General features: G+C 44.9%; 5 protein-coding genes and 1 long non-coding RNA gene across 18 annotated transcripts; 3 read left to right on the forward strand and 3 right to left on the reverse strand.

The window, feature by feature from the left end:
- Nucleotides 1–7879: 7879 nt before the first annotated feature.
- On the forward strand, nt 7880–40955 carry LENG1 (leukocyte receptor cluster member 1). The gene is made up of 4 exons (XM_068241226.1): nt 7880–8264; nt 35125–35310; nt 35387–35652; nt 38480–40955. The coding sequence occupies exons 1-4, from the start codon at nt 8133–8135 to the stop codon at nt 38694–38696; spliced, it is 801 nt and encodes a 266-aa protein (XP_068097327.1). The 5' UTR covers nt 7880–8132; the 3' UTR covers nt 38697–40955.
- A 15874-nt stretch (nt 40956–56829) lies between these two features.
- On the reverse strand, nt 56830–180267 carry CNOT3 (CCR4-NOT transcription complex subunit 3). Of its 12 annotated transcripts, none has more exons than XM_068241239.1 (22): nt 179974–180267; nt 128956–129014; nt 115331–115361; nt 115162–115228; nt 112160–112234; nt 105651–105665; nt 101612–101679; nt 98777–98851; nt 97076–97165; nt 93561–93689; nt 93245–93340; nt 91466–91685; nt 88742–88875; nt 88359–88418; nt 84338–84671; nt 77914–78019; nt 73630–73810; nt 69803–69902; nt 68683–68881; nt 63340–63472; nt 60660–60785; nt 56830–57664 (listed from the first exon to the last, which is right to left on the reverse strand). In XM_068241239.1, exons 5-22 carry the CDS (start codon nt 112182–112184, stop codon nt 57566–57568), a joined length of 2190 nt encoding a protein of 729 aa, XP_068097340.1. In that variant the 5' UTR covers nt 112185–112234; nt 115162–115228; nt 115331–115361; nt 128956–129014; nt 179974–180267; the 3' UTR covers nt 56830–57565. The 12 variants fall into 12 exon arrangements, with proteins under 12 accessions (XP_068097340.1, XP_068097335.1, XP_068097333.1 ...); XM_068241234.1 differs by having other exon boundaries at nt 68659–68881; XM_068241232.1 differs by having other exon boundaries at nt 68659–68881; nt 84332–84671.
- On the forward strand, nt 131374–176264 carry LOC137522824 (uncharacterized). 2 transcript variants are annotated; one of them, XR_011022451.1, is made up of 3 exons: nt 131374–131724; nt 165486–165576; nt 176185–176264. It is a non-coding gene; the product is annotated as an uncharacterized lncRNA (long non-coding RNA). The 2 variants fall into 2 exon arrangements; XR_011022452.1 differs by having other exon boundaries at nt 131379–131440; nt 165403–165576.
- A 22742-nt stretch (nt 180268–203009) lies between the features above and the next one.
- PRPF31 (pre-mRNA processing factor 31) lies at nt 203010–221488 on the reverse strand. The gene is made up of 14 exons (XM_068241240.1): nt 221328–221488; nt 213496–213678; nt 212188–212248; nt 211395–211478; nt 210048–210145; nt 209751–209857; nt 209484–209653; nt 208666–208823; nt 208473–208562; nt 206721–206848; nt 206568–206640; nt 205675–205803; nt 204243–204341; nt 203010–203464 (listed from the first exon to the last, which is right to left on the reverse strand). The coding sequence occupies exons 2-14, from the start codon at nt 213667–213669 to the stop codon at nt 203339–203341; spliced, it is 1497 nt and encodes a 498-aa protein (XP_068097341.1). The 5' UTR covers nt 213670–213678; nt 221328–221488; the 3' UTR covers nt 203010–203338.
- Nucleotides 221489–221600: 112 nt separating this feature from the next.
- Nucleotides 221601–233965, forward strand: TFPT (TCF3 fusion partner). The gene is made up of 6 exons (XM_068242930.1): nt 221601–221746; nt 224994–225240; nt 229441–229511; nt 231223–231292; nt 233331–233573; nt 233658–233965. The coding sequence occupies exons 2-6, from the start codon at nt 225004–225006 to the stop codon at nt 233790–233792; spliced, it is 756 nt and encodes a 251-aa protein (XP_068099031.1). The 5' UTR covers nt 221601–221746; nt 224994–225003; the 3' UTR covers nt 233793–233965.
- Nucleotides 233966–237344: 3379 nt separating this feature from the next.
- Nucleotides 237345–243254, reverse strand: NDUFA3 (NADH:ubiquinone oxidoreductase subunit A3; the record flags this gene model as incomplete). Its single annotated transcript, XM_068242209.1, has 3 exons — nt 237345–237632; nt 240719–240796; nt 243173–243254. Coding segments are annotated over 3 exons (252 nt in total), but the record flags the coding sequence as incomplete, so codon positions are not given.
- Nucleotides 243255–248942: the final 5688 nt, after the last annotated feature.

Raw genomic sequence — 248942 nt, forward strand, 5'->3', positions numbered from 1 at the left:
TCTGCCTCTAATACTATTAGCCATAGCTCCTGAACAAGCATGCAGCAGATCAGGTGTTTCAGTGGTTCAGACTTATAAGTCTGATCTGACAAGACTAGCTGCATGCTTGTTTCTGGTTTTAATCAGATACTACTGCAGAGAAATAGACCAGCAGGGCTGCCAGGCAACTGGTATTGATTAAAAGGAAATAAACATGACAGCCTCCATATACCTCTCTCTTCAGTTCCCCTTTAAAGGACAACTGAAGTGAGAGGAATTTGGAGGCTGCCATATTTATTTCCTTTTAAAAAATACCAGTTGCCTGGCAGTCCTGCTGGTCTATTTGGCTGCAGTGGTGTCTGAATAACACCAGAAACAAGCATGCAGCTAATCTTGTCAGATCTGACAAAAATGTCAGAAACATCTGATCTGCTGCATGCTTGTTCAGGGTTTATGGCTAAAAGTATGAAGGTGCGTACACGCACTACAGAAGCCAATGACGGGTCCGTCAGACCTTCCCGCTGGGCGGACTTTCAGCAGACTAGTGCGTGTGTACGCACTGTCGACGAACTGATAAGGCTGTTCTTGAACGATCTGCTGAGCGGATCGTTCAACAACAGCTTTATCAGTCTGCAGACAGACTGTACACACGCACTACAGTCTGCTGAAAGTCCGCTCAGCGGTAGGGTCTGCGTGTGTACGCACCTTTAGAGGCAGAGGATCAGCAGGACGGCCCGGCAACTGGTATTGCTTAAAAGAAAAAGAATATGGCAGCCTCCATATCCCTCTCACTTCATTTGTCCTTTAACCTCCTCAGCGGTATGGACGACTATACACGTCCATCACCGCCGGAGGTCGCCGCTCAGGTCCTGCTGGGCCGATTTGAGCGAAATAAAAAGCAGCACACGCAGCCGGCACTTTGCCAGCCGCGTGTGCTGCCTGATCGCCGCCGCGAGCAGCGGCGAAAGAGGGTCCCCCCAGCCGCCCGAGCCCTGCGCAGCCGGAACAAAAGTTCCGGCCAGCGCTAAGGGCTGGATCGGAGGCGGCTGACGTCAGGACGTCGGCTGACGTCCATGACGTCACTCAGCTCGTCGCTATGGCGACGATGTAAGCAAAACAAGGAAGGCTGCTCATTGCGGCCTTCCTTGTTTATTCTGGTCGCTGGAGGCGATCAGAATGACGCTTCCGGAGCGCCCTCTAGTGGGCTTTCATGCAGCCAACTTTCAGTTGGCTGCATGAAACAGTTTTTTTTTAATTAAAAAAAAACCCTCCCGCAGCCGCCCTGGCGATCTTAATAGACCGCCAGGGAGGTTAACAGGCCCAGATAACGGCTACTCTCAACCCGCTGGTACTTAGATTATTGTCCAGCGAGTTGGAAAATCTCCATATAGGCTAAAAGGGTGATTGTCACGCTGGCCAAAAGCTTAGAGTCCCCTTACTCTGCCTAATATAGACCCCCTCTCCCCCATGTTAAAGGGAAAAAAATTTTTTCATAAAATTGCTAAAGCTCCAGTGGATGATCTCTTCCAGCTTAGACCCCAATCTCTTGTGAAAGCGGTCCATCTATAATTTTACCAAGGTTTCATAAATCAACCCCATTGTCCTTTCCATTTTTTTTTATGGAAGGGTGTGTAAATACCACAAATTTTAATCCAGATATTCGTGTTTCAGCACATATACAGTACCTACACCCAGGATATTACCAAAGCGCAGGTGTCCCGGATCACAAGGTCAAAGTGCATTGAGGTCATCAACGATAAGCGGGGTACCTGTAGAGCGATAGCCAACATTATTGGGAATAATGCCACAGCGAACATGCTTATTACCAAGTATTGAAGAGTACTGGTCTGCTGCTAGCCACTGGGAGATTTTCATACCCACTATGACCTTGTGATCCGTTACCTGCGCTTTGGTAATCCTAATATTTTGGATGGTTGGCACTGGATATGTGCTGAGACACTAAGGGCTTAGTTCTAAGAGGAGCTACGCCTGTTTCCGGTTCGTCTGCGACTCCCATTCTGCTGCGTATCTGCAGCTGGAATTGCTAAGCATTGCCATTCACGGCTTTGGATTTGGCTGTGGGAGGACGGTGGTATAACGGAAGGGACCTAGAGAGGCCTCAAAGACAAGGAAGGGGGGGGGGGGGGCTGGGAGAAGCCCCAGGCAAATAGAAGTCAGCTATTTTCCCTAGTTCAAGTGTTCTTTAAAGTAGACCGGAGATGATAAAATACACAGAACCGATACTGAAACACGTGTGAGTCCCTCGTTATCCTCCCGTGGTCTATTGTTCAGCCCTGGTAATTACTTCAGCATGCACAGAAGACCCAGACTGACACGACTGAAGCAATTACCGGGGCTGATCGCGGCTGGACGGCGAGGGACTCACATCTGTTTATGTGTACAGAGGCCCCTGACCAGTGACGGATACCCGGCTAGTGATCTGCCCAGCAGAATTACTTGGCCAAGCTGCAGCCAATTTCTTTAAAGATGTCCCCCATAGCAACACAATGCATTGTCAGCTGCACAGCTGACATGCGTCTGTACAGGCCAGCCAGCGAGATCGCCCAAGGGATTCCGATCCCGATGGGTGACATCAGTTGTTAGGTGTGTTCACACCTTTAGCATATCTGACAAACTTTTACTGTTTGCATTAAATTTAGGAAGATTTATGTTCACTTCCTCTCCCAGTGACATCATGGCCCATATGCAATTCACTTTTTCTCCAAGGAGTTAATCTTTCATCTTCTATTTACAGTAACTTTTCAGCACTTTGCAATTGAAAAAGTACCAAAAACTAAGTGAAAAAAAACTACCTAAACTATTTTAAGTATTTTGTTTCTTGCTGGTGGCCTAAAAGGCATTTTATTATTTTTAAGTTTGAAAATATCTCCTAGGAGAAAGCTCAGGAGAAAAAGGTAATTGCATAAGGGCCCAAGAGGAGGAAGTGACCTGTAATCTCTCCAGCTCAGGGGCGTAGCAATAGGGGGTGCAGAGGTAACGACCGCATCGGGGCCCTTGGGCCAGAGGGGCCCCAAAGGGCCTCCCCTCAACTACAGTGTTAGCTCTCTATTGATCCTGTTCTCATAATAATCACTTCTATAGATACTTTGAATAGTGGTAATCATTAACAAGCTGTTCCCCATCCCCTTCTTGCACCTCTGACACTGTAGTTGCCATTGGCAGGTTTTGGTGCACCGTATCAATTGATTTGTATAGAGTGCTTGGGGGGCCCCATGTAAAATTTGCATCGGGACCCACAGCTCCTTAGCTACGCCACTGCTCCAGCTAGGACACAAACAAAAAAACACTTTCCAGTGCTGTGAAGGTTTTACATCTGTAAAGCAGATACTATATACCAAACATGCACACCATGGAGATTAAAGGCTCATACACACGCCAGATTTTTTTAAACGACGGGTCGTTTGGACGTCCCGTCGTTTAGTCATCTGGACGTCAAATCGGGCGTGTGTACAGTCCGTCGTTCAGCTGATTAGACTGGTCTTGAGTGATCCGCCAGGCAGATCGCGCAAAACCAGTCTTATCAGCTGAACGACGGACTGTACACATGCCCGATTTGACGACTGAACGACGGGACGTCCAAACGACCCGTCGTTTAAAAAAATCCGACGAGTGTATGGGCCTTTACTTGCCAAAATTGTATTGAAAAACAGATATAGATTGACAAAACAATCACAGAAATGGACAGAATGACAAAGTAAATATGCAGGGAATATACAATTCAGTAACAACTGTGGATACAGCTTGTACCAGATGCATATACAATCATGTGCAGTAATGCGGGGCAAAAGAAACTGCTGTAATACCAGGCTAGAGGTACTGACTAGTATATCTGAACATGAGAAGCAAAACAAACTGAAGAGTCCAAAATGACACAAGTCCCAAGCAGCGCTACAGAGCGAGACACAAACACTGCTGCATTACCCAGACGCAGCGTTTCGGAATGTCCTTTCTCAATGGGTTAGATGCTGGAGGCAACTGAAGCAATGTGCAGTGCGGTGAAGTCTTGGAGTTCTGAGTGTCGGTGTCCGGATTAAATAATGCGCTATGCGGAATGGGGAAGAGCCATCACACCGGGGCCGGTGTAGTGTCAGAATGGGCAGCCCCGCAGATTGGGCAGCCCCGCATGCGCAGTAGGAGCCTGCGTCCCATTAAATTGTGCAGCCACGTAAAACGTCCTAAATATCTCCGCTTCCGCACCACGTACACTGCTGAAATTTTCAGGGGAGGGAGGGGACCCCCAGATCTAGCTCTGTGCCGAATTGCAGCCCCCGAGCCCCGCTGGTTCCCGAGACTGATTGCAGCAAACCTATCTCGAGAACTAGCGGGGCTCGGGGTCTGCAATTCGACAGAGAGCTAGATCTGGGGGTCCCCTCCCTTGAAAATTTCGGGAGTGTACGTAGTGCGGAAGCGGAGATATTTCAGGTAAATAATGTCTAACTTCCCACTGAGCATGCGTGATACTCAATGAAGGAAGGCTGCTTCCGGGCTGCCCATTCTGACATTACACCGGCCCAGTAGCAGAATGATGTCACGCGACATGCCTCACTGCCCTACGTGCTCAGATGCCAACCATCTCCAATGCGCAGGACGAACATAGCGTGGAGTGTAGAGCTGCCTCCAACCGCAAGATGTCCGCCGCGCTTGCTATGGGGATGGGAGGAACAGGCACATATACCATTTGCGGGGAAAAGAAGCAAGGAGGCACACAGCTGAATAGATCCTAGCAGTGGCACTTCGGTATGATGTTGATGAACGGTGTGAGGGCTTCATGGCACTATGAACATAAATAAACAACAATATGAGTGTATGATAAACATAGATATATACACTATATACAAATCCAGGGCAAATATATGTACAATTAGCATATTTTACAACACATTACAATAACATAATGCAATTTCATAAAAGGCAGTGTGGGTGCCCCTATTGGATGATTTGAGAATGCAGTATGATTAAAGAAAACGGCTATATACGGTAGCTTCCTCGTTCAGACCACGAGGATTCACTGAATCCAACTTATACATCCAAAATAGCTCTCATGTGACGCTTACTGTAATGGAGCGCACATGCAGCCCAGGGGAGGCAGAGGAATCAGCGTGCTTCTGAGCCGAACGCTATGCGCCGGCCAGAAGAGAAGTGGGGATGGCATACTGCGCGCACAGGGCGCAATATGTCCAGGTTATAGGTCAACAAAGTCGCCGGACACCGGGGGGGTTATTAGAGGAACGGCAACAGATGGAGGGGGGCAGGAGGAGCTAAAGCTATTTACTTATACTCCCCCACACACTGCCGCAATCTTATTTTCAGTTGCGGTATCCTTTAAAGTCAGATCTGACAAGACTAGCTGCATGCTTGTTTCTGTGTTATTCAGATACTACTGCAGAGAAATAGACCAGCAGGGCTGCCAGGCAACTGGTATCGATTAAAAGGAAATAAATATGGCAGCCTCCGTATACCTCTTACTTCAGTTCCCCTCTACGGGCTCTGACACAGGAGACCAGGGTTTGAATCTCGGCTCTGCCTGTTCAGTAAGCCAGCACTTATTCAGTAAGGATGATACCATTTATTGGCTAACTAAAATGAATAAAAATAAGCAAGCTTTCGGCCTTGCAGCCTTCGTCGGGCTTATATCCTGTTAGTTTGCAGGCTGGTGGTACAGACAGCTATATACATGCAACATCAAAAGGGAAAACAGATATTTTTTTCAAGCATAAATACATGCCATTAAGATGCCTTAATTCAAACAGACCATCTAAATGGGGTTAGTGGTTGTTAGCTGAGATAAGGATCCTTGTTTACTCGATGCTCACAGACCTGGGATTAGGATTGACCCAGAGGTATCGTAAATTCTTAGTTCACAAGTTCAGCTAGAATGGCTGAGAAAGTTCAAATATCATCAGCCTCATACCAATATAAAAAGTTGTCTTTATTCAAACCCTTCTCCACAGCTTTGAACCGATTTATAAATTTTGTTCTGCTATTAATCGATTATTTGACATTTTGAAGCCACCCTTCAGGGCAGTGGCATGAAGATCATCCATGCTGTGTCCGTTGGACCGAAAGTGTGTAGCAACTGGGAGTCCAGATTTGGTATCATTAATAGTGTGCCTGTGTCCATTCATACGTTTGCGCAGAGTTTGTCTAGTGTCTCCCATGTACATAACATTGGGGCATTTAGCACACCTGATCAGATATACCAGATTGGTGGAACCACAGGAAAATGTGCCTTGTACTCTGTACTCCTGTTGTGAACCTGGTATCGTTAACCTGTCAGTGAAGCAAAAGGTATACAGAGGCTGCCATTTTTCCTTTTAAGCAATACCAGTTGCCCGGCTGTCCTGCTAATCCTCTGCCACTAATACATTTAACCATAGACCCTGAACAAGCATGCTGCAGATCAGGTTTCTGACATTGTCAGATCTGCAAACACTGGTCCGCACGACAGCCAAATTTTTAGATCTGACAAGATTAGCTGCATGCTAGTTTCTGTTGTAATTCAGACACTACTGCGGCCAAATAGATCAGCAGGACTGCCAGGCAACCAGTATTGTTTAAAAGGAAATAAATATGGCAGCCTCCATATTCTTCTCACTTCAGTTGTCCTTTAAAGAGACTCTGTAACGTGAAAAACATCCCCTTGGGGGTACTCACCTCGGGAGGCGGAAGCCTCAGGATCCTAATGAGGCTTCCTCCATCCTCCTCAGTCCCACAGGGGTCTCGCTGCAGCCCTTCAAAATCCGACAGCCTGTTAAATATTTACCTTTCCAAGCTGCAGCGGGGGAGCTGTTTCGGCTCTCCTGGCGGAGATAGGCGGAAATAGCCGATCTCCGTCGGGTCCGCTCTACTGCGCAAGCGACTTGCACCTGTGCAGTAGAGCGGCCCGACGGAGATCGGCTATTTCCGCCTATCTCCGTGGGAAGAGCGGATACTGCGCCTGCGCTGGAGCCACAGAGGTAAATCTTTACATTGCCGCCGCTTCGGGAGGATTTTCACCGCCACCGTGGGACCAAGGAGGACTGGGAAGCCTCAACAGGATCCGGAGGCTTCCCCCACCCAAGGTGAGTACCCCCCAGGGGACGTTTTCTCCTTACAGATTTTCTTTAAAGAGACTCTGTAACATTAAAAACATCCCCTGGGGGGTACTCACCTCGGGTGGGGGAAGCCTCCGGATCCTAATGAGGCTTCCCACGCCGTCCTCTGTCCCACGGGGGTCTCTCCGCAGCCCTCCGAACAGCCGGCGACTGTGCCGACTGTCATTTCAATATTTACCTTTGCTGGCTCCAGCGGGGGCGCTGTGGCGGCTTTCCATTCCGAACTACACGGAAATACCCGATCTCATTCGGGTCCGCTCTACTGCGCAGGCGCAGGAGACTTGCGCCTGCGCAGTAGAGCGGACCCGACGGCGATCGGGTATTTCCGTGTAGTTCGGAATGGAAAGCCGTCAGAGCGCCTGCGCAGGAGCCAGGAAGGTAAATAATGACGTCACCGCTGCCCGGACTCCACGGAGGGCTGCAGCGAGACCCCTGACGGATGGAGGACGGCGTGGGAAGCCTCATTAGGATCCGGAGGCTTCCCCCACCCGAGGTGAGTACCCCCCAGGGGATATTTTTATGTTACAGTTCCTCTTTAAGTGTTAGGCACCACCAGGAATGTCTGACACGTCCCCAATCACAAATGTTAAACGTTTTGTCTAGAACTATATTTTTTTTAATACCAAAACAACCTGCACCTGACTCATTACTATATTTACTACCGAAGAAGACTAGTCTAGCATAGTACTACAGTTCCCGCCCAGCAGAAGACGCTTTCCTACGCTGTCTCTACAAGAAGCGTAACCACGCCTCTCATTCAACCACAACAACATGCTGGAGGTCATTGCAACTACTTCCGTCCACGTGATGCTATACATCATCACGCAAATACCAGGCGCTTGTAAATGTAAATGAGTCTAGACCCGGGAGCGTTGTAGGGTTAACCAATCTACCCAAACAAGAACTTATATATAACCTATTAAAGTTATAACGTATTGCTCAGAAGCGCGGAAGCCTGTGGACTTCGGCGTTATCGCGCTGCACGACGAGGGGCGGGGCCTCACTGATTGACAGATCCCTCCATAGCTCGCGGCCAAAATGAACATTCTGCCAAAGAAGAGCTGGCACGTGCGCAATAAGGACAATGTTGCGCGCGTGCGGAAGGACGAGGCGCAGGCCGCAGAGGAGGAGCGCCAGCGCAGGAGAAGGGTGGAACTAGCCGAGCAGGAGGTGAGTGGTACACATGTGAAGAGGTAGAACCAGTTTAGCATTTTGTTGACACTGTTGTGACAAGTGTGGCTGCTGCCTCCTATTTTGCCAGTACACTGACTTACCAATTTCCTATCTCCTTTGCCTAACGCCAGCACAGCCTTACAGAGACTTTGGCTCCCTGCACAGCCTTACAGAGACTTTGGCTCCCTGCACAGCCTTACAGAGACTTTGGCTCCCTGCACAGCCTTACAGAGACTTTGGCTCCCTGCACAGCCTTACAGAGACTTTGGCTCCCTGCACAGCCTTAAAGGGAAGGTTCAGGGAGGGTGGGGAAAAAATAAAAATCAATTTCCACTTACCTGGGGCTTCCTCCAGCCCGTGGCAGGCAGGAGGTGCCCTCGCCGCCGCTCCGCAGGCTCCCGGTGGCCGACCCGAACCTGGCCAGGCCGGCTGCCAGGTCGGGCTCTTCTGCGCTCCAAGTCCTTGTACTTCTGCGTCCCACGCCGGCGCTCTGACGTCATCGGACGTCCGCTGGGCTGTACTGCGCATGCGCAGTAGTTCTGCGCATGTGCAGTACAGCCCGGCGGACGTCCGATGACGTCAGAGCGCCGGCGTGGGACGCAGAAGTACAAGGACTTGGAGCGCAGAAGAGCCCGACCTGGCAGCCGGCCTGGCCAGGTCGGGTCGGCCACCGGAGACCACCGGGAGCCTGCGGAGCGGCGGCGAGAGCACCTCCTGCCTGCCACGGGCTGGAGGAAGCCCCAGGTAAGTGGAAATTGATTTTTATTTTTTCCCCACCCTCCCTGAACCTTCCCTTTAAGCTGGCCACTAACGGTCCAATTTCTAGCGAAAAATCGTTCGAGCGACCAGAAATTCTGATCGGACGAAAAATCGTTCACTACACCATCAACTAACCAATCATTGCTTCCTATCTATCACGACCACCAAGAAAATCCAAATTTTCGTTCGACGAAAATTCATTCGGACGACATTTTTTTCACTCGTTCATAATCGATTGTGTCCACCAATGTAGATTATTTACAACCAATCCGATCAGAATTTCTGATCGCTCGAACGATTTTTCGCTAGAAATTTGACCGTTAGTGGCCAGCTTTACAGAGACTTTGGCTCCCTGCACAGCCTTAGGCCTCTTGCACACTGTACGCGATTCCGATTCAGATTCCGCTTTTTAATCAGTTTTTACATCCGATTCAGATTCAGATTTGCAGTTTGCTCACTGCACACTGCAAATCGGAATCTGAATCGGATGTAAAAACTGATTAAAAAGCGGAATCTGAATCGGAAATGCATGCAGTGTGCAAGAGGCCTTACAGAGACTTTGGCTGCCTGCACAGCCTTACAGAGACTTTGGCTGCCTGCACAGCCTTACAGAGACTTTGGCTGCCTGCACAGCCTTACAGAGACTTTGGCTGCCTGCACAGCCTTACAGAGACTTTGGCTCCCTGCACAGGCCCGCGGAGACTTTGGCTCCCTGCACAGGCCCGCGGAGACTTTGGCTCCCTGCACAGGCCCGCGGAGACTTTGGCTCCCTGCACAGGCCCGCGGAGACTTTGGCTCCCTGCACAGGCCCGCGGAGACTTTGGCTCCCTGCACAGGCCCGCGGAGACTTTGGCTCCCTGCACAGGCCCGCGGAGACTTTGGCTCCCTGCACAGGCCCGCGGAGACTTTGGCTCCCTGCACAGGCCCGCGGAGACTTTGGCTCCCTGCACAGGCCCGCGGAGACTTTGGCTCCCTGCACAGGCCCGCGGAGACTTTGGCTCCCTGCACATGCTCGCTGAGACTTTGGCTCCCTGCACATGCTCGCTGAGACTTTGGCTCCCTGCACATGCTCGCTGAGTCTTTGGCTCCCTGCACAGGCCCGCGGAGACTTTGGCTCCCTGCACAGGCCCGCGGAGACTTTGGCTCCCTGCACAGGCCCGCGGAGACTTTGGCTCCCTGCACAGGCCCGCGGAGACTTTGGCTCCCTGCACAGGCCCGCGGAGACTTTGGCTCCCTGCACAGGCCCGCGGAGACTTTGGCTCCCTGCACATGCTCGCTGAGACTTTGGCTCCCTGCACATGCTCGCTGAGACTTTGGCTCCCTGCACATGCTCGCTGAGACTTTGGCTCCCTGCACATGCTCGCTGAGTCTTTGGCTCCCTGCACAGGCCCGCGGAGACTTTGGCTCCCTGCACAGGCCCGCGGAGACTTTGGCTCCCTGCACAGGCCCGCGGAGACTTTGGCTCCCTGCACAGGCCCGCGGAGACTTTGGCTCCCTGCACAGGCCCGCGGAGACTTTGGCTCCCTGCACAGGCCCGCGGAGACTTTGGCTCCCTGCACAGGCCCGCGGAGACTTTGGCTCCCTGCACAGGCCCGCGGAGACTTTGGCTCCCTGCACAGGCCCGCGGAGACTTTGGCTCCCTGCACAGGCCCGCGGAGACTTTGGCTCCCTGCACAGGCCCGCGGAGACTTTGGCTCCCTGCACATGCTCGCTGAGACTTTGGCTCCCTGCACATGCTCGCTGAGACTTTGGCTCCCTGCACATGCTCGCTGAGTCTTTGGCTCCCTGCACAGGCCCGCGGAGTCTTTGGCTCCCTGCACAGGCCCGCGGAGACTTTGGCTCCCTGCACAGGCCCGCGGAGACTTTGGCTCCCTGCACAGGCCCGCGGAGACTTTGGCTCCCTGCACAGGCCCGCGGAGACTTTGGCTCCCTGCACAGGCCCGCGGAGACTTTGGCTCCCTGCACATGCTCGCTGAGACTTTGGCTCCCTGCACATGCTCGCTGAGACTTTGGCTCCCTGCACATGCTCGCTGAGACTTTGGCTCCCTGCACATGCTCGCGGAGACTTTGGCTCCCTGCACAGGCCCGCGGAGACTTTGGCTCCCTGCACAGGCCCGCGGAGACTTTGGCTCCCTGCACAGGCCCGCGGAGACTTTGGCTCCCTGCACAGGCCCGCGGAGACTTTGGCTCCCTGCACAGGCCCGCGGAGACTTTGGCTCCCTGCACAGGCCCGCGGAGACTTTGGCTCCCTGCACAGGCCCGCGGAGACTTTGGCTCCCTGCACAGGCCCGCGGAGACTTTGGCTCCCTGCACAGGCCCGCGGAGACTTTGGCTCCCTGCACAGGCCCGCGGAGACTTTGGCTCCCTGCACAGGCCCGCGGAGACTTTGGCTCCCTGCACAGGCCCGCGGAGACTTTGGCTCCCTGCACAGGCTGGCTGAGACTTTGGCTCCCTGTACATGCTCGCTGAGCCTTTGGCTCCCTGCACAGGCCCGCGGACACTTTAGCTCCCTGCACAGGCTCGCTGAGACTTTGGCTCCCTGCACAGGCCCCCGGAGACTTTGGCTCCCTGCACAGGCCCGCTGAGACTTTGGCTCCCTGCACAGGCCCGCGGAGACTTTGGCTCCCTGCACAGGACCGCGGAGACTTTGGCCCCCTGCACAGCCTTATACGGAGCTGTTTTCAGCATTACCGCATGCGGTAATGCTTTATGAATTGAGGCCTAAGTGTTGGTAAAATTTTGTCTGTGCATATGCAATTTTACCAGTGTTTACGCAACCAGTTCAAATTGGCATCTGGGGAATGCAGCGGAAAGGTCTTGTTTAGCCGATGACAAATGCTTTTCTGCTCAGAAAAGCATTTGGCAACCTTCAACAGCGGTTCCCAGAGCTTTGTCGTCAGGTTTTGACCTTTGCAGGGGGACATGAAACTGGCAGACATAGGCCTCAATTCAAAGATCATGCTGGAGATAATAAGGCAAGAGAAAACTTACCTCCACATAAGAGAGAGTTATTTTATCTCTTCATTCCTTAAGTTACCTCCTCTGTAGTTAAGTTACCTCCTCTGTAGTTAAGTTACCTCCTCTGCAGTTAAGTTACCTCCTCTGTAGTTATTTTCACATGCAGTTAATAAACAGCCTGTCTTTAACTTTGGAGTTATTTTAAGGATTGAAGAGCTAACTTAAAGACAGAAGAGTTAACTTTAGGTTTGTCTGAGGTAAAATGTTTCCTGAATACTACATGCCTATCACCATGGTAACAACTCTAGAAGAGTTATAAAAGACAGGAGATAAGTTTAGTGAATTGAGGCCATAGTGTCCACAATGAGACAATGGCCTCAATTCATTAAGATCATGCTGGAGATACCGTAATAAGGCAAGAGAAAACTTACCTCCACACAATGGCCTCAATTCACTAAACTTAGCTCCTGTCTTTAATAACTCTTCTAGAGTTGTTACCATGGTGATAAGGCATGTAGTATTCAGGAAACATTTTACCTCAGGCAAGCCTAAAGTTAACTCTTCTGTCTTTAACCACTTTGTCCTCCTTGACGTATAAAAACGTCAAGGAGGACAGGCGCGCTCCCGCGGCCGATCGCGCGCGTGCACGCGCACTCCCGGCCGCGGAATCGGTAGCCACGGAATCAATGTATCGGGCTGGGGAGCCCGATCATTGATTCCTCTCCCCCCGCTGAAAAAGCGACAGCTTCTCTCGGAAGCTTCGCTCTTTCTGAAGCTGTGTCCCTCTAAGCGTACATTGTACGCTTAGAGTGACGTCATGTAAAAAAAATCGAGATTGCCATCTTGTGGCCAAAAAGTAAAACTACATGTAAATGCCCAAAAACATTACAATACACCAATATTTCCCGAAATAAAACACTTTTAAAACCCACCCTCCCAAAAATGCCCACATAAAATGTTTAATAAAAAAAAACAAAAAAAACATTACTATAAAAAAAAACAAAAACACATAAATATTTACCTAAGGGTCTAAACTTTTTAAATATCTATGTAAAGATTAAATATTTCTCTCTATTTTTTTTTTATAAGCTTGTAAATAGTGATGTATGCAGAACGGAAAAAAATGCTCTTTTATTTCCAAATAAAATATTGTCGCGATACATTGTGATAGGGACATAATTTAAATGGTGAAATAACCGTGACAAATGGGCAATAACAATACGTGGGTTTTAATTATGGAGGCATGTATTATTTTAAAACTATAATGGCCGAAAACTGACAAATAATGAATTTTTTCATTTTTTTTTTCTTATTCTTCCTGTTAAAATGCATTTACAGTAAAGTGGCTCTTAGCAAAATGTACCCCCCAAAGAAAGCCTAATTGGTGGTGGAAAAAACAAGATATGGATCAGTTCATTGTGATAAGTAGTGAAAAAGTTATAGGCTAATGAATGGGAGGTGAACATTGCTCGGATGCATAAGCTGAAAACGACTGAGATGTTAAGTGGTTAAATTAACTCTCCAATCCTTAAAATAACTCCAGAGTTAAAGACAGGCTGTTAATTAGCTGCATGTGAAAATAACTACACAGGAGGTAAATTAACTACAGAGGAGGTAAATTAACTACAGGAGAGGTAACTTAAGGAATGAAGAGGTAAGATAACTCTCTCACGTGTGGAGGTAAGTTTTCTCTTGCCTTATTGGCGTCAATTCACCAGAGGTTACCAACCTATTTATCTCTTGGGAGGTAATTTACCTCCTGTGATATCTCCAAATAGCAATTCTCCAGAAGTATAAAAGGGCAAAATATTGACAGAGAGAAATGCAAGAGATAAATGTGAGATAAGTATGAGATAAATAAGTGATAGTTAGTAGTTAGTTTTTCTCCAAATCACAATTCACCAGGGAAGAAAGGGGGTGTGGCCATTCATTATTTTTTCATCTCTTTATCCCCTGAATGAACCTGGAGATATCGTGGTTTTCACACAGCAGCTGCTGCTGTGGAAGATGGAGCCTTTTGAGCTTACTCTGTTAGGCCTGGTGCACACCAAAAACCGCTAGCAGATCCGCAAAATGCAAGCAGATTTTGAAACGCTTTTTCTTATTTTTCTGTAGCGTTTCAGCTAGCATTTTGCGGTTTTGTGAAGCGTTTTTGGCAGGGCCGGATTTCTGGCAAGGCCACATAGGCCATGGCCTAGGGCACCAGAAATTTAGGGGCGGCTCAGTGAGGGGCAGTAAAGCTGTTCTATACAGCCATCCCTACCTACAAGGACAGCTTTATCCTTTGAACTCTCTGTTCTGTACTTGTGTCATCCCTGCAAGTCCTGTAAGCTCTATCCTGCAGGTACACATCAGCCTAACTCACATGGTGGCACAATGGGTCCATCATTAACGAGCTGGCAAACATAATATAAAAGTTCTTAAGGAAAAAACGTATAATCTATACGCGTATTACTGAAATAGTTATTGTCTGTGACCTCCAATGATGGAAAGTAAGTAGAATTCTCATTGGGGCACACAGAGTTAACAACCATACAGATGGTATAGTTGGCCTTGGGCGGTAAAAAGTACAAATCCGGCCCTGTAGATTTCATGTATTGTTACAGTAAAGCTGTTACTGAACAGCTACTGTAACGAAAAACCGCCTGGCAAACCGCTCTGAAGTGCCGTTTTTTAGAGCGGTTTGCGTTTTTCCTATACTTAACATTGAGGCAGAAACGCCTCCGCAATCCAAAATCTGCAGCAGCCCGGGAGTATGTGTTTCTGCAAAACGCCTCCCGCTCTGGTGTGCACCAGCCCATTGAAATACATTACCCAAGCGTATCCGCAGCCGCAAGCGGATCGCAAAACGCAGCCGAACCGCTCTGTTGTGCACTAGGCCTTAGAGCCTTCTTCTTTTATGAGGAGACAAAGGCGCAGGAGGAGGGTCTGTTTACTCGCCCCTCGTATTTTTCGTGAGAGAACAGTTCTTGATAATTTTACTGAGACAGAGGTGGTGAAGAAGGTCAGACTCACTCGTGATATGATTTATGATATGATCCGGCAGTAAAAGGCGGGAATACTCTGGTCACGTAGTGGTAAAACTCCGCCTCCTACCCACAATGCTTCACTTTCAAGCTTACAGAGAGGAAAAGTATCCCATGTAAATCATTAATACCGATTACCTAACTCTCTGCTTTCTCACACTTTCCTCATGCATATCTCTCCATTATCCCCTGCTATCGAACATTTTTCTCTCTGTCCTCTCACATTGGTGAATTGACTCCAGAGTGTTAAAATACCTCATGAGATAAACTACCTACCTTTTTTCTCTTAGCAAATCCTCTCTGGTGAATTGACCCCATTATCTCTAGCATGATCTTAGTGAATTGAGGCCAATAAGAGTTATCTTATCTCTCCATTCCTTAAAGAGAGTCTGAAGCGAAAATAGATCTCGCTGCAGACCTCATAGCTAGCAGGGGCATGCGTGCCCCTGCTAAAACGCCGCTATAGCGCGGCTTAACGGGGGTCCCTGTCCCCCCAAACCCCCTCCGTGCAGCGGGGGAGCGCTTCCTGGTTGGGGCAGGGCTAACCGCCGCAGCCCTGCCCCATGCGCGTCTGTCAGACGCGTATCTCCGCCTCTCCCCCGCCCCTCTCAGTCTTCCTTCACTGAGAGGGGCGGGGGAGAGGCGGCGATGCGCGTCTGATAGACGCGACTGGAGGCAGGGCTACAGCCGTTAGCCCTGCCTCCAGGAAGAAGAATACGAGCGACCATTTTTCGACCAACTTTTGCGGGGGGTGGGTTGGGGGTGAAGGGACCCCCGTTAAGCCGCGGGATAGCGGCGTTTTAGCAGGGGCACACGTGCCCCTGCTATATATAAGACCTGAAGCGAGATTTAGTCGCGCTTCAGTGTCTCTTTAAGTTACCTCCTCTGTAGTTAATTTACCTCCTCTGTAGTTATTTTCACATGCAGTTAATTAACAGCCTGTCTTTAACTCTGGAGTTATTTTAAGGATTGGAGAGTTAACTTAAAGACAGAAGAGTTAACTTTAGGTTTGCCTGGGGTAAAATGTTGACATGCCTTATCACCATGGTGACCACTCTAGAAACGTTATTAAAGACAGGAGATAAGCTTAGTGAATTGAGGCCAATGAGTTTCACATGAATGGAAGCGGCAGTTGATCCATTTTAATTGTTGCTTTCGTTAACCGCTGGAAAGGACACATTTATCGTCCCCAAGTGTCAGTCTGTGCCAGCCCTAACATGTTGCGTACATAGCGGAAGTTGTGTTACGTGTACAATGCTTATTTTACACAAATAGCTCTACTCCCTCCAGGATGCTTTGTCGACAGTGTAGGTAGAAATAAGACCTTTTTTTTTTTTTTTTAAATTAATGGACACAGCATCTGCCATCTTAGTACCTGTCTTAACCATTTTACGTCCACCTACAGCCGATAGGCGGACCCAACTCCTGGGCCTAAAGGACCACTGTCAGCCGATCGGCTGACCAGCGGTGGGGCGTGCTTGTGCGGCGATCGCGTCACTGGTGACGCGATCTGCCACCGGCAATAGGCTCCGCCCACCTCGCGCCGTAACCCCCCGGCCAATTAGCAACGCCGGCGGGTTTTAAAATAACGATCTGCCCAATAGAAAGTGTATAATACACTTTGTTTATGTAACAAAGTGTATTATACAGGCTGCCTCCTCCTCTGATGGTCTCTTCGTCATGTGACCATGAGAGAGGACGGCAGCCCAGTGAGTAAAGGCACACACACACATTTTTCACACACACAGACCCCCCGATCGCCCACCCCAGCCCTCAGAACCCCCCTGATCACCCCAGCAGACCACAGTTTGCACCCAAGCACCCCCCTAAAAACCCATCAATCACTCCCTGTCACTATCTGTCAACGCTATCCCCTAGATTATGTCCCTAACTGCCCCCTAGGGTCCCCTGATCACCCACCCTACCCTCAGATCTCCCACAGACCACCCCCCTGTATACATTTGTATACATCTATCTTACCCACTGATCACCTGTCTATCACCCCTTGTCACCACCACCCATCAGAGCAGACCCTAAACTGTCCCTTGGGGGCACCTGATCACCCTCCCAGGCCCTCAGATTACCCTCAGACCCCCCTCCTGATAACCTCCCCAGTGCATTGTTTACATCTATTCTCCCCTGTAATAACTCACTGATCTCTCATCGGTCACCCCCTGTGTCTGCCACCCATCAGATCAGGACCCAATCTGCCCCGTGCGGGCACCCAATCAACCCCCCACACCCTCAGATCGCCCTCAGATCCAAACCCCCCCCCCCCCCCCCCGCCCATCACCTTTCCAGTGCATTGTATTTGATTGTGCTGTAATTGTATTTGATTGTCCCGTGATCGGCTTTGATTGTCCCGTGATTTGTGTGCCCCGTGATTGTCCCGTGATTGGCTTTGATTGTCCCGTGATTTGAGTGCCCTGTGATTGGCCTGCGATTGCCCTGTAATTGCCTTTGATTACCTTGTGATTGGCTTTGATTGACTGGTTGAACTCGATGGACGTATGTCTTTTTTCAACCAAAATAACTATGTAACTATGATTGTCCCGTGATTGTTTCTGATTCCTCACTCGCCATCCCCCACACACACACACCAGATCACCCCCTTGTCACTATCCTAGTGATCTAAAAACAGTGATCAGTGAAAACTATCACTTTTTTAGTATCACTAGTGTTAGCAGTTAGGCCAGTTAGCTAGGCCCCTTTGTTAGTGTCAGTTAGTGCTCAGCCCACTGCACCACAGTCACTAATTAGCGTCATCACTGTCGCTAATCAACATTGGTACTATATAGTATCTGTAAGTGATCATTACTGATCGCAGTCAGATCTATTAGGGTCACTAGGAACCACTAAAAAACGCAGTGTTTGCCCGATCAGGCCTGATCGTTCACGTGCACGTGCGTTCAGCATGCCCCTCCGCAGTGAAATAATTTTTTTTTCTGATCACTGCAAAAAAACACTGTACAATAGCTGTGGCACTGTAAAGATCAGTTTTGATTTTTTATTTTTTTTATGAAAACTCACTGACCACAGCTTTCTGCTCCTCAAGTACTCCCTTTTGCTAGGTAGGTGCTCTTTTTTTCTGGGTAGTCTCAGAGGAATACCCCCTAAATGTAGCAGTCCACCATGGCAAGAAAGGGGTATTCCGATGATGAGGTGTTCAGGTACATGGCCCAGTCGGATGAGGAGGATTGGGACGCCTCATTCGACGAATCTTCTGGGTCAGAGTTTGAACCTGTAGAGAGCAGTGGCTCACAGACTGATAGTGATGACGAGGTTGAGGTCCCGGCTAGAGCCAGGTGTACCACACCCCATGTCGTTGGACCGCAGGTGGCACAGGATCAGCCTCATGGGCAGCAGAGTGGTGCTAGTGCTGGTCTGAGATTTCATGGTGGGGCAGGCACCAGCAGCACAGCATCTCCTGGACTTAGCACCAGTGCTTCCTTATACCGTGGTGAAGTGGCGAGCACCAGCATGGAAGTTGAAACTGGTTCGGTGGCACGTGCAGTAAGATCACGGTCGCAGCCACCAAGAAGACGGGCCCGTACTACCCCTAGTTTACCAGAGGTGCTGGCAAATCCTGATTGGCATTCCCCTGATTCCGCCGCACCCGTACTGCCCCCTTTCACCGCCCAGTCTGGAGTCCATGTGGAGACAGATAATCTAGGATCGGTCCTAGACTTTTTCTATCTGTTCATCACCCAGGATCTCTTAGACTTAGTCGTGGCAGAGACCAACCATAAGGCCACACAATTTATAACCGCCAATCCGAATAACTTCCTTGCCCAGCCCTTTCGGTGGAAACCAATCCAAGTTTGGGCCTTCTCCTTCACATGGGACTAGTCAAACAGAATGTGTTGCGGTCTTATTGATCTACGGACCCAGCATACTTTGCTGCCATGTCCAGGACACGATTTAAGAACATCCTGCGCTTCCTGTACTTCAATGACAATGAAACCTGTCATCGAAGTGACCACCCTGCTTATGACCGGCTCCACAAAATTCGGCCCCTCATAGACCACCTGTCATCCAGATTTGCAGATGCTTATACCCCTGAACAGGATATCTGCATAGACGAGTCCCTCATACGTTTTACCTGGCGCCTTCGCATCAAACAGTACATGCCAAGCAAGCACGCCCGGTATGGGGTGGAACTCAAAATTGGAGCCGGTCAGATGCCCTGACTACCTGGGGAGCAGTGGAAAGGTTGTGTGGGACTTGGTGTCACCCTTGTTCCAGAAGGGGTACCATTTTTTATGTGGACAATTATTTCTCAAGTGTGGCCCTCTATCAGCACTTAAAAATAGAAGGAATCCGATGCTGTGGCACCGTGCGGCCTAGTCGCCGGGGCTTCCCCCAACGGCTCGTTACCACCAGACTTGAACGGGGGCAGAGGGCCGCCTTGTGTGCTGATGACCTGCTCGCGGTGAAATGGAAGGACAAGAGGGACGTTTACTTTCTGTCCACCATTCGACACGTCAGTCGAAATTCAACGGCGAACTGAGGTCATTGAAAAACCACCTTGTCGTCCACGACTATAATACTAACATGGGAGGGGTGGACTTCAATGACCAGAGGTTAGCGCCCTATTTAATTTCCCAGAAAACAAGACGCTGGTATAAAAAAGTGTCTTTTTACCGCATTCAGTTGGCAGTTTACAACAGCCTTGTTCTCTACAGTAAGGCTGGGAGAACTAGATCTTTTCTTCAATTTCAGAAAAAGATCGTTATGGACCTCCTGTATCCAGGAGGTGCCGTGGCCCAACCCCCATATGCAACTAGCCGGCTGCATGGAAGGCATTACGCCTATCCGATTCCGAGTACCCCAGGTCACCACATCCGAAGAAAACGTTGTCGTGTCTGCAGCAGGGCTGGAATAAGGCGTGACACCACTGTTTACTGTCCTACCTGTCCTGACCAGCCTGGCCTATGCCTAGGGGAGTGTTTTGAGAGGTACCACGAGCAGGTACACTATTAGAGAGTAGGGAACTCCAGACACAGCAGTAGGCACACAAGGGTCTCTCAGTGCTATTTCACACTGCTGCGATGCGTTAGGGCAAATTGCCTAGCGTAAGTCACACTTTGCGGTCCCCCCCCTACGCCGGAAGTGCTTGACTTAACGCTAGTGCATGCCTACGTTACTGCGTGGCTTCTGCGGCAATTTAGGTCGGCCCAGAAGTCATGTTAGTCTATGGCGACGCAGTTCATTACTAGGCCGAATGCTACTCTTGTGATATTCCCTGAAGGTCTGTTTTGGGCGATACGGTGCGGCGGGCTCGACCCACCGGATATGCCAATATGGAGTGTGCAACCAAACATCTGGTTTCGAGAGACCCTAATACACAGGGCTGCCAGAAACCTCTTCTTTCACTTGGGACAAAATGCGTAATGTACTTCACCACAACTCTGTGCGATTTGCACTTCGCACATTGTCCCATGGGGGGAGGAGAGGTTTGTCCTCGGAAGGTAAGTAAAAAAAAAAAAAAAACACAGGTGAGCAAAAAAGTTAATGTTTGGGTCACAATATCAAGGTTTTGCTTGAAGAAGTTTATAAATGTTAATGAAGTTATTGCTTTGCTGCTTACTTGTGTGTTTTTTTTTTTTTTTCTCTGTTTTTCCATCCATTACCCTTCCAGGTGGACCGAGCGACCGACCAACCAGCTGCAGCACTGATGGTGCATCCTGACAGAAGCGTTGCACTTCTGTCAGGTTACACAAAATTGGTGCATGCAGCGCTGCAGGACGAGATTTCTCCTCCGCAGTAAAATAGATACGTTTGTCGAGGCATATGAGCTGAGGGGCGGTGTTGGAGTTCCTATGCTTTGGCAAGCACTTTGTATCAAAAAAGAACTCTGGCAATGATTTGTTCATCCGCATCGATCGGTGTGAATGGATAAATCGGGTTTGCCAGGGCATACGAGCTGAGTGGGTTTGGACGTTTTTGGGTGGCAGCTCCTATGTCCTGGCAGACGCCTTCCCCTCTTTTTTTTCACATTTTTTTGGCAGATATTTTTTCATCCACATTGATTGATTGATTGTTTGACAGTCATTTTTCCTTTCAGCCCAGAGTGCATTACCCGTATGCCCAATATAAGGAGTATAGCAGAAACTCCTAATACTGGCCATACATGCAATGATTGCAGAGACCCTAAAATGCCAGGACAGACCCCACGAATGATGCCATTTTGGAAAGAGGACACCCCAAAGTATTCCGTGAGGTGCATGGTGAGTTCATAGAAGATTTTATTTTTGTCACAAGTTAGCAGAAATTGTTGTTTTGTTTATTTTCACAAAGTGTCATTTTCCGCTAACGTGTGACAAAAAATAAAATCTTCTATGAACTCATCATGGCCCTCATGGAATACCTTAGCGTGTATTCTTTTCCAAAATGGGGTAATTTGTGGGGTTTAACTGTCCTGGCAAGTGGGGGGGGGGGGGGGGGGGGGCTAAATTGTAAGCACAACTGTAAAGCCTCAAGGTGCTCATTGGACTTTGGGCCCCTTAGCACAGTTAGGGTGCAAAAAAGTGCCACACATGTGGTTGTGCCGTACTCAGGACAAGTAGTATAATGTGTTTTGTGGTGTATTTTTACATATACCCATGCTAGGGTGGGAGAAATATCTCTGTCAATGACAATTTCTTGATTTTTGTTTTACACACAATTGTCCATTTACAGAGATATTTCTCCCACCCAGCATAGGTATGTGTAAAAATACACCCCCAAAACACATTATACTACTTCTCCCGAGTACAGCGATACCACATGTGTGGCACTTTTTTGCACCCTAACTGCGCTAAGGGGCCCAAAGTCCAATGAGTACCTTTGGAATTTCACAGGTCATTTTGGGACATTTGGTTTCAAGGCTACTCCTCACGGTTTAGGGCCCCTAAAATGCCAGGGCAGTGTAGGGACCCCACAAGTGACCCCATTTTAGAAAGAAGACACCCCAAGGTATTCTGTTAGGAGTTCATAGAAGATTTTGTTTTTGTCACAAGTTAGCGGAAAATTGATTTTTATTGTTTTTTTCACAAAGTGTCATTTTCCGCTAACTTGTGACAAAAAATACAATCTTCTATGAACTCGCCATACTCCTAACTGAATACCTTGGGGTGTCTTCTTTCTAAAATGGGGTTATTTGTGGGGTTCCTATACTGCCCTGGCATTTTAGGGGCCCTAAACCGTGAGGAGTAGTCTTGAAACCAAATGTCTCAAAATGACCTGTGAAATCCTAAAGGTACTCATTGGACTTTGGGCCCCTTAGTGCAGTTAGGGTGCAAAAAAGTGCCACACATGTGGTATCGCCGTACTCAGGAGAAGTAGTATAATGTGTTTTGCGGTGTATTTTTACACATACCCATGCTGGGTGGGAGAAATCTCTCTGTAAGTGACAATTTTTTGATTTTTTTTTTTTAAACACAATTGTCCATTTACAGAGATATTTCTCCCACCCAGCATGGGTATGTGTAAAAATACACCCCAAAACACATTATACTACTTCTCCTGAGTACGGCAATACCACATGTGTGGCACTTTTTTGCAGCCTAACTGCGCTAAGGGGCCCAAAGTCCAATGAGCACCTTCAGGCTTTACAGGGGTGCTTACAATTAGGCACCCCCCAAAATGCCAGGAAAGTAAACACACCCCACAAATGACCCCATTTTGGAAAGTAGACACTTCAAGGTATTTAGAGAGGAGCATGGTGAGTCCGTGGCAGATTTCATTTTTTTTTTTTTTTGTCGCAAGTTAGCACAAATGGAAACTTTTTTTTTTTTTTTGTCACAAAGTGTCATTTTCCACTAACTTGTGACAAAAAATAAAATCTTCTATGAACTCACCATGCCTCTTAGTGAATACTTTGGGATGTCTTCTTTCCAAAATGGGGTAATTTAGGGGGTATTTATACTATTCTGGAATTCTAGCATCTCATGAAACATGGCAGGTGCTCAGAAAAGTCAGAGATGCTTCAAAATGGGAAAATTTGCTTTTTGCACCATAGTTTGTAAACGCTATAACTTTTACCCAAACCAATAAATATACACTGAATGTTTTTTTTTTTTGTTTTTTTTTTTTATCAAAGACATGTAGCACAATAAATTTGGACAAAAATGTATACAGAAATTTTACTTTATTTGACAAATTTTATCACAGAAAGTTAAAAAAAATCATTTTTTTGACAAAATTCATGTATTTTTTTGATGAATATAATAAAAAATAAAATCGCAGCAGCAATCAAATAGCACCAAAAGAAAGCCGTATTAGTGACAAGAAAAGGAGGGAAAATTCATTTAGGGTGTAGGTTGTATGACCGAGCATTAAACCGTGAAAACTGCAGTGGTCTGAATGGAAAAAAATGGCTCTGGTCCTTAAGGGGCGAAAAGACTGTGGTCCTTATGTGGTTAATGGACACAGCATCTGCCATCTTAGTACCTGTCTTAACCACTTTACGTCTGCCTACAGCCGATAGGCGGACGTAACTCCTGGGCCTAAAGGCTGACCAGCGGTGGGGCATGCTTGTGCGGCGATCTAGTCACTGGTGACGCGACCTGCCGCTGGCAATAGGCTCCGCCCACCTCACGCCGTAACCCGACAGCCAATTAGCAGCGCCGGCGGGTTTTAAAATAACGATCTGCCCAATAGAAAGTGTATAATACACCTTGTTTATGTAACAAAGTGTATTATACAGGCTGCCTCCTCCTCTGATGGTCTCTTCGTCGTGCGACCATGAGAGAGGACGGCAGCCCAGTGAGTAAAAGCACACAGACCCCCCGATCGCCCACCCCAGCCCTCAGAACCCCCCCTGATCGCCCCAGCAGACCACAGTTTTCACCCAAGCACCCCCCCTAAAAACCCATCAATCACTCCCTGTCACTATCTGTCAACGCTATCCCCTAGATTATGTCCCTAACTGCCCCCTAGGGTCCCCTGATCACCCCCCCTACCCTCAGATCTCCCCCAGACCACCCCCCTGTATACTGTATACATCTATCTTACCCACTGATCACCTGTCTATTACCCCTTGTCACCACCACCCATCAGAGCAGACCCTAAACTGTCCCTTGGGTGCACCTGATCACCCGCCTAGACCCTCATATTGCCCTCAGACCCCCCAGTGCATTGTTTACATCTATTCTCCCCTGTAATAACTGATCTCCCATCGGTCACCCCCTGTGTCTGCCACCCATCAGATCAGGACCCAATCTGCCCCGTGCAGGCACCTAATCAACCCCCCACGCCCTCAGATCCAACCCCCCCCCCCCCCCCATCACCTTCCCAGTGCATTGTATTTGATTGTGCTGACATTGTATTTGATTGTGCTGACGTATTTGATTGTGCTGACATTGTATTTGATTGTGCTGTAATTGTATTTAATTGTCCTGTGATTGGCTTTGATTGTCCCGTGATCGGCTTTGATTGTCCCGTGATTTGAGTGCCCCGTGATTGGCTGTGATTGGCTCAGCCCACTGCACCACATTCACTAATTAGCGTCATCACTGTCGCTAATCAACATTGGTACTATATAGTATCTGTAAGTGATCATTACTGATCGCAGTCAGATCTATATTAGGGTCACTAGGATCCACTAAAAAATGCACTGTTTGCCCGATCAGGCCTGATCGTTTGCCTGCACTTGCGTTCAGCCCGCCCCTCCGCAGTGACAGTATTTTTTTTCCCTGATTACTGCAAAAAAAAACACTGTACAATAGCTGTGGCACTGTAAAGATCAGTTTTTTTTTTTTTTTTAATGAAATCTTAGTGACCACAGTTTTCTGCTCCTCAAGTACTCCCTTTTGCTAGGTAGGTGCCCTTTTTTTCTGGGTAGTCTCAGAGGAATACCCCCTAAATTTAGCAGTCCACCATGGCAAGAAAGGGGTATTCCGATGATCAGGTGTTTAGGTACATGGCCCAGTCGGATGAGAACGATTGGGACGCCTCATTCGACGAATCTTCTGGGTCAGAGTTTGAACCTGTAGAGAGCAGTCGCTCACAGACCGATAGCGATGACTAGGTTGAGGTCCCGGCTAGAGCCAGGCGTACCACACCCCATTCGTTGGACCGCAGGTGGCACAGGATCAGCCTCAAGGGCAGCAGAGTGGTGCTAGTGCTGGTCTAAGAATTCATGGTGGGGCAGGCACCAGCAGCACAGCATCTCCTGGACTTAGCACCAGTGCTTTCTTATACCCTGGTGAAGTGGCGAGCACCAGCATGGAAGTTGAAACTGGTTTGGTGGCACGTGCAGTAAGATCCCGGTCGCTGCCACCAAGAAGACGGACCCGTACTACCCCTAGTTTACCAGAGGTGCTGGCAAATCCTGATTGGCATTCCCCTAATTCCGCCGCACTCGTACTGCCCTCTTTCACTGCCCAGTCTGGAGTCCATGTCGAGACAGATAATCTAGGATCGGTCCTAGACTTTTTCTATCTGTTCATCACCCAGGATCTCTTAGACTTAGTCGTGGCAGAGACCAACCGTAAGGCCACACAATTTATAACCGCCAATCCGAATAACTTCCTTGCCCAGCCTTTTCGGTGGAAACCAATCCAAGTTTCCGAAATTAAAACTTTTTGGGGCCTTCTCCTTCACATGGGACTAGTCAAACAGAATGTGTTGCGGTCTTATTGGTCTACGGACCCAGCATATCACGTTCCCTTGTACTCTGCTGCCATGTCCAGGACACGATTTGAGAACATCCTGTCGCTTCCTGCACTTCAATGACAACGAAACCTGTCATCCTGCTTATGACCGGCTCCACAAAATTCAGCCCCTCATAGACCACCTGTCATCCAGATTTGCAGATGCTTATACCCCTTAACAGGACATCTGCGTAGACGAGTCCCTCATACGTTTTACCGGGCGCCTTCGCATCAAACAGTACATCCCAAGCAAGCACGCCTGGTATGGGGTGAAACTGTATGAGCTCTGTGAAAGGGCCACAGGCTATACATCTTATTTTAGGGTCTATGAGGGAAAAGACTCAAAATTGGAGCCGGTCGGATGCCCTGACTACCTGGGGAGCAGTGGAAAGGTTGTGTGGGACTTGGTGTCACCCTTGTTCCAGAAGGGGTACCATCTTTATGTGGACAATTATTACTCAAGTGTGGCCCTCTATCAGCACTTAAAAATTAAAGGAATCCGATGCTGTGGCACCGTGCGGCCTAGTCGCCGGGGCTTCCCCCAACGGCTCGTTACCACCAGACTTGAACAGGGGCAGAGGGCTGCCTTGTGTACTGACGACCTGCTCGCGGTGAATTGGAAGGACAAGAGGGACGTTTACTTTCTGTCCACCATTCACGCAGACACGACAGTCAAAATTCAACGGCGAACTGAGGTAATTGAAAACCTCTTGTCGTCCACGACTATAATACTAACATGGGAGGGGTGGACTTCAATGACCCAATTTAATTTCCCGGAAAACAAGACACTGGTATAAAAAAAGGTGTCTTTTTATCTCATTCAGTTGGCAGTTTACAACAGCTTTGTTCTCTACAGTAAGGCTGGGAGAACTGTATCTTTTCTTCAATTTTAGAAAGAGGTCATTATGCAACTCCTGTATCCAGGAGGTGCCGTGGCCCAACCCCCAGATGCAACTAGCCAGCTGCATGGAAGGCATTACGCCTATCCGACTCCGAGTACCCCAGGTCAACTCACCCGAATAAAACGTTGTCGTGTCTGCAGCAGGGCTGGAATAAAGCGTGACACCACTGTTTACTGTCCCACCTGTCCTGACCAGCCTGGCCTATGCCTAGGGGAGTGTTTTGAGAGGTACCACAAGCAGGTACACTATTAGAGAGTAGGGAACTCCAGACACAGCAGTAGGCACACAAGGGTCTCTCAGTGCTATTTCACACTGCTGCGATGCGTTAGGGCAAATTGCCTAGCGTAAGTCACACTTTGCGGTCCCCCCCTACGCCGGAAGTGCTTGACTTAACGCTAGTGCATGCCTACGTTACTGCGTGGCTTCTGCAGCAATTTAAGTCGGCCCGGAAGTCATGTTAGTCTATGGCGACGCAGTTCATTCCTAGGCCAAATGCTACTCTTGTGGTATTCCCTGAAGGTCTGTTTTGGGAAATACGGTGCGGCGGGCTCGACCCACCGGATATGCCAATATGCAGTGTGAAACCAAACATCTGGTTTCGAGCGACCCTAATACACAGACAATAGGATGGGTCACAGTCCTGGAACCACTTCAGGAAGAATATTCTTTATGCTGCCGGTGCTGCGCCTCACTCAGGTCACCCCCCCTGAGAATCAGGACATGCAAACAGTAAAGAGGCGGCACACAAATGGCTTGCTAATTAAAGCATGTATTGATGGTGGAGCAACACTACACGTTACGAACCTTCACGGTTCTTCATCAGGTGTGAAATGAACCCAATCACAACACCCACATTTATAATGGCAAAAAACACAGCTTGGCTAGGGGGCGTGGTGGTCATTAACTAGACATTGGCCACTCCTTACTATCACAACTACAAGTTCATTGCATAAACTCATTAAGTCTTCAAATTCTTAAATAGATCAAATATAAATGCATATAAACATTACAAAATTACAACAACTACAAAATGTAATTTATATCATTATTTCTAAAACAAAAACACTGTCACCATGAAGGCACTCAAAAAAGGCTACCCTTCTAGTAAACACTGTAACTGACCGTATTCCTAGGGCACTCCACTAGGGCTATTGCTTCAAAAAGAAGCTCGGTGGATCAATCATCTGGATGTGATACATCCAAGAGGGATGAACGAGCATGTGCAGTGGAAATGCTTTCTGTAATGTCTTTTGTAATTGTGCTATAGAGTATTTTAATGCTAGTGGTGTAATTAACAGCAGATTTGAGTGGTAGTGACTATGGTTACATTATTCACCTTTCTTTTTTTTAGGTCGGTGTCCACGGGTAGCCCTAGTGGAGTGCCCTAGGAATACGGTCAGTTACAGTGTTTACTAGAAGGGTAGCCTTTTTTGGAGTGCCCTCATGGTGACAGTGTTTTTCAGAAATAATCATATAAATTAAATTTTGTAGTTGTTGTAATTTTGTAATGTTTATATGCCTTTAAATTTATCTATTTAAGAATTTGAAGACTTAATGAGTTTATGCAATGAACTTGTAGTTGTGATAGTAAAGAGTGGCCAATGTCTAGTTAATGACCTCCGCGCCCCCTAGCCAAGGGGTGTGGTTTTGTGCCATTATAAATGTGGGTGTTGTGATTGGGTTCATTTCACACCTGATGAAGAACCGTGAAGGTTCGTAACATGTAGGGCCTGATTCACAAAGCGGTGCTAACAGTTAGCACCCTGGTGAAAAGCTCTTTATCACGCCTAAACTCAGTTTAGGCATGATAAGTTTAGGCATGATAAGTTTAAGCACCAACTGCGTTAGCACCGCAATGCACAGCTGATCAAAAGTTTTGCGCTAGCAAAGTCTGGTGCACTTCGCATAGAGTTTAATGGTGCTGCTTTGCGTGCTGGACTTTGCGCGCTATCTACACTTATATAAACTTATCACGCCTAAACTTATCACGCCTAAACTTATCACGCCTAAACTTATCACGCCTAAACTTATCACGCCTAAACTTATCACGCCTAAACTTATCACGCCTAAACTTATCACACCTAAACTTATCACACCTAAACTTATCACACCTAAACTTATCACACCTAAACTTATCACACCTAAACTTATCACACCTAAACTTATCACACCTAAACTTATCACACCTAAACTTATCACACCTAAACTTATCACACCTAAACTTATCACACCTAGGCCTCGATTCACAAAGCGGTGATAACCCAGTTATCACGCCTAAAAGACTTTAGGCGTGATGACCTTTTCACCACTGAGTTATCACCGATTTTTCCTGCTCTTCGCGCGAAGTTACCGCGCGTAAGCGCGTTCGCGCGTGAGTGCGCGCGCAAAGTCCCATAGGGCTTAATGGGAGCTTCGCGCGAAGCGTCGGGTGTTGCGCGCGCACTTACGCGCGTACGCGCGGCAACTTCGCGCGAGTTTCTTCTTATCATGCCTAAAGTGACTTTAGGCGTGATAAGGGCCTTTTCACCACGGTGCTAACACTTTGCACCGCTTGGTGAATCGAGCCCCTAAACTTAAAACGCCTAAACTGGCTTTTCACCAGCGTGGTGCAATGGTTATCACGCCTAAAGTCTCTAACTGGGTTAGCACCGCTTTGTGAATCGAGACCGTAGTGTTGCTCCACCATCAATACATGCTTTAATTAGCAAGCCATTTGTGTGCTGCCTCTTCACTGTTTGCATACCCTAATACACAGGGCTGCCAGAAACCTCTTCTTTCACTTGAGACAGAATGCGTAATGTACTTCGCCACAACTCTGTGATTTGCACTTTGCACATTGTCCCATGGGGGAGGAGAGGTTTGTCCTCGGAAAGGTAAGTTAATGAAAAAACAGGTGAGCAAAAAAGTGAATGTTTAGTTCACAATGGTATGGTTTTGTTTAAAAAAGTTTATAAATGTTTGCTGCTTGCTTGTGTTTTTTTTTTTTTTTCATCCATAACCCTTCCAGGTGGACCGAGCGACCGACCAACCAGCTGCAGCACTGATGGTGCATCCTGACAGAGGCATTGTGCGTCTGTCAGATTACACACAATTCGGTGCATGCAGCGCTGCAGGACGAGATTTCTCCTCCGCAGTAAAAAAAAGATACGTTTGCCGAGGCATATGAACTGAGGGGCGGTGTTGGAGTTCCTATGCTTTGGCAAGCACTTTGTATCAAAAAAAGAACTCTGGCAATGATTTGTTCATCCACATCGATCGGTGTGAATGGATAAATCGGGTTTGCCAGGGCATACGAGCTGAGTGGGTTTGGACGTTTTTGGGTGGCAGCTCCTATGTCCTGGCAGACGCCTTCCCCTCTTTTTTTTTTTTTTTTGAACATTTTTTTGGCAGATATTTTTTCATCCACATTGATTGATTGATTGATTGATTATTTGACGTTCATTTTTCCTTTCAGCCCAGAGTGCATTACCCGTATACCCAATATAAGGAGTATAGCAGAAACTCCTAATACTGGCCATACATGCAATGATTGCAGAGACCCTAAAATGCCAGGACAGACCCCACGAATGATGCCATTTTGGAAAGAGGACACCTCAAAGTATTCTGTGAGGTGCATGGTGAGTTCATAGAAGATTTTATTTTTTGTCACAAGTTAGCAGAAATTGTTGTTTTTTTTTTTTTTTTTCACAAAGAGTCATTTTCCGCTAACTTGTGACAAAAAAATAAAATTTTCTATGAACTCACCATGCCCCTCATGGAATACCCTGGCGTGTATTCTTTCCAAAATGGGGTCATTTGTGGGGTTTAACTGTCCTGGCAAGTGGGGGGTGCTAAATTGTAAGCACCCCTGTAAAGCCTAAAGGTGCTCACTGGACTTTGGGCCCCTTAGCGCAGTTAGCCCGCAAAAAAAGTGCCACACGTGGTATTGACGTAATTCTGGAGAAGTAGTGTAATGTGTTTTGGGGTGTATTTTTACACATACCCATGCTGGGTGAGAGAAATATCTCTTTTTTTACTCACAATTGTCCATTTACAGAGAGATTTCTCCCACCCAGCATGGGTATGTGTAAAAATACACCCCAAAACACATTCTACTACTTCTCCTGAGTACGGCGATACCACATGTGTGACACTTTTTTGCAGCCTAGGTGTGCTAAGGGGCCCAACGTGCAATGAGTACCTTTAGGATTTCACAGGTCATTTTGAGACATTTGGTTTCAAGACTACTCCTCACGGTTTAGGGCCCCTAAAATGCCAGGACAGTATAGGAACCCCACAAATGACCACATTTTAGAAAGGAGACACCCCAAGGTATTCAGTTAGAAGTATGGTGAGTTCATAGAAGATTTTATTTTTTTTGTCACAAGTAAGCGGAAAATGACACTTTGTGAAAATAAAAAACAATAAAAATCAATTTCCGCTAACTTGTGACAAAAAATAAAATCTTCTATGAACTCGCCATACTCCTAACGGAATACCTTGGAGTGTCTTCTTTCTATAATGGGGTTATTTGTGGGGTTCCTATACTGCCCTGGCATTTTAGGGGCCCTAAACCGTGAGGAGTAGTCTTGAAACCAAATGCCTCAATGACCTGTGGAATCCTAAAGGTACTCATTGGACTTTGGGCCCCTTAGCGCAGTTAGGGGGCAAAAAAGTGCCACACATGTGGTACCACCGTACTCAGGAGTAGTATAATGTGTTTTGGGGTGAATTTTTACATATACCCATGCTGGGTGGGAGAAATATCTCTGTAAATGGACAATTGTGTGTAATAAAAAAAAATGTAATTTACAGAGATATTTCTCCCACCCAGCATGGGTATGTGTAAAAATACACCCCAAAACACATTATACTACTTCTCCGGAGTACGGCAATACCACATGTGTGGCACTTTTTTTGCAGCCTAACTGCGCTAAGGGGCCCAAAGTCCAATGAGTACCTTTAGGCTTTACAGTGGTGCTTACAATTAGGCACCCCCCAACATGCCAGGACAGTAAACATACCCCACAAATGACCCCATTTTGGAAAGTAGACACTTCAAGGTATTCAGAGAGGAGCATGGTGAGTCCGTGGCAGATTTCATTTTTTTTTTTTTGTCGCAAGTTAGCAGAAATGGAAACTTTTTTTTTTTTGTCACAAAGTGTCATTTTCCGCTTACTTGTGACAAAAAATAAAATCTTCTATGAACTCACCATGCCTCTTAGTGAATACTTTGGTATGTCTTCTTTCCAAAATGGGGTAATTTGGGGGGTATTTATACTATCCTGGAATTCTAGCACCTCATGAAACATGGCAGGTGCTCAGAAAAGTCAGAGATGCTTCAAAATGGGAAAATTCACTTTTGGCACTATAGTTTGTAAACGCTATAACTTTTACCCAAACCAATAAATATACACTGAATGTTTTTTTTAATCAAAGACATGTAGCACTATGAATTTGGACAAAAATGTATACAGAAATTTTACTTTATTTGACAAATGTTATCACAGAAAGTAAAAAAAAAATCATTTTCATGTCTTTTTTGATGAATATAATAAAAACTAAAAATCGCAGCAGCAATCAAATAGCACCAAAAGAAAGCTGTATTAGTGACAAGAAAAGGAGGCAAAATTCATTTAGGTGGTAGGTTGTATGACCGAGCAATAAACCGTGAAAGCTGCAGTGGTCTGAATGGAAAAAAAGGCTCTGGTCCTTAACCTATTTTGGTTCAGGAACCATGCGCGCTACCGAGCGCTACCGTGGCCTCCCGGCCCGTGGTTCGTTAGCAAGGCAATCAGTGAATCGGGCTATGGTGCCCGATCACTGATTCCTCTCCCCCGCTGAAAAAGCTTCTCTCGGAAGCTGCGCCTTTTCTGTCTGTTCCCTCCTCGATGCGTCACTCTAAGCGTGTGTTACGCTTAGAGTGACGTCATGTAAACAAACTCATGGCCGCCATCTTGCGGCCAAAAAGTAAAACTACAACAAAAAGTAAAAAAAAATTAAATCAACACACAATTGCATTAAAAAAATATGGTTTACATCCCACCCTCCCAAAAATACCCAAATAAAATGTTTAATATAAAAAAAAAACATTACAATAAAAAAAAACATGTAAATATTTACCTAAGGGTCTAAACTTTTTAAATATCAATGTAAAGATGAAATATTTCTATATTTTTTTTATTTTAAACTTGTAAATAGTGATAGATGCAAAACGGAAAAAATGCACCTTTATTTCCAAATAAAATATTGTCGCCATACATTGTGATAGGGACATAATTTTAACGGTGTAATAACCGGGACATATGGGCAAATACAATACGTGAGTTTTAATTATGGAGGCATGTACTGTATATTCCTGCGTATAAGACTACTTTTTAACCCTTGAAAATCTTCTGAAAAGTTGGGGGTCGTCTTATACGCCGGGTGTCATTGATGCCGGGTGGTACGCCCTATCCTGTTACCGCCTCTCAGATCTCCCTGCTGAGGGAGCGCAATCTATTCTTCCATACCGCTCTGAACAGGTAGACAAGGAGAGCTGACCAGTCTACTTAAGGAGAGTTGACCAATGCAACAAGTCAAGTGACTATATACTGTTATATACTGGGTAACACATACAGTACAGCACCAGTATCTGTTCATACACAGCACCAGTACATGATTTTTTTAAAATTTTTATTTTAATTTGGTGTGCGTTGGAAGAGGGGTAGTCTTATACGGCGAGTATATCACAAACTCTATATTTTAACTTTAAAAGTTGGGGGGTCGTCTTATACGCACAGTCGTCTTATACGCCGGAATATACGGTATTATTTTAAAACTATAATGGCTGAAAACTGAGAAATAATGAATTTTTTTCCGTTTTTCCTTATTCTTCCTGTTAAAATGCATTTACAGTAAAGTAGCTCTTAGCAAAATGTACCCCCCAAAGAAAGCCTAATTGGTGGTGGAAAAAACAAGATATAGATCAGTTCATTGTGATAAGTAGTGATAAAGTTATAGGCTAATGAATGGGAGGTGAACATTGCTCAAGTGAAAACGACGGAACGCAAATGGCTTAAAGGGATACTTAAGTCAAAAATAAAAAATGTTTTTTACTCACCTGGGGCATCCCTCAGCCCCCTGAAGCTGTATGGTGCCCTTGCAGCCTCGCTCCGATCCTCCTGTCCCCGCTGGCGGCTACTTCCGGGTTCGGCGACAGCCGCCGACAGGCTGGGAACGCGAGTGATTCTCCTCGTTCCCAGCCGCTATATCACCCTCTATGCTGCTATAGCGTATATGTTATGTATATAGCGTATATGTTATATGCTATAGCAGCATAGAGGGTGATATAGTGGCTGGGAACGCGGAGAAACACTCGCGTTTCCAGCCTGTCGGCGGCTGTCGCCGAACCCGGAAGTAGCCGCCGGCGGGGAGAGGAGGATCGGAGCGAGGCTGCGAAGGCACCGGACAGCTTCAGGGGGCTGAGGGATGCCCCAGGTGAGTAAAAATCATTTTTTTATTTTTGACTTAAGTATCCCTTTAAGGGGCGAAAAGACTGTGGTCCTTATGTGGTTAAAATATGGCACAATAATATGAGCACACTGCACTCCAGCCTCTGAGTGCTATGCCACCAGTATCTGCAGAAGTCATTGGGCAGGAGCAGATAACTGGCAGCATTTTGGATAAAGGTGCCTATACATCAGGCAACTTGGCGGCTGATCGACCATCCGATTTATTTATTATAATCCCATCGGATGAAAGTCGGTTCCGCCAAGAACATGCCCAATCGACAATGTGACTAATTACGGGCTGAAATTGATCGCATTTATCAATCGGACTGGTGCTGTCCCCCCCAATGTAAAATATGCCAGGTAGAGTAAACTTTACCTGTCCATGTCCGCCGCTGGCTCCAGGCTCTGTCCACATATACGTGCCCCACATGGTTGCCAGCATAAAGTGGACGTGTGTGATGTCACACGGCCACCCAGGCATTCACTGGCAACCATGTGGGGTGCGTGTATGTGGATTGCAGATGGAGCCTGAAACCAGGGGTGGACATGGGCAGGCAAAGTATACTGCTTTGTCCACTTGGGAAGGGGGAGCACATTTTTTTTATTAGGGGGGGGGGGGGCTGCAGCGTCACAAGGCCAATTCTCGGGAAATTTTATTCTGAAAACAATCGGGAATTGGCCTGCAGTGTATGGGCAGACAACAGATATCTATTCGATCAGAGAGAGAAGTGTCTATTGGATGATCTGCCCATACATGATTTGATGTATGGGCACCTTCAGTCATCTTTAAAAGTACATTTTGGCTGACTTTCAGGTGCAAATACAACAAAGAGAAAGTGGAGTAGTTGCACAGAGCTGCCTATTACAAACCGGGTTGCTTGTTCTGGGCACTTGCTACAAGGCTACTCCAGTTTGGTTTGCACCCGACCTCATAAATTAGCACTTTATCCACAAACATAGCTACTTATTCACTAAAAGGAACCAGTGTAGAATAGTAATAGGACCAAAGCTCATTGGTTGGACATCATGTAGCCATTGTTTAGCTGTTAAGAGTATTATTTATTGTCCGAGCTGTATTTTTTACTTCTTCCCTTATTACCTAGGCTAGGACTGATTTCTTGCGTAAAAAGGCTCGTCTCTCATTGCCACATACTTCCAGTAGTGATGGGACTGCACTGGTAGAAGTGACAAGAGAAGCGGCCCATATCAATTTCTTCCAAGATGTTGAGGAAGGCAAAGGAACTACCCAAGGAAACAAGGAGTATGAGGAGGAGAAGCGCAAAGAAAAGGTTTGCCATAGTTTTGTTTTGCCACCGCATGGAAGAGTATCATTGTTTTCTAAAACTATTAATTGTCTTCTATTAGGAGAGGCAAGAAAAAGCATTGGGCATCCTCACATACTTGGGACAGAGTGCCTCAGAGGCTCAGACCTGTCGTCCCTGGTACCAGGAGGCCCCATCCCGTAATCGGGAAGATACTAAGGAAGCTACGAAAGATGAGAAGCTAAAACTAAAGATTGATCCTATGAATGAAATGGAAAAATACCTCCAAAAGAAAACTGGGGAGAAACAGAAGTATTCACATAAGAGAGAACATAAAAAATCTAAAGAGAAAAGGAAAGAGGAAGAGAGGTAGGTGTCTATCTATTTATCTATCTGGTCATGTTTACTAAAGTACCTATTCAGTAAGGAGTTCAAGGCAAGACTCCCTAACACTGCAGGGTGGCCCCCTGAGCACGTCGTAGTGGCTGCAGCTCTTGAGTCTAACAGTGCCATACAAATGTTCGGATTATTATAATATTAATAATAATAAAACCTTATTCCGAGATTGGACAGCCAGTAAATATGAGGTCACAACAGCCTAGCACTGCCCACAGAATGAAGCCCTGCCCACATAGGGTAGCACCACTCATATGCTGGAGAGATGGCCAGATGTTCAGCAGTGGACAGATTGGACACTGCTTTTAATAAACTGCTAATGCTGCAGGCAGAGAGCGTCAGCGTCTCTGGAGCAGTCATAAGATGTAAGCAACTAATCGCAAATGCACTTTTGAGAAACTCCGCTACCTGCAGCATACAGTCACCAGTAATATAATACAGTATAAATAACATCAGTCCCATGCATGAATCAAATGGGGGGGGAGAGCCGGGGCAAACCCAGGATTTTCAAGGGGGGGATTCCTGAAAGGTCTCCCTCAGCCATGCACAATACAGAATAATAATACGGAAGGACATCATGCTGGATACACGCAATCCAATTTCCTGTCTGATCGACCGACAACGGGATAGATCAGGAACAGTTTGAATACAGATAATAATGACAGCCGACATTGCTAATAAAGGGGAAAGTGAAGCATTCACACAGCAGGGCACAGTTACCCACGCTGCTGCTCCATGCTCTGTACCCACGCTGCTGCTCCATGCACTGTACCCACGCTGCTGCTCCATGCTCTGTACCCACGCTGCTGCTCCATGCTCTGTACCCATGCTGCTGCTCCATGCTCTGTACCCACGCTGCTGCTCCATGCTCTGTACCCACGCTGCTGCTCCATGCTCTCTACCCACGCTGCTGCTCCATGCTCTCTACCCACGCTGCTGCTCCATGCTCTGTACCTACGCTGCTGCTCCATGCTCTGTACCCACGCTGCTGCTCCATGCTCTGTACCCATGCTGCTGCTCCATGCTCTGTACCCATGCTGCTGCTCCATGCTCTGTACCCATGCTGCTGCTCCATGCTCTGTACCCATGCTGCTGCTCCATGCTCTGTACCCATGCTGCTGCTCCATGCTCTGTACCCATGCTGCTGCTCCATGCTCTGTACCCATGCTGCTGCTCCATGCTCTGTACCCATGCTGCTGCTCCATGCTCTGTACCCATGCTGCTGCTCCATGCTCTGTACCCATGCTGCTGCTCCATGCTCTGTACCCACGCTGCTGCTCCATGCTCTGTACCCACGCTGCTGCTCCATCCAAAGTCAACTGTAGCAGGGAAAGAAATAGGGCAGTGCTGCAGGATACCTGCAGATGTTCTGGTGTCTCAACTTGTGCCAGTTCCCAGACACTGGCCCTGGTCTGAGGGGGGATTCTGGGCAGCTGTAACCCCCCCCCCCCCCCCTGCGTTTGCCTCTGGGAGAGGGGGTTTTGGGCATAGATGGTAGGAGGCAGGGCTGTGGAGTCGGAGTTAGAGTCTGAGCAATTTTGGGTACCTGGAGTCGGTGGTTTCATAAACTGAGGAGTCTGGAGTCTAATGATTTTTGTACCAAATCCACAGACCTGGTAAATATTAGACTGAGTAGGAGCCATTTTGAGCACCTGTACTTGGTGGTTTTATAAACTGAGTCGTCAGACAATTTTTGTACCGACTCCACAGCCCTGGTGGGAGGCTTAGTGTCAGCATAGGGTTAGGTAAAGTATAGTAGCAGTAAATTTACCAATATACTACTATCTGTATTACCCTGTGCCTAATTGGAGTATATTGGCAGTTTTACTGATATTCTACTAGTGGCTTCTCCTAGTGCCCAAATTACCATGGAACCCTTTTTCAGTGCGTGCCCATCAGCTATTCTGCACATGCCACCCTTCTCTGTGGGCATCATTAACCACTTGAGGACCCACCCTTTACCCCCCCTTAAGGACCAGCGCTGTTGTAGCTGATCTGTGCTGGGTGGGCTCTGCAGCCCCCAGCACAGATCAGCGTGCAGGCAGAGCGACCAGATCGCCCCCCCTTTTTTCCCCACTAGGGGGATGATGTGCTGGGGGGGGTCTGATCGCTCCTGCCTGCTGGGTGTTGCGGGGGGGGGGGGGGCACCTCAAAGCCCCCCTCCGCGGCGAAATCCTCCCCCTCCCTCTCCTACCTGGCCCCCCCTTGGAGATCCGGGCTGCACAGGACGCTATCCGTCCTGTGCAGCCAGTGACGGGACGTCCCCTGTCACATGGCGGCGATCCCCGGCCGCTGATTGGCCGGGGATCGCCGATCTGCCTTACGGCGCTGCTGCGCAGCAGCGCCGTACAAATGTAAACAAAGCGGATTATTTCCGCTTGTGTTTACATTTAGCCTGCGAGCCGCCATCGGCGGCCCGCCGGCTATTCACGGAGCCCCCCGCCGTGAATTGACAGGAAGCAGCCGCTCGCACGAGCGGCTGCTTCCTGATTAATCAGCCTGCAGCTGGCGACGCAATACTGCGTCGCTGGTCCTGCAGCTGCCACTTTGCCGACGCGCGGTATGAGTGCGCGGTCGGCAAGTGGTTAATTGCTTTGTTGTGTAGCTCTGCTGTGGAAATAACAAATTCACTATTTCTACATGAGAGGCTTCTGCAGTGTGGTGGAGCTCTTATATGAAGCTGGTAGTATCTGCTTCCATCTAGCAAGGTTATTTCACAAAGGAAAGTCATAATAACCCTGTGACTAACAGGGATTAATTAGAGCTGTTAAAACAATTCTCTCTATTGACTGTTTCTCAGGCCATCGAAGCCTTCCATGGAACAACTGAGACAAGAACGCCTGAAGAGGGAAGCAGCAGAGCGGGCACGTGCCGAAGCATTGCTGTCTGGCAAGAAAGATCCTCCTAATTCAGAGCAGGAAATGGATGACAGAAAGAGACGTTACAACTCTCAATTCAACCCACAGCTTGCTCGAAAACCAAAACCACGAGATGAGCAGTGGAGAAATCTGGACTGAAGTCAATATATGGAATGCACAAGAACTTCTGGGAGTCAAGTTTCTCCTCGCACATGACAAATGTAGTTTGGAGTATCCCTGATATCAGGTCTCCCAGTTATCCCTAGTTTACAGCCTTCAGCGTCAGTTGTAACAGACATTACATGCTCCAATATCTCTCCATCCCTCCAATTGTTTGCCGTTTCCAGTTGTGCACACAAAGCAACTTCCCCATATGCACTCTGCCCAACCAAGCAATCAGCCAACATGTAATCACATAGGCCTCGATTCATAAAAGTAAGTGCGGTAGTTCAGAGAAGGGCAGGAAATTACCGCTAGCGGTAAAATGAGGGGTTTTGCTGTGAATTCATGGAAAAAATTCAGAGTGCGAGGTGATTGCGATAGCAGTCGGTAAGTGTGTGGTGCGGAAAGCTGTCAGTATAATTTGCCGAGTGCGGTAGTTTGCCGCTGACTTCCTAATGACAAGGTGCATGCTGGGTAGAAGTGGGCAGTTTTAGACACAAGTGACTTATAATAATATAATTTAATATATATATCTCTATTATTCTTATAAATGATCTAACTCTGTACGATTTCTAAAAACCTGGGTGATATTGCAACCACCCTTCTATCTCTGTATCCTTAAAAATTCCATTGAAAGGCCTCCATTTGTCACCTAAAATGCTACTGAGTGGAACAAACTCGCCAGGTCTTTGTTGGCGATAACACGTTATTTATCACTTCCTTACTCCCCCTTTTTTTTCATGAATTCACTTCATTCAGTTTACCGACACAAACCAACGTTTTCATTACCACACTATTACCGCATGCGGTAAAACACACGTAAAAACAGGCATAATATTTTAGGAATCCACTATCAATAACATACCATGGGGTAATTTACCACTTTGGCGATAACGCATGCGGTAAACGTTTATGAATCGAAGCCATAGTGGGAGGTCTGGCTATTTGCATAGAGAGAGAGTCCTGGATCTGATACCCCGAGGAAGTGTCAGGAAAAACTAAATTATAAATCTGGTTTCTGCAATATGATCACAAATCTGCCGGATTGTAGAGTTTTTGTGCAGCAGTAAGGACCACGCTTCTCACTGCATAATCTGCACCATCCACAAGCAAAGCACATTGCACAGCAGATGCCCCTCCTTTTTACTCACACACTGCTTACAGGCACAGACTCACCTTTATACTCACAACAGTGTGGACTGGCTAGTGTGAAAGGAGCATTACCCTTTCTGATGGTGGACAGTGGACTCTTACCCCAGTATTGGCTTGGCAGTCAGTGGGGTCTTCCTCCCCCATCAAAGGTCCTTTGCCACTGCAGCTTAGTGGGAAACTACTTGATTTCACTTCTTTTAATGGCAGAAATCAGGCACTTTGAAATTACCTTAAGAGCCCTTTTACACTTACCACGTTGCATTACTCTCTTCTACCGCAGCTCATTGCAATGGCCATTACAGGCAATGCAACATGATATGCTGCCTGCCATGCTCTGGGTAAAGCAGAAGCTGTACTGTGTTACCATGCGACTCCCATGGTAATCCCAGAAGTGCCATGTTCTTTTCTTTTTTTTTTGCCCTTGGGTCACAAACTAGTGGATAGGCTGGACACACATAAGACAACTCAGACCATGGTTTAGTGCCAATGCACTTTTTTAAACAGGTTAGAAGCCTCTTTGAAAACAGTGGTGGACCACCAATGACAGGTATTGTGTGTTCTCCCATCCACCGGTTATTGTCTTACAACATGCAGGCAAATTTCAAGTACCTGCGGCCAGAATGTTTTACCTTTCACAGGTTTTGTGTCCTGAACGGCACAGGCTAATTCCCCAGTGGATTAAGTTTCCACACAGCATTATTACCTAGTTACGGTTCTCCTTCCCTCTACTTACATGGCTGCTCTGCTAAGGCATTGCATCTTCAAGAGTGAGCCCTTGTTCACTAGGGCCAATGAGACGCAAGTAACTCCCAAATTGATACAGAATTATACAAATACATGTAGCTTGGAAATGGCCCATCAAATCCCACCTCAGCTATATTACATTGGTCTTGCTGCATAATTCTGGAGCAGCTTAGAATTCTCCAGGCCCACCAAAAATCCCCCCAATTCATTGGGCCATAAATTTATCGTTGCTTCTCACACGTGAATAACTTTTTTTTTTTGCCACAAATTAGGCTTTTTGTGGACAATACTTGTTTTCAGTAATTACTTTGTTTTCTATGCATTTTAAAAGCAAAAACAATAAAAATACAACATCTCCAATTCCATCCTCTACAGTTGTAAAATAAGTAATGCTACTGTAAAAAACAACACCCATTTTATCAGCCCTTTACTCCCAGCTATCGCAACATTTAAATTATGTTCCTAGTACAATGTATGGTGTCAGTATAATATTTGGAAGTAAAGGTGTATTTTTCCATTGCAATTGTACTGAAATGACAGTAATACGGTATACCTGCAACATACATATTAAACAGTTGAGTCCCTAAGGCAAAAAAATATATATTTTTGCAATAGCAGCATAGTGGGCGATATTGTGGCTGGGAACGTGAAGAATCACTCACGTTCCCATGCCTGCCGGGTCCTGATGGCGAAACCGGAAGTGGGGATGGGAGGATCAGAGAGACACGGCGAGGGCACCGATCAGCTGCAGTGGGCTGAGGGAAGCCCCAGGTGAGTAAAACTCATTTTTTTTTTAATGACTTAAGTGCCTCTAAAAGCCACAGGGTAGCAGGGGGCACACAGCCATGTGCACAAACCCGCCACTATAACACTGACACCTATACACATATAGTTGCAGCATATGGGGCAGCACGGTGGCGTAGTAGTTAGCTCTCTCGCCTTGCAGCGCTGGGTCCCTGGTTCGAATCCCAGCCAGGGCACTATCTGCAAAGAGTTTGTATGTTCTCTGCGTGTCCGCGTGGGTTTCCTCCGGGCACTCCGGTTTCCTCCCACATTCCAAAAAACATACGGATAAGTTAATTGGCTCCCCCTAAAATTGGCCCTAGACTACAGTACTTACACTACATAATATAGACATATGGCAATGGTAGGGATTAGATTGTGAGCTCCTTTGAGGGACAGTTAGTGACAAGATATATATATATATATATATATATATATATATATACACACACACACTGTACAGCGCTGCGTAATATGTCGGCGCTATATAAATACTAAATAATAATAGTTAGACTTGAGTGTCTATCGCAGGGGTCCCCAACCTTTTCCGGCCCGGGGACCACTTTTTTTTACCAAAATTTTCCCTGGGGAGGGGGGGGGGGATGCTGGGGTGCGGCGGCATAGCTAACATAGTTGCCCCAGTATAGGGAGTTTAGTTGCCTCAGTATGGCTAGTATAGTGACCAGTATAGTGACCACTATGGGTAGGTAGTGCCCCAGTATAGCTAGTATAGTGTCCAGTATGGGTAGGTAGTGTCCCAGTATAGAGCTAGTATCGTGCCCAGTATAGAGCTAGCATAGTGCCCTGTATATAGCTATCACAGTGCCCAGTATATAGCTAGTATAGTGCCCTGTATATAGCTAGTATAGTGCCCAGTATATAGCTAGCATAGTGCCTTAGTATGGGTAGGTGGTGCCCCTCCTTCGCCCACGGCCACCGCTCCTGTTAGCTTATGAGCGGCGGCCGCTTCCTTTCTTACATTGCCCCGCAGCCACTCTCCTCTTATCAGCATCTTCTATTCAGCAGCGCGTATTGCGGCTGCTGTAAGGAGGGAAGGAAGCAGGGCAGCGGCTTCTGGTAGCGGCGATATGCATCGCCGTTACCATGGGAACCGCTGCCCTGCTTCTTTCCCTCCTTACAGCAGCCATAAGAAGCGCTGCTGAATAGGAGATGCTAATAAGAGGAGAGCGGCTGTGGGACAATGTAAGAAAGGAAGCGGCCGCCCGCTCATAAGCTAACAGGAGTGGTGGCCGTGGAGGGGGGAGGGACGAGATGACAGACCCACCGCGGCCTGGTGGAAAACTGCCAACGGACCGGCAGTGGGCCGCGGCCCGGTGGTTGGGGACCCCTGGTCTATCGGGATGACTATAGTCGTCCAGATAGACTGAAGTGGTTAAAACACATTGCTTGGCTGTCCTGCAGATCCTAAGCCTCTAAGGGCTCGTTTCCACTATCGCGAATCTGCATGCGTCCAACGCATGCAGATTCGCACATGTAATGCAAGTGGATGGGCCTGTTTCCACTGTAGCGTTGTTGAGGTGCGTTTTTTTCAGCGGTAAAAAAACGCACAAAAGAGCCAACGAATTCGCCTGCGAGTGGAATGCATGCGAATCGCCGCTAATGTATTTAATAGTAAAAACGCATGCGTTTGTTACATGCGTTTTTTCCCGCGATTTCGCACCTTTTTCAATTTTATTTTGCCCTGGCAGTGTCATGGTTAATTTCGCATGGCACCCTGCCATGCGAAATCGCACGCGAAATTGCGGGTAAAAACGCATGCGGAAACGCATCCGCATGCGTTTTTACAAGCGTCGGAATGCCGGCGAAATCGCGTCGCAGCAGTGGAAACGAGCCCTTAAGTGTATACAAGCATGCAGATCAGATGTCTATCAAAAAAAATTTGAGACGGTATGGGAACCCTGGATTAAATTAGAACACCCACTCATGGAGAGTACAACAATAACGAGGCTATGAGCCAGGGGTCTCAAACTCGCGATTGACGTCAGGAGGAGGGGACGCGGCGGATTACTTGTAATGGGAGCACTGAAGCGAACTATAAGGTAAAAAAGGCAAAATAATTTGCTTCAGTGTGAATTTGATTTTGAAATAGAAATCAATGCAGGGAGGGGGGGGGGGGGGGGGAGGAACTGCTGATTGATTCCCTTATGCGGCCCAGCCTCATCCTGACTTTGCCTCCTGTGGCCCCCAGGTAAGTTGAGTTTGAGACCCCTGCTATGAGCCGAGACCACCCTCTAGTCCTTTTTTCCTTCTTTTCTTCCTTCTCACTTTCTCTCTCTCTCTCTCTTGTTCCTGCCTCTACTTACCTGTTGGGTTTACCACAGCGACCTTTACTGTGCTGCCCGTCTATCGTTGGATGATGGCGCCAAGGGTCACAACTTTCCCCCAGCCCATAGTTGGGGTCCCCTTTCCCACCAGTCATATGCATGCCCCAGATAGGCCTCAATTCATAAAAATAAGTGCGGTAGTTCAGAGACGGGCGGGAAATTACCGCTAGCGGTAAGGCCCCGTTCACACTTGCGTTTTGGCATGCAAACGGACCGGATCAGGACCTGATCCGGATCGGAACCGTACGGTTCTGATCTGGATCCGGTCCGTTGGCATCAGGAATGTATCAGGCTGCCATCCGGATCCGTGTGGTAAAAACAGCAAAATTACTATTAAAATTGTCGGGATCAGCAGAAGGTGTACCTGGTGCACCTATAGAATCACGTCCTCCGCTGTTTAGGCCTCACCTCCAGGGCCGAGGCAGAGGCTGGAGAGGCTCCAGCCTCGGCGCAGTGTAGGAGGGGGCGCACAACTCATTCAGCTGTCATTCCCCTATTGTGTGTGAAGCAGAAAGAAATAAGAAAAGGGGATACATGACAGTGAGTGCAAGCCAGATAACTGGAGATTAAGGTGTTGGGGGCCCTGGGGCGCCTCTTAGTCTAATAGCAATCAGTGTGTGAAGGCTGGGGTGGGAGGGATGGAGGGGCGCACTTTGCTGTCTCAGCCTTGGGTGCTGAAGGACCTTGTCCCGGCTCTGCTCACCTCCACCTCCGACATACTGCCAAACAGCTCCAGCACGTTAGTCACTGCTGCCCATGTGTCCCCATCCGAAATGGCCGCTAGAATACGCATAGGAAGTGGGGTAGAACGTCAGGTGTTTGTATCCTGTGTGTTCTGTGCTTTCCTTTCCCCATAGGTTTCTATTTCCGGATGGTGCAGTCAGGCTCCGGTCCGGGTGCGTGGGCCGGATGATCCGGACCCGAAAAATAGCGCTTGTTGGAAAAGTGCCCGGAGTCCGGATCCGAACCGGCTCCATTCGATGCGGAACGTACGTTCCGTTTGTACAGTATACGGTCCAGATCCGATCAGGCGGATCCGGACAGGGAACGCTAATGTGAACCAGGTCTAAATGAGGGTTTTTGCAGTGTATTCATAAAAAAATTCCAGAGTGCGATAGCAGTCGGTAAGTGTGCGGTGTGGTGCGGAAAGCGGTCAGTAAAATTTGCTGAGTGCGGTAGTTTGCCGCTGACTTCCTAATGACAAGGTGCATGCTGGGTAGAAGTGGGCAGTTTTAGAAACGTGACTTATTTTTTTTATAAATTATATTTTATATAAATATATATAATTATAATTATTCTTATAAATTATATAACTCTGTACGATTTCTAACCCTTCCTCCTCTGTATCCTTAAAAATTCCATATGAAAGGGCTCCATTTGTCACCTAAAATGCTACTGTGAAGAGCAAACTCGTCTTTGCTGGCGATAACAAGCTGTTATTTATCGCTTCCTTACTCCCCCTTTTTTTTTACCATGAATACACTTCATTTACTTTACCGACACAAACAACGTTTACATTACCGCACTAATACCTAAACATGCGGTAAACATGCGTTAAATTGTATGAATCCACTAACGAGATACCATTATTATTATTATTTATTGTATTTATAAAGCGCCAACATATTACGCAGCGCTGGACATTAATTTAGGTTACAGACAATATTTAGGGGTGACATACAGCAATATGACAATACAGGAATACAAGAAAACCAGATCACACAGCACAGTATGAGTACAAGGTAATGGTTAGTCAGTCACTGGATGGGAGCATGGAGATTAGGCAAGTTCGGTTCACTCAAATGCATAGCATGGGTGCACAGTAATGGAGGTGCATGATCAGGTAGGACACAAAAGGAGGACCTTGCCCAAAGGCTTACAATCTAGAGGGAGAGGTAGTGGACCAGAGTTCAGCTGTGGCTTTAGAGCAATTGTGAGGGGTGGTAGGCCAGAGTGAAAAGGTGAGTTTTGAGGGCCTTCTTGAAGGTGTTGAAGGGGGGGGGTCTGCACTAATGGGTGGAGGTAGGGAGTTCCATAGTGTTGGAGCGGCTCTTGAGAAGTCTTGGAGGCGTGCATGGGACTGGGAGATGCCGGTCAGGCGAAGTTCATTGGAGGAGCAGAGTGAGCGGCTTGGTGTGTATCTCTGAATAAGATCAGAAATGTAGGTTGGACAGGTTTTGTGGATGGATTTGTAGGTCAGACACTATGGCCTCGATTCATAAAGCATTCCCGCATGCGGATATGCTGAAAACGGCTCACTTTACCGACCACACAGCAAAATCTGTATTCATAAAGGCTTTTTCCGCATGAGAAGCCGACATTCGCGAGCAGAGTGATAAATCACCGCCCTGAGCGGTGATTATCATAACAAAAGTAACAAGTAGTCAATTCATAAAGATTAGAGGTAGCGGTATGCGGACGGGTATTACCGCTACCTCTGATGTGGCGAGAAGCGTGCGGAATACATTGCAGTGAATGGGACAGACCTCCCAAGCAGCTGCAGAGAGAACACCGCACGGAGGGACTCCGCCTGCTTCTCCTGTTTCCGCATGTCTCCCGACAGCCTAACGCCTGCCTACAGCGGAATATCTCCGCACGCCTGTCACAACTAGCAACATTTTTATGAATTAACACCCTGAAGGCTGAAATACCGACAGCGGTGTTTCCCCGCTCGACGTTACCTTACCGACAGCACTTTTATGAATCGAGGCCAATATCTTGAATCTGATTCTGGATTGGATAGGAAGCCAGTGGAGGGATTCACGAAGGGGAGCCGCCCTGGTGGAGCAATGGGAGGAGTGGATAGGACTGCAGTGGGGCTATTTGGGTCATAGGGAGACCAGACAGAAGGGCATTGCAGTACTCGAGGCGGGAAATTATGAGGGCATGGATGAGGAGTTTGGTGGTGGCAGAGGTCAGGAAAGGGCAAATCTTACAGATGTTACGAAGGTGGAAGTTGCAGGACTTTGTGAGGTTTTGGATATGGGGAGTGAAGGAGGGTGTGGAGTCCAGGGTGACACCCAGACAGCGGGCTTGAGAGGTAGGGCGAATGGTAGTGTGGTTAACAGTGACCTGCAGATCTGGGAGGTCCAGGGATGACCGGGGTGGGAAGATCATAAATTCCATTTTGCCTAGATTTAGTTTCAGGAACCTAGCGGACATCCAGGAGGAGATGGCAGGAGAAGACCTTGTCCATGCTAGTGGTGGATATGTCAGGGGTGTGGAGATAGATTTGGGTGTCATCTGCATACAGATGATAGTTAAAACCCATGGAGGAGATAACCTTGCCAATGGAGGATGTGTATAGGGAGAACAGTAGGGGGCCAAGAACCGAGCCTTGGGGGATTCCCACTGAGGTGGTTGGGGGTGGACGAGGACTCATTGAAGGTCGTGAAGGAGCGGTTGGAGAGGTAGGATGAAAGCCAGGTCAGGGCGAGATCGTGAATGCCCATGGATTGGAGGGCCTGGAGGAGTAGGGGATGATCTACTGTATCAAAAGCTGCTGAAAGGTCAAGGAGGAGAATGGAGTATTTACCTTCAGCTTTAGCTAAGGCAAGGTCATTGACCACTTTGGTGAGAGCCGTTTCGTTGAGTGGGCTGGCCGTAATCCAGATTGCAGTGGGTCTAGTAGTGAGTTGGCATTGAGGTACTGGGTCAGGCGTTTGTGAACCAGACACTCATGGAGTTTTGAGGCAAAGGGGAGGAGGGAGATCGGGCGGTAATTGGAGGGTAGCGAGGGGTCGAGGGAGGGTTTCTTGAGCAGGGGCAGTACTGTGGCCTGCTTGAAGTCTGAGGGGAAGGTGCCTGTGGATAGGGAGAGGTTAAACAGGTTAGTGAGGACTGGGGCCAGATCCATGAAGTGAGGCTGAAGTAGAACAGAAGGGATAGGGTCAAGGGGGGAGGTAGTGGGATGGGAAGTCTGCAGTAGGTGGTTGACCTACCATGCGCTAATTTACCACTTGGGCGATAACGCATGGGGTAATGCTTTATGAATTGAGGCCATAGTTGGGTATATTCCTCAAGGGCACACTTTTTGACTATTTCTCAGTTCTGCTTTATCCTTATTGGTTTGAAGTAGACAGTGTTCACTATGTTACTTTAACCACTTGCCGACCGCACACTCATAACGTGCGTCGGCAAAGTGGCAGCTGCAGGACCAGCGACGCAGTACTGCGTCGCCAGCTGCAGCCTAATTAATCAGGAAGCAGCCGCTCATACGAGCGGCTGCTTCCTGTCAAATCACGGCGGGGGGCTCCGTGAATAGCCTGCAGGCCGCCGATGGCGGCTCGCAGGCTAGATGTAAACACAAGCGGAAATAATCCGCTTTGTTTACATTTGTACGGCGCTGCGCCGTAAGGCAGATCGGCGATCCCCGGCCAATCAGCGGCCGGGGATCGCCGCCATGTGACAGACCACATCCTGTCACTGGCTGCACAGGACGGATAGCGTCCTGTGCAGCCCGGAACACCAGGGGGAGGCAGCAGGTAGGAGAGGAAGGGGGAATTTCGCCGCGGAGGGGGGCTTTGAGGTGCCCCCCCCCCACCACCCACAGCAGGCAGGAGAGATCAGACCCCCCCAGCACATCATCCCCATAGGGGGAAAAAAAAGGGGGGCAATCTGATCTCCCTGCCTGCACCCTGATCTGTGCTGGGGGCTGCAGAGCCCACCCAGCACAGATCAATCAAACCAGCGCTGGTCCTTAAGGGGGGGTAAAGGGTGGGTCATCAAGTGGTTAAACCAACTGTTATATTTCTGTCATGTTATTTGGCTCCATTGGAAGCCTTGTATCTTACAAAAATTTAAAAAACTTCAATAAAAAAAAACCTTTGAAAACAAACAAACAAAAAAAAAAAATCTGTCAAGATAGCTGCATGCTTGTTTCAGGTGTGCGATTTACTCTATTGACTAGAATGATCAGCAGGCCTGCCAGGCAACTGGTATTGTTCAACAGGAAATAAATATAGCAGGTCTCCATAGGTCTCACACCTCGGGTTCCTTTTAACCTCCCTGCCGGTTATCCCGAGCTCAGCTCGGGGTAAACTGCGCAGGAGGATTTCTCAGGCCCGCTGGGCCGATTTGCATAATTTTTTTCCCCTACACGCAGCTAGCACTTTGCTAGCTGCGTGTGATACACGATCGCCGCCGCCACCACCCACCGATTCACCGCTAGTGCCAGGCAGTGCTGAGGGGTTGATCTGGATTCCCTATGACGTCCCGGCATCATCCCACCCCATCGCCATGGCGACAGGGGAAGCCCTGCAGGAAATCCCATTTTGAACGGGATTTCCTGCTTACTCTGATCGCCAGAGGCGATCGGAGTGGGTGGGGGGATGCCACCGCTCAGCGGCTATCGGCTCGCTACATGATTTGTAAAAACAAAACTGTGCTGCCTCCTTGCCGGCAGGAATTAGACCGGCAAGGAGGTTAAGGGTCTGATCACTGCAACGCATATCACTCAACACCACTGCTGACCATTCAACATATGGAACTAGCCTCAAAATACATTTGGAAAAAAGTTAGTTTAGTTTAACCACTTAACGACCGCCTAACGCCGATAGGCGTCGGCAGGTCGCAGTGGTGTTTCCATGGAAACAGCCGCTCGTTCGAGCGGCCATTCCATGTCAGTTCACAGAGGCAGTCTCCGTGAACAGACTGCGAGCCTCCGATCACAGGCAAAATGTAAACACGCGGGGAAGAAATCCCCGGTGTTTACGTCGCTACTGTCATAGCAGCGCCATAAAGGAGATCGGCAATCCCTGGCCTCTGATTGGCTGAAGCCTATCAGAGGCGGTGCAGGACAGATTGCCATCCTGTGCCACCTATCTTGACCCACCCAGCACAGATCATTGAAAAGCCAGCCAGTCCTTAAATAGTTAAAATTTTACCAGAACCGAAGCTCAGGTACAAACTAAGATACTTACCTAAAGAGGACGCCTCAGCAACTTATTAAGGCTTACCTTGGTGCTCTGATGTCCCCAGTTACTGAGCCCATCAAAAATCCACCTTTCCAGCGCAGGCACAGTATTGAACATTTACCTGGCCGCTCTTCAGGGGCTGCCAAAGGGGTCAGCAGGACACCCAGACCCATGTGCATGGTTTAAAAAGACATAAAGGTCAGCCTCCATATCCCTTTCACTTCAGGTGTACTGTACATTAAATATTTGGATTTAGACATTACAAGTGTACCCTCATTTAATGTGAGCATTTTAATCACATCAAAAACCTTTTTACAGTACTAAAATGCAGGCAGAATTGGTGTCTGTGCAGCAAAATGCAGAGATGAATATTGCAGAAGAGGGTGAGGCACAATGACCACTTATTCAAACCTACCTTTGTGGTGTTGACTGCAGATGAGGGTGTGGAACAATGACCACTTATTCAAACCTACCTTTGTAGTGTTGGCTGTAGAAGAAAGGTGTGGCACAATGACCACCGATTCAAACCTACCTTTGTAGTGTCCAGCTCCAGTCATTTGTTTGTGGCCAACTATGCTGAATCATTACATAAAAGCACTTTTGGTATGTATCAGAAGTTGCACAGTGGATTATAATAAAGGATGGCCAATGAGATGCAACTCTGATTTAATGCAGGACTATACAAATATGCAAGCTTCGGTAGCTTGAAAATTGACTACTAGAGTTCCACATCAGCAGAATTCAGTTGGTCCATTTTCCAGTTGCATATAATTGCATACACATTGGCTTCCCCCTAAATATGATACACACATGGTCATATGGCTATGGGCTGGAACACACCAAGAGCTTTTTGACCTTTTTAAACTGCTAGCGCTTTGAAAAGTGATTGGCTAATGAATTTGAATGGGATGGAGCACACCAGAGTGACATGCCTTCTTACCCCCCCCCCCCTCACAAACGAGGGTCCTGCAGCATTTTTGCTGATTTGAGGCAATTGAGCCTCAATGTTAAGTATAGGAAAGTGGAAAATCACAAGATTAGAGGAATTTTCAAAGTTTTCTCTTTTTTAACAGAAGTTGTTCAGTTACTGCTCTAACTAACAAAATATAAAACTACCCCAAACCGCTCCAAAAATCACTAGGTATATGCCTAGCCTTTAAAAAAAAAAAAGGCACTTCAAAAAGCGCATAGCGTTTGCTTTTACGCTAGCGCTTTTTGGTGTGCACTAGCCCTATGGCAGGTATTAAATGACTGTGAGCCCCTCTGAGGGACAGTTAAACGGAACTGAAGATTCTCCCACCGTGGAGCAGGGGGGACACCTGTCTACACCATACCACGTTACCCCTACCAGGGATCCAACTGCATGACCACCCCCCAAACGCATTGGTTTTGTAGGGTTTATGGTAATTTTATGCAGATGTAAAACCACAAACTAAAGCCGAGTACACACTTTCAATAATAGTCAATCACAGACCGATTTTACCACATGTAGTATGAGGGTCAGATATTGCATAGTACGAGCATATTGTGTAGATAAACCCGCATACTACACAGAGGTGGTAAAAATCAGTCAGTGATTGGCTAATTGAAAGTGTGTACCGGGCTTAAAGCCTGATACACACCTTCAATTATCACCCTATGTGAATGCACACCTTCAATATTGATTGACCAATCACTGACCAATTTTACCATTTTCATGTAGTACGTTTTTGTTTATACACTGTTAGTCACAATCTGTTACCCCTCACACTACATGGAGGTGGTAAAATTGGCCAATCAAAATTGGAGTGCAACATGCTTCAGGTCCTTTTGCACTCACATTTACAATATCAGTTGCAACTGAAATGACAACTGATGTGTAAGGTACTGTCCTTGTTTTCCTAGAACCTCTTTTACACTATGCTGAAAAACTGAAGCTTGTTAACCACTTAAGGACTGCAGTCATAAAACCGCTTAAGGACCAGACACTTTTTCCATTCAGACCACTGCAGCTTTAAAGTTAATGTTTACCGGATTAAAAAAGAAAAAAAGTCAGATACTCACCTAAGGAGAGGGAAGGCTCGGTCCTAATGAGCCTTCCCCTCTCCCCTCCTCTGACCAGTTTGGTCAAATACTGCCACTTCCGCATGCCTTCGGGAGCACTCTGGCTCCCGATGACGCGGCCGCTCCATACTACGCATGCGCGAGCACCCTCTATGACGCACTCGCGCGTACGTAGTATGGAGCGGCCCATCTTCGGAAGCCCGAGTGCTCCTTAAGACCTCCGAAGTCCCTGCGGCGGCAGACGCGAACGGGGGAGCCAGCGCAGCACCAAGGGCACCAGGAGAGGAGAGGGAAGGCTCATTAGGACCGAGCCTTCCCTCTCCTTACTTGAGTATCTGACTTTCTTTTTTAATCCAGTACCCATTGGCTTTAACGGTTTATTGCTCGGTCATACAACCTACCATCTAAATTAATTTTACCTCATTTTCTTGTCACTAATACAGCTTTCTTTTGGTGCTATTTGATTGCTGCTGTAATTTTCAGTTTATTATATTCGTCAAAAAAAGTGAATTTTCCCATTTTGAAGCATCTCTGACTTTTCTGAGCACCAGTCATGTTTCATGAGGTGCTAGAATTCCAGGATAGTATAAATACCCCCCAAATAACCCCATTTTGGAAAGAAAACATCCCAGAGTATTCACTGAAAGGCATGGTGAGTTCATAGAAGATTTAATTTTTTGTCACAAGTTAGCGGAAAATGACACTGTCACAAGTTAGCAGAAATGGAAACTTATTTTTTTTGTCACAAACAAAGAAATCTGCCACGGACTCTCCATGCCCCTCTGAATACTTTGGGATATCTACTTTCCAAAATGGGGTCATTTGTGGGGTGCGTTTACTGTCCTGGCATTTTGGGGGTGCTAAATTGTAAGCACCCCTGTAAAGCCTAATGGTGCTCATAGGACTTTGGGCCCTTTAGCGCACCTAGGCTGCAAAAAATGTCACATGTGGTATCGCCATACTCAGGAGAAATAGTATATGTTTTGGGGTGCATTTTTACACATACCCATGCTAGGTGGGAGAAATCTCTAAATGGACAATTGTGTGTAAAAAAAAAATAAATCTCAATTGTCCATTTAGAGATATTTCTCCCACCTAGCATGGGTATGTGTAAAAATACACCCCAAAACATACTACTTCTGAGTACAGCGATACCACATGTGTGCCACTTTTTTGCAGCCTAGGTGTGCTAAGGGGCCCAAAGTCCTATGAGTACCTTTAGGATTTCACAGGTCATTTTGAGGCATTTTGTTTCTAGACTACTCACGGTTTAGGGCCCCTAAAATGCCAGGGCAGTATAGGAACCCCACAAGTGACCCCATTTTAGAAAGAAGACACACCAAGGTATTTCATTAGAGGTATGGTGAGTTCACAGAAGATTTTATTTTTTGTCAAAAGTGTGAAAAAAAATTAAAAATCAATTCTGCTAACTTGACAAAATATAAAATCTATGAACTCACCATACTCCTAACGGAATACCTTGGGGTGTCTTCTTTCTAAAATGGGGTCACTTGTGGAGTTCCTATACTGCCCTGGCATTTTAGGGGTCCAAAGCCATGAGGAGTAGTCTGGAAACCAAATGTCTCAAAATGACTGTTCCGGGGTACAAGCATCTGCAAATTTTGATGACGTGGTCTATGAGGGGCCGAATGTGGGCGATCAGGGGGCAAGATCAGTGTGTTTGGGTGAAGACTAGGGTGGCTGCAGCCTGCCCTGGTGGTCCCTCGATCATTGGGACCACCAGGGCAGGAGGCAGCCTGTATAATATGCTTGTATACATTACAAAGCTTATTATACGCTTTCCATGCGGCGATCGAGGGGTTAAAAACCCGCCGGTGCTTCCGAATGGCTGGCGGGTGGGCGGAGCCTATTGCCGGCAGATGCGCGCGCATCACAGCGCCCGATCCCCGGCCAGTTAAGAGTCCCAGGACCCATCGCCAATTGGCATTACATGGTCCTGGGCATGCCACTTTGCCGCTGCACATTGGCCATGTGTGGTCGGCAAGTGGTTAAAGAGGAACTCCAGTGAAAATAATGTAATAAAGTGCTTTTTACAATTATGTATAAATGATTTAGTTAGTGTTTGCCCATAGTAAAATCTTTCCTCTCCCTGATTTACATCCTGACATTTACCACATGGTGACAATTTTACCGCTGGTAGTTGAGGTCACTGGAAGGAGATGCTGCTTGCTTTTTGGCAGTTGGAAACAGCTGTAAACAGCTATTTCCCACAATGCAATGAGGTTCAGACAGGAAACTACCAGGACCATGGTACTCAGTTTCCTGAGGGAGAAGCTTCACCACAATATCAGCCATACAGAGAACCCCCCCCCCCCCCCCTTTGTGAAAAGATTTCTCATGGGAAAGGGGGTATTGGCTACTGATTGGGATGAAGTTCAATTCTTGGTTACGATTTCTCTTTAAAATGCAACACATTAAGTGTACAAGGGCCCTTAAAGAGACTAACAAAATGTTCAGCCTTTTTTCTTCTATCCTATAAGTTCCTATACCTGTTCTAATGTGGTCTGGATTACTGCAGCCTTTCCTAGTTGCACAGTGGCTGTATTATATCTCTGTTCTATAATCTAATCTTTCCTCTGACGGCTTTGTCGGGCTCAGGCAGGAATGTGCTGCCACACACTTACCTAAGAAGAGGGAAGGCTCTGGGTCCTATAAAGCCTTCCCACTACCTCTCCATTCTCCTCAAGTATTGGGTTGATTTTTATTTTTTATAATTCCCATTGACTTTAACAGGACAGTGGCTGCATTCCATTGGTTCGTTTTCCAGCTGCATACATTTGCTCAAAATTTTGCATAAACGCAAAAATATACCATCTCCTTGACAAATATTGCTGAAGCTAAAAGCCAATAAACCTGTAATATACAAAACCTCAAATTTGCAAATTGTTGTGCAGGGATGATATCCCAAAACACTTGTTTCCACTGAGGGCGATTTGTTGTGTTTCCCCGCATAATTCGGTTGGGAAGACGCTGCCTATGTAAACCAATAGGCTGCCATCCAATTCACAAGCATGGTGGGGAGGAAACAGAAAAAAACAAACAGTCATAATACAAACAGGCATACAAATACTTATATCTACTCGAAATTTGTATCTCATTGACCATCCTTAAGGGGGAGCATTTTAGCGCTTTTCTGAGGCTAATGATCAGCAAAAGCACTATAACAAATGTATCCTCATGGGACCTTTCTTGCAGCACTTGCCATTTGCATGAAAGTGGACCTGAACTCTTGTACAGGACAGAAGGAAAACAGAGAAATGCACCCTGTATGTATTTAGAGAGTTTAGCCTCTCTAATTCCCAATCATCTGTGACTAATCACAAGTTGTAATTTGATCTGTCACACGACTGCCACAGCAGAAATGGCAGATAAGCTCATTTGAAAGCACAGGCTGTTCATATGTCTGCTTCCATGAAAGCAGGAGGTAGAAACATTGGAGATTTTAGGATTTGTATCGGCTGTAACAATGTTTATATTTATTGTATCTTTAAGGTTATTCTGCTGTTGGGTATCTTTTAGAGCAGAGAGGACGTTCTGCGTTCAGGTTGGCTTTAGTCGCATCTCCATGGCAATAAGGCATTACATGACACGACATCTGGGTGTGCCAGCATATTACGGTGGTACGGCCCAAACGTGTCATGTGACGTCCTGTTTGCCATGGAGACGCCATGCTGGATTTGGTGATTAGTTGAGTTTCAAGGTCCCCCTTGAAACAGGGGTGACGGGAATCCAGGCCAGATTTAAACCACGTGCGAGCTGAATATGGCCCATGGGCCGTAGTTTGTCCAGCGCAGTACTAGCCACTCACCCCACCCGCAGTGTGACGTTACACCTGCACAACTGTCCACCCTCTGCATTACAATGGAACGTGTAGCCTGCTGGCCCACTATGTGTCTGTACAGCCTTAGCCCAGCGATGTCTAAGGAGAAGTCAGAAGACATCTAGCACGTGTATGGGCCTTAAAGGAGAACTGTAGTGAGAGGTATATGGAGGCTGCCATATTGATTTCCTTTTAAACCATACCAGTTGCCTGGCAGCCCTGCTGAGCTATTTGACTGCAGTAGCGTGAATCACACCAGAAACAAGCATGCAGCTAATCTTGTCAGATCTGACAAAAATGTCAGAAACACCTGATCTGCTGCATGCCTGTTCAGGGTTTGTGATTAATACTATTAGAGACAGAATCAGTGGAACAGCCAGGCAACTGGTATTTCTTAAAAGGAAATATGGCTGCCTCCATATACCTCACTACAGTTCTCTTTTAAGGCTACATTCATGGTGCGCTGCGACATAACAACATGTTAACATGCATCACTACTGAAAACTGAATGGTAACGGTGTGCTGAATCTACACAACGGGCTGTGATGCAATGCAGATAACGTTTGTTTCAACTTTCATGTTCTGCTTCTACAGGAATCGCAAAGGCCACTGAACGTAGCTTACCGAGTACAGCTAGAAGATTTTAGTGAGTTTTGAAGACTTTATGCTCTTGTATCTGGGAGGTGTGGAAAAGGTGTTCAGAAACCAAAATGTAACTTATTTGTGAGATAAGATAATGCCAGAGTCACAGTTTTGCTTAAGTGAGAATAAGAACCACACCACAAAGCACTTGCATCAGGCTAGGAGCACACTAGGAAGCACATAAAACCAGGAGTTCTGCATTTCGGGGGGGGGGGGCTATAAGTGAACATCTGTGGTTACCCACAGTGCAACGCTACTGAACATGCAATTAATCTCTTTTCGCCCCTGCAAGCATCCAGAACGGCTGGTGTATAGCAAGCCTATAGCTATAAATATTACACAGCCACACCAGTCCCACATGTAGACAGCCTGTTTTGGACTTTTGGTCCTCAGTACATAGCAGGGATTGATAAGGCTGTATGAAATAGGGCTTGGACCAGTACAACAGAGTAACCAAGCAGCTCAGGGTGACCCAAACCACTAGGAATGTATAGGGGGATAAAAGATTATGTGCGTTTTACATGCGGCTCATAGACTAAGCAAAAACCGCTAGCAATTCTGCTTAGTGCGCTCCTAGCCTTCGAGCCCATTGTGTAAAGTTGGCTTTTACACCTACTGAATGTATCGCTGCAGAAATAAATATGAGGCACATTAACATTCTTGCATGAGAAGACATCATATAAAACTATTTATTCATAAATATTTTCCAAAATGAAAATAGGTTACGAAAAATATTTTAAACCAGCTTTCCATACCATTAATTCCATCGGTACAGATAAGTGTATCGAGGATGGGAGAAGGGGGGTAAGTGGCAGGGAGAGAAAAAAAAAATTAAAAAACACTTTAAATCTTGATGCACTTTGTTATCAAAACAAAAAGATCCAGTATCTGCCAAAAAGGACAAAAATGATAGAAAACAAAAAGTAGTTTTTTTTGTTTCAAAGAGGAAAAAACAAAAACAAATGGCAGCCAGTAGAAACCCCTCTGGGTAGAGAGATAAGATCTTCCCGCCTGCAGAAACACCCACGAGGGGAAGAATAGCTTTTTTCCTTCCTCTTGCAAAGACTTTTATGCACTTTGTTCATTTTGTTTTTAACTTTTAAACCAAATACATTAAAAAATTGACAGTCGCCACTTGCTGTCCTTTTAGCCTGCAGAAGAGTGAAGAGGGCGTTACGGATGTAAGGTGTAGCACGGCGTCATCCTCCTCGCCACCTCCACAATCGGATTCCACTTTTTATAGAAGTTTGTAACTGCATGCATTAAAGTGTCCAAATTTTCCCTCCTCCCAACTCTTCATGGGAATGAGACCGAAGAGAAGTCTTCTGCCCCTCCCCTCTTTTCCCCGTGTTGCTGTTTGCCCGTGTAAAACTGGAAGGCTAGATGTGATGGAGAAAAACGTCATTGTAAGTCACGGTCTTCCAGGTAACGGTACTCAAAAGTGAACCCTTCCTTCTTCCGCTGGCCCCATTTTTCATAGTCAAAGTAGATATAAGTCCCCTGTAGACAAAAACAGAACACAGTGTAAAAAACTCAGATAAAATGTTCGTTTCCTGGCATAACTTCACATTTAGAAAGCTTAGTTTGTGAATATGAATGATACTGGGTAAATGTGACCCCAGGTCTTGCTCCCAATGCACACACAGTATTTTGATCATATCTCAGATTTTAATTGCAATGTAAATCTTGTTCTGTTCCCACTAGTGCTACATTCACTGTATGCTGCATTTCCGGTGCAACTGCATCTGTCCCAATCAGTACAATTGGCGGCTTGTTCATACCACAAAAGCTTTTTCTAAACACTTGTGAGTTGAAAACGTAATGCTGTGTGGTCTCACTTGAGCAAGAATTTAAATAAAAAAATATCACCCCTAAGCATTACATTAGCAAGAGCATGTAAAAAGCTCTTGCAGTGTGAACCAGCCGAGTGGAAATTTACAAGTAGACATTACTTTTTTCTGTGCACTTTGCAGAGGGAACGAGGCCTTAGGAAAAAAATGAAATAATGCACGTGGAAAGGCAATTCAAAATTTAGCTGTCATACTAAACTAAAGGATCCAGTCCAATTTTGCAAGATTTGAGACCTTTGAGTTTAACCTCCCTGGCGGTACGCAGTTTCAGTGGTTTCGTCCGTGGAAGTGATTTCTTGAATAAAACTTGTTGTAAACCTTGTAGCTAGAACTAGGCTAGCTACCTGTGTCCCCCAAGTCCACCCGCACCCTTCTGAACTCACCCCCCCCCCCCCCGATCGGAGGCGCTTATATTCACCCAGCCGTGATCCTACGAGACCCACAGCCTCCCCAATCAGCTGGGGGGCGGTACGTATAATGGCGGTGATCGGCGCAGAGCGGAGGGACTTGGGGACACAGGTAGCTAGCCTAGTGCTAGCTACAGGTTTACAACAAGTTTTATTCAAAAAATCCTCCCGGGGCCATGTAATACTCTGCAGCGGCTACCCCAATTGTAGGTCTGGGTTACCGCCAGGAGGGTTAAGAAGTCCGCTCCAAATCATATCAGTGTTGTGCGATTAAAGGAGACACTTGCTTTAACACTGTATAGCTGAGCCATTCCAACTTCACATATGCAGTTTATATAAAAACATTGTCCATATACAGTACATCGCCCTCACCGATAAAAACATTGTGCAAACAATACGGTGACAACAATAAACTGAGTTTTAAGGTTTGGGGGGGGGGGAAGAAAAAGTTAGAAAAATAAACTGACACTAGATGTGGATGGTGGCGTGTCCCCACACCACTGGTTCTACTGAAACGTGCACACTGGGAGAAACATCCATAAACCGTGTAAAAGCAGAAACCGAAACAAACTGTACCTTTATTGTGGTCCTATGGGTACAGATGTGGTATGCAGTGGCGGTGGGAGGAGCCCGATAGCTGTTTCGCGTAAATTTTCTTCAGAGGCTAATGCAACCTCCGAAGAAGCAAATTTACGTGAAACAGCCGCCAGTCTCCCCCACTGCACACCACTTTGTACCCATAGGACCACAATAAAGGTACCGTTAGAACAGTGTAAAGGAGAAACAGTGGCACTGAATCAAAGGTTTGGTGTCTACAAAACAGCAGTATCAGTTTACAAATAAAATCTTAAGCACAGGTTTACTTTAAAGACCAGTATACATCCAATTTTGCCACTTTAGTTATGGGGGCCAAAAGATTGTGAATACTATGAACAGCTTATGTAGGCAAGTTCTCATACTAGGAATGTAGTAGAGCGGTCCAGTAATTGGCCAATTAAAGTTGAATGAGCATACCAGGTTTCAAAATAAAGAGGAGCACTGACCCCTAGCATACCAGAAGTACTATCTATGCAAGATACTACTGCATGCTCCAAATGCACAGATCTATAAAGTAAATGTTAACACCTATGATTCAACTGCTTGAAAGCAACAACTGTCAATGGAACTGCCCCTCGTGTTGGGCAGGGATGAGCGCAACATTTTACTAGCATGCAAATCTCTGGTCCAAGCTGCATGCAAGGTGGTGTTAGCATATCTTAGATTTGCATTTAGCAACAGTGGAGCTTTACTTTAGTTGAACACCATGGCAGAGATCTAAATATGCTCCATAATTAGCCAATATTAATATCTACTGCATATATTATCTATGGCATAGCCAAGAAATGACAGGTGCCTATGTACCAAAAAATGATTGCTGTGCTGAACCTTTTTAAACAGCGTGATAAGCCAAGCAGCAGCCACATATAAAGACTTCGGCAGGCCATTTACAAATCTAGAATAATTTTTGCTGCAGGACCAACATAAAAACGTTAAGCGTATTCTGCATACTAAGCTGATAAGGTATAAGTCAGATCTGAGGCTGGGCTTCAGTGATTGCTTGTTACACTGCAACCCTCATACTGTCCAATACACCGACATCCCAGACGTTGCACAAGAAGGCCTCGCTTCCACTAGGCATTTTGTTCGCTCACACACACACAAAAAAAAAAAAAAAGGAAATTATGCATCAAATTTTAAAGCCTACGTTAGGGCCAGTTTACACTACCTCTTGCATTGGGTTAAATTTTAAACACAATGTACAGCATGTACATTGATATGCAAATCATTGGACTAGAATCAATACACCTGCTGAATGCTAAAAATGCACCGCAGTGTTTTGTACTGTGACCCTGGTTATTACAGCACACAATGCACTGCTGCATGCATTTATAGCATACAGCTCATGTGCTGCAATTCCATTCAAAATGACATGGCATTTGGGCAACCAGCAAAAAGAAAATGGACCCTGCTGCTTTTTTAGACAATGTGCATTTGTCTATTACAATGCACTGCTGTTGAAAACTTGTGCATTTATTAATGTATAAACATGCCTAGCAGGCGCAGGAAACTGCTTAAGTGCGCTGTAGATACCAAATCCCTGTGAGATTAAATGCCCTGCTTTGGCTTATTCAATGCAGTAAATAGGGTCAGTGTCACAACATATCCCTCGTGTGAACAAACACCAACAGCATCACAAACCTGTTCAAACTCATCAGTTATTGTCTTGGGCTCTTCGTGCCTCTGAAACCACATCATGTATTTGGTGTGAAACCTCCAAGACTGCTTCTTCAATGCCTTAGCAGCTAAATACTGTGCTTTAGTGCCCTGGAACATAAGAGGAAAAACATGGGCAGTTAAGTTTGTCAATCATGCTGAAAATCAAGTGAAATGCAACTTAAGCATAATTTGCTTTCTCCGAGTTGAGAACGTCAGAACAATGCTAGGTTTCTACAGCACTTTTTGCTCCCAATACTACATTTGCACCACTAATGGTCAGAGTACGCATGCAGCAAGACAAAACTGTTTATAATATGCACTCTAACATTACATACATTTGTTGAAAAATTAGCAGAAAGTTCTTGTTCCCTATAATGCACTGATAGGCACATTCTGCTCACTGTATAGCACACTGAAGGGAATAAACTATTAATGCAGGGCTGTGGAGTCGGTACAAAAATCCACCGACTCCTCAGGTTAGGATTCCTCCGACTCCTCTAATTTGCATATTACAATCTTGTTGATATAAAGTATGTAACATGAAATGCAGCTCTTAAAGTGACACTGAAGCGAAAAAAAAATGATGATATGATGATTTGTATGTGTAGTACAGCTAAGAAATAAAACATTAAGATCAGATACATCAGTCTAATTGTTTCCAGTACAGGAAGAGTTGAGAAACTCCAGTTATCTCTATGCAAAAAAGCTATTAAGCTCTCCGACTAACTTGGTCGTGGAGAGGGCTGTTATCTGACTTTTATTATCTCAACTGTAATTGAACTGTTTACTTTTCCTCTGCTAGAGGAGAGTTCATTACTTCACAGATTGCTCTGAAAGACTCATTTTGAATGCTGAGTGTTGTGTAATCTGCACATATTATTGAATAATGCAATGTTAGAAAAAACACTATATACCTGAAAATAAAAGTATGAGAATATTTTTTTTGCTGCTAATCTTCTAGTAATTATTCATAGTACACAACCTATTCATTAGATCATATTTTTTTTCGCTTCAGTGTCTCTTTAACTGCCAATGCTTAGGAATTTTAAAAGACAACTGAAGTGAGAGGGATATGGAGGCTGAAGTTTATTCCCTTTTAAACAATTCCAGTTACCTGGATAGCTAGTGGATCTTCTGCCTCGAATACTTTTAGTCAGACTAAAACTAGTCCTTAGTAAGAGTAGTTGAAGACAGGAACAACGAACATCTATCAGGCCCTAGGCAATATAACTGTGGGTACATGGAAGAGTGATGTGCAGGTCCTCTGCAGGAGAATGAGGCAATTCTTCCTCTATTACACATTCTTCGGGTACAATCTGAACCAGGTTTATGGGTGACAGACAACACCACTGTGTTCAATGTGCACAACATTCTCAGTGGATTCCCTGCAGCTCTGTGGGAAGTGCATATGTAGAGTATAGTACTACTGTGTAACAAAGTAAACCTGAGACAGATTAAAGTTTTATATATACCTGGGGCTTCCTCCAGCCCCCTTCAGGCCAATCAGTCCCTCGCTGTCCACCACCACCTGGATCTTCTGCTTTGGGTCCAGCTACTTGAGCCAGTCTGGCGTAGCGCATGCACACTCCGCCGCTGGGAGTGTACTACACCTGCACAGCACTATTGAGCATGTGGCCGGGTGCAGAACGCTTCTGGCTGTGGAAGCGGCACACGGCCGTACTGCGCTTACTGGCTGAATTACCAGGACTCATAGCAGAAGATCCAGGTGGCGGAGGAGGATAGTGAGGGACTGATTAGCCTGAAGGGGCTGGAGGAAGCCCCAGGTATTTATTAAAAAGAAAAAACCCCACACTTTTCATCCATCTCAGGTACCCTTTAATTAGTGCATACATTTGCATAAACCAGCATCAGCGCAGAATTCTTTCCATCTCATTGACCATCTTAGTGACAGCTACACATCAGGCTTTATTCTTACAGCATAGATGTGGATAGAGATAGAGAGATATAGATACACACACGAGATTTCTGTGTACACATATATACACAGTCGCAATCAGATATGTATAGCTGACTTTAAAAATATGGGGACTGCTTTATTAAAACTATTTTGAATTAGCAACAAATTAGTATTTTGGATCTCTGGCCAGGCAACTAAACACCCTCCTTGTTCAAAGGGTTAAACAATCCTCGTTCAACCCTTTCCCCTCCAGTTTTTATAAAATCATTGGCATTATCCTACCTGCAACAAGAAACTATTTCCCAGTTGTCACTTACATTTTCATCATACAAACTACAGAGGCTGTGGGAAAGGTAAATGCTGTGCTACATTTAAGTAGTGAGGAAGAAGGTCGCAACTGATGAAACTGTAGCCAGCATTATACATATCTGACTGTCTTAGCATCATAGAAATGAGGCAGGAAGGGTAAGCTTTGTATGTTCTGTGAAAGATTGGTTGATGCGCCCCTTCCTCACTTGGGTGTTTGGATAGGGGATGAGTTTGAACAGTTGTTAGACTACCAGATTCAGCTTTGAATTGCAGTCACACGAAGCCAGTTTTGCAAACAGCACAAACCAGGTATTAAACAAAAACAAACCAGAAGGCTGTTGTAGGGCTTAGGGCCTTACTGGTCTTGTAACTAGAGACTGCTCATACTTAGCAAGAATAGAGGGGTGGCCGTACCCTATAACTGGCTTAGCATACCTCCAGATAGTAGAAAATGAAGAACAGCGTTTCTGTAGAAAGTCGTTGATAGAATTCCACCGTATCTGAATGCGGTGGCGGCATCTGATGGTGATACTGAGGTGTTGGACACGGATTCCGTGGGAGATATTGCCTGGAAAAAAAAAAAAAAAAAGGAAGTTCACATGGAAGTCCAAACACCTAATTTACAAAAAAACTTCGCAGTTAAAATGAATTTTCTAAACAGACTCCTGACCGCAGTAATTGAACTCTACACCCAGTTTATGGCAGCTTATTCCTGCCAGGGTGTAGCTTAATTATTGCACCAAACAGACCCACCACTACCTCATTGCTGCAGGCCATTCTGCTGGCAGAGCTTTGTAAGCTGGTCAGGAGCAGATTTCATTTGCTCCTGACCATGTGATCACTTTGAGCCAATCTCATTGGCTCATAGTCACAGGGTCAGGAGCCAATGGAATCAACTGACCAGCTCAAGGCTCTGCTGTTATATCAATGGCAGAGCGAGTGGCCTGCAGCGGCCAGTCCATGCGGCGAGACATCCTTTTTTTGGTACCAGCAGTATCTGGTCCTTAAGGGGCCAGAGACTGCTTAAAGTTAACCTGAGAGGGTACACTAGTGCTAATTTATGCTTACCTCGGGCTTCCTTCAGCCCCATGGCTTCCCTCTCTGTCCTCGGCCCCTCCGCTCTGCCGCTGCGATTCCCGGTAATCTGGGCAGTCATGGCCTTCTGCGCATGCGTGGATCGGCCGCGCACGAACCTTTCGTGGCGCTCATCCCCCAGAACGGTCTGCACCTGTGCAGTAGTACTGCGCAGGCACAGAACACTCCAGGGTGGTGGGGCGTGTGTGCGGAGAGCATGAGCAGAAGCCCTAAACTGGTGGCAACTGACCAGATTACAGAGAGTCGTAGTGCCAGAATGGAGGGGCTGAAGAGGACTGTATAGGAAGCCAGGGTGCTTATGGGGCTGGAGGAAGCCCCGAGTATAAATTAGTGGTAGTGTACCATATCTGGCACAAAAGCAGAAGTTTGACCAAAAAAAAAAAAAAAAAAAAAAAAAAAAAAAAACTTTGCATGATCCCTATACTACATACCCACACCTTACATTTCCCTCATCTGAAATAATGGTTTGTGATCATCTCAGGTGACAATATAGGGCAAGTACAGGTGTGCCTAATGGTTGCCTTCCTTCAGCAATTTGATTGCTCTTGTCTAGCGGCTATAATATTGCTTGCTCTCCATATAAAAAGAAACTACGATCGGTCAAGCTTTAGCTCACACCATGTGTGACGTGCAAATTTTTTTATAGGCCCAAATTCTAAAACTACTAACAAAAAAAAACAAAAACAGACACTTACAGAAAGTTTTGTATGAAACGTATTACTGTGCACACTCCTGGCATCTCCTGTATGCTCATCTGTATCCACGTGGTAATGTACAGCAACAGATATGCATGGCAGCAACCTGCTTAGGGGGGCCACCCTATCCCTCCCAAGGTGTAAGTGGCTTGGGGCAAGACTGAAACCATGGTAACTGGAAATGCCAACAGGATTCCCTTGGATTTAAAGAGGAACTCCAGTGAAAATAATGTAATAAAGTGCTTCATTTTTACAATAATTATGTATAAATGATTTAGTCAGTGTTTGCCCATTGTAGAATCTTTTAAATCGCTGATTTACATTCTGACATTACATGGTGACATTTTTACTGTTGGCAGGTGATGTAGCTGCTGCATGCTTTTTTGGCAGTTGTAAACCGCTATTTCCCACAATGCAACAAGGTTCACAGAGTTTGTGGGTTGGGGTTTCACCACAATATCAGTCATACAGCGCCCCCTAATGGTCCGTTTGTGAAAAGGAATAGATTTCTCATGTAAAAGTGGGTATCAGCTACTGATTGGGATAAAGTTCAATTCTTGGTCGGAGTTTCTCTTTAAAGAGAAACTCCGACCAAGAATTGAACTTTATCCCAATCAGTAGCTGATACCCACTTTTACATGAGAAAAATAATGATTTTCACAGACCATCAGGGGGCGCTGTATGACTGATTTTGTGCTGAAACCCCTCCCACAAGAGGCTCTGGTACCATACGGTACTCCTGGCAAACTGCCACAATGTAATAATGTTCAGACAGGAAATAGCTGCTTACAGCTGTCTGTAACGGCCAGACCAGCTAGAAACAGCTACATAATCTGCCCACAGTAACAATGTCACCATGTAATACATGTCAGAATGTGAATCTGGGAGAGGAAAGATTTTACAATGAGCAAACACTGACTAAATCATGTATACATAATTATTGTAAAAATGAAGCACTTTTTTTATTACATTATTTTCACTGGAGTTCCTCTTTAAAGTCATCCCCATGTTGATGAAATCTATTCCATTCTCTATAATTGCAGTATAGCCTGTAAACAAGCAACTGGCTTTGAAAAGAATAAATATCCTGCTTAGTTTAGAACTGTTAAACAGCCATGTAATTGGCCCCACCCTCAAAACCACATGCAACAGAAAATGTTATGTAGCTGACAGCAGCGAGTTACCGTACACCAGCTGCTGCAGTCTAAATTTCTATTGTTCCTGTGCTGCTCCTGCTACCACTGAAAATCATTCTGGTGTGAATATGTATTAGATGTAAAGTGAACCCAAGGAGAGTATGATATAAAAGGCTGCTATATTTCCTTTTATACAGTACCAGTTGCCTGGCAGCCCTGCTGATCCATTTGGCTGCAGAAGTGGCGGAATCTCACCAGAAAGCATGCAGTTAATTTTGTCAGTTCTGACAATATTGTCAGAAACACCTGATCTGCATATGCTTGTTCAGGGTCTGTGGTAGAGACAGGATCAGCAGGACAGTCAAGCCACTGGGATTGCTTAAAAAAGGAAATTATATCCATTACACTCTCACCTAGGGGTGCATTTCATAGGGAACCTTAGCTGAGAATGATATGGATTTTTCCTTTTAAAATACCAGTTGCCTGACTCTCCTACTGATCCTGTGTCCAATACTTTTAACCACCGCCCATCAACAAGCCTGCAGATCAGGTGCTCTGACTGAAGTCAGACTGGATTAGTTGCATGCTTGCTTCAATGTGCGATTCAGCCACTACCGCAGCCAAAGAGATCAGCAGGACTGACAAGCAACTGGTATTGTTTAAAACATCCATATTCCTCAGTTAAGGTTCCCTTTTAAGTCTAAACGAGCTATAAAAATGCTCAGAACCCTTTAAAGCACTACACTGTCTGCACAGAGTTTGTATGTTCTTCCCATGTCTGTATGGGTTTCCTGCGGGCACTCTGTTTTCCTCCCACATCCCAAAAACACAGATCAGTTAGTTAATTGGCTCCCCCCTAAAAAAATGGCTCTAGACTACAATACATGCACTACATGATACATACAGAGACATATGGATATGGTAGGATTAGATTGTGAGCCCCTCTGAAGGACAGCTAAGTGACAAGACAATATACTCTGTACAGTGCTGCAGAAGATGGTGCTAAATACCCTAGGTACACTAGGGTGTCAAACTCACGTAAGAAGCCAAAATCTAAAACAGTAATGCTGGGGATACACGGTACGTTTCTGTACCGTGTATCGACCAGCTGATCCGGCCAGCTGATAATATTCAGCTGGCCCGATCATGCCGCTCGACCCACGCCCGCCCGATTCCCGCCGGCGGACAATGGCAGGGAATAGAGCGGTGATAAGGAAGCGCCGGCTGGACAAGCAGGGATGCGCCGGCATCGAGCCGCTGGCTCGATTCGGCGCATAAAACGAGCCGTGTATGCCCGCCATAAGTCACAGGCCAAATTGTTCATTAAGCTTCAACATTTATTAAACAGTCAAAATAGGTGGCATAAGTACAGTGATTAAGGGAGACCCACTCCTCCCCTTTCTGTAAAGTAGCAGTTTAATATTTACCTGCTCCATTTCTACTTCAACCTTCCAGACAACCTCATGCTCTGTCCTGCATACCTCTGACTCCAAATGCTTGTCATGTGATCAGAAGCTGGAGGTATGGAAGCACAGAGTGACCGCCAGACAAGAGACGATGTAGCGCTGGAGCAGGTACTGGCAAATATGACACTGCTCCAGTGCACTACTCTGCAATGTTGGGGAGGAGGGGGGTTGGGAAGAGTAGGTTTAGATGGGAAGGCAGTGTGCTGTTAATGATGCATTTGAAGCTTGAGGGCCACACAATGGTAAGGATGGCTGCATTTGTCCCACAGGCCTAGAGTGACACCTGTGCTCTATAGATTACCGTACATACTCAAGCCAAATTTTTAACCCCCCCAAAAGTAGGCCACAAGCTGGGGGGTACACATTGCCGCTACAGGAAGCCACTCTATGGCTTCCTCCGTCATCACACAGCAGCCGCCGTGGGGGGAGCTGCTGTGAATTATTTACACGCCCCGTGCAGGAGACAGAGGGGAATATTGGAAGCCGCGCGGGTAAGGAAATAGCAGCGGTAGCCATGGGGGGGGGCACTACCTACACATACTGGAGCGCTATATGGGGCACGATACTAGCCATACTGGGGCACACTGGGGAAGGGGGGGGGGGTGAAATCACGCACCCAGCATTTCCTACCCCCGGCTTATATGAGGGTCAATCATTTTTTCCTGGTTTTTCAGGTAAAAGCTTGCTTGTGAGTATATACGGTATATTTCATGGCTTCCTGGCAGGGATTGCCCGTCTTCATAACCAAGTGTACTGAAACCCAGGGGGGGGGGGGGGGGATGCGAGTGGTACATTTGTCCTAGAGTAGAATGCATTTGTAGAGGTCTTCCTATGTAGCTACCAGTCATCTGTGTAAACCTCTTTATGTACACATTTTATAGATCGTATTAAAGCCTTATAAGAAGATGCATTAACAGTCCCTCCAACATAAATTAACAGGTTCTGCTGCTTTCTACCCCATTTTGCAGGAATACAAAGAGTACAGGAATACAAATACAGAGTCCAGAGTGTCACAGAGCTCAGTGAACAACCTCCGCTCCCAGAAGTCATACGTTCTATGGAGAAGTACTGGGAAACAGTCAAAAACTGAACATGAAAACCTTACGTCATTTCACTACTACGTAGGGATGGTCAATGAGATGCACATAATTAGGATTATGCAAATTATGCAGTTTAAAAACAACAACAAAAACAGACCAATCAAATCCTGTCGAGGTGGAATTTGAACATTTTCTAGCTGCTTATATTTGTGTATTTCAGCATCAACTCGGATTTGCATCTCGTTGACCATCCCTACGCCTGGCTGCTGAATTATAATACAAAAAAGTGGTTTAGCACAAAGGGAAACTCCACTCCAGTTACCTCCCGTACACTGCTGTGGCATACCGTATTCTTTCTGAATCTGATGGGTGTGGCATATGATGCCAAGCGGCCTCTTCCATTGCTTGCTGGTAAAGCTGATCTGTGGTGTGAGGGACTGGACCCAAGGGACACACTCCCAGTGAAAGAGGGATGTTCACCTCAGTAAGCTGTGTTGAAGGCTGGCTGGCTGGCGGCTGTGCCGTGGCTGTAATGATAAGAATTTCTGTACAGAGTAAAAAAAATAAAGGTGTTACAGCACTGCAAATTAATAGGGAGAGTAGTATGCATACATGCATAAGGAACAACAACAAGTAAAAACTCAATTTGCCTGTATGAAAGCGCCAATTAACCCTTTGTGGACCGACGTAGTTGAAATCTACGTAATGCTTGTGGCTGTAAGCCTCAGACACGACAGATTACGCGGTAGAGACCGCTTAATTGGCATTAATCAGGAGCCGCGCCAGTTGGCTCCTGATCACTATGATCACCGGTGATCATAGTGATCACAATGTAAACTCACTCACCCTCCCTGTTCTTTTGATCACAGCTCCTAACTGTGCCCTTAGACATCCAGCACTGTACTGACTGAAGTAGGAGTCCTGGCTTGATGAGGTGGAGCCACTAACCCACCAGGGATAATGTTTAGAGCAGGGGGACCACTTGGCCACCAGAGATTCTACTGCATATTAAAGGATGGGGCCAGGCACTAGAGATTGTGCTGGTCTTTAAAGTGAACCCGAGGTGAGGGTGATCTGGAGGCTGACATATTTACTTTTAAACAATATCATTGATGCCTTTACTAAAAAAATAGGCCAAGTCCTCACAAAAAATAAAGTAACTCACCACCAGCACAACAGTTCAGTAGTTAACCATGCACACTAATGGTACACAAGTACATATAAGCAGTAGTTCAACTGCATCCTGCAGAGTCCACAGTATGGGAATGTTCAGCAGAGTGATATGTGGATTTAAACTAGCCTAATCTTACTCTATAGGAACTAGGACTACCATAACTAAATGGCTGCACCTTAGTCCCAGCTCTGGAGAGATGCCTAGCAGAGGAGTATGAACATGCATTTCCTATGGAACCCTTTGAATACTAGAGGCTAGTTCATATGGGCTTTATTGTACACATTCTCTTTACCCCTCTCAGGTATGTGAATAGCAGGCACTGGATCTTCTAAGCTTGTTCCAATAGCTGCCCGTTCTGCCATGGATTTCAGGGTACTGAGGGGTTCCGGTGCCTACAGAAGAAAAAAAAAAAAGTTTTACAAATCCCATGCCAATTGCTTTAAGTATGAATACTACATCCTTTAAAAGAACATTTTAAGACCCTGTACTAGAAAAAAAATAGAGATCTCAAATAATTCAACTGCAGCATCAGGAGTTGTGGTGTCCAGGTCTTCTTGCCATCTTGATCCGCTTACAAGTACTGAGAATGTCTGTACACGACAATAGATTTGTCGTGGCAGGTGACGCGCTTGGCTCAGGAATTTCTGATCTTTGATTAAACGGGCTTCTCTATGCTACTGTATAATAAAGTTATGTTTTAACTCATACATTAGAAGTGTTTCAGGAGTGAATAGTCTAAGAAACTAAAGAATAACACCTGCTGCACCAATTTATATGGCCTCAGAAAACCTCCATCTTCCTGCTTACTACACCACTCTCCTTGCCAGCCTAATGCTGGGTACACACGTTGCAATTTCCCGCTCTATCGATTCGATTATTTCCAACATGTTCGACTGGGTTTCGATGGATACAGCCGTCGATTTTGCATACTTAATATGCAAAATCGACGGCTGTATCCATCGAAATCCGAACGAACATGTTGGAAAGAATCGAATCAAACCAATCAATTCCGCGGGAAATCACAACGTGTGTACCCAGCATAAAGCTATACTGTACAACAGAAGTTTGGTTTCAGTTGACAAAGCAATACCTGCCTGCCTGTGACTAACCTAGAAATGGTTCAGATTGAGAGCAGACAGGTGTAGGTCCCAGGAGGATCTTTGAACTAGAGCAGTTTTTTTTTTCCTTACTTGAACACACCTTAATTATTGCCATGTAGAAATATGAAATGGAGAGCGAGTTAAAATCACCCAATGCAGATAATTAAGGGCACCTGATGAGTTACTTTATAACGAAGTAGGGTGGTCCCCAGATGTGGCAGCGCACGAGTATTAGTGAAGCAAACAGTGTTAAGAAGCAGTGAAGTGGAGTATTTTCGTGCAGCAGCCGACCACACACTGAGGACAGCACATAGGGAGGAGCCAACTGAGGCTACCTGAATGGGGGAGCGCCGCTACATAAAACCGCTGTTTTACAAGTCATTTTAGGCGAGTACAATACCCTTTTATACTATTAAATAGCTTTACAGTATTATGCCAGAGGTTTCTGAGGTTATATATGGCCATGAATGGAACATTAAAGGTTGAATAGGAAGTGGATGGCATCTGATCGTGGAGATTGGGGCTGTACTGGGAATATCGACCTTGGTGGTCATCACATCTGGTGAGTGGCTTCTGATGTGGTGGAGGTGTCCTGTGATAGGCGGCGGCCCTTGATACATCTGCAGAAGTAAAAGTACTTTATGTTGTGGGACTCCAGTGGTATTACATTTAAATTTGAGTGGTGCCTGTACTGGGTAGGAATGATCAGCGATAGTCTGCTACTGATGAGCCTTCTCTTTTCAATAGTAGTACAAAACTCTACAATACTAGGGATGATCAATAATATGCAAATGTTTCAGTTTATGCAAATATATGCACCTTGAAAATTTGATTGAAACGCAGGTTTAAATTTATTGGTCATCAAAAATTTGCATCAACGCAAAAATATTATTCATCCCTAGTATTATAGAGTATTGAACTGTACAATTGAAAAGAGAAGGCTCATCAGCGGCAAACTGACTAGGGTGCAAACAGACAGTGTGCATTAACGTATTTTGGTTCCTGGACGTAGAAACTACGTCCAGGAGCCATGCGCGCTACCGCGCGATCCCGCGGCCGATCGCGCGTGCGCTCTCCCGGCCGCGGATTCGGTAGCCAGGCAATCAGTGAATCGGGCTATGGTGCCCGATCACTGATTGCTCTCCCCCGCTGAAAAAGCGACAGCTTCTCTCGGAAGCTGTGCTCTGGCTGTTCCCTCCCCGATGCGTCACTCTAAGCGTGTGTTACGCTTAGAGTGACGTCATGTAAACAAACTCATGGCCGCCATCTTGTGGCCAATAAGTAATACTACAACTGAAAGTACAAAAAAAAAAAATTACCACACATTTACATTATAAATCTATTGTTTACCTCCCACCCTCCCAAAACTACCCAAATAAAATGTTTACTATAAAAAAAAACCATTACAATAAAAAAAAAAAAAAAAAAGTAAATATTTACCTAAGGGTCTAAACTTTTTAAATATCAATGTAAAGATGAAATATTTCTATATTTTTTTTTTTTTAAACTTGTAAATAGTGATAGATGCAAAATGGAAAAATGCACCTTTATTTCCAAATAAAATATCGTCGCCATACATTGTGATAGGGACATAATTTTAACTGTGTAATAACCGGGACATATGGGCAAATATAATACGTGAGTTAATTATGGAGGCATGTATTTTAAAACTATAATGGCTGAAAACTGAGAAATAATGAATTTTTCCATTTTTTTCTTATTCTTCCTGTTAAAATGCATTTACAGTAAAGTGGCTCTTAGCAAAATGTACCTCCCAAAGAAAGCCTAATTGGTGGCGGAAAAACAAGATATAGATCAGTTCATTGTGATAAGTAGTGATAAAGTTATAGGCTAATGAATGGGAGGTGAACATTTCTCACGTGAAAACGACAGAACGCGTGTGGGTTAAGGGGCCCATACACTCAGCCAATTTTCTGGACGATCAATCATAATCGATCGGTCGATTGCAAATCGGTTGACCGATTGGCGGCCGATTTCGATCGATTTCAATCGATCTGGCAGGGTGAAAAATCTAGGTCAATCTGTAGATTGCTTACTTTGCATTGGCCATAATGGAAATCTGGTGGCAAAAAAATATGCCATCAGATCGATTTTCAATAGATTTCAAACTGAAATCTATTGGGACTTCTAATCCTAGTAAAAAATGTTCCTAAACACATCAGATAAGAAATCTGATCTATCTGCTGCTAATCTAACAAGTGTATGGCCACCTTTAGACATGGTGTACTGTTAGCATCCCTAAAGGTGGCCATACACTGGCCCGATTCGCCGCCATTTCGACAGCAGATTCGATCACTGGGATCGAATCTGCTGCCAATCGTTCACGCAACACGCCGAATTTCGATCCTTTTCGTCCGTTCCCATCGATCGCTCCGTGCGGAAAATTAGCGTCGATCGCCCGCGGGTAGGGAGCGTGTCGCTAGTGGCGTTCGAGTGCCCGACAACCGACGCAATAGAGCCGCATACATTACCTGCTCCGCCGGCACGTCTACGCCCGGTCACCGCTGCTCCGTGTCCGCGCTGGTCTCCGGCATGCTTCAGTTCCTCCGGCCCTGCAGGAAGTTTAAACAGTAGAGGGCGCTCTACTGTTTAAACTTCCTGCCGGGCAGGAAGAAGTAAAGCATGCTGGGGCCGGAGACCAGAGCAGAGACGGAGCAGCGGTGACCTGGGGACTGGAGTCGCGCCGGCGGAGCAGGTAATGTATGCGGGCGGGGGGGAGCGGCGGCAGCACCACCACCACCGATTGTGAACGGTTTCAGGCTGAAATCGGTTCACAATTTGTTTGCAGTAAAGGTAGCCATACGATGTCTCTCTGATCAGATTCGATAAGATAGGGATCTGTCAGTTGGTCAAATCTGATGGCAAATCGAACAGTGTATGGCTACCTTAACTAGTCCATTCTCAGACGAATGGCTGATAAGTTATTTGAATACAAAATCAGTCATGCGCCTCATTCATAGGATCATAAAAAAACCTAAATAAATACTCCACTGGTTACCTTGATCTCCGCTGTGGAGCTGAACTGAGGTGGGCCATTTGATAGCGTTTGGCTGGGTTTGGGGTCACTGAAGTTTTGTGTTGGCGAACTTGGAGAGATTACATTTAAAGATATTAACAAACTGGACCCAGTGCTGATACTACTGCTGCTGGATGGCTGGGAGACAATGTTTGTTTCTTTCCTGAAAAGACAAAGAATGAGATGTAATAAACTGCAGCAAAGTATACAAAGTAGAAACAAGCTATAAGATTCACTGTTCCCAACTATCATGAGCCAACTGCTTGTGAATGCCCAGTGCATAAAGCATGTACAAATAATCCATGGCCACTCCAAGAGCTGTCCAATGCTGGTGTTTGTTTGAAGTGATTAATTTCTTATAGTCTTTGAAAGTTTAATCGGCCAGAGAGCCCCCTAAAGTCAGACATCTGCCTTACAGAGGCCTTATCTACAATTTAAACGTGTCTGGTACACTTTAAACTAAAGATATGATGATACTTACCCGGGGCTTCCTCCAGCCCCACGCCGTCCTCCCGCGGTCTGCCGATCAGCCCAATTAACCGGCCCAGTCGGGTCTTCTGCGCATGCGCAGTAGACCAGGACAGAAGTGACAGTCTGGCTGAATGGCAGACTGCGGGAGGACGGTGTGGGACTCAGACGAGCTTATGCAGCTGGAGGAAGCCCCAGGTATGTATCAAATCTTTAGAAGTTAACATCCGGTTTCCTTGAAATCTCACACTTGGGCATGAAACTCACATGCAAAATAACAGTTTTGAGCAGTGATCTGTTCAAATTTCTTCCATGCTAATCATATTTTTGCCCTTTTCTGCTGATTACATCACTATTACTCAGTATTCTCCCCAGAATTTTTTTTCCTGCTGGGTGGCATGACGAAGTAGCCAGGTGGGGTGTGACAGGTGAATGAAGGGCTAGTGCGCAACTCTGCTTACAGCATAGGATGACAGCCAGGTGCTAACCAAAACTAGCCAGGTGGTACACCCAGCTAAAAGAGCCTGGGGAGAACACTGGATTCTGTATACTGCCAGTCTAAATAAAAGAATAAGTGACGTAATCCACTGCAACAGGCTTCCTCCTCCCCTCTTATCCTGTGTCAGTGATCCAAGCATGGTAGTCAGCATGAAGACTGCTGTGTAGAACCGATAATTGGCCTCTATTCATAATGAATTACTTGCAGTAACAGTGAAAATCCAAAGAATGAAATATGACCATGTCCACATTCAGTTTCCACCTGAAATTTCCGTTTGCGGAAAAAGTGTGGTAAAAAAAAAAATGCATAGTTTCATCCTTAATTACCAATTTCTTTTCTTTTTTTTTATCACCTGTAAAGTACTTGCTGCTGTTTCTCACTTGACTAAAACAAAAGAAAAAAAGCACTCGTATGGTATAGATATGGTGTAGGGCCATATCCACGACAGGTCTCACCTCCTTAAAAGGAAACCAGAGACGGCAAACTTGCATACATACCTGGGGCTTCCTCCAGGTATGCACGGCTCTGCGTCAGACTGGCCGTGACTGGTAGAAGTTACGGGACCAGGTACTGACAACATAGAAGGCTGAGGACGGCGGCGTGAGAGCAACCCGTGTGCATGGGGCTGGAGGAAGCTCCAGGTATGTATAAAACTTTAAATTAGTCTCTGATACACTTTAACATCACGCTTGATCACCACAACTAGGGAGACTATCCAGCTCCTGCCATACGCTGATTTTTCACTTCACATCCAGCAACATGGAGTTTAGAGAGCTTTTTGAGCTATGTTTGCTAAACTAGAATTTTTCCACAGAAAAAGATGTTTTCTGCACTTTAAACAGTTTAACAACTTTTCAAGCTATTTCAGCACCTTTACTGACCTTTACTCACATGCAGAGAAAAAATGAATGGGGTGGAGAATGTCGGTTACCGATGTCTGTAATTAGTTCCCTTTAGATGTGCTTATTTGGATTGTAGCATACAGAAGAGCTCCCTCTGGTGGCTGCAGCACATCTGGGTTGCACAGTAGTGAAAACCTCAGAGACCTAGATACAGCTTTCTGCCTGCCTGCTGACCTGCTACATGCTGGTAAGTCAAACCTACCGAGCAGGTATTAGTGATTTGAGGCATGATTGTTCAGAAAAAATTACCAAACTTCTGCCTCATGAGGGAAAACGTCAGTGAATTTGGGTGGGTGGGGTTCGGGGTAGAGAAAAAAAAAAAAAAAAAAAAAAAAAAAAAAAGGTGTAAGATACCGGTTGAGGTATTTTACCGAAGACATTTTTACTGACCTGCCCTTTGTGAATAGAGCCCAATGAGATTTTTTTGGCAGATTTACTGCCAGATTAATTATTTCAAACATGTCTGATCTGCGTTCCGATCAAATTTCTGTTCACTTCTATGGAAAAAAACCTATTGGAATTCAGATTGGACAAGTTGGGATTTTTTTGGGCAGAATTACTGCCAGATTATTTTCATCGTGTGTACCAGACATTAGGCCACCCCACAATGCCAGCAACTAAAAGGTTCTAGCATTGTAATATTAGTGTCCACGCAGGTTATGCAAATTGTGATGCAGAGAAAAGATGAGCTGCAGCTATGAGCTATGACAGAACACATTATGGTTCCTGCTACCATACAGATTAACGTTCAGATCATAAGCGGAACATGCAATGTTCTAGACAACATCAGCAAGATATATACAAACACATCATTCAATAGCCATTACATTATCTACTTTCCTTAGATCAACAGAACAGGTCAGCATTTCCAAATAACCAATACAAAAAACAGCCCTATATTTCTTCTTCCTGACACCATTGAAAAGGTATAAAGTAGGAGCAAATAAAAACCTATTTCTCATTAGACAGTGTAGGACAGTAAACAATCAATGGTAAATTAATGTAATACCTCTAGCTATGCCTTAACTGAAATGTCCACACAATCACTTTGGGTGTGGGTACACTTTAAGCTCTGCCTGCTGCACCCGATCACCATTAATATGCAGAAACTTGTAAAGCGAGTAGAAGGCTTTTAGACTTCGTGCAATAAAACCAGCCCAAGCAGAAGCAAATTGAAATTCAACAAGCCAGGGATTATTTTTGCTCTATGGACAGATTTCCCTGGCCTGGATCACTACGCAGGACTGATCAGATTTGAAATTAAGCAATTCATACTTTTTAGTTTGACCAATCAGCTTTCTGGTAATTTAAATCATTTCTGAACCTCATTAGCTCATTGCAAAGGTAATTCCAGTTCTTGAGAGATTGCAATTTTTAAATAGACTTGTACTGTAGTTAGTGATCTGAATACAGCAGATTAGTTTACCCTGTTACAAGTGTTACTTCCCTGGAGTGACAGGAACTTTGCATATGGATAATCAGAGTGGGGCAGCCTATTGATACTGCTCAGCTGGATTCATCAGCTGTCAGATTTGTCTCCAAACCTGGATTAGTAGAGCTCATCAATGTAATGCTAGTAACTCTGGCTTGTATGCAGCTTGGAAATGCAATGACTGATTGATGGCTCAATTCCAAGTCGCATACAATTAAAATTAAAATCTACATGCTAGAATTGTTTGCATTTCATCAACCAGCTTCACAGATTAACCCTGTGTAATGTTCTGGTTCTACCCACGGAAACATTGCTTCCTTGGAAGAGATAATCACATCGCACAACCTCACCATTTGATTTTCAGGAAGGATTTGCGATAAAAAAAACTAAAACGCATACAATTTTAAATCCTAAACGCAGCCAGTGTGTACAGGCCCTAACACTGCATAGCATCAAACTGCAAAGGAACAAATGGTTTAGGCTACTATAAGTTTTAAATTCCCTTGTGATCTGGCAGGTAATGAGAAGGTTTATTTATTGTATTTATATTGCGCCAACATATTACGCAGCGCTGGACATTAGTTTATGTTACAGACAATATTTAGGGGTGACATACAGCAATACATGAAAACCAGATCACGCAGCACAGTAGGAGTACAAGGTAATGCTTAGTCACTGGATGGGAGCATGGGGATTAGGCAAGTCAAGTTCAGTCAGATACATAGGATGGGTGTACAGTAATGGAGGTGCATGAACAGGTAGGAGAAGGATGAGGACCCTGCCCGAAGGTTTACAATCTAAATTAAAAAAACAAAACAAACAAAAAAAAAAACAGACCTGCCAGATTTTTGCTTTTGTTGTTTTTTTTTAAGAGACAACAAACAAGACATACAAGGCAAAAGGAGATAAGAAAACAAAACAAAAACACACAGGAAAGACACACGGTGACACAGCTTAATACTTACGCAGTGTTTGTTGGTGGATTGTGAATCACAGACTGGCTTGATTGCGACTGACTGGCATTACTAAGTGCAGTATCTGCTGAGTTTTCTGCTACTACGGAGCTGTAACCTGGGGGAAGGAGAGTAGGAATGGTAAGTGGTAAGACTTCCATGGTTCCTACTTGTAGAGTATAGGTCACATTTCTCTCGCACTGAACACTGTGCAGCTAGCACACAAAGCACTCTGATCACACTGAAGGCTTGGAAGGTGAATGCTCATTAAGCTGACTATTTCAACCTGCAAGGGAAGGGTGTGGTCACCTGGGGGTGGGGTTGCCTCTAGGTAGAGGTCAATGAGATGCTAAATTCCAGCCCTCATGCAAATTTTATGCAAATCACATAAGCCTGGAATTGGGCTAATTAAATGCACTTTATGCCGATTTGAATACTCCTTATCTATTCCAAACTGCATATAATCAGCATTAAATCTGGGAGAATTTAAACAAGAGAAAAAAGTATGTAACTTTTCTCATAAGGTATATTTAAGAGGTAATTAACGTGGTAAGAACATTATTAAACAGATGACGTTTCAGACCTTCTAGGGTTCTAAATCATAGCTTATTGCATTAAATGTGCATGCAAGCTGGAAATATTAGCATCTCATGGAGTATCTCTAATCAGAATCTGAAGATAAAACCCATCCTGGCCACAATGAAATCTAGTTTTAGCCCCACTTAGGGCCGGTTCACAATCGGAGTGCAAACTAGGGTCGCAATGGCGATTTTGCCACAATTTTCAACAGAACAAGAATCAACGCAATAAATCGCCCCCAAGCGCTGCATACAGTGTATTTGCGATTTATGAAAATTGCAAACGCTGCAGTGAGAATTTTCCCATAGGGATACATTAGCAACATTGCCGACTATACCAAGTGTGAACCAGCCCTTTCCGTTTTCTCTCAGAAACCTTATCTGCCACCACAAGAGCTCAGCATTTTCTCCATTTCCAAATATTTGCATATTATCCTGTCAAGCATTCCCTGTAGCGCCGGTGGCGTCACAATACACACATTAGCTTCGGTCTGTTCAGCTTCCCTCACCTCAAAAAACAAGGTGCAAAATAAGGATACCCCTTGTCACTGCTCAAACAGGTGCCATCCGCCAGACTGCCGCCACTTCATTTGCGTGGATACTGGTGCTGACATGGCTCTGTTAGTGCACACATTTTAAGGCTGAAACCCACTAGGAATCGGTGCAGCACTTTAAGGGCTTGTTCACACTGCAGGAGTTTTTCGCCTTTTTTCACCCGCCTGCAGTTTTTAAAAACGCCCCCTGACCGCATGGACAATACATGTCTATGAGAAGGCTCATTTCAGTGCGCTGTGCGGCTAGGAAAGCGGTGCTTGTACCATTTTTTGGGCGATTCCGCCTCAATGGAAAGTAAACGTGCATTAAGGCGATTGCGTTCCCGTTCTGAAGAATAAATACATGGTATTTATTATTTTCTGGGTCAAAGAGTTCACTTCCTGACTTGCGTCAGGGAGTGAATTACAAAACTGCTCTGGAAGAAAATGCTTAGAAAACTGCTAAGCACAGAAACGAATTGCCCACCCAAGCGCCGGACATCGGAAAAAAATACACCTCAAAAAACGCCCAACGCGAATGGAACGCAATGTGAACAAGGCCTCAAAAGCATACCAGAGATTAAACTGTTTGGAGAACCGGGGAGCAGGCATATACTACTACCTGTCCTGATGCCCACTGCTTCCCCCGTTCTCCTCTCTGCCTACGTAGCTCACCTAAAATCCCCTCGGGATCCTCTTCCGGATCTTCATGCTCTTTCTGGGACAGTAAGTATTCGGGTACTTTTACTCTATGCACATTCAACTTTGCTGCACTGGAATTGTATGTGCGCACATCATGTGGTAAAGACACAGCATGATGTGCAGCATTCCCATGGAATGCCAAAACATGCCACTAACACACAGATGTGAACGTACCACTGCAATAGAATTGCATCTTGGTGCAATGTGATTGTATTGCCCATTGTCCCACACCACAATGGGTGTGGAGTGAAAGGACCCTTCGTGACAGAGCTTCAGCACAGAAATTAGGCAACTGCCATCGTTTATAAGAGAGTTGGGATGGCAGCCTCCATGTTTCTCTCACTTTAGGTTCTCTTTAAGAGAGTCTGAAGCGAGAATAAATCTCGCTTCAGACCTCATAGATAGCAGGGGCATGTGTGCCCCTGCTAAAACGCCGCTATCCCGCGGCTAAACGGAGGTCCCTGATCCCCCAAATCCCCTCCGTGCAGTGGGGGATTACTTCCTGTTTGAGGCAGGGCTAACCGTCGCAGCCCTGCCTCACGCGCGTCTATCAGACGCATATCTCCGCCTCTCCCCCGTCCCTCTCAGTCTTCCTTCACTGAGAGGGGTGGGGGAGAGGCGGCGATGCGCCGCTGATAGACGCGACTGGAGGCAAGGCTGCGGCCGTTAGCTCTGCCTCCAGGAGGAGCAAATTCCACGACCAAGTTGGTCGTGGATTTTGCAAGGGGGGATTTGGGGGTGAAGGGACCCCCGTTTAGCCTCGGGATAGCGGCGTTTTAGCAGGGGCACACATGCTCCTGCTAACTATGAGCTCTGAAGCGAGATTTATTCTCGCTTCAGAGTCTCTTTAAGTGTAGCCCATGCTGCCATGTGAATCTATGTCTGGCTGTTGATGGAGATAGACTTGGGCACCTTCCTCTCTTATGAAGCCACTTCCTTTGGCAAACTGCAATTGCCTTCTAATCCTATTACTAATATAACGTGACAGCTGGCCTTTGAGAGTAATTTGGCAAAGGGGAAGTTGCAGGCACAATTATCGACTTGTCAGAAGTACAACAAGGCATGCATGGTGGTCTCTGTGCACAGACAATCCAGGCACAGGCCTGGAGCGCCATTCAGTACAGAGGGTGCCATTGTGAGATTCCCTAAACAAGGCATCAGCTGATCCACTTCACACAATCCTGCTGGCAGTGCACCGCACAGTGCTGCTGCTTTTACTAGGATGGACTTGCCGCCCGCCCCACCTCTTTCCCAGCTACAGTTTGAAGACATGTCTCTCTCCAGGTCAGGAGTGAGTCATGTGTAGCAGCAGGGTGAGTCCAGAGGGGCAACTTCTGTACAGCTGCCTCTACAGAAGTTAGTGCAGGGAATCTCGTGGAGTTAGCAATGCACAGAAGCCAGGCATGTACTAGTGAAAAAGATTTTCAATTGAAGGCTGGGACCTGGTGCAATGCTTTACTTTCTCCTTCACTAAAGACGTCCGCTGATCTGTACTCACTGGCTGCTGTAACACCAAACTGAATATGCCTATCAGAATGATTAACGCTCATCATCGATTTGATTATTATAATCTAATCTGGTAAATGCATGCCCGAGTGACGATGCAACCAATTTCGGGCCAAAATCGGTTGCATATGCTGCAAGATGTAGCGCTGGCAGTGAGTAAATGTGCACGTATGTGTGTTCACACACTACCTGTCCTGTGTCGTGGTGCCAAACGTCTTCCGAATCCACTGCTCTTTCATTAGCCCCATACACACTGCCAGCGCATAGCACGTTTGTGCCAGCAGCATGTATGGGGCTTATGAAGAGTGGCAGATTTGGAACACGGACGGGCACCGCAACACCGGACAGGTCATAAATGCACACATACGTGCACATTTACGCACTAGGGAATTGCAGGCGAGGCATGTAGCGGACTAGGCTGATTTCCAAGAGATTTCATGCTAAAATCGATCGGGAACCAGTCTGCGGTGTATGGGCAGCTGACAGATCTCTCTCTAATCAGAGAGAGATTTGTCTCTTGGTCGAATCTGACCATCATCGCCTGATGTACGGGCACCTTCAGTGACAGGATGACAGACGCACCGAGGGAGCCCCCAATTTCTATTAAAGAGACTCTGTAACAAAATTTTCAGCCTTATTTCTTCTATCCTATAAGTTCTTATACTTGTTCTAATGTGATCTGTCACACTAGTTGCACAGTGGCTGTATTATCTCTGTTATATAATCTAATCATCTTTCCTTTGTCAGCTTTGTCGGCTCAGGCAGGAATGTGCTGCTCTGCTGTGATAGGTAGAAGTTCTACACATCCTCTCCATGTCCCCTCCAGGCTCTGTGTGAGTCACAGACTGAGCTTCTTTAACCACTTCACAACGGAGGGGTTTTACCCCTGAAGCACCAGCGCGATTTGTACATTGCAGCGCTGCTTCCATTGATTTTTTTACTGTGATATGATTGGTTATTGGGGACTGGGGTCCCCATAACCAATCATTGCACTGCAGAGCGGGGGTGTGTGCACGCACGCGCGGGGGCGCGCGATCGCGCACTGCACGTTTGTTTACATTTCTTTGTTATCAATGGAGACTGCTTCTGTTTGAAGCAGTCTCCATTGTGTCCGCAATCGGCGCGTCTAATTGGATTTAGGAACGCTTGTTCCTAACATCCAATTAGTCACCTGCTGTGCTGGCTGGCTGGAGTGTGCGCACGAGGTCCCCGCCCACTCCCAGCCAGTAAACAAACAAGTGCGCCTTTCTCCGTCCCTGGGGGTGAAGCGGTGCGCAGAGGGACGGAGAAATTTAGCACTGGGGGGGTAAAGTGGTTAAGCCTATCACATGCTGGTTAGCAGCCATGTTTTTTGTTTGTAAAAACTGCCTAAAACTGGCAATTACAAGCCAGGATTGCAGCAGGGAGTGGCAGAAACAGCAAAGAGGGGCCCAGGAGAACATAATGAATAGATTGGTATGCTTTTTATTGTAAGAATTTTAGAGTACAGATTCTCTTTAAGATAAACTGAATACTTCCTGGTCTCACCTGCCCATGCCTCTGATAAGGGTCTCTGTTATCTTCAGTGTACTTCTCTCTCTCTCCCTCCTTCCTCATGTATCTCTACCCCGCTACCTTCTCTTTACCAGCAAAGAACAAGACAAGACAAATAACATTTATATTGCGCTTTTCTCCTTGCGGACTCAAAGCGCCAGAGCAGAGCAGCAGCCACTAGGGCGCGCTCTATTGGCAGTAGCAGTGTAAGGGAGACTTGCCAAAGGTCTCTTCTGAATTAGTGCTGGCTCACTGAACAGGCAGAGCCGAGATTCGAACCCTGGTCTCCTGTGTCAGAGGCAGAGCCCTTAACCATTACACCATCAGCCAACAAGTGAAGAAGACTTTCTGGTCAAGTTTCTCTCTCCTGTTTAAGTGTTTTCCCACCTCTACCTCTTATACTGTTCTGTCTCCTTACAGGGGTTATACAAGCCTGAGGTACCAAACCGGTAAGAAACTACCAAGCTGACAGGTTACAAATTGTGCAGGTTCCTGGTGTGCACTGAGCTGTCATCCGTGGAACAGATCAGCTGTGTATTTTGTGACTAATCAGCTGCTATCCTACATCAGATTTTTATGCAAGGGAAATGAAGAGCAGCCCTTAGTGGATGAGACAGAGGTGCCAAGCATAGTCTGGACCCCTAGCTGTAGGTTACTCCTGTTTTGTTGCCTGATGAAGCGGGATTGTGCCCGTAAAATGCGTTGCCGGTTATTAATAGGAGTATGTGAATAAATTGTCTTAAAGTGAATGTTTACCAAGTTAAAAATAAAAAAGTCAGATACTCACCTAAGGAGTGGGAAGGCTCGGTCCTAATGAGCCTTCCCTCTCCTCTACCGGTGCCCGGTCCCGCGCAGGATCCCCCGTGGCAGTATTCGACCAGTTCGGTCAAATACTGCCACTTCCGCATGCCGAAGGGAGCTTTCGGAATCCTTCAGGAGCACTTGGGCTCCCGAAGACGGGCCGCTCCATACTACGCATGCGCAAGCGCCCTCTATGATGCACTCGCGCGTGCGTAGTATGGAGCGGCCTGTCTTCGGAAGCCCGAGTGCTCCCGAAGACCTCCGAAGTCCCTGCGGCGGCGGACGCGTACGGGGGAGCCAGCGCAGCACCGAGGGCACCGGGAGAGGAGAGGGAAGGCTCATTAGGACCGAGCCTTCCCTCTCCTTAGGTGAGTATCTGACTTTTTTATTTTTAAAATGGTAAACTCTGGCTTTAACCATATCGACAGCATAGTGTCTGTTTGGAGTGGCTGGTCCACCACCGCCTCCTGAAAGTTTTTAGATGATTTTAGCGTATTTTACTCTTTTGGCGCCTCTGTACACCTTTACAAAGCCCTTAGTGGATGACCTATTATGTAAGTATCTTTGTTTTTTAACATTACAAAAGAATAAATTATGTATCAGTACTATGAACATATTAATAGACAGTGGCTAAAAGAAATGCATTTTAAAAAAATATACACAAGGTATAGTTCAAAAGGTATGTCTTTTTCTTTAACCAAACTAACTAAAATCTCAGCAACACAAAAGTGCATAACGCAATAAAACATGTTTAATATAAAGACAAATGTCTCTTACACTTACTTGTCGCTCCATTTTGCTTGCTTGTGTTTTGCTGGGCACTAGGAGGCCTGGGCTGGGATGTATTTGAATTGGATGGGGGAGGTGCCACTGCCTGTGCATACGGTGTTGGCGTACCAGACGTGTGCCCGCTGGAAGGGTTGTTTTTGCTGTTGGTGCTGCTGTTGCTGCTCGTACTGCTGCTGTTTGATACTGCGCCATTGCTGTTTGTACCCGGCCCATTCCCCAAAGAAGACGACGTGCTGGAACTGCTTCCTATTTGGTAACTTGGCGTCATTGCGGGGGACTGCGGATGATGGTTGTTATGGATACTTTTAGAACCGTTCTTTGCTGGTGACTAAAAAAAGGAAAAACCCTGCTACACTTTAAGGAAACATACATATATGCTGAAATGCTAGGTGTAGGACAGAATTCCCTGCATGAACTGAAATGCAGGTCTGCAAAAGAAAAGAACACAGAGAATAGTGACTTAGTGCTTCTACACTACCACAGAGCACATGGCCCTGGAAGGAACTTGCTCAAATGTAATGTACTCTAAAAACTATAGAATAAACTCAGCAAATAGAAGAAAATGAGCTGCAAAAGCAACCTTTTGCATGTATTCCTTGCTGACCTTTTGTCATGTAGCCCATAAAACTTAGGAGCACAGGTGAGGAGGGGGTTGGGGGGCCAGTGATGGCACCACCCATTCACAGTGCTACAGTTTAAAGGACACTAACTGTAAAAAATTGTCCAGTTACTTACCTGGGGCTTCTTCCAGTCCCCCCAAAGTGCTTCTTGTCCCTCGTCGCCATTACACACTGCACCGTTCAGCCGCTCTGGCCCTCTGAATGCTGCATGCACGGCTCTGTGCCTCATCCATTATGCTCCCGTTGGCTGGGTGCATTCTGTGCTTGCACAGTAAATAAGAATTGATACTCCGCATGCGAAGGATGCTCCTGCCCATGGGAGCACAATCGAGGAGGTGTGTGCCGGACTTGCTGAGTCATCCAGCCTAAGGAGGGGGACAGCGGAAAAATGACAAAGTGTGGAATGACGTTAATGGACCAGAATCACTTCAGGGGCCTGGAAGAAGCCCCAGGTAAAGTAATTCGCCATTTTTTTTCACTTAAGTATCCCTTTAAAGGGAACCGGAGGATAGGGACATAAAGAGGTATACATGGCTGAGGCTTATTTCAGCCCGCTTCAGGCTGATCACTCCCTCGCCATCTTGTAGGGCCACTTCGATCCCCCACTGGACAGCCCGGTAGATCTCAGAAATCACATTTAGTTGTGCATGCGCAGCCTGGCTGCATTTGTGCCCCTGTAGCTGAGAACACTCTGCACCTGCGCAGCAGAGGGCTCCCGATCACAGCGCATGAGCCGACTGAACCCGACTGGCAGATTTACCGGGCCGCTTAAAGGATCGAGAAGGACTGGGAGGATGGCAAAGGAGCAATCAGCCTGAAGTGGGCTGGAGGAAGCCCTAGGTATGTATAAAAACATTTTCTTCCCCATCTCAGGTACACTTTAAAAGGGAATCTGAAGTGAAAATAAACTTATGATATAATGATTTGTATGTGTAGTACAGCTAAGAAATAAAACATCAGGAGCAGATATAGGAGTCCAATATTGTTTCTAGTACAGGAAGAGTTAAACTCGTTATCTATGCAAAAGAGCCACTGATCTCTCCGACTTTCAAAGTCACAGAGAGCTCTGTCTTCTGAAGCTTATTATCTCAAGTGTTGGTCACTGTATTTTGTTGTTTCTGCAGAGAAAAATGCAAAAGTTCACTAGCCAGCTCTGTAAAATCATTTAGGACGCTGAGAGTAATGTGTAAACTGCAAATATTAGAGATATAATTGAAAATAAAAATATGACTTTTCTTTGCTACTACTGTTCTAGTAATTATCCATACTACACAACCAATTCATTATATCATAATTTTTTTTCACTTCAGTGTCACTTTAAAGCAAGCCTGAAGTTACTCAGACTTCCAATAAAAATTTTTTTTTTTAAATACTGGTACTATAAAAATGGTATACAAAATATTGGCGTTTAATTTAAAAAAAAAAAAAAAAAATTGACTGTGGATCATAAAATTATAGAAGAACGTCAACGTATTGTAACATTGACGTTTGATAGGCTAGGGCTAAACTAAGTAACTAGGGAGAGATTGTTTTTATTTGTATGCACACATATTATAAGGCAGGCATAATCAGGCAAGCGGCGGGCAGGCGCAATGCTCGGGAGTCACGGAGCTACATACACCAAAGACGTGTTGCTGTGGCAACATTGGGTACATGCATCACTTCCCAGTCTGTGCAGTGCTCGCCTGATAAGCCTGCAGGGTCCACTCTCAGGATATGCAGCACAGCGCTGCATGGACTTGTAGGCAACGGCTGCCAATAACGGCTGTCCCTCGTGCCACTAGAACCAGGGATTTACCAAAAGAAGAGGTATGCCTTATAATATGTGTGCATACAAATAAAGAACAAACTCTCCCTATTTACTTAGTTTAGCACTAGCCTGTCAAACATCAATGTTACAATACATTAACAGTATTCTATAATTTTATTATGCCGTTTTTCAATTTTATCCAAGTTTGCTTTAATCAAAACAAAATTATAGGATTCATTGTATTCTTCGTTCTCTTAAAAAGTGTACCAGAGACGTATTAAAAAAAGTTTTATACATACCTGGGGTGGCTGTTGCAGAGATACGTAGAGGGCGCATTTTTCTTGCGCAGACTGGCTCCCACACTGCTGTCTTCCGCTGCCCACAGCTTCAGGAAGCAGGTCCCCCCACTTACGTCAGTTGGAGCCAGTCTGACGTAAGTGAAGTGCGCTGTTTGTGTATCTCTCCAGCAGCCACTGGAGAGATACGTAAAGGGCGCACTTCACCTGTGTAGACTGGTTCCGACTGACGTAAGTGCGGGGACCTGCTTCCCGAAGCTGTGGACAGCAGAGGACGGCGGAGTGGGAGCGATCAGACATGGGTATGGGGCTGGAGGAAGCCCCATGTATGTATAACATTTTATTTATTTCAACTCTAGCACATTTTAAGCCTAGAATTTACAACTGTAAAATAAGCAATCCAATGTTTTTCCCTTGTTCTCATCAGCAGAGCCTGTAATTCACAGGGTCATGCAACAGTGGGCTCTAGTCCTACACAAAAATGAGAAGACTGCAGAATCCTGTAGGAAGTAATTATACAAACGTCAAATACTTCCTGGATTTGAAAACTCAGTCACTAACTTCTTGCTTGGAATTTTGCTGTGACATTTTATTTCAAATGCTCAACAAATTCTAAACTCTGGGCTAGTCTGAACTATAAGTCACAAGTAATGCTGTTCCAAAGGGTGGAGTTTCTAAAAAATTCCCCTGCTACAGCCATAGACCCTAACTGCATGCATATACAGCACATGTGAAACAATTGGTATATGGAAACAACAGAATGCAACAATTAAAAGAAGCCATACATTTAAAGAAAATCTGTAACGAAAAAATGTCCCCTGGGCTCGGGTGGGGGAAGCCTCCGGATCCTATTGAGGCTTCCCCTGTCCTCCCTCGGTCCCACCGTGGCGGCGAAAATCCTCCCGGAGCGGTGGCGATGTAAATATTTACCTCCGTGGCGCCAGCGCTGTATCCGCTCTTCCCAGAGATAGGCGGAAATAGCCAATCTCTGTCGGGCCGCTCTACTGCGCAGGTGCAAGTCGCCTGCGCAGTAGAGTGGACCCGACGGAAATCGGCTATTTCCGCCTATCTCCGTCAGAAGAGCCGAAACAGCGCCCCTGCTGGAGCCTGGAAAGGTAAATATTGAACAGGCTGTCGGATTTGTCGCGCCAGCTTTGAAGGGCTGCAGCGAGACCCCCGTGGGAAAGAGGACGACGGGGGAACCTCTTTAGGATCCTGAGGCTTCCCCCACCCGAGGCGAGTACCCTCCAGGGGACGTTTTTCTTGTTACAGTGTCTCTTTAAGAAAAAAGTAATATTAAAAAAAACACTAAATGAATAAGAGAGCGATGAGATAATGCCGTAACTCACCTGACTAACTTCACTGTCCGTAGACCTGCCACGAATTTTCTTGTCATCTTCAGAATTTTCCTACAAAAAACAAATAAGCCTAAATCACTTATTTGTGCTTCATGTGAGTCAAGTAAAAAGCAAGTGAATCACAAATAAGTAAACGCTCCCTGACCCTGCCCACGTGTCTGGGTGGTGAAGTGTGGTGGCGCACCTGAATCAAAACACCGACACTACCAATAATATCAACAGCAATGTGCTCAATATTTAAGGTGCTAGTCTGTTACCTTTATATACACTTAGTACACAAATGTAGAAAAAATGGTTGTCAAATGGTTGCTAGCAGTATGTGGGCGTCATCAAAATTTGTAATTTTCTTAAAGTAGACTGGTAAAGACACTCACCGTCGTGCAGTTGGCAGGACTTGGTGGAATAGGCGAACTAGATGTGGTGGAGGTGGGAGTGCTACTAGACTGGTTGAAGATCTCATCCTCCAAGTGACTGTGGCCTGGAGGGGAAGTAGCTGCCAGCGCCGTTGCTGGAAGAACAAACAACAAGCTGGATGAGGATATGCTTCATAAACAACAACTGCGTACCGACTAGGAAAGCCTGCTGTTCGAATAAGCCTTGCCAATATTAATTGTACTCTGCACTCTGCTGTGCTCGGCAGAGGAAGCACAATCATGGCATTCAGCATGCCCAATGCTGGTCACTCATATGGCAATTTTTACATTTCTGATTTTTTTTAAAAAAAAAATGCAATCTGTTTCAATACATTATCTAAGTAGGGCTTGGAAGGACCGTTGGATTGAATATAAACTATCGTCATTACAGCTTTCAATCATAAGTCAATACAATAAAAAGTTTTAATCAAACTGGTAAATGGTTGTTTTTGGGTCCTTTGACAGGGAATTTGGTCAGTTCTCTTGCAACAGACCATATCACATTCTAATGTGATGAAGATATTTCCATTGGGACATTCCCATAGGATGTGATGCAGCGGGTCCTGTCACAGTAGAACACAGCATGCGTCTGCATTTACAGTGGCAGTAAAGCATACTTTCATTGTACTGTATACTTCACTGAATGGTTGCAGCACATGTCTAATGCGCAATGCAGCCTTATGGCACAGTTTCTATGCTCTGGTATAGAAAACCCCATAGTTCCATATGTGGCACTGTCTAGGACAGGACATATTCATGATTCTAAAATTAAATTGTATTACCCATCTAAAATTTGATGTCAAACCGTATGTAGGGGGATCAGCAGCTTTGTCCAAGTTAATACAAAAGAGGATGTTTAACAGACCCAAATTCTCATGCACTTTAAAGAGAGGATGTAGTTGGTATTCATTTAACCGCTTCTGGACCTTGGTAATTGAAATATACGCCCTGTTTAGGACCGTTATCCTTGCCATGGGCTTATGTTTCAATTACTGTGCCGCAAACTACAGCCCACTTGCTCTTCTGTCAGTATGACAGCAGAGCTCCATTAGCCGGTCAGGAGACTATTTCATTGGCTCCCTACCCTGTGATTGTCTCACAGTGATCACAAGGTCAGGAGCTAATGTCATAGCAAAAGCAGAGAGAGTGAGCTTCAGCGACGAGAGAGTAGTGCACATGGCGAGAGAGATGGGTCCGTGCTGTGTTGACATCGGTGAGCCCAGTTTTCTGACCAAAACGTCTCTGGTCCAGAGACGAAGCACCCTCATGTATTTTACTAATATATATATATATCAGTGGGAACATTAGAGAAAACACCTACCCTGCTCTCGGTTTTATCCTTCACTGCTCAGCCTGCTTTTTATCAGCCCCTAATAAAATCCCCGACTGAGCATTCAGTCTGGCTTTTCTCAGGAATCATTATAGCGGAGTCTGTCTTCTCTGATGTATTTTCAAGCCTAAAGGGGCATACAGACATGCGACTAAAGTCGTTGGTAACGAACGACTAACGATCGTTTATAACGACGATCGTTACAAAATAACCGCTAACGATCGTTAAGGGTAGCGATCAGCGACTGAAGTCGTTGCAAACTGGAAATCCGTCCTGGCGGATTTTTTGTAACGACGATCGTTAGCAAAAGTACGTGTGTATGCTGATCGTTACAAAAACGATCGTTCGTTAAGTACCGTACATGCGCAGACAGAGAGAGAGAGACAGAGAGATGTATATAGATATATATATATGTATATATAGATATATAGATATATGTTGACATAGTTAGAGATATATCTATCTATATCTCTGTGTGTGTGTGTGTGTGCGTGCGTGCGTGCGTGCGTATATATATATATATATATATATATATATATATATATATATATATATATATATATATATATATAGATCTGTACGCAACTTCCTCTTTCCTACTGGCCATTAACAATGACGTTCGTTCCGGGTTCATTGATCTGAATAACGTTTAGCATAATAGATGCGCTGCATCATACGTTCGTCACTTCCGCATCGTTCGTTCGGAAACGATCTGATCGTTTGCCACTTTCAACACCTCTTTACTAACGACCTTTTCATTTCTCTCCTTAATTGATCGTTCGTCGTTGCTTACGAACGATCGTTATCGCATGTCTGTACGTAGCATAAGCCTGCCCCCTTCTGGCTCTGCTATAATGACTCAACTATAATGATTCCTGAGCAAAGTCAGACTGAATGCTCAGTTGGGGATTTTATCAGATGCTTCGTCTCTGGTTCACTTTAAGGGGCCAGAGACTGCTGGTCCAGAAGTGGTTAAAGTACTTTTTGCTTCAAAAATGTTGTTAAATAAGTATATTCACAGCAGTCCATATTGGTATATAGTGTATTGGAATGTACAGCTAATTTCTGTTTACATTAGACCAATGCCTCTCCACTAAAAAGAAGTGATTAACAAAAATCACTTTGGGGTGACAGTTAACGGTTTCAGGTTAAAATTACTATTTGAAGTTGAGATAACAAATGAAGAATATGGAAAGTTATTTTTCCATGCATAGTGCTGCTAACATAATATAAAAAGGAAGCACAAACCAGCTATAGAACAGAACACTTTTCATAAACGTTGCCTAGCTTTGGATGTCTACACAGGAGAAATATGATTACAATGAGCATCAAATGCTAATTGCAAAGAAACTTACGAATGTCTTCTAGATCAAGGTCATCATACAGGAACTCATTCTCCTCAAAATCTGGTTCTTGCGAAGAATCTACATAGTATTCTACATCATCCTTAATTTTCCTGATGGAATCTACATTGATGGAGTCATTGTCCAGCATTCGCAGGATGGTTTCCAGCATTCGGATGTGGTACCTATGCTTCTCTATGTGCCGCTTCAGCCCCTCGATCCTGTCCTGCTTCTGCTAATATCGTCAAGAGAAGATGCCGCAGGGGGAAAAAAAAATATACACAAAACACAAGTAAATACCCTTCTCTCGTCATTCTCTAAATATAAACATATAAGGTTTGATGTCAGTGTTCCTCTGCTGAAGACTGATAAAAGCCAGTGTCTGTTCCCTTCTATTCGCAAGATTTCTGTCCACTTATGGTTGGTCTGCTGTAGGCTTGCATTGCTTCCAACAGTCACAAAAAGTGGATATTAAAAAAAAAAAAGTGTGCGGGATTGCTAAGGAATTTTCTTGTTCAGCAACATCAACATAAGGAAAATAATACCTGTCAACTCCTCGTTTAACTTATAGGCCTCGTTTCCACCAGAATACTGTGTCCGCCTGCGAGACAAACAGTGCCTGTGAAGCTGTAATTCCCAACCAAATCCTGCAGCAATACCAACGCACAGCTATGTGGATTTGGTCGTGATGTCCAGAGAAAAACAATGCAAGTGCACTCGCGCATGCGCAGTGCAGAGCCGCTCGTCTTCAGAAGTACTCAGAGACCAGAGTAGTTTGAAGCCTTTCGAAGATGCAGCAGAAGATCTGAACGGGGGCCCGACAGTGGATTGAGGAGAGCGAGAGAGGACCCGGAAGGGCTCTATCGGATCCTCTTCTTAGGTATGTAACCTTTTTGTTTTAGGCGGGTACACTTATTCTTTAAAACGGAACTGTTCTTCTTCTAACATACAACTGGATGCTAATTCAGACACTGACAACAACTAAAGCTAAATAAATACACATGGTAGAGTCTCATTGCATAAAACAATTTGTAATTGTATTGGGTGGCAATGTACAGATAACCAGACATTAGCAGCCTCCTCTTAATTAAGAGATCCACTGGTTTGAAAAATACACAGGTCAGACAGCTGCTACTGTGGCTCATGCTGCAAGCTGAAGTGGAGGACCCCTGCTTGCCCTCATGTCCCTGTCACTAATGTCCCTCAAAAGATCTCAAAGTGTAACCCCTATTATAGAGGAACGTCCTTAGAACAGTTTAAACGTATTGTGCTTTAGATGAACATCACTTGCCTGCATTTCAAAAGGCACTTCGATTTGTGTCAGATGGCATTAGGCTTTTCCAAATGCAGCCTGTACTACACTGCTGCATTAGTGTCTACCCAATTGCTATACACTCAAGTAGGTGACTGCCAGGATCAGACCCAACACAAGTCAAACACATCCCAAACATGCACATCTACTGCACTTCTACATAAAAAAATGCATTAGAATGTACAGCTAACAACTGTGTACTCTAAGCTTACATATGTTTTACATGTCTATCGAAAAAAGGCGCATGCCTAACCCTAGACCCCCCCCTCCCCGCATTAACTACCTGCCACCTAACCCTAAACCCGCACCTCCGCAACAGACTACCTGTCCGATGCCCTAACCCTCACTGTTTATGCTATAAGTGGCGTCTTAGACGGTGGCGTCTAAACTTCCGGCGCTAGTGGCCGCTTAAATTGCCTGCTTCAATGTTTTACTGTTCTTCTGCAACATACACTGGTTACTCCAAAATGTGGACTCACATCCTTGTCACCTTTCTTTTTCCGCGTTTGTACCGATAAGGATTCTACTTCACTTTCAAACTGATCCACACCCATGTTCAGTTGGTCTATTGTGCTCTGCGAAGAAAAAACATAAAAGGTATTCTTTAGACTGCTAGATAGCAGCGCTCGGTAGCCCAGGAAAATAACACATCCTATCCGCTCAGTGTTTCAAAAAAAACATTAGCATGCATACAAGTTCCAAAATCTAGGAATGATTTATAGGTTGAATCTGCCAAGACCTCGCACAACAGAACTGTCCTGCAAATGTGCCTGCCATGCTAATAATCACTATTACCGTTAGCCACTGCCCAATTTCTTCTTTTTCTTTTTGCGCTGGGTCCACCTTCTGAGCCAGGCCAAGACCTTCTTTAGAGTACGCTTTTGTCTTTGTCTCACGCTCAACTACTTTAAACCTTTCCATTTGCTGCAAAAAAGAGATGGTACATTGTAACTTCAAATACAATGCCATATTGCATTTACTTAAGATGCATGGAAGATTGCTGCAGCTTTACCACAACTGACTCTATGCCTTACTAAATAGAAGCGTAAACTGTAGATATAGCAGAGCTAGTCAAATTATAGCAAATCTGGTACAAAATAAAAGAAGTTAGTCAAGGCAACCAATCATGATCCTTCATGTGGGCATTAACTCCACTTTTGCTTCAGTGAGAGAAGTATAGATTTATAAAAGTGCCGGCATATTCCGTGGAGCTGTGCAGAGTAAGAAGCAAACATGGTGTACCTAATACAGACAATGGTATACACAATATATAGACACTGGTACATAACACAGAATTGGTAGACATAGTAATTACAGTGACAAATGTAACATGATGAACAAAATGTATAGAAAATTCCAAGACACAAAAGGGTTAGGCTTTTCCGATTCTCCTACAGCCCACCACTGGTGCCCAGGACCCTCTTCTTCTTTGTAGAGTCACTCCCATCTGTGAATTGACGGCACCCCTGCTGTGCATAAGTGGCGCTGTGATACCTGCGCAGTAGCACGGAGCCTCTTGTGCACGCCATGTTCATTCATGGGCAGGAACGCAACCCGCATGAAGCTAATCGCCAAGCCCTAGTTGGATAAGTTTAGAGGTCGAGGGAATAGGAGAAGCCTCTGGATTATCCACAGGCTTCCCTCTACTGAGTTAAGCATCTGACTTTCTCATATTTTCCTTTCAGGTACACTTTAGCCACTTCATGCACAATGGACGTTTATAAATGTTCTTTTTGTGCATTATTTGTGCAAATAAGGCATTTATATAAACATCCATTCTACCGAATAAGTAGGAGCCCACGTGCATTTTAACCCTTCTGACTATGGCACGAAGCAGTTAAACTAGATTACTTAAAGGAACACTATCAAATCATGCTTTTTTCAACTGAGATAGAAATTGTTTGGGAAGTGCTGCCAAGTACTGGTGTATACATTTCACTGGCAATCTCTTTGTTTACGGTTATCAAAATACTCTCACACTTTACTGTCGCCAAAACTGACGGCAGAATGAACCATGAGGGGAGGGGAAATTCCCCTCACACTTCATCTGTTGTGAGTGAGTGAGTGAGTGAGTAAGTGTGAGTGTGTGTGAGAGAGAGAGAGAGAGAGAGAGAGAGGGGGAGACAGACAAAGCTCAGCAGCTACAGCTGCCTGTGTCTCTGACTGAAGTTTCTGAAAAGAGCAGAAGAAACTGTAACTTGTTATAAACATTTGTAATTGTCTGTGACACCACAGCTTTTCATACTTTTGCTTTCACAGAAAAATACTCTGTAGTCCGACATGCAACTCTGGCTGTGCATTGAAGCAGACTCCCCTTCTGCAATTGATATGTCCCAATATAGCTAAATCCTACACAATAAATTACAGCTTTTGCCTCTGATATTTAACATGAAAAGTAGGAAAATGTTTACACAGCTACTTAGACATTATTTGTACATTGTCATTTTAGAACACTTGGGTATTAATAGTGTTTCTTTAATGGCAGAGGATTAGCTTAGCTCCATATAGGTAAAAGTCTTTAGAGCTAATCTAATGGAGATGTCTAGCTACTCTATACAATGTTATTAACACAGAGGCAGGGAACACACTTGACGGTTTTCGTATGAGTTTTCTGCACAGAAAAACTGAGAACTCATGTTAATCAATGGGCTAGTTCACACTTAATGTGGTTTTCGCGCGCAGAAGAAAAACTGACATTCTGCATCATGATTCTGCATATTTTGTTAGTTTTTTGTATCAATTACATTAGCTGCAGTGAGAAAACACACACATTTTCCTGCACAGAAACATACTTGGTGTGTTCCCTGCCAGAGGGACCTGTAGTCAGCACAAGGTGCCTGCACTTTGCTGGTTTTGTTAATTTGGACATTTCCATTTTCTTATGTTTGGAAAAGGTTTTCTTTAATCTGTTTCAAATGTAGATATGAGAACGAAGATACATATTGGTCAGAAAAAAAAACTAACCTAAATCTCAAAGAATTAAATTTCCCTCTTGCCAAATGCACACAATGAAACCGCTAGGAAAGATGATACGCTTAAAACTCCCTTTTCAGAGAAGCCAACAATCTAATCTAGGCCATTCCACTTTCAGGCTCTGGCCAAGCTGTGCTCCTGAATAATGATATAACATCCCTTGCTGAAAATCCTACGATTTCCCCACCTCTTGTTTCAATCCTATTCCTTTGGATTGCAAGCTCACAAGGTCAGGTTTCTCTTTCTTTTGTGTCTTGTACGTGGCTGTATATTTTGTTAATCACTATAGAACTGTTACTGTAACTTATAATATTGTCTGCCACTTTGTATTCTATACCACTGTGTCATTTTATGTACCCAGGTTTGTTTTCTTAATCTGTACAGTGTCATAGAAGAGGAGGAAAAGACTATGTGAATCAAAAGTAATATTCTGACAAAAATTTGTTTTAATGGAAAACTACATTAAAACTTAAGTTATGTTAGCCCTACAGCTCAGCAAGTAGACCTAGAACTCAATAGCCTCCCCCATACATTGGTGCTGTTGGTTCCGTATTAAGCATATGTAGCCTTTCTTTCAGCAAAGCAACCCAATGGCAAGCTAGAAACCAGGAAGTGAGACAGCAGGCTAAACGGGGAACCAATGAGGAGGAGAACTGTATGTATTTAGGTAAATGACCAAAGCAACGCCCACCCTGTGACCACTTTTATAATATCTCAGGTTTATTCAACTTGCTTAAAAAAAACCAAAAAAAAAACTTGAGTGTGGGAATGGCAATATGTTTATCTTTGGGATTTGTCCGTACACACAGATTACCACCCAATGTAGCAAACAAATCAATCCCTCTCAGATCTGAATATGATCAGAGAGGGGTCGAATCCTTCCATACACAGATACATACATACGCTGATACAAAGCAACACTATGAGCCATCAATTTACAACTGCTCCTCCCCCACCTCCAATCGGTTGAGATTTTCTGCCTGGTCGATAATTTACAGCAAAAATCTATTGAAATTCCGATCAATGAGGCATACTGTGCTACAGTTTCCCAGCAGAATTATCACAGTTGATGAAAATCAACCGGGAAAGGGTGTGATGGAAGTGTGAGTGAGTGCGAGTGTGTGTGTGTGTGAGTGTGAGTGTGTGTGTGTGTGTGTGAGTGTGAGTGTGTGTGTGTGTGTGTGTGTGTGAGTGTGTGTGTGAGTGTGTGTGTGTGTGTGTGTGAGTGCGAGTGTGTGTGTGTGTGTCCTGCTAAATTTAGGTGGGATAGGCATTTAAACAGTGCCCTAGCATTTCGGCACCTAAGAGCACTACAGCCCAATAGAATTCTCCTTTACCGTTTCTATTAGTTTCCGGTTATCGATGAGCTGCCTCTTATCTTTGATCTCGTTGGATGCTACCCATGTTTTTATTTGGTCCCGCAATCGCTGTAAAATAGAAAATTAAAAAAAAGTTTACTTTATACAGAACACTAGTTCATGCCTTTTCAAAATGAAAACCAATTTATACATAACAATGTGCACTGGGTGTACGTTAATAACAGGATAATGCCAGATCTAAACAACAAAGGTTATGCTTAAAAGAAACCTAAACTGAGAAGGACATGGAGTTTTTCTTTTAAAATAATACCAGTTGCCTGACTCTCCTTCTGATTCTGTGTTTCTAATACTTTTAGTCACAGCCCCTCAACAAGCATGTAGATCAGGTGCTCTGACTGAAGTCAGATTGGATTAGCTGCATGCTTGTTTCAGGTGTGCGATTCAGCCACCACTGCAGCCAAAGTGATCAGCAGGACTGCCAAGCAACTGGCATTGTTAGTAGATAAATACTATATAAATAGTAGATAAAGAATCTACTTGCATAACATGTATTGTACTGTCCACGTTTTGATTTCAGTGAATTTTATATAGTAAATTAAGAGAATTCTGTTCCTGGTGGGAACCATGAAGTTTGCCCACAGTTTGACGCTAAATACTGATGTCATTTCTTCCCTTAACTTTTTTTTTTTCTTTTCTCCTCCAATCGCTGAGTCACCTCAGCCTTGCTTGTAAACGCAAGTGAGCAGAGGATCATGTTTCAGCTAGGCAGGGGAAATAAAGGGAAGAGGAAGAACATATTATAGATAAAAAGAACCCCAGCATGCAACTGAATGGCAATGGCTATTAAAGGGCCAGTGCTCCTAAGGTATTTGATAACTCCACACCATAACAGAAAAAGTATTGAAAGTTTTGAATGCAGGATTAACATCATTATCACTTAATACACTCAGACCAGTTGCTATTGAAAACTGATTTGTATGGTGACAATCCTGCTTTAAACTCCAAAAAAGCGGCCATGTTATAGCATGGTGGTCAGTACTGTGTCTGCTGACCTGGTACAGAGGCTTATGTCCTGGCCTGCTAAGATATGCGAACTTGCTTGGCAGTGTGGGAAAAAGAATGAGGGAGCATGGTCCCATGACTGCTTATTCTAACCCTATGCTTATTTGGCAGGGAATGGAGCTGCAGTAACTTATATGACCTCCTAGAATATATTCTATGAGAACATATGAAACACCTAGTCTTTGGGGAAAAACTGTGAATGCAATATCTCAACATATCTTTAGATCCTACTATATGGCTGCTGAACTGAAGGCCTATTATACAATGTACACACATTCACAGGGTCGGTTCAAATGGGAAAAATAATACATATATAAGAGATAAATAGGAAAACTATGGTAAATGGCAGAAAACAACGGTACCTGCGCTACCCAGTCACTTGAATGGGCAGCGCTTAACGACAAGCGCTGCGGCCAGTGTTTACCGCCTGCGAGCGTCTGCATGAACCGGTCCTAAAAATATGGGATTCACAAAGTGAAGCAATCTTTTGAGGTAGCTATATCTACATTTTCAAACCTTTTCGGATCAGATAAACTTGTATCTAATTTTATTAAATCAATCTGTCTACATTGATTACATACATTGTCAATGACAGATAGATAGAATTTTACTCAATTACATTATTTTATTGAACAACCATAAAAGATCATTACTAACCTGTAGTTTCTTGATCTCTTTCTTTAAGTCTGCTTCATATTTTTCTTTCTGGTTGGCATTCGCCGCATTGTGTAGCTACAAAGGTCAAAACAGGCTGTCAAGACTTGTTGAAAATTAAACATATTAAAAACAAATAAAACTGATACACAAAAAATAAAACAAAACAAGCTGCTCTCTAATATTATAATTTTGTACTGGATAACAAAACATCCCCTCATATAAAATACTGACAATGCACCAATATCTCTTATTTCTAAAACAGAGCAGTGTTCTCCTCAGGCTCTTTTAACCAGGTGCTTCATCCGGCTATTTTTGGAGAGCACCCGGCTGTCATCAGCTTACCTCCTCCTATGCTGTAAGCAGAGTTGCTCACAGAAGCACCGGCCCTGCATGCTTTCATTTCGCCCCATCCAGCTACTTTATTATGCCACCCAGCTGGAAAAAAAATTCTAGGGAGAGCACTGCAAAGTATATGTAAATTGCAAAGCTGTTAAAGCAGCCTGTCTGCATCTACATATGAAAAAACAAGCTACACTGCTTTAAAGAGGAACTGTAACGACAAAACGGCCCCTGGGGGGTACTCACCTCGGGTGGGGGAAGCCTCAGGATCCTAATGAGGCTTCCCACGCCGTCCTACGTCCCTCGGGGGTCTCGCTGTAGCCCTCCGTACAGCCGTGACGCAATATTTACCTTCCTGGCTCCTGCGCAGGCGCTCTGATGCCTCTCGGCGCCGAAGTAGGCAGAAATACCCGATCGCCGTCGGGTCTGCTCTACTGCGCAGGCGCAAGTTTCCGGCGCCTGCGCAGTAGAGCGGACCCGACGGAGATCGGGTATTTCCGTCTATTTCCGTGCCGAAAGTCGCCACAGCGCCCCCGCTGGAGCCAGCAAAGGTAAATATTGAACTGACAGTCGGCACAGTCGCCGGCTGTTCGGAGGGCTGCGCGAGACCCCCGTGGGACAGAGGACGGCGTGGGAAGCCTCATTAGGATCCGGAGGCTTCCCCCACCCGAGGTGTGTACCCCCCAGGGGAGGTTTTTGTTGTTACAGAGTCTCTTTAACGTGGCAGCCCGTTTGCACTAAAAGCTTCATTCTGTTACTATGACATGCATGTCAAACTCCAGCCTGTGGGACCATTCTGGCCCACTGAGCCACCAAATTTGGCCCGCAAATGGTTTCACCACTTTGCATTATGTTTGGCCCACTCTAGACCACCAGGGAAGCTATATTGGAGGTAAAACCATAGATCACATAGATGGGAAGCCATATGGGGGAGTAAGGGGGAAAGCACTAGGCATTTGGGAACTGTAAAGGTGAGAAAGGGAGGACTACTATGCACCAGGGAACTGTAAAGGGGAGGGAGAGTCACTAGACACCAGGGAACTGTATAGGAGAGGGAGGAGGCATTAGGCACCAGGGAACTGTAAAGAGGAGAAAGGGGGGCCATTAGACACCAGGGAAATTTATAAGGGAGGGAGGGAGTGGGGCCATTAGACACCGGGAAACTTTATAAGGAAGGAAGGGAGGGAGGGAGGAAGGGAGGGAGGGAGTGGGGCCATTATACACCAGGGAACTTTATAAGGAAGGGAGGGAGGGAGGAAGGAAGGAAGTGGGGCCATTAGACACCGGGAAACTTTATAAGGAAGGGAGGGAGGAAGGAAGGGAGGAAAGGAGGGAGGAAGGAAGGGAGGGAGGGAGGAAGGAAGGGAGGGAGGGAGTGGGGCCATCAGACACTGGGGAACTTTATAAGGAAGGGAGGGAGGGAGGAAGTGGGGCCATTAGACACCAGGGAACTTTATAAGGAAGGGAGAGAGGGAGTGGTGCCATTATGCCGTGCATACACGGCTCGTTTCTTGCGCCGGATCGAGCCAGCGGCTCGATGCTGGCGCATCCCCGCTCGTATCGATTGCCGCTCGTCCCCGACGGCGCTTTCTAATCACCGCTCGATTTCCTGCCATTGTTCGCCGGCGGGAATCGAGCGGGCGTGGGTCGAACGGCATGATCGGGCCAGCTGAATATTATCAGCTGGTCGATACACGGTACAGAAACGTATTGTGTATCCCCAGCATTAGACACCGGGAAACTTTATAAGGAAGGGAGGAAGGAAGTGGGCCCATTAGACACTAGGGAACTTTATAAGGAAGGGAGGGAGGAAGTGGGGCCATTAGACACCAGGGAACTTTATAAGGGAGTGGGGCCATTAGACACCAGGGAACTTTATAAGGAAGGGAGGGGTGGGGCCATTAGACACCGGAATTGTTATAAAGGAGGGAGTGGGGCCATTAGAAAACACGAATTGTTATAAAGGAGGGAGTGGGGCCATTAGAAAACACGAATTGTTATAAAGGAGGGAGTGGGGCCATTAGACACTGGGAATGTTATAAGGGAGGGAGGAAGTGGGGCCATTAGACACTGGGAATGTTATAAGGGAGGGAGGAAGTGGGGCCATTAGACACTGGGAATGTTATAAGGGAGGGAGGAAGTGGGGCCATTAGACACTGGGAATGTTATAAGGGAGGGAGGGAGGGAGGAAGTGGGGCCATTAGCCACTGGGAATGTTATAAGGGAGGGAGGGAGGGAGGGAGGGAGGAAGTGGGGCCATTAGACACCGGGAATGTTATAAGGGAGGGAGGGAGGGAGGAAGTGGGGCCATTAGACACCAGGGAATGTTATAAGGGAGGGAGGAAGTGGGGCCATTAGAAACCGGGAACGTTATAAGGGAAAAAGATGGCCACTAGACCACTGAGGTTGGCCCATGACTTGGTGTTTAATTTCGGCCCACTTTGCATTTGAGTTTGACACCCCTGTACTATGAAGAGAACACAAAGTGCAGGTTACCTTTTGCCAGATGTCTTCAAACTGCTCCACGCCTTCTGAAACCTTTTTCAGACATCGATCGATCTCACCTGAAAAGAGGCATGGGGTCATCTTTATGACAGATACACAAGAGAAAACTCACATGCCACAAAATACAACAAGGAAAGCAATTATCAGCTATTTGTTTGTCCTTTTACAGCTTCGCTATTATTTGAGCCTGTTAGTAAATTGAAACTACAAACTGGCATAAAGAAGTGATAATGTCCACCAGAAGCTTTACGCTTCCCAGAATGCATTCTGACACTTGCTGCTCTCATCCTTACTCTACCATATGGGTTCATAAATTCCATTTTGCCAACAATCCGAATCAGTGTGAAGGTAAATCCAGGAGTGAGATAGTGATTTTAATTTTATACAATGTAGTATATTGACAAATTGGGCACAATGAACCTGACGAGATGAGCCGGTCCAAGTAAAAGGGGACTCCAGAGGAAACCAGACTGAATTTAATCACATAATCCTTACTGTAGGTCTAGAAAACCCTAGTTCTGCCTTCAATTCGTAATGCACTAAGTCTCCACCATTGCACGCCTGTACATTTTTATTTATTTTTTAATACCTGGCTAGCTGGGTTCTGAAATGCTAATTTGCTGTTAAGATGACAATTTTACTGGACAGACCTCTGTATAGACTCCTCCGTCTATTACAGCATCACCCACATGAATTAATCAAGGAGGAGCAGGGAAAGGGCTGCATCTTACCTTTCTCTATTACCCATCACCTGGCCCCACCCAACCCCTCCCTCTGCTGACAGATTAACTCTTTGTAGCCAGCACAGCAGCTGTGGTCAAAGCTCATGATTACAGTCCCCTATGCTGTAGTGTTGGCCACAAAGTTAATCTTTCAGCAGCACAGGGAGGAGATGAAGAAGAAGAGCTGCTATCTAGCTGGGAACACTCACTCTGCTGCCTGTTCCATGCTTGCTGAAGGGATGTTTGGGTAATATTGCTAACTTTTCCAAAGGGAATTTCTCTAGAACAGCTACATCAAAATGGTGTGAATAATGGACTATTCCCCTAGGTCAATGATTTTTAATTCTTTCCAGCCATCCCTCTAAGGTGGTCAACATAAGCAGTTCTGTACTCTTGCCTTATTTAGACCATCCTACCCTGCTGATTGTACAGGGTAGATCAGCAGCTAAGCGGTGAGATCATCATACCGCAATAATCTCCTGTAATCAAGTTTACACTAAATTTAGGCAATTCATACTCATCAGTGTTCTCCCCAGGCTCTTTTAGCCGGGTGCTCCACCCAGCTAGTTTTGGTGAGCACCCGGCTGTCATCGCCTCAACTCCACCTCTGCTGTAAGCAGAAATGTGCAGAGAAGCACTGGCCCTGCATTCTTTCATCTCGCAACACCCGGCTACTTTTTCATGCTTTTTTTTCATGCCTCCTGGCTACTTTTTCATGCCACCCGGCTGGAAAAAAATTCTGGGGAGAACACTGCTCATTAAAGGTGTTTTTTTCCCTTCGATTCTCCGCCTTTTCTGCTCTACTTTAAAGAGAACCCGAGCTGGGTTTGTGAAATCCTTTTAGGACACAGAGGCATATTTGTGTGTACTGTGACCAGCATCTGTGTCCTTCTATAGTGCCTCCAGCCCCCCCCCCCCTTCTGTCCCCCATTATAAAAAGTGCCACACGCAGATTGTCGTTAGCCTGGTATTTACCTTCAGGCTGCCACTCACTGCCTCCCCCCGCCTCCTGTATAGCGCGGTTCCCAGACTGTGTCCCTTCCCTCCTTGCCTTTGTCCCTTCCCTCCCCGCCTCTGTAAGCCGATTGGAGGAAGCTTACAGCGGCGGGGCAGGAAGGGACACAGGCGTGAGCCGTGCTATACAGGAGGTGGGGGAGCGGCAGCCTGCAGGTAAATACCAGGCAAGCAACAATCTGTGTGTCGCTAGCCTGGCGCTTTTTATAAGGGGGACAGAAGAGTAGGGGGGGGGGGGGGGCTGGAGGCACTATAGAATGACACAGAGGCTGGTCACAGTACACACAATATGCCTCTGTGTCCTAATAGGATTTCACAAACCCACCTCAGATTCTCTTTAATATGATCATTAATATCAGTTTTCTGAACTAAATGGGATATTTATAAATGTGTTAAGTCAGAGTAATCGCTATCTACGTCATTAATGGTCAGAAACACCGCTGACCAAACTAAAAAGTCCTGTACACAAAATAAAGGTTGAGCCCAATGTATATTTCCAGGTAAAAGAAGACCTGGAGTATAAAGAAATAATCATACTCGCCTCCTTTATGATCCTAGCGCTGCCAGGTGCTCTGCTGCTTTATCTGATGGCGACACCTCCCTGCTGACAAGTATAGGCAATGCAACACCGTGACCCCTTACAAAGCAAAGCTGCAATCTCTATTTTCTGCCACCAGTCAATTCATTCCACATCAGAATGTAGCTGACAAGTAAAGCCGTGCATGCTTGTTTCAATGGAGTGATGCCAGGCTGCTATGTTTATTTCCTTTTAAACAATACCAGTTGCCTGGTACGATGCTGATCTTTCATACATCAGTGTGAATCATACACCTGAAACAAGCATGCTGCAAATCATCTCAGACTTTAGTGCATGCCCTTTCAGGGTCTGTGGCTAAAAGTATTATAAGCAGAGGTCAGGCAATTTGCATTGTCTAAAAAGGAAATAAAATATGCATCCCTCCCGCTTCAAGTGTCCTTTTAAAGCAATGAAAGCTAGCAACAGGAAATAGACTTGGGGATTGCAAATTTAAAAGATTCCACAATAGCAGATCCACCTGTTTATTTTAACAAATTAATTTTCAAGGCCAGGAAGCAAGGGTTTCTTAACGGTTGTCCTACTACCTCCAATTCCTTCATGTCACTTATGGGATGCGTGGAAGTGTAGTCTGGAATCAGCTGGTCTTCCTACTGTATCACATGGCCATCCCTGATTGACATGCAATCCAACATGATTCAGAAGGGTCAGGATCAGAACGGAATTCATGAAACTAGTATTTTCTCATCTGGGGCACAACTTGCAGACTCCCTTCACTTATTTATTCCTTTGAGCTGGTTTCTCTTTTCTAAGTATCCAGGGGCTTGTCATCTCTTGGCTTTCCTACCTATCTGAAAGTCCACATAGGATTTATCACTGCCACAACCCCTCTTCGCCATGCCCATTCTCAGTTGGAGTACCACAGGGCTTGGTCTTTGGTCCTCACTTCTCTCGCTCTACCATTACTTCAATTTGTCTTAAAGTATCATCTGACACCCAACTTGCTCCCTAAAATCCAACATGAATAAAATTGAACTTGTGATTTTCCCTTCTTCTGCATGTGTTGCCTTTCCTAAAATAACTATCAATATTACCTGCACTCCAATTACCCCATTCCCTCCTGCCTGTTGATCAGGAGTAACTCCCCCACCACTTCCTGCAGGCTTTAACTAAAACAAAATTTTCCACATTTGTGCTTCCCTTTTACTGGGCACAGCAGAAAGTGTGAGTGCATGACCTTGTCATTTCCCACATAGATTAAAAACAAAACTAAAAGTTGCAGATTTGGACTTAAAAGTAATAATCCACTCACTAAACTATCTTACCTGAGGCTACAATTTAATTTGTATTATCACAATAAACAACAAAATCAGTGGTACCACAAACTCTGGTTACTGGATGTGATACCTTGCATAATTGCCTTTGCAATGATTTGGGCTAAATAAATAAAGGGGAGGATTAAGCTTTCCAAAATAACTACTGGAGGCCACAGAAACCTATGCATTCAAATGTAGCAAATCCAATGTCTGCCACTGACAGCAAGACCTAGAGGAATATATTTTCCTATATAGCTACTTTATGTTGAACCCTGTGATACTATTAGGCGTAGCACTAAACGTGCAAGTCACATGACCCTGGTTTAGCACTAGAACAATATCAATGCATAAGCAGTCAGCTTTTCTCTAAGCTCAAGGTGATTGTGAAAACAATGCTAAAGTTATCCCTGAAGAGCTATTGGGCAGTGGGCTCCCCCTCTTACCTCGATAAAAGGCACCTGTCAAGATAAACAAAAAACCTAGGGTAAGAAGAACATAGATACAATCCTTGCTCCCTTACAAAACAATTCTAGTTACTAGACTGTTAAGCTGTCCAGATTCTTACTCCTAACCTAAACCATGCATGCAGCTAGTGAAAGTTCACAAACCTGATCTATATCCTTGTTCTGGGTGAGATCAGAACATTCTTGCCCATCTTTAAAGCAGACCACCCAATTAGCGCTTCTTAGAGCTAATCATGTGATTCTGGCAACGTCATGTACTATTTCTCTAGCCAGTGCTATGGCCATCCTGCCATGAAAGGCAGATACTGGCACCATCATAAAAGTAAAGCAGTGCTGAGTAGTGTTGGTGTTTGAATTTGTCATAGTGAATTCAGAACAACAAAATACTCCTGACTGCCACTGTTCAGCACTGAACAAGCGGACAGAACCAGGAAGAGTTCACTGCCTTGCGTCTCACGCGACTCCGATACTTTTTCCTACCAGTTCGGAAGGAGGAAGTATCTGAATCACGTGAAACACAAGGCAGTAAACGCCTCTTGATCCTGTCCGCTTGTTCGGTACTGAACAGTGGCAATTAGGAGTCTTTGGGTGTTCAGAATTCGCTATAAGGAATTAGAGCACCAACACTAATGCTGAGTAAGGGATGCCTTTGTTTTTCATTTTAGTGCATTACTTTCTTAAATCAATCCTAGGTAAAGGAACACAGCATAACATAATCCAAAGACACAGAGCATGAAACCAGCATGTTTAAATGTTCAGTAGTTTTAGAGACCGGCTAAATAAAATAAAGCTTTGAAGATACTCTATTGGTTAGTGAAGCAGTTTATCATATCAAAAGTTTAACTGGGAAACTTGACAGAAAAGTGGAGGCGCTTTCTATCACTTTTAGTAAGGGGTACAGTTTGCATTTTGCTCTGCTTGGTAAATTTCTGCCACGCAGTGTTCATTAACAGGAGCCTCTGATCATGCACTTACATTTTCATCTGCTCTGTTAAGATTTTCCTCAGTGTCACTTTAATGTAAAATAGCACACATTGTTTGTATTGTGTTTGAAACATAAGGCGGCATTCTTCTAGGGAGATGGGGTAGTTGTGAGCTGATAAGTACCGATAGTAATACCAGTTGCCTGGCAGCCCTGCTGATCCTGTGCCTCTAATATATTGAACAAGCATATGCAGATCAGGTGTTTGACATTATTGTCAGATCTGAGAAGATTAGCTGCATGCTTGTTCCTGGTGTTATTCAGACACCACTGCAGCCAAATAGAACAGCAGGGCCTGCCAGGCAACTGGTACTGTTTAAAAGGAAAGAAATATGGCAGCCTCCATATTTTGCTCACTACAGTTGTCTTTTAAACAAGTCGAACACTAAACAAATATAGTAGACTGGGAAATGTCTATGAAATAGCAGCACACAGTTAGTAGAATATAAATCCCCTGTAAAAAATGACTACCTTAGTAGAGAAGGTCACTGAGAGGCTAATCATTTCATGCATGCAAACTGTATACAGCTTGGAATAGGGCCAATCAAAATCACCAGGAACTGCACTAGTTTCAAGCTGCTTATCATTTGCATTACAATGCCACTAAACACTGTAAAACTTAAAATACAGGTGTATGCAAAAGTATAAAATCTACATTTGTTCAAGAATAAAATGCACTATAATTATTATTTCTCCAATAATCCTGTCGCTTACAGAAGACAATGATCGATCTGACAGATTTTGGACTAGCCTATCTTCTCATGGGGGTTCTCAGGGTTTTAATTATAATTAATTTGCTGAATGGCAGTTGCTCAGTCTAACTGCCATAATAGTATGAAAGCAAGTAGGTAGGCTGGTTGGCATCTTTATATAGATCAGGCTTTCTAAAGGTGGCCACCAATGATACTATTTGCACAATGATGGATTACAAACATTTTTTTCATATGAATGATCACAAATGATCGTTTGGTACCACTAATAGACAAAACTCTTCTAACCAATCCGATAAGATTAATGGGATCGAACTGAAATTCAAAATAGATTCTATTAATCTGATCGGATTAGAGAGATTATTGTCCCTTAGTGGTCCCAAATGATCAGTTATGATCATTCATACGAAGAATCGTTCATAATCGATCATTCGAAAAATTGTATATGATTAGTGGCCACCTTTAACCAGGGTTCCCTGGAACAGCAGTGTTTCTTGAGGACTTTGCCGGAGTTCCCTGGCATTTTTCCTATTCGAGGAAGGCTGAGCAAGGTCCCTAGCTTCTCAATGCCCTCTTCACTCTTTTTCTGCCCATCCTGAATTCTAGCTGCCCTACTTGTTCTTCACTGGTGTGATGTTCATGGGACTGTTATGACACATTACATTGGTGCTGAATAAACATGTGGGATACCAGAACTAATGCTGGATCCACACGGTGCGTTCGCGCACTCGATTTCCCGCTCGATTCCGACGATTCGTTTATTTCCAACATGTCCGATTTGGATTTCGATGGATCGTTAGGTCGATTTGGCATACTTTGCATGCGAATCGACCTAACGATACATCGAAATCCAAATCGGACAGGTTGGAAATAAACGAATTGACGGAAGCGAGCGGCAAATCGAGTGCGCGAACGCACCATGTGGATCCAGCATAAGGATGATTGTACAGCAGATGGAGAGACCCAAAACACCAGGCAATAATCACGGAGAGCGCAGTGATGGAAGGCCTGAAATGGGTGTCCTATGAAGGAGAAACATGGAATGAGGACTAATAAAAGTGGCTGGATGGTGTGATGGTTAAGGGCTCTGCCTCCAACACAGGAGACCTGGATTAAAATCTCGGCTCTGCCTGCTAAGTAAGGTGGCACCTATCCAATAGGAGACCTTGGGCAAGACTCCCTAACACTGCTACTGCCAATACAGAGCGTCCTAGTGGCTGCAGCTCTGGTGCTTTGAGTTCGCCAGGAGAAAAGTGCAATTTAAAATGGTTTGTGTCTGCGTCTAAAATAAATGTTAAGCCTCACCTACTCTGAATGACCAATCCTACAATAAAATAAATCCTCTTTCCATCCATTAACGTAGGGGTTCCCTGAGATCCAAAAATTATTTGAAGGGGTTCCTTCAGGGTAAAAAGGTTGAGAAAAGTTGATATAAAACCTTTCCATACAGGGTTTTTGTAAAGAATAATAATAATATTATAAAAATCTGAGATGGAATAGTCCAGACCCAGTCAGATTTTTATTGCCTACTGTGAGCGACAGCAACAAAGGAGCAAATTTATACTGCATCTCTTTCAGGGAAAAATGTACATGTTATAAATAGCCTGCATGCGAACTAGAAAGAACAGCATCTCATTGACCATCTCTACAACCTGTCAAATGAAATATGGCATTAGACCAGGGCTGGGCAAACTGCATGTTCTGGGCCGCAAGCTGCGGACCGCATTACTTCAATTCCTCCCCTCACCCAATTGCCGTTTCCAGTGTTGCATCTCCATGGCGTCACGATATGCCATCAGAATGTGCCAGCGTATTACACGCTGGCTACCAGCTCATAATACACCGGCACCTCCTGATGACATGTCATGTGACGCAGTTGCCATGGAGACGGAATGCTGGAATCGGCAATCAGGTGAGTTTGAACCCACTGCAGGGAGGAGATGAATCCGGATGCATAAGGGCATGCCGGAACAGAGCGAACGCGGGCTGTATTCGGCCCACGGGCTGTAGTTTGCCCAGAGCTGCCTTAGACAGACACATAGAAGAAAAGGTCAGCATTCATTTTTATATACCTTGCTTTTGGCTTTATGTTTAGCAAGTCAGAAGCAAAACTCTAAATATTTTCCTGATAGTTTTAAAGGCTGAGCGCAATGCAATACTTTTGCCTTGTAAGACTCCCTGCCTCCAGTGGTACACATACCAATTTAGGAAACACTCCAATAAAGTATAGGCCAAAAATATCAGTGGTCAACAACATTTCCTCCCTGATGGCTGAAAACCTAGTAGGGTCTGCCAAGGTCTACTCAATATGTGCATTCATCCAGCCAACACTTGATCCTGCCAATCCTACCACCAGTGTCTGAGTAGCTTTAAACCCGTATGACAGAGACAGATAGAATCTTGCTCTAAAGGGGTGTGAATAGCTGGGAGCAGTTGGTGTCACTTCCCTGAAGCATGGGCTGTTTTAGTATACAGCAGTGCATGAGCACAGGAAGATTTTTAAACAGCAAACCAGCACCTCTACCACCATACTCCACAAAGTGTCAGTTTAACAGATACGATTTCACATGCAAAGTGCTTTAGATAGGTGCATATTAGGTCGTTAAGACATGATAGGAGTATTTTACCTATTGTGATTATATAAGCACACAACCCACTGTGTCAGATACTCAGATCTTTTCAGTAATCTGGGCTATTGATGGTACAGGCATACAACAAATCATTCACATCACTTTGGCAACTTATGACCATTAGAAGGCAGATATTCTCCCCACAAATTATCTGGGTACTATTCCGTTAGCCGGGCGCAACTGAGCAATGTACCGATTCATGTTTTTACTGGCCATCTCGCTGCGGTCAAATGTATCAAAAGTGAGTTAATTTAACTAAATTAAGCCGGCGCCAATGAAACAGATGAAGCCGCCGGCTTCGGCTCTCTCTCTGGCAGCCGGCGTGTCCCCAGAGTCGTTCGTCGCGGCAGGGAATCCTGCCGTTCGTTCTTGCAGAGCGGGTGCTGGCAGAAACAATGTCTGCAGCCTCCCCGCTGTGTTTGTTTCTTGCGACGAACGACTCTCTGGGACACGTGTGTCCCCTGGATGCCAGTATTGTATAGGAGAGAGGCAGGGGGAAGAGAGGAGGCAGAGCCAAAGCCGGCGGCTTCATTTGTTACATTGCCGCCGGCTTCATTTAGTTAAATTAACTCACTTTTGATACATTTGGCCACAGCGAGACGGCCAGTAAAAACATGAATCAGTACATTACTTCGCTCAGTTGTGCCCGGCTAACGGAATAGTACCATTATCTGTCAGGCAACATTTATTAAAGGATACCAGACCAGAGATTAGGCTACCTAAGGGAAGCACAGAGATAGGTCAATGCTGGAGCCACATACCTCTGTGTGTTGTCCGTTCCTCTCCTAGCTAAAGTCAAATTTTCAGACAGGAAAAGGAAGGTTTGCTACAATGTTCCCTTCCATCATCCTCCCATCCAATTCCTGTGAGTAAATAGGGTGAAAAAGCGTGAATGGGGCGGGGCAGAGGAGCGAATGGGAGGGTGATAGGAGGGAACACTGTGGCAAGCCTGCCTCTTCCTGTCTGAAAATTCGATTTTAGCTGGAAGTCAAATTTTTCAAAGAATGATTGCAGGGACAAGGAAAGAGACGGACAAAGCAAAGAGGAATGTGAATTCGGCATGAACATGCCTCTGTGCTTTCCTTAGATAGCTTTGTCTCGAGTCAGGTGTCCTTTAAGGCCCTAGTTCAAGCACATTTGTAAAAAAGCATTTTATACAACTGAAAATATAAAAAGTGCATTCAAAATCATAATGCAAAATGAATACTGCAGATTTCAATTTTTGCAATATAAAATCCAAACTTGAGGTTGCAATATGTCAGCAGTCACAGGAAATGCAGTGTACAAAACTGCAGACTCCTCCTACCAAGGCCAAATGTACCACTGACACTGCAGGCACATGCCTACAGGCGCCCAATGAGGGAAAGGCAGCTCACTCCCCTTCCAGAGTGCCTCCCTCCCTTCTTCCCTATACAGAGTCCTGATGGAGTGCCTCTCTGCATTCTACTGACGAGATCTCCCTTCAGTCAGGGGCACCTCTAGTTACTTAATACTGAGGAGGATCCTCTAGCTACCTAATACTATACTAAGGGGCACTTGAAGCTACCTATGATGGGCAAGGGAAGTAAGGGACAGCTGGGACATCTAGCACACTTGTGGTGCGGTTCAGTGGAGGTTTGCAGGTCCATGGAGCATAAAGTCTAAGCCGGGACATCTGTGGCTATAAGCTTCAATGAGGTGAATCTGGGCCCGCCAACAGTGTTAACTTGAAGAGGAAAACTGCTGACTGCGATTTCTGTCACAGCCAAGCATCCCTACACATTAGTTGTCAGTGACTAAAGAGGTTTGGTGGCGGTGGGGATTGGAGTATGCTCCACCCTTCATGATCTGAATTGCATCACCACCAGAAGACCCAATGCAGGGAAGCCGGAGGGAAGGGGGCACTGTGTGTCAGGGAGCAGAAGGCCATCGGTACTGCAGACCCAAATCCCTGCTGTCAGCTTGCAGCCTAAACTTTTGATCATTTAATTTTTAACTGCTTTGTTCCTTCATAACAAAAATCAGCAGACACTCTGTGGAAGGCCTATTCAAGACCCAGAATGTAATTTAGGAATGGTTGTCAGTTTGAAAGCTGCACATATTCATAATGCCTCAGGTTGTCATGTTATAAAGAACCACTGGTCCTATTGCACGGAAGCAAGAAATATTGCAAAAAATGTTACATACCCTGTAATTTTCTCTTGTCCGCCATGTTTCCTTCACTAGAGATGGGCTTTCTTCATACTTTATAAAGGCAGGATTCTGCAGAAAAGAAAACCCACCACTGTAACACGTCGTTAAAAAATAAACTGAAATACAAAAGTGCTTTGAGCAAACCTGAAGCGAAAATAAACTTATAAGATAGTGAATTGTACATGTAGTACAGCTAGGAAATACAGTTGTGTTCAAAATTATTCAACCCCCACTGAAATTGAGTGTTTTGGCCAGTTTGACATTGATTTTGATCATTTCAGTCATCTTGTTTACAATTAAATCAAAGAGGCACTTGTAGGTCAGACAAATATAACATAACATTTATAATGAAATAACCACAAATGTCTTTTCTGTGCTCACAAGTTTTCGGATAGTGTTCTGTGGATGGATGAAACAAAATTAGAACTGTTTGGGCCCATGGATCAACGCTATGTTTGGAGGAGGAAGAACAAGGCCTATGAAGAAAAGAACACCTTGCCTACTGTGAAGCATGGCGGGGGGGTCAATCATGCTTTGGGGCTGTTTTGCTTCTGCAGGTACAGGGAAGCCTAAGCGTGTGCAATGTACCATGAATTATCTTCAGTACAAGTAGATACAGTATTAGAAAAAAAATGTGATGCAGTCCGTCACAAACCTGAGGCTTGGGAGACGTTGGACCTTTCAACAGGACAATGATCCCAAGCATACCTCCAAGTCCACTAGAACATGGTTGCAGATTAAAGGCTGGAACATTTTGGAGTGGCCATCGCAGTCACCAGACTTAAATCCGATTAAGTCCCACCAGAGGTTCTCAAAGAAAGCAGTTGCAGCATACAAGTTTAAGAATGTGACTGAACTGGAGGCTTTTGCCCATGAAGAATGGGCTAAGATACCTGTAGATCGCTGCAAGACACTTGTGTCAAGCTATGCTTCACATTTAAAAGCTGTTATAACTGGAAAGGGATGTTGTACTAAGTACTAAGAATGAATGTCATTTGGGGGTTGAATAAAACAGATAATGATGTGAGCACAGAAAAGACATTTGTGGTTATTTCATTATAAATGTTATGTTATATTTGTCTGACTTACAAGTGCCTCTTTGATTTAATTGTAAACAAGATGACTAAAATGATCAAAATCAATGTCAAACTGGCCAAAACACTAAATTTCAGTGGGGGTTGAATAATTTTGAACACAACTGTAGAACATTAGTAGCAAAGAAAAGAGTCTCGTATAGTTTTCTAGTACAGGAAGAGTTAAATAAAAAAAATCTTCAATTATCTATGCAAAAGAGCATCTTTGAGCTATTTAACCCACTGGGTTGAATACAGTCTTGTTTTCAAAAGCACTTAAACAGCCAAAAAACGGTGAGCGTCAACTTGAGATAAGGATTACTGCAGGAAAGTTTAAAGGGTCGTTCTTTTTTGCTTGGTTTCATAGCTTAGAAGTCAGTGGGGTTAATTCACTATAACAAATAGGGAGCGTTACCTCCTGTAACGATCACCATTTCCTTTTGCTCCCCTTGCTGCACACTTAGCGTGCCTTATCAGAGTTAACATGCCTTATCCGAGTAGCATAGCGAGCACTACAAACTTATGCCTGCTAATTGGCAATGACGAGAGCTCCACTCGTCCTGCCCTGAGCCTTTGCGGGTCCAATCAATTTAAAGGACATTATCCCCGCACTTTAACTGGCCCAATAGGCTGCCTGTCACTTGACAGGAAACTTGACAGGCAGCCTATTGGGCCAATCAAAATGCAGGGATAATGTCCTTTAAAGTGCTTGGACCCGCAGGGGCTCAGGGCAGGACGAGTGGAGCTCTCGTCATTGCCAATTAGCAGGCATAAGTTCGTAGCGCTCGCTATGCTAACTCTGATAGAGCACGTTAACTCTGATAGAGCACGTTAACTCTGATAGAGCACGTTAACTCTGATAGAGCACGTTAACTCTGATAAGACACGTTAACTCTGATAAGACACGTTAACTCTGATAAGACACGTTAACTCTGATAAGGCACGCTAAGCGTGCAGTAAGGGAAGCAAAATGAGATAGCGAGCATTACAGGAGGCAACGCTCGCTATTTGTTATAGTGAATCAACCCCAGTGTGTGGTTTAAACCTGCAACTGTGGCAGTATAGTGCAATGTTGAAAATAGAAATATAAAACTTTTTCTTTGCTACTAATGTTCTATTCATTATCCTTACTACACATACAATTCATTATATCATACGTTTGTGGCTTCAGGTTTGCTTTACCAAAATACCTAATCAAACAAAATATATTCATACTGAGGCGCCAGGTGTAACCCTGACCAGATACTGTTGTGTACTCCAATACTCTATTGCCTGATGAAGCAGGTGTGAACTTGCAAAACGCGTTGCAAAACCCCCTGGAGTGTACCAATACATTTAACTTGTCTTGAACACACAGTTTTTGGGTCTGCTTGCAGGAGGTAAGTCCACCACTGCCTCCTAAGCACTTTTAAAGCTTTTTAATAATTATTTTTATCCTGTTGGCACCTCTGTTCTACAAATACGTTACAATTGATATCCACCCATGGTGGAGGGGGATACCCCTTTCTTTCTCCTATCTGCAGAGAGTGACTTCTTAATCCTGAGTGGGGACAGGCTAATCTCCTCACCTGCTTATACAGTGGTTGCCTGAAGGTAACCCTGGCTTGTGAGTATAAAATTGTACTCCTTTCACCATACCCTATTGTTACATACATACTACACTAGATTGGGCTCTCGGTTCTCCTTTCTTAAAATATATTCATGTTAATGGTTATCTACACTCAAAATAATATTTTTCAATTCTATAGCAGTGTCTTTTTGCATACACACTAGTGTTTGCTGTGTTCAGAGCTGTATAAACTGTGCTTAGATAGCCAAAATATAATTTATTACACAAATAACAGTGGTAGGCTGTGCGTCAAAACAGTCAGTCTTCACCTATAAAGATGAACACTGGCCTATTTTTGGCTTCTCTGCTTTTACCTGTCCTCTTGCTCAGCAGAAGCCGAGAGACTTGACCACACAGACCTGAGAGAAAGTCGATGATAGCCTAACAAAAAGAGAGAGACAAGGATCCTACTTAGCTTTCCTTTTCAGAAAATCTGCATGCTGCTTTATGGGGAGTAGGAACACCTGCTGGTATAGTACCTACCTACTTAGCAGGCAGGATCCTACACTTGAAGCTGCAAGCGAGAGAAAATAGCTATAAGCTGAGATCATTTCTTAGCAATGGGTTACTAAGTCTCTGGTAGAAAAAAAAATGGTTTAGCAGAAATTATGATAAGGCTACAGAAAAACAGATTCATTAAACCTATGAGGGCAGTCCATTTACTGTTACACTGTTCGAGCCAGATGGCACACAAGTATTCTCAAATGCACTATTCTTAATAGAAAAGAGTGCAGATTATCTGGAGCAAATCAAGCTGCTTATGTATCAAAGGATTTGCACTGGTCTCTTTCGAGTCTCTGCTACGGCAAAATCTTGGAAGGCTGAATGAAACTTTGCATTCATCTGGACACAAAACATCCATCAGATTTTATCTTCAAACAGGTGGACAGGTAAGATATAGGCTTTAATTCACAAAGCATTACCGCATGCTGAAAAAAGCAGATTTTACCGAGCATTTAGGAAAATGTTAATTCATAAAGGCTGTTACTGCATGGCAAGCAGAAATTACCGAGCAGTGAGGTAAATTCCTGACTTGTGCAGTAAATCCCTTGAAGCGTTCCCCAACCCTGTCCTCAAGGCCCCCCAACAGTACATGTTTTGCAGGAAACCAGAAGCATTCATAAGGGAGGTGCTTTAGCAGTGTGGATTTACCACCTCTGTGGATTTCCACAAAACATGCACCATTGGTGGGCCTTGATGACAGGGTTAGGGAACACTGCCTTAACACGTCTGTAAAGCGGGGCTGGGAGGGCTGGTAAAGCAGGGCTGTGGAGTCGGTACAAAAATCTTCCGACTCCGACATTTATGAAACCACCGACTCCGGGTACCCAAAATGGCTCCGACTCAGACTCCTTAGTCTAATACTTAACAGGGCTGTGGATTTTGTACAAAAATCCAGGACTGTGGAGTCGGAGTCGTGGAGTCGGAGTCGTGGAGTCGGGCAATTTTGGGTGCCTGGAGTCGGAGTCGGGAAAAAATGCACCGACTCAGACTCCTAATGAATTTGTAACTGTAATTAAAATAGAAAATATGATAAAATGTTCTATTTCTCAGATAATAGTCATTAAAAATAATGTGTATATATACAGTAATAGCTGTGCTTAGTCCACAAAAATGAAATAAACCAATCAAAATTAGTTACTTGTGCTGCTTCAATAAAGCAGTCCCCGTATTTTTAAGGTCAGATATACATATCTGATTGTGACTGTATATATATGATGTGTACACAGGAATCTCATATATACTAAATAACATCTATGCTGTAAGAATAAAGTCTGATGTGTAGCTGTGTCAATAATAGAGATGGTCAACAAGATGGAAATAATTCTGCATTGATGCTGATTTATGCAAATGTATGCACTCCCTTTGCTGATGAAATCAAATAATTTGATATGTTGTTAAAATTTGGTTTGGTGACTACAAATTAAAGGGTAACTGAGACAGATGAAAAGTAAAGTTTTATACATACCTGGGGCTTCCTCCAGCCCCCTTCAGGCTAATCAGTCCCTCGCTGTCCTCCACCACCCGGATCTTCTGCTATGAGTCCTGGTAATTCAGCCAGTCAGCGCTGTCCTGTCCGGCCGCATGCCGCTCCCACAGCCAGGAACATTCTGCACCTGCGCAATAGTGCTGCACAGGTGTAGTATGCTCCTGGCGACGGAGTGTGTGCATGCGCACTACGCCCGACTGGCTCAAGTACCTGGACTCATAGCAGAAGATCCAGGTGGTGGAGGAGGACAACGAGGGACTGATTATCCTGAAGGCGGCTGGAGGAAGCCCCAGTTATGTATAAAACTTTAATTTCATCAGTCTCAGGTTTACTTTGTTACACAGTAGTACTATACTCTACATATGCACTCCCCACCGAGCTGCAGGGAATCCACTGAGAATGCTGTGCACATTGAACACAGAGGTGTTGTCTGTTTACAATCTCCTCATTCCCTTGCAGAGAACCTGCACATCATTCTTACATGTACCCACACTTACATTGCCTAGGGCCTGATAGATGTTCTTTGTTCCGGTTTGTACCTTTTACAAGTACTCTTACCAAGGACTAGTTTTAGTCTAAAGGGAATAAATATAGTAGTCTACATATCCTTCTCACTTCAGTTGTCTTGTAAAATTCCTAAGCGTTGGCAGTTAAGAGACGAATTTCATGTTACATACTTTTAATCAACAAAATTGTAATATGCAAATTAGAGGAGTCGGAGTCGAGGAGTCGGAGTTGGTGGAATCCTAAACTGAGGAGTCGGAGTCGGTGGATTTTTGGACCGACTCCACAGCCCTGCAAAAATCATCCCGACTCCGACTCCTCAGTTTATGAAATCAATGACTCCAACTCCAGGTGCCCAAAATTGCCCCGACTCCTCGACACCGACTCCACAGCCCTGCTGTAAAGGTCAATTCATAAAGGTTAGAACATGCGGTAAAGCCAAGTAACATGTTCAGCAATTGCCTCCAGCTCTGTTTTGTCAGAAACTAGCTTAATCTCCTTGGCGGTAACCCCGAACTACGTTCGGGGTAAGCCGCGCAGGAGGTTTTCTCCGGCCCTGCTGGGCCGATTTGTTTAATTTTTTTTTTGCTGCACGCAGCTAGCCCTGGGCTCGCTACATGATATAAGAAAAAAAAAAAAAAAAAAAAAAAAAAACCTGCTGCGCTGCCTCCTGGCGGAATTTTTTATACCGCCAGGGGGGTTAAGTGGATGACGGCACACGACTGACAGAAGAAGAAAGAGCCAACAGGAACAGCCTCCCTCTTCTACAAATCCCTGTTATAGGCTCCGATAAGGTTCTCGGGAGGGATAAGCTTATCTACCCCCCAGGCAGCGGAGGAGAGAGCCTGCACAAAAGAGATAGTCCCTGCAGCTCTCAGGTTCCTGTTTGAAGATGCAGAGGAGTAAGTGGGGAAATTATCTAAGCATGGCTTGTCTTATGTGTATTGGAAGTTCATCTAAACTCTGGCTATTAAATAAAATGTTAATAAAGACTTGTAGACAGATTCAGAGGGAGTAGAACAAACCTGTCCATCTAAAGCAGCCATGTCCAAAGTCCGGCCCGCGGGCCATTCGCGGCCCCACGGGCGGTTAGATGTGGCCCTTTGGACAGCCATCACTGTTCTAGGTGATGCGGCCCGCCCGCCGCATCGACCAGTAAGTCCGCCGCTATTTTCGCCGCAATTGTGGCCGCACATCATGGCTGCGGACCGTCATGGGCCGCATCCATCAGCAGGTTGTGTGGGGTGTGGCGATGTGATGGCGCGGGTCAAACCCCCTTCACACTCAGCACGGCTGAGTGGAGGGGCGGGCACAGACAAGTGTGGGCGTGACGGCGGCGAGGGTATACACACCCCCTTCTCAAACAGCACAGCGGGCACAGGCGAGGGGAAGACGCAGGCAGAGGCGTGTGATGTCATATGCCGGCGCCTGCGACACAGTGGGCCTACTGCGCATGCGCCTGCTCAGCGAGCGCCATACGCGTGAGTTGTGCGCTTGTCATTCCGCGCGGAGGGCTGCTTCCTGGCACAACTACACCAGCGAGTCAAAGGAAAGGAGGTCAGTTAGATGTGACCCCTGCATGCTTGAGTTGCGCGCAGGGCTGCTTCCTGGCACAACTACACCAGCGAGTCAAAGGAAAGGAGGTCAGTTAGATGTGACCCCTGCGTGCTTGAGTTGCGCGCAGGGCTGCTTCCTGGCACTACACCAGCACTGAGAGCGAGGCCATGAACTTCAACAAGAATCGTGTGAGGACAAGACTAAGTGACTCTCATCTGCGTGACATTTTGCGCATCAAAATCACTTCCTTTGTACCGGACCAAGACTTTGCTGCAGCACAGATCTCAGTTTCACCCTTCCCATTAGTGCAGGTAAGTTGTTTTTTTTTTTAATTTATTTCAAATACATTTTGAAAACTCAGCTGTCTGTTGATCTTTAATGTTATGAAATGAAAAGCATGCCATTTGCAATTAACTTGGCATAAATTTTATTGCAAATGGCATGCTCACAATTACAATTAAATGCAAATGATTTATTTTATGCAAAATAATTCATTTGCATTTAATTGTAATTGTTCAAAGAATGTTCGGGAAAATGTTCGGCCCTCCGGCATGTTCACTTCATCCAAGCTGGCCCTCTTCGAAAAAAGTTTGGACACCCCTGATCTAAAGGGATGCCTTTTACTATTGTAATGCCGCCACTGCACAGAAGTGGAAGAACCGCATGTGACATAACGGAGACATACAGTTCTACTGTTACCGAACAGGTCTTTGTAGATTGAAGCCATGATTTTTGGTAAAATTACCGAACTTCTACCACACCTGTGAAAATCTTTATTAAATTGCCCAAAAGGCTAAAATACCGAATGCGGTATATTACCGTATTGATTTTTTTTTTTATGTAACACCCCTTTATGAATTGATTTTATAATGACATGATGCAATTTCTGGGCAGCAGGAGAGGGCATTTTTTTTAATCCAGTTGCATCATTTTAGTAAATCTGTTTAATAAAATGCATCATTGCATTAATTTGTTGTGAAGCAATAGATTGTGAAGCAATAGATTTCATGAATGGAGTACACTGTCCCACCCAGGTGTTTGTGATTGGGGTGGGGAGCAGCAGGGATCAAATGGCATCAATGCTGAGCTGATAGACTGCAGCAGGCATTGTATCTGCAACTCTTTTCTATAGGAAAAACCTGGTGCACAAATGTGCCTGTGTGCCATCAGTCTTATACACATGGGCACCTGCACAGCTTGAGTCTGGCTGTATATTTAAAGCAAGGATTTACCATTTCATGAATTTAAGATTTACTGACCTCTAGAAGCAATGTCTGCATAGTATAACTTTAGATTTGTGCTTATTCAAAAACACACAGTGCAAAATAATTCAAAAGGAAAACAACCATGTTTGCAAACAGTACGGAAATGGAATAAAATGTAATTAAAAACAGAATGGAGAGAATTTGAAAATCGTGTAAATCCTGAAATTGCAAAATTACAAAAACATCAAATATTGAAACAGTCATATTATTTTCCATGAAAAATACATGTTCCTTTTGATGGCAGCAATAGGTTTCAAAAAAAAAGGGGGGGGGGGGGGGAGGGCGCACAACTCTATGAAACACTAAAACAACTTAATAAAAACATTTCTCAGCAAAGAATGTAGGGATTTCATCATATAAAATACACTATACCACCAATAGATTCAGAGAATCCAGAGAAATCTTTGTGCACAAGTGAAAAAGCCAAAAATACTGAATGGCAGTAATGGACGTTGGGATCCTCCAGGAGGTGAGTGGTAGAACGCCCATTGCGCGCATTGCTCTGCATAGACCTCTGGCGGCTACCACGAGTTCAGCTCGGGGTTACCACTCCTGGCATATTTTTTCCACACAGAAAAAACTGATTTGCCCAATCGCTCAGACCACAAATCTTTTCTCAAACAGAGAGTCTACCGGCCAACACCCGGATCCCAGCAACAGGTGTAAAAATCCAATGTGAAAAAAAACAAACAACTGGGGCTCAACCTGGATTTATGCAATTATAGCTTGATTTATTAGTAGCACAGCCACTAGATAGCACAACTTTTCGGCATGCAAGCCTTTATCAAATGTTTTTTCCAACCCAAGCTGTACTCGCGATTACCGCTAAAAAGGTTAGCAGGCACTGCGGGCACCCAAATTTCACAGTATTACCGCTATTTACACAGGTACCTGTGACAGCTCCCGAACATGTTTATTTTTTATTGGGATTGGTGGCGGGGGTTATGGTCAAGGTTAGTAATCTGGGTGGTGGGGGGGGGGGGTTTAAGTGAATACAGTTAGGCTTGGGAGGCCAGTTAAGGTTAACCGTAGGAGTTAGGAGATGTGTGTTAAGGTTAGGTGTTCAGGGGAGGTGGTTAAGCTTAAATATCAGTTGAGGGAGAGTTTTGTGTGAGAATAGGGTTAGGTTTTGATGAAGTAAAAGATCGGTAACATTTACTGATATTTTGGTAATGAAAAATATCACAGTAAAATATCAATATTTTATAGACATTCTTCTATCCTCTATTCTGGGAAGCCCACATGTCCCCACAACTTTATTTCATGTACGCCTCATGAACACTTCTGAAAATCAGTCTGTGAAAACATTTTGTCGCTGCCCCCACAAGCATAAGTGATATTTTAACATGCAACCAAACAATATGCAAACAGATGTCCTTGCCCAGCACAAGTGTTCAATTGTATTTAATTTATTCACAGACATTACTGAACAAAGACGCATAGTAATCATGGCGCGGATTCTGCTATGTTGCTGCAACGTTAGTGAGCAACATAGCAGACTAGCAGTCATGTTCAGGGCCAGTTCTAAACAGTCATTAGTGTCCCTAGTATGGGTACCAAGGATAGTTGCCCACAGTATAGGTTAGCCAGATAGGTGCCCCAGTATAGGTAGCCTGGTATAGGTGCCCCCCTTCTATATAGATAACCAAGTATATGTTCCCTTAGTATAGTTGCCCCCAGTATAGTTTAGCCAGGTAGGTGCCCCCAGTAGGCAGCCAGTATAGGTAGCCAGTATAGTTGCCCAGGTTAGGTAGCCAGCTAGCTCAACACAATAACACACTGGCTGGCTGGGAGTCTGTGACAAACTACTCACCCTCAGCCAGTCGGCTGTCCTCCATTCCTCTTCAGTCAGGACAGCAATGCCAGCCCCTCCCTTCTGCTGTACAAGTCAGAGGAAACACTGCTGCTCTCCTGCCTCCCCCCTCCTCACTCACTGTCAGACTCTTCACACAGCACAACAAGCTGCTTTTCCCCAATGATGACCTCTTCACCCTGCTCACTCTCCTCTCGCTTCTCCTCCTACTCTGACTGCATACTCTAAGTGTAAACACAGTACAAACATGCCGCCCCTGTGATCTCTGCGCCTGATGCAAGTGTTTCACCTTGCTTCATGAAAGAACCAGCTCTGGTCATGTTGCATCACTTTCCAGTAAGTTAAAAAACGCTACGAACAACTGCAGCTTCGAACGGTGATTCTGTTGTTTGTCAAGCTCCAATGTGCACTACTCTAACCACCAAACCAAAACCCAAAATGCACAGTGGCCCAATCCATAGCCACATATTGCAGGCAAACCTAATGGGGAACTGTAAAAGACAGAGAACTAAATCTGCATTAGTGAATATTTAAATTATATTTACTTCTAGTACTGGACACTCGCCACAATCTCCATGTGACCAAGCGTCTTAGATGCAAAACAACTGTCGTATACCCACACCCATCATCTTGACTAGGACGCCACACAATCCTGGTTGTTGCAAGTCTCCTTTTGCTTTCAATCACTGAATTAATTTTGGAGCAACATTTGCAGACAGTCTTTTTTCAGGGAAGGCTTTGCTTATTTCAGCAAAACAATGTCAAATTGCATTCTGCAAGCATTACAACACAGCTCTGTAGTAAGAGAATCCGGCTGCCAAACTGGCATGCCTGTAAACCCATTGTAACTATTGTTACATGAAAAATATGCCAAAGAAGTCCTGAACCGTCAACAGCTGCAAGCAGTGGCGTAGCTAAGGAGCTGTGGGCCCCGATGCAAGTTTTACAATGGGGCCCCCCAAGCACTCTATACATAACAATTGATACGACGCACCAAAACCTGCCAATGGCAACTACAGTGTCAGAGGTGCAAGAAGGGGATGGGGAACAGTTTGTTAATGATTACCACTATTCAAAGTATCAATAGAAGTGATTATTATGAGCACAGGACCAATAGAGAGCTAATACTGTAGTTGAGGGAGGGCCCCTCGGGGCCCCTCTGGCCCAAGGGCCTCGATGCGGTCGCTACCTCTGCAACCCATATTGCTACGCCCCTGGCTGAAAGCCCATATCAGGAAAAATAAGACATTTAACAACATGTCACCTTCAAAAGTACAGCAATTGGTCTTCTCAGCTCCCGTAGTCTTACACAGAATAAAAGGGGAGGCTTTGCAGCTGTAAACAAGCCAATGTACTAAGTTTTATGAAAGGTTATGCGGGCATCAAATTCAATATGAGAATATACTTCTCATAAACAAAAATATTACAGTTCTCATATTTTGCAATGTTGTCTTTTGTACCATTATCGTCATTTGGAATGATCGGGGAACGATCGTTTCAAATTATTATAGTGGCATGTGTGTACGCACCTTAAAGAGAATCTGTATTGTTAAAATCGCACAAAAGTAAACATACCAGTGCGTTAGGGGACATCTCCTATTACCCTCTGTCACAATTTCGCCGATCCCCGCCGCATTAAAAGTGGTTAAAAACAGTTTTTAAAAGTTTGTTTATAAACAAACAAAATGGCCACCAAAACAGGAAGTAGGTTGATGTACAGCATGTCCACACATAGAAAATACATCCATACACAAGCAGGCTGTATACACCCTTCCTTTTGAATCTCAAGAGATCATTTGTGTGTTTCTTTCCCCCTGTTCTCATGCACTGAAGTTTCAGTCTGCTCTTTTCTTCCTGCAAACAGCTTTGCCCTTGTTTGTAATTCCTCAGTATGTGAAAGCCCAGCCAGCTCAGAGGACGATTTATCCAGCTTGTAAAAGATGAGAGAGAAGAGAGAAGCTGCTCTAATCCTAAATAACACACAGGCAGTGTGCATAAAGGGGAATTCATAGCAGAACCACAACACTGAAGAACTTGGCAGCCTTCCAGACACAGGCCGACAAGTCTGACAGGGGAAAGATACATTGATTTATTACAGAGATGGTGATAGTAGAACGTGCTGCAGTAAGCCAGAACACATTAGAATAGCTTTTGGAACTTGTAGGATGATAAAAAACAGGATGCAATTTTTGTTACGGAGTCTCTTTAAGGCCCACTAGATTCCAAATCACTCAAAAGCATTTTTGAGAGCGATACAGTCACTAAAAACAGCAATTTACACAGTGATTTTAGCCCCTGCTCTCCCTGAATAAAATCGCTCTGAAAAAGCTGCAGGCATCGTGATTTTGGCAAAATGCAATTGCTCCTGTGGCGTCACGGACATTCAGTAACATTACAAAAGCACTTTTGAAATTGCTGGCAATTCCTAAAAAACACAAATTACGACTGAAAACGCTCTAGTGGGACCCAATCCTCACTTTTTATAAAAAGCTGCTTAGAGTTGAGGTCCAAAGAGAAGCAGGCCCCATTTCTAAGACCTATAATCCAAACTAGCGGGAAACAAAAAAAAAAAAAAACTAAAAGACATAATAAGGTGGTCATACATGGGAAAAATTGCAGCACGACACAAATGACTGTCATAAGTGACAGTCTTACAAGTTATAAGAATGGTGGCAACATATGAGTTCAGGAAACCAACATCACAAAACATCTACTATATTAAACATACAGGTTTATATGCTATACATGCACTTTAAAATGGATGAAAAGGATAGGTAAAGAGGTTGCCCAAGTGTCTCATTGGTTCAAAACCTTCACGTGGGTCTCTGCCAAATATATGCTTAGTTAAAGGGAAACTCCGTTAAAATAAAAATAATGCAATGATTTTAGTTTGGGTCTACACACTACGGGCCAGATTTATCAAAGCATTACAGTTTTTTCTTCTAAAACTGTTCTAACCAGCAGGAGAACTGTTCTGCATGATAGTAAGAAACTTCTCAAATTCGACGTAATAGCGACAGTTTAGAGTGGATTTCTAGAGCTGTACTACAGGTAAGAAAAGTGCAAATCCATCCCTAAACGGCTGCAGATTAAGAAGTGATTCATAGCAGTTCTCCAGATGTGCAACAGTGCAGGATAAATGTGATTTGTGAAGGGTCCCTCCCCCCTCACTCAGAGCCTGCTGACAGCAGATGTGTTGGTTACCTCAGCAACAGCAATTCCCCTCACACACTGCACTGCCTGAGAGACCTTCCTAACTCCTCCTATTCCTAACAGTTTAAGAAGGAATCTGCACTATTTAGTGATGTCTGAGACAGTTCTGCACGGATTTCTACAAACCTAATATTTTGTCTCACTCTTGATAAATGTCCACCTAAGAAACTCGCAGGCAGACAGACCTGAGTGTATTGTCTTGTGCAGTACTGATCTAGGTCTTTGGCAAATCTGTAATGTAGTCAAATTACACTTTAATTAGAAGGGAATGGCCATGTTGATACGGGATGGGACTTAAAGGGGTCCTGAAACCTCTTCTTCACCAATTAGTCTGATGCAATAAACTGCCTATTGCAAAACCAGTTATTTCCAGAACTACTTTTCTTCTCCATGGAAACAGTGTGACTCTGGCTTGCTATTATAAAAGAACCCTTCAGCAGAATATATATGAATGCCTGACCACCTTCACCCACCAGGTCCCCTCTTTTTATTGCATGATGCATAAATGGGGACGCAGTAAAAGGTTATACTCCTCTGTAAAAAGAAAGTAAATCTGTGCCCAGCTGTTTATGGACTAAACTTGTAAGCTGTGCCCACTTATTCCTCCCTCACTAATTAAAGTGGTCCTAAACTCTTGCACAGGACAAAAGAAAACAGAGAAATGCACCCTGTATGTATTTAGACAGTTTAGCCCCCCCCCCCCCCCCATGTCTGCCTATGGCAGATAAACAGATAAGCCCATATGAAAGCACTGGATGTTAACAATATGTCTGTTTCCATACATCAGGAAGTAGAAACACTGCAGATTTATTTTAGGATGTGTATCAGCTGAAACCAAGAAATGTTTTTGTTTAAATGTTATTATGCTGTTGTGTATCTTAGAGCAGAGAGACGACTGGACAACTCTTACTTGACCGTTGTGGTCATCATTATCACATGACTGGCAATGGTGGCAGGTGGCCAATGGGAGCAGTGTAGTGAAGCAGTAAGGACTCACTCACTACACGTTCACTTTAAATGACTGTATGACGACCACATTCCTGCTTTAATATGACAGCAGGCTTGCATTAGAGCAATTGTATTTCTTGCATTGTCACTTGGTGGCCAGCATAGCTACAAAATGACAGCATCTATCACAGATCCAGCACTCTCAACAGGAAATTAGCAAACAACAATCTAGGTTAATGGGAAGAGTGGTCCAGTGTTAACAGGCAAACCGGTACAGAAATCAGCATCAAACTCTTCCAATAATTAGTGCTCTAGGGGTAGTGCAGTGGGGCTAGAATATCATCATCCTCATAGTATTAAAAACTATTTCAAAAGTTAGAAGTACCCTTTTAAAGTGAAAATCCACTTTTGTTGAGAAATAAACAATGCCTTTAAGCACATATCTACAAACCGCTAAGTCGAATGTTATTTTACATTGCATACCTTGATTCTGAGCACACAAATCACACAGCCCCTCCACCATGATCCTTACACAGTCTGTCAGGTTGGGAATGTTCTTGCTGCTGCAAGTCACCGAGTTAATGCAGGTGTGAAAAAATAACTAACAAGACTTCCTGCTCTGTGCAGCTGACTACTCATGCAGGAAGAGTAAATACCTGGGCTGTCTGTATTGAAACAGAGTGCAGATTCCAAGCTAGAAAATAAGCGTTTGTGCTTACGGTCGGTTTAGAAATTTCATAGTTGGCTGCAAATTGAAAAGGAAAAATCATTTTTAAAAACAAAGTTAAAAAAAAAACATTTGTGCAGCACAAATAATTTTTCCTTTTTTTTAAAAATATTTTTTTTTTATCAAAAGTGGAATTTCACCTTAACATGCATGGAAATCAATAAAGAGCTATTATATCTCTACAATCTCTCAGGAGCTCACAACCATCTCTCATTGATAATCTGGGATGAGGAGCTGCTGCAAGCTGAGCTAAGAGTCATGTCTGTCTGTCTGTCTGTCTGTCTGTCTGTTATGGTTATGCTGCTATTTTTGTAAAAAAAAGTACGTCATGAACTGGATGCAGGATACACATTTTTGTCTGCTACTGAAACACATGCCTTTTTAAGGTTCTTCTAAAAAGCGGTAAGGAATCGGCATCAGAGCAGCAACAGCTCATTACACTTATTCATTATTAGAGTTACGTAGCAATGTATGATCCAATGGTGAAATTATCCAGCATACCAATGAATGCAATGAAACTAATTATGCAGTGGTGATCTACTGGTTAATAATAGCGCTGTGTTCAAATTCATGTTTCTTTATTTGGAAACCTGAATTATGCCGTACAACGCAGTTCAACACCATGGCTAGTGGAGAGGGTCACAGGGTTGCGGTCCACGTGATGCTCTCCAGTAGCAGTAGTAGCATAATCCAGGTTTACGAATGAACACCAACACCAGTTAATAATTATAACTATTGAGGAATCCCTACAGAGACACAAGTTGGAAATGAGATTTAAGGTCTATATACACTGTACACGTTTTTCAGACGAAACGATCGTTAAAAATCATTTTAGACAGCGGTTTTGGAAAGAACACTGTACCAGCACACTGTTCAGCTCAATGGAGATGAGAAGGGGGAGGGTGTATAGGAGATCGCCTTCAGTGGCTGCAGTGGGCATGGTCTTCCAGCATGATCAATTGCTAATGAGTTGTGTGGGGGCATTGGGGGGCTAAATGCTTGGCAAAGCCACCGGATATGATTCAAATGTGTTTATGCCTATACTATGCGCTGGATTTGTGCGTCCCCTGCCTTCCAGTAGCACTTTTAGCAATGAAGACCAGAGCAGTGGGTGGATTTTATTAGGGTTTGATGAAGGGAGGTAGTGAATTTGATAAAGTGAGTGGAGAATTAAAAAAGATTAAAATTAATGCTGAGAAAGGTTTGCGGTGTCAAAGTCCTAAACAGAAACCATATAACGCTTTAACCACTTAAGTACCAGCGGTCTCTGCCCCCTTTAGGACCAGAGACCGCTGGTACCAGAAAGACGGAATCCAGACGAATAGCTGCGCATACCTGCCGCAACCATCGCCGCTCGCCGGGACCCCCAGGACATAGACTCTGCCGTCTCTATGACGGCAGAGTCATGTGAGCCGCTCAGGAGCCGCTTTCATTGGCTCCTGACCCTGTCTTTCAATGTAAGCCAATGGGAGCGGCTTATATTGAAAGACAGGGCCAGGAGCCAATGAAATCGGCTCCTGACCGGCTCACATGGTTCTGCCGTCATAGAGACAGGCAGAGCCTGTGAGATGCGGCCAGACTCGTCGGGTTTGAGCGGTGCGATCGGCGGGGAGCGACGGAAATGGCGGCTAATTGAAATCTACGCCCTGCCAGCCAGGAGCCCACCAAAACAGGGCGTAAATTTCAATTAGCTTGGTCCTTAAATAGTAAGCTAAGCCATGGAGAAAGTACCGTAACTCTTGAAAAAGCCATTTCACAGCCTGGACACTGTTTTCTACTGACCAGTTTAATAACTAGAGTGGATTTCAAACATCGTTTTCTCACATTAAAAAAAGAATGCAACAATACAGCAAATACAGTACTTAAACATATCACTTTAACTGAATTGGTATTTCTCACTAATAAAGCTCAAAAAAAGAAATGTCGAGATCACAAGATCTGAATTTTACTCACTTCAACCGCAATCACTCAATTAAGACATGTATTCTATTGCAGATCACTAGACTAAAGAAGCTAAAATGCATTTTAATCTACTGTAATAATCAGGTTATAACAATGAAAATAGTACAAATAGTAATTAGGCACACTCACCTGCTGTTGTGAATCTAAATTCATGGACAGTAGTTCCCCCAAGTGCATTGGTAAACCACCTACATAAAAGACAAAACAATATTTTACATTTTGAAATAATATATTAAGAGATAATTATCTAAATAAACTTTATAAATTATATTGAAAACAATATGCACCATCACATCTAACCCAAAACCTATAGCTCTGGTTTAATGCTGAATGGTATACATGTCTACCATGTAGGTAGAAGCCATATTTTAGATGGAATCATTCACACTGACCAACGTACTAGAAAATGCCCCATAGAAAGTAATGGCTAAGATTCTGATTAATGCAGGAAGAGATACTTCAGAAAATGCACAGCTGCATGCATTCCTGTGCACTGCCTTATTCCCTATAATGAACAGGGTCAGGTGGAGAGGAGCTGCAGCACCTTGTACAGCCACCTTCCTTCCCCTAGTGTGAAGGAGTCCTGAGAAACAATCCAAGCTAAAGAGCACCTCAAGCCCTGTGCACACATACAAGTCATGATGTCTGGTGGAGACTGGAACCCGGTCGCTCAGGCAACATTCCACGGATGAGGCTGTACAGATGCATAGCGATGGCTATTGTTGCTATGCAGGGATGATGGTTTGAAGGGCAGAGAAAGCAGTGGGTGATTTCCATTGCAAAGTGGCTGGGGTGAGGGTGAACAATGCTCTCAGCCAGCGATAGGTTGAATCGATCCGCTGGGCTGTTTGCTACTGAGGCATTGACAGGCATTAGGGGCCACTGTACAAAAGCTAGATTTGATAATGACCACCCCTGCAGAGTTGCATCTAGCATGTGTACGTAGCTTAAGCTTTGTGAATATATACGAGAACTGTTGCATGGGAGAGATCATGACACTGCAAGGGCGGCGGCTTTACAGATGTGTGCTAGCCTCTAGGCTAGCAGTGCATTCTGTTGCTATGCAGAGGGGAGGAGGGTCGACATAGCTGTGCAGGAGTGTCACACAGCGGGAGCGAGAGGTTTGAGGAGAACGATGACCTCGGCCAAATCGATAATTCAGGTGAATCATGTGCTGACGTGTCGGCTGGCATCGGGGGACGCTGCACACATGTTAGATTATAGGCAGAGGTAGTCATTATGGGCCACCTGGAACAAGTTTAATCTAGCGTGTGTATGCAGCTTAAAGCATTCTCTCCAAGATATGGAAAAAAAAAATATATCTGGACACAGCAACTGTACTGCTTAAAAAAAAAAGCACTGTTGCCAAGTAGAGCAATTGAGATTTACTGTTCGTTCTAGAAATTACTAGCTGCCTGCAGCGCGAAAAAGAAAGAAAAGGACTTTAAAAACTACAAAATTGCAAAACGACCTGCGCAGCAATGATATATGTTTACATTTTAAAACAAAAAGTGATAATTTCCTGTAAAGCCTAATGAAACCCTAAACTATTTATTTATGGTTAGATATAGAGAGAAATTGCCTCCTGGGATCACAGTGAGGAGAGTTAAATTCACTTTTTGACGAAGCGTCCTGTTACAAGGGTAGGCCATGCAGATGTGATAATTGAGCCAGAATGGGAATATCAGCAATTATAAACCACTGCATTATATGAAATGGGATCATTTAGAGCTTCTTCCGGTCACAGGAAGGCATAAAGAAAAACAAGGGATACAGTAGGGGGAAAGAAGAAGAAGAAAAAAAAAAAAGTTGAACTTACCCGGGGCTTCTAATGGCCCCCACGGACGTCGTGTCCACGCAGCCACACGCTGATGGTTCACTTCCGGAATTTGCGACTTTACAGCCGCAATACCACTGCGCCTGCGTGGCCCTGTCCATACTGCGCTTGCACAGTACGCTCCCGGTGACGCAGCGTGAGGGAGTGAGGATGCAGGTGCAGTGGTTTTGCGGCTGTGAAGTCGCAAATTCTGGAAGTGAACCGCCAGCGGTGACCGGAGAATAGGCGAGTAGCTGCGTGGGCACAGGACCATTCGAAGCCCCAGGTAAGCTTAACTCTTTTCTCCCCTACACCCCTACAGTACTCTTAAAACCTGTTTCTGCTTTGAAATATGCCAAATTTCACATTAAAATGTATGCAAGCTAAAACTTTTAATATGAAGCCACATTCATGCCATGTCCACTGCACTGCATTTTGACAGACATTGGTCTCAGAATAGATAGGCTGAAGACCCTCAAGATTTTTAATGGGCCCCTTTACATTTATCTGTTCCATTTTATGCTCACTGTAGAAAAGCATTGCTGCACCAATTTTCTCAGACAGCAGCACACATCAAATCAGTCACAAAAACCACCAGCTCCAATATCACTACTGTACTCGCTAAACTCTACAAAACACAAGGAAACTCCACCCCCACAGGGAGTAGCCCCACCAACTACAGGATGTTGTCATCAAAACTGTCATCTCCAGTCTGTTAAAACAGACAGAAAATTCACAGCAGCACAGATAAACACATACCAACAGATTACAGCACATCCTATGTACTAAATGAAGGCTGTGAGTATGCACGGACGCACCTGCACGCGCAGACCACAACAGCCTCACTAAGCTGCCGCCCACAACGCAAAAAGGGTGCGAGTATGCACAGACACACCTGTACTTGAATGTGTACACCACAACTGATGCACAAAGCCACGGCCCACAACGCAAACATCACCACGACTTCAAAACCTGCACCGCCCACACTAAGCCACTGCCCACAATGCAAACGAAGGCTGCAAGTTTGCACGGACGCATCTGCACATGCAATTCTTTTGAGTATCAGAGGTTTACTGAGGGCTGTAAGTATTCACGGGCGTACCTATGCACACAATTATTTTGAGAAGGGTGGCCATACACACAATGCATAAAATTTCATTTACAGCAAATAATGACGAATTCCACACAATATGCACCCCCCCCCCCCCAAAAAAAAAAAAACCAAGGTCGAACTGGGGCTTATACGCTGAGGAAAGTTTGCAAGGTGCCCGACATGGAAACAGGCATCCACGGCCCAGGTGTTTGCTGCTTATTTCACCATATGGCCAGCTGGGAGATAAACAGTTACTGCACATCACATACATAATGAAACTGGTGGTACTAGGGAGACTACGCAGATCTTTTGAAATATTAATATGAAGATGACAAGTACAACATAAACAAATTTACAATATCGACTTCAAAAGCAGGGTATATGAATTGGTGAAATGTATGGCAGTTCAATGAAAGTATAAGGAATTAGGTCACCAATACGTTTCTGACAAACCGATCTGTTCCAGTGAATTATTTAAACTCCCCTTATTAATTCACAGAAGCAATACAGTGGGTCAGCACAGCTCACACTATGTTAAGCACAATTAAAATAGAAAGATATCTGAATTTTAGAATCTACAAAGACATAGCAAGATTGTTTTCAGGGCTGTGGAGTCGGAGCAATTTTTGGGTACCCGGAGTTAAAGGTTTCAGAAACTGAGGTGTCAAGAGTTTGAGTCGGATGATTTTTGTACCGACCCCAAAGCCCTCATTGTCTCAAGCAGGGCTGTGGAGTCGGAGTCGGAGTCGTGGAGTCGGAGTCGTAGAGTCGGGCAATTTTGGGTGCCTGGAGTCGGAGTCGGAGTCGGGAAAAAATGCACCGACTCCGACTCCTAATGAATTTGTAACTGTAATTAAAATAGAAAATATGATAAAATGTTCTATTTCTCAGATAATAGTCATTAAAAATAATGTATATATACAGTATATATACAGTAATAGCTGTGCTTAGTCCACAAAAATGAAATAAACCAATCAAAATTAGTTACTTGTGCTGCTTCAATAAAGCAGTCCCCGTATTTTTAAGGTCAGATATACATATCTGATTGTGACTGTATATATGATGTGTACACAGGAATCTCTTATATATACTAAATAACATCTATGCTGTAAGAATAAAGCCTGATGTGTAGCCGTGTCACTAATAGAGATTGTCAATGAGATGGAAATAATTCTGCATTGATGCTGATTTATGCAAATGTATGCACTCCCTTTGCTGATGAAATAAAATAATTTGATATGTTGTTAAAATTTGGTTTGGTGACTACAAATTAAAGGGTACCTGAGACGGATGAAAAGTAAAGTTTTATACATACCTGGGGCTTCCTCCAGCCCTCTTCAGGTTAATCAGTCCCTCGCTGTCCTTCACCACCCGGATCTTCTGCTAGGAGTCCTGGTAATTCAGCCAGTCAGCGCTGTCCGGCCGCATGCCGCTCCCACAGCCAGTAACATTCTGCACCTGCGCAATAGTGCTGCACAGGTGTAGTATGCTCCTGGCGGCGGAGTGTGTGCATGCGCACTACGCCTGACTGGCTCAAGTACCTGGACTCATAGCAGAAGATCCAGGTGGCGGAGGAGGACAACGAGGGACTGATTATCCTGAAGGCGGCTGGAGGAAGCCCCAGGTATGTATAAAACTTTAATTTCATCTCTCAGGTTTACTTTGTTACACAGTAGTACTATACTCTACATATGCACTCCCCACAGAGCTGCAGGGAATCCACTGAGAATGCTGTGCACATTGAACACAGAGGTGTTGTCTGTTTACAATCTCCTCATTCCCCTGCAGAGTACCTGCACATCAGTCTTACATGTACCCACACTTACATTGCCTAGGGCCTGATAGATGTTCTTTGTTCCGGTTTGTACCTTTTACAAGTACTCTTACCAAGGACTAGTTTTAGTCTAAAGGGAATAAATATAGTAGTCTACATATCCTTCTCACTTCAGTTGTCTTGTAAAATTCCTAAGCGTTGGCAGTTAAGAGACGAATTTCATGTTACATACTTTTAATCAACAAAATTGTAATATGCAAATTAGAGGAGTCGGAGTCATGGAGTCGGAGTCGGTGGAATCCTAAACTGAGGAGTCGGAGTCGGTGGATTTTTGGACCGACTCCACAGCCCTGGTCTCAAGTGTCCAAATTTTTTTTCCCCTCTCTTAAATGCTGACATTTTACCTGCACAGAGTTTTGCCACTAACAGCCCCTGGTTTTCAGGCCTTACTTTCATGTTTAACGCTTGATGGCTGAAACAATAGTGATCATCTTCACCATCTGTCCGATGTCTGTACAAGAATCTTCTGTCAAAACACAGGCAAAAGCAATCAACCACCGTGGAAGTTGTGGAGCAGCTGCTTTGTCCTGGATCACAGCAAGGAGCCCTCTGCCTCTCTTCCACCTCCCCATAGGAAAGAACATGCATGAGTTTTCACTGCTTGGCTGCACACTGCCAGCGCAAACCAGCAAAAGGGCCATCTGTATAGAGCTCCATAATTTCATCATTCCTATGATGACTACAGTGCTGTGCTGCAGACGACACCCTTTCAATCATCCACAGGCATACATTTCCCTGTAAGGCCCCATACACACATCAGACCATAGTCTTTTGAAAATGAAAGATCACAGACCAATCTTACCACCCTTCATGTAGTATGAGAGCCATACTCTACACAGTCTTTTCTATGGAGCTGAACTCCCCATCAGAAAAAAATCTTTGCAAGATGCTGCACACACAGATGCTGTACAGACACAAAAGATCAGTATCTGCAAAAGATCTGTTCCTGCCAAAAATCCATTCCTGCAAATTGCAATGATAGTCTATGAGATCTGCAGATCATCATACACACATGATTTAACTGACATTCATCTGCAGATCAGATCCACCAGGATGGATTTTCAGATCTGCAGATGATTGCTTGATCTGCAGATGAATGTCAGTTAACCTGCTGAGCGGTCTGGACGAGCTCAGCTCGTCCAACACCGCCAGAGGCTGCCGCTCAGGCCCTGCTGGGCCGATTTTAGTCAAATAAAAAGCAGCACACGCAGCCGGCACTTTGCCAGCCGTGTGTGCTGCCTGATCGCCGCCGCTCTGCGGCGATCCGCCGCGAGCAGCGGCGAAAGAGGGTCCCCCCAGCCGCCTGAGCCCAGCGTAGCCGGAACAAAAAGTTCCGGCCAGCGCTAAGGGCTGGATCGGAGGCGGCTGACGTCAGGACGTCGGCTGACGTCGATGACGTCACTCCGCTCGTCGCTATGGCGACGATATAAGCAAAACAAGGAAGGCCGCTCATTGCGGCCTTCCTTGTTTATTCTGGGCGCCGGAGGCGATCGGAAGATCGCCTCCGGAGCGCCCTCTAGTGGGCTTTCATGCAGCCAACTTTCAGTTGGCTGCATGAAATAGTTTTTTTTTTATTTAAAAAAAACCCTCCCGCAGCCACCCTGGCGATTTAATCAGAACGCCAGGGTGGTTAAATCATGTGTATGATGATCTGCAGATCTCAGACTATCATTGCAATTTGCAGGAACGGATCTTTGTCAGGAACAGATCTTTTGCAGATACTGATCTTTTGTGTCTGTACAGCATCTGTGTGTGCAGCATCTTGCAAAGATTTCTGTCTGATGTGGCGTTCAGCTCCATAGAAAAGACTGTGATGAGTATGGCTCTCATATTACATGAAGGGTGGTAAAATTGGTCTGTGATCTTTCATTTTCAAAAGACTATAGTCTGATGTGTGTATGAGCCTTAAGTGGTTTCTACTTAAAACTCAATGAGGTGGAAAGAATGAAAAGGCTTGTCCGCAAATCCAAAACCAATAATCTTGCATAAACATTGAACAGGGATGTGATTCTGGGGTGCTTCTCAGCAACATTTATGACTGATCACATGGCCAGCAACAAGTTTCCAAGCTAGTTGTAATTAGAAGCCGCTTATGGAACAATTTGTGGTTATGGCTGTATGTAAGGATCTTTGCAGCATTATAGTGCTGTGGTCACCACTAGAATAGTGAACGTATGAGCTCTGTAGACAAGAGGAGCAGTTAGGATGCTCCATCCATGCTCAATTCTAATGGTATAGCCAAAAATGAGATAACAGTCGCAAGAATACTAAAAAGCAGTAGACCAGGAGAGAACTAATCATTATGAATCTATTATGAGCCAGCCTGTCCAATTCAATAGCCAATGGGAAACTTTTATAAGCCAGTTCCACCAACTGATAAAACTGTAGTGAAAATAATGTTGGAATTAAAATTGCTTATTTTATACAGTATTCAGGTATAAATAATTCAGGGCCCGTTTCCACTACACGCAGATTCTGGATGCAGAAAAACGGACTCCAATGAATGCCTATGGGCCTGTTTCCACAAAACTCGATTTTTCTGATGCAGATTTCTGCGTCATGCATTCGTTTTCCCATACAATGAAAATGTTAGTGGAAACAGGCCCAAAGGGATTCAATGGAGTCAGTTTTTCTGCATCCAGAATCCGCGTGTAGTTGAAACAGGCCCTCAGGGTTTGCCCATTGTAAAATCTTTCCTCACTTCGATTTACATTGTGAAATGTATTACAGGTGGCAACATCTTTAGTCTTGTCAAATGCAGCTCTACCTAATCTTTGTTTCTGAGAATTCTGAAGCCAGTGAAAATAATGCTGCCTCTCCCAGTATGCTCCTGGAGGAGAATTCTGCATAGCTAAAAAGCTAAGCAACCTAGGCTACGCATCACTGGGAGACAGGGCTACATAGCAATGCACAGCAATCTTGATCCTTTTCTGCTGAAGCAGCACTAGAGCAGATAAATATTAAACTGCTCCACTGCGCAAATCTGCAGAAGGGGAGGGGGGGGAGCTGACCCTCCATGTTTGCTATAGTTACGCCACTTTGTTTGTTAAATAATTGTTAAACAATTTGGCCGACAAATTGGACTAGGTTTTAGATTTTGGCCCCTCACATGACTGAGTTTGACATCCCTGGTCTAAGCCAACCGCAGATGAAAGGCATTATTCTCCTACTCAACCCACCAGCTCAGAGTCATCAAAAACGCACCATCGGACTTCCTCCCCTGCAATGCATCAATAGCATACAAGCCAGCGACATATCTGTACAGAACTCAGTCCAAAACTGTTACCTTAAGATCAAGAACTGATCTCTGCAGGCTACAGTCTTCAAACCTGTGTATGAGGCTGTAGACAGGTTCCCCTCACTTTCAGCGTGGCTACAAACAAATGAGCTCAGGTCTTTCCTCTAAACTAACTTGTCATTGCTTTTAGTGAATCCATACTATAATTGTATTACATACTATTCAGTGTTCTCCCCAGGATTTTTTTCCAGCCGGGTGGCATGAAAAAGTAGCCGGGTGGGGCGGCACGGGGAAATTTGGTGGTGTGGAAAATAAAATATGCTCTAATTATGTCCCACACATGCGCCCATATGCACGCTGGCAGCCACGTGGGGCATGTGTATGGATGATGGACGCAGCCTGGAGCTAGCGGTGCACACGGACAGGTAAAGTATAGGGGCGGCGGCACATTGCACATTAGGGGGGTAGGTGGCGGATGCGGATACTTACAGGCTTGACAGTAGTGTCCGTGCACGATGACAGACTGTCGGCTTAGCCTCGGGCGCTGGTCCCGCCTCTTACTACCGCTGAGACTGTGAGTGCTCGAGTTCGCCGGGAAGCGCGAGATCTCGTGCACAGAGCTGTGCAGATTCAGGAGCATCGTGCGCGATAGCTGGCCGGTGATGGCAGCTGGGAACGCAGCCCGCCGGGCAGTAATTGATTTTACCAGGGCCGCCCACCTGTTTGATCCTGGGGAGAACACTGCATTGGTATATCTGTGGTTCAGGTATGCACACAGCATTGATGACATCTTTCTTATTTTGAACACATTGCTACAACAGCATGTCAGTGTCAGGAGTATCATCAAGCTGTGCATGTAGCTTCTCACAGCTCCACTGACTCATCTGCTGCTCCAGCCATGAGATCCATAGCAGCCTGGACCCCTCCCCCCCCCCCCCCCCCCCCCCGAGTGACCCAGACATATTTGTAGTGCAACCCTGACCCCCGATTGCCCCCTCAGCCAAATGCCGGGCAGAATCGTGCTAACACAATCTCAGCTCAGTGAGTTGATGTGTTAATGTCCCCTCCCCCCGAGTTTTCAAACATCCTCCGGCAGAGCAGAGTAGCAGACAGAGTGTAGTCCTTATCAGCAGCGTGTCCGTCCCCCTCCTGCACATACGGGCTCTATTAGCAGAGAAGTTTTCACTCACCGCTCCTCGCCGTTCGGGTTCCCCCGCTTTGCCTGTCATCGGCTCACAGCTATGTCGCTATGCTGTGGCGCCTCGCCACCAGAGGGCATCATACATATGAGCCGGTGACAGGCAAGCAGGATAACCCGAACGGCGAGGAGCAGTGAGTGAAAACTCTGCTAGAGCCTGTATGTGCAGGAGGGGGACGGACACGCTACGGATGACGACTATGCTACTCTGCAGCGCTGCTCTGTGCACATTCGGGAGCAGCGCTGGTTTTTGCTACTTAACCCAGTGCGATACCCGGCCACGTGCTGATGGGACCGCAGGCAGCCGGGCGGTAATTGATTTTACCCGGGCGGCGCGCCCACTTGATTGATCCTGGGGAGAACACTGCTATTATCCATACATAATATTTTACATATTCTGATAAGCCTACCAAAACACACACATTCCAAATGGGGGGAGAGCGGGAATGGCGGGGCCTGTCAATCTTCCAGAAATCGAATGCCACGATCGCCAAGCACCCAATCACCCCATTTCAAGCTAGATCTTGCCAGCATACTCGATTGATAGATTTATTACAGAAATTGATAAAAACTATCAAAATTGCAATTGGGCATCCACGTTGCCGCGTCAATCTTATTTGCCAGAGATCAAAGCTGCCAATCGAGTATCGTATGGGCACCTTTACCTGACGAAATGTATTTTTCTTTCAAGCTTTACCTCCATTTACTGCCACTGCCTGTCACCGTCATCATGCTTCCCCAGAGCTGAAAGTGCCAGCCTGGACAGCCTGACACATCTAACCAGTCTCCTGTGAGACACACAGGATGACATCATCACATGCAGCACACAAGGACCTCAAAAAGGGACGGATGCGACTATGGAGCAGCTAAGGTTGCTCAGATGCAGCCTCACTGTTCGATTACTAAGGAAAGGGAAAACAACATAGGACACAGTTATGTTAATGCCAAGTTCAGTTAGAACTAAGGGCTCTGCAATATGACCAATCACACTACTGCAAAACTGAAACGTGTCTGTCGCCTTCTGGGACTTGAGGCTCTTACTGATATTAATTTACTGATGCTTAGAATGATTAAGCTTAGAATGGGCGACAATGATCAGAGGATACTTGTCAGATGTACTGGATTTTTTTTTTACTGTATACCACTATTGCTAGAGGACCCTCACTCATTTCCTCTCCATAGAACACTGCATATTTCATATCTATAAACCAAACACCAGTGTCTAATGCTATGTACACACATGCGACAACGATCGTTCGTTGTGAACGACGAACAAACTTTTAAGCGATGAAAGAACGACCTAAGTAAAGTTAGTTTTTAAATGTGTGTAACGATCTGATCGTTAGAACGAATGTTACATCACGTAAAGCAACTATTGCGCTTGCGCATAAAAATGAGAAGTTTCATGGAGAAATAGCGAAATGCGCATGTCAAGCCTAGTACGAACGACCGTTTCCAACGATGTACTACTTTTGCAAACGATCGTCGTTGGTAAAAACCTGCCAAGCTAGATCGTTCGTTTTTAACGATCTAACTCGTCCGCCAGACTTAATGATCGTTGATTGCTTTTTTTTAAACGATCGTCGTTTGAAACGACCGGGGAACAATCGTTTCAAACGACTATAGCCACATGTGTGTACGCACCTTTAGAGTGGAGCTGAACTCGGAACTTCCTCTCTGCTCTAAAAGATACGCCACAGCATAATAATCTTAACCTTTTCGGGACCGCCTCTATGAGATCCTACGCCGCACTTGTGGCTGTTCTAGCCTGATGCGGCGTAGGATCTACGCCGGCCCGCAGTTTCCGCTCCCGACGCAATCGTGCGCACCCGGAGGGGGAGATTAAGCTGTCATATGACAGCCGACATCTCCCCCGAGTGATCAGCAGCCATCGCGTATGGCTGCTGATCACGTGATCACTACGATCGCCGTCCGATCGTAGTGATCAGTTTAACAGCTGTGGCGGCAAGGGGGGGGGGGGGGGGGAGAAGAGGATCCACTCACCTCCCTGCCGTTCCTGCGACGATCGGCGCCCCCCTCCGCTCTGTCCGGCATCTCCACTCCGCCCGACGTCAGCGTCGGGTCCCGGCTTGATGACGTCATCAAGCCGCGACCCGGAACTGATCGTCAGATAGAACGGAGATGCTGGCCGGAGAAGAGGGTCCCGTGCGGCTCATCGCTGGAGCCTGGACGGTGAGTGAAAGCTGCTGGCAGAAGGGGGGGGGGGGGCACAGGCCACCATGGGGGGACACAAATATAGCCAGCCACAGATGGGATCCGGCCGCCTGACCCCCCAAAAGCGCGCACCCCTCTCCCGCGCAAAATGCCTGGTCCTTAAGGGGGGGGGGGGGTAGGCGGCCGGTCCCGAAAAGGTTAAAGAGAATCTGTATTGTTAAAAATCGCACAAAAGTAAACATACTAGTGCGTTAGGGGACATCTATTCCCCTGTCACAATTTAGCCGCTCCCCGCCGCATTAAAAGTAGTCAAAAACAGTTTTAAAAGTTTGTTTATAAACAAACAAAATGGTCACCAAAACCGGAAGTAGGTTGATGTACAGTATGTCCACACATAGAAAATACATCCATACACAAGCAGGCTGTATACAGCCTTCCTTTTGAATCTCAAGAGATCATGTGTGTTTACCTTCCCCCTGCAGCTATCATCCACTGAAGAGTGACCGGTTGATTGTTTCTTCCTGCAGACAGCTCTGTGTCTGTAATTCCTCAGTATGTGACAGCCCAGCTCCTTTCACAGCCTAATAGAGGACGATTTATCCAGCTTGTAAAAGGCAAGCAGCTCTCATCTCTCACTGACAAGAGAGCAGAGAGGCTGTCTAATCTAAATAACACACACGGGAGTGTGCATAGAGGGGGCGCGTGCATAACCGAACAACACTGAAGAGTTGGCAGCCTTCCAGACACAGGGTGACAAATCCGACAGGAGAAAGAAAGAGAAGTTGATTTATTACAGAGACGGTGATAGTAGAAAGTGCTGCAGTAAGCCAGAGCACATTAGAATAGGTTTAGTAACTCGTAGGATAGTAGAAAAAAGGATGACATTTTTGTTACAGAGTCTCTTTAACCTCTTGCCGACCAGGGGATTTTTCAGTGATCGGTGCTGCGTGGGCTCTACAGCCCGCAGCACCGATCAGGAGTGCAGCAGGGCGATCAGACTACCCCCCTTTTTTCCCCACTAGGGGGATGTCCTGCTGGGGGGGTCTGATCGCCGCCGGCTGTATTTGCTTAGCGGGGGGGGGGGGGGGGGGGTGGCATCGTTCTCCGCCGTCTCGCCCCCTCCCTCCCCCTGTGAGCTGCGCAGGACGGATTTCCGTCCTGCGCATTGAAGGATAGGCTTCAGCCTATCATATGCCGGCGATCCTCGGCCAATCAGAGGCCGGGGATCGCCGATCTGCCTTACGGCGCTGCTGCGCAGCAGCGCCGTATGATGTAAACAGCGGGGATTTCTTCCCCGCCTGTTTACATTTTGCCGGCGAGCCGCGATCGGCGGCTCTCCGGCTGTTCACGGAACTGACATGGAAAACTGACATGGAAAGGCCGCCATGGTAACCCGCAGACGACCAGTTTACGCCAATCGGCGTTAGCTGGTCGTCAAGAGGTTAAAGAGAACCTGAACTGAAAATAAAAAGTCTAAATAACCATACACAGGTCATACTTGCCTCCTGTGTAGTCTACTCCTCAAACTCTTTCTCCTCTCCTGCGTTCTGTTTGCCCACTGTGATCAATGGAATTCTCTGTCCTCCATCTTAAAAATTGCCGTTACCCCATAACAGCTTCCTGGTCAGCACACTGTTAAACTGTAATATCTTCCAGTTGAGCCATAGGAAAACATGGACATTACCTTGCACATTCAGTTGTAACTGATAGCTGCTGATATATAACTGACAGCAACTGGTATATTTCAGTTCTCTGGAGAAAAGCGCAATATAAATGTTCTGAGTCTCGTCTTGTCTACATCCTTACCTGGCACCAGATGCTGCACAGTGAGCACATTAACACAGGAACGGACTGCATTCCTTTATATCAAACTGAATAGAAATGTCTGCACACGGGTGAACAGACATCGACAGGCATCTCACTGCAAGACACCTGCTCTATTTATCAAAACTATGAGGTCAGACAATGTCTGGTGTACACACTCATTAAAATCTGTGAACGAATGCGTAGTGTGCTAAAAATAAGAGCTAGAAATAAGGGGGAGTGAACAGCTAATAACCATATTCTATCTGGCCATCCAACAATTAGACTTACAGAAAAGTCAAACTCCAGTCCTTAACCACCCTGGCGTTCTATTGAGATCGCCAGGGCGGCTGCGGGAGGGTTTTTTTTTAAATTGAAAAAAAAACTATTTCATACAGCCAACTGAAAGTTGGCTGCATGAAAGCCCACGAGCTGAGCTCGTCCACCGCTAAGGTGGTTAAAGGGAACCTAAACTGAGAAGGATATGGATTTTTCATTTTAAAATAATACCAGTTGCCTGACTCTACTGCTGATCCTGTGTCTCTAATACGGTTAGCCACAGCCCCTCAACAAGCATGCAGATCAGGTGCTCTGACTGAAGTCAGACTGGATTAGCTGCATGCTTGTTTCAGGTGTGTAATTTAGCCACTACTGCTGCCAAAGAGATCAGCAGGGTAGTCAGGAGGAGGGGGAGCGGCGATAAAGGACTTCAGAGGTAAATAGCAGGCTAGCGACAATATGCTTTGAGGCCCAATAGAAGGACACAGAGGCTGGTCCCTGTACACAAAACATGGCCCTGTGTTCTAATAGGATTTGACAGACACTCCTCGAGTGCTCTTTAAGGGCCAAGAGGCCTCACACATTTTTGGCATAGCTCAAATTAACTGATGGGCCTGAATCAGAAAAGGTGTGGCTCATCAACTAGAACACATTTCTCAATCCATGCTAAACACTGGCATGGAATTGGCCGTTGAGGACTGGAGTTCAACTCCTGCGATTTAGAAGGAAAAAGGGACTGCGTGTGGCCCGCTTTCCAAACAGCACCAGCCTACATGAGATCGAGGAACAACTTTGTCCATACCCTCCAAGAAGGATGTGGTTTTTAACCAAGGGGAGGAGAGAGAATGTTGGAAACTGCTTAATTAAAGTGCATCTCCAAGCAAAACTAAAAAAAAAAACATCACCCGATATCTTTCTTATCAGTGTGCTTAGACATTACTTTATATGCGAAATCAGCCTTCTGTAGCGGTCTTGAAATTTTGATCACATAACTAGAAGCAGGTAGTCGGGTTTCAGGCAATGTGGGGCAGTGAGAAAACATATAAGGTGTAAGTAGCCAACCAGTTTGTTCAGCACAGCCCTCTTTACAGCTTATGAATACTAAGCAAAAATTCAAGAAAAGATTTGCGTCCACAGCAGTCTTCTCAAGTTATCGAAATTTTTATTGAATCAAAATAATAAAAACATGATGTTAAAATCTTTTCTTGCATTTTGTGGAGCCTGTCGGTACCCAGGTGATAGGTCCTGCACTTCTGACTCCTTAAGAAGTGAGTGCAGTTCCACCAGTTCAAAAAATACTAAGCAAAAATTGTCACAGAAACTCTTTAAAGTGCTAATACAACTTTACTACAATTCTAGCTGTATAAAAACAGTGGTGCATTAAATGCAGGTAGTCCCCGACTTATGAGCACCAGACTTACGAACAACCCACCGATACGAACGGCATGAAAATGTGAAATTTGATTCTGTGTAAACAAGTGAAACTTTTTACTGAATTACATTTTACCGAGGTACACAGAGCACATGGGGACAGAGGTGACACAGTGGGGGAACAGAGGAGGATACTGTAAGCACAGAGGGGACAGAGGTGACAGAGGGGGATTACTAGAGGCACAGAGGATCACTTTGAAAAGCATATTTGCATCGATTTAGGGGGCCAGTGACTGAAAATTTAAATAAAGATATTTCTACTTACTGGGTGTCCGTCTGTAGCCCCGCCCTCTAGCAGAAGAGGTCACAGGCGCATCTCTGATAAAGTTTATTAAAAATGTAAAAAAAACCTGCTAAATGTAAATTGGAAGCTTCCAAGCACCGGGAATGGCGAGAGCAATCGCACTAGGGATGGTTGCACACGACCATGTGGTAATTTTAAAGTGCTGCAGCAATTCCTATTGCAAGGGGAGCGTGCTATCCACTGTGCCACCATGAATCCATATTGCACTCGATCTACAATACACTGCTTTTGCAACACATACATAACTTTGTTAGCTTACTTAACCCTATAACAAACCATCCTTTTATCATTCTTTCGAAACAACCAACGCAATCCTCTTATTACCACATTCTTTTCAATCCTTTAAGCAAACTGCATAAATGCATAAACTTCGATAATCGTGAAAGATAATCACTACAGCTCCTTGTCAGCAAAACTTGTGAAGACAGAACTAATGTCATCTAAAATATCAAAAGTCGCTTACAAAAGAGGCAACTTAATATACAGATATACAAGGTCAGCAACAAAAGACACAAAAAAATGGTTAAGTTTAAATTACTTGTTCTTGCATACACATAAAATGTGCACTATGAATTGCATTTTTCCTATGTGGCTGTCAGAATTTTACCAACTCCCCATGGGGGATTCTCAGGGTGTTTATTTTCAAAAGCACTTACTGAATGGCAGTGGTTCAGTCCAACTGCCAGAATAACGTGCAAAGGAGTGGGTGGGCTGGCAGGCATCTTTGTAAACACCCTTTTCAGGTAGTGCTTTTGTAAAGAATAAATGTTGGGATTACACCATACAATTTTCTGTTAGATTCTTCTGTTATGCTGGGCATGCACGGAATAGATTATGCGCCGGATCAAGCCGCTGGCTCGTTCCCGTCGCATCCCCGCCAGCACCTGGATCGAACCCCGCTCGTCCCGGCGGACGCTCCTTATCTTACGCACGTTTCCACTCTATTGTCTGCCCGCGGGGATCGAGGAGGGAATCTATCCGGCGGGTCATCGGACCTGTCGGATATTATCAATCGAACCATCAGCGGCTCGATTGATAAGGGACAAACGATCCGTGTATGCCCAGCATTCGATTTTCTGTTAGAATGCATAATTCGATTATTTTCTGTAGAGCATGGTCATTATCTCTGATGCATGGTATTCTGTTTATCTCCTGCTGAGTAGAAAAATGCCTCATTGTTCTGCAGATAGATGGTAAGATAGATACATTAGCAACATGTTGAACTTAAGCCCAATCTACACGATACGATTCAATTATGATTCTATTTACGATCCGATTAACTCCAACATGTCCGATCGGGATTCGATTCAATTCGATTTGCCATTGCAAAACAATGGCAAATCAAATTGAATCAAATCCCGATCGGACATGTCGGATTTAATTGGATCGTAAATATAAAAGTAATGGAATCGTACAAAGAATCGTATCGTGTAGATTGGGCTTTAGAGAATCTAACAGAAATATCTAGCAGAAAATTGTATGGTGTAATCCCAGCATAAAGTAACTACTGAAAATCCCCATAACATGGACTTGTCCAAAATCTGTCAGATTTGTATTACCTGCTGTAATTCTGGGTACGTCAGATTGTATTCAAATGATTGATCAAATCAATATTCAGATCCGACATCAATTGGCTACATTAGACAGAGGTTCCTTTTATGCATGTTATATGCAGTGCCTGGTCCCTTTAAGGGGACTTTTACATGTGTATGGCTTACAGATGACCAGCAGCAGTGGAATATATGCTGGTGCCATACCAAAACAATCTCAAAAGGAAATATAAACAAAATGCATGTTTGATAACTGGCACTGTATACTACAACTGCAGGGTCAAACAGTCCTGTTCATAAAGTCATAGCTCCATCTTCCCCAGATAAAAACTTGGATTCTATATACTGCTTTCATTGTTTTCCATAGAAAAACTGGTTACTCCACAGGTAACTTCAAAACACTGTCATCTTTCACACCTTAAAGCAGAACCTGCAGATAGGATTCCCAATGGAAACACCCACCTTTGTTCTCACTGTTTTATAAATAAAACACAGCCTCTAAAACAACAAAGAACATTGTTCTGACCACAGCTACCTGTCCCCACCTCTGTCCCAGCTCTGTACACAGTCCTGACAATGAGATTTAACAGCCTGGGGAGAAGGCAGCAGAAAATGTTGGGGCAATAAGCATAAATTTGTGTTCTGGAAACATAATGCAGGTTCCTAGCATCTGGAGTATAGTGAGAAGAGAACTAATAATGCATGCATTTGCCACAAGGTCTGTAAGGGATAATTATAAACATCTGAATAACCTTTCATTTGTATTGCAAAGCTTCATTTGCACTGGAAAGAGTGTTTGGTCACAATCATTATGCAAATTCAAGTCAGAAAGTACTAGAAACATAGAATAATAGGACAGACTGTTTTTTTGTGTTTTGTTACTGCTTTGCATATTCTCCTGAATACAAATTAAAAAAAAAAAAAACACAGGTAATACTGCCCTAAAGGATCCCCCTTCAACATTTAAACTTTTTTATGCCACCCTCACATGCTGTATTCAAGTGGCTAACGGCTGCTAACCTATCAGTTTAACCACTTAAAGGAATACTTAAGTCAAAAAAAAAAAAATGACATTTACTCACCTGGGGCATCCCTCAGCACCCCGAAGCTGGATGGTGCCCTCGCAGCCCCGCTCCGATCGTCCTGTCCCCGCCGGCGGCTATTTCCGGTTCGGCGACAGCCGCCGACAGGCTGGGAACGCGGCTGATTTTCCGCGTTCCCAGCCGCTGCTATCACTCTCTATGCTGCTATAGCGTATATATATATATACGCTATAGCAGCATAGAGAGTGATAGCAGCGGCTGGGAACGCGGAAAATCAGCCGCGTTCCCAGCCTGTCGGCGGCTGTCGCCGAACCGGAAGTAGCCGCCGGCGGGGACAGGAGGATCGGAGCGGGGCTGCGAGGGCACCATCCAGCTTCGGGGTGCTGAGGGATGCCCCAGGTGAGTAAATGTCATTTTTTTTTTTTTGACTTAAGTATTCCTTTAAAGAGAACCTAAACTGAGAAGGATATGGATTTTTCCTTCTAAAAATAACGCCAGACTCTCCTACTAAACCTGTATCTAATGCTGGGAATACACGGGTCGATCCGGCGGCCGATTAGCCGCCTGATCGACCCCAGCCGCGTCCCCGATCGTCCGCGCGGATAGATTACCGCTCGTCCCCGCCGGCGCTTCTTTATCAGCGCTCGATTCCCTGCCATTGTCCGCCGGTGGGGATCGAGCGGGCGGGGGTCGAGCGGCTTGATCGGGCCAGCTGGTCGATACATGGTACAGAAACGTACCGTGTATCCCCAGCATGATACTTTTAACCACAGCCCCTCAACAAGCATGCAGATCAGGGGCTCTGACTGAAGTCAGGGCTGGTGCACACCAAAAGATCAGCAGGACTGACAAGCAACTGGTATTGTATAAAAGGAAACATCAATATCCCTCTCAGTTAAGGTTCCCTTTAACACCCCTCCATAGCGGGGTTAAAACGGGTGCTCCCGCATGTGCATTTCAGCAGAATGGACATTATTTAGGGCTCGTTCACACTTGAGCAAGAATCGCGCGATTCCCGCTCACTGCAAACTGCTAGCGTTTTTAAAAAAAACGCTAGCCATTTAATCCTAAGGCAGTGTTTTGCAGTTAAAGACATGCGGCGATTCCCGAGCAGCATGTATAGAACAGCTAATCGCGATCGCTCCCAAAATGCTACAGTGTCCAGTGATTTTTCCACATTACTCGCAGAAAAATCACTCCCGCAAAACGCTAGTGGTAATCGCTAGCGTTTTGCAATTTTAGATGTGAACAGAGCTTTAGTCTTATTTGCAGTTATTAGAGCACAAATAGGATGGTCCCAGCACTGTAACAGGCCAAGGGAGGTCAGGGGAAGCCTCTCCAGGATTCAGAGGCTTCCCCTCCTGAGGTAAAAACCTCGTAGCAGGGCTGTGGAGTCGGAGTCGTGGAGTCGGGCAATTTTGGGTGCCTGGAGTCGGAGTCGGGAAAAAATGCATCGACTCCGACTCCTAATGAATTTGTAACTGTAATTAAAATAGAAAATATGATAAAATGTTCTATTTCTCAGATAATAGACATTAAAAATAATGTATATATACAGTATATATACAGTAATAGCTGTGCTTAGTCCACAAAAATGAAATAAACCAATCAAAATTAGTTACTTGTGCTGCTTAAATAAAGCAGTCCCCGTATTTTTAAGGTCAGATTGTGGAAAACTGTATACTTACCTGAGTAGTTTTCCTTTCCTAGTGTTTGTCCATGTCAGTATACTACTGGGCAAAGCCCCGCCTCCCTTTGCCCCAATAGGACAATAAATTTATAAAAACTCTCCCACACCCCCTGCCATCATTCCATGTTATTAGCACGAGCCGACAGCATAGGGTGGGGCCGTATACTGACATGGACAAACACTAGGAAAGGAAAACTACTCAGGTAAGTATACAGTTTTCCACATTCCCTAGTGTTTGCCATGTCAGTATACTACTGGGCAATAACTAGACAAAACAAGGGTGGGTATGCTGCACACAAATTTAATATAAGTTAACCCATATTATAAACACACATTATACTGCATCATCCACAGCAGAGGAAATAACTCTCTTTCCAAACTGAATAGTTGAGAGGGCAGCCGGCTCTACACAATAATGTCTCAAAAAGGTGTGATCTGTCGACCAATTAGCTGCCTTACATACTGTCATCAATGGCACTTTATTCAGTGCTGCCCATGAAGAAGATATACTTCTTGTTGAGTGGGCATTAATGTCCTGCGGGGGCTCCAAGCCACTTGACTTATAGGCCGCCTGAATCAATTTAACAATCCAACAAGCCAATGTTCTTGTGGATGCCATTTTGCCTTTCCTATATCCCGAAGGGACAATGAACAGTCTATCTGAGTCTCTTATACTCTCAGTTGCCTGAAGATATGCTTTAATTGTAGACGGAATATCTAACGAATGAGGCTTAGATGGATCCTCCTGTGATTTAAATGATGGAAGAGTCCATTCCTGATTTAGATGAAGTGAAGATGTACATTTTGGAAGAAAGGATTGCACTGGGTATAACACCACTCTATCTTGATAAAACTCCAAATATGGCTCCTTATGAGACAAAGCTTGCAACTCAGAGATTCTCCTACCTGATGTAATTGCTATCAAAAAAACCGTTTTCCATGAAAGGTCCTGCAGTGTAACTGTTTCCTTTTTAAATTGCTCAGATGATAAAAATTCTAGGACTAGAGGTAGATCCCATTTAGGAAATCTTGGTTTAAATGGAGGTCTTAGCTTTATCGCTGCTTTAAAGAACTGCTTCACCAATGGATGAGATGACCAAGATATTCCTGAAAAAGATGAAATAGCTGACACATGCCTACGTAACGTTGAATAGGATAATTTAAGATCTAGTCCCCTCTGTAAGAATGCCAAAAGATTACAAGGTTTTATACTAGATGGTGAGAAACCCTGAACTTTTGCAAATTCACCAAAAGCTTTCCAGACTCTATTGTAAGACATGACTGTTGTAGGTTGCTTAGCCCTAAGTAATGTCTCCACTACTTCTATAGAACATCCCGAGTTCAACAGCCTAGCTCTTTCAAAATCCAGGCCATCAGGTGTAATTGCCCCAGATTGCCATGTTTCATGGCCCCCTGGGATAGCAGATCCTCCACCAATGGGAGTGGAATCGGCTTCTCTTGGGCCATCTGTAGAAGAAGGGGGAACCATGGTCTTGCTGGCCAGTGTGGAAGGATCGCTATCACCACAGTTTTGTGAAAACTCAGTTTCTGCAGGAACTTGAATATGAGTGGAGTCGGTGGGAATGCATACGCTGTTCTGAACCACCATCGTTGCGTCAATGCATCCACTGCCAATGCTTGGTGATCCGGAAATCTCGAAAAGTATAGTGGTGTCTTGTTGTTCTTCCGAGATGCAAATAAGTCCACTTGGGGCATCCCCCATTTGCTCACTAGCTGGTAAAATATTTTCGGATTCAAAGACCACTCGTTGTTGTCCAGGCAATGTCGTGAAAGGAAATCTGCCTGCTGATTCTGTGGACCTGGAATATACACAGCTGAGATCTCCGTGAAATATTTCTGTGCCAAGTTTATTATCGGGGAAACTTCTTTCATTAACGATTTGCTGTGCGTACCCCCCTGCTTTCTCACATAGGAAACTGCCGACACATTGTCCATCCTGAGCAATACCGACTGATCCTTCAGTGATGGAAGAAAATATTGGATAGCCCGATGGGCTGCCCTGAGCTCCAGCACATTCGAGACTATTTGCTGATTCGCCACCTTCCAGACACCTTGGGCTGACTGCCCTTCTAATACCGCTCCCCAGCCTATTATGCTGGCATCTGTGGTAATCACCTTCCACTGTGGAGGGAAAAGGTTTCGAGGTTTGGTCAAGTTGTGGCTGTTCATTCACCACCTCAGGGAATCCTTCACTGCTTCTGGAATGTATATCCTTTGCTTCAAGTCTCGCTTGTCCCATTGATTGAGAAAATTCAGCTGTAAAGTCCTCAAGTGCCAATGAGCCCATGGCACCATCTGGATAGTTGACGACATCAGACCTAATATTTTCTGACACTCTGTTGCTTGTACGAAGTCTTTTAGCACAAATTGTCGAATTATATTTTGAATTTTCATTACTTTTTCTTGTGGCAATGAAATTGTCTGTTGGACTGTATCTATTATTGCTCCCAGAAACAACATCCTTTGCGTAGGAATCAAAAGACTTTTCTCGTGATTCAGAATCCATCCGAACTTCTCCAACGTCTCTATCAGTATCGACTGATGCTGCAGTAATAAGTGTCTCGACGCGGCCAGGAGAATGATATCGTCCAGATAATGCAGAACGCGTATTCCCTGAAGGCGTACTACTGAAATCACGGCTAGAAGTACCTTGGAAAACGTCCGCGGCGAAGTGGCGAGGCCGAAAGGAAGACAAACAAATTGCAGATGGAACTGACCCACCGCAAACCGAAGAAACTTTTGGTACTTCTGCCGTACCGGAACGTGAAAATACGCGTCCTTTAAATCTATGGACGACATCCAATCTCCTGGCCGCATCGACATTATGATAGAGGACAGGGTTTCCATCTTGAATCTTGGAATGTGAATAAACTTGTTTAATTTCTTTAAATCTAAAACTGGTCTCAGATCTCCTGACTTCTTCTTTATCAGAAAGATTGGAGAGTAGAAGCCTGTACCTTCTTCTGAAGGCGGAACTGGACAAACCGCCTTCTGACATATTAGTTTGGACACATATTCCTCTAAGATCCTCCTTTTGTCTCTTGATTTTGGAACTTTTGTTACCACCAAACTGTCCTTTGGTGTACCACCTTTGAAAGTCCATTCGTGACCCAGTGAAACCGTCGATTTCACCCAGGCATTGTCTATAGTTCCCGTCCAGATGTCCCTGAATTGCTGTAGTCTGGCCCCCACCGGAACAACTTGGACGGGCCTCGTTTCAAAAAGACTTATTCGCTGCTGATGCTGCACTAGGCCCTTTAGATCTGTTTGCTCTCTGGAAACTCTGATTTGGCCGCCAGTTTCTTCTGAACTCCTTTCCAGGTCTATACGATTTGGCTTCAGAAAATTTATTATATACTTGCTTCCTGTACTGAGGGAATCTTCCTCCAGTTTGTTTTCTGAATTTACGATCCTGTGGCAAGAGACCAGACTTACCGCCAGTAACCCGTGAGATGGCTGCGTCCATTTTTGGCCCAAATAAATTTTTTCCATCAAATGGGATCTTTGACCAGGATTGCTTTGAAGTTGGGTCTGCCGCCCATGGTTTTAGCCACAAACATCTTCTAGCCATAATTGAATATAGCATGGACCGGCTTGAGGTTCTAACCAGGTCGATACTTGCCGCCCCTACAAAATCTGCCGTTAGTGACAACTCCTGAAAGGCAAATGACAGTTCTTCTACCGTTTCCTTCCTCTTTATTGCCTTCTGCAAATCTTCAACCCATACCTTCAATGCCTTCGCTACTGAAGTCAATGTTATAGCGATTCTGGCTGATTCTCCTGATGACAAGTAACACCTCTTAAGGTCCTGGTCTATCTGGCGGTCTAATACATCTCTAAACAGAGTAGAATCTTCCATTGGCAACGTAACATTTCTTACTATTTTCATTAGAGAGGCATCAACCAGTGGGCTCGACTGCACCAGATTTTCACTCTCCTCAGCAAGGGGATACAACTTCTGAAACCTGTTCTTCAAAGAAGGCTTTTTCACCGTCTTTTCCCATTCATGCAAAATAAGCTCCCTAATCTCTTCCATGAGAGGGAAAACTATTTTTTCTTTACTCAACTGTTTGTAATATCTCTTTCTTTTATTTTTTGGCGAAGAAACTTCTTCTTTCCATTCAATTGCCTGTTTGACTCGTGTGACAAATGGCGGAACTAATGAAAAGTCAAACCCTAGACCCTCATCATCAGAGTCTGGACTTGAATCTGACAGTTCCGATTCTGGGGAGGATGCACGTGCTGGCTCGGGTTGGGGTGACTTATTAGTCACTGCGATTTCCGAGACTGCATCTTTCACCACTTGTTTGATCAGAGATGAGACATCTCTTCCTTCTCTCGCAATATCTGCATAACATAAGTCACACACTTTTTTATCGGGCAGGGAAGGCCTTCCACATATCCAGCAACTATCCACTGGAGGACCTGTTGGAACTTGAGCCTGCGCACCAGAAGGTCCTGCGCGGACCTCTAGTACGGATTTGTCACTTGAAGATGACCTCTTGTCCTGAGGATGGCTACTCTTCAACTTTTCTTTTGAACTACTTCTATGCGTTGATTCAACTTGCTCTTTAGAAACATGCTTTTGTGATTTTGATCTCTCTCTTGACTCGTCTCGTCGAGAGCTTCCTCGAGACTTGGAGTCTTCCTTATTCCTGCCAAAAAAAATGACGATAAAAAATCGTCAATATTTTGATCGAGAGAATTCAGCTCACAAAAAAAAAATTAATACTTACCACCCTTACCTATTAGTTCTCGAACTAGATTCGAGCTTATGGTACTCTCCACTATGTTTTCCCATTGCAGCGGCTGAAAGAAAATAACGAACTATGAGGACTGCTCTTGTATGCCCCTCTCAAATTATAAACAAATAGGATAATGTCTATGTGCACACTTATAACGTAAGAAGAATCTACTACTTCAGATAGTGTACCACTGATAATATCCATATACATATACCTATACATACCCACATGTATACGTATACATATATATATATATCCATTACACACAATAAACACACACTCATCTATATCCAAATCCAAGACCTGTAATAGCAATCTCCATACTAACCGCTATACAAGCCTAAATACATAAATATTTATCCTACATACCTGTGACCAAAAATACAACCAATACACATACCCCTTATGCATCTTAGGCTTGCTGCCCCTTAATGAGGAACAGCCGAAATAAAGATACTCCACAAAAGAACCACATCAGCTGCATACTGCAGCCTATTGTATCAAACAACTATACCACAGTAATCCTTCATCCATGTACTGCCATACAGACATGGACACTCTGCTGAATAGGTAACAATAGAACCAGCATCCTACCTGTCCTGTGCACCGACACGATCCTGGGGTATCCAGAGCTCCAGTCACCACCTCCGCAGCAGCCACTGTGGAGAGAACGCCATTGCCCCGTTTAAATCTCCCCAAAGCGGAAGTTCTACGCCGGGAGACCATCCGCCCATAACAAAAATGGCCGCCGGCTCCCTTCCGCCAGACCTCTGCTAATACAGAGGAAGTCTCGCGCGCGCGCGCGAGAACTCAGCCGCACTTCCCAGCATTACCCGGAAGGAGGAATGACTACACGCTGCCCCATTCTGTGGACCTGGAGCTGGCCGAATCAAACATATCAGCCCTAAAAGCTGCAGGGAAGCCACGATACCCTTTAGGTATCCAAAGTGGTCGCAGGAACTTAGATTACATGCCCCGGAGAGTACCAGAGGGGGCTCCTTGTCTTATTGGAGCCTTTAGCTACCGAAGAGCAAGGACTACAGCAGAGAGCCACACTGCTGGACCCGCCAAGCGGAGGTAAGGGAAACAAAAAACCTGCTGGAGGCGAGGACAAAAAAAGGAATGATGGCAGGGGGTGTGGGAGAGTTTTTATAAATTTATTGTCCTATTGGGGCAAAGGGAGGCGGGGCTTTGCCCAGTAGTATACTGACATGGCAAACACTAGGGAAATACATATCTGATTGTGACTGTATATATGATGTGTACACAGGAATCTCTTATATATACACTAAATAACATCTATGCTGTAAGAATAAAGCCTGATGTGTAGCTGTGTCACTAATAGAGATGGTCAATGAGATGGAAATAATTCTGCATTGATGCTGATTTATGCAAATGTATGCACTCTCTTTGCTGATGAAATCAAATAATTTGATATGTTATTAAAATTTGGTTTGGTGACTACAAATTAAAGGGTACCTGAGACGGATGAAAAGTAAAGTTTTATACATACCTGGGGCTTCCCCCAGCCCTCTTCAGGCTAATCAGTCCCTCGCTGTCCTCCACCACCCGGATCTTCTGCTATGAGTCCTGGTAATTCAGCCAGTCAGCGCTGTCCGGCCGCATGCCGCTCCCACAGCCAGGAACATTCTGCACCTGCGCAATAGTGCTGCACAGGTGTAGTATGCTCCTGGCGGCGGAGTGTGTGCATGCGCACTACGCCCGACTGGCTCAAGTACCTGGACTCATAGCAGAAGATCCAGGTGGTGGAGGAGGACAACGAGGGACTGATTATCCTGAAGGTGGCTGGAGGAAGCCCCAGGTATGTATAAAACTTTAATTTCATCTGTCTCAGGTTTACTTTGTTACACAGTAGTACTATACTCTACATATGCACTCCCCACAGAGCTGCAGGGAATCCACTGAGAATGCTGTGCACATTGAACACAGAGGTGTTGTCTGTCACCCATAAACCTTGTTCAGATTGTGCATGAAGAATGTGTAATAGAGGAATAATCTCCTCATTCCCCTGCAGAGTACCTGCACATCATTCTTACATGTACCCACACTTACATTGCCTAGGGCCTGATAGATGTTCTTTGTTCCGGTTTGTACCTTTTACAAGTACTCTTACCAAGGACTAGTTTTAGTCTAAAGGGAATAAATATAGTAGTCTACATATCCTTCTCACTTCAGTTGTCTTGTAAAATTCCTAAGCGTTGGCAGTTAAGAGACGAATTTCATGTTACATACTTTTAATCAACAAAATTGTAATATGCAAATTAGAGGAGTCGGAGTCGAGGAGTCGGGGGAATCCTAAACTGAGGAGTCGGAGTCGGTGGATTTTTGGACCGACTCCACAGCCCTGCCTCGTAGTGCCACTATTTTCCCTACAGGTACACTTTAAGGGCTTGTTCACACTAAGGGCACTTTCGGATTTTTTTAAGCACCGGCGATTTTCAAAATCGCCCTAGAAGCGCTTGTGCAATGATTCCCTATGAGAGTGTTCACATATGAGCGGTTCTATTCAGATCCGCTCACCAAAGCGCTGCCTGTACCATTTTCAGGGGGATTTGCCTCAATGGAAGGTATAGGGAAACCGCCGTCTATTTACAATGAACAGCGCTGCAATCTAACGCAGCGCTGTACTGGGGACAGAAGGCATATGCAATGACTTATCTTTATATTAGTGAGAAGGAACTCCCATGATGCATCACTTTGGCTCAGTGACTGGATATGCAAGTCACACCAACAGAAAGCCAAGCACACAACCAGATCTGATGGTGTAGAGTGTACCTACAGCCTAGTAAGTTAAAGGTGGCCACTAACGATACAATTCGGCAAACGATCATTTGTTTCCGACCATTCGTATGATTGTTCGAGTGAGACCACTAATGGATGAAAACCACCTAACAAAACCGAAAATCGGATCGATTTCATTACTCTGATTGGATTGTTTAGGAAATTTTCATTCATTAGTGGTTCTGATTGACCGTTTCTGATTAATCATATAAATGTTTGGAAAGGAACGACAGTTCTGCGAATTGTATAACTAGTGGTCACCTTTAAGGTGCGTACACACGCACTACGCCCACTGGGCGGACTTTCAGCCGACAGTAGCGCAGACTGATAAGGCTGTTTCTGAACGATCCACTGATATCAGTCCACCGACAGCGCATACACATGCTACTGTCAGCTGAACATCCGTCCAGCGGGAGGGTCCGGCGGACCAGTCATTGCCGGCGGTAGTGCGTGTACGCACCTTCAGAGAGCCATACTAATCCAACCAGGGCTGTGGAGTTGGAGTCGAGGAGTCTGAGTCAGGGCAATTTTGGGCACCCGGAGTCGGAGTCGTTGATTTCATAAACTGAGGAGTCAGAGTCAGGATTCGGATGATTTTTGTAAAAAATCCACAGCCCTGTTAAGTTTTAGACTAAGGAGTCGGAGTCAGGGCCATTTTGGGTATCCGGAGTCGGAGCCGTGGTTCCATAAACTGAGGAGTCGGAGTCAGAAGATTTTTGTACCGACTCCACAGCCCTGAATCCAACACAAGCCAATGGTTTTAAAATGATTGACTGAATTCAATGCATTAAAAAAATCAGGGCTGTGGAGTCGGTACAAAAATCTTCTGACTCCAACTCAGACTCCTCAGTTTATGAAACCACGACTCCAACTCCAACTCCGGGTTCCCAAAATAGCCCTGACTCAGACTCCTCGACTCCAACTCCTTAGCTTAATACTTAACAGGGCTGTGGATTTTGTACAAAAATCATGCGACTCCGACTCCTCAGTTTATGAAATCAACGACTCCAAGTCCGACTCCGGGGGCCCAAGGTTGCTCCGACTCCTCGACTCCAACTCCACAGCCCTGAAAAAAATTATGTTTTCTCATTTGAAAAAATGGTCGCATACAATGGAAAACTATCAGCTAATCATTGTCGGATTTACTTTAAGTTTGACCTCTTTAGATTTTTGGATGCGACTCTCACGTCCTAATTTGTACACCCCCCGTAGTCTCTGCTCATGCGCTGGTTTAAAAGTGAATGATTGCTGAATGCTTTGGAAATGCAGAATAGATTATGATGTAAACGGTTTTGATTGTTGTGTACCTCCTTTCAGCACATATGTCTGTACGCTATTTGATGATATGCTATACCCTAGGCCTGAATGATAAATCAAATTTTGACCGAAATCGCAATCACCAAGATCACGACTTCGGAAACGTCAAAGTGGCGATTTCCACAATTATGTAATTTCCGCATGGAGGAAGTTTGAAGAAGTGGCTTCAAACTTCCCCCAAGTTCCGGTGCGTGCGGCCCGCAGCATCGGCAGTGCTGGACATACCTTTCGTACGAATGGTATGCATCAGAGCCTGCAGGAGGCAAAGTAGATAAGACGGGCATCGCTGGACTCATGCCGGAAGGTATGTCCAGCACTGCCGCAGCTTGGAGGGCAGAGGGGGCACAGAGAGAGACACAGAGCAGCCACAGAGAGACAAAAGGGGCACAAAGAGAGACACAGAGGGTGCACAAACAGAGATGGGGACAGAGAGGCACAGAAATGGAACAGGCAGACACAGAGGGGGAACAAAGCTTCATTTGAAGGAAATTGTGAATCGAAACGCAATTTCGGACAGAAATCACTCAATTCAATATTTTCCTAAAATCGTTCAGGCCTACTATACCCGGTTTTTATCATTCTCTTTCAGACAACAAAAGTTATAAAAAGAAATGCAGAATAGATTCAAAATATTAACACCTAGACTTATCAAAGATGTGGTATCATGAGGATTGCTTTATATTTCCTGAAGTAATGATTTTTAAAAGCAATGCAGTAGCAAAACTAAAATGACACTAAAGCTTTTGTAGACATAATCTGTCATCAAGGTGCGACTATAGTCTCTTTAGAGTGAAACCATCAACAGAGAATAGACTGAGTGTATGTCTTTCTGGTGACATCCAAACAGCAATTAGACCCTTTAATGTTTTACCCCTTTGTAAAACAATATTTACTGCAGTTTCCAGGAATCCTCGTTCTGCCTCACAGATGCATGCTGGGAGATCTACATTAGCAGAAGTTGCCAGACTCACCCCATTTTCTGCTTATTTCATTCTGCAAGTATGCTGCAGATTGCTCAATGTGAGATGTGGTGTACCACAACATAAGGTGTGCTTTAATATGTTTAAAGGAAACCTGTACATGCATCGTTTACAACTTCAAACATAGTCCAATAACAAGGAAATTACCATAATACTGTACATTGTTTACAAAAAACATTTCTCATCTTTCTCTCCTCTCACAATGGACCATCACCGCAAGTTATGTCGCCAGTCCAGGTGAGCCACAAGAATTTAAACAAAATTCTATAGGTGACCCTTTCTCGGAAGCAAGCCAAACACTGATAAGATTTCCACCCGATGTGGTAAAATGGCTGAGCCCTCTCTGATCACAATCAGATCAGAAAAATCTATTTCTACCACACACTGCATCTTGGTCTTTATAATAGATTTTGGCAGGAAATCTTTTTTTTTGGGGGAAAAAAAAATGAATCGAACTGCAGCGTTCCACTGTTCGATGCAGTGCCATGCTAAGGACCATCCATCTACCGCTGCTCCTGCCCCATATCGACATATGATCGATCAGACATGTTGTGCAATAGATGCAAACTGAAAAAACGATAAGGCTGGTTTCACAGTAGGACGTTGCGTTTTAGGGGACGTTATGGTCGCATAACGTGCCCCCAATGCAACGCCTGGTGCTCTCTGATGTTGACGTCAGAGTGAGCCGCGTTGTGCAGCTCACTCTGGCGTCCGTGATGCGTACTCTTGGACGCATGCGGCATCACGTGGTCCCGCCCGGCCAATCGCCGCACAGAGCGGCCGCTCCAGGAAGTAAACACTGCACGTCACTGAGTGCAGTGAATATTAATTAGCCATGTGCCTGGCCGCTCTCCGCTCCTCCCCAACATTACAGCGCATGTGCAAGCAGTCTAACGCGGCTCTGCCGCTTATAAAGTACTGCATTCAGTACGTTGTCTTATGGCGCAGCGTTACTAAGTAATGCAACGTGGGCACTGTGAACAGCCCATTGATTTTTCATTGCTGTGCGGTGGGGTGCGTTACAGGCTGCTCTAACGTGCGCCTGTAACGTCCCACTGTGAAACCAGCCTAATAGTCTGGCTATCTTTACAAGCTGCCCTGGTCTGTGAAATCAACACACAGCAACTTTAGATCCTCTTTTTCATAGACGCATACAGCCTATTCACACTATGCCTGCAGCTCTGCATTTTGACAGACCAGACAATGCACTGAAAAAAAGGGACAGCTCATGACTACAAAGATTTTCAATTGGCCATTCTGTTTTTGTCCACTGCTATGCTCAGATTTCTGGACATGGGGACAGAATTGGACATAAATTCCAATAGTGAAAGGAGAAGCACATGTGTTGTAATTAAGTTATGATCTGCAACGTACAATCTGGAGAGTGAGATAAAACAGACAATTCTTTAAAATGGAGTATCTAATAATTAGGGTGCAGGTGTTCCCAGGGTTGTATGACAAGGCTGTACCCAATTATAAAAACACAGCTGGCCCACAACAAAACTCTACAAAAACACCAGCTCCAAAAACGCATTGCTGTACTCGCTAACATCTACAACCCAAAATGTAACTCCACCCCCAGTACAGGATGACATCATCAAAATGGTCATGTCCAGTCCATTAATACAGACAGAAAACACACTGCGTTTCAGTTATCAATGGACAAAAAACGATGACCAAATACAAAGCATATGGATAAGGTAACATTACAGCATAGTGTGTATCCACAATTAAAGTGGACCTGAACTGTTTCACAGGACAGAAAAAAAGAGAAATGCACCCCGTATGTATTTAGAGAGTTTAGCCCGTCTAATGTCCCTAATCTGTGTCTAATCACAAGTTGTAATTTGATCTCTCCCCTGAGTCACCTGAAAGCCCTTTTCCACTAGCAATTGCTAGCGTTCATGCTAAACGCTAGCGATTCAGCAAAGAACAAATTTTCTTGGCGTTTGCGATTTTGCTATGCAATGCATAGCAAAATCGCTCCGCGGCTCGATCGCGTTTGAGTCAAAAACGAATTGCGGTAGTGGAGAGTACCTACCGCGATTCCTATGTTAAAAAGCAAACCGTAGCAATTTAAAAATCACTAGCGGTTTGCGATTTTGCAATTCAGCATCGCAATCGCCGCTAGTGGAAAAGGGCCCTGACTGCCACGGCAGAGATGGCAGATAAGCTCATTTGAAAGCACACAATGTTAATGTCTGCTTCCATGAAAGCAGGAAGTACAAACACCGGAGATTAATTTTAGGATTTGTATCAGCTGTAACAAAAAAACAAACAAACAAACAAAGTTCAGGTCCGCTTTTTTTACAAAAATTTTTTTTTTACAAATAGTTTAAAGGAAAAGGGTAAATGTGATTTGAAATGCGTTGGCGTTTTATAAATAAGAGCCCTTGGTTTTTAAGTAAAGCTGTAAAAGGCACACTCTCCACCTTCCACCAATGAAAACAATTATTATTAAAGAGTCAGAAAGATTGCTGACAAGTCTCATGACCCCTGGGGACCACGGGCCACAGACTGACTAACACTGAGATACTGAGTCACATGCAGACAGTACAATAATATATGAACTAACCAAGTGTTTCATAGGCTCTCTCCAAGGAAATCACTTTCCATGTGTTGCATCAACAATTCCCTACTATGAGAGGATAACGCAAACATCTCTTTCAAAACAAAAGAATGACGGTACCAAGTAGTGAATCCAAATAAAAAAAAAGAGCATATAAACCTAAACTCCAAGATATATACATTATTTACAAAATGCCCCTGAAAAACCAAAACCTACAGCCCAAACTGCTTAAAAACAGACACTATGAAAACTTAGTTGTGAAACTGAATACAAAATATTTTTATTGTGAAAAAATACAGACAAGTAATCAATGGTAAAGTCCTAGTTCATTCAAGTTTCCTGTAATGCCTATTGTGGGAAATACATCAGTTTAATGCATTGTATGTCAGCCATTTTTGCAATATTCATTTTTCATTACCAGACTAGCTGGTTTGCAAAACTGACTTCCTTTGTAAATGTCAGATGCAGTGTGGCTATACTGAACAGTAATCTGTGAGTTGTCTAGACTCCTATCCCATCATCACCCACATGCTAGGGAGCAGAAAAGCATTTGGCAACCTTCGGCGGTGCGTACCGGCGTTTTTGACCACGGCAGGAGGACTAAACGAGAAAAAAGGGGAAAACAAAAGGGATTGAGCATGGCGTCTGCACAGACGAAGGTAAAAGCGCTGTTTATTCATCTGATTAGACAACATTTAAGCGATGAGCACCACTGCCAAGAGAGATTGAGTTATGTGATCTGCTTTCTCTGGGGAATGAAGTTCCACTCTCCCAGCCTTAGCCACTTAAATCCAAGTGGACGAATAGATTTGTCCAGCAGGAGCCGCTTAGAGGCAATCTGAACGAATATATTCGTCCAGTGGTGTTGCGGTGGGTGCGTGCGTTAAAATGCATTTAGAATAGACTAATTGGTTCGTTTTGCTGTTATGATAAGTAGTAATAAAGTTATTGGCGAATGAATGGAAGGAGCGCTGACGGGAAAATTGCTTCTGTCCTAAAGGTGAAAACACCTGCGAGCTGAAGTGGTCAAAGGAGCTACAGGATGCAGCCCACCAGAAGCCAGGCAGTATTATTTTAATAGATTTCTTGCATGTACATATGTACAATGCAGAAAAATGTATGCCTTGCCAATGTAACTTTAGTATACTATGCATCAAAAAAGGAAGACTAAATTGGGTCTTTAATATAGGTAGCTGAACTTTGAGCTGCACCGTTATGTACTGATGCTGACAGATTAAGCATACAGTATGTTCCTGTTTATAGGAGCAAGTATTTAATTTTAACAGCAATACTTAAGCAAACAACCAATGTATTCATACTTAATTAAAAAAAAATTGCTGTGCCAATAACAATAAAAGTTTGGAAGTATCTCAAAAGACCGAACAAATCCCAGAGATCTCCGAACAATACTCAAACAGAGGAAGAAGTTCTCTTAAAGAGATTAAGGTGTAATAAAAAGATGGGTCCCAGGCCTTAAAAAGAAACCGTGACCAAGAATTAAACTTCATCCCAATCAGTAGCTGATACCCCCTTTCACATGAGAAATCTTTTCCTTTTCACAAACTGATCATCAGGGGGCTCTGTATGGCTGCTTTTGTGGTGAAACCCCTCCCACAGTGTGATGTCAGGACTATGGTCCTGACAGTTTCCCACCTGTGAACCTCATTGCATTGTGGGAAATAAGAAATAACAGCTGTTTACAGCTGGCCCAACTGCCAAAAAAAAAAAGCAAGCAGCATCTCCTTCCACTGACATCATCTGCCAGCAGTAAAAATGTCACCGTGTGGTAAAATGTCAGAATGTAAATCAGGTAGAGGAAAGATTTTACAACGGGAAAACACTGGCTAAATCATTTATACATAATTATTGTAAAAAAATGAAGAACTTTTTTTATTACAAAATTGTCACTGGAGTTCCTCTTTAAAGTTAATAGCTGAATAAGGCATTGCAAGGTGCAATTCTTAAACAATGTCTGTATGTAGCTTGTACAGTAGGGCCTTGATTCACTAAAGGGTGCTAAGTGTTAGCACGCCAGTGAAAAGGCACTTAGGATGCGAAAACGGCTGCTTCATGCGCTAATGCGTGCGCAAAGGTCGCACCAGTGTGCGCAAAACGATGCACCGTTCACGTGCTAAGCGTACTTAGCACGCGAACGGTGCGACGTTTCGAGAGCACCGCTAAACTTTGCGCGCGATCTGTAACAGCTTTAGACGTGCAAACTACTTAGCACGCCTTTGTGAATCGAGCCCAAGTACAGATAATTGTAACATCCTTTAATTAGGTACACACAATGCAATTTTCTGACATTTACTGTCAGATTGACTATTTCCAACATGTCCAATCTGATTTCCGATCGATTTTACATAGTTGTGAACAGAAAATCTATTAGATATCAGATTGGACATGTTGGAAATAGTTGATCTGACAGTAAATCTGCACCCATTGGTTTTGACAGATCCATTTGGCAGATCAGTCAAAATCAGCCTTATGAGCCTAACGACAGACTGTACACACCGGCAAACTGTCGTCAGAATGACCGCCCCCCCGGGCAGGTCTGACGACCCATAGTTTGTAAAAAAAATCAGGCACGTGTAGGTGCCTTAAAGGCCCAGGATAAACCAGACTCAAGGTGACCAATACGACCATTGTCTGCACCAGTCATAATACAGTGCATAACATAACAACAAGGCTCCCAGCATTACAGTAATCAGGCCCTACACAGAGATGACCATAGTAGATATGGTCAACATGCTAATAATTTTTAAGCTGTATCAAATTTATGCAGCTTGGAAGTGGGACAATGAAGTGCAGGCAATGATCATTTTGATTGGTTCAATTCCAAGCTCTATAAATTTGCATTAAATGCACATAAAATTTGCATCATTTCACGGACCCGCTCCAGAAGACGTGTGTGTGTGTGTGTGTGTGTGTGTGTGTGTGTGTGTGTGTGTGTGTGTGTGTGTGTGTGTGTGTGTGTATAAATGTATGTATATCCATATATACATATATCCATACATACCTCATTACAAGATCTTCCATTTTGGAACCTTAAAGAGAACCCGAGGTGTGTTTAAAGAATGTTATCTGCATACAGAGGCTGGATCTGCCTATACAGCCCAGCCTCTGTTGCTATCCCAAACCCCACTAAGGTCCCCCTGCACTCTGCAATCCCTCATAAATCCCAGCCATGCTGTGAGGCTGTGTTTACATCTGTAGTGTCAGTCTCGGCTGCTCCCCCCCCCTCCTGCCTAGCTCCGGTCCCTGCCCCCATCTCTTCCCTCCAATCAGCAGAGAGGGAAGGGATGCAGGCGGGGACCGGAGTTCTGCAGGAGGCGGGGAGAGCAGCAGACTGACACTACAGATGTAAACACAGCCAGCTCTGACAAGCTGTTTGTCAGCAGCGTGGCTGTGATTTATGGAGGGATTGCAGAGTGCAGGGGGACCTTAGGGGGGTTTGGGATAGCAACAGAGGCTGGGCTGTATAGGCAGATCCAGCCTCTGAATGCAGATAATATTCTTCAAACCCACCTCGGGTTCTCTTTAAAGTGGACCCAAATTAAAAATACGAGATTTTAGAAATAAAATCCATTTTCTAACTTATAATAATAAATAGCAGCCTTTTTTCAGCTGCATGATGACAAATATAAAATGTTTTACATTTATTGGAAGAACCCCTCCCTGCCTTTCATATTGCCTGGACAGAATCTGGCAGACTGGTGGAGGAGGAGATAAAAAACCAAAAGAAAACACAGGATGCTACTGATGATGTCACAGGGGAGGTGATCTCAGCTTGTGTGAGATTTCACATAGACGACACCCCTGTGAGGGAGGGTAGATGATGACAAACACACCCATGATCTACAACCACCTACTAAGCTCAGAAGTAATGGCTGCCACCTGTATAACCCTAGTTATGAAAAGAAAAGGGTGAAAAACATGCACCAAAATGCTCACTGGCTTGAAGGAGTGTTTATCTTTGTATGTGTCAGAGTGGTGAAATGAAATATTTTGAATTAAAAAAAGGTTTAGTTTGGGTCCGCTTTAAATGGCGAGTGTATTCATAAATACTGAACAATACTGCAATGTATAATGCATAGGCGATTTTCTCGCCTGAGGCGATCCGAGAACTAAAGATGGTAGAAAAATCTGCTTTCTGTGCAAATTTCCATTTGACAAAAAATGAATATGTGCAGACATGAAGCACCAATGGACACAGCTGCTACTTAAAGAGACACTGAAGCGAAAAAAAAATGATGATATTATGATGATTTGTATGTGTAGCACAGCTAAGAAATAAAACATTAAGATCAGATACATCAGTGTAATTGTTTCCAGTACAGGAAGAGTTGAGAAACTCCAGTTGTTATCTCTATGCAAACAAGCCATTAAGCTCTCCGACTAGTCGTGGAGAGGGCTGTTATCTGACTTTTATTATCTCAACTGTAATTGAACTGTTTACTTTTCCTCTGCTAGAGGAGATGTCATTACTTCACAGACTGCTCTGAAAGACTCATTTTGAATGCTGAGTGTTGTGTAATCTGCACATATTATAGAATAATGCAATGTTAGAAAAAACACTATATACCTGAAAATAAAAGTATGAGAATATTTTCTTTGCTGCTAATCTTCTAGTAATTATTCATAGTACACAACCAATTCACTATATCATATTTTTTTTTTCGCTTCAGTGTCTCTTTAAAGAGGTCCACAACAATTACAGCACCCTGATACTGCGCTCATATGCTGAGTCAGGTGTTTTTTGATTACACAGACTGGGAATAGCCGAGAGAGGACTGCCAGAGAGGCTGCGGGGTGGCCAATACCCCGAATGCGAGCATTGGCCTTGGAGGCCTAGAAGTCTGGTGAGTCTTTCCCCGAAGGGGGGGCTTTTTCATTATATGACATATTCGCTGTGTTTAAAGAAAACCTGTACTGAAAATAAAAGTCAAAATAAGCACACACAAGTCATACTTACCTTCCATGTAGTCTACTCCTCAGTGTCTTTCTCCTGTCCCGCGTCCTATTTGTTCACTGTGATCAAGGGAATTTTCCGTCCTCCATTTTGAAAATAGCCATTACCCCATAACAGCTTTCTGGTCAGCACACAGTTAAACTGTAACATCGCCCACTTGAGCCATAGGGAAACATGAACATTACCTGGTACATCTGTTTTCCTCTCAGCTATAACTGACAGCAACTGATATTTTACTGACAGCAACCGATATATTTCAGATCTGACAAAATATTGTCAGAACTGGAAGGGATTATTGTCAGAAGAAAATGGTGAGCTTCTGAGAGGAACTGATGGCAAGGTAACTCTGTAATGTTCATTTGAAGTTACCTCATGTGTTTATTTTAAATATTTTTACTCAGTACAGGTTCTCTTTAAGAAGGAGCAGGCAGAGAAGAGCGCTTAACCATTTCACTGAAGAACTCTCTTTAAAGAGGAACTGTACTGAAAAGAAAGTAATGATTTGTTTTGCTTACTGAGAATTTCGAAACCGATAGAAAATATACCTGATTTCCCAGAATGCTTAGGGAGAATTCTGCACAGCTAAACAGCCTAGGCTAAACATCACTGGTAGGGCAGGACTACATATAACGCGATAGATGGTGTTAGTTAGAAAGATAAAGCGTTTCTGATGCCAACACCAGAAAAATTCAGGGCTACTATACACTGAGTGGCCAAAAATTAAAGACACCCCTTATTTGAAAGTAAAGGAGTCCAACAGTGATGTAGAGTGATATAACGCATAGTTGCTTATATAAAGAAAGCTTAGCTTCGGACAGTTAATGTCAAAATAAGTAAGATGAAAGAAGAGCTGGTGTTAGCTTCTCCAAAACGACAACTCAACAACATCTCGTCCAACAGTATCAAGTATTTAGAAAGGAAAGAGTTGAGAAAAAATAAACTTCAAGGGATAAGGACTATTTTGGTCGAAAAAGGCTGGTGAACGAGAGAAGTGAAAGGCGAGTAGCACGTATAGTACGCAGCAACAGAAGCGAAGCAACACAACAAATTACAGCAGAATTCAATACAGGTGGATTACAAAGCATATCTCAATCCCATCATACAACAAGACACACTGTAAAAAAATGGGCTTTAGCAGCAGGAGACTATTAAGAGTGCCTTTGGCATCACAGAAAAAGATGCCTGTTCCTTGCCGTCGTGCTCGATCAGTCTCAAAATTGGTTTGAGGAACATCAGAGTTTAACCTGCTTCCATGACCAGCTCAGTCCCCTGACCTCAATCCTATTGAGCATTTGTAGGAGGAAGTCAAAAGATCACTTTAAGGTTTGGAAACATCCCCATCCAACCTGACCCAATTTAGAGCTGCCATTAAGTCAGCATGGTCCAACATTCCTCAGCAACATTGTCAAGATCTTGTTTAGTCCATGCCAAGAAGAATATCGGCTGTGATCAGAGCTAAAAGGTGGACCCAACTTGTTTTTAGAAGGTATTTCTAATTTTTTGGATCACTCAGTGCATGTCACTATAGCGCCTCTTTAACTTCATATTCTGGCTAGCCGCTGCTCCTTAACAAAAATATGCAAAGGGAATTTTTCATTCATCTCCAATAGAGCCTCAGGTTGCTTAGGGCTAGTTTATACAGAAGGTTGGCATTTGTGGGATAGCTTGCTTGCACACTGTGCTCGCAGAGTTTGTGGATGGCTGTGATGTTAGGGACCAGCAGTGGGACCCATGTACATCTCACCACATGCAAGCAGCTAAATGCAGAATGCTTTGACTGTGCAGTACCAGGACCACATGTCGCCTGTTGATACAAAGCCCAGTCAGCAATGGACAGGAACACTGCCATTCAGTCACATAAAGCAACAACTGAATGGCAGCAGACTGACAGTTAACGCTTGATGACCACATCAACTAACCATCTATACGAAGCAACCCTTAATACTGTATTTTTTTAAGCTTACCCATGTCTCTCCCTCACTGAAAATTCTCCACTAGAGAGAGCAAATTTAAAATTTGAAAGGTTTAGGCTAGGTTCACAGTGGTCAGTTGCAGTGCAAAATAATTTGGCATGTCAACAATCTGCCCATACAATTCTAAGGGGCTGTTTACAGTACTGCATTGAGATGGATTAAGTTATTTTAGCTCCCTGCATGGAGGCTTTACATTAAAGTCTATGTCCAGTCACCATTGCAGTTTACACTCATAGCGCTTGCGTTATGCAACTCACCACTGTGAACCTAGCCTTAGACCAGTGGTCAGGAACCTATTTGGCTGAGAGAGCCATAAACGCCACATATTTTAAAATGTAATTCTATGAGAGACATATGTTTCAAACTGGGACAGTGCGCATGCACAGCAGAGGGCCATGTTTCCATGGTGATGTGTATACAGTTGATCCTCCAGGCAGCAGAAGTGTCAGACACATCTTCAGCTGCTCTTGGGTTTCAACAACATCTGCAATTTCTCCAAGAGCCAGACAGGAGAAATACAGACTAACAGCTTGTACAATCAGCTAACTGGCTTGGGGATTGATTCACTTTGTAGGACGAGATCCCCGCACTTTGGCCCAATAGGCTGCTAGTCAAGTGACAGGCAGCCTATTGGGCCAATTAAAGTGTATTACAAAGTCACTGGACCTGACAGGGTACAGGTTGGGACAGTTGGAGTGGCCGTCAGTTTTGGGGGTAGCGCGAGTAAGTAGTGCATGCTACAGCAGTAGCTACATAAATTTTACTTGCGCTGTCACACTGAGCTGCGCTGCTTGAGCAGTGTAGCTTAGTGAATCAACCCCTAACTGTGAGCCAGATGTAGCCATCAAAAGAGCCACATCTGGCTCCCGAGCCATAGGTTCCCTACCCCTGCCTTAGACTGTTAACACTTCAGATAATCTATAATGACCAGCCGTCATAGGCTTCTATGGGAAACTGATTTGCTTGTCTGTAAAAATTGTGCAGGTCAGGACTTTGCGTTCCACTAGCATGTATGAACAGATCTTTTTAATAACATAGTATCTGTTGACATCTACTTTTTAGTGTTGGTTCTGATCCAATAAAATGGCCAAAAACAAAAATTCCGTTTTGCATACAGTTGTAAACCAAGTCTCAATCACATATCTGTGATGTGTAGGCAGCTCTGGTCATTGCTCTTTGAACATCCATTCCAGTCTGATACCAGGAAGCAGGAGAGGCATGATGAGGAAGAACAACACAGAGCAATTATCAGACCTGATCTACAAGTCATACGCATACAGCTTTCACATAAGGTTGCAGAGATATAAAGGCCTGTACAGAAAAGCATAGTTGAAATGGATTTTAAAAAGTTGGATACTTTCTTTTCAGTAGAGCGAAGTCTCGGAACAGTCCAGAGAACAGTCCAAATCTTCTGAAAATCTCTGACTCTAGTATTAAATATTGCACGTGGACACACTTTAACCACTTGAGGACCCACCCTTTACCCCCCCTTAAGGACCAGCGCTGTTTTAGCTGATCTGTGCTGGGTGGGCTCTGCAGCCCCCAGCACAGATCAGGGTGCAGGCAGAGCGACCAGATCGCCCCCCTTTTTCCCCACTAGGGGGATGATGTGCTGGGGGGGTCTGATCGCTCCTGCCTGCCGGGTGTTGCGGGGGGGTGCACCGCAAAGCCCCCCTCCGCGGCGAAATCCCCCCCCTCCCTCTCCTACCTGGCCCCCCTGGTGATCCGGGCTGCACAGGACGCTATCCGTCCTGTGCAGCCAGCGACAGGCTGACCCCTGTCACATGGCGGCGATCCCCGGCCGCTGATTGGCCGGGGATCGCCGATCTGCCTTACGGCGCTGCTGCGCAGCAGCGCCGTACAATGTAAACAAAGCGGATTATTTCCGCTTGTGTTTACATTTAGCCTGCGAGCCGCGATCAGTGCGGCAGTCCTGCAGCTGCCACTTTGCCGACGCACGGTATAAACGTGCGGTCGGCAAGTGGTTATAGAGAACCAGAGGTGGGTTCTAAGAATGCTAATTGCACACAGAGGCTGGGTCTGCATATACTGCCCAGCCTCTGTTGCTATACTGATCCCCCCACAAGTATGTAACATGAAATTCGTCTCTTAACTGCCAATGCTTAGGAATTTTAAAAGACAACTGAAGTGAGAAGGATATGGAGACTGCCATATTTATTCCCTTTAGTCATAGACTAAAACTAGTCCTTGGTAAGAGTACTTGTAAAAGGTACAGACCAGAACAAAAACATCTATCAGGCCCTAGGCAATGTAACTGTGGGTACGTTAGGGTTGCCGCGATATACCGGTATTACGATATATCGCGGTATGATTGTGCACGGTAACTATACCGTGCACAATCTCGTTTTACAGGACGGGGCGACGTAGCGGTGGGGATGCGACGCAGCGACGAGCGCACGAATAGCGGCAGGGATACAAATACTCACTTGCTAGAAGCCAGCTCCGTCCTTCACGATGTACCCGGGCTTCATTGTACTTCCTGTTCTTGCACCACATTTCCTTGAAACAGCGCCCCCTGGGTGCTATTACAAGATGATGCAAGAACATGAAGTACAATGAGAGCCCGTACATCAGTGAAGGACCTGGCTGCCGGCATGTGAGTATTTATCCCTGCTGCTGCGTCCCCTCTCCCTCCCCCCGGCTCTCTGTGCTGCAGCCACCTGTTTCTGGCTATACCTATCTCTGGCTACCTATGCTGCGAGCACCTTCTACTGACTACACCCATCTTTGGCTACCTATGCTGCGAGCACCTACTACTGGCTACACTTAACCCTGGCTACCTATGCTGCGAGCACCTACTACTGGCTACACTTAACCCTGGCTACCTATGCTGCAAGCACCTACTACTGGCTACACCTGTCACTGGCTACCTATGCTGCGAGCACCTACTACTGGCTACACCCATCACTGGCTACCTATGCTGCGAATACCTACTACTGGCAACACTTGTCCCTGGCTACCTATGCTGCGAGCACCTACTACTGACTACACCTATCACTGACTACCTATACTGCGGCCACCTATCGCTGGCTACCTATACTGCGGTTACCTATTACTGGCTGCACCTATCCCTGGCTACCTATGCTGCGGCCAGCTACTACTGGCTACGGGGGGGTACAATCCCATATACCGTCATACCGTGGTATTTTTTTTTACGGTTATCATACCGTGGAATTTCATACCGTTGCAACCCTAGTACGCGCAAGAGTGATGAGCAGGTACTCTGCAGGGGAATAAGGAGATTCTTCCTCTATTACACATTCTTCATGCACAATCTGAACCAGGTTTATGGATGATAGACAACACCTCTGTGTTCAATGTGCACAACATTCTCAATGGATTCCCTGCAGCTCTGCGGAGAGTGCATATGTAGAGTATAGTACTACTGTGTAACAAAGTAAACCTGAGACAAATAAAATTAAAGTTTTATACATACCTGGGGCTTCGTCCAGCCCCCTTCAGGCTAATCAGTCCCTCGTTGTCCTCCTCCGCCACCTGGATCTTCTGCTATGAGTCCAGGTACTTGAGCCAGTCTGGCGTAATGCGCATGCACACACTCCGCCACCGGGAGCGTACTACACCTACGCAGCACTATTGCGCAGGTGCAGAACGCTCCTGGCTGTGGAAGCGGCATGCAGCCAGACTGCGCTGACTGGCTGAATTACCAGGACTCATAGCAGAAGATCCAGGTGGTGGAGGTGGACAGCGAGGGACTGATTAGCTTGATATGGGCTGGAAGAAGCCCCGGGTATGTATAAAACTTTTCTTTTCATCCTTCTCAGGTACCATTTAATTCGTACTCACCAAACCAAATTTTAACAACAGATCAAATTATTTGATTTCATGAGCAAAGAGAGTGCGTACATTTGCATAAATCAGAATCAACACAGAATTATTTCCATCTCATTGACCATCTCTATTAGTGACACAGCTACACATCAGGCTTTATACTTACAGCATAGAAGTTATTTAGTATATATAAGAGCTTCCTGTGTACACATCATATATACAGTCACAATCAGATGTGTATATCTGACTTTAAAAATACAGGGACTGCTTTATTGAAGCAGCACAAGTAATTCATTTTGATTGGTTTATTTCATTTTTGTGAACTAAGCACAGCTATTACTGTATGTATAAATTATTTATGATGACTATTATCTGAGAAATAAAAAAATGTTATATTTTCTATTTTAATTACAGTTAAAATTCATTAGGAGTCGGAGCATTTTTTCCCGACTCCGGGCACCCAAAATTGCCCCGACTCCACGACTGACTCCACAGCCCTGCTGCTTACCTCCCACAAATAATACGCTGAGCTGTCAACACGCAGCGTGTCGCAGCCGGCTGTATGATTTATGGTAGGCACAGCAGAGCCGGCAATCCAGCGCTGGAGACTTGGACGCAGCCGGCGCCACCATGGTCCATAATAGGAACTACGGTTATAGCAGGCCCAGGGAGTAACTTCAGCGCCGTCACAAGACGGAGCTGAAGTAGCTTTTAAAACAATGATTCGGCTTCCAGCAATCGCTGGAAGCCGAATCATTTCATTCCCCCAATATCCATGGCAGCCTGGAGGGGGAATAGTAATTAACACGGCCCGGACTTGTGCGACAGCAGGATCAGCCATATACCAGCTGTGGAGTCGGAGCAATTTTGGGTACCTGGAGTAGGGAAAAAATGCACCGACTCCTAATGAATTTAAACTGTAATTAAAATAGAAAATATGATAAAATGTTCTATTTCTCAGATTATAGTCGTCATAAATAATTTATACATACAGTAATAGCTGTGCTTAGTTCACAAAAATTAAATAAACCAATCAAAATTAATTACTTGTGCTGCTTCAATAAAGCAGTCCCCGTATTTTTAAAGTCAGATATACACATCCGATTGTGACTGTATTTATGATGTGTACACAGGAATCTCTTATATATACGAAATAACGTCTATGCTGTAAGTATAAAGCTTGATATGTAGCCGTGTCACTACTAGAGATGGTCAAAGAGATGGAAATAATTCTGATTTATGTAAATGTACGCACTCTCTTTGCTCATGAAATCAAATAATTTGATATGTTGTTAAAATTTGGTTTGGTGACTATGAATTAAATAGGACCTGAGAAGGATGAAAAGTAAAGTTTTATACATACCTGGGGCTTCTACCAGCCCCCTTCAGGCTAATCAGTCCCTCGCTGTCCACCTCCACCACCCTGGATCTTCTGCTATGAGTCCTGGTAATTCAGCCAGTCAGTGCAGTCTGGCTGCATGCCGCTTCCACAGCCAGGAGCTTTCTGCACCTGCACAATAGTGCTGTGCAGGTGTAGTACGCTCCCGGCGGCGGAGTGTGTGCATGCGCACTACGCCAGACTGGCTCAAGTACCTGGACTCATAGCAGAAGATCCAGGTGGCGGAGGAGGACAGTGAGGGACAGATTAGCCTGAAGGGGGCTGGACGAAGCCCCAGGTATGTATAAAACTTTAATTTTATCTGTCTCAGGTTTACTTTGTTACACAGTAGTACTATACTCTACATATGCACTCTCCACAGAGCTGCAGGGAATCCACTGAGAATGCTGTGCACATTGAACACAGAGGTGTTGTCTATCACCCATAAACCTGGTTCAGATTGTGCATGAAGAATGTGTAATAGAGGAAGACTCTCCTTATTCCCCTGCAGAGTACCTGCACATCACTCTTACATATACCCACAGTTACATTGCCTAGGGCCTGATAGATGTTCTTTGTTCCGGTCTGTACCTTTTACAAGTACTCTTACCAAGGACTAGTTTTAGTCTATGACTAAAGGGAATAAATATGGCAGTCTCCATATCCTTCTCACTTCAGTTGTCTTTTAAAATTCCTAAGCGTTGGCAGTTAGACGAATTTCACGTTATATACTTTCAATCAACAAGATTGTAATATGCAAATTAGAGGAGTCGAGGAGTCGGAGGAATGCTAAACTGAGGAGTCTGAGGATTTTTGTACCGACTCCACAGCCCTGGCTCCTGCGCCCAAGTCTCCAGTGCCGGTATCTCTCGTACGCCTGTGGGGGGGGGGATAAGTATAGCAACAGAGGCTGGGCAGTATATGCAGATCCAGCCTCTGTGTGCTAATTCGCGTTCTTAGAACCCACCTCGGGTTATCTTTAAAGAAGAACTGTAGTGAGAGGTATATAAAGGCAGCCATATTGATTACCTTTTAAAGAGAATCTGTATTGTTAAAATCGCACAAAAGTAAACATACCAGTGCGTTGGGGGACATCTATTACCCTCTGTCACAATTTCGCCGCTCCCTGCCGCATTAAAAGTAGTCAAAAACAGTTTTAAAAAGTTTGTTTATAAACAAACAAAATGGCCACCAAAACAGGAAGTAGGTTGATGTACAGTATGTCCACACATAGAAAATACATCCATACACAAGCAGGCTGTATACAGCTTTCCTTTTAAATCTCAAAAGATCATTTGTGTGTTTACCTTCTGTCCTCTGCTTCTCTCATGCACTGAAGTGACAGGCTTCCTGCAGACAGCTCTGCCTGTGCCTGTGTTTGTAATTCCTCAGTATGTGTCAGCCAGCTACTTTCACAGCCTAACAGAGGAGGATTTTTGTCCAGTTCTCTTCTATCACTGATAAGATAGCAGAGATGCTGCTGGCTTATGTAAATAACACACACACTGGAGTGTGCAGAGAGGGGCCTGGAGGGGTGTGCATAAACAGACCAGCACAGAAGAGTTGGCAGCCTTCCAGACACAGGCCGACAAGTATGACAGGGGAAAGATACATTGATTTATTACAGAGACAGTGCTAGTAGAAAGTGCTGCAGTAAGGCAGAGCACATTAGAATAGCTTTAGGAACTTGTAGGATGGTAGAAAAAACGTTGTAATTTTTGGTACAGTGTCTCTTTAAGCAATACCAGTTGCCTAGCTATCCTGCTGATTCTCTGCTAATACTTTTACCCATAGACCCTGAACAAACATGCAGCAGATCAGGTGTTTGACATTTTTGTCAGATCTGACAAGATTAGCTGCATGCTTGTTTCTGGTGTGATTCTGCAGGCAGATAGCTCAGCAGGGCTGCCAGGTAACTGGTATTGCGTAAAAGGAAATCAATATGGCAGCCTCCATATAAGTCTCACTACAGTTCTCCTTTAAAGGACAACTGAAGTGAGAAGAATATGGCGGCTGCAATATTTATTTCCTTTAAAACAATACCAGTTGCCTGGCAGCCCCTGCTGATCTATTTGGCTGCAGTAGTGTCTGAATAAAACCATAAACACGCATGTGGCTAATCTTGTCAGATCTGATCTGCTGCATGCTTGTTCAGGGTCTGTGGCTAAAATAATTAGAGGCAGAAGATCAACAGGATAGCCGTGCAACTAGTATTTCTTAAAAGGCCTTAAAGAGTATCTGTACTCTAAAATTCTTACAATCAAAAGCATACCATTCTATTTATTATGTTCTCCTGGGCTCCTCTGTGCTGTTTCTGCCACTCCCTGCTGCGATCCTGGCTTGTAATTGCCAGTTTTAGGCAGTGTTTACAAACAAAAGACATGGCTGCTAACCAGAGTGTGATAGGCTGAGAGGAGATCAGTCTGTGACTCACACAGAGCCTGCAGGGGGCGTGGAAAGGGTGTGTATAGCTTCTATCCTATCACAAGCAGAACAGCACATTCCAGCCTGAGTGCCTGAGCCCGACAAAGTCGTCAGAGGAAAGAAGATTAGATTATATAACAGAGATAATACAGCCACTGAGCAACTAGGAAAGGCTGCAGTAAGACAGACCACATTAGAACAGGTATATGAACTTATAGGATAGAAGAAATAAGGATGAAAATTTTGTTATATCTCTCTTGCCTTCAGGTTGTCCTTTAATTACAGTTGTCTGGGACAATCACTGCCGATAGTTCCAGATAACAGTTTCAGGAACAATCTTTGAATAGACATATCTGTTCTGTGGAGAGGGAAGTGTAACAACAGTCATTTATTGTAGTTGTTTAGCAACCCAGCCTGGCACATTGCTAAATAATATTGGGGGAACACCTATACTGATTCTAGATTTTACCTGAGGCGATCACAAACCATTAACTTGGCCAAGAAAATCTTATATCTGCAAGTAGCTTCAGAAAGTGGTCTTTTTTAATTGCATATAATCTGCGTTGTTTGCCCCCCAAAAAGAGCGTGGCAGCATCTGCCAAACAACATTTATTACAAAAGTGCAAACCTATCTAAAGAAAAAAAATGCTGGCGGCTTCCACTAACCAAAAATCGCATTAGATACAAGAAAGAAGAGTTTAAATTGGCTGAGGCTACTTCCACAGACACACTTTGCGTCGGACAATATAACTGCATGGCAAATGCGATTTAACTGCAACGGTACATTCACGAGAGACATTGGAAAAAAGCGGGGCATGCCATGCGGTACCGGTCAATGTGTGCATTTATAGCGTTGGTATGTACGGTATGCGCTGCAATGCACGTGTAACACAACTTCTCCCTGTTTTTCCAGGATGTGCAACGCCCCAGTGTGAAGCTAGCCTGACAGTTCTAAAGAGTTATCCTATTGCAGGAAAATGCACACGGATAGGGTAAGTGCGATCCCTGCCTTAAACTTTGTGTATAGAGTATGCAGTACATACGCTGGCGTGAAGAAAGGTTTGTAAAAAAAAAAAAAACTGCCGAGCCACACACTGCATGCATCCTTTAATCTTTTTTCATTTCTGCAGCTAATACTCAGGTTTTGGGGGTGGTTTTTGCTATGGCCCCCCATGAGTTTTTGTTCTAGACCCCGAGAACACACGGTTTCCAAACCAGAAAAAAACAAAGGTCTTCATTAATATCTTTAATAATAATATTATGATTAAGATTTTGAATCCCATTTCGCCTTTTTTCCCAATAACTGTACACCCTGGCCAATATTACTGTGCAATCATCAGTTGCTTCAGAGCGCATACATACACCAATCAGCTACAACATTAAACTCAATGACAAGTGCTTCGAATAACATTCATTATCCTGTTACTATGGCACCTGTCAAGGGGTAGGATATATTCAGCAACCAGTAAACAGACAGTTTTTGAAAGCGAGCAATATGGGCAAACATAATAATCTGACTGACTGTAACAAGGGCCAAATTGTGATGGGTAGATGACTGGGTCACAGCATATCTAAAACAGCACATCATTTGGGAGTTTTCCCCAATATGTTATGTTAACCATGACTAAAAAGGTAGAGAAGAAGGTGGTTGTTAAATTGGCAACCTGGTCATGGGTGGCCAAGACTCTCTGATGCATGTGGCGAGCGATAGCTAGCCTGTCTGGCCCAATCCGATAGAGGAGATACTGTAGTACAAATTGCTGAAACCGGCAGTGGGAGAAAAGTGTCAGACCATAGAATGCATTGAAGAAGTAAAATGCTCACACTAATCCCTCTCCTCTTCCAAAGATGCCTTTTAATGGGTACATGAGCTTCAGACTTGTACAGTGAAAAATTTGAAGAAGGTGCTCTGATCTGATAAACCACAGATTGACCTTCAAATTCGCCAGACTTCAGTCTGAACAAGCACCTGTGGGATGCACTGGAAAAAAACAAGTCTGATCCATGGACACCTCACCTCAAAACTTACAGGATCTGCTGCCAACTTCTTGGTGCCAGATACCACAGGCCAGTCTGAGGTCTGGTGGAGTTCCTACCTCGCCAGGTACAAAAATCATCCAACTCCAACTGCGACTCCTCAGTTTATGAAACCTCCGACTCCAGGTACCCCAAATTGCTTAGACTCAGACTCGTCGACTCCACAGCCCTAGCCAGGACAGTTTCATTTTGGCAGCGAAAGGGGGACCTAAACAATATTAGGCAGGTGGTTTAATGTTTTGGTTGATCAATGTAAATAACATGGCAAAACTATTCCAGTAATTTTCTGCACGATGTAAAAAAAAAATCAGTCTAAAAACATTTCACAACAAATACATCATATGAAAATACCACAGAGGTCTAGCATAATAAACACACCATACCAACCATACAAAGAACTCTCCAACAACAGATAAATTGCTAAATCCAGCAAGAGGGATGATCTCAAGATATGAGACTTGTTTGTATGCTATAGTCAATGACCCTATAGAGATTTTACCCACAAGTCATGGACTTAGAAAACACAGTACATGGAAAAAACAAAAGACATTTTCTTGATGTTACATTTTGTGAGCCTGCATATTTGTACCTAAGACTGACCACATGTAAACAATACTGCAGACCAGTGTAACAGCTGTAGACTATCAAAAGAATGAATCACTTACAGGAGAGAAACCTCTCAAAATCAACCACCAGATCTGCCATCTATAGGTAGAGCTGAAGTATTATATTAAACCTGTTTGGTTGCTATGAACAAAAGTCCTACTTTGACTATACCTGTAGCAGGGTTGGAAAAATCCAAAGAGCCAGGGCTCCTTGAAGAACAACTGAAGCGAGAGGGATATGATGCCAGATGGAGGCTGCTATTATTTCCTTTTAAGCAATAACAGTTGCCTGGCTGTCCTGGTGATTCTCTGCTTCTAATACTCTTACCTATAGACCCTGAGATCAGGTGTTTCTGACGTTATTGTCACATCTGCATGCTTGTTTCTGGTGTGTGAGCCAAACACTACTGCAGCCAAATAGACCAGCAGAGCTGCCAGACAACTGGTATTGTTTAAAAAAAAATAAAAAAAATATGGCATCCTCCATATAGCTCCCAGTTCAGTTGTTGTGATAGCTGACTTCTAATCTTTGAGGTTAAATGTTGTCAAAGAAGCTGGCTACTACAAAAAGAAATTGCCTGCTGGCTCCTGTATTTCATGTTATAATACTTTGTCAGGCCACGTCCAATAGGTCAAAAAAAGGTGTGCAAAGAGAACATTTCTATAATTCTATATAATTATCTGAGACTCGGTGCAAACAACACAGAGTTTTAAGCAAAGCTGACCATAGACAACATAAACACAATTCAGACTATTCGGATGATGATATGATTGGCAAGGGAGCTTATTAGGGTAACAAGCTACCAAGTAAACCACCAAAGCCCATTCTCCTGTATACACTTATACATGAATACTGTCCAAATAAATTATTTAAAGAAACCTGCATAAAAGGTACATAAAGGGAACCAATGCCAGTTGCCTGCTGTTGTGCTGATCTATTAGCTCAAAAAGATCTGAGTAAGACACTTGGAACAAGAACGCAGCAAATTAAGCCACCTGAACTGCATTCATGTCCTACGTTACTGGTAAAGGTAGAGGATCAGCTCAACAGACAGCAAATTAGGAATGTCTAAAAGGGAGTAGAGATCGACAGCTTCAGCTCACAACAGGTTTTCTTTAGAATGTATTTGAACTCTCTGTGTCAATTGAACATAGAAGGCTTGCGTGTCTTCTACACCAAAACATGATGTACAAAAATGTACTTTGCCTCTGATGTCCCATTCTTCAGATAGTCCCACTTCCTTCCAATAGGCAGGAAGAAAAAGTACCTGGGAATGGCACTTCAGAGATGCCAAGTAAACATATGCAGCCAATCATGCTTCAGAGAAGCACTAAAATACATAAGAAAAAAACAAAAGACAACCAGAGTTCAAGTATACTTTAGACTGTCAACAACATAAGCAAAAATTAAAACCGTCAACCATTACCTGTTCAATGTACTTAGTAAAGCACTGCAATACAATGTAAACACAGGATATAACAATCTCATGACTGTAGGGGATCTGATGATCACAACATGCCAAGTGCATAACACTGGAAAGATCTCACCACTAGAAGTGCCACCATCGCCATATGTCACCCACACGCGATCCAACATCAACACACACTCTTTGTACAGTCGACCATCTATATACACAATGATGGCCAAGTCTGATCTATTCAAATGTCAAACCATTTCTTCTGATCTACTCAAATCTCAGTCTGTTCCAAGATTGCACTACACAACAGTTGGTGAACTTGAACCAAGGCTGTACAATCAGATTGTAACATGTATGGCCAGCATGGAAGCTGATTGGTTGCTATTGGAGACAACCCCTTCCCCACTTTGGCCCAGTAATAAGTTGTCCTGAGTGATCACAGGAGAACCCCTTCTGCAGCACACAGTAGAAGGGGCTCCCCAATCTCTCAGCACCCCCTCATGGGCTGCCCAGGCCTGCCTTGTGCTCATAGGCCGGGGGCAGCTGACACAGGCCTAGCAATGGGAATGCAAGTCCCAGCATGGCTCCCCCGGGCAGAGCAAGAGACACAGATAGATACAGTGGTGAAGGAGAAGCGCTCACCGCCCCCAGGAGGATGCAGAAAGCTGGGGGAAGCCGCTTCCGGTTTGGGAGGTTGTTTTGGGTCTATTTCCTCTACGTTAATGTTTCAGTCAGCAAAGCTTTTATCACAACAAGGTAAGGCGGCGGCCTCTGGGATTGCATAGGCTCTGACGGCTTCTTTATTGCCTCTTTCGCTCTCCGTCCACGGCACGGTGGGATCCAAAATGGCGGCGACGGGCTCGGCCTCCCCTCTCTCTCTCGTTTGCTCCCTTTCCCTGTCTTTCACTCTCCTCCGCGGAGGGACCAAGGCACACCCCCTCCACACGTGTTGTCAAAGCCTATTGGCCAGACCATACGTCCATCAGAGAAATACGCCGCTGCTATTGGGAGGAGAGTCCGTCAGTCAGAAGGGCCCGCCCACTCCCCTCACGCTATTGGAGATAAGCGTGAGAGAAGGGAGGCAGAAGGAAGGGATTCGGTTGGAGGTTGGAACGTCAATCACTGTGATGTTCTAGAGAGCGGGAAGGTGGGCGGGGCTATAAAGGAGCAGGGTGATTGGGCGGATGGAAGGCTGGGATAGAAAGAGCAGGAAGCGGTTCGCTGACTGTGACACGTATGGCAGCTATAGTAGCAGTTGATGGAGAGATCAACCGGCGGGATCAGTGCTGTCACTTCTGCCGGGAGTGATTGGAGGAAGATGCTTGTCCCCAAACAGCGTGCTGGATGGCTGCTGAGCGTTCCATTGCTGCACAGAGGAAGCGCGCTGTAGCTGACAGTCTCTGGGCTTCTTGGTTGCTGAGTGGACTGAAGAGGATCACGATTTGCAAAGCACGATCCCAGTGCTGGAATATTCTATGCCTGGACTGGGATGGGTTTTTGGTTATCTGTTGATGTTATTTCATTGAGGATCAGTCATGGGCCTGTTACTCTGAGCTGAAGTTCTTTTCAGACTAGCAGTAGAGGCTGTATTGTACGTGTTAGTGTAGCGAAATATTTGCAACTTTATCAGATTTTGCAAGTAGCTGCAATTTATTTATAGGAGGTACAGTACTATTATAATGCAACCTTACCAATTGCTATCAATATGGTAACATGCAGCCTAGCCCAAAGGGGCCCATACACTAGTTGATTTCAGTGATCAATCGATTCTATAGAATCAATTAATCAGAAATTGATTCTTTCAAATCAATCAATTTGTGGCTGATTTCGATGGATTTGATTTATCTGACAGGATGGAAAATCTAGGCCCATAAATTCCTTTCAGTTTTGACTTGACAGGCATCTGACAGCAACATATCTGATGGTCGAATCTGCTGCAAATCTATAAGTGTATGGCCACCTGTCCTTAACCCTATTCTAACACAGGCCCTAACTCTATTGATGCCTATAACCTCTCCCCACCTACCAGTGCCTAACCCTAATTGCCAACCTCTCTCACTGCAATCCCAACAAAAGATATTGACTGAGCACCTGGTTGCTAAAACATAGCTGTGATTATGAAAACCCATGCAAAGAATGTACAGTGCACATACACTGAACAGTTGTAAATAGTCCAAATAAATAAGTCACTATTTTTGCATTTCTGTAACTCCATATTTGAAACTTTGATTTGTAATGGTAAAAGGATGGTGTTTGTGTGGTGATCACTACTTTGATTGCTCTACTGTAATTAAATGTGCCCATGCATTGTCCGTGGCCACCAGATTTGACTATGAGATGCCTCTCTGATCAGGGAGGGATCTATTACCTGCCTCACGCTGCACACCTCCGTTTGCTGGGCCCCACTGGTGTCCCCCATTCATGAACCCCCCTGGGCTGTGCAGAGCACTGCATCAGTGAGTACATTCTCCTACCCATTGGAAAGGCTCCACCTGTCTTTTCTCCCTCACTGCCAGGCACTTGTACCCCGTACGTATTGTATGTGCTATCGGGTTATGGTACAGGCTAATGGGATAGCTTATAGATGAGCATAAACTCCACTGCAACACAAACCATGGGCCTGGGGGAGTACATGTTTACCTGGAGACCAGCTGGGGGGGGGGTCTGTGCTCATTTTGAAATTGAGAGCTGCTACTGCCACGCTCCTGACTGATTCCTTTGAGGCTATATTCATAGTGGGACATTGCGGAGCTGCGTTATAAACTCTTATAACGCAGCTAACCGCACTGCAATGCTAAACCTATAGGACATTCACAGTGCGACGTTAGCGTTGCATTGTAACATGTAGTATTATGGTGCTCAGTGCAGGAAAGCATACTTTTCATTGCCTGTATGCTTCACTGTACCTACTTAATGCGATGGTAACGCAGCATTAATGTGCATTACCAACTTTTGTTTTGCGTTGTAGTGATGTGTTGTGACTTTAACGTCACATTACAACGCAATGTCACACTGTGAATAAGCCCTCAAGCAACCGCTTTATCATGTCCCATCTATAATGATGTTTGATTTTGCTCTGATTTGATTTTGAAATTCATCAAAATTAGGATTGGGCGGCCATGTTGCGGTAATGATCACTGACCTATTCAATCATAATGGTCAAATCTGCTGGGAAAATCTAATATGTATTGGCACCTTTAAAGAGAGCGAGAATAGATCTCGCTTCAGACCTCATATATAGCAGGGGCACGTGTGCCCCTGCTAAAACGCCGCTATCCCGCGGCTTAACGGGGGTCCCTGTCTCCCCAAATCCCCTTCGTAATGCAGGGGAGCGCTTACGCATTGGGACAGGGCTAACCGCCGTAGCCCTGCCCCAAGCGCGTCTGTCAGCGCATATCTCCGCCTCTCCCCCGCCCCTCTCAGTCTTCCTTCACTGAGAGGGGCGGAGGAGAGGCGGCGATGCGCGTCTGATAGACGCGCTGGGAGGCAGGGCTGCAGCTGTTAGCCCTTGCCTCCAGGAAGCAAAATCAGCGACCAAGGTTTGCGGGGGGTGGGTTGGGGGGGTCAGGGACCCTCGTTCAGCCGCGAGATAGCAGCGTTTTTAGCAGGGGCACACATGCCCCTGCTATATATGAGAGCTGAAGCGAGATTTAGTCTCGCTTCAGTGTCTCTTTAAAGACCACTGTAGTGAGAAGATTATGGAGGCTGCCATATTTGTTTCCTTTTCAACAATACCAGTTGCCTGGCAGCCCTGCTGATCTGTTTGGCTGCAGTATTGTCTGGATCACATCAGAAACAAGCATGCAGCTAATCTTGTCAGATCTGACAATGTCAGACACACCTGATCTGCTGCATGCTTGTTCAGGGTCTATGGCTAAAAGAACTGCTGCGCCTGCGCAGTGACGCGGACAACGTGGCCATGATTGACAGAGGCGCTTCATGCAAGGGCAGTAAGGATGATGTCGAGGTCGTCCTCTGCACCGTGCGGGGAGCCCGGGACGGCGGTGGAGAGCGGAGTGGTTGGCTGCAAGGGGCTGGAGAAAGCCCCAGGTGAGTAACTTTTTTTTTTTTTTTTCTCCCTGGACTATGCCTTTAAAGCAGAGTTCCACAAACCCTGTCCTCAAGGCCCACCAACAGTGCATGTCTGCAGAAAACCACAAACATGCACAGGTGAGGTAATTAGTTTCTCAGCAGAGCTGATTAACTACCTCTGTGGGTTTCCACAAAACATGCACTGTTGGTGGGCCTTGAGGACAGGGTTGGGGAACACCTAGTGAGAGGTATATGGAGGCTACCTTATCTATTTCCTTTTAAACAATGCCAGTTGCCTGGCAGCTCTGCTGATCTATTTAGCTGCAGTGGTGTCTGAATTACACCAGAAACAAGCATGCAGCTAACCTTGTCAGATTTGACAAAAATGTCAAATGCCTGATCTGCTGAATGCTTGTTCAGGGGCTATAGCTAAAAGTATTAGACAGAGGATCAACAGGATGCCAGGCAACTAGTTTTGCTGAAAAGGAAATAAATATGGCAGCATCCATATACCTCTCACTACAGTTGTCCTTTAATACTGTGAATGAACATTCTTGGTAGAGATGGGATATATTTTTATTTTGTATACTTGAACAGCTCTCACAGTCTATTAAATGGTGTGCCTACTGCTCTCCAGGTTGCATACAATTGAAATGGCCATGGCCAAATTTGGGTGTCGGGTGAACCCTAGGGGGGTACATGAATTGCAATGATCACCCCTGTTGCAGTTATTGATGACATGCAAAAACATTTGGAGCAAAAGTGGAGTTACTTTGGGTGTCTGACCCAGTTTTCAGTGCTCTAGTCTTGACAAATCAGATACACAGTATGGAGGGTTGGCAGTCGTTCATTCCTTGCCCATCATCATAGAGGGGGTCATGTTATTTGTGAAGCAGTTTGGAGGTGTTGCCTTGCTTGTATTTTGTCTTACAGCTCTCTTACCAGGGTATGTACTGGGTGGACCAGAATTCCAATTCTCTTCCTGATCTACAGTGGGGGACCTTGAAGCTGCCTCAGTCCAGGAGAGTTTTGGTTATTTCTGGCCAGAGCACCTTTCTCTTAAAATTGAAGCGGGCATAAGGTGGATGGGCCTGTACATCTGTATGAAAACCTATACAAGCAGAGGCAATTTCAGTCAGCCAGGTTCACACCGGGGGCATTGAGTATCCTGTAAAATAGGATCACAATGGAGGGGAAAAGTCAGTGTGCTGCGTGTGCCATGCAACACTCTCAAGTCTACATGTATAAAAAGTATGCTTTACTGCAACTGTATACATGCACACTATCCAGTACCATGCAGCATGCATCGTATTATCCCAATGGATTCCATCGCAAAGTACTGCTAACACTCCATTGTGAACATACCATTATAAGATAATGCCACTGCTTTTCTCATGTGATTCTATTCGCTGACTCGACGAGTCGGTGTGAAAGTACCTGAAATGTCAGCATATATAAGGGCGAGAGGCAAAAATGGTGCAAGAAATCTGGCCGCACCATGCACCACCATAGGCTGTAATGTGAATTATGGCTATAGCGATGCTTGGACAGTAATTTGGGTGCTGTCAAAAGACTGAGCACAAATTCTATAAAGACATTTTAATTTGGCCGCCAGCAATAGCTGGTAGTCGAATTACATCTTACCTGCTGAGGCTATGGCAGCCTGGAGGGGGAATAATAATTAATGCCACCAGGACATTTTGCAGGAGCAGGGTGAGCCATTTATCGACCTTTTTACTGGTGCCTTAAAGAGAACCCGAGGTGTGTTTAAAGAATGTTATCTGCATACAGAGGTTGGATCTGCTTATACAGCCCAGCCTCTGTTGCTATCCCAAACCCCACTAAGGTCCCCCTGCACTCTGCAATCACTCATAAATCAGCAGTGCTGTGAGGCTGTGTTTACATCTGTAGTGTCAGTCTCAGCTGCTCCCCCGCCTCCTGCATAGCTCCGGTCCCTGCCCCCGTCCCTTCCCTCCAATCAGCAGGAAGGGAAGGGATGCAGGCAGGGACTGGAGTTCTGCAGGAGGCGGGGAGAGCAGCAGACTGACACTATAGAGATAAACACAGCCAGCTCTGACAAGCTGTTTGTCAGCAGCGTGGCTGTGATTTATGAGGGATTGCAGAGTGCAGGGGGACCTTAGGGGGGTTTGGGATAGCAACAGAGGCTGGGCTGTATAGGCAGATCCAGCCTCTGTATGCAGATAATATTCTTCAAACCCACCTCGGGTTCTCTTTAAAAGGAGTCTGAAGCATACAAAAATACTCTCCTAAGGAGAGGGAAGACTCTGGGTCCTATAGAGCAGTGTTCCCCAACCCTGTCCTCAAGGCGCACCAACAGTACATGTTTTGCAAAAAAAAAAACACAAACCTGCACAGGTGATGTAATTAGTGGTTCAGCAGAGCTGATTAACTAACTACCTCTGATTTCCACAAAACATGCAGTGTTGTTGGGCCCTGAGGATGGTTGGGAACACTGCCTTCCTGTTCCTCCTACGGTCCCGGCGTTCCAGCACTGGCTCCTCCGTTGGCGGTCTCTGACCAATGTGTCGGATCCCTGCAATTTGGCCATGATTTTAGTGAGATTTCTTAGTGGGATAAAACTTTGACATAACATACAATTAAATGATGCCATTGCATTTTCTTGCATAGCTGCTGTATTTATTAAAATCTACCTAGTGATTTTTCTCTGCTTCTGCAACAGAGAGCGCTCATTTTAGCACAACTAGGTATGTATACTAATTGTAACAGACAAAGGAATGTAAACAAAAGCTAATGTTATCACCTCTTTGGATGCGGCCAGAAGTTTTCCACTGAAGAACAAAGTGCTGTGTTTAACTGTTTAAATGCTGTTCTGCTACATTTTTTTTCTTTTTGTAGTAGATTTTATGCTGTTAGCAGAGACAGAATGTTGAGTTTTATACCACTTTAATGCAAGTCAGTTGGAGTGTGTTTTTAAAAATGCAGAGCAGACAGATTGTAAAGTGCTCTGTAGTGTGGCTCATCCCTTAGTTGGATAAAGGCTGATCCCTGGTAACTGGGTGAAGCATATGCTGAGTAATGGGAACTAGCTTGGTGGAAAGCCCCTACAGTCAGCAACAGGCAGCTACGTGCCTCCACATGGGTGCCATTGCCTGTGCTCAGGCATGAGTCTCCTGAGCTAAAGGGAGCTTCCAGACAGACCGGTTCACCAGCTGCATTAAACATTAATCTGGCATTTGTTGCCTTCCAATTTTGGAAAATGTTTTACAGCTTTCTAGATTTGTTACACTTGTATTTTTAGGCCTCATTCACACTGGGGTGTTTTCAACCTGCAATTTGCACTTTGTAGATTGCCGATGATCAAAGCGCTTGTGCACAAGTAATGTTTACTCACACAGCGGTGATTGCAGCCTGTTTGCAATTTCCAACAATCCCCCTTTTTTTATTTTTTTTTTCCCCAGCATCTCCTCTATTGAAATACAGACTGAATCACAATGCCATACATAACCTGTATAAACCAAGGTTAATGTATTCCACACTATGGATGCAAATACAATGAATTATTTTTTGTTGTTGTTGCTATATATACTACAAATGCAATTTATGCAGCTTGAAAATGGACTATGTGAAGCTGAGGTGGGATTTGATTGGTCCATTTTCAAGCTGCATAAATCTGATTACTTGAGGAAAATGTTAGAAGATAACTGAAGATCTGTTCTACCTGTTTTGAGGATTGCGGTGTTGGCTCTTCTCTGGAGGGAGGGATTATCTCTTATCTTTACTCTTAGCTACTCTCTTCCCCAAAAAATCCTCTAGATGCTAAACTGTTGTGTTGGGAGAATGACCTAACTGACCAGTTTACACCTTCTAAATCATACATTTCACTAGATGTACACTAGACGCGTGACCAAGCGTCTAGTGAGACGCGAAATGGCCGACGCAAGCCACATCTGGTGCCTGGCAGCTCCACACCACCACCTGATGATCCACAATATGGATGTGTCATTGACAAGTCACCTGTTTTGAAAACACTGCAATAAAGAATCTGGACGGAAGGTGCCCGGAATTCCGCTTCTTTTTCTTCCTATTGAGGGAGGATCATTAGACAACAGGGAACTGTATAGAGACTGATGAGGGCGATTAGACACCAGATAACTTTATAAGGGAGGAAGGTGGCCAGTAGACATTGAGGTTGGACCACGACTAGGTCCCAGTGTACACTTTCAGCTTACTTTGTATTTGAGTTTGACATCCCTGTGCTAACGAATGCCGTGTTTCTTTACATAAATGAAGTATAGTCTATACTACTACACCAACGAGACTGTCATACTACTGTAAGAACTATATGTCTCCTTTCAGACTCCATACTGTTTTAGAAATTGTGGTGATGAGGGAACACTTTATCACATCTGGGAATGCCTACAGGCCCAGGTCTTCTGGAACAAAGTTTCATTACTAATCTTGCATGTCCTTGAAAGGCCATTTCCAAAGAATCCAGCGGTCATCCTTTTAGGACATAAATATTGCACCAAGTTCCCAGTGTACTAAGTTAGCCAATTTGTTGCTATGGCAGCTAAATCCTATCTAGCTTCTCGGTGGCTACAGCCCACCTTAAAGTGAACCCGAGGTGAGAATGATATGGAGGCTGCCATTCAATACTAGTTGCCTGGCAGTCCGGCTGATCTATTTGACTGCAGTAGTATCTGAATTACACCAGAAAAAGCATGCAGCTAATCTTGTCAGATCTGACAATGTCAGGAACACCTGATCTGCTGCCAGGGTCTATGGCTGCAAGTATAGAGGCAGAGGATCAACAGGGCTGCCAGGCAACTGGCATTGCATAAAAGGATCCATATGCCTCTTACCGCAGGTTATCATCAGATTTCATAGATTAATGATTAGAAAGAAGGTTAGTGGTCTCATATGATAGACTGGACCACTTTTAGAAGACCTGGGACCCATGGATCTCTTATGCAGACAATGCTGGTTTACCCAACATGCTATATTTCTCCACCCGCTTCATCACAGTTTGGGAAGTAGAAGATATTTGCCATCCTTGTTTCCGGATATCACTTCCTCATTTTCCTATTTGTTTCCTGTCCTGACCATTTCCCATTGTTTTGGTTTTTCACTTGACTTATTTTCATGGTTGTTTGTTATTTAATGAGTCTTCTCCTAAAGAACCCAATCTAATTGGGCATTTCACTCCTGTATTAATTTTCCTGCTCATTTTATTTGTTAATTATAACTGTACTGATTTCCATGTACTTACTGACAGCGGAAAATTGTTCCCTTGGCTTCTCTCATGTTTATTGTCTGATCGTCAATGTCCTTTTTATATTGATCAATAAAAAACCCTTTGAAGCCTGGAACCCACTAGAAAGGGCAAACCGGTATCGCAATGGCTAGCGATAGGTGATAGTGTTTTGCAAGCGATTTCCCTGCTCCTATACAATTAGAATGGAGACACTTCCTAAATGCTGCATGTCCTGCGACTGCGATTTCCATAATTACAATTGCTCTAGTGGAATCTGTCGCATCCATTTACATTGGTAGAGCGTTTAGAGAAAACACTAGCAATTGAAAGCGCTCCCTAAACGCTCTAGTGCCTTGTTCCCCAACCCTGTCCTCAAGGCCCACCAACTGTGCATGTTTTGCAGAAATCCACAGAAGTAGTTAATTAGCTCTGCTGAGACACTAATTACCTCACCTGTGTATAGTTTCCTGTAAAACATACTGTTGGTGAGCCTTGAGGACAGGGTTGGGAAACTGCTCTAGTGGGTTCCATGGGTTTGCATAATTCTGCATCAACTCTGAATTATTTGCATCTCTCTGACCATCCCAATGCAGCTTGGAAGTGAGCCAATTAAATGCCTTTCCTTACAGTTTTTATTAAAGAGACACTAAAGCGAAAAAGATGATTTGTATGTGTAGTACTGCTAAGAAATAAAACATTAGGAGCAGAGACATACGTCGAATATTGTTTCCAGTACAGGAAGAGTTAAGAAGGTATCTTCTTTTTCTCTCCAGTTTAGTTCACAAGACTGCTCTATAAAAACATTTAGAATGCCGAGTAGTGTGTAAACTGCAAGTATTAGAGAATGATGCAATGGTTTTTTTTTGCGCTTCAGTGTCTCTTTAACCTAATACCATACAATCTGTGTAAACCTCCTTAGCACGGTAACCACGAGCTAGACTCGGGGTGGAAAACTGCAGTGCAGAGCGATAGCCCAGAGCTACACTCGTGGCAGCTGCCAGGAGGTCCATGCAGAGCATTGCGCACAGTGGGCGATTTCACCTCCTGGGCGATCCAGACGCTAGCGGCCATTCCTCTTCCTGTCCATTGAGGCTCTGCATCCCCCTAGTGAGATTGCCAACTGTCGACAGCCGGGAATCTCACAATAGGGTTACAGTGCCACCCCGAGGATGGAGGGAGAACTGCAGCGCTGGATCCCAGGGAGGTAAGGGCAGGTGCTGTTTCAGGCTCCCTAGTGTTATGATTTTTTTTTTTCCCTTTACTTTTAGAGTCTAAAAGCACATGAAAAAATTGTGCCTCTTTTAGACCCTAAAATCAGGAAGGAATCATACCATCAGGGAGGTTAAAGGGAGTCTGAAGCGAATCTGAAAAACCATAAGGAGAGGGAAAGCTCTGGGTCCTATAGAGCAGGGTTTTTCAACCCTGTCCTCCCGTATCACCAACAGTGCATGTTTTGTGGAAATCCACAGAGGTAGTTAAAGCGGACCCAAACCAAACATTTTTTTTTTTTAATTCAACATATTTAGTTGCACAACTATGATACATACAAAGATAAATAAACACTCCTTTAAGCCTATGAGAATTTCAGTGTATGCTTTTCACCCTTCTCTTTTCATAACTAGGGTTATACTGGGGGCAGCCATTACTTCTGAGCTTAGTAGGGGGTTTTATATCATGGGTGTGTTCGTCATCATCTACCCTCCCTCACAGGGGCATCGCCTATGTGAAATCTCACACAAGCTGAGATCACCTCCCCTGTGACATCATCAGTAGCAGCCTGGGTTTTGTTTTTTATCTCCTCCCCCAGTTTGCCGGAAAATTCCCGGCAATATGAAAGGAAGGGAGGGGTTCCTCCAATAAATGTAAAATATTTTATATTTGTCATCATGCAGCTGAAAAAAGGCTGCTATTTATCATTATAATTTAGAAAATAGATTTTATTTCTGAAATCTTGTATTCTTAATTTGGGTCCACTTTAATCAGCTCTGCTGAAACACTTATTACCTCACCTGCGCATGTTTGTGGTTTTCTGCAAAACATGCACTGTTGGTGGTACGGGAGGACAGGGTTGAATAGCTCTGCTATAGAGCAGTGTTCCGCAACCCTGGCTTCAAGGCCCACCAACAGTGCATGCTTTGTGGAAATCCACAGGGGTTGTTAATCAGCTCTGCTGAGACACTTATAACCTCACCTGTGCATGTTTGTGGTTTTCTGCAAAACATACTGTTGGTGAGCCTTAAGGACAGGGTTGGAGAACTCTGCTATAGAACCTTCCCATTCCTCTCCTGGTCCCCTTGTACCAGCACTGGCCCCCCAGTTGGATAAGTCGAAGACTGCTCTCTGCTGTTGTGGGAGGCTTCTGAGGTCTTCGGGGAGCCCAAGTTCTCCCAAAGACGGGCCGCTCCATACTACGCATGCGTGAGCATGGATTCTTGTGCACTCGCAGTACAGAGCAGTCCGTCTTCAGGAGCACTTGAACTTCCGAAGCCTACCACGGTGGGAGATTTGAACGGGGACGCCAGTGCTGGAACAAGGGGACCTTGAGAGAAATGGGAAGGCTCAATAGAACCCAGAGCCTTCTCCTAAGTATCTGTTCTTATTTTCAGATTCACTTCAGACTTGCTGTAAACATGGAATTATTTATATCACTACCATGAGCCATTTTAGCACTGAATGACATCAAAGCACATTTTACCTGCGCTACAGCAATCCATGGTGTCTGGCTTACCCTAAGGGCTTAGACCAGCTTTTCTCAACCTTTCTTCCCCGGAGGAACCCTGCAAATATGTTTTGGATCTCAAGGAACTCCTGTAAACAAATTTTTGATCTCAAGGAACCCCCTACATTTTGCAGGAGGCACAGTCTTAAAAAGTAAGTGAGGCTGTTTCTTCCACTACCCCTTATTACACTGCCACTCATTATACAGTCTCCTTATCCTAGTGCTTTTTATTCATGTGCTCATTATTATTCTCACCACCAATTTAGTGCTTTTTACAATTCCCCCTATTATAGTGTGCTCTATTATACTGTACTTCCCCCATGATGGGAGAAAATGCCAAGGAACCCCTGGTTGAGAAAGCCTGGCTTAGACACACTATAAGCGCCTTGTGATTGGTTAGCTTTTAAAAATCACTCCCATTCACTTTCGTAAAAATCGCCGTGATCGCATAAGTTTACGCTAATCAATCACTCAAAAATAAGCACTGTGTCTGAACCCTTAGGTTTGGTTCACACTACAAGAGCATTTCTAAGTGCTTTCTGATTTTAACCACTTAAACCCCCGCAGTACGAATTTCTCCGTCCCTTTTTTCCCCCCTAAAAAACCAGGGACGGAGAAATCCGTACCTTCCGCGCTCCCGCCGCTCGTGCGCGCGCACCCGCCGCTCGTGCACGCCGCCGCCTGCTCTCACGGAGATCAATGAACGGGAAAATCCATTCCCGTTCGTTGATCTAAGCCCCCGCAATGATCGCGCTGCTTCTATTAGAAACAGCGCGATCGTTGTGATTCTCGCAGCCTCCTACTGCTTCCTGTAAGCGTCCGGAAGGATGCTTACAGGTCGCATGTAAACAAACACACTGTGGCCATCTTGTGGCCAAATAGTAAACTACACCCTAAAAGCATTTTACATAAACATTACATTTACACAATAAATTAACTCATTACCTCCCACACTCCCCAATTTTTTTTTTTTTTTTTGTAATTAAAAAATAAATAAATACAATAAAAAAAAAAACAAATAGTTACCTTAGGGACTGAACTTTTTAAATATTTATGTCAAGAGGGTATAACACTGTTACTTTATAAACTGCGGGCTTGTAAAAAGGGATGGATGCAAAACTGAAAAAAATGCACCTTTATTTCCAAATAAAATATTGTCGCCAAACATTGTGATAGGGACATAATTTAAATGGTTTTATAACCGGGACAAATGGTTAAATACATTTCATGGGTTTTAATTACAGTAGCATGCTTTATTTAAAAACTATAATGGCTGAAAAGTAATAATTTTTTCCCGCATTTTTTCCTATTTTCCCATTAAAACACATTTAGAATAAAATAATTCTTGGCATAATGTCCCACCTAAAGAAAGCCTAATTGGTGGCGAAAAAAAACAAGATATAGTTCATTTCATTGGGATAAGTAATAATAAAGTTATAGACGAATTAACCACATAACGACCGCCCCCAGCCGATGGGCGGCGGCAAAGTCTGGGCCCAAACGACCGCAATACGCCCATCGGCGGGGGCGGCTGCGGGAGTGGCTATGCGGCGATCGCGTCATTCGTGATGCGATCAGCCGCCGGGGACTGGCTCCGCCCCCCGTTCGCCGTAACCCGCCGGCCGTTCGGAAGCGCCGGCGGGTTACTGGCATCCGGATCGCCGCTGCAACAGTGTATAATAGGCTTTGTAATGTATACAAAGCCTATTATACTGGCTGCCTCCTGCCCTGGTGGTCCCAGTGTCCGAGGGACCACCAGGGCAGGCTGCAGCCACCCTAGTCTGCACCCAAGCACACTGATTTCCCCCCCCCCTGCCCCCTGATCGCCCACAGCACCCCTCAGACCCCCCCCTGCCCACCCCCCAGACCACTGTTTGCACCCAGTCACCCTCCTAATCACCCATCAATCACTCCCTGTCACTATCTGTCAACGCTATTTTTTTTTTAAGTCCCTAATCTGCCCCCTACTCCCTCCTGATCACCCCCCCACCCCTCAGATTCTCCCCAGACCCCCCCCCCCCGTGTACTGTATGCATCTATCCCCCCTGATCACCTGTCAATCACCTGTCAATCACCTGTCAATCACCTGTCAATCACCCGTCAATCACCCCCTGTCACTGCCACCCATCAATCAGCCCCTGATCTGCCCCTTGCGGGCAATCTGATCACCCCCCCACACCAATAGATCGCCCGCAGATCCGACATCAGATCACCTCCCAAATCCATTGTTTACATCTATTCTCTCCTCTAAACACCCACTAATTACCCATCAATCACCCCCTATCACCACCTGTCACTGTTACCCATCAGATTAGACCCTAATCTGCCCCTTGCGGGCACCCAATCACCTGCCCACACGCTCAGATTGCCCTCAGACCCCCCCCTTATCAATTCGCCCGTGCAATATTTACATCTGTTCTCCCCTGTAATAACCCACTGATTACCTGTCAATCACCCATCAATCACCCCCTGTCACTGCCACCCATCAATCACCCCCTGTCACTGCCACCCATCAATCAGCCCCTAACCTGCCCCTTGCGGGCAATCTGATCACCCACCCACACCAATAGATCGCCCGCAGATCCGACATCAGATCACCTCCCAAATCCATTGTTTACATCTATTCTCTCCTCTAAACACCCACTAATTACCCATCAATCACCCCCTATCACCACCTGTCACTGTTACCCATCAGATTAGACCCTAATCTGCCCCTTGCGGGCACCCAATCACCTGCCCACACGCTCAGATTGCCCTCAGACCCCCCCCTTATCAATTCGCCCGTGCAATATTTACATCTGTTCTCCCCTGTAATAACCCACTGATTACCTGTCAATCACCCATCAATCACCCCCTGTCACTGCCACCCATCAATCACCCCCTGTCACTGCCACCCATCAATCAGCCCCTAACCTGCCCCTTGCGGGCAATCTGATCACCCACCCACACCAATAGATCGCCCGCAGATCCGACATCAGATCACCTCCCAAATCCATTGTTTACATCTATTCTCTCCTCTAAACACCCACTAATTACCCATCAATCACCCCCTATCACCACCTGTCACTGTTACCCATCAGATTAGACCCTAATCTGCCCCTTGCGGGCACCCAATCACCCGCCCACACCTCAGAACGCCCTCAGACCCCAGCCCTGATCACCTCGCCAGTGCATTGCTTGCATCTATTTCCCCCCTCTAATCACACCTTGAGACACCCATCAATCACCTCCTGTCACCCCCTAGCACACCTACCCATCAGATCAGGCCCTAATTTGCCCCGTGTGGGCTCCTGATCACTCGGCCAAACCCTCAGATCCCCCTCAGACCCCCTTCCGATCACCTCCCCAGTGCATTGATTGCATCTATTTTCCCCTCTAACCGCCCCCTGAGACACCCATCAATCACCTCCTGTCACCCCCCTAGCACTCCTATCCATCAGATCAGGCCCAATACATCCTGTCATCTAAGAGGCCACCCTGCTTATGACCGATTCCACAAAATTTGCCCCCTCATAGACCACCTGTCATCAAAATTTGCAGATGCTTATACCCCTGAACAGTCATTTTGAGAAATTTGGTTTCCAGACTACTCACAGTTTTGGGCCCGTAAAATGCCAGGGCAGTATAGGAACCCCACAAGTGACCCCATTTTAGAAAGAAGACACCCCAAGGTATTCTGTTAGGTGTATGATGAGTTCATAGAATATTTTATTTTTTGTCAAAAGTTAGCGGAAATTGGATTGTTATTGTTTTTTTCACAAAGTGTCATTTTTCACTAACTTGTGAGAAAAAATAAAATCTTCTATGAACTCACCATACCCCTAACGGAATACCTTGGGGTGTCTTCTTTCTAAAATGGGGTCACTTGTGGGGTTCCTATACTGCCCTGGCATTTTAGGGGCCCTAAACCGTGAGGAGTAGTCTAGAAAACAAATGCCTCAAAATGACCTGTGAATAGGACGTTGGGCCCCTTAGCGCACCTAGGCTGCAAAAAAGTGTCACACATGTGGTATCGCCATACTCAGGAGAAGTAGTATAATGTGTTTTGTGGTGTATTTTTACACATACCCATGCTGGGTGGGAGAAATCTCTCTGTAAATGGACAATTGTGTGTAAAAAAAATCAAAAATGTGTCATTTACAGAGATATTTCTCCCACCCAGCATGGTTATATGTAAAAATACACCACAAAACACATTATACTACTTCTTCTGAGTACGGCGATACCACATGTGTGACACTTTTTTGCAGCCTAACTGTGCTAAGGGGCCCAAAGTCCAATGAGTACCTTTAGGATTTCACAGGTCATTTTGAGACATTTGGGTTCAAGACTACTCCTCACGGTTTAGGGCCCCTAAAATGCCAGGGCAGTATAGGAACCCCACAAGTGACCCCATTTTAGAAAGAAGACACCCCAAGGTATTCTTTTAGGTGTATGATGAGTTCATAGAAGATTTTATTTTTTGTCACAAGTTAGCGGAAATTGATATGTATTGTTTTTTTTTTCACAAAGTGTCATTTTCCGCTAACTTGTGACAAAAAAAAAATCTTCTATGAACTCACCATACTCCTAACAGAATACCTTGGGGTGTCTTCTTTCTAAAATGGGGTCACTTGTGGGGTTCCTATACTGCCCTGGCATTTTAGGGGCCCTAAACCGTGAGGAGTAGTCTAGAATCCAAATGCCTCAAAATGACCTGTGAATAGGACGTTAGGCCCCTTAGCGCACCTAGGTTGCAAAAAAGTGTCACACATGTGGTATCGCCGTACTCAGAAGAAGTAGTATAATGTGTTTTGGGGTGTATTTTTATACATACCCATGCTGGGTGGGAGAAATCTCTCTGTAAATGGACAATTGTGTGTAAAAAAAATCAAATAATTGTCATTTACAGAGATATTTCTCCCACCCAGCATGGGTATGTGTAAAAATACACCCCAAAACACATTATACTACTTCTCCTGAGTACGGCGGTACCACATGTGTGGCACTTTTTTGCACCCTAAGTGCGCTAAGGGGCCCAAAGTCCAATGAGTACCTTTAGGATTTCACAGGTCATTTTGCCACATTTGGTTTCAAGACTACTCCTCACGGTTTAGGGCCCCTAAAATGCCAGGGCAGTATAGGAACCCCACAAATGACTCCATTTTAGAAAGAAGACACCCCAAGGTATTCCGTTAGGAGAATGGCGAGTTCATAGAAGATTTTATTTTTTGTCACAAGTTAGCGGAAAATGACACTTTGTGAAAAAAAACAATTACAATCAATTTCCGCTAACTTGTGACAAAAAAAAAAAATCTTCTATGAACTCACCATACATCTAACGGAATACCTTGGGGTGTCTTCTTTCTAAAATGGGGTAATTTGTGGGGTTCCTATACTGTCCTGGCATTTTAGGGGCCCTAAACCGTGAGGAGTAGTCTTGAAACGAAATTTCTCAAAATGACCTGTGAAATCCTAAAGGTACTCATTGGACTTTGGGCCCCTTAGCGCAGTTAGGGTGCAAAAAAGTGCCACACATGTGGTATCGCCGTACTCAGGAGAAGTAGTATAATGTGTTTTGGGGTGTATTTTTCCACATACCCATGCTGAGTGGGAGAAATATCTCTATAAATAGACAATTGTGTGTAAAAAAAATAAAAAAATTGTCATTTACGGAGATATTTCTCCCACCCAGCATGTGTATGTGTAAAAATACACCCCAAAACACATTATACTACTTTTCCTGAGTACGGCAATACCACATGTGTGGCACTTTTTTGCGGCCTAACTGCGCTAAGGGGCCCAAAGTCCAATGAGCATCTTTAGGCTTTACAGGGGTGCTTACAATTAGGCACCCCCCAAATGCCAGGACAGTAAACACACCCCACAAATGACCCCATTCTGGAAAGTAGACACTTCAAGGTATTCAGAGAGGAGCATAGTGAGTCCGTGGCAGATTTCATTTTTTTTTGTCGCAAGTTAGAAGAAATGGAAACTTTTTTTTTTTTTTTTTTTGTCACAAACTGTCATTTTCCGCTAACTTGTGACAAAAAATAAAATCTTCTATGAACTCACCATGCCTCTCACTGAATACTTTGGGATGTCTTCTTTCCAAAATGGGGTCATTTGGGGGGTATTTGTACTATCCTGGAATTTTAGCCCCTCATGAAACATGACAGGTGCGCAGAAAAGTCAGAGATGCTTGAAAATGGGAAAATTCACTTTTGGCACCATAGTTTGTAAACGCTATAACTTTTACCCAATCCAATAAATATACACTGAATGTTTTTTTTTTTATCAAAGACATGTAGCAGAATAACTTTCGCGCTCAAATGTATAGGAAATTTTACTTTATTTGAAAAATGTCAGCACAGAAAGTTAAAAAAGTCATTTTTTTGACAAAATTCATGTCTTTTTTGATGAATATAATAAAAAGTAAAACTCGCAGCAGCAATCAAATAGCATCAAAAGAAAGCTGTATTAGTGACAAGAAAAGGAGGTAAAATTCATTTAGGTGGTAGGTTTTATGACCGAGCAATAAACCGTGAAAGCTGCAGTGGTCTGAATGGAGAAAAAGGCTCTGGTCCTTAAGGGGCGAAAAGACTGTGGTCCCGAAGTGGTTAATGGAAGGAGCGCTGAAAGGTGAAAATTGCTCTGGTGTTCAAGGGGTAAAACCCCTCAGTGGTGAAGTGGTTAAAAGCTCTTGCTAATGTTATATTATGTGTGTTCTCACTGGCACGATGCGAATTTGTAAAAATCCCCCATAGCATTGCATTAGCCAGAATTTTTCAAAATCACTAAGGTATAAAAGCTCTTGTAGTGTGAACAAGCCCTAAAGGCTCATACACACGTCAGATTTTTCCAAACGACCGCCGGTCGTTTGGACATCAAATCAAGCGTGTGTACAGTCGTTCAGCTGATAACGCTGGTTTTGATGGATCTGTCAAAACTAGCGTTATCAGCTGAACGCCCGACTGTACACACGCCCGATTTGACTTCCAAACGACCGGTCGTTTGGAAAAATCAGATGTGTGTATGTACCTTAAGCCTGGGAACACTGACCTGTCACTTGTGGGAGCAAACTTCATACTGTAAGTACAGTCTGATGCCCCACCATCTATGCACATTGCTTTTTGCACATAATTATCTGGAGTGTACCAATGTATGATCTTCCAGAAGTGATGTGCAGTGCTTATCCTGCAGGCACATAGGCTGTGATACAAGTAATGTATATTATGATTGTAGTGGACACATAAGGCAGGGACAGAGGGGAGGAAATTCTTTCACCTCTCCTCCAGTCAGCACCTGATGTAGCTTTGCAATGTTTCTATTTTCAGGAATCTGGCCCTTGCAGCAGTACAGGGCTGGATATGGTACTGAGCATAGGGAAGCTGCTAGTCAATGAAACTAGGAAAGGTGTGTAATACTTACCCCGGCATTGGTTCCGGCTGCTGATCTCATATGGGGGTGGAGGGGAGACCACTACTTATGGGGATCATTTTCTGGAGCCCTCTAGACAGCAGGGAAAGGCATAAAAGACTACCAGACATCAGAGAAATATTGAGGGGACCACTAGACTACCAGGCCAGCATATGGAGGACCACTAAACCACCAGAGAAGTATATGGGGGGGGGGGGGGGGGTGAGACCACCAAACTACCATGAAAGGTCCCATTCACAGTGGTGTGGTGTAACATGGCTTACCACACTGTAATGATGTTCCCAGGGTGGTGGGTGTGTTGCGATACAACTGGTTGCGGTATGGTAAAGTGTGTGTGAACACAGTGATGGTGAAGCATACTTTTCACTGACTTTGCAGTTGGTGCGGTACAACCTTATTGTTCCATTGCATTGCGTTCCTATTACACAGGGAACACAACGTTCCACTGTGACCGTGGCCTAAAGGACAAGAATCATAGGTGAAGTAGGGAACCACTACAAAGGGGATGCTGCTTAAACTATTGCAATATACCATACTTTTTAACCATGACCACACCCTCTACATAACCTTTTCTCCCTTTTACAAGTAAAAAAAAGTCTCAGTTCATTGTGAAAAGTACACACCAAAGTAAAAACTCACCTTTATTTCAATCAAATACCATCACAGTAAGGCCTCATGTCCACACAAGTGTTGCTGATCAGGTTGTTAAATATAGCGCTGAAATATTCCACGGCGCTTTACAAGGTACATATTCATGTTTTTAACTGTCCCTCAGAAAAGCTCACAAACTAATCCCTACCATAGTGATAGATTCATTGTATTCTAGGGCCCATTTTAGGGGAAAGCCAACTTATTTGTATGCATTTGGGATTTTGGAGTAAGACGTATGTGTGTGTGTGGGGGTGGGGGACATACAAACTGTGCAGATAGTGCCCTGGCTAGGCTTCGAACTGGGGACCCAGCGCTGCAAGGCATGAGCCATATCCACTGTGCCACCCGTTTAAAGAGAACCCGAGGCAGTTCCATGGGGGGGCAGATGGGACAGGGGCCTGTTCTCTGCCTCATGGCATGCCACACCGCCGCTCTATAGCCTCCTGAGATTAGCAACAATATTTGTTGCCATCTTGGCGGTAAACATAGGGGAGAGGGATTCCCTGTTTAAGCCCGCCAGGGGCATTCCTGCAGGGTTTCCACAGCTGCCATTGGGCAGCTCCCCCTGGCCACGACTCCTGTCACACTGAATGAGAGAATGAATCTCATTCCAGTGTTGTGACCTAGAGGTCGTGAAAGTGGGCCAGTATGGCCCACAGGAGCGGTGGTTTTTGTGGCTACCTGATTCAGGGGGGCCGAGTGGATTTTTTTTTTTTTTAATGAGCTCACCTTGGGCTCTCTTTAAGCCAGTGGTCCTCAAACTAAGGCCCGCAGGCCGAATGCGGCCACCTGAGCCTCTTACCGGCCCCCCACACACAAAATGTATTACTTATAGATGCGGTCAGCTAGACAGCTACATCTTTAAATATTGGTGGTCCACAAATAAAATAGCAAGTGCTGGCACCACCCATCCACATGGAAGCCAGAAAGCAGTAATTCGCTGGTTTCCAATCATATTCCACATCAGGTGACACCGCAGTCCAATTGGACTTCAGGTTGTCACCTGGGTATGCTTCACTTTCTGGCCCCCCAGCAGTCTGAAGTATGTTGACCCGGCCCTCGACCCAAAACGTTTGGGGACCCCTGCTTTAAGCAGACACAATTTCTTGTATATTTGAAATAGTGGGCTATGCACCTGGGGTTGAGCAAGTAAGCAGCAAGCTATAGCCCACTAGAGGATCCAATGTGAAAAGAATGTGACAAAACCTATAAATGATTTTTTTCAAGTTATATGACCGTTTTGTTATCTATGATCACCCTGTGTACAAAATCTTGTTTTATAAGAGCTTTCCCTCTTGCCCTTTTGTTGTCCGCTGTTAATGTAAAATTTTCAAAATTTTCAATAAAAAAAAACTTTGAAATAAAAAAAAACAACCTATAAATGATTTTTTATTTTTTTTTGTGTATCACTGTTTTTTTAACATCTATTTGGATACATCGAATACACCTTTTAAAATTAGTTTTGAACATTAATCATTGCATTGCGTTCTCCACAATAGCAGAAATGCAACAGATTGGGAATGCAGCATTGCACATTATGTTCGTGTTGCGTTGGATACCGTGAAGCATATAGTTAATGAAAAGTATGCTTCACTTTTACTGTTAACCCACGTATTTGCAGTGCGTTACCATACTGCAACCCCGCTATACAACGCACATGCTGCACTGTGAATGAGCCATAGGTGGTGCATTGAGGTAAGCCATGACACAAAGCCACCATTACATCACACTGTACCACTGTAAACATAGGTTCACGCCTACACTTGTGAAAAGCATGCAGTTTTCCGCAAATGTGTTTGCATTTCTTATACCCACCCGCATTGATGAGACAAAAATAGGAAACATAGGCATAATTTACAGTAAAATAAGACAGTTTCCTAATATTCTACATTCTGCAAGTGAAAAGGATTTAGGATTATAGTCCGTTTATGTATCCAAGGGACATAATGAGAAACGTGTATGTACAGTGCAAGACAATAGCCAGGCTGTTTTCCTTTTTTTATTTTTCTGCCTGAAAGTTAAATTTTCAGGGCTGCAAGTGACGGCTGCTGTCTGGTCAGTAAAATATAGTACACTTCCCGGATAAGCAAATTACAGCCATAAAGGTTTTACTGGCAGAATACAACTTCTGAGTGCAAAGGGGGGGGGGGGGGTCAACAGTGTATTTTAACTCTGGGACACTAAAGGTTCGTATACACGTCCGATAAAGATCGTTCGTTACGAACGATTCGTGACGTTTACACGATATTCAAATTAGACTGAAAAGATCGTTCGTAATGAACGATTGTGTACACACGTGAACGATATAAGTATAAAGTACTGAACGACGAACGATAAAAAAATGCGTGCGCAAACGGAAGTGACGTTATGACAGGCAATAAGAACATGCGTTATCGGACGATCTTTGTACACACTGCAACGATTGAACGATTATCTTTCGAAAAAATCCGCCGGGTTGGATCGGTCCGATTGAACGATAACGATCGTTATCGTTCACAAAAACGATCGTTCACACTTTTTGAACGCACGATTATCGTTCCGATTGTCGTTATCGTTCGTTTTTGAACGATCGTTATCGTACGTGTGTACTCAGCTTTAAAAGGGACTCCGAGCAGTGCAGAAACTATGGAAAGATGCATATTTTAAAGCTCTTTCTCCTCTTTCCAATGATATATAAACCGCCGCCCTACGCCTTTTAGTTTTCGCTATTTTTGCAATTGAAATTGCCGCGATTTCAAATCGCGAAAATAGAGAAAACTTGAAGGTGTAGGGCGACGATTTAGGTGTCGCCAGAAAGAGGAGAAAGAGCTTTAAAATGATATCCATCTTTCCATAGTTACTTGTATTACACAGGACGACACTTTCCCCAGTGTCAGCAGCTCCATTCAGCAGAATGGAGCTGCTGACTTTAGGAAAAAGTCGCCCTGTGTAATACAAGTAACTATGGAAAGATGGATTTCATTTTAAAGCTCTCTCCTCTTTCTGGCGACACCTAAATTGTCGCCCTACGCCTTTTAGTTCTCTATTTTTGGGATCGAAATCGTGGCCGCGGCAATTTCAATCGCGAAAATAGCAAACTAAAAGGCGTAGTGTGGCGGTTTATATATATCATTGGAAAGAGGAGAAAGATAGCTTTAAAATGATATGCATCTTTCCATAGTTTCTGCACTGCTCGGAGTCCCTTTAAAGAGAACCTAAACTGAGAGGGATATGGATGTGTCCTTTTAAACAATACCAGTTGCTTGTTAGTCCTGCTGATCTCTTTGGCTGCAGTGGTGGCTTAATCACACACCTGAACCAAGCGTGCAGCTAATCCAGTCTGACTTCAGACAGAGCACCCGATCTGCATGCTTGTTGAGGGTCTGTGGCTAAAAGTATTAGAGACACAGGATCAGCAGGAGAGTCAGGCAACTGGTATTTTAAAAAGGAAAAAAAAAAAAAAAAAATCCATATCCTTCTCAGTTTTGGTTCCCTTTAATAGGCCGCCATTGAGCAGAGACAATAAAACATTCTTACTTTGTAAATGTTTAAATATAAAATAAAAACCGTAGGCTGTCTACAAAAAAAACAAAACAAAAAAAAAAAATAAAATCATTTTTAGGAGTAAGAAGAGAAATACAATTGTTTAGCTCATCAATTTATTTTCACCTCGGGTTCACTTTTAGTAAGAACATTTCTGTAGTAGACCATCTGTCTGTTATTGTATATAAAATAAGAAAAAACAGTGAATTTGATAAAAAGTCCTTGTTCTACAGAACAAAATATGATAGCTGCCTGCATGCAGGTCTCAGGGATACATAAAGGCCCAGAAACAGAATCTTTCTCCAGTCCAGGTAATGCAAGATTTGCACTGTCCCTGGATTCTGCACTTCGCTGCAGGCTATTCAACATACACATGTCCTATTGCACAGTTCATATATACCAAGAAGTTACATAACACAGGGGCGGAGTTATTGTGTCATTGTCCCACTCTTTTCACTTTTCACTTTCACAAACTCTGCCATGCTGGAGAAATACTTCTGATTGGCTTCTGCTACCTTCTTCTCTGCAGCTTGTGGATTCACAATCTCCAACCCCTTTGGAAGAAACAAGAAACAACAAAATCACCATGTGCCTGGACAAGGCAGCTGCCATCACATCAATCTAGACCTCAAATTTTATACTATGGCAATCTCCAACACCGCAGAGATAATCCTCTGATATGCACACACACCTGCTGATAATGAAATTATAGTGATCATACAATGAATTACACACTGCAGAGCAGTTTGTATTGACATCTGTGCACTGTTTACCCATGTGACCTCTTCTGTATGATACTATAAAAAGATGCAAATGTTACTACCAGATCAGTGTTTTTTTTATTTTAGCATTTTTTTTTTATTTCTTATTTGCTACATTTCCTTGCTTCCAATTAGTACTGCTGTAATGTGTATTCATGGCCACTTGTCACTAGGGGGCAGTCTGAGAAAACAACAGAGGACCGCTTTAAGTTTGAATATTTTCTGCAAGTAGAGAAAGATCAAAGCATTCCATGAATTTAGAGCACACCGAGTTCTGCCGACTGAGGACAAAAGCAGTGCACTTATCTCAAAAGATAGCTCTATTGAAGCTGCTAATGGGTTAAATCTGCCCTTTTTGCTGGGAAAAAAATGCAGTATCATTTTTTATATCCATAAGAAAGTATTGTATGCAAATCGCATTTGAGTCACTGACTTTGCAGGAAGAGCCAACATATGCGATTTTAAAACCGTACATTGCAAATCAGAGAACTGCGATTCGCAATGCGGCCTATAGACTTTCAATAAGTGCGATTTCCCTTCAAACTAGTGTGCTAAGAATTGCAGGACTCACCTGTAGAGGGGTGAAGGCGACACTGGATGCGGTCCCTGAAGACCGATCTCTGATAGTGGACTTTCCTCCATAAACCACACTTTGCCTTTGTAGTGTGCGCTGTGAAGAAATAACGGTATTAAAGATATGCATGCAAAGCCAGTTTAATAACGCACTGTGTACAGGTTTTGGAGAGATTTGCTGGTACTAAAAGTCCTTTATGCCTACTGAAAAGGGATTGGGGGAAAAGCAACTGTCTCAGGTACACCTGCATGCTATTTTCCTATAAAATAAACCCGAGATGAAGATTGACAACTTTGGATTTTTACTTACCTTGGACCGTTCATGCGCAGTGCCCGATGATTGGGCCAGTTGGGGAATAAAGACAGGTTGCGGGAGAACTGAGTAGACCAGACAGACTACAGGGGGCTGGAGGAAGCTCCAGGTAAATATAAATCCTGAGGTGTTCTTTATCTCTGGTACACTTTTAGTGAAACATCAGCTTTATTAATATAGGTGTACCCACTACCTTCTTGTAGATACAAATATTACAGTGTACTTTGATGTAACCTGCAGGATCATGAGTTCCCCTGTAAACATTGCATTATACTTTTATCTAGTCTGCAGTCCCATGTATCTTCATAAACCATATACCTAAATAAAACTATATATCTTGGCCATGTACCTAAAGAAACTTCAGTTAACACTAATTGGCCATTTCTTCTTCCCTACACACATTGGTGCATTACAATTAGACCACCGCTCCAACTGCTCATGATGAGCTGCCTGTGCAAGACTCACGGAGCAGTGCGGAGCTTTGCCTTTTGATTCCTCACTCCTGGAGCCAATGCTTTGAAATCCACCAGTCTGCTTGTGCAACCGCATATAGTGGTAATCGCACACAGACAGGATGTACAACCTTAGAGACGCTCACTGCCTGCCAACAACCACCAGCTGAGTGAAGGAGGAATCCAGCTGCCTTTGTACCTGATCCCTGGCTAGAGGGATAAAAGCCTACACCCTGGCTACTCCTGCACAGGTTCGCCAGCAGCCTCTAGAGGTGAGACTATTCTGAATTCACCTGATCTACCGCTATACTGTTACCCTGAGTGCGCTCTGTCGCTTGTCTCAAACACAGATACACAAGATACACAGATACTTTTGCCACTGAGGTGGATAATAAGAGCAGCACCTTTATCCCCCCCACTCCTTTCCACGTTGATTGCTCCTTCTGTTTGCCAGAAATGAACCTTCTGCTTATTTTCCACAAATCTCCCATAAACATTGTAGTGTATATCTAACCTGCAGTTTCATCTGTGCCTATAATCAATGCAGTGTACATGTATCTAGATGCAACATCACATGTCCAAAATGTCCAGATACTTATCTCTAGACTGCAGACTTACATGTCCCCAGGAAACACATTTGCAGAAAAGCTTCGTACTTCGATTACCTGTAAGGTTTTGGAGATTCTGGCCTTTGTGGCTTCATTGACTTGAGCTTGACGCACTCTTCCGCTTCCCGACTTCCCAAGGTGTCCCAAACTGAAACCAAGATCTTCTTGATAGGCATCTTCTTCAATCTGATATGGGTAGAAGAACAGATGTGTCATTCGTCACAAGTACCTGAATGTCAGGGCTCCCCTAATAGCACTGTGCCTAAGCTGATGAACCTGGACATGTGGAGGAGTGTCCAGCCTCATTCTTATACCCTACAGGCCTACTGTGTTCCTCAATGGATAATAAGAGATGTCCGTTACTGTGCATATCCAAGCATGAGCAGACACAGTTTCACCTAGAAAATATTCGTTTATGAGCCAACAATTCCATTAGCAGAGTGGCTTGGCATGCTGACACTTCTATGTCTCCCACAACAAATGTATAATGGTATATTATGTTATTGCTACAAACACTCCATTTTTCAATTGAGTTGTTAACGGGCTGTTTATATAACAGCTAGCAGTCAATGTTTATAATGCTTTTGCTTGGGGAGCAGTCTGGAGTACATAGGCAAGATGCCTGCAGCAAATTGAGCAAAATGCAGCCTAGCCGCAAGACTGAAGTCGGATCCTCGAATTATGTGCATAGCAGCGGAAGGTGGTGGCCCTGCATGGTATTATGGCCAGCAGACAAATTTTCAAAAAAAAAGTTTCCCAAAGGCTTCAGTGTGGTGAGGAGAGGTGGGGGAGCCACAGGAACAAGCTGTGAAGAACGAAGAACTCTGAACCTACACAGCCTTTTAATTAATAGATCAGTCTGAAGTGAGCTTCCAGCGTTTTGTGTTAGTTGCTTGAGACTGCCGATAGTGGAGTTCTGGATAACCAGGGACTCTACTGTAATAACATACCTCTCCAAAGCTCATGCGGTTAGCCTGTTTGCGGATTTCTGTCAGCCCCAGTCGTTCCTTCATCTTACGGTACCTAAATAAGACAGAACCAGGTTATGGAATTCATGTTGTGAGCAGAATGAATGCTTCTAATGTGCAGAAAGTGCTCCTCACCTTCGGCCACCACGCTTCTTTCTCTGCCCATCTAGGGGGGCTGGCAGGGGTTTCACTTGCTTAACAGGGGGAGGTTCTTGCCACTTGTCAAATTTTCTTTCAATCTCCTCTTTTAAATCATAACCCACCTGCAACAAAGACGATCAAACCTTCAGGCGTCAGGAACAATCAGGCTATGGTCTCTTTAGTATGAAATTTACAAGCCACTCTGTCCCATGCCCAAGTTCCCTGGACAACAATTAGAGAACAAGCTCAAAACGAAAACATCTCTAGGCAGCACAGAGTGGCAGCTGCTGATTAGGCCACTCCCACAATAGACTATAATGCAAAGTAGCAGCTATACACTGCTACTAGCTATACACACAGCTACACAGTCAGCACCAGGTCTTTAATTTGGATCCAGAGCTCAGCTGCTGTATAGCTTGAGCACCAGATATTGGCTACAGCAAAAATGAATGGGTGTCAATATTTGGCTACTTTACAAAAAGCTAGCACCCAGCTATACAACAGCTGAGCCCCATCACCCATATTATACACCTGCCAATGAAGACAATGGAAGGTGAATATTGGTTAGGATCAGCAGTTAGGCAAGTAACAGGTTGTGTGGGTTATTGTTGGGGATGAGGTAAGGGAGAGTAGATTAAACAGTTAAGGTAGCCATACTTCAAGTGATGATGAGCAGATTCGATCAAGAGAAATCTCTCTCTAATAGAATCCTGCTGAAATTGATCCGGAATCAGCTTTCTCTTCTCAGGCCAATTTACAAAGTTGCTTTATAACTCACTTACAGAGAATTACAAGAACAAAAACACTTGCCTACTAGTAAAAGGTCAATGTCTTTTTCAAGGAACAAACAACCACCATGATGGCAGCTGCTGTTCTTTAGTTGGCTTGTTCTAGTCACATAATGCTGCAAGCATGTGTCCTGGCACATTCCCCTTTCCCTCTGTAAAGAATGGACTATCAGTAAATGGGGTCTTTTTTTGGCAGGCTGTTAAGTACCTCTTACTAGTGTCTCAACAAGCTCCTTATAAGATGAACAATGTCCTCAGAGCCATTAAAAGCTTTATTTGAATATGCTTCGTACTGTGAAGATCGGTTTTACAGCATTTTTTGAGCTTAAAGAGTACCTGAGACAGGGGAACAAGCTCTAAATTTCTTACCTGGGGCTTCTTCCAGCCCCTCGGTTTCCTCCCGGGCTTCTCTGCTGTGCCCCTCCAAAAGGTTGCCGACTGGACGAGTCTCAGGCTACTGCGTATGTATGGGCCCAGCCTCGCCGCCTCACTCACATTCTCGTGGCCGGGAGAGCAATCAGGGAGGCACACGACCTAGGCTGCGCATGCGCAGTAGCCTGCAGCGGCCCACTCTTGTGGTTGGGAGTGCAATCAAGGAGGCTACACATGTGCAGTAGCCTGCAGCGGCCCATCTTACAGAGGGGTACAGTGGCAGAGCTGACCAAGAGGAAACAAAGGGATCTGTAAGGCTACGAGGGACTGGAAGAAGCCCCGGGTAGGTAAAATAGAACTTGTTCCCCTGTCTCAGGTACACTTAAAATGTTTTCATTTTCAATACAGAGTTTGCTTAATGAAAGTTTGAGTACAATGTATTTTAAGATTTACAACCCTAGAGATCAGCCATAAATAGTACCACAGAGAAATTATTTTCTTATGAAACTGATCATGTTCACATTTAATAGCAAATATTATAGAAGCCATTACATTGCACAACTCTAGAAATATTTTGAGCGCTGACCTTTCCCTCAGAACTCTCGTGGAAACTATCTACTCGAGCAGCCAAGGTGCACTTGGCAGACACCAGGCGAGCAGCCTTCCGATGTAAGTCCTGCAATGGATTAGAGAAGCATTTAAACTCAAATCTTATGAACATGACTAAAGTGTAAAAAAAACAAACAAACAAAAAAAAAAAACCCTAGAAGCCTACTTACTGGTGGCAGAGACTGGACAATATCACTGTGATAGATATATCCTGTATGAGGAAGAACAGAGGTGCTGGAGAATCCCGATAGGGTCTTCCTCTGAGCCCCCAGAAGCATAACGTTGCAGGCAGGCATCTTTGACAAGTTTGTAAGACCACCGGCAATACCTAAAATAAAAAGAAATAACAAACAAAAACAAAAAAAAACAAAAACAAAAAAAAGAGTACCAGAAGTGTAAAAAAATTAATTACACTTCATAGCGCGGGAAGAGGGGGTTAGGTTAAAATACCATTTCAATCAGATTCTTAATGATCCGCTCAGGATCGATCAGACGGCCTTTGTACACACACTCAGCTGAAACAGTAGTTATTGGATGTTTTAGCCAACAATTATCAGTTAAAATCTGACAGAAGCAACAGATTTTGGACTAGTCCATCTCCTCATGGGGGATTCTCAGGGTTTTCTTTGTTTTCAAAAGCATTTCCTGAATGCCAGTTGCTTATTCTAACTGCCAAAATCATGTGCGAGTAGGGAGGCTGCCGGGTATCTTAGCATTTTGCCATGAAATTCTTTTGAAAACAAAGAAAACCATGAGAATCTCCCAAGAGGAGAAGGATTAGTCCAAAACATGTTGGTTCTGTCAGATTTTAACTGCTTACTTTCTTCACTGGATGGGTCCTTTAAATATACTTAGTGTGCTTAAGTTCCAGTGTCCCTCTCTTGCATTGTGACTTTGCTACAGTTTTCTATGACAGAAATTCAATATCCAGTTTGATAACCAAAGAAAAGTACACATGGTCTACATAGTTATCCAGTGTATGGCTCACCCATGATCTTGGCAGCAGTTGAGGCCCCCACAATGATGGACAGATTGGGAGCAATGAAGGACATACGAGACTCCACATATTCGTAGATTCTGTGTTTGGATTGGTTGAGCTCCAGTGCCATGTCACAGGCCTCTTCAATGTGCTCCAGTTCCTCATCAGTCAGCTGCTGCCTGCACACAAAGCACACACATACCAGCCATGAAAGTCATATAGAAATCACACCGATCCAGTATCATGCAAGTAAACAATGAAGTGGCCAATCCTTACCCCTGTGTGGTGGAGGCGGTCACACTGACAACCATTATAGTGGCATTGGTGAGGATCTGGTGAAGGTTCTCATTGTTTTTGCATTTATCCAAACAGTTTCCAAGTTCCTGCAAAAGTGACATGCAGAGAAATTAGCAGCAAAGGCAGACAACAATTTCTAGATACATTCCCAGCAAAAGTATTTCAATTTGCATTCCACAATGTGCAGCTCATCTATAAATAATGTAAAAATAAATAAGATGATCTAAAAATAAAAAAAATGTAGCATTATAATAATGATAAAAAAACTCCACCCACCTTCACTGTTCTGATATAGTCCAATGCATTGGGCACCAACGACTCCAGTTCAGGAAATCTCTTAGAGTATTTATCTCTGATAAATTTGTGAATGATGTCTGTGGAAATACACACAATTCATAAGGCGATGACAAGATGCTGCCACTCAGAAGAGCACAAAAATGCACATTGTAAAATGCAGATACATGCTGTTTTTTATGCCGCCCATAGACTTTCAATACGGGGAAAAATGCATGCGTTTTATCCGCAACACAAGAGATTCTGCCTATTGTGCGCCTAGTCTAAAACACATGACACTCTAATTCACTACTTCCTGATCCCTGTGATTGGCTCACAGTGATCAGGGGCTCAGGAGCCAATGAAAGCGGCTCCTGACTGATGTGCTGGCAGGGGCGCGCGATTGCGTCCTATGCATGGGAGGCGTCAGTGTTAAAACTATGGTGCCTCAAGCAGCCACAAGCGCGGTGTAGTTTTAACTTGTGGTGGTCATAAACCGGTTACATTTGTGGTCATAAACCGGTTACATTTGACTGAAGGGGAAACAACATTTATGTTCACATGAAACGGTTCTTCCAGCAGCAACTGGCTTTTTAGCCAGTCTCAGACTGCAATATTAAAGGATACCTGAAGTGACATGTGACATGATGAGATAGGCATGTGTATGTACAGTGCCTAGCACACAAATAACTATGCTGTGTTCCTTTTTTTTTTTCTTTCTCTGCCTGCAAGAGTTAAATATCAGGTATGTAAGTGGCTCAGACAGGAAAGGACTACAGTGTGACCCTCACTGATAAGAAATTCCAGCTATAAAAAAACTTTTCTAGCAGAAAATGGCTTCTGAGAGCAAAAAAAAAAAAAAAGATAAAAAGGGGAATTTCTCATCAGTGAGGGTCACACTGTAGTCACTTCCTGTCTGAGCCACTTACATACCTGATATTTAACTCTTGCAGGCAGAGAAAGAAAAAAAAAAAGGAACACAGCATAGTTATTTGTGTGCTAGGCACTGTACATACACATGCCTATCTCATCATGTCACTTAGGGTATCCTTTTATTTGCGACTGAGGAACACTGGAAGGTTCATTTTGGCACAGGGACAACGTCAAGCAGCAGACATGAATAAGTGTTCGGCAAGTGGCAGTGAGCTATCAGTACACAGCGCCGGGTTTGTTAGAACAAGTAATGCTAGGTAGATCAGTAGTATTAGTGTTAAGGATAGGTTAGAGGCAGTTAGAAAGATCCTGTCGGAAACGATAAACAATCATCACTACCTGTAGAAGAGTATCATTACGTCACTGTATTGTGGTAATCAATTTTTTCTAAACAGACATAATAGCCATAAAACTTACTCAATTCATTCTCAATCTCCACTGTCAAATTATTTGCATCCACAATCACTTTATACTCCGGAGCAGCCTCCACCGGTCCCAAAACTAGACAAGAACAAAATCAAAGTTACAGATGGAAAACACTATCTGAGATCCATGAGCCATAGTTGGGCTGGCAGCCACTTGTAGTCTCACTATCTGCAGACTACTCTCGACCTGCGTGGATTACCTCAAAAAGACAGCGAGTCCGAAGCTTCCTGTCTGATTACTGAGAAAATTGCTGGTCATCTGTGACTCGCTTGTGCATGGCTGCAACCCTGCAGCTTCATACAGGCTGCACAGAAATGTGGACAGAGGAGCACACTATCAGTACTGTACCTGCATTAACTGGTGAGACCTATACTTTCTGTGTAAGGTGTTGCACGATTATTGCATGCAAATCCTTGCATATTGAGCACTGTGAATTTTGATCTAGCTAAGACATTGTCTGTGCTCGCTTGCTGATGCATTGAAAAGAAATAAGCACTCCAAATTATTGAGGGAATTAAGATGTAGTACTTAAGTATTCTTTATGTGCTTGAGTATGACAATTTCTGATATAGTAAACTACTTTGCCTGGTCCCTTAGAGTTTACTATAAAGGCATTCTACTGTAATTAAATCTGGACCAATGTAATATGAATTCTTTTTTGCTTGTTTGGTGCATGCTGTATACAAGAGGAGAAGATAGTTACAAAATAAAATGTATCCTGATGCTAATAAGAAAGATTTAAGTTAACCGGTTAAGGAAAACAAAAAAAAAAACAAAAAAATACCTTCTGATGATTTTACTTGCTTTTTAACATATTCTTCAATTTTTGCCAAAATGTCTGCAAACTAAAAAGAAGTTCAAATTATTATATGCTTTATTAAAGCATATGCAAACCATAAATAAATACAGAAAGAATCCACCTCATTTTAGATGTTCACATGTAACACAACCACATTAGAATATACCACGACACACTGCCATCCCATTGTAAATTTGAGCTATCAACAATTACTGTCCCTAGTCCACCACTCACACCACCCACAGTAATTAATCCATTGGATCGCACCATAAGTGGTCAATAATTGATTTCACGGATACCAATTGAAGTTGGCAAGAAACTTGGGAGGTCAAAGTTAAGACCATTGGGCATCAACTGTAGCCAGGCAACTGGTATTGTTTAAAAGGAAATAAATATGGCAGCCTCCATATCCTATTTCAGTTGTACTTTAACTTTATCAACAGTTCCTGTGCTGCAGTGGCCACACAGTTTCCGTGCTGGCCCTACCCCTTACCCCACATAGGCTAGGCTTCCAACCCATCCCTTAATAAACGCCATTCCTTTCTTATGATTGTTTCCCACAGCGTGGCAGGCCAGGTGAACACCAAGCCCAATGTCACTGCATACACAACAGGGACATATCATGAGAAGAAGGGGCTGTGGGGGCCTGTAATGCTAGGTACACACGATGCAATTTTCTGACAGATTTACTGTCAAATCGATTATTTCCAACATGTCCGATCTGATTTCCGATTTTTCAAACGATTTTCCGTTCACTATGAAAAATCAATCAGAAATCAGAACTGACGTGTTGGAAATAATCGATCGGACAGTAAGGGCTCGTTTCCACTTGTGTGGTGCGGAATCACCGCTGACGAAATCGCATACGGGTGTGATTCCGCATGCGTATTTTACTGCGATTTTAACCATGTCACTGTGTGTGATTTAACATTAGTTTCTATGCAAAATTGCGGTAAAATACGCATGCCAAAACCGCATGCGATTTCCCTATTAAATACATTAGCGGCGATTCGCATAGCAGTGTGCGGGGTGCGAATTCTGAGGGCTCTTCTGTGCAGATTTCTCCCGCACAGAAAAAACGCTCAGGATTACTGACAAGTGGAAACAGGGCCATCCACTTGTATTGGCTATGCGAATACGCATGCAGACAATGCATGCGGATGCGCGATAGTGGAAATGGGCATTAATCTGTCCGAATATTGCATTGGGTGTACCTAGCATTAGGCTCCTGGTATGTAGTTTGTTTGTGAACTGGCATATAGCACTGTAATGCAATTACCTGATTAACCTCACCTGTTTACTGTCCAGAAGTTTAGCTATACTTTTCACCGACTCCGCATTCAGATCCACCTGCATTTCCTCCTGAACTTCCTCAATTGTCTCCAGGTCATCTTCATCTATTAAGTTGTCCTCTTCTTCCTCAGCTGCCTCCTCCAGGTCAGCCAGCAGCTCATCCGCCAAGGACATTTTGTATCACTGAGGAACAGCAGAGATTTTTGAACGATTTAACTGTGGTGCATTGTTCCAAAGTGCAGTATTGCTTAGTTAACATAACTGGAAAAGGTCAATAAGATGCAAATACGCCCAGCTTGCATGCATATTTAAAGAAAATTTTATGCAGCTGGGAACTGATCCAATCAAAGTAACTTCCTGCCAACTTTGATTTGTCCAAGTCTAATCTTAAAGCTAACCCAAGCCGGGTCTAAAAGTAAAACCCACATGCTGCCTGATCCAGGGGACTGTCAGATCATGTAGCGCTCATTACCTCCTCTCCCCACCACTGTGACCTGCAGCAATCCATCACTTTTATTTTCGTGGCCTCTGAAGTCACCATGCAGGAGAAGCAGCGCGGGCGCTCTCCTCTGAGAGCACAGCGTTCATGGACACGGCGCAGGCAGCGGAGAGCCTGATGGAAGGCTATGATAGGCGGGGAAGGGGTATTATGCAAGCGTTCCTATCCTGCAGTGCAACGCCCCTTCCCCATTAGTTTGCTGGCATCTGAATGTCATCAAAGTCTGAGGGGGTCTAGCGGGGTGCAGGGGGCATGGAGAGCGGCGAGCAGGGCACACAGAGGCATGTCCTGCAGATGGAAACATGCCTCTGTGTCCCTTTTTTAGGTTTAAAAAACTGCCTTGGGTACTCTTTAAGGCCCGTACACATGCTAGATTCATTGTTGCCAACCGTCCGTCTAAGGACAGGCAGTCAGTAATAAAGACATGAAATTTCCCCCGTCCGTACTGCCCGTCCTTTTGAGACAAGCGTCCGTTAAAGTGTAACTGTCGGGCATAAAATCAAAAATCAATTCTTTATTTTTATCTGGTAAACAAGTAATAAGGATGCTAACCAGGCAACCAAAAAGTTAAAATCACTATTACTTTTCTTGTTTATAAATGATCATTCCCCAATTTACCTGACTCTTTTTTGGTACGTTGCCGCACAAAAGAAGTTGCAGGGCATACTGGGTTGTCTTTTTTTTCTTCTTGACTTCCCCTCAGACTTAAAGTGGATCCGAAGTGAACTTTTACACATTGCATAATTGTTCCTTTCCTATTGTTTATAGGGCATTCCTCAAGCCGAATACTTTGTTTTTGTTTTAATGCTCTAATTCCCTATAAACTAAAGAAGCCACACCCACAGGTTTTCAGAGAGCCAAGGCAGTAGCAAGGGCTCATGGGAGCTCAGTCTGGGCATGAGGAGGGGGAGGTGTTACTAGCCATTGATTTCAGAGGCACAGGGGAGGAGGGAGGATTAGGCTGATGGCTCAAGATACAGATAAGCCTACCTCTGTGTAATGTTTACAAACAACATGGCTGCTGTCATTGTATCACAGGAAGAAATAATCATATTCTATTAAAACTGTTTGCAGCTAGATTTGCTGTGTAAACCATCTAAAAACTTTAGGTAACATATATAGACAAGTTACTTGTTATAGTTAGTTTTTCATCTCGGATCCGCTTTAACTAATGTACAGAAGCAAGAAAAAAGAAAAAAAAAAAAAAAAAACAGCATGCCCTGCAACTTCCTTTGTGCGGCAACATACCAAAAAAAGAGTCAGGTAAACTGGGGAATGATCATTAATAAACAAGAAAAGTAATAGAGATTTTAACTTTTTGGTTGCCTGGTTAGAAACCTCATTACTTGTTTACCAGATAAAAATAAAGAATTGATTTTTGATTTTATGCCCGACAGTTACACTTTAAAATAACTATTTACTGGCACTGCCGCTATTTTCTGTGCACAGAGCTATAGGCAGCCATGTCCCCCATGGCTGCACGGTAAGAAGCAGAAGCAGTTTCCCCTTCTCCCCCGCCCACCAATCAGAAGCTTTTTTTTTTTTTATTTTAATGCTGGTGCCTTCCTCCAGCCAATGAGAGAGAGGCAGCCAGCCGACAGAGCCCGCCCCAACAAATTCTGTCTACAGTAGCAGTAGCACAACAGAGAGAACTGAGTTCTGCTCACAGCTGTGTTCTTCTGTTCTCAGACAGCCAGACAGGTATATATTAGTGTAATTCCTGTGAGATCGTGTCGTCTGCTGACAGATGACACAGAATTCCTCTGCTTACTGTGTGTGACATAATGCAGAGCACTGACAGGCAAGGCAGGGCTGCATGTCACACACAATGCCAAATAATGGATGGAAATCTGCCCTAAAGTAATGCTTTGCAACTTAGTATACTACTGTAGTCTAGTATTGCACACAAAACTTTTGTGTCTATCTAATGCCTCCCAAAATCATTTGTCTGTTCTTGCCCGTATTGTGTGCTCCTGCTGTCCAAACAGTGCACTTTCAGAGAGCTATCCTATGCGCATGCGTGCTCCGCTATCCTTGGAAGCTCGGGGAGTCGGGGCTCGAGTGGCCAAGCGTGTGGTCCTCCCTCTCTGTCCCTCCCTCAGGTTCAAGTCCAATATCGCCTTTTTGGTTCTGGCCCCTCTATCCTGCCAATAAGGAGAGAGAGAGGTAGCTTAGTTAGGCCAGCCCACCACGTCACACACTCATCCCGCAGCGTCTGCACCAGGAAAAGAGAAAGAACAGCAAAGGCAACCGTGCAGCATTTAGCCAGCCCGCATTACTGTGTGTCCTGCCTGAATAACACACCGGCACAGCTGCCACGCACTGCGACCATGCGACCAGCAGCAGACAAAGACAGACCACAAACTATGCTGACTGAGAGTGACAGTCACAGTGTCATGAGTGAGAGTGACCGCCCGCGCAGTGTTCATTGCAGCAGAGAGGATTAGCAATCCCTTTTAGCCAGGCCTACTGCAATGCAGTGCTGGCTGTCTGGAGCCTGGACTGGGTCTGGAGCCTGGGGGAAGCCGAGGATAAGTAACAGTCGGTCCACTACTGGAGTCTGGCAGCCTGGCTCTCTCTAAAGAAAAAAAAGTGTTGAGGACTATTAGAGGAATGCATTCCATCCAATCTATATGTACATCGTGCTATAGCGGCAGAGTCAGATGGCTCACCCCCTCTGACTCTGCCGCAGAGGCTGCCCTCTCCTACGGGGGGGGGCTTCACCTCAGTCACACCCCCAGACCAGACAACAGGAACTGGGGAGGGGTGGGTCTGCTCCTCTCCCCATCCTGCACCTTCCGTGTCCTCACCCCACCTACCTCTCTACAATTCACATCATTTGAGGCCCACACCATCCGCCTCTACCACCCCCTCCCTGCCATTGTTGCGGTCTTATACCGCCCTCCGGGCTCCACCCCACAATTTCTCGATGACCTTGCCTCCTGGCTCCCTCACATCCTCTCCTCTGACCTCCCCACCATCATCCTTGGGGATTTCAATATTCCCATCGATGAAGCCCAGAGCTCCGCTGTGACCCGGCTATTCACCATTGCCAACTCACTTGGACTAGTACAACACGCCAACACCCCCACTCACACTGCAGGTCACACTCTCGACCCTATATTCAGTAAATCCACCACCATTGCAGACCTTGACATCGCACCCTTTCCACCCTCACACCATCACCTTCTCACCTTCAACCTCCTCACGGAAGGCACCTCCAAATTAGCCACCCACCCACCTGGTCGATGGCAGTGAGACCTACGCAAGCTCAACCCTAGTGTCCTTGCTGACCCCCTCCATGCCCTCTCCTCCACTCTCCCCACCCTAACCTGTCCTAATTTTGCTGAAGCTCAGTATCGCCAAACTCTCATCAGCCCTAGAGAAAGCTGCTCCACCAATATGTCGCCGCAACCGACTTCCTAACCCCCAGCCCTGGCGCACTACCCATACTCGCATCCTCCAGAGGAAAACACGCGCCACTGAACGGAAACGGAGAAAAACTAGACTTAACCAGGATTTCCTACAGTACAAGACCAACCTGCTGCAGTTCCACACTTCCCTTGCTCATGCGAAGCAGGAATACTTTACCAAGCTCAGCGGAGCACAAGCTTCTAACCCCCGGCGTCTTTTTGCCACCTTCATCTCCCTGCTTAAACCCACCCCCCCACCCTCCGTTTCCTCCCTCTCTGCCACAGATTTAGCCACCCACTTTATCAACAAAATTGTCTCCATCTGCCAGGAAATATCCAATCTTCACCTCCCACCCCCTCCCAACCAGCTCCTCCTCCACCCTATCCTCCCCTCACATCCTTCACTCCTACTACCACCAAGGAAGTCAACCACCTACTGCAGACTTCCCATACCACTACTTCCCCCCTTGACCCTATCCCTTCTGATTTACTCCAGCCTCACTTCACGGAATTGGCCCCAGTCCTCACTACCCTGTTCAACCTCTCCCTATCCACAGGCACCTTCCCCTCAGACTTCAAGCAGGCCACTGTACTACCCCTGCTCAAGAAACCCTCACTCGACCCCTCGCTACCCTCCAACTACCGTCCTATCTCCCTCCTCCCCTTTGCCTCAAAACTCCTTGAGCGTCTGGTTCACAAATGCCTGACCCAGTTCCTCAATGCCAATTCACTGCTAGACCCACTCCAATCTGGATTTCGGCCTGCCCACTCAACCGAAACTGCTCTCACCAAGGTGGTCAACGACCTTGCCTTAGCTAAAGCTGAAGGTAAATACTCCATTCTCCTCCTCCTTGACCTGTCAGCAGCTTTTGACAGTAGATCATCCCCTACTCCTCCAGTCCTTGGGCATTCACGATCTCGCCCTGTCCTGGCGTTCATCCTACCTCTCCAACCGCTCCTTCACGACCGCCTTCAATGAGTCCTCGTCCACCCCCAACCACCTCTCGGTGGGAGTCCCCCAAGGTTCGGCCCTTGGCCCCCTTCTGTTCACCCTATACACATCCTCCATTGGCAAGGTTATCTCTTCCATGGGTTTTAACTATCATCTGTATGCAGATGACACCCAGATCTACCTCCACACCCCTGACATATCCACCACTACCATGGACAAGGTCTCCTCCTGCCTATCAGCCATCTCCTCCTGGAAGTCCGCTAGGTTCCTGAAACTAAATCTAGACAAAACGGAATTTATGATCTTCCCACCCCGGCCATCCATGAACCTCCCAGATGTGCATGTCCCTGTTAACCACACTACCATTTGCCCTACCTCTCAAGCCCGCTATCTGGGTGTCACCCTGGACTCAGCACTCTCCTTCACTTCCCACATCCAAAACCTCACAAAGTCCTGCAACTTCCACCTTTGTAACATCTGTAAGAGTCGCCCTTTCCTGACCTCTGCTACCACCAAACTCCTCATCCATGCCCTCATAATTTCCCGCCTTGACTACTGCAATGCCCTGCTGTCTGGTCTCCCTATGACCCGAACAGCCCCACTGCAGTCCATCATGAATGCGGCAGCCAGAATTATCCACTGCTCCCATCGCTCCACCACGGCAGATCCCCTCCTAGAATCCCTCCACTGGCTTCCTATCCAGTCCAGAATCAGATTCAAGATACTGTGTCTGACCTACAAATCTGTCCAACCTACATTTCCGATCTTACTCAGAGGTACACACCTAGCCGCTCACTCCGCTCTTCCAATGAGCTTCGCCTAACCGCCCCCCCGCATCACCCAGTCCCATGCACGCCTCCAGTCCCATGCACGCTGCTCCAACACTATGGAACTCCCTACCTCCACCCATTAGGGCAGCCCCCTCCTACAACATCTTCAAGAAAGCCCTCAAAACTCACCTTTTCACTCTGGCCTACTACCCCTCACAAGTGCTTTAAACCTACAGCTGAACTCTGGTCCCCTACCATTCGTGTCCTTACCTCTCCCTCTAGATTGTAAGCCTTTGGGCAGGGTCCTCCTCCTTTTGAGTCCTACCTGATCTTGCACCTCCATTACTGTGAACCCATGCTATGCATCTGAGTGAACCTAACTTGCCTAATCTCCATGCTCCATCCAGTGAATGACTAAGCATTACCTGGTACTCATACTATGGTGTGTGATCTGGTTTTCTTGTATTCCTGTATTGTCATATTGCTGTATGTCACCCCTAAATATTGTCTGTAACCTAAATTAATGTTCAGCGCTGCGTAATATGTTGGCGCTTTATAAATACAATAAATAAATAGCTTGTTGTAGGCCTGCCGCTGGCTAAAAATAAAATTTGCTGTGCAGTGCTTGAAATTAGGTGGAAGGTGTTGTGTCCAACTGGGGAAACGCTGCGCCATTATGTGTATTTTCTGGTGAAACACTGCTGCATTACGTGTCTTGCTGTCTGAGGGGGTCTGCTTCCTGTCCCTGGGCCTTTGTGGTTTGTGGGTAGGGGAACTTTGTCTAATTACCTTAACCACCTTAGCGGTATGGACGAGCTCAGCTCGTCCATTACCACCAGAGGGTGCCGCTCAGGCCCTACTGGGCCAATTTTTATGAAATAAAGAGCAGCACACGCAGCCGGCACTTTGCCAGCCGCGTGTGCTGCCCGATCGCCGCCGCTCTGCGGCGATCCGCCGCGAGCAGCAGCGAAAGAGGGTCCCCCCAGCCGCCTGAGCCCTGCGCAGCCGGAACAAATAGTTCCGGCCAGCGCTAAGGGCTGGATCGGAGGCGGCTGACGTCAGCTGACGTCCATGACGTCACTCCGCTCGTCGCCATGGCGACAGGAGAAGCCAAACACGGAAGGCTGCTCATTGCGGCCTTCCGTGTTACTTTTGGCCGCCGGAGGCGATCAGAAGAACGCCTCCGGAGCGCCATCTAGTGGGCTTTCATGCAGCCAACTTTCAGTTGGCTGCATGAAATAGTTTTTTTTTTTATTTAAAAAAAACCCTCATGCAGCCGCCCTGGCGATCTTAATAGAACGCCAGGGTGGTTATTAAGAATCACTTTACCTGTGTTTTGGGAGAGAACTTGGGCCCACTGTACTTGCATTAATCTGTTACATTACAGTTAGCTCAGCCCACATCCTGTTGTGGCCACACCAATTTTTTTTGCCACGACGCACTATGCGCGCTGCACTCCTGTTCTGGTCTGACTCCCCAGTCAAACTTAAGATCCCAATGTGGCCCTTGAGTTAAAAAGTGGGGCCAACCCTGGATTAGAGTAGACTGTGAGCTCCTCTGAGGGTAGTCAGTGACATGATAATGTACTCTGTAATGTGCTGCAGCAGATTTAAGTGCTATATAAATACATAATAATATGGTGGGACATTAGACTGAAAGGATTAGATTGTGAGTTCCTCTGGGGATTGAGTGACATGACTATGTACTCTAAAGTGCAGCAGAAGACGGCATTGCTATATACAGGGCTGTGGAGTTGGTACAAAAATCATCCAACTCCGATGCCTTAGTTTATAAAACCATCGACTCCAGGTACCCAAATATTGCTCTGACTCCTTGACTCCGACTCCACAGCCCTGGCTATATAAATATTAAAAATAATAACAATGGCCAGAGCTTAGCGCCACCCACAACTCTACTTAAAAGTGCACTGTTAACTCCGCACCCCCCACTCTTTCCTAAAGTATTTTTACTATTTATACTTTTCAGCTATGTCATTTGGCCAGGGGGTGTCCAAAAATGCATCCAGCTAAATACAGATATACCAGAATGAACCCCTGGCTTTTGGGCTTGCTGGGTGTCGTAGTGCAGCAGCTTTATAGTACCATTTTGCAGAGGTGTATATGCTGAGCTCTGCAATCAGCATCTTAAGCATCTCCACCTTCAAAATTAAATAAACACCTGAGCCCCTTCCTACATACCGTCTATTGCACCGGAGCTATCTGCCAGACAATCACCGCTTACTTCAGTCCACTTGTCGGATATGATATGGAGAAGACACAGCTAGCAGAACGCAACAACTCTGTCTTCTGAGTTCTCACTAACGGAAACTATGGCGCATACATATGACGTTGCGTACGCGACGTCTGGAACGCAAATAACGTGAGACTGAGGTTCCTCCGAGCCTTTCCTGATTGGTCCAGGGAGATATTTTTTTTCTTTTCAGTTTTATTTTTCAACTTTATTGAGACAAACTTTTATTACGCTGAACAGGATGTGATTGGGTCGGCCGTGTGTGGAGGAAGGCAGCTTACTGATGTGTAGCTGGGAACTGAGCTCCGCGTATTGCTGCACAGCTCAGGACAGGATTCCCCTCTTACTGGGCAGTATCTGCAGTGAGGTAAGTACTAAGCAGCAGGAGCGGGGGGGATCGCCGCACCATGTGGCTGCTCGCTAGTCGTATGTAAAGCAATACAGTCCTATCTGTGACTGCAGCAAGGGAAACCGAGGTGAGGGTCTGACTAGCCTGGTACACACTTTAATTTATGTTTGGCCAATCACTGACCAACTTTACCACCTCGAGGTAGTATAAGTGTCAATAGATACTGAATACTGTGAGTAGATTGTGTAGGTAAATCCTCATACCTCATGGAGGTGGTAAGATTGGTCAGTGATTGGCCAATCATAATTAACAGTGTACAAGGCTTTATTTCCTTTTAAAGAATGCTGATTGCTTGCTTGGTTGTTCTGCTGATCCTCTGCCTCTAAGGCCACATACACACATCAGACCATAGTCTTTTGAAAATGAAAGATCACAGACCAATCTTACCACCCTTCCTGTAGTATAAGAGCCATACTCTACACAGTCTTTTCTATGGACCTGAACTCCCCATCAGAAAAAAATCTTTGCAAGATGCTGAACACACAGATCCTGTACAGACACAAAAGATCAGTATCTGCAAAAGATCTGTTCCTGCCAGAAATCCATTCCTGCAAATTGCAATGATAGTCTATGAGATCTGCAGATCATCATACACACATGATTTAACTGACATTCATCTGCAGATCAGATCCACCAGGATGGATTTTCAGATCTGCGGATCTGCAGATGAATGTCAGTTAAATCGTGTGTATGATGATCTGCAGATCTCATAGACTATCATTGCAATTTGCAGGAATGGATTTCTGGCAGGAACAGATCTTTTGCAGATACTGATCTTTTGTGTCTGTACAGGATCTGTGTGTTCAGCATCTTGCAAAGATTTTTTTCTGATGTGGAGTTCAGCTCCATAGAAAAGACTGTGTAAAGTATGGCTCTTATACTACAGGAAGGGTGGTAAGATTGGTCTGTGATCTTACATTTTCAAAAGACTATGGTCTGATGTGTGTATGTGGCCTAATACTTTCAGCATTAGACCCTGAACAAGAAAGACAAGACACAGAGCATTTATAATGAGCTTTTCTCCTGGCACACTAAAGGCACCAGAGTTGCAGCCACTAGAGTACACTCTAGAGGCAGCAGCAGGAGACTTGCCTAAGATCTCCTTACTGAATAGGTGCTGGCTTACTAAACAAGGAAAATCTGAGATTCTAACCCTTGTCAATAATAATAATAATAATAATAGGCTCAATTCCCAAATCAAAAGCAGCAGCCTTACCAGTATGCTATCCAGCTGACTGAAAAATCTGACAAGATTAGCTGCATGCTTGTTTCAGGTGTGTGATCAGATGCTACCGATGCCAGAATTATCAGCAGGACTGCCCGGCAACTGGTATTGTTCAAAAGGAAATAAATATGGGAGGCGATGTAGCCCATCTCAGCTCTGGGTTCCTTTTAATTGTAACCCCTTCCATGCTTTTCTCCAGCGCTTAAAGGAATACTGAGGCAAAAGATATGTCAAACTGAGCCGATATATATGTCCTGACATGGTTACTGCAGTCTCTGTTTCCCTCCGATGTGCTCCAGCTGCTCGTAATTCAGCCCGTTAGTAGCCCCATCTACAGTGTCAGCAACCTCTGACCCTCAGGTTGTTTAGCGGCTCATGTGCAGTAAAAGCTTTTCAGCTCAGACAGTGCTGCCTTGGCTCTCTCTCCTGAACACATTGAAAGGGTTAACCTCCTGTGTTTACATATTAGCTCACACCTTGGCAGAGTCAGCAGACAGCTCAAATTACACTGGCTCATTACTTGTTGAGAAGAGAGAATTAGATAGGTTGTTCTCTATAACCACACACAGGGTAGATTTCTTTGTGTTTTTCATCTTTCCTGTGCAGGAGTTTAGGTCTGCTTTTAAAGTATACCTGACCTGAGTCAAAGGTACCTAAGGGAAGCAGAGGCGTATGTTCATGCTGGATCCACATAACTGTGTGTTGTCAGTTCTTCTCATTATTCCCATCCCATAAGGGGCTTTAATGGGGTTGGGAGTAGGTGGGGATGGGAGGATGATAGGAGGGAATATTGCAACAACCCTGCTGAAAGTCAGATTTTTCAAGGAGCAGTTATAGAGACCAGGTGAGGAGGAGGAGGAGGAGAAGAGACAATGCACAGAGGTACCGGTATGTGGATCCAGCATGAACATATCTCTTTGCTTACCTTAGGTAGCCTTATTTGAGTCAGGTTTTCTTTAAGGCTGGTTTCACACCAGGACGTTGCGTTAGAGGGGACGTTAAGGTCGCATAACGTGCCCCTAACGCAACGCCTGGTGGTGTTGGAGCAGGACGCTAACAAGAGCCGCGTTACAAGCAGCTCTTGGTGCGCCTGCTCTGTCGGAGGCACTGCGGAGAACACGTGAGCGGAGCTCTCCGCATCACGTGGTCCCGCCAGCCAATCAGCGGCCGCTCCAAAAAGAAAACACTGCAAGTGCAGTGAATATTAAGTAGCCATGTGCCTGGCTACGTAGCGGCCTCTCCCCGCCTCCTCTCCGCCCCCAAAATAAAAAAAAAATACCCGTACTGAGCATGTGCAAGAAGTCTAACGCGGCTCAGCCGCTTAGAAAGTACTGCATGCAGTACGTTGTCTGGTGGCGCAGCGTTACGATGTAACGCAACGTGAGCACTGTGAACAGCCCATTGATTTTTCATTGCTGTGCGGTGGGGTGCGTTACAGGCTGCACTAACGTGCGCCTGTAATGTCCCACTGTGAAACCAGCCTTAATGACAACAAAACCAAGAGGATATGGAGGCTGCCATATTTATTTCCAATACCAGTTGCCTGGCTATCCTGCTGATCCTCTGCCTCTATTACTTTTAGCCATAGACCCTGAACAAGCATGCAGCAGATCAGGTGTTTCTGACATTATTGTCAGATCTGACAAGATTAGCTGCATGCTTGTTTCTGGTGTGATTCAGGGACTAGTGCAGCCAAATAGATCAGCAGGGCTGCCAGGCAACTGGTATTTAAAAGGAAATAAATATGGCAGCCTCCATATACCTCTCACTTCAGTTATCCTTTAAGCTGGCCCCAGAAACAATCCCTGATGACCACACTTACTGAGCATTTGCACAAGCTTTATCTGCAACCTCCAGCTCCTATTTTTCCACGATGCATTACTGCGCCTCAGCGGCATCTCGGTGTACTATGGAATATTAAGATCCTGTAACAACATTGTGTAGCGATAACTGACTTGATTGACATGTTTTGTTGAACAGGGCTTCTGCCATGGCTGTGAGCTTTGAGGAGTTTTCTGTGCCACCTGGCTCTGAGCTCGCTCTACCTCCACTCTTTGGTGGGAACATCTTGGAGAGCGAGTTAGAAACAGAGGTGGAGTTCGTTGATGGTGGACTTGCTGGAGAAATCCTACAAGATGAGGAAGAGGAAGAAGCTCAGCGACGAATGAGAGAACTCAATAAGAGGAAGTTCATGGCACTTAACCGGCGGTGTAAAGAAATAGAACAGGTATGTGGAAGGGAGATACATAGATACATTTATCATAACTCTGTGCCTTAAAGCAGTAGGATCAGCCATACTATGCCAGGGGAAAAAAAATCACATATATAAGTAGATAAATACTTGACCTACTTACATAACACATGTATTATACTGTCCACGTTTTTATTTCAGTGAATGTTATATAGTAAATTACGAGAATTCTGTTCCTGGTGTGGGCCATGTCTTTTGCCCACAGTTAAAGAGACACTGAAGCGAAAAAAAATATATGATATAATGAATTGGTTGTGTACTATGAATAATTACTAGAAGATTAGCAGCAAAGAAAATATTCTCATATTTTTATTTTCAGGTATATAGTGTTTTTTCTAACATTGCATCATTCTCTAATATGTGCAGATTACACAACACTCAGCATTCAAAATGATTCTTTCAGAGCAGTCTGTGAACTAATGACCTCTCCTCTGGCAGATAAAAAGTAAAAAATTAGCTAACAGTTGAGATAATAAAAGTCAGAAAACAGCCCTCTCCACGACTTTGAAAGTCGTTGAGCTTAATGTCTTGTTTGCATAGAGATAACAACTGGAGTTTCTTAAATCTTCCTGTACTGGAAACAATTAGACTGATGTATCTGATCTTAATGTTTTATTTCTTAGCTGTACTACACATACAAATCATAATGTCATAATTTTTTTTTCCGCTTCAGTGTCTCTTTAAGGCTAAGGGCCTTTTTCCACTAGCCTGCGATTTGCGATTTGCTTCTGATCGCAAATCGCAAGGTACATTAAACTAATGGAAACTGCAGCAGCAATTTCCATTAGTGCGATCCGATTGCGATGCGATTTTGGTCAAAGCGCAATCGTCGTCCTGCCGCGTTTTGTATGCGATTGAGCTGGACTATAATGAATATAGTAGCTCAATCGCAATCGCAATCGCATGGTGGAAATTGAAATGCGATTGCGATCGCGATTGGAATCACGATCGCAATCGCGATCGCATTTCATAGTGGAAAAGGGCCCTAACTCGTGATGTGAATTCTGCCCTTTACTTTTTTTCTTGTCTCCTCCAATCGCTGAGTCGCCTCAGCCTTGCTTGTAAACACAAGTGAGTAGGGGATTAGGTTTCAGATAAGAAGCTGACAGGGAAATAAATGGAAGAGGAGGAATAGATTATAGATAAAAAGAACCCCCAGCATGCAGTTCTTTGGCACGACTACTAAAGAGCCAGTGTTCCTTAAGTATGTGATAACTCCAAATCATAACAGCAGAAAAAGTTTTGAATGGAGGATTAGCATCTTTATCACTTAATACACTCAGACCAGTTGCTGTTGAAATTTGATTTTTTATGGTGACGATACCGCTTTAAATTCCTTTGGCCATACTAGTGTTAAATTCTCTGGCCGATCTCATTACTTTTATTCTATTATTTAGTGATTTTGGACCATTCAGATCAGTTGACAGCATGATGTGGTGCAACATTAAATTTTTGCCAAGTAAATGGGCGAGGAGTGCAATAGTCCACATCATTTTGTACCAAATTGAACATTACAAAGCTAGTGGGGCAACAATCTGATCGACTCTCAATCAGATATTTTTGCTGCAATTGGATCTATGATTGCATGATGATCAATGATACCAGTTGATGCAGCCATAAACAAAGTTTGGATTTTCCGTGGATGAAACAAATCCTGATTCCTTCAGCTGGAAATCAGGAATTTGTACAAGTGCCCCCTGACTACATTGGGGTTACTAAAGCCCCCCCCCCCCCCAAAAAAAAAATCAGTTTAACTTACCTGGGGCTTCTTGCAGCCCCCTGGAGTCATCCTGTGCCTGCGCCATCCATCCGAGACCCTCCAGCGAGCAGCGGCGACCCCCTCAAAGATGGCCAGTCGGAGCCTACTGCGCATGCGAGGCCCTGAGCCAAGCGCACCCTGATCACGCTACCATGGATGGGAGCGTTCTGACATAGTAGCAATTTTCACGTCCTGCACAAGCGCAGAATGCTGCTGTGCATGGGGACGGGGCGAGGAGGTGCATGGCCGGAGGGTCTCGGTAGGACAGCGCAGGCACAGGATGACTCCAGGTAAGTTAAACTGATTATTTATTTTTTTATACTTCCACTTTTGGCATGTGGATGGTGTGAGGAATGGGAGGGTGACAGGAGGAAACATCACTGCAAGCTTGTCTCTCCCTTTCTGAGGGGGGGGGGGGGGGGGGGGGATCGGACAACGCGCAGAGGTATGTGTATCCAGTATGAATATACATCTGTGCTTACCTTAGGCAGCTTTGCCTCTGCTCGGGTATGCTTTTATATTGTAGTCCTAACATCAGTTTGTCAAGACCACTTTTTCCCTTTTTCCTCAGCAGGATGTAGGATAGGTTTCTATAATCTGAATAACAGGTAGGTAGTTGACTTGTAATATAAAGTATTTATTAAAGTATTGGTTAACTAGTGAATACAAAGTGCTGTATATGGACATGTTATTTATCCATGGATTTTATTTTTGACTTAAAGACTCTGAAGCGAGAATAAATCTCGCTTCAGAGCTCATAGTTAGCAGGGGCATGTGTGCCCCTGCTAAACCACCGCTGTCGCGCCGCTAAACACGGGTCCCATCACGCCCCTGCTATCTATGAGGTCTGAAGCGAGATTTATTCTCGCTTCAGACTCTCTTTAAAGGGAACCAAATCCAAATCCAAAAAAGCTTTATTGGCAGGACCAAATACATTTAGCATTGCCAAAGCAAAACAAAACAAAACCTTAACTGAGGCCTGGGGCACACCAGAGGAGTTTTTCTGAGCGTTTTGAGTTTTTAAATCTGCTGCTAATGTTATCCTATGTGTCTGTGCACACTGGAACAATGAGGTTTTGTAAAAAAAACCCATAGCATTACATTGGGAAGAGCTTTTGAAACCTCTAAAAGCTCTTCCCAATGTAACGCTATGGGGCTTTTTACAAACCTCATTGCTCCAGTGTGCACAGACACATAGGATAACATTAGCAGCAGATTTAAAAACTCAAAACGCTCAGAAAAACTCCTCTGGTGTGCCCTAGGCCTAAGAGTGATATGGATGTTTCCTGTAAACAATACCAGTTGCCTGGCAGTCCAGCTGATCTCTGTGACTGCAATAGTGGCTGAATCACACCCTGAAACAAGCATGCAGCTAATCCAGTCTGACTTCAGTCAGAGCACCTGATCTGCATGCTTGTTCAGGGGCTGTGGCTAAAAGTATTAGAGACACAGGATTAGCAGGCAATTCAGGCAACTGGTATTATTTTAAAAGGAAAAATCCATATCCTTTTTAGTTTAGGTTCCCTTTAAGATGGGCAATAATAATAATAATCATACTCTGACTTCAAAACTTGCCACTGATCTGGAACAGACATGCAGATCAGGTGTTTTGGATTCACCTTTATGTATTTTTCTTGGGTCAGTGACTCCAAAGCATTGAAGCCAGTGATAGTTGGTATCAGGGTTCTATGGATCTCCGCACTAGTGACAGATACGGGCAGTTCTAGGGCGTGGAGTGAAGCGAGCATGGATCTTCACCAGCGCACCCGGCAAGGGATGATGGGCTGTCACCCCGGACTACTTTGCTGCCTGGTGCTTGCCAGGTCATGACCCTAAAGGCTAGTACACACTAGCAATTCTGATTGACCAATGATTGCTCAATTTTACCACCTCCATGTAGTATGAGGGCCAAACAGATTTTCAATTCTATGCAGATTATATAGGTAAATGGTCATACTACATGGAGGTGGTAAAATTGAGCAATCATTGGTCAATCAAAATTGCTAGTGTGTACTAGCCTTTAGGACTACCCCACCAGAGATGAGAAGAACAGAAGGGATACCTTGCCACAATAGGGAAGGAGTACAAAACAGGACTGACTAATGAAACTAACAGGACTGGACGGGAAGGACTGGATAGGACAGGAATGGGAGGGATATTCTGGATAGATGGGACTGACTGGACATGATGGGAATGGATGGATGGTCTGGACAGGCAGGGTAAGCCATATATCGGCTTTATCCTGCACCCAAATCTCCCAGCGGCAGATTCATAGGTATGCATACAGGTAATGTCTGAGCTTGTGCAGCTGAACATTACCATCCCCTGGACAGTCATATGTGGCCACTCGGCTGTCACTGGTTCCTTATGTAGAACCTAAAGTAATACTAAACACTTCAATGTATTTATCATTTCAGGTCAATGAGAGGATACTCAACAGACTTCATCAGGTGCAGAAAATAACAAGAAGGCTGAAGCATGAAAGGAGGTTGGTAAACGCACATCTATTTCCAAAGAATAGTTCTGTAAACCAGCTCTATAATATAGTCTATAACTTAGTTCACACTGCAATGCGGTTTTTTTTTTTATGTGTATTTGTGCATGTACGTTTGTATAGTTCTTCATCAGCTTAAAATTATTTGCATATCATTGACTATCCCTATTTAGCAGTACAAAACCACAGATCAGCCCTTTGATATAGTCTGTATTTTTTACCTATACCCAGCCCTATTTTTGACAAACTGCAGATCAAGCAGCTTAGAAAAGGTACATGGACTTCAGGTAGGTTCGTAAATGAATGATCTCAGGCAAACTATGAATGGCCAACTTCAAATCTCATCAGAAATCTGTTTTATCAAAGAATGGGTGAACTGGTCCTATCATCTTTTGCTATCATATTTATTATAACAAACACTGAGCCCCACCCCCCCCCCCCCCCCTCGCCCCTCCAAAAATCCATATTTTTGGGGAGATGACAGTCAGTGCATTGTCAACACAGATGCTTGTTGTGTAAAAATGGCCTTCAGAACGGTCACTACACACAGCTCATACCAACAGCGGACATGATTGAGAATATCGGCTGGAACCCACTAGGGCAATTTTAGCAGCGTCTTGGGATTGCCTACAATTGCTGGCGATTTCCCCCCCCCCCCCCCCCCCCCCCAAAAAAATGCTTTGCCAATGAGAGTGTATGGTGGGGAAACCACTAGTGCGATTGGGATTAGGGGTAATGGCAGGACATGTAGCATTTTGAGCGCTCCATGCTAAGTATATAAGCGCTGCAAAATCACTTTTCAGGCGCTTTTTTGATTGGTCTTAGAGAAGCACCTATGACCTCTTCCTTTAGGGGCCAGAGCTTTGGACAGCAGTTGGTAAGTACAATAAAGTTTTGTTTAAAAAAAAAACCCACAAAAAAACATGCGAATTGCTAATTGGAAGCGCTGTACAGTTTACTGTACAGCACTTCAAAGTGTTGGGGAATTGCAAGTGCAATCGCACTAGGAATCGATGTGGTGATATTTTTAAGCTCTGCAGCAATTCCTGGTGGGTTCCAGGCCTCACAGTCCTTTCTCTGCCCATGCTTTGCTGCACAATATCTGCTATAGATACAGAGGACCTACATTTCTAGTGACAGGACTGGGGAAGGAAGGGAGGGTGCACTAAAGCCCTAAAGATCTTTTTGACATGAGAAGCCAATATTGTGCTCACTGGAGACTGTTAGGGCCCTTTTCCACCAGCGCGTTTGCGCTGGCTGAATCGCAAAAACGTAAACCGCTAGCGATTTTACAATCGCTACGGTTTGCTTTTTAACATAGGAATCGCGGTAGGTAATTTCCACTACCGCGATTCGCTTTTGACGGGAACGCGAACGCGCGGCGGAGCGATATTTGCCGCGATTTTGCTATGCAGTGCATGGCATAGCAAAATCGCACCCGCGAACGTCGGAATCGCCGGTTTTGCGATTCAGCAATCGCTAACGTTCAGCGTGAACGCTAGCGACTGCAGGTGGAAAAGGGCCCTAAATGATTTGTCAATGACTCATTAATTCTGATTTTCATGCAAATTTAATGTGAATTGTTTACAGCTCAGAATTTAGCCAATCGAAAACTTCAGAACCTGCATTTGATTGGCTCAGTCCCCATCGACTTATCAAATAGCAAAATTTTAACTTACATTATTTTTATTTTTTTTTGTCATAGATGTCTGATGAAGATTTTAGATGCCTATGGAGATGATTATAGGAAAAGCCAGCTCACCTTCATGCTGGAGGTAAAGTGTTAATAATGCAGAATATAAAGCTAAACTACGGTCTCTTTTCCTTGTCAGTTTTTCTACTACCTCTTCCTGCCACCCTGCACTGTCAATGCCACAGTAGTTGCCAGACTGAAGTCTTGTTCTTGCCTTGACCTGTCACCCCGCATAACACTGCTACTGCCCCTTTTATTGGTGCCAACAGCCTGGTAACCTTGGCGTGGCCCACACATGATGATGTCACATGCACTTATTGGGGCTTAGCCAGTAGTAGGAGGCGGCTGTGGACACTCCCTGAAGTGGGGAAAGCAATAGGGAGTAACCGTAAAGCTGCTTAGAGGCAAGCTTAGGGAGGCTGGGTACTCTAAAGCAGCCCATACACTCAGCCGATTTTCTGGCCGACCGATCGATCGCGATCGATCGATCGATCGATCGCAAATCGGTTGGCCAATCGACCGATCGACGGCCGATTTCGATCGATTTCCATCGAACTAGCAGGGTGGAAAATTTAGGTCGATCTGATGAGATTGCTTATCAGTTTGCATTGGCCTTAATGGAAATCTGATGGCAAAAAAATGCCATCAGATCGAATTTCAACAGATTTCAAACTGAAATCTATTGGAATTCTATCCTGGTAAAAAATGTTCTAAAAACGCATCAGATAGATCATCAGATGCATTTCTTATCTGTCTGCTGCCAATCTGACGAGTGTATGGGCACCTTAAAGCAGGACTTCCCAACCCTGTCCCCTAGTACTTACAGAAAACGACAAACATTCACAGGGTTGGGAAGCCCTGCTCTAACAGTAGCCATTAACATATTTAGTGAACAATCATATTTTTAAATAGATTTAGATCAAATTGCACAAAAACAAACAAGCAGATGAACCAAATTGATCATGAACACTCGCATTCTCAATCATTCCTTAAAGGAATCATCAAGCAACCCTTTCCCCACCCCCCACCCCGCTCTACTTGCCATGGACTTCCTACAGCTCCTTTCAGCCGACACGTCCCACTCCGCCCGCCCGCCGACCAGGGGTCCCAGCCGGTGCAGTGGCCAACCTTTGTCCTTACTGCACGACCGCTGCTTTCGATCAAGCCCACGTTGTCCGCACTGTATTGCGCCAAACTACTGCACCCGTACAGTACACCGTGGATAACGTGGACTGGATTAACAGCGGCGCAGGTGCATTAGAGGAGGTCGGCCTCTGCACTGGTGGGGACCCCGGGCTGGCGACTGAGTGTAGTTGTGGCATGGGACATGTTTGCTGCAAGGGGCTGGAGGAAGCCTCGGGTAAGGAGATGGGAGAGGGTGGCAGGGATGGGTTAGTTGCCTGATGATTCCTTTAAAGAAATAATAGTTTCACTTGGCAGGCTTTTTTCATAGATCTGATCATAATTTCTGGAAATATGATCCCAAATTGGATTATTTTGTGGTGTGGATAAATTAAGTGCTATCTGTTCTTTTAATCTATTATCTTATTGGGAAAAAAAAAAGGGGGGGGGGGGGGGGGGAGAGTGATGTTTCTTTCGGCAAAGAGAAACACTAAATATATATATATATTTTTTTTTTTTTTTTCATACCATGTTTCTCCTAAATCTGACAGTGAACACTAAAACAGGATAGGTAAGCTCTTATGGGATGATTTTTTTTGTTTTTTTTTTTTTTTGTTTCAAAAAGTTTTATTGAACTGCAATCTAACAATGAGTACATACACATATGCATAGAATGGGGTGGGATGATTTTTTTTTTTCCAGGTAATATGGAGTTTCATCACACTTTAAATGAAATAAGGAGGCTGCCATTGCTGTCGGCCTTCCTGGTTATCATGGTGACCGTTTCAGAGTTACTGATCAGGAAAAGATATCTATACTGTACATCAGACCAACAACTGCAACCAGGTCTATGTTAGCAATGATATCTCCATATTACTGCCAGAATAGGTTTACTCTGAAGAATGGAGAAATATACCGTAGTAGAAAGTAACATGCTTCATATATCACAGCAGTTTGTGGATAATAGATATATATATATAATCTCATTATCTTTGCAGGATGAAGGAACTCGCACTTGTAATACACCAACCCCAGTGAACTCAGAAAATGAACCCCCGGAAAATGAGGACCTGGCACAATGTTTATCAGTGCCCTCCCTTGGTTTAGAAGCCGCTAGTCCAGATAGTCCATCTCATGCAGAAGGACCACCGGCCAAAAGGAGGAGAAAGCACAAGGAGGAGAAAGACCATGGGAAAACAATTAGCCCATCCCTACTTCCAACTGAACCAATCCTGGCTCAGGTAAGACAGAGCAGCATCAGCAGATGTCTCTTCTCCACCACTAGTGTGTATATCCAGCTCATGCTCTTCCTTGGTCTCCTGCAGGTGAAGATCGAGGAGGACTACTTGTGTGACGGGGATGAGGAACTCCATTTGAGTTGGCGTCCCCTCAGCCCAAGAGATAAGATTCTTCAGTACACCAAATTCTCCAGTCCTGGACCATGCCCAGATTTTGACTAATCTGGGAAGACTATGTGACTTTTTAGGTTATGGAGTCTGCAGGACGCCGATTAGACTTCTACCGTTTACTGTATTTATTTTATTTTGAAAGACTAACTTTGTAAATACCTTTTGGAGATAATGAGTACATTGAACAAAAACAGGATCTTGCCTTGATAAAATATTTGCCTAAACCCCAGTTTCAGAAACATGATTGTTGTAAAGGGCTAAGAAATGTTTGGGGTTTTATTACCCCCTCTGCCTGTCTCTGGGAACTGAGTGGAACTTTAAGATTTTAAAGTGTACCCAAGGTCAGCCTTGGGTCAAAAAACAGGAAGCCTTTGGATCCTGTGGAGGCTTCCCATGCCATCATCTGGACCACCGTTGCCACTCGTGGACCCCTGAAGGAAATTTGACAAGAGCTTGTCGGATTTTAGATCCAGGCTGTGCTTCTCTATATGAGTCCGGCTGTACTGCGCCTGCATAAGTATGGCCATGCCTGTGTAATAAGCAGGAGCTACTTGTGCAAAAGCAGCTCTGTACTATTATGCAAGCTGTGCTCATGCATTAAAATGAGCCCCATCCCGATCTTCCAGGGGGTCCTGGGGAGTGGCGGTGGGGGCGAGGAGGTCACGTGAAGTCTCTGGATGATCCTGAGGCTTCCCTGTTATTTGGCAAGCATCTGATTTTTGGGCCTGACAGTGTTTGAAAGTGAAAATTGGATCATGCCTGATTCACCCGCACTTTACCAATTGCAAGAACACTGTGATTATCATTGTAATCTCAGCCCCCTTTTTTCACTGATGCCTTTCAATTTTTACCCAATGGGAGCACAAGAAATGCACAAACCAAACATGGTGTTATGCCATTTTCTTACAATTTTTTCTTAAAAAACAAACAAACAAAAAAAAAAAACACACGAAAACTGCTGAAACTGTTTGGTGTAAATTGCAATTGTGATTTTTAGTGGTTGTTCTGGGAAGTACAGCAATAAATAGTATGAGGGGATTCTAACTGTTTCTTACCCTACAAAATATTTTTTTAGCTGTCTCTTACTATGGGAGAGATTTTACCACTTCCTGTCTGGACAGGAAATGATGGAAATCCTCAAAGATAGGTGACACAGGACAGCTATCAAAATTAAAAAAAAAAAAATCTACCCCAATTCCAACAATTTCTATTTTTTTTAAACTAGGCTTTACAGTCATAGATCACACGCCCATATTTTCTACTATCTGCTTTTCCTGGGCACCCAAATGTCACGGTTTCTATTTCATGCACTCCCCCATCATATGTATAAAAATAACAGGCTGAACTAAGGTCAAGGAGCTATGCACATGTGTAAGAACCATCTTACTCAGCAAATCATTAGTATTATACAATGCACATACTGGTTCCAAATGGTTGACTTATGGGAGTAGATTGTGTCCCTCACCCTAAGACGTACAAAAAGGGCACTGTATTGCATAAACCGCACACAGTAGTTTGTGTTGCAATAAAAAAAAAAAAAAAAAACTGTAATCTGAGGCTAGATTCACAGTGGGACGTTGCGTTTTGATGCCACGTTAAAGTCGCACCGCAAACTTACAACGCAACGTGCCCAAAAAGTCGCAACGCAGCGTTACAGTCGCATACAGCAGATACAGTAAAAAATACAGGCAATGAAAAGTATGTTTCCAAGTCATTACTGAGCATGTGCAAACAGTCCAACGCAGCGAATAACGTGTATAACGCACTGCATGCAGTACTTTTACTTAACGTGCAGCTTTAGACACCAACGCAACGTGTGCACTGTGAACGGGGCATTGATTTTTCATTGCAGTGAGTTATTCTGTGTTAAATGCTGTTTTAACGTGCGACTTTAACGTCCCACTGTGAACTTAGCCTGAAAGTTTACCACTCCAAGGGTGCTGGACACAATCTCCCACCAAAACATTACTACATCAAGTACAATCTCTACATGGAAAGGTTCCTACCCTCAACGTCACGGGTCTATCCATACCTGCCAAATCTGACCTGACCAATTTATTCACGCAAAGAAGGGCGTCTGGTGCAATCAATCTAATTACACCCAAGTACATCTTTTGGATCCAGGTTCCTGTGTTCTGAGATTCCCCTTTGTCCACTACTTACAAACAACTCTAGTTACAATGTTTCATACATAAAAACAAAATTGTCTCCATGTACAAAATACATAGTACTTTTTTTTTTTTAATACTTATTTTTGTTGTTACGTTACAGTATTGTATAAACTGTTGTACCTAGTTAGAGGTTTAGTTCACAGTAGGACATTGCATCTTGCTTTAACAGGAACACAACGCAATGGAACAAGAAAGTCGTACCACGCGTTAGGGCCGCATTACTTCATACAGTGAAGAATACGGACAAGGAAAAGTATGCTTCCCTGTACCTGTTAATGTGTGTGTTTAGCAATAATTCACTGCAGCAGTACATTACCATAAAGCAACATGTTACACCACAACACTAAAGTCACTTAGACATCACTGCAGTGCCTCACTAACATTTCTCCATATTGTCCCACTTTAAAGAGGAACTGTAACGGCAAAACGTCCCCTGGGGGGTACTCCCCTCGGGTGGGGGAAGCCTCCGGATCCTAATGAGGCTTCCCACGCCGTCCTTTGTCCCACGGGGGTCTCGCTGCAGCCCTCCGTGCAGCCGTGACGTAATATTTACCTTCCTGGCTCCTGCGCAGGCGCTCTGACGGCTGTCGGCTCCGAAGTAGGCGGAAATACCCGATCGCCGTCGGGTCCGCTCTACTGCGCAGGTGCAAGTCTCCAGCGCCTGCGGAGTAGAGCGGACCCGACGGAGATCGGGTATTTCCGAGCTGAAAGCAGCCACAGCGACCCCGCTGGAGCCAGCAAAGGTAAATATTGAAATTACAGTCAGGCCTGTCGCCGGCTGTTCAGAGGGCTGCAGCGAGACCCCCGTGGGACGCAGGACGGCGTGGGAAGCCTCATTAGGATCCGGAGGCTTCCCCCACCAGAGGTGAGTACCCCCCAGGAGATCTTTTCGAATTTACAGAGTCTCTTTAAACATAGCCTCAAATTGAAAATAACCCCCAAAAAATGGTTGTTATATTTCCAAATCCAGAGTTCTCCGAAAGTAAATAATTTATCCACTTTTCACCATGTTTAGTACATGGCTTAACTTCAGGGATGAGCTCACGAGTGCTGACAAGTAGTGAGCTACTCAAATTCGTCAAAATGAGGCTTGATTGCCTCAGGTGTGCGGCTGGGAGACGAGGGGTTACTTTCCTACAATGCCGCCAGCTTCTATGCGTATCACGTCTTGCACGCGGCCTATAGGACGGCTTGAAGGAGGAAGTGCGCGCTAATGAGTCTTGCAACGCGTCCAATAGGCCACGTGCGAGACGTGATATGCATAGAAGCCGGTGGCATTGTGGGAAAGTAACCCCTCATCTCCCAGCCGTGAGCTCATTCCTGCTTACAAAGAAATTCAACTTACAAACTCCTAACCTGTTTGTAAGTAGGGCACTGCTTGTAATTCATAAGATTATATTTCATACATCAAAAAGGAAACATTCCAACTCGCTTCTATTTTGGAAAGTAGTTTTTATTTCGCATGTAAATCACAAGATAATACCAAAAGTCTCCCAAAGAAGCTTTTAGCCAGCATTTTATATTACAAGCTTCTGGGGAAATAATTCAAAAGAATAACTTAATGTTAACCAAGGAACTGCTGTGAAACAGTAACGTGATGGCCATCGCTGGGTTCTGCTCTCCACAACTTAAAAATTCTTCAACCAGTCCAAGTTAGGTCCAACCTTTTCCAGAGGGTGGCTAGGAACATCCGGCATATTGCCATCATCTCGTACTGGAACTGCAGGAACATGAGCATGTTAAAAGAGAAACCGTAACCAAGAATTGACTTTCATCCCTGTCAGTAGCTGATACCCCCTTTCCCATGAGAAATCTTTGACTTTTTCACAAACCGTTCATCAGGGGGCTCCGTATGGCTGATATTGTGGTGAAACCCCTCCCACTGTGTGCTGTCAGGAGCATGGTTCTGACATCACACTGTGGGAGCCTTGTTGCATTGTGGGAAAAAACAGTTTACAGCTGTTTCCAACTGACAAAAAAAGCAAGCAGCAGCATCTTCCAGCAGTAAAAATGTCACCATGTGATTAATGTCAGAATGTAAATCAGGGAAAGGAAATATTTTTACAATGGGCAAACACTGACTAAAGCATTTATACATCATTATTGTAAAAATGAAGCACTTTTTTTTATTACATTATTTTTTACTGGAGTTCCTCTTTAAGACAGGAAATGCACTGCACACTTCTGCTAACAATGTAAAATGTGTTTCACTGGCATAAATGATCAGTTATTCCTGTTGGGGAAGGGCAGAAAGCTCCTGCAATCAAGACTAATAACATTTATAGTGCGCTTTTCTCCTGGCGGACGTCATCGCTGCAGCCTCTTATGCTGCATACACACTTGAGATAAAAGTCTCTGGAAAAGGCAAGATCACAGACCAATTATACCCCATTCCATGTAGTATGAGAGCCATACCTTCACAGTCTATTCTATGGAGCTGCACTCCCCATCAGATAAAATCTTTGCAAGATGCTGCACACAAAGATGCCCGTACACATTCAAAAGATCATTATCTGCAAAAGATCTCTTCCTGCAATAGATCCATTCCTTCAAAATGCATTCATAGTCTATGAGATCTGCAGATCATCATACACACCTTGTTTAGCAGGCAATCATCTGCATATCATCTGCAGATCAGATCCACCAGGATGGATTTTCAGATCTGCAGATGATTGCCAGATATGCAGATGAAGTCTGTTAAACAAGGTGTGTATGAGGATCTGCAGATCTCATAGACTATGCATGCATTTTGCAGGAATGGATCTATTGCAGGAAGAGATCTTTTGCAGATAATGATCTTTTGAATGTGTAAGGGCATCTTTGTGTGCAGCATCTTGCAAAGATTTTATCTGATGGGGAGTGCAGCTCCATAGAATAGACTGTGTAGAGTATGGCTCTCATACTACATGGAATCGGGTAAAATTGGTCTGTGATCTTGCCTTTTCCAGAGACTTTTATCTCAAGTGTGTATGCAGCATAAGGTGCGCTCAGTAGGCAATAGCAGTGTTAATCAAGCCCAATGCTATTCAACCTCATGGGCCACATTTTTTTGAGACTACATCATTTGGCAGTGTTTACCTCCAAAAATATGTATAACGTCATAGCAGCATTCCCCCCCCCCCCTCCCCCAAAATTTGGCATATTTTCCTGACAAAAAAAATACACATAATACTAATTTAGAAGCATTGCCTCCAAGTATACACTGAATTGAGCAGTGTTTTGCCTCCAAAATACACTTCATTTAGCAGATTTTTCTCCAAAAGTACATGGATTTGGCAGTATTCCTCCCTAAAATTTCCATCATTTGACAATATTTCCCCCAAAATACAAATCTGGCTGTGTTAACTCCCAAAAACACATGGCTGGGCAGCATTAACTGCGAAAATACACATTTGCCAGTATTTTCCCCAAAATATAACATTAGGCAGCATTTCCCCATAAAGCACCATTAGGTGCCCTTTTGTCATCCCCGCACCCCAGAGAGCAGCATTAGGTGCACCTTTGCACATATCTAATAGCAGATGGCCCTTTAACCCCCTCCCCCTATGATTGCAGCATTAGGTGACCCCGGTCATCATACCCCCCTTGCTTTTGTACGTACTCTCAATTTGCACGGACTCGCCTGTCACAGCTTGTGGCACTCTGCAACACGTGGAATCTGGAGCTTCAACGTGCAGAGCGGGATCAATCGGCGGTTACCACCCCTTACCTTCCACACCAATCTGTGCATATGTTGTAACACATTGCGTAACGGAAACAAACATGTCTCCATATCACATTCACTACAGGATCACTTTAAAGCCCAATCTACACGATACGATTCTTTGTACGATTAGAATACGATTCTATTTACGATCCGTTTAAATCCGACATGTCCGATCGGGATTCGATGCAATTCGATTTGCCAATGCAAAACAATACAAAGAATCGTATCGTGTAGATGGAGCTTTATGTCTATACCTGATTGCAAAAATATTGAGAGCTTGGACCATGCAATATATTTTGCCATTTCCAGCTATTACGAATATGGTAGAACACTGTTTTAACCCCATCTGGACTGATTGAAATCAGGGCCGGTACTAGCTACAATGGAGCCCCCCCTGACACTCACCCCCCTATAGTAGTCAGATGTGCCCCTAATAACACCTCCCCAGCAGCGTCCCCCCCCCCCCCCCCGCAGCGTTATGGAGGCTGTTGTGACAGGCAAACACTCACCTCCAGGTGCTGGAAGTCCCATCTGTTGAGGGATGCTGGGGCCAAGGGGCAAGTGCCTCCTTTGCCCACATGGTAGCGTCGGCCCTGTTGAAATCTACACCGTTTGGCACCTGTTATCTCTGCCAGGGTATAGAATACAATCATCCCCACTGCACGCTCCCACCACTACCACCGATTGCATTGCTCTCTCGCCGCTGCAGCCCCCTGGCTCTGCCGTCAGAGCTGCATGAGCCGGTCAGGAGAAGATTTCTTTGGCTCCTAACTCCATGATCACTGTGAGCCAATTCCACTTGCTCACATTGATCATAGGGTCAGGAGCCAATGAAATCTCCTGACCGGCTCAGGGAGCTCTACTGTCATAGTGACAACAGAGCGAGGGGCGATACAGCAAAGGGAGAGCAGCATGATCGGCGGTAGCGTCGGGACGTGGGTAAACACCGTTTTTTCAAATCAGCAGTCTCTGGTCCTTAAGGGGCCAGAAACTGCTGATACGGAAGTGTTTAATCAGCACTAAGTCTATTTTCTCTATATCCGACATAGAAACAACCCCAAACAAAACTTATGGACACTCCCACAGTCTACTAGCCTTACCTGGATAATTATGTGGCACTGCCTTGTTGGCCATTAAAGTATACTTTGTATAAGGACTTACGAAGGGAAGTATGATAGCTGTGTAAAACCAAACAAATCATTATTATAGCAGTTAAAAACCTCTGAAACATAAAACCATTGACCAAGAAAAGAAAAAAAAAAAAATATATATATATATATATCCTATACAATAAAATGCAAGTGTCCCTGCATCATCAACTGAATGGTTGTGTGTCCCTGGCTTTTTTGTACTGAGTATGTGCGTAGACAGGTCAGTTGGGACACAGGGCCGGATCTGACAGTCTCCTTACCAGCAACACAAAGCTCTGATAAATGTAAGAATGTTTTTCAGGGTGAAGGTAAGATTTTACAATGGGCAAATGCTAACTAAAGGATTTATAAATGAATACTGTAAAAATAGGCAATTTTAGTCATGAAGTTCTATGCAGCATAAAGTTATTCTTTAAAGGGAGTAGGGCCCCTGAGCTGTGGGTTAAAATGAAAACCAGGACTTATCTGGGGCTTCCTCCAGCCCCACAAAGCCCACAAAGTCCACCAGCCTTCCTTCAACTGGTTCTCCGGTAATTCGGCAACTTTGGCTGAAGTCACCCATGCGCACTCCCTGCACGTCATCACGCCGGCCGCGATAAGAGTCCTGCGCATGCGCGGTTTAGCCTTACTCTTACGGCAGCCGGCATGATGATGTGCAGGGTGCCCTGCGGGACCACGCATGGGTGACTTCAGTTAAAGTCGCTAAATTACCGGAGCCACCAGCGGGACCAGGAGAAGCAGCAGGTAGACGCCCCTCGCAGGCTCAGGGGGGCTGGAGAAAGCCCCAGGTAAATCCCAATTTTAATTTTAGCCCACAGCTCAGGGTCCCTTTAAAGAGAGTCTGAAGCGAGAAAAAAATCTCGCTTCAGACCTCATAGATAGCAGGGGCACCTCATAGATAGCAGGGGCTATAGCGCCGCTAAACAGGGGTCCCTTCACCCCCAAATCCCCTCGGTGCAGCGGGGGAGTGCTTCCTGGTTGGGGCAGGGCTAACCGCCGCAGCCTTGCCCCACACGCGTCTGTCAGCGCGCATCTCCGCTTCTCCCCCGCCCCTCTCAGTCTTCCTTCACTGAGAGGGGCGGGGGAGAGGCGGCGATGCGCCGCTGATAGACGTGACTGGAGGCAGGGCTGCAGCCCTGCCTCCAGGAGCGACCACGTGTCGCAGTGGGGGGTTTGGGGGTGAAGGGACCCCCGTTTAGCAGCGCTATAGCGGCGGTTTAGCAGGGGCACACGTGCCCCTGCTAACTATGAGCTCTGAAGCGAGATTTATTCTCGCTCCAGAGTCTCTTTAAAGGAAATTTAAAGTAAAAAAAAAAAAAAAAGCAGTTTAACTTACCTGGGACTTGTTGCAGCCCCCTGCAGTCATTGCTTTCCCGCACTGTCCTTCCGATGCCCTCCGGCCAGCAGCAGTGAACCCCTCAAAGCTGGCCGGCCATGCGCCTTCTCATTGCACATACGGAGCACAGTAGCATTTTGCGCATTACAGGAAAAATCGCTACTGCACATGTGCAGAACACTCCCAGCAATGGGAGCATGATCAGTGTGCATGTGGGCTCAGGGCAACGCATGTGCAGTAACCTCCAACTGGCCACAACCAGCCAGCATTGAGGGGGTCACCACTGATGACTGGAGGGTTGCAGAAGGATAGCATGGTCACAGGATGACTGCAGGAAGCTCAGGTAAGTTGAACTGCTTTTTTTCCCATTTAAGTAACCCTTTAAATAAAACAGAATTTTTAAAGAGAACCAGAGACGAAGCACCCTCATGTATTTTACCATATATATCAATGGGAACATGACAGTAAACACCTACCCTGACCTCTGTTTCATTCTTCGCTGCTAAATATGCCTGTTATCAGCCCTGATAAGAATGCCCAACTGAGCATTCAGTCTAGCTTTCGCCTGAATGATTATAGCTGAGTCAGTCTTCTGTGATGTCTTTTCAAGCCCAAGCCTGCCCCCTTGTGGCTCTGCTTTGCTGCTTCGAGGATAAATGGCAGCAAAGCAGAGCCACAAGGGGGCAGGATTGGGCTTGAAAAGACATCACAGAAGACTGACTCAGCTATAATCATTCAGGCGAAAGCTAGACTGAATGCTCAGTCGGGGATTCTTATCAGGGCTGATAACAGGCAGCTTTAGCAGAGAAGAGTGAAAGAGAGAGCAGAGTAAGTGTTTACTGTCATGTTCCCATTGATATATATGGTAAAATACATGAGGGTGCTTCGTCTCTGGTTCCCTTTAAGTAAAATAAAAAAAAGAACCTACCTTTCTGTCTCTATTCAAAAGCTAATGTTCATTTGCGCATATCAGTCCAGTACAGCTATCATTACAAACCATTGGCACATATAAAAATATATCAAGAAAAAGTAAAGATTATTTGCAAACTAAAAACAGAGAGCCTTACCCACAATTCCAACGCCCACAGAGACAACTATGACTGGCTCTTTATGCCAGGCATTTCTCAAGAACACCCCAATTTCTGCAAAGAAAAGAAAAAGTTAAACATTCACGATGCAACGAAATTTGTTTTTCTGTAAAATTTTACACCGTGTTAAAGCAAACCTGTAGCCCTTTAAAAAAAAATGGTACACTGTACATATACATCAATAAATGGAGTCTACAATATATAGTCCCTACCATATTCTAGGGAAGCCATTTAACCTAACAGTTTGTTTTTAGGGTGTAGGAGGATGAGACAGTAGTCACAGAAAACCTGTGAAAGGAGAACATTCCAACTCCTTGCAGATAGTGGCCTGGCAAAGGTTTGAACCCGAGACTCAAGAACTGCAAGGCTCTTCAAGAGGTGCCTGGTTCTTCTACTGACCACATACAGTGGGATGCGAAAATTTAGGCAACCTTGTTAATCGTCATGATATTCCTGTATAAATCGTTGATTATTACAATAAAAAAAAGTCAGTTAATTATATCATATAGGAGACACACACAGTGATATTTGAGAAGTGAAGTGAAGTTTACTGCATTCACAGAAAGTGCGCAATAACTGTTTAAATAACATTAGGCAGGTGCATAAATTTGGGCACTGTTGTTATTGATTCCAAAACCTTTAGAACTAATTATTGGAACTCAAATTAGCTTGGTAAGCTCAGTGACCCCTGACCTACATACACAGGTGAATTCAATTATAAGAAAGAGTATTTAAGGGGGTCAATTGTAAGTTTCCCTCCTCTTAATTTTCTCTGAAGAGTAGCAACATGGGGGTCTCAAAACAACTCTCAAATGACCTGAAGACAAAGATTGTTCACCATCAGGGTCTACAGGGAAGGATACAGAAAGCTGTCTCCGAGATTTCAGCTGTCTGTTTCCACAGTTAGGAACATATTGAGGAAATGGAAGACCACAGGCTCAGTTCAAGTTAAGGCTCGAAGTGGCAGACTAAGAAAAATCTCAGATAGACAGAAGCGACGAATGGTGAGAACAGTCAGAGCCAACCCACAGACCAGCACCAAAGACTTACAAGATCATCTTGCTGCAGATGGAGTCACTGTGCATCATTCAACCATTCGGCACACTTTTACAAGGAAATGTTGTATGCGAGAGTGATGCAGAGGAAGCCTTTTGTCCACCCACAGCACAAACCGAGCCGCTTGAGGTATGCTAAAGCACATTTGTACAAGCCAGCTTCATTTTGGAATAAAGTGCTGTGGACTAATGAAACTATAATTTAGTTATTTGGGCATAACAAGGGGTGTTATGCTTGGAGGAAAAAGAACACAGCATTCCAAGAAAAACGCCTGCTACTTACAGAAAAATACGGTGGTGGTTCCATCATGCTGTGGGGCTGTGTGGCCAGTGCAAGGAACTTGGAATCTTGCCAAAGTTGAGGGACGCATGGATTCCACTCAGAATCAGCAGATCCTGGAGACCAATGTCCAGGAATCAGTGACAAAGCTGAAGCTGCACCGGGGCTGGATCTTTCAACAAGACAAAGACCCTAAACCAGACATGGGCAAACTTGGCCCTCCAGCTGTTAAGGAATTACAAGTCCCACAATGCATTTGCCTTTATGAGTCATGACTGTGGCTGTAAGACTCCTGCAATGCATTGTGGGACTTGTAGTTCCTTAACAGCTGGAGGGCCAAGTTTGCCCATGCCTTGCCTAAACACTGCTCAAAATCCACTGAAGCATTCATGCAGTGGAACAAGTACAACGTTCTGGAGTGGCCATCTCAGTCCCCAGACCTAAATATAATTGAAAATCTGTGGTGTGAGTTAACCACTTGATGACCCACCCTTTACCCCCCCTTAAGGACCAGCGCTGTTTTGAGTGATCTGTGCTGGGTGGGCTGTGCAGCCCCCAGCACAGATCAGGTGGCACACAGAGCGATCAGATTGCCCCCCTTTTTTCCCCCCTATGGGGATGATGTGCAGGGGGGGTCTGATCGCTCCTCCTGTCTGGCATGTTGCGGGGGGGCACCTCAAAGCCCCCCTCCGCGGCGAAATTCCCCCCTCCCTCTCCTATCTGCTCATCCCGGTGATTGGGGCTGCACAGGACGCTATCCGTCCTGTGCAGCCAGTGACAGGCTGTCCCGTCACATGGCGGCTATCCCCGGCCGCTGATTGGCCGGGGATCGCCGATCTGCCTTACGGCGCTGCTGCGCAGAAGCGCCGTACAATGTAACAAAGCGGATTATTTCCGCTTGTGTTTACATTTAGCCTGCGAGCCGCGATCGGCGGCCCGCAGGCTATTCACGGAGCCCCCCGCCGTGAATTGACAGGACAGGAAGCAGCCGCTCGCGCGAGCGGCTGCTTCCTGATTAATCAGCCTGCAGCTGGCGACGCAATACTGCGTCGCTGGTCCTGCAGCTGCCACTTTGCCGACGCGCGGTATGAGTGCGCGGTCGGCAAGTGGTTAAGGAGAGCTGTCCATGCTCGGAAGCCATCAAACCTGAATGAGCTAGAGATGTTTTGTAAAGCGGAATGGTCCAAAATACCTTCAACCTGAATCCAGACTCTCATTGGAACCTACAGGAAGCGTTTAGAGGCTGCAAAAGGAGGATCTACTAAATATCGATTTCATTTATTTTTTGTGGTGCCCAAATGTATGCCCCTGCCTAATTTCGTTTAAACAATTATTGCACACGTTCTGTAAATACAATAAACTTCATTTCACTTCTCAAATATCACTGTGTGTGTCTCCTATATGATATATTTAACCAGGGCTGTGGAGTCGGTACAAAAATCCACCGACTCCGACTCCTGAGTTTAGGATTCCACTGACTCCGACTCCTCTAATTTGCATATTACAATCTTGGTGATTGAAAGTATGTAACATGAAATTCGTATCTTAACCACTTGCCGACCGCGCACTCATACCGCGCGTCGGCAAAGTGGCAGCTGCAGGACCAGCGACGCAGTATTGCGTCGCCAGCTGCAGGCTGAGTAATCAGGAAGCAGCCGCTCGGGCGAGCGGCTGCTTCCTGTCAATTCACGGCGGGGGGCTCCGTGAATAGCCTGCGGGCCGCCGATGGCGGCTCGCAGGCTAAATGTAAACACAAGCGGAAATAATCCGCTTTGTTTACATTTGTACGGCGCTGCTGCGCAGCAGCGCCGTAAGGCAGATCGGCGATCCCCGGCCAATCAGCGGCCGGGGATCGCCGCCATGTGACAGGGGACGTCCCGTCACTGGCTGCACAGGACGGATAGCGTCCTGTGCAGCCCTGATCTCCGGGGGGGGGAGCAGGTAGGAGAGGGAGGGGGGAATTTCGCCACGGAGGGGGGCTTTGAGCTGCCCCCCCCCCCCACCAGCCACATGCAGGCATGAGAGATCGGACCCTCCCAGCACATCATCCCCCTAGTGGGGAAAAAAAGGGGGGTGATCTGATCTCTCTGCCTGCTACATGATCTGTGCTGGGGGCTGCAGAGCCCACCCAGCACAGATCACTCAGCACAGCGCTGGTCCTTAAGGGGGGGTAAAGGGTGGGTCCTCAAGTGGTTAAAGAGAATCTGGAGCGAAAATAAATCTCGCTGATTCTCTTATATATAGCAGGGGCATGTTTTCCCCTGCTAAATTGCCGCTGAACGGGGGTCCCTTACCCTCCAAATCCCCTCCGTGCAGCGCGGGGATCACTTCCTGGTGAGGCAGGGCAAATGGCTATAGCCCTGCCTCTCAGCGCGTCTGTCAGCGCTGATCGCCGCCTCTCCCCGCCCCTCTTAGTCTGCCTTCACTGAGAGGGGCGGTGAGAGGCGGAGATCCATCACCTGATAGATGCGCTGAGAGGCAGAGCTACAGCCATTAGCTCTGCCTCCAGCAGCAGCAAAATCCACAACCAAGTTGGTTGTGGATTTTGCAGGGGTGGGAGGGGGGATTTGGGATTCCCTGCAGCTCTGTGGGGAGAGCATATGTAGAGTATAGTACTACTGTGTAACAAAGTAAACCTGAGACAGATGAAATTAAAGTTTTATACATTCCTGGGGCTTCCTCCAGCTCCCTTCAGGCTAATCCGTCCGTCGCTGGCCTCCTCCACCACCTGGATCTTCTGCTATGAATCCAGGTACTTGAGCCAGTCTGGCGTAGTGCGCATGCACACACTCCGCCGCCGGGAGTGTACTACCCCTACGCAGCACTGTTGCGCAGGTGCAGAATACTCTTGACTGTAGGAGCGGCACGCGGCCAGACTGCGCTGACTGGCCTAATTACCGGGACTCATAGCAGAAGATCCAGGTGGTGGAGATGGGCAGTGAAGGACTAATTGGCCTGAAGGGGGCTGGAAGAAGCCCCAGGTATGTATAAAACTTTTCTTTTCATCCGTCTCAGGTACCAATTAATTCGTAGTCACCAAACCAAATTTTAACAACATATCAAATTATTTGATTTCATGAGCTAAGAGAGTGCATACATTTGCATAAATCAACATCAACGCAGAATTATTTCCATCTCATTGACCATCTCTATTAGTTACATGGCTACACATCAGGCTTTATTCTTACAGCATAGGTGTTATTTAGTATATATGTTACGGCCAAAACCAGAAATTGGCCAATTCTAGAATTGGCTGGCCGTTTCTAGAACTGGCCGATTTGACGCCGGCCAAAGTCCAAAATGCTGGGAATTTCTGACATTGGCCGGCCAGTTCTAGAAACGGCCAAAGCCAGCCGGCCAAAGTCCAAAACGCACATCCCGGAACATCCCGGGTCCTGTCCAGCACCATGAATGGCACTCGGAACTTCCTCTCTGCTCTGAAAGATACAGCATAATAATCTTTTTTTTAAAAGAAAAGCATTTCTTAGTTACAGCTGATACAAATCCTGCAATAAATCTGCAGTGTCTACATCCTGCTTGCTTGAGAGCAGACATATAGTTAACATCCTGTGCACATCCTGTGCTTTAAAATTAGCTGCTCTGCCGTGGCAGTCAGGTGACACAGGGGAGAGATCAAATTACAGTAGTGATTAGTCACAGATGGGGGGGGGGATGCATGGCTGGGGGGCTATTCTGGGTGCTTTGCTTTGCTGGGTATTTTGCATGGCTGTGGGTGCTTTGCTGGGGGGATGGGGGGGGTCTTTGCTTGGTGCTTTGCATGGCTGTGGGTGCTTTGCTGGGGGGCTGTACATGGCTGTGGGTGCTTTGCTGGGGGGGGGGGAATTAGACAGGCTGAACGCTCTAAATACATACAGGGTGCTTTTCTCTGTTTTCCTTTTACACTGTGCAAGAGATCAGGTCCACCTTAACCTCTTGACGACCAGCTAACGCCGATTGGCGTAAACTGATCGTCTGCGGGTTACCATGGAAACGGCCGCTCGATCGAGCGGCCTTTCCATGTCCGTTCACGGAGGGTGTCTCCGTGAACAGCCGGAGAGCCGCTAATCGCGGCTCGCCGCCAAAATGTAAACACGCGGGGAAGAAATCCCCGCTGTTTACATCATACAGCGCCGCTGCGCAGCAGCGCCGTAAGGCAGATCGGCGATCCCCGGCATCTGATTGGCCGGGTATCGCCGGCATATGATAGGCTGAAGCCTATCCTTCAATGCGCAGGACGGATATCCGTCCTGCGCAGCCCAGGAAGGAAGAGGTAGGGAGGGAGCACAGAAAACGATGCGGAGGGGGGCTTTGAAGAGCCCCCCCCGCAAAGCGCAGCAAGCCGGCGGCGATCAGACCCCCCAGCAGGACATCCCCCTAGTGGGGAAAAAAAGGGGGGGGGGGAAGTCTGATCGCC

This window comes from Hyperolius riggenbachi, chromosome 6, assembly GCF_040937935.1.
Source record: "Hyperolius riggenbachi isolate aHypRig1 chromosome 6, aHypRig1.pri, whole genome shotgun sequence".
NCBI lineage: Eukaryota > Metazoa > Chordata > Amphibia > Anura > Hyperoliidae > Hyperolius > Hyperolius riggenbachi.

Coding starts and splice junctions, on each gene's coding strand:
- LENG1 (XM_068241226.1), top strand. CDS start 8,133: ATGAACATTCTGCCAAAGAAGAGCTGGCACGTGCGCAATAAGGACAAT. Junction 35,311..35,386: donor AGGAGAAGCGCAAAGAAAAG/GTTTGCCATAGT, acceptor GTCTTCTATTAG/GAGAGGCAAGAAAAAGCATT. Junction 35,653..38,479: donor AAAAGGAAAGAGGAAGAGAG/GTAGGTGTCTAT, acceptor ACTGTTTCTCAG/GCCATCGAAGCCTTCCATGG.
- CNOT3 (XM_068241231.1), bottom strand. CDS start 112,184: ATGGCGGACAAGAGAAAATTACAGG. Junction 98,852..101,611: donor TTGAAGACATCTGGCAAAAG/GTAACCTGCACT, acceptor TGACCTTTGTAG/CTACACAATGCGGCGAATGC. Junction 73,811..77,913: donor AATCCACCAACAAACACTGC/GTAAGTATTAAG, acceptor TTGTCTTTTCAG/GAAAGAAACAAACATTGTCT.
- PRPF31 (XM_068241240.1), bottom strand. CDS start 213,669: ATGTCCTTGGCGGATGAGCTGCTGGCTGACCTGGAGGAGGCAGCTGAG. Junction 210,146..211,394: donor GGAGATTGAGAATGAATTGA/GTAAGTTTTATG, acceptor GTATTTCCACAG/ACATCATTCACAAATTTATC. Junction 209,858..210,047: donor ACTATATCAGAACAGTGAAG/GTGGGTGGAGTT, acceptor TCACTTTTGCAG/GAACTTGGAAACTGTTTGGA.
- TFPT (XM_068242930.1), top strand. CDS start 225,004: ATGGCTGTGAGCTTTGAGGAGTTTTCTGTGCCACCTGGCTCTGAGCTC. Junction 229,512..231,222: donor AGGCTGAAGCATGAAAGGAG/GTTGGTAAACGC, acceptor TTTTTGTCATAG/ATGTCTGATGAAGATTTTAG. Junction 233,574..233,657: donor CTGAACCAATCCTGGCTCAG/GTAAGACAGAGC, acceptor GGTCTCCTGCAG/GTGAAGATCGAGGAGGACTA.